Source organism: Ambystoma mexicanum, chromosome 9 (assembly GCF_040938575.1).
Source record: "Ambystoma mexicanum isolate Mex_15411 chromosome 9, UKY_AmexF1_1, whole genome shotgun sequence".
NCBI lineage: Eukaryota > Metazoa > Chordata > Amphibia > Caudata > Ambystomatidae > Ambystoma > Ambystoma mexicanum.
In genome coordinates, this window is record NC_090931.1 from 1,558,189,735 (window position 1) to 1,558,478,092 (window position 288,358).

The following is a 288,358-nucleotide window of genomic DNA, read 5'->3' on the forward strand; positions in this document are numbered from 1 at the left end:
TGTTGTTATTCCTAGCTCTAAACAATGGAGCTCAGTAGACATTGATAGGGTCATGAGAAGGATGTCATTCATGGCTGACGTTTATGAAAAGGATCCTAATTACTTTCATAGTTACTCCAACACTCCTCCTACCTCTGCCCCTTCGGGGTCCAAGGCAACACCTGAGTGCTCTCAGCCCCCTGCTAAGAAACTCCGCTCTGACGCCCCGTTTCAGGGCTTGGTCACAGACCCCTTTGTGGTTGAACCTTACCACCCTGATTCATATTGTGATGAAACAGAACCTCAATTGGTTGATAACCAGGGAGGTGACTCTTATTATGGGGATGTCGAGGACCAGGAGGAGGAGGATGAGGCTGAAGCCTACAACATTGACTCCCCAGTTCCTAAAGACCCCCCGGTGCATGACTTGCCTGTAGATAACCAACCCCTCCTCAGTGAGGTACTGGCTAAGGCAGCTGCCCATTTTCATATCGACACACAGGGTGTCCAAGAAGACATGGATTTCACTGAAGAAATCCTAGGAGACAAGAAAGCCATTACTCAGGCTATCCCTCTGTTAAAATCCATCCAGTGCAGAATGGATCCCTCGCTGCAAACCCCAAATCTCACTCGAGCGGTTAATCCGCGAGTCGAGAAATTGTTCTGTGCCGCACCCTCTGATCCCCTTTACATTAGGGGTGAATTAAAGCCTGATCCCCCAACCCCAACCCTAACCTAACCCCAACCCCAACCCTAACCCTCTGACCTAAAATTAGTAACAAATACTACTTAAAGGCAATGAGGACACCAGATCACTCCCCCTTCCCTTCCCCTCTTCCCTTCCCCCTACCTCAGATCCTACACCGTAACTCCCTTCACCTACCCCCTCCTCTACCCTATCCCCCCCTTTGTTAATAGTTCTACTTATTGTTCTAATGACCTATTCATGTTTTATCCTCTGTCCCTCCTCCCCCACCCTCCCCATGCCCCGTGGCGCATCAGAGGTTACGCCCCCGCCACCATCCTATTCAGTGACCTTGCACACTTTTCATTTTTCACTCCCCTTTCACTTTTATTTACCTTCCCCTCTACTTTTCATCCCTCCTCCCGCAACCCTCCACATGCCCCTTGGCGCATCTGAATGTATGCCCCCGCCGAAGTTATATACAGTGACCTCTTACATTTTCCCCAGGTCACTTGACTGCTTACATTTTCCCAGGTCTCTTGACGTCTTCCACCTTACCGGGCAACCCCCCCCCTGATGTTTGTAAATATGCCTCTCTCACTTTTGTACCTGTTAAATTGTAAAGCGCTTTGGCTTAAAGCGCTATATAAATTCAATAAACATCAACATAAACATAATATTTGTATACATGGTATTCAGTAGATTTGCTTTGATCCATGTTAAAGGACTGCTTTGACCACATTTGTTTACATTTGTTTGTGATTTGCTGGAGGTGGGACAGTAGTGAAGGTGTAATATTGATGACTGTGGTCACCATCTCTATTTCTAGGTCCTGGCTTACTCCTGTGTTTACAGCTACTATAACCAGGACACAGAGAAAATGGACATTATGGAGCAGCAGACCGATAACCTGGAGCATCACACCAATGCCCTTCAGATTCTCTTGGGTAAGTATAGAGGACCCACATGCATGTGTTGCCCTCTCCATTTTTTATATATATATTTCTGAGGCTTGTGGAATCTGCTTGGATCACGTGCAATGCATAGGCCGACATCTAGTGGAAGCTGCGGAGTATTACAGTTTGTTTTTAGAAACGCAAAAAGGGACGTCGAACAGGGCGTGCCAGTAATACTATCCCTAGTGTGACGTCCCCTGTACCCATGATCCCTCACCCATGATCCCTCACGCGTGTATATAGTTAAGAATTACCGTTAATACTTCCCCTTTCATTTCCACCGTACGCCGAAGATCGACACCAGTGAAGATCGAGGAAGTCAGCCGCTGAGGACTGCCACGACAGACTCCGGGCCTTGGAAGACCTCTGGCCTCGGCCCTGTACAGTAGGAAGAGTGGGGGGTGGTCATACAGGCTTCCTTCCCACCTTTTCTTACATATACCCGCCTGCTGCCATTTCGTAACATATGGAGAGTACTCCATTCAAATGCTGCCCTAAGTGTAATAGGAAGTTTCCCTGGGTGGATAAGCAAAATATGTGAACTCTGTGGCTCCCACGAGACCATTCCGAGGCTACCTGTCGAGCTTGCAAGCTCTTCATGCCGAAAACCCTTAAGGACCGCTCAACTAAACGCTGGGCCCACTATGCCAGGCAACTAGAGGCCATGGACGTGGAGGTGACATTCAGCGATGGCAGCAACGTGCCGAATCGGACGGCGAGGGCAAAGGGGTGACTTCGGACACCCACGTGCAGGCCCCCCGACCCCGAAGGACTGGCCGGCGACCACGTTGTGGGGACAACACGCGGCGGCAAAAGCGCTACACAATCTACCTCCACTAAGCACATCAACCCCGGTGGTGACTCGACACGCGTATCGAGCGATCGGCACCGGACGACACCAAGAGAGCGGTCCAACGAATCTTTGTCCTCTGGGCGTTCCCGTTCGCCTCATGACAACGCCCAACCGTCTTCGGTTGATAAAGGTGTTGCACAATCAATAGTCCCAGAGGCTCGATCGTCAGATGACGATTCCGCCCTCTACCCTCCACAGGCTAGACGCGAGGCGTCTGACCGTACACCCGAGATTCGACATCCTTCTTCGAATCCCACCTCTGAAACTCGACGCGAGGCATCAAACCCCTCGGAGGCCCCTAAAAACACAGGAAAACACTCCTCTAGTCATGGGAAAGGGGATAAACAACATAAAAAGACATCTTCAGAAACCCATGTTCATAAAGAGAAGCATAAAGCCCCTAAATCAACAGGGAAGTCCAAGGTCTCAGATCCTACCACTAAAAGTAAACTCATTCCTCCCACTGCTGAACATATGGGCACTGATGAGGAACCAGAACCTGTTGTTATTCCTAGCTCTAAACAATGGAGCTCACTAGACATTGATAGGGTCATGAGAAGGATGTCATTCATGGCTGACTTTTATGAAAAGGATCCTAATTACTTTCATAGTTACTCCAACACTCCTCCTACCTCTGCCCCTTCGGGGTCCAAGGCAACACCTGAGTGCTCTCAGCCCCCTGCTAAGAAACTCCGCTCTGACGCCCCGTTTCAGGGCTTGGTCACAGACCCCTTTGTGGTTGAACCTTACCATCCTGATTCATATTGTGATGAAACAGAACCTCAATTGGTTGATAACCAGGGAGGTGACTCTTATTATGGGGATGTCGAGGACCAGGAGGAGGAGGATGAGGCTGAAGCCTACAACATTGACTCCCCAGTTCCTAAAGACCCCCCGGTGCATGACTTGCCTGTAGATAACCAACCCCTCCTCAGTGAGGTACTGGCTAAGGCAGCTGCCCATTTTCATATCGACACACAGGGTGTCCAAGAAGACATGGATTTCGCTGAAGAAATCCTAGGAGACAAGAAAGCCATTACTCAGGCTATCCCTCTGTTAAAATCCATCCAGTGCAGAATGGATCCCTCGCTGCAAACCCCAAATCTCACTCGAGCGGTTAATCCGCGAGTCGAGAAATTGTTCTGTGCCGCACCCTCTGATCCCCTGTACATTAGGGGTCAATTAAAGCCTGATCCCCCAACCCCAACCCTAACCTAACCCCAACCCCAACCCTAACCCTCTGACCTAAAATTAGTAACAAATACTACTTAAAGGCAATGAGGACACCAGATCACTCCCCCTTCCCTTCCCCTCTTCCCTTCCCCCTACCTCAGATCCTACACCGTAACTCCCTTCACCTACCCCCTCCTCTACCCTATCCCCCCCCTTTGTTAATAGTTCTACTTATTGTTCTAATGACCTATTCATGTTTTATCCTCTGTCCCTCCTCCCCCACCCTCCCCATGCCCCGTGGTGCATCAGAGGTTACGCCCCCGCCACCATCCTATTCAGTGACCTTGCACACTTTTCATTTTTCACTCCCCTTTCACTTTTATTTACCTTCCCCTCTACTTTTCATCCCTCCTCCCGCAACCCTCCACATGCCCCTTGGCGCATCTGAATGTATGCCCCCGCCGAAGTTATATACAGTGACCTCTTACATTTTCCCCAGGTCACTTGACTGCTTACATTTTCCCAGGTCTCTTGACGTCTTCCACCTTACCGGGCAACCCCCCCCTGATGTTTGTAAATATGCCTCTCTCACTTTTGTACCTGTTAAATTGTAAAGCGCTTTGGCTTAAAGCGCTATATAAATTCAATAAACATCAACATAAACATAATATTTGTATACATGGTATTCAGTAGATTTGCTTTGATCCATGTTAAAGGACTGCTTTGACCACATTTGTTTACATTTGTTTGTGATTTGCTGGAGGTGGGACAGTAGTGAAGGTGTAATATTGATGACTGTGGTCACCATCTCTATTTCTAGGTCCTGGCTTACTCCTGTGTTTACAGCTACTATAACCAGGACACAGAGAAAATGGACATTATGGAGCAGCAGACCGATAACCTGGAGCATCACACCAATGCCCTTCAGATTCTCTTGGGTAAGTATAGAGGACCCACATGCATGTGTTGCCCTCTCCATTTTTTATATATATATTTCTGAGGCTTGTGGAATCTGCTTGGATCACGTGCAATGCATAGGCCGACATCTAGTGGAAGCTGCGGAGTATTACAGTTTGTTTTTAGAATGGCGAAAAGGGACGTCGAACAGGGCGTGCCAGTAATACTATCCCTAGTGTGACGTCCCCTGTACCCATGATCCCTCACGCGTGTATATAGTTAAGAATTACCGTTAATACTTCCCCTTTCATTTCCACCGTACGCCGAAGATCGACACCAGTGAAGATCGAGGAAGTCAGCCGCTGAGGACTGCCACGACAGACTCCGGGCCTTGGAAGACCTCTGGCCTCGGCCCTGTACAGTAGGAAGAGTGGGGGGTGGTCATACAGGCTTCCTTCCCACCTTTTCTTACATATACCCGCCTGCTGCCATTTCGTAACATATGGAGAGTACTCCATTCAAATGCTGCCCTAAGTGTAATAGGAAGTTTCCCTGGGTGGATAAGCAAAATATGTGAACTCTGTGGCTCCCACGAGACCATTCCGAGGCTACCTGTCGAGCTTGCAAGCTCTTCATGCCGAAAACCCTTAAGGACCGCTCAACTAAACGCTGGGCCCACTATGCCAGGCAACTAGAGGCCATGGACGTGGAGGTGACATTCAGCGATGGCAGCAACGTGCCAAATCGGACGGCGAGGGCAAAGGGGTGACTTCGGACACCCACGTGCAGGCCCCCCGACCCCGAAGGACTGGCCGGCGACCACGTTGTGGGGACAACACGCGGCGGCAAAAGCGCTACACAATCTACCTCCACTAAGCACATCAACCCCGGCGGTGACTCGACACGCGTATCGAGCGATCGGCACCGGACGACACCAAGAGAGCGGTCCAACGAATCTTTGTCCTCTGGGCGTTCCCGTTCGCCTCATGACAACGCCCAACCGTCTTCGGTTGATAAAAGTGTTGCACAATCAATAGTCCCAGAGGCTCGATCGTCAGATGACGATTCCGCCCTCTACCCTCCACAGGCTAGACGCGAGGCGTCTGACCGTACACCCGAGATTCGACATCCTTCTTCGAATCCCACCTCTGAAACTCGACGCGAGGCATCAAACCCCTCGGAGGCCCCTAAAAACACAGGGAAACACTCCTCTAGTCATGGGAAAGGGGATAAACAACATAAAAAGATATCTTCAGCACCCCATGTTCATAAAGAGAAGCATAAAGCCCCTAAATCAACAGGGAAGTCCAAGGTCTCAGATCCTACCACTAAAAGTAAACTCATTCCTCCCACTGCTGAACATATGGGCACTGATGAGGAACCAGAACCTGTTGTTATTCCTAGCTCTAAACAATGGAGCTCACTAGACATTGATAGGGTCATGAGAAGGATGTCATTCATGGCTGACTTTTATGAAAAGGATCCTAATTACTTTCATAGTTACTCCAAAACTCCTCCTACCTCTGCCCCTTCGGGGTCCAAGGCAACACCTGAGTGCTCTCAGCCCCCTGCTAAGAAACTCCGCTCTGACGCCCCGTTTCAGGGCTTGGTCACAGACCCCTTTGTGGTTGAACCTTACCACCCTGATTCATATTGTGATGAAACAGAACCTCAATTGGTTGATAACCAGGGAGGTGACTCTTATTATGGGGATGTCGAGGACCAGGAGGAGGAGGAGGAGGATGAGGCTGAAGCCTACAACATTGACTCCCCAGTTCCTAAAGACCCCCCGGTGCATGACTTGCCTGCAGATAACCAACCCCTCCTCAATGAGGTACTGGCTAAGGCAGCTGCCCATTTTCATATCGACACACAGGGTGTCCAAGAAGACATGGATTTCGCTGAAGAAATCCTAGGAGACAAGAAAGCCATTACTCAGGCTATCCCTCTGTTAGAATCCATCCAGTGCAGAATGGATCCCTCGCTGCAAACCCCAAATCTCACTCGAGCGGTTAATCCGCGAGTCGAGAAATTGTTCTGTGCCGCACCCTCTGATCCCCTGTACATTAGGGGTCAATTAAAGCCTGATCCCCCAACCCCAACCCTAACCTAACCCCAACCCCAACCCCAACCCTAACCCTCTGACCTAAAATTAGTAACAAATACTACTTAAAGGCAATGAGGACACCAGATCTCTCCCCCTTCCCTTCCCCTCTTCCCTTCCCCTTACCTCAAATCCTACACCGTAACTCCCTTCACCTACCCCCTCCTCTACCCTATCCCCCCCTTTGCAAATAGTTCTTCTTATTGTTCTAATGACCTATTCATGTTTTATCCTCTGTCCCTCCTCCCCCACCCTCCCCATGCCCCGTGGCGCATCAGAGGTTACGCCCCCGCCGCCATCCTATTCAGTGACCTTGCACACTTTTCATTTTTCACTCCCCTTTCACTTTTATTTACCTTCCCTTCTACTTTTCATCCCTCGTCCCGCAACCATGCACATGCCCCTTGGCGCATCTGAATGTATGCCCCCGCCGAAGTTATATACAGTGACCTCTTACATTTTTCCCCAGGTCACTTGACTGCTTACATTTTCCCAGGTCTCTTGACGTCTTCCACCTTACCGGGCAACCCCCCCCCTGATGTTTGTAAATATGCCTCTCTCACTTTTGTACCTGTTAAATTGTAAAGCGCTTTGGCTTAAAGCGCTATATAAATTCAATAAACATAAACATAAACATAATATTTGTATGCATGGTATTCAGTAGATTTGCTTTGATCCATGTTAAAGGACTGCTTTGACCACATTTGTTTACATTTGTTTGTGATTTTCTGGAGGTGGGACAGTAGCGAAGGTGTAATATTGATGACTGTGGTCACCATCTCTATTTCTAGGTCCTGGCTTACTCCTGTGTTTACAGCTACTATAACCAGGACACAGAGAAAATGGACATTATGGAGCAGCAGACCGATAACCTGGAGCATCACACCAATGCCCTTCAGATTCTCAAATACAATATGAATAAAACAGGGTACGAGACAGGGTTGCCCACTGTCACTACATTTGTATGCTACCTTTCTGGTCAGAATATTAATCGAACAAGAGAAGATCTCTGGACTGAAAATAAATATGACCAAGTCAGAACTGATGGAGTTGGGCTTGCCGAGAGAACAGTAGGAAGCCATACGCAGGAACTCTCTGTTTAAGGTGGCGATAGGGAGTATCTCTTACTTAGGGTTCACATTAACAAATAAGATGTCCTGAAGCTAATTACCCAGAGCTATTTAAGAATATTAGGGAGGACTTCCTACGATGGACCCCACTGCGTATCTCCTGGCTGGGTTGCATAACGACGGTCAAGATGGTAAAGCTCCCAGGATTATTGTATACATTCCAGGCCTTCCCGATAGCGGTTCCACAGTCATTCTTTAAAGAGATCAATAGGATGGTCTCAAAATGTATCTGGCAGAACAAACGTCCACGGGTGGCCCTGGACTTGCTAATGACGCAGAAACAGAGGGGAGGTTTGGGACTGCCGAACTTGCGTAGGTACTATGAAGCGGCCCAACTGAGAGTAGTATGAGAATGGCTCACAGAAAATAGGGAACCGGTATGGGCTCGGATGGACAGAGCAGTCGCGGGGGGTTCTCTGGCAAGACTACTATGGCTACCAGGTAAAGAGAGATCCCCAAGCGTCCGACGCAGTATGATCCTACGCACCAAGTGTGATATTTGGATAAATGGTTAAAAAAAGAACATCTAACAACCCGTCCCTCCCCCTTCACCTCTCTGTTCGAGAACCCAAGCTTCACTCCAGAGTTAGAAAAGGGCAAATTTGGCCAATAATAGCTAATTGCCCCATGGCTACCGCCGTTCTCGTAATGAGGCCCCTGGTCCGCGTATTTACCTGAGTCCATAATCTTTCTAATGAATTACTGTAGCACACCATACGTCTTCCAAGAATAAATGATGGTCTTGACATTGTTTTCAGGATCTCTCAGTTATCTTAGATGACCAGATCAGAAACTGGCCGGCTACAAAGAAGGGGAACACTTTCTCTAAATGGGACCTGGGAAACGGGAGTCAATTTTGATTAATATGGTACGCTTTGTAAGATTAAGGGCAGTGATGGCATTAACAATACTGTCAATTGCATACAAGTCAATGAGCCTCATAACAACTGTGCCGGTCCGGAAACAACGGTGCTGGTAAGCCTACCGGTACTGTTGCTTCCGGACCGGCACAGTACAACTCTGCGGGTGGGTGCTGTCCTGCCTGCCCTAGTCAGACCAGCTGGGTGGGATGGCACCCGCTCGCTGAGTTCAGAGGGAATACATTATGTGAGTTTAGTCAACGAACCAGCAATGGAAAGGATAGTCTACATTCCCATAAAAGGGGCTATTTCCGTGACCATGGAAAGACTGTGCAAGTGCAAAGGAGCTTGTGGAATAGAAAAGGGCGTCATATGTTTACATTGGAGGTCAGTCATGTCTCCTTTTGCCTGTGTTCATAGCACAAATGGGGCTATACAGGCCTGTGCATCCTTTCATTAATGCCACCACCAACACAATAACCATAGCAGAAAGGATAAAGTTTCGTTTTGCCCACATGTTCAGCAGCCTTTTCCCTGTAACACCATTTGAGTACCATCCGTTCGTTGCCTGTCAGATGAAGGTTTGGATTTATTGTTGAATGAACCAGAGGCTTTCATTGAATTCTCGCCCAAAGAGTTGTTAGCTGCCTTTGCAGCTGGGATTCACTAGTAGTAGGTTCATGAACATACCAAAGGTGTGTGGTCCACCTTGTAGCTCAAAATCTCACGCACCGATATTATGTGCTCAGTGTCATGTGATACGTGTTCAGGGTCTTGTAGGCATCTCCACAAGGCATTTGCATTTCTCTCTTGAATCTTGGACTGGACAGGATCGTGATGCATAAAAAAACAGTCACAGCATTCCCTCTGATGCCTGGACAGTAGGCTACTGTGAAATTGTGATGCATGAAAACCAATGACCACTTGCACAATCAACAACAGGATGAATGGGAGAGTTGCAAATTAGGATGGCTTTCATAGGCCATCACCCAAGTATGCAATGCAATTGTCCTGTGGTCTGCGATGGTGAGCATCATTTTGACAGAGGGATATTCTCTGGGTGATGTTGGGGTGACATGAGATAACGCCACACCTGCGAGTGTGCAGGGACAATCTGTTTCTACCACAGTAGAGCAGGATTGCTCATGAGTAAAAGCACTCTTCTCAGGCATGGCCCCAACCCGCACTTTGCACATTCGAATCCGGGCAGAGTCCACTCAGCCCTTCCTCCTAACGAGATTGATAAACTGAGTACCATTCACTTGGGTAACACTATCACCTATTATTACAGCACTTTGCAGTGCATGGAATGGGACATGAAGGGATAGGAGAAAGCACTGTATTTTTATTATTATTTATTACATTTGTATTGGGCCTTCGTCTGATGGTGTCTTAACCTCTGTTTTGAGAGCCTTAAACACTTGCCTTTCTGGAGATGAAAGATGCAAAAGGTGAACCTGAAAGACAATACATGAGTTATTAAGTAGTGCATGAAATCATGAAACTCTAGATTTGCCAATTCAGTAAGGTTATACTCAGGCGGAGAGAGCAGAACACCTACATATCTACAGTGACCATAACAAAAGCACGCCTCTTTTTGGCAATGATCCAATGTTCCTGCCGCTGTTGTCCTGCAACCTGTAGTGCAGGTTGACAATATTTCACTTGTTTTTGTGATATGAAAAGAAAACAAAATCCCCTTACAGTATATCGAATTAACCTCATAGGGAGGGACCCCTGCCCAAGCAGGAAATGCGGAAACAAATCAGGCAAACAAAAGGATGTTCCTGTAATAAAATGTTTCATAACAACTCTAAAGTCATTCCGTCTACAACATCTTATTAAACAATTATCTATGCATCTTTATTCCATAGAAAGTATTTTTACATGTTTCATTACAGAAGGAATTAAACATTAACAAATCTCATGAATAAAAGAGCAAATTCACTTTTTCAAGAAACAAAACAAATAAAAGATTCCATAACAACAGCACTCTACAAAAACATGATAAAAAAAACTCTAATTTGCACAATATCCCAGGGTCAACGTACTGTATATATCGATAGAAATGAATCTAGTAAATTTGATGTGGAAAATGCACACCCCAAAGGCAATGCTTGGTATTTGAATAATCTATAGAGGCTGTCTTTCACCTCTACCCCTTTTAAATTTCATGTGAGGAGATAAGCACTGGAAGATGTAGTAGAGGTCTGAGCCTCAATGATAACATATATCACTAGGGGGAGGGAGGGCACATTTCTGTTCAAAGGTGGTGTTCTAGAGAGATTCTGAAATCTCCCTCTTGCTTCAAAACAAAGCATGTAGGGTAAGTGATGATTAACCCAATTTGCAAGGTACTTATCAATGTATATTCAATATATTCCTTAAGATCTGGGCTACCTGTAGAGTCTAGAAGAAGGCACTGCTATGCAGTGGAGGGGTGCCAGATGTCCCTATACGCAGCAAATGTGTCTTGTCCCCATTGCCAAGCGCCGATGGGCAGGAAAATGTCCCTTTGGCTAAAGTGCTCAAAATCCTCCTACAAGTTAAGCTTCAGATTTGTTGTTATGTTTAGCGGATAGACTTGGCTACAGGATAGGGTACCCCCAGTGAATAAATCATTAGCCAATCACTCACCCTATCTGGGAGTAACTGCCCTGATTCCGCTTGGTTGTCTATATAAAGATATTCAGCATAATATTGTGACGGTACAGCATTTCACAGACGGATCCGATTGTATGACAATGTTTCTAATGTTGTTTTAGGGGGAGGACCTGCATGAAGAGGACACATAAAAAGTGGAGCAGCAGAAGAGGAAAAGGGGGCGAGAAAACATTAAAAAAAAAATAATAATTTGAACCTTTTGATTTTGGTCCTTTTGATTCAAACCTATTGTATTTCGAACCTTTTGATTCAAACCTTTGACCTATAACCGGACCAGAACCATCCACCATGGAGCCAGACAGAAGCAGTTTTGATTGTGACGAAATGGGAGTCAGATGGATAGTATTCACCATATTATTGTTCGAATAATCGGAACAGGGCCTCGCCCTTAATGAACTGCCACCATCATCCAAGTTCAGGGCTATAGTAGCTGCTAGACGTTCTTCCTGAGCATCAATGGAAATATCCTGTTTTCCATTGAAGATGCAACTATTGACGTCTAGAGTACGTGGAGTAATGCCACGTCTAGAGTACGTGGAGTTTTGCTCCAGTTTGAAAAAGTAAGTTGCGCCCACCTCAGCGAGACCATTTCCATTGAAAATTTGTAAAATCCGCCGTAGCGGCCTCTGGTTGCTTCCCCTCCTTCCCCACTTCCTGGTCCTCACAAAGCCCGCCCCCCGTGCCCGCCCCGCGCCCTGATTGATTCCCCTGCTCCCAGTGTTTAGCCTTAAAGCATTGCGTTGTGTGTGCAAGCCCCCTTTTGCTCCAGTTTGAAAAAGTAAGTTGCGGCCACCTCAGCGACCCCATTTCCATTAAAATTTGTAAAATCTGCCGTAGCGGCCTCTGGTTGCTTCCCCTCTCTCCCCGCTTCCTGGTCCTCACAAAGCCCACATCCCGTGCCCGCCCCACACCCTGATTGGTTCCCCTGCTCCCAGTGTTTAGCCTTAAAGCATTGCGTTGTGTGGGCAAGCCCCCTTTTGCTCCACTTTGAAAAAGTAAGTTGCGCCCACCTCAGCGACCCCATTTCCATTAATATTTGTAAAATCCGCCGTAGCGGCCTCTGGTTGCTTCCCCTCTCTCCCCGCTTCCCGGTCCTCACAAAGCCCGCCTCCCGTGCCCGCCCCGCGCCCGGATTGGTCCCCCTGCTCCCAGTGTTTAGCCTTAAAGCATCGCGTTGTGTGTGCAAGCCCCCTTTTGCTCCAGTTTGCCAAGTAAGTTGCGCCCACCTCAGCGACCCCATTTCCATAAAAATTTGTAAAATCTGCCGTAGCGGCCTCTGGTTGCTTCCCCTCTCTCCCCGCTTCCTGGTCCTCATAAAGCCTGCCTCCCGTGCCCGCCCCGCGCCCTGATTGGTTCCCCTGCTCCCAGTGTATAGCCTTAAAGCATCGCGTAGTGTGTGCAAGCCCCCTTTTGCTCCAGTTTGAAAAAGTTGCGCCCACCTCAGCGACCCCATTTCCATTAAAATGTGTAAAATCCGCCGTAGCGGCCTCTGGTTGTTTTCCCTCTCTCCCCGCTTCCTGGTCCTCACAAAGCCCACCTCCTGTGCCCGCCCCGTGCCCTGATTGGTTCCCCTGCTCCCAGTGTTTAGCCTTAAAGCATTGCGTTGTGTGTGCAAGCCCCCTTTTGCTCCAGTTTGAAAAAGTAAGTTGCGCCCACATCAGCGACCCCATTTCCATTAAAATTTGTAAAATCCGCCGTAGCGGCCTCTGGTTGCTTCCCCTCTCTCCCCGCTTCCTGGTCCTCACAAAGCCCGCCCCCCCTGATTGGTCCAAACGAGAAGGCTCCCCTTCATTACCAGATCTCCTAGGGCAGCCCACTGCCCGGCAGCCCGTTCGGCTAAGGACCTGAGGCAAAGGATGACTCCTTCAGAGATGGCTCCAAATCGTATCTGCAGGTATCAGCAGGAGAAGCAAGAAGCCAACAACAAGTAAGTGTGGCAAAGGCAGGGCCAGAAGCAACTACTTCACAACATACTACTGTGAAATTCATTATATCTGCAGTATTTTAGCATTTAGAAACTCTGTCTCATACATATGGAAGTTGCACTTAGAACTGTGCCCAATAGCCTCTTTGTGAAATTAGAACTGAGCTCAATAGCCTCTCTGTGAATTTAGAACTGTGCCCAATAGCCTCTCTGCGAAAAGTTGTATTTAGAAGTGTGCCCAATAGCGTCTCTGTGGAAAGTTGATTTTTAGAAAGGGCCCAATAGCCTGTCTAGGCAAAGTTGCATTTAGAAGTGTGCCCAATAGCCTCTCTATGAAATGTTGCAATTAGAAGTGTGCCCAATAGCCTCTTTGTGAAATTAGAACTGTTCCCAATAGCCTCTATGTGGAAAGTTTAATTTAGAACTGTGCCCAATAACCTCCCTGTGGAAAGTTGAATTCAGAAGTTGAACTTAGAAGTGCCCAATAGCCTCTGCTGATTTTAGAACTGAGCCCAATAGCCTCTCTCTGGAAAGTTCCATTAGAAGTATGCCCAATAGCGTCTCTGAAAAGTTTAATTTAGAACTGTGCCCAATAGCCTCTCTGCGGAAAGTTTCATTTAGAAGTGTGTCCAACAACCTCTCTGTGGAAAGCTATATCTAGAAGTGTGCCCAATAGCCTCTCTGTGGAAAGTTGAATTTAGAAGTGCATTTAGAAGTTGAACTTAGAAGTGCCAATAGCCTCTCTGTGAAAAGTTGCCTTTAGAAGTGCGCCCAATAACCTCCCTGTGGAAAGTTGAATTCAGAATTTGAACTTAGAAGTGCCCAATAGGTATGCCCAATAGCGTCTCTGAAAAGTTTAATTTAGAACTGTGCCCAATAGCCTCTCTGCGGAAAGTTTCATTTAGAAGTGTGTCCAACAACCTCTCTGTGGAAAGCTATATCTAGAAGTGTGCCCAATAGCCTCTCTGTGGAAAGTTGAATTTAGAAGTGCATTTAGAAGTTGAACTTAGAAGTGCCAATAGCCTCTCTGTGAAAAGTTGCTTTTAGAAGTGCGCCCAATAGCCTCTCTGTGGAAAGTTGATTTTAGAACTGTGCCCAATAGCCTTTCTGTGAATTTAGAAGTGTGCCCAATAGCCTCTCTGTGAAAAGTTGATTTCTAGAACTGTGCCCAATAGACTCTCTGCGGAAAGTTGCATTTAGAAGTGTGCCCAACAACCTCTCTGTGGAAAGCTATATCTAGAACTGCGCCCAATAGCCTCTCTGTGAAAAATTGCATTTAGAAGTGTGCCGAACAACCTCTCTGTGGAAAGCTATATCTAGAAGTGTGCCCAATAGCCTCTCTGTGGAAAGTTTAATTTAGAACTGTGCCCAATAACCTCCCTGTGGAAAGTTGAACTTAGAAGTGCTAATAGCCTCTCTGTGAAAAGTTGCTTTTAGAAGTGCGCCCAATAGCCTCTCTGTGAATTTAGAACTGTGCACTACAGCCTCTCTATGAAATGTTGCATTTAGAAGTGTGCCCAATAGCGCCTCTGTGGAAAGTTGAATTTAGAACTGTGCCCAATAGCCTCTCTGTGAATTTAGAAGTGTGCCCAATAGCCTCTCTGTGAAAAGTTGATTTATAGAACTGTGCCCAATAGACTCTCTGCGGAAAGTTGCATTTAGAAGTGTGCCGAACAACCTCTCTGTGGAAAGCTATATCTAGAAGTGTGCCCAATAGCCTCTCTGTGGAAAGTTTAATTTAGAACTGTGCCCAATAACCTCCCTGTGGAAAGTTGAACTTAGAAGTGCTAATAGCCTCTCTGTGAAAAGTTGCTTTTAGAAGTGCGCCCAATAGCCTCTCTGTGAATTTAGAACTGTGCCCTATAGCCTCTCTATGAAATGTTGCATTTAGAAGTGTGCCCAATAGTGCCTCTGTGGAAAGTTGAATTGAGAACTGTGCCAAATAGCTTATCTGTGAAAAGTGTGCACTTAGAGGTATGCCCAATAGTGTCTCTATGAAAAGTCTAATTTAGAACTGTAGCCTCTCTGTGGGAAGTTTAATTTAGAATTTAGAACCCAATAGCCTCTTTGTGAAAGTTGCATTTAGAAGTGTGCCCAATGTGAATTTAGAACTGTCCCCAATAGCCCCAATAGCCGCTCACGGAAAGTTGTTTTTAGAAGTGTGCCCAACAACCTCTCTGTGAAAGTTTAGTTTAGTTTAGTTTATTATTTGATAATGCGCTCCAAACCCAGGGGTAGCCGGACGCAGCAGTTGCAAGAATACTTAGGCTTGGGTTACATACATACAGAGGATACATTAACATATATACAATACAATTATACAAGTATACATAAGATACAGAATGTGAATCTCTCTCATTGGTCAGGTGTCAGATACTCAGATCAAACAGATATTCAGATAATCAGGTGTCAGAATCAAGGTACGCCGTGATAGGATCGAGTTCAGTAGGTTAATTGTCGTTAGTCCAAAGCCAGCTTTTCACCTTACATCTGAATCTGGAGTAAGGTAGAGTAGCTCTCAGTGCAGTAGGGTGAGCATTCCAGGCCCAGGCAGCTCTAACAGGGAAGCTCGCACCGCCCGATTTAGTTAGTCTAAATCTGGGAGTTTCAAGTAGGAAGTGGTTAGAGGCTCTGGTGTGGTGAACAGAGGATTTTCTGGTCAGTCTAGCTGAGATGTATGGGGGCGCCGTGTTGTTCAGTCCTTTATGTGTGAGAGATAGCGTTTTAAGGAGAACTCTGTCACTGATTTTTAACCAATGATTGTCTTTCCTGATGTTGGATATGTGTGCTCTACGGGGTATGTCCAGGGCTGCTCTAAGAGCGTTATTCTGCAATATTTGTAGTTTGTTTGTGACAGTTTTATTGGCGCCCGCATATAGTGCGTTACAGTAATCCAATTTGGACATTACTAGGGCACTGGCTAGTGTGATACAATTGGTTTTGGAAAGGTAAGGTCTGCAGGATCTGATTAATTTACAGGTGTAGGCTGTGGAGGAAGCCAGGGAGTTGACTTGTTTTTTGAGAGATAAGGTGGAGTCGAGGTAGAAACCTAGTGTTTTTGCCTCTGTTGCCACTTTGATTATATTGCCATCTATATTGAAGGCGCAGTAGTTAGGGGTGAGTTTTTTGAGGTTGGAGTCGGAACCCAGGATCAGTATCTCTGTTTTATCGTCGTTCAGGCAGAGGCCGTGAGAGGCCATCCATGCCTAAATGATGAGGTAAATCTTGTTTACTAAAGCTGTGTCTTCAACAAAGTTGCCAGATAGAGGTATGAGGATCTGTGTATCGTCCGCATAGTTGGTGTAGGTTACCCCCAGTCTGTCAAATTTGTCGAAGAGTGGCTTAGTGAAGATATTGTACATTGTGGGGGAGACACATGAACCTTGTGGGACGCCACAGGTGATATGTATTGGGTCCGCTGAGGCTAATGGGGAGAACACTCTCATCGTACGGTTGTCAAGGAAGGATTGTACCCAGGCTATAGCTTCGCTTGAAAAAGGGGCAGCAGACGCTAGATGGTTGCATAACACTGCGTGGTCCACTAGGTCGAAGGCCGCCGATAGGTCAAGGAGGAGGAGCATAGCTGTTTTACCTTTATCCTTCAACTCGTCGATTTGTGTCTTAAGGTCGATTAGGGCTGTTTCAGTACCATGTAGTGGTCTGAAGCCAGATTGGCGTGATCCTAGTAGTTGGTTTGTCTATAGATAATTTTGGATCTGGAGGTAGGCTACTCTGTCAATGATTTTAAGGAGAAATGGGACCGTGGTAATGGGCCTATAATTGGTCGGGATGGCTGGGTCAAGGGTCTGTTTTTTTAAGGAGAGGAAGAACCCATGATTCTTTAAGGTTGGTTGGTACAGTGCTGGATCGGAAGGAGGAGTTTATTAATTTAGAAATAAAGGACGCTAGGTCTCTCGCTGCATCCTTAATAACTTGTGCTGGGCAGCTGTCACCTTGGCAGTTGGAAGGTTTCAGGGATAAGATCACCTTTTCAGTTTCCAGTATGGATATGTTGGAAAATCTGAATGGTTTGCGGTTGCTTTGATTGCCTGTTCTAGGTGCATCTGCCAAGTGGGAGGTATGTGTTCCAGTGGAGTTCAAGGATGCTTTCTACTTTGCAATTTTCGTTTGTAGGGTTGTCATTTTATTAGCTAAAGCATTTTGGATGCTGGTGCACCATTGTTTGCCCTTAGGGACATTTGGTGTGATTGGGTTTTCCATTTCCCGGAGGATGGAGAAGAGCTCTTTGGAATTAGAGTTGGCTTTGCTAATTCTCTCATTGAATGTATTCTTTTTAGTTTGGATTATTTCCTTCTTATATTTTTTGGAAAGGTTATCGAGTAAGGTTTTATTCTCAACTGAAGGTGTGTGTCTCCAAATAGCTTGGAGTTTACGTTTTTGGATCCGTAATTCTTTGAGGTGTGGGGCGAACCCTAGAGTTAAGGTGAGATTCTCGTTTACTTTTGCGCAGTTTGATAGGGGCAATAGTATCCAAGGCTTTGGACATAGTCTTGTTGAAGGTCTCAACTAGCATATTAGGGTCAGAATTGATAGCGCAACAGTGAGGGCTGGTAGGAGGAGTGGAAGTAGTGTTTCAGCTGTGATTTCTTTTTTACTTCTGGTAGGCATAGGTGGAGCTGTTTCAAGCTTGTCTAGTTTAGGAGGCTCTATGGTAGATGAGAAGTAGATAAGGTGGTGGTCAGTCCACGTTTGTGGTAAGATGTTGGAGATGGTGGTGGCACAGTTTCGGTTATCTATCCAATCTAGTGTCCGTCCTTTTATATGCGTGGGGGCTAAGACTTTTTGGGTAAGGCCATGATCGACTAAGATAGATTGAATGGAATGGGCCTGTTTGTCCGTATCGTCTTTGAAACCTAGGTTAAAGTCACCTAGTAGCAGGAGCTGAGTGGAGTCTTTGATGATGTTCGTGAGGAGGCTAGATAGATCTTCCTCAAAATTACCTAAAGGGCCTGGAGGTCTATACACCAGAAGGACAGTTAGTGTACTGTTGTTAGAGATAGGTATTTTAGCAGAAAGAAGTTCACAAGATGTGACATCTGGGTGTGGGGTGAGCCTTACTGCTAAATTCGTTTTGGCAATAATGGCCAGGCCACCTCCCCTAGATTTAGGCCGATCAACTCTTAGTATATTGTAGTTGTCTGGTATGGCAATCATGAGTGCGGGGCCAGCAGCATCATGGAGCCAGGTCTCAGTGATAGCTAGGAGATCTAAGTTGTCCATGGCTAGTATGTCGGCAATTTCTGTATTGTGTGCTATAAGGGACCTAGCATTGATGAGGGCCTCTGATAAGGTAGGAGTCGTGATTATTTTTTGAGTGGGTCTGGGATTAGGAAGATCGGGTCTTTTCTAGTTGTGGGAGAGGTCAATGTGTTTTTTAGGGCGTCTTTCTGCAGCTAGGGCAGAAGGGTTGGAATCAGAGGCAGTTATAGTTAGTGTAGGACCAAGGGGTCTAGTTCTTTTGTTTTTGAGGTCATACAGACGTGGTAGTCTCGCTCTAAGTCGCATATTTCTCTCTTGAAGGTTACAAGGTGTGGTGTTAGTGTTGGCCATTGTTGTGATAATAGTGAGAATGGTCCAGAGTAGGGAGCAAAGTATGTATATAAGGTAAGTCTTAGTAATGCGCATGTTGGGAGGCAGGTGGCAATGGCACCTAAGTGCGACAGTCCCAGCAATAACTAAAAATGCAGAACACAAGGGCGGCACCTAAGTGCAACAATCCCAGCAATGACTAAAAATGCAGAACACAAGGGCGGCACCTCAGTGCAACAATCCTAGCAATAACTAAAAATGCAGAACACAAGGGAGGCACCTAAGTGCAACAATCCCAGCAATGACTAAAAATGCAGAACACAAGGGCGGCACCTCAGTGCAACAATCCCAGCAATAACTAAAAATGCAGAACACAAGGGCGGCACCTAAGTGCAACAATCCCAGCAATAACTAAAAATGCAGAACACAAGGGCGGCACCTCAATGCAACAATCCCAGCAATGACTAAAAATGCAGAACACAAGGGCGGCACCTCAGTGCAACAATCCCAGCAATAACTAAAAATGCAGAACACAAGGGCGGCACCTCAGTGCAACAATCCCAGCAATGACTAAAAATGCAGAACACAAGGGCAGCACCTAAGTGCAACAATCCCAGCAATGACTAAAAATGCAGAACACAAGGGCGGCACCTCAGTGCAACAATCCCAGCAATAACTAAAAATGCAGAACACAAGGGCGGCACCTCAGTGCAACAATCCCAGCAATAACTAAAAATGCAGAACACAAGGGCGGCACCTCAGTGCAACAATCCCAGCAATAACTAAAAATGCAGAACACAAGGGAGGCACCTAAGTGCAACAATCCCAGCAATGACTAAAAATGCAGAACACAAGGGCGGCACCTCAGTGCAACAATCCCAGCAATAACTAAAAATGCAGAACACAAGGGCGGCACCTCAGTGCAACAATCCCAGCAATAACTAAAAATGCAGAACACAAGGGCGGCACCTAAATGCAACAATCCCAGCAATAACTAAAAATGCAGAACACAAGGGCGGCACCTAAATGCAACAATCCCAGCAATAACTAAAAATGCAGAACACAAGGGCGGCACCTAGGTGCAACAATCCCAGCAATGACTAAAAATGCAGAACACAAGGGCGGCACCTCAGTGCAACAATCCCAGCAAAGACTAAAAATGCAGAACACAAGGGCGGCACCTCAGTGCAACAATCCCAGCAATAACTAAAAATGCAGAACACAAGGGCGGCACCTCAGTGCAACAATCCCAGCAATAACTAAAAATGCAGAACACAAGGGCGGCACCTCAGTGCAACAATCCCAGCAATGACTAAAAATACAGAACACAAGGGCGGCACCTCAGTGCAACAATCCCAGCAATAACTAAAAATGCAGAACACAAGGGCGGCACCTAGGTGCAACAATCCCAGCAATAACTAAAAATGCAGAACACAAGGGCGGCACCTAAGTGCAACAATCCCAGCAATGACTAAAAATGCAGAACACAAGGGCGGCACCTCAGTGCAACAATCCCAGCAATGACTAAAAATGCAGAACACAAGGGCGGCACCTAAGTGCAACAATCCCAGCAATGACTAAAAATGCAGAACACAAGGGCGGCACCTCAGTGCAACAATCCCAGCAATAACTAAAAATGCAGAACACAAGGGCGGCACCTAAATGCAACAATCCCAGCAATAACTAAAAATGCAGAACACAAGGGCGGCACCTAAATGCAACAATCCCAGCAATGACTAAAAATGCAGAACACAAGGGCGGCACCTCAGTGCAACAATCCCAGCAATGACTAAAAATGCAGAACACAAGGGCGGCACCTCAGTGCAACAATCCCAGCAATAACTAAAAATGCAGAACACAAGGGCGGCACCTCAGTGCAACAATCCCAGCAATAACTAAAAATGCAGAACACAAGGGCGGCACCTCAGTGCAACAATCCCAGCAATGACTAAAAATACAGAACACAAGGGCGGCACCTCAGTGCAACAATCCCAGCAATAACTAAAAATGCAGAACACAAGGGCGGCACCTCAGTGCAACAATCCCAGCAATAACTAAAAATGCAGAACACAAGGGCGGCACCTCAGTGCAACAATCCCAGCAATGACTAAAAATACAGAACACAAGGGCGGCACCTCAGTGCAACAATCCCAGCAATAACTAAAAATGCAGAACACAAGGGCGGCACCTAAATGCAACAATCCCAGCAATAACTAAAAATGCAGAACACAAGGGCGGCACCTAAGTGCAACAATCCCAGCAATGACTAAAAATGCAGAACACAAGGGCAGCACCTCAGTGCAACAATCCCAGCAATGACTAAAAATGCAGAACACAAGGGCGGCACCTCAGTGCAACAATCCCAGCAATAACTAAAAATGCAGAACACAAGGGCGGCACCTAAGTGCAACAATCCCAGCAATGACTAAAAATGCAGAACACAAGGGCGGCACCTAAGTGCAACAATCCCAGCAATGACTAAAAATGCAGAACACAAGGGCGGCACCTCAGTGCAACAATCCCAGCAATGACTATAAATGCTGAACACAAGGGCGGCACCTCAGTGCAACAATCCCAGCAATAACTAAAAATGCAGAACACAAGGGCGGCACCTAAATGCAACAATCCCAGCAATAACTAAAAATGCAGAACACAAGGGCGGCACCTCAGTGCAACAATCCCAGCAATAACTAAAAATGCAGAACACAAGGGCGGCACCTAAATGCAACAATCCCAGCAATAACTAAAAATGCAGAACACAAGGGCGGCACCTAAGTGCAACAATCCCAGCAATAACTAAAAATGCAGAACACAAGGGCGGCACCTCAATGCAACAATCCCAGCAATGACTAAAAATGCAGAACACAAGGGCGGCACCTAAATGCAACAATCCCAGCAATAACTAAAAATGCAGAACACAAGGGCGGCACCTAAGTGCAACAATCCCAGCAATGACTAAAAATGCAGAACACAAGGGCGGCACCTCAGTGCAACAATCCCAGCAATAACTAAAAATGCAGAACACAAGGGCGGCACCTAAATGCAACAATCCCAGCAATAACTAAAAATGCAGAACACAAGGGCGGCACCTAAGTGCAACAATCCCAGCAATGACTAAAAATGCAGAACACAAGGGCGGCACCTCAGTGCAACAATCCCAGCAATAACTAAAAATGCAGAACACAAGGGAGGCACCTAAGTGCAACAATCCCAGCAATGACTAAAAATGCAGAACACAAGGGCGGCACCTCAGTGCAACAATCCCAGCAATAACTAAAAATGCAGAACACAAGGGAGGCACCTAAGTGCAACAATCCCAGCAATGACTAAAAATGCAGAACACAAGGGCGGCACCTCAGTGCAACAATCCCAGCAATAACTAAAAATGCAGAACACAAGGGCGGCACCTCAGTGCAACAATCCCAGCAATAACTAAAAATGCAGAACACAAGGGCGGCACCTCAGTGCAACAATCCCAGCAATGACTAAAAATGCAGAACACAAGGGCGGCACCTCAGTGCAACAATCCCAGCAATAACTAAAAATGCAGAACACAAGGGCGGCACCTAAATGCAACAATCCCAGCAATGACTAAAAATGCAGAACACAAGGGCGGCACCTCAGTGCAACAATCCCAGCAATAACTAAAAATGCAGAACACAAGGGCGGCACCTAAGTGCAACAATCCCAGCAATGACTAAAAATGCAGAACACAAGGGCGGCACCTCAGTGCAACAATCCCAGCAATAACTAAAAATGCAGAACACAAGGGCGGCACCTAAATGCAACAATCCCAGCAATAACTAAAAATGCAGAACACAAGGGCGGCACCTCAGTGCAACAATCCCAGCAATGACTAAAAATGCAGAACACAAGGGCGGCACCTAAGTGCAACAATCCCAGCAATAACTAAAAATGCAGAACACAAGGGCGGCACCTCAGTGCAACAATCCCAGCAATAACTAAAAATGCAGAACACAAGGGCGGCACCTAAGTGCAACAATCCCAGCAATGACTAAAAATGCAGAACACAAGGGCGGCACCTAAGTGCAACAATCCCAGCAATGACTAAAAATGCAGAACACAAGGGCAGCACCTAAGTGCAACAATCCCAGCAATGACTAAAAATGCAGAACACAAGGGCGGCACCTAAGTGCAACAATCCCAGCAATGACTAAAAATGCAGAACACAAGGGCGGCACCTAAGTGCAACAATCCCAGCAATGATTAAAAATGCAGAACACAAGGGCGGCACCTAAGTGCAACAATCCCAGCAATAACTAAAAATGCAGAACACAAGGGCAGCACCTAAGTGCAACAATCCCAGCAATGACTAAAAATGCAGAACACAAGGGCGGCACCTCAGTGCAACAATCCCAGCAATGACTAAAAATGCAGAACACAAGGGCGGCACCTAAGTGCAACAATCCCAGCAATGACTAAAAATGCAGAACACAAGCTAAGTGCAACAATCCCAGCAATAACTAAAAATGCAGAACACAAGGGCGGCACCTAAGTGCAACAATCCCAGCAATGACTAAAAATGTAGAACACAAGGGCGGCACCTAGGTGCAACCTCGTAGTCCTTCAGTGCACGACAGCAGTAGAGTACCAGCAGGCTAAAATACAATTGTCCTAGGTGTGGCGCAGTTTAAGCCACATGCAATTGTCACATATAATACTGCAATGGGCTAGATGGTGTGGTCCTGCGTGAGGCAAGGGGTAGGTACGACTACTCAAGTAGTCAGGGGTAACTAAAGACAGGCTCAGGTAGTGAATAGGGCTCAATTCCAGTTTAACAGTAAGGATAAAACACAGCAACATAAGTAGGCAGACAGTACATAGTAGAAATTGGGCGTGAAGCGCATAATGACCTAGGTTGTCGGGTGGGCACTACCAAAAAGGTCACAACAAATACAACTATGACAGGCAGCTATATTTTTGGTAGTAATATAGAATGTAAAACAAGCATTGTATGGGTTATGTCACGGGGCATGCAGGAGGCCATTGAAGTTCAAGTGTGCAAACGAAAGTTAGTTTTTGTATAAAATCAGAGGGGTGGCCACGCAGGGCTCAGGACGGTTGGAGTTTTGATGCCAGCGTAACGTAATGTTGACTGGGGCAAGGTATAATGTGGGCCGGTGACTAATAAAGATAAAAATCAGGTGGTTTGAGGCATCATGTGCTTGTGCTCTTACGTTTGTCTGCGGCCGTGTTCAGGGCGTCAGTGCAGCTGCAGAAGTTCTTCGACTTGGTATGGGTGATAGGGTGGGCTGTGCGATCCAGGCGAGGTGGTGGGTCGGGGGCGGTCGCTCAGGAGGCAGGATTCGTGGCTCTGGCTCGAGCGGCTCCAGACAGGCTCACGACAGGGTACACTGCCTTGAGTAGTGTGCCTTTGGATGTAGAATGTAGAGCTGCGCCCAATAGCCTCTCTGTGAATTTAGAAGTGCGCCCAATAGCGTACATTAGAAAGCTGAAACTAGAAGTTCATTCAGAAGCTGAACTTAGAAATATCCCCAATAGCCGCTCAGTGAATCTAGAAGTGTGCCCAATAGCCTATCTGTGAAAAGTTTCATTTAGAAGTGTGCCCAATAGCCTATCTGTGAAAAGTTGCATTTGAAGTGCGCCCAATAGCCTCTCTGTGAAAGTTGCATTGAGAAGGATGCCCAATAGCCTATCTGTGAAACGTTGCATTTAGAAGTGTGCCCAATAGCCTATCTGTGAAGAGTTGCATTTAGAAGTGCGCCCAATAGCCTATCTGTGAAGAGTTGCATTTAGAAGTGCGCCCAATAGCCTCTCTGTGAAAGTTGCATTTAGATGTGTGCCCAATAGCCTATCTGTGAAAAATTGCATTTAGAAGTGTGCCCAATAGCCTATCTGAAAAGTTGCATTTAGAAGTGCGCCCAATAGCCTCTCTGTAAATTTAGAAGCGTGCCCAATAGCCTCTCTATGAAGCTGAATTTAGAAGTGTGCCCAATAGCTTCTGGGAGAAAGTTAAATGTAGAAGGGCGCCCAAATTAGCCTCAGTCGAATCTAGTGTACTTAATAGTACCTAATAGCCTAATACCATCTCTGTATACAGTTGAAGCTAGAAGTGCGCCTAATAGTCTAATACCATCTCTGTGCAAATTGAACCTGGAAGTTCACTTGAATAAACTGTAAGTTCCTCTTGAGACTACACCTAACACCTCATACTAAACATGAGTGCACCCACTCCAACAGAATCTGTCGGAAGTGACCACTGTGTTCCACACTCACTTCCTGATCTGCCTTTCCTCCCGTCCCCCCCTTACCAAATCATCCCACCCTCCTTTGCATTCCCTACCATTCCCCTCTCCAAACACCAAGCCAGAGGGGCACGATGGCGTGCCAACCACCTTAAGACCACTACTCCCCCGACCCCACTACAGACCAGCCCATGTTAAACACGCCCGCTCCCCTCACTATTTTAGCGGGCACACCCCGCCCTGCAAGCATCCGCCCCCGTCCTGCTCACAAACCCCCACCACCTTCCCCCCTGAATGCACCCTTTCCCATCCCTAAAATCTGCACGCCTAGCCCTAGCAAGAACCGAAGCCGCATCCCTCTCCCCCTCTGGCCCTCTCCCCTCTCTCTCACTCCAATCGCAACAAAGAAACTAAAGAGGAAACGTACCTGGTCCTTCTCAATCTCACAGCACTCTTCGCCTCCCCTGTCTCGACCCACCACCACTTTCCCCCAATCACCTTCTTCCCCCGTAGCTTCACCCTTCCTGAAACCCCTCTCCCTCGACTTCTCATCAACTGTAACTGATACTCCTAACCGCCCACACCCCACCTTCAAATCCCCCGAGCCAAACCCGATCAGCCTAACACACGCAGCCGCCCAATCCTGCCCGAAGCCCGCCATTTCTTCTGCTCGCCCACTATTCCCATCGATCATCACCCTCCCTCTCTAGCTTCCACCCTCTTCGCCAACACCTCCTTCCGCTCCAACCCCGAGACCAACCCCGCCTGCCAAGGTGAACTGCATACTATTTAATGCCCGATCGGTAGCAAAAAACAGATACTCCATCTTTGACCTCCTCGCCTCTGACAAACCAGACCTGGTTTTCATCACCGAAACTTGGTTCTCTGACGACTTTGCCCCAATCGCCAGTGAAGCCTTCCCCCCTGACTACTCCCTCATTCCACTGAACCGTCCCTCTAGAGCAGGGGGAGTAGCATTCGTCTTCAAGTCTCTCTTCCACGCCTCAATCACTGACAACCAACCTTCCATTCCTTCCTGTGAATCACTCCTCGTTAAACTATCCCTCTCCCCGTCGCTTTCACACAGCTTCCTAATAATCTACAGGCCCCCTGGCTACGACAGACAATTCTCAAACAACCTCTGCGATTCTATTGCCACCCTTCAACTAAACCATCCCAACCTCACCCTTCTTGGAGACTTCAACATATGGCTTGACATCCCCACCAACCCTATGACACACTCTGTGGTTGATGGTTTAGACGCAATTAACCTCCAACCCCACATAAATGGCCCTACTCACTATAAAGGACATACTCTTGATGCCATCTTTTCCTCCAACACCCAGATTCACCAAAAAAAAACCCACCCCTGTCATCTGGGTCCGACCACCTCATTCTCTCTTTCACCATTCGCTCACCCGACCCCCCTCCCGTACTCGAATCCGATCCACCGAATCTACACAAAAGCTGGAAAAACCGAATAATCGTCCTGGACCTTGCCAATGCACTCCTCCAGTCTCCACCTCCTACCTCCCAACTCAACAAACAACTAACTCCTGACGCCTTTGACTCATGGCTCAACACATCTCTGTTGCGGCTCACTCCCCCTTGCAAACCATCAACCCGCCGTGGACCCTTCCCCAGATGGTTCACTCTCGAATTGAAGATCACTAAACAACTATATAAATTCCTAGAATGCAAATGGCAGAAAGACAAAACCAAGGAGAACAGGGCTACCTTAGCCCAACACCTTTATCTGTACAAGGCCGAAATCCGAAAAAGCAAACGAATTCCACTACAACTCCCGAATCCTAAACTGCAAAAACCCAAGCAAGGAACTCCACAAAATTATCTCTGAATTCACCAAACCAGCTTGCACCACGACCGTCCCAACCCCCTCACAATCACTGTGCGACTCACTCTCCCTCCACTTTTACACCACGGCTCTCGAAAGAACAAATACTCTAGCCACCAAGCTTACACCAGGCAACACTCCCCCCATTGCGGCCAGCCCATCAGCTACGACCACTACGCAACCAATGTTCGAATCCTTAAGCCCAATATCACCAGAGCAATTTCTCAAACTTCTATCTGGCCGCAAACCATCTGGCTCGCCGCTTGACCCTTGCCCGGCCACTACCCTCAAAGAAATTTTCGCTTCCACCTGCGCAGGAGAACACGCAAGAGCCATCATAAATGCCTCCCTTTCCTCCGGTATCTTTCCCAACGCATTCAAAACAGTTCATGTCAAACCACTAATTAAAAAACCTTCCCTCGACCCTCTCGAGCCCAAAAACTACCGCCCCATCTCAAACACCAGATTCCTTGCCAAACTCATTGACCGAACCGCCTACTCCCAACTTAACGCTTTTGTCGAAGCCAACAATCTCCTAGACCCCGCACAATCAGGTTTCAGAGCCCGTCACGGAACTGAAACCACACCCTCTATCTGGGATGACCGTAAAATGACGGCAGACTCTGCAGGATGCGCCGCACTAATCCTTCTTGACCTATCTGCCGCCTTGGATACAATCAATCACTCGATCCTCCTTGACCGCCTCCAATCCCTAGGAATTCGTGGAACCACTCTCAAATGGATTGCCTCATTCCTCAAAGATAGGTACCAAATAACAATACTCTCCTCCTATACCTCCCAAGCACGACCAGTCGACACGGGAGTCCCTCAAGGAGCATGCCTATCCGTCCTCCTGTTCAATCTCTACCTGATCACCCTCCCTCCAATAGCTCGGTCACACAACATCGTGTGTTACAACTACGCCGACGACACTCAACTAATTCTTAAACTAATGAACTCAAAACCCAACTCCAGACCTGACCTGGCCTCCTGCCTCCTTGACATAGAACTCTGGATGACCCAAAGCCACCTCTTGTTAAACCCCTCCAAAACTGAAATCATGGTATGTGGCAACTCCGAACTTCTTCCGCACCCACTACCCTGGCCATCCGCCATGGGCAACGCACCGACCCCGTGCAACTCAGTGAAAAATCTTGGATACACCCTTGACTCTGACTTAACACTCTCGCGTCGTCAACAACGTCTCAAAGTCCTGCCACTACCACCTTAAAACCCTTAGGCGCATCTTTCCATATCTCTCCTTTCCCAACAGACTCTCCGCAGTCCAATCAATCGTTATATCAAGACTGGACTACGCAAACCCCCTATACCTCGGAATCCACGTGTACCAACTGAATAAACTCCAAAGAGCACACAACGCGGCAGCCAAAATGCTACTTGCGCTCGGCCCAAGGGACCACATCTCCCCAGCCCTTAAGACGCTGCACTGGCTTCCAGTAGCCCGAAGGGTGACTTTCAAAACCTTATGCATCTCCCATCGAGCACTGCATAAAACAGGACCTCAATATCTGCAAGACAAACTAAAACCCTATGACCCCCCTCGCACCCTAAGAGAAACTCAGTCAGGTTAGGCGGATCATCTTTCTCAGCCTTGGCCCCCGCCCTCTGGAACTCACTCCCACCCCACATCCGCCTAACTGAGGATTTAACATCTTTCCGCAAACGGCTGAAAACCTGGCTTTTCCCCTGAAACCAACCGGTACCAAACTAACCCAAACAGACTAACAGCATCTCAAAGACACCAATCCAACAAAATATCTGATGCGCGAAATTGACAACCAATAACCAAATATAAACTAGAAAGACAAACTGAATTAGATGAGTAAACTAGATCAAAACAATGAAGTGGATAATAAGAATAAATCACAGGGAAACAGTAAGAAGACTTAAACTGCTGAAATAGACATAATGCATGAGGAAGGAACGAAATGAATGACGTGGACGAAATAGTCAGAATGGATGAAGCGTTGAATGCACTGAGTAGAAGAATGCATGAGTGGAAGAACAGATCCCTATATACATTGAATGAGTGTGTAAATTGAATGAGTATATACATTGGATGAGTGTATAGAATGGATGAACATATTAAGCAGATGAGTGCGTAGAGTGGTTGGGTGCGAACAGATGAATGCACTGAATGGAACGATGCATGAGTGGAAGAACTGATGACTATATAGATCGAAGAGTGTATAAATTGAATGAGTATGTAGATCGGATGAGTGTATAGAATGGATGAACATGTTAAGCGAATGAGTGTGTAGAGTGGTTGGCGTGTAGAGCGGACGAGTGCGTAAATACAGAGAAGCGAGTAGAACGCAGGAGTGCTTAGAACTGATGAAGGTATAGAGCAGATGAGCAGTAGAACCGATGTGCATGTAGAACGGATGAGTATGTAGAGCGGATGAGTATGTAGAGCGGATGAATATGTAGAGCGGATGAGTATGTAGAGCGGAGTTGTATTTAGAGCGGAGGATTATGTGGAGCGGAGGAGTATGTAGAGCAGAGGAATCTGTAGAGCGGAGGAGCATGTAGAGCGGAGGAGTATGTAGAACGGATGAGTGTAGATAATGTATAAACCGGATGAGCGGATGAGTGCATAGAGCGGTTGAGTGCATAGAGCGGGTGGGTGCATCGAGCCGGCAGGTGCATAGAGCGGGCGAGGGCATAGAGCGGGTGAGGGCATAGAGCGGGCGAGGGCATGGAGCGGATGAGTGCATGGAGCGGATGAGTGCATGGAGCGGATGAGTGCATAGAGCAGATGAGTGCATAGAGCAGATGAGTGCATAGACCGAGGAGTATTTGAGCGGATGAGTATTTAGAGCGGATATATATTTGGTGCCGATGAGACTATAGAACGGATGGGGTTATAGAGCGGAGGAGTATGTAGAGCGGATGAGTGTAAATAGCAGATGAGTTCGGAAATGCAGAGAATGTATAGACCGGATGAGCAGATGAGTACATAGAGCAGATGAGTACATAGAGGGGATGAGTACCAAGAGCGGATGAGTGCATAGAGCGGATGAGTACATAAGGTTAGATGTTGAATGCGTATTTTAATCAACTTAAAATACACGAAACGAATCGGAGTAAAGGTGGCGGACAGGAGTGCGTGTGGGGAACAGAAATGCTAATGGCGGACAGGAGTTCTAGTAGCGGACATGAGTGCGTGTGACAGACGGGGTGCGGAAGTCTGACGGGAATGCGTGTGACAGGAGTGCATGCATGGGGCAGACAGGAGTGCATGCGTGGGGCAGTCAGGAGTGCATGCATGAAGACAGGAGTGCATGGGTGGGGCAGACAAGACTACATGCGTGGCGCAGACTGGAATCCCAGGAATGAATAAATGTGCATAGAATGAAATGGAACGCATTGCATTGCAAGACGTACATAGAATGGTTCGGAATGCAGAGAACGTTTGAAAAGAGCATATAACCCATCATATCACACCCCACGCTTACTCTCTTCTTACACCACCACTCAACTAGAACACAGATACTATGACACCATTCGGTAAATCTGTTCTCATACCAACATTCAGCCGCTCACTCCCCATCATTCTAAGTAAACACTGCTGGTTACACCCCCCCCCAGCCAGGCGTTCTCCTCAGGCCTAACGCAGCCACATTCGGTCTGGATAAATCCTGCCAGAACGAACACATACTCCTGATCCCTCAACCACCACACATACCGCTAAGAAGCAGCTATTGCACGAATACCACACCAGCTGCACACATACTCGGTGCGCACACGCGCCTTTGACTCTCTCTACTGACCTGAACTTCGGTTCCCAAGGGCGTTCAACCTACCAGCGCCTTCAGACCATACCAATGGTATATAAGGCGCTATATAAATGCAAAATAACATAACATAACATGATGATAAATACCTCACTCCTATCTTGAGAGTGGATTTGAGCATGGACCGTGATTTTCAAAACAGTAGATTCCAAAGAATCAAGCACTTGTGTATAAGGGGGCTTACCCAGAGAGGTAGGACAAGAATTCAAGGGAAGGATAACTTGTTTGGGATCAGGTGAAAGGACCTCCATGGCAAATAAATTGCATGGAGTCCAGAGAAGCCTCCATAACTGAATGACTCCTGAGGCCCTTTGGAGCGTTTAAGGTGCAGGCAGTCAGGAGGAAAACACTCCCTCTCAATAGCGATAAAGACGCCTCGCGGGCGTTGTGCCGGCAATTTTTGCTTGGAAAGAAGTCACGTGAACCGTCACGTGTCAGCGTTGACCTCCGCCCCCTCCAGGAAGCAGAGTATGCAGCAAGAGCAGCACTCGCAGTGCTGCTAACAGGGTGATCGGAGCGTTTAAGGTGCAGGCAGTCAGGCGGAAAACACTCCCTCTCAATAGCAATAATGTCATGATTCATTATGGATATATTACTCACTTTGATGCTCGCTTGGCTTCACAGGTAGCGCAGTACACTACATTGGCAAGGAGGCTGTTTATACCTCATATCATTGCTTTGGACTTTACCTACAATCAAGCTATTAATTGGTTTGGTAACTATATTCAATCAGTTTATATCTGCATCTATACATATCTCCTTGTCTCTTCCCTCCACATGGCATATTTTAGCAAGCACACTTCAGTAAGCAGATATATTGGTGAAGACAAACGTTTAACACTATCACATGTCTATGGGACCGCAGCATAACAAGGTAAACACCAGTGGTGCTCACAAGTATGTGACCCCCCTTCTCTCGTACTCAAATAGATGCCACTTATTTTGTTATCATGTTTAATTGTTTCACATTTCGCCCTAAGAGCCACTCTAATGAAATCTCAGCGCTGTTTTGGATGGCCGCACCTAACCCTCTATTGCTTTTCATAATCACTTAAAAGAACAAGGCAGTTTTGCTATTCCAGTTGGCAGTCTTCATGTTATTGTAGTGGGCAGCCTTTACTGTTTCTAATCACTCTCTTACAACAGCACCATAAGTATCACAGTGTTTCAATCAGACCTAGTTGTCACCTGGAATATATCAGGTCATGTTGTTTAGTTAAATTATTATTTATTTATAAACAAGGTGCACTTAATTGTTAAGTCTTTCCATGAGTCTCATGATACACAAGTACAAACCAAATGGTACCAGATGTCAGATATCGATGTAGCATACTTTTCATCATTTACTTGATAATAATTGTCTCTGATTTCTCTTTTTTGTCTCCTCATCCCTCCTATTCTTCTCCCACTTCCCCCTTTTTTTCTCTCACACCAATTTTTCCATCGTTCTTTTTAAGTGACATTGTGCATAGTTACCTGTTACGACCCTCCGGACATTACTGGCTCCATGACATTTGGACACCCCACCATGTTCCCTGGATCTCAGCACGTCACATTGTGCATAGTTACCAGTCAGGACCCTCCGGACATTACTGGATACATGACATTTGGACACCCCACCATGTTCCCTGGATCTCAGCACGTCACGTTTAGCATAGTTACCAGTCAGGACCCTCTGGACATTACTGGCTACATGACATTTGGACACCCCACCATGTTCCCTGGATCTCAGCACGTCACATTGTGCATAGTTGCCTGTTAGGACCCTCCGGACATTACTGGCTCCATGACATTTGGACACCCCACCATGTTCCCTGGATCTCAGCACGTCACATTGTGCATAGTTGCCTGTTAGGACCCTCCGGACATTACTGGCTCCATGACATTTGGACACCCCACCATGTTCCCTGGATCTCAGCACGTCACATTGTGCATAGTTGCCTGTTAGGACCCTGCAGACATTGCTGGCTCCATGACATTTGGACACCCCACCATGTTCCCTGGATCTCAGCACGTCACATTGTGCATAGTTACCTGTTAGGACTCTCTGGACATTACTGGCTCCATGACATTTGGACACCCCACCATGTTCCCTGGATCTCAGCACGTCACATTGTGCATAGTTACCTGATAGGACCCTCCGGACATTACTGGCTGCATGACATTTGGACACCCCACCATGTTCCCTGGGTCTCAGCACGTCACATTTTGCATAGTTACCTGTTAGGACCCTCCGGACATTACTGGCTGAATGACATTTGGACACCCCACCATGTTCCCTGGATCTCAGCACGTCACATTGTGCATAGTTACCTGTTAGGACCCCCCCCGGACATTACTGGCTACATGACATTTGGACACCCCACCATGTTCCCTGGATCTCAGCACGTCACATTGTGCATAGTTACCTGCTAGGACCCTCCCGACATTACTGGCTCCATGACATTTGGACACCCCACCATGTTCCCTGGATCTCGGCACGTCACATTGTGCATAGTTACCTGTTACGACCCTCCGGACATTACTGGCTCCATGACATTTGGACACCCCACCATGTTCCCTGGATCTCAGCACGTCACATTGTGCATAGTTACCTGTTAGGACTCTCTGGACATTACTGGCTCCATGACATTTGGACACCCCACCATGTTCCCTGGATCTCAGCACGTCACATTGTGCATAGTTGCCTGTTAGGACCCTGCAGCCATTAATGGCTACATGACATTTGGACACACCACCATGTTCCCTGGATCTCAGCACGTCACATTGTGCATAGTTACCTGTTAGGACTCTCTGGACATTACTGGCTCCATGACATTTGGACACCCCACCATGTTCCCTGGATCTCAGCACGTCACATTGTGCATAGTTGCCTGTTAGGACCCTGCAGCCATTAATGGCTACATGACATTTGGACACACCACCATGTTCCCTGGATCTCAGCACGTCACATTGTGCATAGTTGCCTGTTAGGACCCTGCAGCCATTAATGGCTACATGACATTTGGACACCCCACCATGTTCCCTGGATCTCAGCACGTCACATTGTGCATAGTTACTTGTTAGGACCCTCTGGACATTACTGGCTACATGACATTTGGACACCCCACCATGCTCCCTGGGTCTCAGCACGTCACATTGTGCATAGTTGCCTGTTAGGACCCTGCAGCCATTAATGGCTACATGACATTTGGACACCCCACCATGTTCCCTGGATCTCAGCACGTCACATTTTGCAAGGGTACCTGTTAGGACCCTCTGGACATTACTGGCTACATGACATTTGGACACCCCACCATGTTCCCTGGATCTCAGCACGTCACATTGTGCATAGTTACTTGTTAGAACCCTCTGGACATTACTGGCTACATGACATTTGGACACCCCACCATGTTCCCTGGGTCTCAGCACGTCACATTTTGCATAGTTACCTGATAGGACCCTCCCGACATTACTGGCTACATGACATTTGGACACCCCACCATGTTCCCTGGATCTCAGCACGTCACATTTTGCAGAGTTACCTTTTAGGACCCCCTGGACATTACTGGCTAAATGACATTTGGACACCCCACCATGTTCCCTGAATCTCAGCACGTCGCATTGTGCATAGTTGCCTTTTAGGACCCCCCCGGACATTACTGGCTAAATGACATTTGGACACCCCACCATGTTCCCTGAATCTCGGCACGTCACATTGTGCATAGTTACCTGTTTGGACCCTCCGGACATTACTGGCTAAATGACATTTGGACACCCCACCATGTTCCCTGGATCTCAGCACGTCACATTGTGCATAGTTACCTGTTTGGACCCTCCGGACATTACTGGCTAAATGACATTTGGACACCCCACCATGTTCCCTGAATCTCAGCACGTCGCATTGTGCATAGTTACCTTTTAGGACCCCCCCGGACATTACTGGCTACATGACATTTGGACACCCCACCATGTTCCCTGGATCTCAGCACGTCACATTGTGCATAGTTACCTGTTTGGACCCTCCGGACATTACTGGCTAAATGACATTTGGACACCCCACCATGTTCCCTGAATCTCAGCACGTCGCATTGTGCATAGTTACCTTTTAGGACCCCCCCGGACATTACTGGCTACATGACATTTGGACACCCCACCATGTTCCCTGGATCTCAGCACGTCACATTGTGCATAGTTACCTGTTTGGACCCTCCGGACATTACTGGCTAAATTACATTTGGACACCCCACCATGTTCCCTGAATCTCAGCACTTCGCATTGTGCATAGTTACCTTTTAGGACCCCCCCGGACATTACCGGCTACATGACATTTGGACACCCCACCATGTTCCCTGGATCTCAGCACGTCACATTGTGCATAGTTGCCTGTTAGGACCCTGCGGACATTGCTGGCTACATGACATTTGGACACCCCACCATGTTGCCTGTATCTCAGCACGTCACATTTTGCATAGTTACCTGTTTGGACCCTCCGGACATTACTGGCTTCATGACATTTGCAGTGTTATGAAGATAAGCACCTGCACTGTGATATTTTGAAGCAGAAGCAGGCTCCAAAGGGCAGAAGTAGAAGAAAAGCGAAGGGGGGGACTAAAGTGAGGAAGAAGGTCCCCAATAGGAAGATTTGGGAAAGCAGATGCAGCGTGGTAACCAAAGGTGTCAAGAAGTCACTGCAATGTTGAGCCCAGTGAAGTTCCCATAGTGAAGGGAGGAAGAAATAAGTTGGAAGGACCTTTGGCCAATGAGAAGTGATTGTTTTGTTTTGGCAGAAGCAGTATAGAGCGAAGTGAAACCACATCACTTTGGGGGATTTGGTGCAGTATAACTTCTCCAAACTTTCTCAGGCCAGACTAAAAGAAGTGATGGGCATGAAGAAGGAGCGCCATTATATGAAGCTTCATCATATGCATGTATCCTTTAAAGTTATGAACTTTACGGATGATTTGTATTTCAGTAGAGTCGCGTTATTAAGGCTACGTTAATGCAAGAAGATACTGTATTCTTATGAGGAAGCAAATGATAGTGAGAATGTGCATATGTGGTCTACAAGTATTGAAGTTTAAAGGTTATTGATTGAAGCCCAACCTTTTGAGGGTTTGCAGCTATAAATGGACTCTTATGTACATTATAGAATACAGTTATTGTCTTAAGTGAGAAAGTTGGAGGTGCATGATGCATGCCTGGAGTTGCAAGAAAGAGAGCCTGAGTGGGCTAGAAGTAACTTTTTGAGGCATTTCAGGGTTATGTTGTCTAGTGCAACATGGATTTATATAAGTTTAGAGGTATGCGCATAAAGCAAAAGTAGGCTTCATGAAGGCAGCATGGACTTATAGTGTTTAAGGTATGCACATAAAGCAAAGTAGGCTTCATGAAGGCGGCATGGACTTAGTGTTTAAGGTATGCACATAAAGCAAAAGTAGGCTGCATGAAGGCGGCATGGACTTATAGTGTTTAAGGTATGCGCATAAAGCAAAAGTAGGCTGCATGAAGGCGGCATGGACTTATAGTGTTTAAGGTATGCACATAAAGCAAAAGTAGGCTGCATGAAGGCGGCATGGACTTATAGTGTTTAAGGTATGCACATAAAGCAAAAGTAGGCTGCATGAAGGCGGCATGGACTTATAGTGTTTAAGGTATGCGCATAAAGCAAAAGTAGGCTGCATGAAGGCAGCATGGACTTATAGTGTTTAAGGTATGCGCATAAAGCAAAAGTAGGCTGCATGAAGGCGGCATGGACTTATAGTGTTTAAGGTATGCGCATAAAGCAAAAGTAGGCTGCATGAAGGCGGCATGGACTTATAGTATTTAAGGTATGCGCATAAAGCAAAAGTAGGCTGCATGAAGGCAGCATGGACTTATAGTGTTTAAGGTATGCGCATAAAGCAAAAGTAGGCTGCATGAAGGCAGCATGGACTTATAGTGTTTAAGGTATGCGCATAAAGCAAAAGTAGGCTGCATGAAGGCGGCATGGACTTATAGTGTTTAAGGTATGCGCATAAAGCAAAAGTAGGCTGCATGAAGGAGGCATGGACTTATAGTGTTTAAGGTATGCGCATAAAGCAAAAGTAGGCTGCATGAAGGAGGCATGGACTTATAGTGTTTAAGGTATGCGCATAAAGCAAAAGTAGGCTGCATGAAGGCAGCATGGATTTATAGTGTTTAAGGTATGCGCATAAAGCAAAAGTAGGCTGCATGAAGGCGGCATGGACTTATAGTGTTTAAGGTATGCGCATAAAGCAAAAGTAGGCTGCATGAAGGCAGCATGGATTTATAGTGTTTAAGGTATGCACATAAAGCAAAGTAGGCTTCATGAAGGCGGCATGGACTTAGTGTTTAAGGTATGCACATAAAGCAAAAGTAGGCTCCATGAAGGCAGCATGGACTTATAGTGTTTAAGGTATGCGCATAAAGCAAAAGTAGGCTGCATGAAGGCAGCATGGATTTATAGTGTTTAAGGTATGCGCATAAAGCAAAGTAGGCTTCATGAAGGCGGCATGGACTTATAGTGTTTAAGGTATGCGCATAAAGCAAAAGTAGGCTTCATGAAGGAGGCATGGACTTATAGTGTTTAAGGTATGCGCATAAAGCAAAAGTAGGCTGCATGAAGGCGGCATGGACTTATAGTGTTTAAGGTATGCGCATAAAGCAAAAGTAGGCTGCATGAAGGCGGCATGGACTTATAGTGTTTAAGGTATGCGCATAAAGCAAAAGTAGGCTGCATGAAGCCGGCATGGACTTATAGTGTTTAAGGTATGCGCATAAAGCAAAAGTAGGCTGCATGAAGGCAGCATGGATTTATAGTGTTTAAGGTATGCGCATAAAGCAAAAGTAGGCTGCATGAAGCCGGCATGGACTTATACTGTTTAAGGTATGCACATAAAGCAAAAGTAGGCTGCATGAAGGCGGCATGGACTTATAGTGTTTAAGGTATGCGCATAAAGCAAAAGTAGGCTGCATGAAGGCAGCATGGACTTATAGTGTTTAAGGTATGCGCATAAAGCAAAAGTAGGCTGCATGAAGGCGGCATGGACTTATAGTGTTTAAGGTATGCGCATAAAGCAAAGGTAGGCTTCATGAAGGCGGCATGGACTTATAGTGTTTAAGGTATGCGCATAAAGCAAAAGTAGGCTTCATGAAGGCGGCATGGACTTATAGTGTTTAAGGTATGCGCATAAAGCAAAAGTAGGCTGCATGAAGGCGGCATGGACTTATAGTGTTTAAGGTATGCGCATAAAGCAAAAGTAGGCTGCATGAAGGAGGCATGGACTTATAGTGTTTAAGGTATGCGCATAAAGCAAAAGTAGGCTGCATGAAGGCAGCATGGACTTATAGTGTTTAAGGTATGCGCATAAAGCAAAAGTAGGCTGCATGAAGGCAGCATGGATTTATAGTGTTTAAGGTATGCACATAAAGCAAAGTAGGCTTCATGAAGGCGGCATGGACTTAGTGTTTAAGGTATGCACATAAAGCAAAAGTAGGCTCCATGAAGGCAGCATGGACTTATAGTGTTTAAGGTATGCGCATAAAGCAAAAGTAGGCTGCATGAAGGCAGCATGGATTTATAGTGTTTAAGGTATGCACATAAAGCAAAGTAGGCTTCATGAAGGCAGCATGGACTTATAGTGTTTAAGGTATGCGCATAAAGCAAAAGTAGGCTTCATGAAGGCGGCATGGACTTATAGTGTTTAAGGTATGCGCATAAAGCAAAAGTAGGCTTCATGAAGGCAGCATGGACTTATAGTGTTTAAGGTATGCGCATAAAGCAAAAGTAGGCTGCATGAAGGCGGCATGGACTTATAGTGTTTAAGGTATGCACATAAAGCAAAAGTAGGCTGCATGAAGGAGGCATGGACTTATAGTGTTTAAGGTATGCGCATAAAGCAAAAGTAGGCTCCATGAAGCCGGCATGGACTTATAGGGCCTCATTCCGAGTATGGCGTTAAGGGATAGCGGCCACCGCTAACGAGAGCGGTGGCGGTAATCCCTTACCGCCATACTCCGAGTTCCCTTAGCGCCATGGTGCTTTTAACACCTGCTTTTAGCAGGCGTTAAATACCATGGCGCTAAGGGACCTTGATGTTAATTACGCCACCGTAATTTACGGTGGCGTAATTGACGCCTTCCCCACTCCCATTATGCCCTATGGGGCGAGAATGGGAATGGGGAAGGGTAAATGGGGATTGGGGAATTACCGCCCCGCCAACCTTGGAATGGGGCGGTAATTCCGCCAACCACCAAGGCGCTGCCGGTCCGGGTACGGCGTCAACCAAGGCGTTAATAGCGCCATTGGTTAGCGCCGTACTCGGAATGAGGCCCAAAGTGTTTAAGGTATGCACATAAAGCAAAAGTAGGCTTCATGAAGGCGGCATGGACTTATAGTGTTTAAGGTATGCACATAAAGCAAAAGTAGGCTGCATGAAGCCGGCATGGACTTATAGTGTTTAAGGTATGCACATAAAGCAAAAGTAGGCTGCATGAAGGAGGCATGGACTTATAGTGTTTAAGGTATGCACATAAAGCAAAGTAGGCTGCATGAAGGCGGCATGGACTTATAGTGTTTAAGGTATGCGCATAAAGCAAAAGTAGGCTGCATGAAGGCGGCATGGACTTATAGTGTTTAAGGTATGCGCATAAAGCAAAAGTAGGCTTCATGAAGGAGGCATGGACTTATAGTGTTTAAGGTATGCGCATAAAGCAAAAGTAGGCTTCATGAAGGAGGCATGGACTTATAGTGTTTAAGGTATGCGCATAAAGCAAAAGTAGGCTGCATGAAGGCGGCATGGACTTATAGTGTTTAAGGTATGCGCATAAAGCAAAAGTAGGCTTCATGAAGGAGGCATGGACTTATAGTGTTTAAGGTATGCGCATAAAGCAAAAGTAGGCTTCATGAAGGAGGCATGGACTTATAGTGTTTAAGGTATGCACATAAAGCAAAAGTAGGCTGCATGAAGGCAGCATGGACTTATAGTGTTTAAGGTATGCCCATAAAGCAAAAGTAGGCTGCATGAAGGCGGCATGGACTTATAGTGTTTAAGGTATGCGCATAAAGCAAAAGTAGGCTGCATGAAGGCGGCATGGACTTATAGTGTTTAAGGTATGCGCATAAAGCACAAGTAGGCTTCATGAAGGCGGCATGGACTTATAGTGTTTAAGGTATGCGCATAAAGCACAAGTAGGCTTCATGAAGGCGGCATGGACTTATAGTGTTTAAGGTATGCGCATAATGCAAAAGTAGGCTTCATGAAGGCGGCATGGACTTAGTGTTTAAGGTATGCGCATAATGCAAAAGTAGGCTTCATGAAGGCGGCATGGACTTATAGTGTTTAAGGTATGCGCATAAAGCAAAAGTAGGCTGCATGAAGGCGGCATGGACTTATAGTGTTTAAGGTATGCGCATAAAGCAAAAGTAGGCTGCATGAAGGCAGCATGGACTTATAGTGTTTAAGGTATGCACATAAAGCAAAAGTAGGCTGCATGAAGGCGGCATGGACTTATAGTGTTTAAGGTATGCACATAAAGCAAAGGTAGGCTTCATGAAGGCGGCATGGACTTATAGTGTTTAAGGTATGCGCATAAAGCAAAAGTAGGCTGCATGAAGGCGGCATGGACTTATAGTGTTTAAGGTATGCGCATAAAGCAAAAGTAGGCTTCATGAAGGCGGCATGGACTTATAGTGTTTAAGGTATGCACATAAAGCAAAAGTAGGCTGCATGAAGGCGGCATGGACTTATAGTGTTTAAGGTATGCACATAAAGCAAAGGTAGGCTTCATGAAGGCGGCATGGACTTATAGTGTTTAAGGTATGCGCATAAAGCAAAAGTAGGCTGCATGAAGGCGGCATGGACTTATAGTGTTTAAGGTATGCACATAAAGCAAAGTAGGCTTCATGAAGGCAGCATGGACTTATAGTGTTTAAGGTATGCGCATAAAGCAAAAGTAGGCTGCATGAAGGAGGCATGGACTTATAGTGTTTAAGGTATGCGCATAAAGCAAAAGTAGGCTGCATGAAGGAGGCATGGACTTATAGTGTTTAAGGTATGCGCATAAAGCAAAGTAGGCTTCATGAAGGCGGCATGGACTTATAGTGTTTAAGGTATGCGCATAAAGCAAAAGTAGGCTGCATGAAGGAGGCATGGACTTATAGTGTTTAAGGTATGCGCATAAAGCAAAAGTAGGCTTCATGAAGGCGGCATGGACTTATAGTGTTTAAGGTATGCACATAAAGCAAAAGTAGGCTGCATGAAGGCGGCATGGACTTATAGTGTTTAAGGTATGCACATAAAGCAAAAGTAGGCTGCATGAAGGCGGCATGGACTTATAGTGTTTAAGGTATGCGCATAAAGCAAAAGTAGGCTGCATGAAGGCGGCATGGACTTATAGTGTTTAAGGTATGCGCATAAAGCAAAAGTAGGCTGCATGAAGGCGGCATGGACTTATAGTGTTTAAGGTATGCGCATAAAGCAAAAGTAGGCTTCATGAAGGCGGCATGGACTTTTAGAGATTTATAGATTTGCAGATTTTACTGTAATAAGATATTGAAATTCAAAATGTCCTATTTTAGAAGTGGGACGCCATTGTTGAATGTTGGTATGAAGTGCAAATATACCAGAAGCGTGATAGTGCAAATATATCTGAAGTGTGATAGTTGAAGTAAAGTGTAGGGATAACGTTCCCAATAGAGGAAGGTAGCGCCTTCCCTTTTTAGTGAAGTGTGAAGTGAAGAGTAGGGATAGCATGCCCAATGGAGGGTAGTGCCTCCAACCAGCAGTGAAGTATACGGATAGCGTTCCCAATAGAGGAAGGTAGTGCCCCAATCCTAAGTGAAGTGTAGGGATAGCGTTCCCAATATAGGAAGGTAGCGCCTTCTATGAGAAGTGAAGTGTAGGGATAGCGTCCCTTTCGAAGTGAAGTGATGAGTAGGGATAGCGTCCCGCAGCAGAGTAGGGATAGCGTCCCGCAGCAGAGTAGGGATAGTGTCCTGCAGTGGAGGGATAGCGTCCCGCAGCAGAGTAGGGATAGCGTCCCGCAGCAGAGTAGGGATAGCGTCCCGCAGCAGAGTATGGATAGCGTCCCGCAGCAGAGTAGGGATAGTGCCCTGCAGCAAAGTAGGGATAGCGCCCCGTAGAAGAGTAGGGATAGCGCCCTGCAGCAGAGTAGGGATAGCGCCCCGTAGCAGAGTAGGATTAGCGTCCCGCATTAGAGTAGGATTAGCGTCCCGCAGCAGAGTAGGGATAGCGTCCCACGTCAGAGTAGGGATAGCGTCCCGCAGCAGAGTAGGGGTAGCTCCCCGGACCGGTATAGGGATAGCGTCCCTGAGTAGAGTGGGGATAGCGTCTCTCATCAGAGTAGGGGTAGCGCCCCGCACCAGTATAGGGATACCGTCCCGCATCAGAGTAGGGATAGCGTCCTGCAGCAATATGGGGATAGCGTCCCTGTGATATTTTCTTTGGAGCTGCATCTCTCTATAAAATGATGCATGGTTTGGATGTCCTGTATTTGTGCCCTGTATTGTGTTGTGTTTCCCAGGCCAGTGGTGGTTGTAAAAAGGAAAGGGATGTGTTGTAATGTGTTTGTTGGTGTGGTGTGGGAAAGGAAGGAGGTGTGTTGTGAAGTGCTTGTTGGTGAATGTCGTGTGGTTGTGAGTCATTGGAAAGGAAGGAGATGTGTTGTGATGTGCTTGCTTGTGAATGAGAGACCCTGTGATGTCATATAGAATGTTGATGTGTGAATGCTGCCTGAGTGTTCTACCTGAGGTCAGTTAAGCCTGGGTGATGGCACCCAGTGGTTATCCTTATATGTAGCTTAATGTAACTATGTAATAAAGTATATGTAAGAAGCCCAAGAAGACCCCTGAAGTTACATTATTACAATACTCCGTATCCCTGTGACTATATTCCAACAGCAAAAGTTACATTGATTTTTAGAGGCGACAAATTTGCTCGTTGCCATAATATTGTTTGTTTCTAATGTCATCAAGCATATTTTTCCCACTTATATTATCTTTTTGCCTCCAACCTAGAACAATATCAGCGAATAGCAAGTTGCTGCTGGCCTTGCTATGTGTCATCGTGGTGGCTGCCATGTTTGGTGAGTCTTAAGAATATTCTGTATGTTGTATTGCATCTCCCCAGACCAGAAAGCACGGCTATGGCTTCTTAGCTTTTTTTTTTTTTTTGATGATTCCCAGTAAAATGCCCCACGGCCCCACGGCCTATTTTGATAAAATACTTCACTGTTGACACAGCTTTAAAGTACACCCTCATCTCATCAAACTGCACTGAAAGCTCCCACACAGGCAGGCAGAGAGATCTTGTGCATCAACGGGCCCTGGAGCGATGCGTTCATCCTCCAGCACATTTTTCTCTGTATGACTGCTCCGGTGTCCCCTTTTCTTAAACCATTGCAAATGCATGATGGTATTTTCTAGAACTTTCTGGCTTTTCCTGGGACCCGAAACCAGCAAGTCGCATGAATCACCTTCCTCGTCGCAGTACTTGGTTACCAAGTGAGTCCAATCAAGGACGAAAAAAGACATTCTAACATTTGAGGACTGTGTATTTGAAGCTACAAGAGAAAAGGCCAGGGGAAGAGAGCTATTCCCCCAGGAAGAAACCAATACTTGGGAACACACCTCTACTCACAGTACAGAAGAAGGAAGTCATTCAGCTGAACCAAGAAGATCTATTTTATCTTTAGTTTAATATTAAGTGTATGGGACAGAAGTGGGGGTTTTGTTTGACACAGGGTGGTGGAGACTATTGATTTACATGGGCATTCTGACAGAGCAATTAGTCTTTTAGTTGATGTAGGGAAACCCATCTTAGAGTTAAATAAAGTTAGGTTTTCTCTTTAATTTCTAACAATAAAAGTTTATATCAATGACTATACCATTGTGTGTCAGTCTCCTCCTTCTGCACCCTTACAGTACACCAAGGTTGAAATCGGACAAAGCTGCTAAGGGCATTGCTGACTCACAGGTAGATTTAGTTTCAGCCAGGCCATGGCCACCTCCATAAAGAATTTACTTGCACTCATGTGACTGCCCAAAGCCATTTAGATGGCCACCCATCTATATTATGTCCACCATAGAATAGGGATTTTACCTACCACCCGCCGAACTTAAGCTGGTAGATGGGAAACAGAGTCCAAGCACTGCCCCCCTATCCTTCCCCCTTCGAGAACTAGCTAATACAAGGAACGAAACCATAAAGCAACAAATTAAAAGAATAGGTACGCAAAGGTTGAATTCTGACTGGACTGGTAAGGTCAGATAGCAGTGAATTTAGTCACAACAGAACATTAGCTCATAGAAGGGAAATGGGAGTGGAGGCTCACTCCACAGTCCAAGAGGACCTACAAGGAACAATAATGGGCAATAAAGCAAAGTGAAAATGGGCCAGGCAACCCAGAGCACTAGCTCATACAAGGAACAAAGTCATAAGGGAAATAAAATGTAAGCTAAAATAACAAATTAAAAAAATAGGTACTCAAAATATGGAATTCTGACAGGACTGCCAAGGTCAGAAAGCAATGAATGTAGTCACAACAGCACATTAGCTGGTAGAAGGGATGGGAGTCCAGGCATACTCCAGTCCAGGAGGACCTACAAGGAACAAAAATGGGCAATAAAGGAAAATGAAATTGGGCCAGGCAACCCAGAGCACTAGCTCATACAAGGAACAAAGTCATAAGGGAAATAATATGCAAGCTAAAATAACAAATTAAAATAATAGGTACTCAAAATATTGAATTCTGACAGGACTGCTAAGGTCAGAGAGCAGTGAATGTAGTCACAACAGCACATTAGCTGGTAGAAGGGAAAAGGGAGTCCAGGCACACTCCACAGTCCAAGAGGACCTACAAGGACCAATAATGGGCAATAAAGCAAAGTGAAAATGGGCCAGGCAACCCAGAGCACTAGCTCATACAAGGAACAAAGTCATAAGGGAAATAAAATGTAAGCTAAAATAACAAATTAAAAAAATAGGTACTCAAAATATTGAATTCTGACAGGACTGCCAAGGTCAGAAAGCAATGAATGTAGTCACAACAGCACATTAGCTGGTAGAAGGGATGGGAGTCCAGGCATACTCCAGTCCAGGAGGACCTACAAGGAACAAAAATGGGCAATAAAGGAAAGTGAAATTGGGCCAGGCAACCCAGAGCACTAGCTCATACAAGGAACAAAGTCATAAGGGAAATAATATGCAAGCTAAAATAACAAATTAAAATAATAGGTACTCAAAATATTGAATTCTGACAGGACTGCTAAGGTCAGAGAGCAGTGAATGTAGTCACAACAGCACATTAGCTGGTAGAAGGGAAAAGGGAGTCCAGGCACACTCCACAGTCCAAGAGGACCTACAAGGAACACAAATGGGAAATAAAGCAAAGTGAAAATGGGCCAGGCAACCCAGAGCACTAGCTCATACAAGGAACAAAGTCATAAGGGAAATAAAATGTAAGCTAAAATAACAAATTAAAAAAATAGGTACTCAAAATAATGAATTCTGACAGGACTGCTAAGGTCAGAAAGCAGTGAATGTAGTCACAACAGCACATTAGCTATTAGAAGGGATGGGAGTCCAGGCATACTCCAGTCCAGGAGGACCTACAAGGAACAAAAATGGGCAATAAAGGAAAGTGAAAAAGGGCCAGGCAACCCAGAGCACTAGCTCATACAAGGAACAAAGTCATAAGGGAAATAAAATGCTAACTAAAATAACAAATTAAAATAATAGGTACTCAAAATATTGAATTCTGACAGGACTGCTAAGGTTAGAAAGCAGTGAATATAGTCACAACAGCACATTAGCTGGTAGAAGGGATGGGAGTCCAGGCACACTCCAGTCCGGGAGAACCTACAAGAAACACAAATGGGCAATAAAGCAAAGTGAAAATGGGCCAGGCAACCCAGAGCACTAGCTCATACAAGGAACAAAGTCATAAGGGAAATAAAATGCTAACTAAAATAACAAATTAAAATAATAGGTACTCAAAATATTGAATTCTGACAGGACTGCTAAGGTTAGAAAGCAGTGAATATAGTCACAACAGCACATTAGCTGGTAGAAGGGAAAAGGGAGTCCAGGCACACTCCAGTCCAGGAGGACCTACAAGGAACAAAAATGGGCAATAAAGCAAAGTGAAAATGGGCCAGGCAACCCAGAGCACTAGCTCATACAAGGAACAAAGTCATAAGGGAAATAAAATGCTAACTAAAATAACAAATTAAAATAATAGGTACTCAAAATATTGAATTCTGACAGGACTGCTAAGGTTAGAAAGCAGTGAATATAGTCACAACAGCACATTAGCTGGTAGAAGGGAAAAGGGAGTCCAGGCACACTCCAGTCCAGGAGGACCTACAAGGAACAAAAATGGGCAATAAAGCAAAGTGAAAAAGGGCCAGGCAACCCAGAGCACATGAGGGAAAGGAGGAGACAGAAATGAAGGAGGTGAATACTGTGTTTTACCAATGCGATCGTCCCTGGTCCCATGGAGGGCTTCCCTACCCATGAGATCCACCCGCTGAATACCAGGGGGACTATTGGGTAGCGGCCTCACCTCCCTGGCCTCGTGTGAAGGGTCTCCCCCCACCCCCATGAAGAAGTAACAATCCTCTGGTATTCGTCACATAACCTACCCCCTCATGCAGGAGGCTTCTTCATCTGGTAAAGGAAATCAGGAGAGGAAATCAACCTTTGCGATGTTGTACACTAAAACAAAAGGGTTGCACATCGAGAAACCAGTGCATGATTTGAGGATTTCTATCTTTTCTTACACTAAGCCAAGTAAAGTGCAAGTGATCTAATTAAACTTTCTCCCAGTGAGGCAATATTTTAGGTGGCCCACTATCACCAGGGCCTCAAGTTCTACAGTGGCGTAGTTTTGTTCCCTAGGAAACTATTTTCGGCTAATATACATCACTGGAAGTTCCATTCCCTCATATGTCTGAGAGAAACACTCCTAGGCCCACCCTGGATGCCTCCGTTTGAAGTACAAACTCTTTATTAAAGTCCGGGACCTTAAGAACTGGTTCACTACATAGTATGCTTTTAAGGGTATCAAAACAGCTTTCTCCTTCCTTACCCTTTTGAGGTTCAGCATTTCTCAGTTTATTGGTCAAACAGGCCGTTATGGATGAAGCATTGGGAATAAAGTGTCGGTAGTATCCCACCAGTCCCACGAAAGCCCTTAAATCTTGCTTGGTTTTTGGTATAGGGTTTTTCTTTACAGCTCTAACCTTTTCTACCTGGGGTTGGACCAAGCCATTGCCCACAAAGAATCCCTGATAGTTCACGAAGGGTGGGGTACATAACCCTTTTGGATTGATGGTTAGCCAGGCAGGTTGTAGGGGTATGGTGATTTTACACAGGTGTGTCATATGCTCCACCCAGGTTTTACTGTGGATATCTAAATAGGCCCCACAGAAACCAGAATAAGGTCTTAGTACACAATACATTAGCCTTTGGAAGGTTTCTGGTGCACCATAAAGACTAAACGGTAGCACCTTACATTGAAACAATCCAGCAGGGGCACAGAATATAGTATTTTCCTGGTCTTCAGGGTTCAGGGGGAGATGCCATTAGACTTTGGTGATATCAATCGTGATTTGGTGATATCAATCGTGAGAATCTAAACTGTTGTGGCCAGTCGAACAATCAGGTCATCAATCCTAGGCATGGGATAGTTGTTGAACTGGGACACATCGTTTAATTTTTGAAAATCAATGCAGAATCTCCACAATTGATCTGGCCTAGCTACTAGACTATCGGTGAGGACTCTGGCAGGTCTGCTGCTACATGTCTTGTAATATGAACGCATCTTCCTCTGGCAGGTCTGCTTCTACGTGTCTCGTAATATGAATGCATCTTCCTCATGCAGGTCTGCTTCTACGTGTCTCGTAATATGAACGCATCTTCCTCTGGCAGGTCTGCTTCTACATGGATTAACGCTATATGTTGTACGTAAAGTGTGTTGCATGTTCGTTTTATGTCGTCATTGATATGTTGTTTATGTATTTTCATTGATTAAGTGAAATCAAGGTAGTAGGGCCAATGTAAGTTTGGCCTGGTAAGATTTGAGAAAGAATTGTTATTGAACCAAATACAAGGTAACTTTTGATAACTGGTATATGAAAAAGATTCACATATACACTATTATACACACATAGTAAGGTAAAAAACCTGACCCAAAAGAGCAAGATAATAAAGGCGTGAGAATGGGGGCAGAAACCCCCTTAGCGCATATTTGCAGAAGTTTGCCAGGCTATGCCGACAGAATCACCAAGTACCATGATCAGTGGGTCACAGAGCTGAAGGGTGAGGGCCTTCCTCAGGTATGGCCACAAGGAGGGTCGTTTGAGAAGAGCGTCCTGGACATGGTAGCCACCTGTATATTCATAAAATACAATGGTAAACAGTTTCATAACAGAAGAGAGATCTTAGACTTATGGTGATTATTTGAAGAAATACCCCCTCTCAAGAAGGCAGATATACTCCTCGATCAATCCGCCCTCACTGCCACCCCATCAGCCAAAGCAGAAGGTGGCAAGGAGAACGGAGGGAGAGAGGGATCAGTAGAAGTAAGTAACAAGATTATACCCCCTCTTAAACAAACACATGCCTGCGACAGGGTATAGTGACCCCACATATGTGCCCACTAGCACACCAGCTCCAACAGCACAAGCAACGGCACCACCTCCATACGATTGCCCCCGAGGGAACGGACAGGTGAGTACTCCCCCAATAAGTATATGCAAGCTCACAGAGGATTTAGATACAAGACTATCGATTGCCAGAGAGGAGTTATCACGAATACAAAGCATGTGTGAGCAGAGTGAGCCAAGCACATCGAGATCAGAAAGGTCTTCCCGGTCACACATTTTAGATAAACAAGATGAGGAAGGGTGGAAGAAGGGAGAGATACTATTCAGGATACAAGAAGAACCCACTTGGATAATAGAGGTAGGGGCACTTAACGTTGACGAAGGAACGGAGGGGGAAGAAGCAATAGCCGCAGAGAGAGAAGAGTTGTGGTGTGATGTAGAAGAAGATGAGCAAGAAGCAGGAAGGCTGGCTATGGCTGCAGGGAGAGACTTGTTGAATTTTGATGAGACACCACTGTCGAAAGTGGGTATTGGAAGAGGAAGCAGGGGGCGCCTGCAGCTCCCGTTGTTACACAGGGGAGCAGGACGGCCTAATTACATACCATGGGCACAGATGGATAAAGCAAATTTGTTAAAAACATCACCCCCCACTGTCTGGAGGAGCTAGCAAATGGATCTATGCATTTGAGAAAAACACAGCAGGGGTACCCTTGGCTATAGGGGATGTCAAAAGTTTGCTCGTATCAGCAGTGGGTGACCAAGCAGATAGGGTATGGGCAAAAGCGGGCTTCTGTATGGGAGCGAGGGGCCCCTAGGCCCCCTCGCGCCACATGTTTCTCAGTACAAGGGTTGGACCACGTGCTTCCGGTAGTGGGTTCGCCCCTTGCCCTTATGTAATGCTGGTAACAGCAGCACAGACGGGACCACCGAGCAGGACACGGGGCATCCATCTTTTGTACCCCCTTTTCGACTCCATCTTAGTAACCAGGTCTCACTGCAATAGCACAGCCAGGCTCAGCTTTCCCCCCTCCCCGTCCACCGCAGCAGCCAAGGACGAACACAGACTCACACAAGGCGCGCAGGCAGCTGCACTCCCACCCTTGTACTCCCTTTTCGCGAAGGAAAGCTCTACGCGACCATTCTCACACTGAAGCTGGGGAAATCGCAACAACAAATACGATACAGTTTCATTCCACTGCCCGCGCCTGAGAACCAAGATGAACTCAGCACTTTTTCCTTCCCGACCCCAGAGACATGCAAGGCGCCCACCCTCGCCTAGAGTGATTTACTGTCTTTCTGACCTTGCGCCCCCTGTAAGGTATCCCTTTCAAGTACCAGACCCTTGCCTGCGTTGCGAAACTCACCCAACACACCCACAACTACATTTAAGAACTTTGCCGCAGCACATTTTTTCTTGCACCCATAGAACTAACAAATTGATAGTTGTATTAGTGTGAACTACAGTCTTCTTTAAAATGCACAATAAGGGTCAAGGCCTTCGAATAAAGCCACAAGTGACCCAAGTAAAAGTCTCATGAGAAACTGGTTCGAAAATGAACAAATAATATAAACTGTTTTAGATAAATTGTTATTTAGTATTATAAAATGTTAGTTTAGGTAGTGACCGCATCTTTGACTCAACCTTCTCGTGTGAACCATCAAGAATCTGACGTCCATCGCCTTCGCCGGCCACTCAGCCAATCGGACGAAGGAGAGACGACACCCACCCACAACACCACCCCGGCTGACCAATAGGGTCTATTCAGTATTTTTTGTTAGGATAGTGGAAAATAATATATACGCCTGTAATTATGTATTATGTATGTCAGAGTTGCTCGTTGGGTTTTTCTTGGCCTAAGAAATAAACCACTTTTGAGAAACCCTTGCAGCCGGGTCTCAGGTGCCTTATTCCCCGTCAGGGGTAGCCTCCATTATTTGTCTTTTTCCTCTCTCACGTAGTAAGACGGGGTGGGCACTTACATTTTGGTGACCCCCGCAACGTGATTCAGAGAGGTGCCTTGAGGCCTGCACCACCCGGCAGCGAGATCCAGGACGCCCCCAGCAGGACCATCGCCGCCGCGGTTGGCCAGACTGTGCACATCAAGAAGAAAGGGTCAAGGGTTCCCGGTTGACGAATACCCAATCGAAAAAAACTGCTCGCCACGGCCTGGTGGGGACGGAACCTGAGCGAGATCCGGCCGTGAATGGTGATCCTCGGAGCACCTGACTGAACACGTGGAGTCCCGGTTGCGAAGACCTCAAACGGAAGGTAAGGGGAGCACGGGAGGAAGGGAACTAGGGATAAAAGGGTAAAGATAGGGCCTGTATGAATGACGGCAAGGCTGTTCTGATCTATCCTTTATATGGCCATTAGGTTTTGTGAAAAGTGAGAAGAAGAAGAGAAGTGGTATCCTAGCCCGTACTGGGTAGAAGGCGGCGCTGCATAGCATTGTCCCGACCAGTGCAGAATAGATAAATGAAGATAAAGAGAAAATAGTAGGAGTCTTGTATATTGAGTAGACTCAGTAGTTTTAGAATATTCTTTTTCCGTGGAGGTAAACATTCTTGAGACATAATTGAGGTAAAAGAGGTGGGGAGTGAATGCGAACAAGTAGACAGAGTAGGGAACAAGAAAAAACAGGGACAGTAACGGGAATAGGGAATACAAGTGCGCGCAGGCAGTGCATGTATGTGTTGCATGATTATATGTTTGTTGGTCTACTTTGTGTATATGTTTTGTCTTTTTTAAACACGCAAAAACCATCTCAATGCAACCAAACTATTGAGTAAAAAACGAAGAAAATACATAGTGAGGAGTGACCAGGTCACACCTCTTAGAAGAAACAAGTAAACGTGATATATCATAACTGTTCATATTGATAAAACAAAACTTACATAACTGTAATTGATTTACCCAGTAAAAGACACAAAGGGATTCCAGAGCACTGAAAAGGAGAAAGAGAAGCATTGCTATGGGGGGAAAGACACCATTAGCACATATTTGTCAATGCCTCCCATTATACAGTGATCGGATACAAAAATATCATGACCAGTGGATCACTGAGATAAAAGGAGATGGGGTTATACCAATCTGGCCAGAAGGAGGGTCATTTGATAAGAGGGTGTTGGATCTAGTATCAACACATCTACTAGCACGATACAAAGGAAAACAGTTACAGAACCGAAGAGAAGTGTTAGATTTATGGCGAATGTTCGAGGACATTAACCGCTCCACAGAGGTAGGTACAAGCCAAAGGACAGAAAAACAAAAAATACCTGAAGAAATAGGTGGGACACCAAGAGGTGAGTGCTCAACAGCCACAGTAGAAAAGGAAGTAACAAAAATCTATCCTTTAATGACAAGACCAGCAGTAGGGTTTACTGAGCCGATGTTTGTACTGCCCACCCCAACTGCTCCGAGCGGAGCAACAGCCCCTGCGCCTCCACCATATGACAAAGGAGGCCTGTATGGCCCCACGAGTGCACCTCCTGTGGACTTAGCACAGCTCACAGGCAATGTAGATCGCCAGCTAGCATACGCACAAATGGAGCTAACACGACTACGAGCACTATGCGACAGAGGGCAAATGCTGCCAGGGGGAGGAGAAGTACCCCCGCTGTCAGTAGCAGATCTCACACCTCTGATAGTGGCAGCAAATAATGCAACTCCAGCAGCCTCAGAGTCAGGGCAATCTGCAGCATCACACGGAACATCAACACGGCACAATAGGGAGCAAGAGTGGCGATTGGGACAGTTCATGTTCCAGCTAAATAGCGAACCAGTGAAAATAACATACCCGAATACCCCAGAGAGTCCACAGAGTGAAGATCAGGATGAGGAACAAGAAGGTGAACCCGAAGAAAACAGAGAAGAAGACAATACGCAAGAGTCAGAAATAGAAGAAGTGTGGGATGATTTAGATGAATACGAGGGGGCAGCTGCCGCAGTAGGAACTCCACTGCCAAACTGTCGTAACCTAGAAGGACCGTCTCTACCATTATGGCAGGGCAGGCTAAGAGAACGAACAGGGAACATGATGATAAGTAAAACGAAGAAAAGGAGAACAAACAAAACAGGTAAAAAACCAAAATTACAGATGCCACTGATTCATAGAGGAACAGGTAGGCCAAATGACATCCCATGGGCCCAAATGGACAAAAACAATCTATTAAAACTCCTCCCCCAACCTGACGCGAGGGGCAGGTAAGTGATATGATATGATATGGCATTTTTAACGCGCCTATACACAAGTGTTTCAAGGCGCGACAAGGCAGGGAGGAGGGAACAGGGGGAGGACAGACAACGATCCTACTAGGCCAGGTGTTATTCAGGGGTAGGGGGAAGGGAAAAGTGCAGTACAAGGTAAGTAGAATAGAAATAAATAGGTAAATACATTAATAGGGCCAGCTGGTGGCAAGTGCAAGGTAAGTGCAGACAGGTGATGGGAAGGGGGGGCTGTAGGGATACAGAGAACAGCCCCGCAGTGCAGGGGTTGCCAGGGAGGCAGTTCAAGTGGAGAGTGGCTGGGCCCAGGACCGAGGTCAGTGAGAGTGGCCAAGTTTCAGATTCAGTGCAGAATTTTGTGAAGAATTAGCAGGGGAGAGGGAGAGAGAAAGCAGAAGCAAAGAGGAAGGTTTTGAGGTGCTTCCGGAACCGGAGATGGTTCTCCTCAAGTGGATACATGTATTTGAAAAACACACAGCAGGAATACCTCTAGCTATAGGGGACGTGAAAAGTTTATTAGTATCAGCAGTTGGAGAACAAGCAGACACAATCTGGGAGAGAGCAGGGTTCCCGGGAGTAATAATGAGCTGTGATCGCCACGATGGAGCATCATTCAACAATGTTCGAGCACAAGTATGGAACGCGTTACGGCGCGCTTATCCAGATGTTCCAGATTTGCATGCAGTGATGCAGTGCACAATGGAGGAGACGGAGGATCCTGCGCAATTCATTTTGCGAGTGCAAGAGCTGTGGAGAAACAAAACTGGTACGGCATGGAATCAATCAACAGCGTTGTTCTATTTTATCATCAAAAAGGGACTGCCGAGAGAGGTACAGAAGGCCTTGGACAAAATAGCTCGGATCGAAGCCAAGGGGTGGCCTGTAATACAGAGCATAATTGTACATCATTGGAGAAGAATGAAAGAGAAGGAAAAAGAAATTGCACAAAGGAGGCTGGCTGACGAAGCAAAACTAGTACAGACAAAGTTAGGAAAAGTCGCAGCCATTACTGCCAGTGTAACGGCAGACAGAGAGAACGAAGGAGAAGAAAACGCGGGAGGAAGACCTGTCGGGATAGCAGCACAGTGGGCCAGAGAGAACCCAGAACAGTGGAACGGAGAGGAGCAGCCATGCCAAGGATCACAATGGCAGGACCGACCGCCCGCGGAAGAGGTGGGTACCGTGGGCAGAGAGGTGGTTTTGGAGGAATGGGAAACAGAGGGTATGGTGGACAAGGAATGAGAGGAGGGCAACAAGGGTCATGCTGGAATTGCGGGAGGTGGGGACATTATTTGCGGGATTGCAGGATGCGACCATCGGGATATGCCCAGGGACAGCAACAGGCATGAACAATGAACAAGGGTGGGATTGCCCACACCCAGGTAGCCCTTGCAGAGCTCCCATGGGGAGGGGAGGACAACAGGAGCAGTATTGCTATGAACCGCAGATGCAACAGAGACAGCCAGCCCCACCACAGCAACAGCAATACCAGCAACAGCACCAAGTACAACAGCCTATGGCAAGACAAAACTCAGTAGGGAACGTAAACAATAACCCTTTTGCAGCAGCTGCGAACGGTGCCCCAGCACCATTCCGCAGCGTAATGGTCATGGGTGACAACGTTTTTTCACCGCCAGATCAGCAAAGATACCAAGAATAGGACAGCCCACAGGGAGTACTTGCGTGTCCAGTCATATCCACCACACAAAGTGCAAATGAGGAACCACTAGTGGCAGCAGAGATAGGAAACCAACAGTTTATCTTTATGGTAGACTCAGGAGCAGAAAGATCGTGTCTTACAGAAGGACGGTTTCAGCTCTCGGGCAAAAATTTGGAAACGCAGGGGTTCTCTGGGGCTATTTTAAAAGTTCCTTACACAAAAGATCTTGATGTAACAGTAGGGGGAAAAACAGTGTGCGCACCCTTATTATATTACGAAGACGCGCCAATGAATTTGATGGGACGAGACTTACTCAGTAAGTTAAACATGACCATAGCCTTTACTGAGAGAGGAATAGTGTGCTCAACGCCAGGGGTATGCCCAGTACGAGCACTTCTGATAATAAGCACAAGTACAAAGGAAATTGCAGTCAGAGGGATCCCCATTGATATGGACATGTTTGTCTATGGAATGCAAGTGTTAACCCGAGTAGTGCCTGAAATAACATGCAAAGAGTGGAGAATACCATCAGACTTCATATTCCGTCCAATTACACCAACAGAGATGGTGCCAGGGACCATCATATCTATAGACATTGAGGGAGTTGTGGTGTCAAACAAACGCATTGTGGTCATAGGTCTGGACACGCAGGGACGCGAGTGGAGAAGTGTGTTTGCATAGAACCAAACGTTATGCTAGAACCAAACGTTATGCTAAAAGATATAACTGATGAAGAATTGTTTACTGATTATGAGGGAGATGGAGAAATAATTATGGAAATAAGCATACCATGTCACATTATGATTCAGTACAGAGAAATACACAACCCACTCATGGCTAACATAAGAGCACCATTGACAATATTTGAAGAAGACATGGCCAGAGTAGCACCTGAAATTCGGACAACAGGGCCGCACGATGTAGGATTATTGCATGAGGTGACTCCCATAAAAATAAAATTGAAACCAGGCGCCCTCCCACCTAGAGTGAAACAGTACCCCATTTCTAAAGAAGCAGAGGAAGGGATCAGAGAAACAGTGAATGCACTCCTAAGCCAAGGTATCTTAGTGCCATCAACTTCCCCATGCAACACAGCGATTTTTCTGATTAAAAAAGCAAAAGGAGGGGCGTGGAGGATGGTCCAGGATCTCCGCCCACTCAATGACGTCATCCAAAAAGAGTTCCCATTAGTGCCTAACCCGGCATCAATACTGTGCAGCATACCAAAAGAGGCAACCTGTTTCACTGTCATTGACTTGAAAAATGCCTTTTTCTCTGTACCACTCGCTCCAGAGTCACAGTATCTTACAGCATTCACATTAGGAAATAACAGATATGAACACTGCAGACTCCCACAGGGGTATTGCGAGAGCCCAAGCATTTTCAACAGAGTGCTACGTGAAGACATCGGCAACATAGACGTAGGGAGCACCATTATACAGTACGTAGACGATTTACTCGTCTGCAGCAAAACAGAAGAAAAATGCAGAGAAGACTCAATAACACTGCTCAATGTATTGGCTGCCAAAGGGTACAAGGTAGACAAAGGAAAGTTACAATACTGCCTTGCAGACGTTGTATACCTTGGCCAGCAAATATCCAAAGATGGAAAGAGAATACTACCAGACAGAGCAGCTGCCATACGACACATCATAATTCCCAAGACAGTGAAGGACATGCAAACATTTCTTGGCATATGTAACTATTGCCGAGCATGGATCCTTGATTACGCAGCATATACACGGCCAATGCTACAAGCACTGAAGGAAGCACAGAAAAACAGGGCCCCAATAAAATGGACACGGGAAATGATTGCCCAATTTTCAAGATTAAAAGACCTAATTGCAGACGCCCCAGTCCTCGCAAATCCAGATTATGAAAGGGAATTTTTTCTGTTTTCACACAGCAATGGAACACTGATGACAGCAGTACTGACACAAAAAACATCACTAGGCCACAAGCCATTAGCATATTACAGTGGGACATTAGATCCAGTAATGCAGGGACAATTCGCTTGCGAACAGGCTCTCGCTGCAGCGGCCTTCGCCATTGAAAAAAGCGCCACAGTCGTAATGGGATGTTCAGTGACGCTATACGCGGAACACTCATTATTTGCCATTCTTGAACGATCAAAATCAACCCTCACAACACAGAGAGCATCTGCTTATGAAATAAAAATATCAAGTCCAAATGTGCATGTGGTCAGATGTAAAACAGTGAACCCAGCCACAATCATTACAGAACCATGCACAACTGAAGATTTACAAGAGCATAATTGCAGCACATATGAGGGAGAGGGCGATGACATTCCTGAAGCTAGTGAGAACACCCTTACAGAAGGAGAAATATATTTTATAGACGGGTCAGCATCCATAAACTCAGAAACAGGAGAAAAACATGTGGGGATGGCGGTAGTGTGCATGGAAGAAGACACATATGAAATAATTGTTCAGAGGCGCCTCCCCTCACATTACTCAGCACAAGCAGCAGAACTAACGGCCCTAATTGAAGCCTTACGCACAGCCAAGGGTTGCGCAGTAACAATATATTCAGACTCAGCTTACGCCACAACAACACTTCATTCAGGGCTGTCACGATGGAGAAGGAGTGGTTTCAGAAGAGCAGACGGGTCTCCTGTACAGCATGCAAAATTGCTAAACGAACTCATAGAAGCTTTAGCAGAACCATAGGTAGTGGCGGTGGTTAAATGCCAAGCCCATATCTATGGCACAGACTCTGTCTCGTTGGGGAACGCGGCAGCCGACGCAGCAGCGAAGGAGGCCTCGTACTTCAATAAGACACAAGCACAAGAGTATGTTATAAAAACAGCCACGACAGAACAAACAGCAGAAGCATACAGTAACACGCCCGTAGCGCAATTGATAGAACTGCAGAGAAGGGCTCCACTAGAAGAGCAGGAGTTGTGGGGCAAACGGGGGTGTAAACAATCAGCCACAGATCTTATTTGGCGACAGGAAACTAGAGGCAAGGTAGTGATGTCTGTAGAGTTACTTGAAATAGCATTCCAACAATTGCATTTTCCAGCCCATGTTGCAAAACAACACATCGCTTCAGACATACAGGAAGCATGGTTTGTTCCAAATCTGCATGAGTATTTGTCCAAATTTGTGATCGAATGTACTACATGCCAAACTTACAATTCAGGAATGACACTACGAACGTTGCGAGGCACTTTGCCACGCCCCTCAGGTCCATTCAGAGAGCTCCATATAGACTACGCCGACATGGGAGAAAGGTGTAATGGAGGTAGATACTTGATTGTAATGGTATGCCCCTTTTCACGGTGGGTGGAAGCGGGCCCCTGTCCACATCCTGATGCCAAAAGTGCAGCGAAGCTTCTCGTGCGAGAAGTATTCTCGCGATGGGGAATATGTGACGTGATCCGTTCAGATAACGGCACACATTTTGTGAATGACCTTTTCAAAGAAGTGACGTCCCTCCTAGGGATAAAACACAAATTATGTTCGATTTATCATCCAATGGCTAACGGTGTTGTGGAGAGGATCAACGGATTACTCAAAAGCAAACTCTCTAAGATCTGTAGCACACTCAAGAAAAATTGGGTATACTGTCTTCCACTAGCACTGTTTCAACTAAGAAATCAAGCATGTAAGGACCATCATTTAAGCCAGCATGAAATTGTGAAGGGGAGAAGAATGCACACACCTCTTTCTCCTGTGAGAAGGGCGTCTGGTGCACACAGGGCTGCCACAGTGCTGGGGGAAGAGTTTAAGGAATACCTGACACAGCTGACACGCGTAGTACGCAGCATCGCAAAACAAATTGCTCCACCATTTACTGAAAATGTTGCAACAGACACCACCACACCAGCAGCAGACAGCCCGGAAGGGCCACTAATGCCAGGAGAAAATATATACGTCAGAAGTTTTGTCAGAAGATGGAACTCACCACGGTTCCATGGCCCCTATGAGGTGACCTACAGCACCCCCACTGCAGTTAAAGTGAAGGGGTTGAAGTACTGTGTGCACCCGTCAGATGTTAGACGGGCACAGTACTACACTTCCCCAAAATGAAGAAAGATGTGTGGATAGCGCAATCAATACTGAGTAATAAAAATGAAATCAGAGAGAGTGTGGTGACAGAGTGAAATGTTTTTTACATATTCTGTCACTCTCTCTCTCTCCCTCACGTGGAGTGCACTGATATTCATGCTATGATAAAATGTATTTTAAGAATTGAAAAAGACATGCAAAAGAAATGCACTTGCTATAAATTTGCCCTCTCTTTCTCTTTCTCTCAAGAATATAGTTTTAAAAGTTATCTTTTCTTTTCTCTCCTTCTCTTTTTGACAATTGAAAAAGATGAAAAATGCATTATGATTTTCTTTTTATGATGACTTAACGAATTTATCTCGCCCACATAGGTTCAACATGAGCCAATGCGACTAAACGGCTGAACAGGCCGAGTTGTTAGATAGAAATAGGGAGGATAATAGAGTTGATAGAGATAACAACATTGAATGTATTACGAAATATGTTACCATTTTGTTTACTGTGATGATGGTTTATCTGGGATGGTACTGGTTAGTACTATCTGTAGCCAATGAAATGAACAAGGGGGAGGGTGGGGCTCAAATGAAAAACAAAAACATTAACATGATGTGGGCCGGGGAGACAACCACGGTGCCACAAAAGAGACTTTTGCCAATAAATGAAAGCATTTTGGGACTAGTAAACGATGATATGGTCAAAGATAAAGGACGAGATTGGGATGTAAATGATAATGATTATTATTTGACTAACGACAGAAATACGAGCATGCACGCACACATGGCACTAGAAACAACTACTGAACACGCACATGTCACCACGAACAACACTAATACTGCATGGTCAGGAATATTCCCATTGCAATACAAACTAGTTGTTACAGGAATGAAGAAAAAGAGAAGGAGGAGAAAAAGATGGGTGGGAAAAAATAGACACGATATTTACCATGATCTTGGGTTAGATGAAATAGAGGATCCACGCCACCCTGACCAATCAAACAAATGGTATTCTGACATGAGCATGGCAGCAAAGCAAGCAAGCAATGAAAGCTGCTACGTCTGCTCACTTATCCCTCCCACAACTGGAACCCCAAAAATGTTAATCCCACAAGAAGTACCCTTGTCTGAGGCTCAATGTTTGATTCATCTGATGCTATGCAGAATAAAAAAGAAATTTCAGGCACACTCTGTCACCATGGAAAAATTGGAAAACGAACAAACCTGCACCAGCGTACGACAAGGAATAATTTGCCTTAAAGAGCCATTTTTCATCATAAAAGGAACAAGACATGCGGACAACAAATGGCACAACGCAAAAATCGAATGCAAGGCGGAGAGGCTCCGAGGGCTGCCAGATGAGAGATACGAATGGGTAAAAGAAACGTGCAGCCACATCTGGTCACAACATGTCACCAAGCTGACATGGGTTACACCACTGGAGAAGCCAATAAAGATCCAAAAAGAGATGGCACAAGAACTGTGCTTCCATGGAGAAGGAAAAGTGAACATGGGACGTGTGCGAAAGTGCAACAAGACTCTGATAATACCAGACATGAAAAAAGGCACTGCCGCGTTTATGGACATTTACTGGATCTGTGGCAAACAAGCTTACCTGCAACTACCGCCATCATGGAGGGGCACTTGCGCCTTAGCCACTCTCCATACAGCACTAATCGTGATACCAGAAAGCGACATCCAGTTCACAGCAAGGCCTTCGGCTGGCAATTCGGCAGCAGGCCAATCGGCTGGCATTTCGGCAGCAGGGCAATCGGCTGAACCATCGACAGCGCCCAATGAAACGATCACAGAGCCCCCAGCCTATGAACTCTTGTCTGAAGAAACACTGAAAACAAAGTTGTCACGCAGCAAGAGATCAAATTATATCTCGTCCAAATCATCAGAACTCCTTGCTGAAATTCCAAAGCAGTACAGACTGTTCTCATCCGCAGACATGTTTTTTGCATCATTCCTTACACCAGGCGTTCAAGCTGGGGCAAATGCCAAATGGCTGCAGATCACCCGCTGGGTGCTCATCCAACTGGCCAACGACACTGAAGAAGGATTCAACGTTATAAAAATAGAGCTCCGTGCACTGCGCCTGATGACGATGCAGAACAGATATGTCTTAGATCTTATCACGGCGATGGATGGAGGAGACGCTATCGCTATCGCACGTGATAACAGCAGTGCATAATCTAGGAGAACAAATGAAAACAGAAGGTGGTATAGAGAACAGCACATGGTTCGACAACCTATTCAGCTGGATACCATCATGCGTGAACATCGCAGCAAGAATACTTATACCCATCATCGTGTTTTTTCTCCTAATATTCTGTGTGTGCCAACTGGGACTAAGATGCTGTGAGAACAATATGCCTAATTCCGCAATGATGATGGTCACAATGGGCCGACAGACAACAGTGATTACTATGGTAGATGCACAAGTACAAACAGGAGAATACACTACACCACAGTATAGAATGACTGCCATTTATAGACAGTGGGGGAATGTGGTTGATAATTTACATCACACTACCATTAAAGAACCAAAAGATCTGTTATGGTACAACGAGGTTTGGGTAGATCTGGATGGGGATGGTGGTATATATTTGATGGTAACTCCAGAAGAGTACGCTAGAAAGGGCAACAGCCTGAGAACCGTGAGCAAAGCTTGGATGCCAATTAGGGGTACGCCCGCTTGGGATGAGGCTGTCGCTGAATACGAACGTTACAGAAGGGGGGACGGAAAAAATGAGACAAGTAGTTTGTTACTTTAGATGTAACGAAAGGGGGGAAATGCATGGGTGCGAGGGGCCCCTAGGCCCCCTCGCGCCACATGTTTCTCAGTACAAGGGTTGGACCACATGCTTCCGGTAGTGGGTTCGCCCCTTGCCCTTATGTAATGCTGGTAACAGCAGCACAGACGGGACCACCGAGCAGGACAAGGGGCATCCATCTTTTGTACCCCCTTTTCGACTCCATCTTAGTAACCAGGTCTCACTGCAATAGCACAGCCAGGCTCAGCTTTCCCCCCTCCCCGTCCACCGCAGCAGCCAAGGACGAACACAGAATCACACAAGGCGCGCAGGCAGCTGCACCCCCACCCTTGTACTCCCTTTTCACGAAGGAAAGCTCCGCGCGACCTTTCTCACACTGAAGCTGGGGAAATCGCAACAACAAATACGATACAGTTTCATTGCACTGCCCGCGCCTGAGAACTAAGATAAACTCGGCACTTTTTCCTTCCCGAGCCCAGAGACATGCAAGTCGCCCACCCTCTCCTAGAGTGATTTACTGTCTTTCTGACCTCGCGCCCCCTGTAAGGTATCCCTTTCAAGTACCAGACCCTTGCCTGCGCTGTGAAACTCACCCAACACACCCACAACTACATTTAAGAACTTTGCCGCAGCACATTTTTTCTTGCACCCATAGAACTAACAAATTGATAGTTGTATTAGTGTGAACTACAGTCTTCTTTAAAATGCACAATAAGGGTCAAGGCCTTCGAATAAAGCCACAAGTGACCCAAGTAAAAGTCTCATGAGAAACTGGTTCGAAAATGAACAAATAATATAAACTGTTTTAGATAAATTGCTATTTAGTATTATAAAATGTTAGTTTAGGTAGTGACCGATCAAGTGGCACAGCGAGTAGAGCGCTCGCTTTGACACCCGTGCAGAGCCTGCTAACGCAGGTTCGAATCCCGGCGGGGCCAAACTCAGCCTTTCATCCTTCCGAGGTCGATAAATGAGCACCACACACCGTGGGTAATAATAAGCAGCGCTCGGATACCTGAGGGTTTGTAGCGCTATATAAAAGCCTAATTATTATTATTATTATTATTATCTTTGACTCAACCTTCTCGTGTGAACCATCAAGAATCTGACGTCCATCGCCTTTGCCGGCCACTCAGCCAATCGGACGAAGGAGAGACGACACCCACCCACAACACCACCCCGGCTGACCAATAGGGTCTATTCAGTATTTTTTGTTAGGATAGTGGAAAATAATATGTATGCCTGTAATTATGTATTATGTCAGAATTGCTCGTTGGGTTTTTCTTGGCCTAAGAAATAAACCACTTTTGAGAAACTCTTGCAGGCGGGTCTCAGGTGCCTTATTCCCCGTCAGGGGTAGCCTCCATTATTTGTCTTTTTCCTCTCTCACGTAGTAAGACAGGGTGGGCACTTACACTTCCCAGGAATAACACTAGACAGTGATCGACATGACGGCGCTGCTTTCAACACAGTGCGTGCACGTGTATGGGATGCATTAAGGGACACTTTCCCAGACATGCCAGACTTACAGTCAGGGATGCAATGTACTATGAATGATGGGGAAGAGCCCATGGAGTACATTTTTCGGGTGCAGGAGATGTGGAGAGCTGAAACGGGTACCCCCTACGACCAATCAACATCCCTGTTTTATTTCATAATAAAGAAGGGGCTGCCAAAAGAAGTTCAAAAGGCACTCGACAAAATAGCAGGGATAGAAGCAAAAGGTTGGCCAGAGATAGAGAGCATAATAGTGCACCACTGCAAAAGGATTAAAGAAAGGGAGAAGGAGGTAGTACAAAAAAGATTGGCAGACGAAGCTAAATTAATACAAACAAAACTAGTGAAGGCCGCCGCTGCTGTAGCTGCACTCCCCCATGACAGAGACGCTGAGGAGGAGGAGGGAGTGGTAGCAATACAAGGGAGAATGGCGGCAAACTGGACAGACAACGGGCAAAGGCAGTGGAATGGACAGGAGGAGTACGGAGGTCAGCAGTGGCAAGTCTGGCACCCCACAACCTTTAATTTGCTGGCAAACGTAGTGTTTATCTGAGGGTGCCAAGCGTGAGCTGAAGTTCGTGTGTTTAGTGTTTATGTCTGTTCGCGCAGCTCTGTAGTTTTGTTGGAAGCTGCAGGGATATTCTTTGTTTGCTGCAGAGCTACGATAAAGTAAAATCTATATTTGCTAGGGCTCCCAGGGTGCGCAATGCAGGAAGCAGTTCTGATCGACTTCTAGATCAGCTGTTACTTTCTCTGCAGCAGCAAATTTAATTGTTTTGTTGCTGTTGCCGCCCTCACTGTTTTTTCTGTTTTACTTTCTCTGATGAGCACGAAGCTTCTAAAGCAACTGCAGCAGGGAATGTAATTGTTTGGTTGCCATTGCCGCCCACACTGTTTTTTACGTTTTTGTTTCTCGTGTTGCGAGAAGAAGGAAAGCAGCAGCTGTTGTAACGTGACAATACTTCTTAATAAATCTAGCAATAAATTGTGTGAGTTTTCTGGCAATTCTACCCCTCCATTTAATGCAGATCTGTGTTGGAAGGAGCAACATATTTTACCAACCCCATTCGTGTAGATAGTTTTAATTGTAAATCTGCATGCCAAGTCAGATAATGTTTGCTTCTGGGGTTTAATTAAAAGTACTACAAGCCACCTCGGTGACTTTTGTCTAACCGTGGAGACAGGAGCGCAGGGCCTTATAGGATTTAAAGACAGTTCCAGCTTGGGATTTTCTCAAATCAATAAAATCCTTTTTCGACAAGCGTCACTTTGAACCTTCACTGAAAGTCTTGTGCTGAGGAATTGCACCTGACTTTAAGGTTAAACAGTATGACATGAACCCTCTTGGTGAAAGAGTCGTCAACAAGTAAAACACGTTTGAAGCTTATGCCTAATTGATGAAGTCTTGTTCTTAGGGCTCCAGTCCTTTCTTTGAAATGCAACTACAAAGTAGGAATTCTTCTATTCACCAGGGCTAAGTGTCATTTTATCCTCCAGGCAAGAAGTACAGAACGTAAATATGTAGAAGGATTGGAATTACAAGCCATGTATACCCACCCCCTTTTTGAAAAAACACACAAGCGATAGAACGCGTCGCGCTAGTAGTCCATAAAAGAGATCCGTTCCCATGGCAACACAGCAAACAACACAATCGCGCGCTTGAACACGCCGAGACGAATGGGAGCAAACAACAACGGATCAGTGGTTGCTGGACACAGTAAGGTATGGACATTCCCTGCAATTCAAGTGCAACCCTCCGCATATTCCACCTGCGTTTGTAGCTCAACCCCATCTGAGCGTGTTGCAGCAGGAAGTAGCACTTATGCTACAAAAAGGTGCTATAGAATTGGTTCCAGCATCACAGAAAGGTCAAGGGGTTTATTCACGATACTTCGTGGTGATAAAACCAAACTGAAAATGGCGTCCCATTCTAGACCTGCGCGATCTCAACAAGACCTTAAAGAGCCTAAAATTCAAGATGCTCACGCTCCAGGAAGTGATCCGATCCGTTCAAGAAGGGGATTTTCTGGCGTCTCTGGACCTACAGGACGCGTACTTCCATATACCAATGTGTCGAAGACACAGAAAGTTCCTGAGGTTTGTGGTAGGGCGGACTCACTACCAGTTCACAGTACTTCCCTTTGGGCTCAAATCCTCTCCCAGAACGTTCACGAAATGTTTGGCCCCAGTGGCAGCCTGGCTGAGAAAGCAAGGTCATCATGTGTACCCGTATCTCGACGACTGGCTGGAGAGGTGATCCTTCCCAGCGTCAACCTGCACATGTTTGCAGGCCACCATGCAACTTTTACAACAGCTGGGGTTTGCAGTGAACTTCGAAAAATCCTCGTTGATGCCATCGAGAAGCTTGGTGTTCCTGGGAGCGCAGTTCGAAACCCAGTCGGGGTTAGTGAAGCCTTCCCTCGACAGAATCTCCAAACTCAATCGGCTAGCGCAGCTGAGGATAAATACCAGGCTTTCAGTGAGAAAATACGTGTCGATTCTAGGCGCCATGGCATCCTGCATCCATCTAGTGGCCAACTGCCGCTTGTTCATGAGACCAGTTCAGCAGTTCCTAGCAGACCGGTGGACGCAGGCCCAAGGGCTCTGGTCAGACAAGCTGATCATCGATGACGACGACCTCCTCCGAGCTCTTCAGTGGTGGCAGAGTTTTCACAACCTGTGGAGGGGTGTACCCCTACAGGAGCCAGAGTTTCGACTAACCATAGTCACGGATGCGTCCCTGACCGGCTGGGGAGCACACATGGGCACTCTCCAAACGCAAGGTCAATGGTCTCAGAAGGAGCCACTCCTGCACATCAACGTACTAGAGATGAGAGCAGTGAGATGGGCCTTGAAGTCGTTCCTACCACACATCAAGGGGCCAAGGGTAAGGGTGTTGACAGACAACACGACAGCTATGTTCTACTTAAGAAAGCAAGGGGGTACACGATCCAGGACCCTTTCCATAGAGGCTCAGAAGGTGTGGCATTGGGCTTTGAAACACAATATATCCATCGTTGCTCATCATCTCCCGGGAGTGAGGAACATGCAAGCGGACTCTCTCAGCAGAAGAATGGCCCAAATACACGAATAGGAGATAAGACACCGTTCAGCTATCGAAAGTCTTCAAGAGATGGGGCCACCCTCCACTGGATCTCTTTGCAACAGAGGGGAACAGGAAGTGCAAGCTGTTTGCCAGCAGATGGCCACAGGAAGGTTCCCTGGGGGAAGCGTTCTCCTTTCCGTGGACGGGCAAGTTCCTTTACGCTTTTCCCCCGTTCCCCCTCATACAGAGGACAGTGCAGTGGATACGCAGGTACAGATGTCGTGTCATTCTAGTGATACTGTATTGGTCGAGGCAACCGTGGTTCTCCGACCTGCTTCACCTGTCGTTGGAACAACCAATAACATTTCCGAAGGTCCCGAACCTCCTGTCCCAGAACAAAGGGACGGTGTGGCATCACAATCCAGACAGTCTCAACCTCACAGCCTGGCTCCTGACTTTTCAGAATTTGGTACATTGAACGTTTTGTCAGATTGCCAAAAAATTCTGCAGGCGGCACGGGCCCCTTCCACCAATAAGTCTTATGCCTATAAGTGGGGAAGGTTCTGTACGTGGTGTCAAAGGCAGCAGGGAATGCACCCGTTAAGGGTGACTCCGGAGCAAGTTTTACCTTATCTACTACACTTGGCGGAGAATGGATTATCTTTTTCATCAATAAAAGTGCACCCGGTGGCCATTTCTAGGTTCACGAGGAAGAGACAGTCGTCTCCTTTATTTAGCGACAGACTAGTGAAACACTTCATGAGGGGGCTGTTTCGAACTTTTCCTCCAATAAAACGTTTTCCACCAACGTGGAGTCTCAATGTGGTGCTGGCAGGCTTAATGAAAACACCCTTTGAACCAATGGCCACCTCGTCGATGAAATTCTTATCGTGGAAGCTGGCTTTTCTAATAGCTATTACGTCAGCTAGGAGAATCTCAGAACTGCAAGCGTTGGTCGTAGACCCTCCGTACCTAAGATTCTTTAAAGACAAGGTGGTGCTGTCAACTAATCCTAGTTTCATCCCGAAAGTTCCTACAGTTTATCACAAACACTCGTCCATTGTCCTCCCTACTTTTTTCGCGACCCCATCGTGGCTGCGGAAAAAGCTCTTCATACCTTGGACGTCAAGAGGGCTCTGAAATTTTATCTGCATCAGACCCAACAACTCAGATCTACTCAGCAACTTTTCATCACGTATGGTCCGTCGATGAGAGGAAAAGCAATTTCTAAACAAGGACTGGCTCGATAGGTCTCGTCGACAATTGCCTTTTGTCACTCCAAGGCAGGAAGGCCGCTGCAAGGGTGTCCGAGAGCCCATTCTACGAGGTCAACGTCGTCTTCAACGGCGTTGTGGGCAGGAATTCCGCTAGCAGACATCTGCCAGGCGGCGGCATGGTCAGTGCCTCACACATTCACCCGCCATTACAGCCTCGAAAGGCAGCATGCGGACGAGGTGCAGATGGAAAGAGCAGTCTTGCGCCATCTGTCTCAATAAGGTAAGCCCTAAAGCTGGGTTAGTAAGGGAAGGAGAAATTCTTCTTTTAATAGAAGTCAGGAGTGGAATAGATTGGCTAACAGGGGCTTTTTCTTTGATGACTTTTTCTACAAAGTCAATGTCTGGAAGAGTTTCCCCTGTATCAATTTCAAAATGCGCTGCTGCCTTGCGCAATAGTGCATTGAGGGAAGGTTGGTCATCTATGGGAGAGGAGTTCCCATGTGAATCCTTGAGAGGAGAAGGGAGAAAGGCATCAGGGTCTGAATGTACTGATGGGGATTGCCAAGGCTGCACTGACGGTGAATGCCAGGGCTGCGAGGTAGCTGTATCCTCTTCAAAACCTGTAGCACTGGTGTAAGGATCTTCTTCGAACCCCTCTTCCTCAAGTTCTACCTCTTCTTCTCCACCCAAACACTCCTCATCTTCTTGGAGGTATTGCTCCTCCTCAGTGAGGTCAACCAGCCTAGGAATCTTGACTCTAGGGTCATCCTGTGGCCATTCTCTTTGTCTTTTGTGAGTGGGTGGGTCCTGGTTTCCTAGAAACCTTGTCATTTTCTCCATGCAAGAATGGAGTCTTTCAAGGGTCTCATGGGGTACCCCTGAATAGTCTAGAGGGGGGAAATTAGTGTTTTCGCCTTCGAATCGTTTCGAACGCTCCCACAACGTCGACGAGAGGTTCCCGTCTCCTTCTGAAAAGCCTTCAGGTAGTTCGGAAGCGTCCTTTGGAGAAAGGGGCAGTTCCTGGCTACTTTTATGTTTTTTCGACGCGGTATTCGACGTTTGTTTCGTCGTCCGCGTACGTTTGTCTTCGGTGACAATTCTCGCTAGGCTCTCGACCACGATCTTGTCCGTCGAGGGCTCTGGTGTCGACGTTGTGTGCGTTGCGCGTTGTACCTCGACGGTCGCTCTATGGAGCGTTGCGTCGGATGTTTTTGGGGTAGCGCCCGTGTTAGATGGAAGCCCAATCGCTGGTCGCGGCTGCGTTTGCGGGTGGGGCTTGTGACCTTTACGGTCTGCGGTAGACGCCGGAGTGCCCTGCTTCCCCTTCGGCGCTGATGGATCCTTCGTTCTCGACGAAGAAGAGCCGTGGGTAGTGTGTTTAGCCTTATGGGGTTTGTGTGCGTCCTTGTCGCCGGGGTGTTCATCCCCATAAGCAGGGCGTGAGCCGAGCCCGTCGGGGCCGGGGACGTACGACGAGGAGCGGGAGCGCTCCTTCTGGGGGTTCATGACTTCCGTAACGGACGTCGAGTTATCGCACTCCTCGTCACTTTCAGTAACAGCGGCAGCGGGTGAGGAAACTGACTTCGACATCGCGTAGTCCGCCCACCTCTTAACCCTACGTTCTTTAAGAGTCCTGGGTTTTAAGAGCTTGCAGGCTGCGCAGCTGTTCTCTATGTGATCGAGGGGTAAGCAACGATTACAGAGCTTGTGCTTATCTTTCCAAGTATATTTGCCCCTGCAGCGTGGGCAAAACTTAAATGGTGTCCTCTCCATAGCTGAGGCAATAATAGCTGGCGATAACAACCCCAAGGGAAAGAAAGGGGAGAAAGAAAGACATTCTCAAAGAGAAGAGACAAAGTTCTAACCCCCACTCTCCCTACTGTAAGTTGGCCGTCGAGGCCACGCCACGTGTTCGGCAGCGCCGAAGGATCTCCTCCGCTCTTCCTCTCCGTCGAAAATCAGTTCGGCGGAGAAACAGCTTCACAACTAACGTCGAGGGGGAGGGATCGTTATCAGTATATTAAGTTATGACAAAAGGACCGAGGTCCGTGGCAAGTATAGCAATGTCTCTCTAGGAGCTCCGCGAAAGGCGACCAGAAACTGGGCGGAAAAAAACAATCTGAGGGACCTCGACGCGTGAGGGATTGTGGGTACAACGCACGTCACTATAGGGATAGTGTTACAGACACGCCTTGTCGACGTCCCCTTTTCGACTACGAAAAACAAAATGCAATACTCCGCAGTGACCACTGGATGTCGGACCTATGCACAGCATGTGATTCTAAGCAGATTAACAAACATCAGAAATATATATATATATATATATATATATATGTATATGTATATATATATATATTTCATATGTGCCTCTGCATTTATGTATTTTGCGGTTGTATGTTTCATTGCATTCTCACCGCCTTCTTCCAGGTTTACTGCTATACAATCTATTCTAAGCATGTGAATCCATGAAAGATTAGGGATTAGGGGAAGGGATTAGTTTCTTACCTGTAACTCCATTTCTCCAGCATTGGTAACTTTCATGGATTCACATGCGCCCGCCGGCCTCCCCGGAATACAATGTAGATGCATAATTAGGTTTACCCCTTCCTACTTTGGAGGGGTTGAAATCTGAAGGGAGCCGCGGGGGCGGGGCTTTTATACCAGCCCCAAAACGACGTAGATAGGACACAGAAGTGTCAGAAGTTTTTCCTATGGGAAACGGCTGTATATGTGTACCGAGGGTTCCCAGTCTCAACTACCTTTCATCGTCTGACTTCAGCTGAGCTGGACAGGAATTTTGGAGTTTCGGTTATTGGGCCAATCTCTTTGGTCACACAGTCAGGATAAAGGGAGACAGGCAGGAAAGCTGCAGTGATGCTGGGTCATGAGATCGGCTAGGGGGAACACCTGTGAGACGAGGACGGTGGAGCCATCATTTAAAAAATAAAAAAAAGTGAACGTTTAAAAAAAAAAAAAAAGATTTCAGGAAAGGACAGTTATGCTGAAAAGACAGTGAGCTGAGGACATTCAACCAGCTGTCTCCTTAGATAAGTGACAAAACTATTTCAAGTGCTGATTTGCTAACGTGTATTGTCTTGGAACCATAGACTATTTGGATCAGTCAGCATTCAGTATTCGACAGTTTATTTATTCTTTTTATATGTCAAAGAACATAAAGAGCATTAAGAAGGTTTTCAACCTTTAATTTGCTGGCAAACGTACTGTTTTTTCTGTTTTACTTTCTCTGATGAGCATGAAACTTCTAAAGCAACTGCAGCAGCGAATATAATTGTTTGGTTGCCGTTGCCGCCCACACTGTTTTTTACGTTTTTGTTTCTCGTGTTGCGAGAGGAAGGAAAGCAGCAGCTGTTGTAACGTGACGATACTTCTTAATAAATCTAGCAATAAATTATGTGAGTTTTCCGGCAATTCTACCCTTCCATTTAATGCAGATCTGTGTTGGAAGGAGCAACATATTTTACCAACCCCATTCGTGTAGATAGTTTGAATTGTAAATCTGCATGCCAAGTCAGATAATAGTTGCTTCTGGGGTTTAATTAAAAGTGCTACAAGCCAGCGCTGTGACTTTTGCCTAACCGTGGCGCAGGGCATTATAGGATTTAAAGACAGTTCCAGCTTGGGATTTTCTCAAATCAATAACATCCATTCTCGACAAGCATCACTTTGAACCTTCACTGAAAGTCTTGTCCTGAGGAATTGCACCTGACTTTAAGGTTAAACAGTATGACATGAACCCTCTTGGTGAAAGATTCGTCAACAAGTAAAACACGTTTGAAGCTTATGCCTAATTGATGAAGTTTTGTTCTTAGGGCTCCAGTCCCTTCTTTGAAATGCAACTACAAAGTAGGAATTCTTCTATTCACCAAGGCTAAGGGTCATTTTATCCTCCATGCAAGAAGTACAGAACCTAAATATGTAGAAGGATTGGAATGACAAGCCATGTATACCCACCCCCTTTTTGAAAAAACACACAAGCGATAGAACGCATGGCGCTAGTAGTCCATAAAAGAGATCCGTTCCCATGGCAACACAGCAAGCAACAAAATTGCGTGCTTCAACACGCCGAGACTCGGCAGCAGGGGACACTGAGAACACAAATGGGGGAAACTGTACTTGAACAGTCACTTTGTTTAACACATTTAGGTGCCTGACTGAACCAAGGGGTTCAGCTGCACGCACGGCTAAGAGAGAAGCACCATTGACCACGCGCTGCAAGGAAACAGCGTGATAAATAGGTAAGAAAGACAGACACGCAAACAGAGGTATACATATAGACGAACAAGGTTTGATTTCTAAAACATGCTATTTGGATATTTCAGTGCAAATTCTAAACAATATGGTCATGGTGTGTACTCAGAAGACAACATTAAGGTAACATCAGATACATAGATTTGGATAAATGAGTGAACTAAGAAGCTGTATTATATTACCTTATTGACATTATGTATATTGGTTATTTTTTGTTTCCTTCTCAAATTTGCTGCAACTACTATATCACGTGAAATGATGGTATGTGGAATTATTTTTACATTCGATTTGTAAATAATTGTTTTGGAATAATCTGATATGTGACTTTGAACAAATGGTATGGTGTATCACAATAGAGTTCGCCCTGAAGAAGGAGAATGTGTCTCCGAAATGCATTGGCGATAGAATCCTTAATTAATGTATGATCGATACACAGATTCTGGTCTTCATAAGATATGATTATGAGACAGACACAACAAATACATCAAGTTTGACCAACTGGAAAGCTCTATTGAATTTTTTATGAATGAATGGCAATTAATGGCATTTATTTCTGTTTCCTTTTCAGAGTGCACTGTGTAACAGGTGCTATCCTATACATCTAATTCGAGCTTGGATATGTATGAGGAAGACCAAGGTTCTAACAATCACCGTCCAGGTGAGATCAGCAGTGGAATGGGATCTTCTGTGTGCTTTGACATGAGGATTGCTTAAAGAGCCACTGCTGGTTTTGTCTAAGAGGGAGGAGAATGGCATGAATGCACTGTATGCCTGATTGGCTGACTGACTGCTGAATGCCCTTCTGAGTGATTGGTTGCCTGAGTGTGACCCAGCAGAATGAATGGGAGATCAACTAGTATATCTGGGGGCCTCTCACTGCTAGAATTCGTTCAGAGGCTGAAGTTGAAACTGAACCTTAATCTCGAAGCCGAGCCTGAAGAAGAAGGTTGACTGCTGTCTCCCTTCGCTGAAATCCGAAAGCCGTTGAGACTGATCCAAGAGAGCACCTGGTTAGGTGCCCTCCTCCCGTGCTCCGAGGGACCATTGATAGGCTGCCGACCGGAGACGGGGACCGCCGAGGAGAATGAAGATAAGCACCGGACATTCTGTCCACCGGCGTCGAACAGGTTTTGCAGGGCTGCTGTAACCGCTGGAGGCCCGTCGAAGCAGTGTTGCCCAGAAGCGGAGACTGATTGACGCCGTGCCATCGACGACCGGAGCCGCACGCTCCTTTGCATAAGACTTTAGATTCACGGACGTGCTCGTCCGCACCGCCTCCCGCCTTATCCCGCCGGAGAAGGCCAGGCCGTCGATGCGCAGAGGAGCATCCGCCGGTGGGTTTCCCACCACCCAAAGACCGTAGAGACGCCGGACGACTCGACGCCCTTGCTGGCCCATAGTTCTTCACAAACTCTTTGCGGTCCTAAAAGGGGACTTGAGAAAGTGACTCCTCCTTTACAGACCGAGTCTTGGGTACGGGTATCCCTTCCAGGGCTTCAGCTGAACCAGGGGTTCATTGGAGACAGATGTTCTGAAAAGGGGTTCAGAGGTATGGCTCATGACACACTCAGATAGTTAGAAAGAGAATTGATGCAGAGCATAACACCTCTTGATGAAACCTCACTTGCTGACCTTCTTTGAATTTGGAAAAGAAACAAAGGGAAATGTAAAACTTGTATTTGAGGGTGTATGTATAGAGACCAGGTTTGGTGAGCTATGCTCATTATTGGGGTTTGTATCCCAGAGTGTGAAACTGGGTTGTGTTTTATGTGTTTTCTGCAACAGGAGCCTTTCCCCTTATATTATGTCTCTTGTTTCCCGTGTTAAGGGTTAATTGAAGGAAAGCAATTTAAGTGTTTGCGAGGCAAGAGATGTACAGTACAAATCTGATTTCATTAATAAAACAAGGTACTCTGAGTTATTCTGACATACTCTTGGCACACTACTAGTAACTCAGGCTTACTCTTGGCTTACTGCTTATAACTCTGCCTTCCTCGCATTAAATTCTTTTTTGAATCCATATATTCATAGTAACTTCTCTGTGAATATTCTCCTAACTTTTGTGGATTTTAGAATATGGCATGCACTTACACGTAGCCTCCATATATTCATAGTAACTTCTCTGTGAATAGTCTCCTAACTTTTGTGGATTTTAGAAAATGCATGCACTTACACGTAATGACAAAAACAACATTTTTCTCTTCTCATGTCTTCAATAAAAAAGTTTATAAAATGTGGTATACTCGGTATCCCTGTGACTATATTCCAATAGCAAAAGTTACATTGATTTTTAGAGGCGACAAATTTGCTCGTTGCCATAATATTGTTTGTTTCTAATGTCATCAAGCATATTTTTCCCACTTATATTATCTTTTTGCCTCCAACCTAGAACAATATCAGCGAATAGCAAGTTGCTGCTGGCCTTGCTATGTGTCATCGTGGTGGCTGCCATGTTCGGTGAGTCTTAAGAATATTCTGTATGTTGTGTTGCATCTCCCCAGACCAGAAAGCACCGCTATGGCTTCTTAGCTTTTTTTTTTTTTTTTTTTTGATGATTCCCAGTAAAATGCCCCACGGCCCCACGGCCTATTTTGATAAAATACTTCACTGTTGACACAGCTTTAAAGTACACCCTCATCTCATCAAACTGCACTGAAAGCTCCCACACAGGCAGGCAGAGAGATTGTGTGCATCAACGGGCCCTGGAGCGATGCGTTCATCCTCCAGCACATTTTTCTCTGTATGACTGCTCCGGTGTCCCCTTTTCTTAAACCATTGCAAATGCATGATGGTATTTTCTAGAACTTTCTGGCTTTTCCTGGGACCTGAAACCAGCAAGTCGCTTGAATCACCTTCCTCGTCGCAGTACTTGGTTACCAAGTGAGTCCAATCAAGGACGAAAAGTGACATTCTAACATTTGAGGACTGTGTATTTGAAGCTACAAGAGAAAAGGCCAGGGGAAGAGAGCTATTCCCCCAGGAAGAAACCAATACTTGGGAACACACCTCTACTCACAGTACAGAAGAAGGAAGTCATTCTTCTGAACCAGGAAGAACTATTTTATCTTTAGTTTAATATTAAGTGTAAAGGACAGAAGTGGGGGTTTTGTTTGACACAGGATGTTGGAGACTATTAATTTACATGGGCATTCTGACATAGCAGTTAGTCTTTTAGTTGATGTAGGGAAACCCATCTTAGAGTTAAATAAAGTTAGGTTTTCTCTTTAATTTCTAACAATAAAAGTTTATATCAATGACTATGCCATTGTGTGTCAGTCTCCTCCTTCTGCACCCTTACAGTACACCAAGGTTGAAATCGGACAAAGCTGCTAAGGGCATTGCTGACTCACAGGTAGATTTAGATTCAGCCGGCCATGGCCACCTCCATGAAGAATTTACTTGCACTCATGTGACTGCCCAAAGCCATTTAGATGGCCACCCATCTATATTGTGTCCAACATAGAATAGGGAATTTACCTACCACCTGCCGAACTTAAGCTGGTAGATGGGAAACAGAGTCCAAGCACTGCCCCCTATCCCTCCCCCTTCGAGTGCTAGCTAATACAAGGAACAAAACCATAAAGCAACAAATGAAAAGAATAGGTACTCAAAGGTTGAATTCTGACTGGACTGGTAAGGTCAGATAGCAGTGAATTTAGTCACAACAGAACATTAGCTCATAGAAGGGAAATGGGACTGGAGGCTCACTCCACAGTCCAAGAGGACCTACAAGGAACAATAATGGGCAATAAAGCAAAGTGAAAATGGGCCAGGGAACCCAGAGCACTAGCTCATACAAGGAACAAAGTCATAAGGGAAATAAAATGTAAGCTAAAATAACAAATTAAAAAAATAGGTACTCAAAATATTGAATTCTGACAGGACTGCCAAGGTCAGAAAGCAATGAATGTAGTCACAACAGCACATTAGCTGGTAGAAGGGATGGGAGTCCAGGCATACTCCAGTCCAGGAGGACCTACAAGGAACAAAAATGGGCAATAAAGGAAAGTGAAATTGGGCCAAGCAACCCAGAGCACTAGCTCATACAAGGAACAAAGTCATAAGGGAAATAATACGCAAGCTAAAATAACAAATTAAAATAATAGGTACTCAAAATATTGAATTCTGACAGGACTGCTAAGGTCAGAGAGCAGTGAATGTAGTCACAACAGCACATTAGCTGGTAGAAGGGAAAAGGGAGTCCAGGCACACTCCACAGTCCAAGAGGACCTACAAGGAACAATAATGGGCAATAAAGCAAAGTGAAAATGGGCCAGGCAACCCAGAGCACTAGCTCATACAAGGAACAAAGTCATAAGGGAAATAAAATGTAAGCTAAAATAACAAATTAAAAAAATAGGTACTCAAAATATTGAATTCTGACAGGACTGCCAAGGTCAGAAAGCAATGAATGTAGTCACAACAGCACATTAGCTGGTAGAAGGGATGGGAGTCCAGGCACACTCCAGTCCAGGAGGACCTACAAGGAACAATAATGGGCAATAAAGCAAAGTGAAAATGGGCCAGGCAACCCAGAGCACTAGCTCATACAAGGAACAAAGTCATAAGGGAAATAAAATGTAAGCTAAAATAACAAATTAAAAAAATAGGTACTCAAAATATTGAATTCTGACAGGACTGCTAAGGTCAGAGAGCAGTGAATGTAGTCACAACAGCACATTAGCTGCTAGAAGGGAAATGGGAGTCCAGGCACACTCCAGTCCAAGAGGACCTACAAGGAACAAAAATGGGTAATAAATAAAGAAAATTGAAAAAGGGCCAGGCAACCCAGAGCACATGAGGGAAAGGAGGAGACAGAAATGAAGGAGGTGAATACTGTGTTTTACCAATGCGATCGTCCCTGGTCCCATGGAGGGCTTCCCTACCCATGAGATCCACCCGCTGAATACCAGGGGGACTGTTGGGTAGCGGCCTCACCTCCCTGGCCTCGTGTGAAGGGTCTCCCCCCCCCATGAAGAAGTAACAATCCTCTGGTATTCGTCACATAACCTACCCCCTCATGCAGGAGGCTTCTTCATCTGGTAAAGGAAATCAGGAGAGGAAATCAACCTTTGCGATGTTGTACACTAAAACAAAAGGGTTGCACATCGAGAAACCAGTGCATGATTTGAGGATTTCTATCTTTTCTTACACTAAGCCAAGTAAAGTGCAAGTGATCTAATTAAACTTTCTCCCAGTGAGGCAATATTTTAGGTGGCCCACTATCACCAGGGTCCCAAGTTCTACAGTGGGGTAGTTTTGTTCCCTAGGAAACTATTTTCGGCTAATATACATCACTGGAAGTTCCATTCACTCATATGTCTGAGAGAAACACTCCTAGGCCCACCCTGGATGCCTCCGTTTGAAGTACATACTCTTTATTAAAGTCCGGGACCTTAAGAACTGGTTCACTACATAGTATGCTTTTAAGGGTATCAAAACAGCTTTCTCCTTCCTTACCCTTTTGAGGTTCAGCATTTCTCAGTTTATTGGTCAAACAGGCCGTTATGGATGAAGCATTGGGAATAAAGTGTCGGTAGTATCCCACCAGTCCCACGAAAGCCCTTAAATCTTGCTTGGTTTTTGGTATAGGGTTTTTCTTTACAGCTCTAACCTTTTCTACCTGGGGTTGGACCAAGCCATTGCCCACAAAGAATCCCTGATAGTTCACGAAGGATGGGGTACATAACCCTTTTGGATTGATGGTTAGCCAGGCAGGTTGTAGGGGTATGGTGATTTTATACAGGTGTGTCATATGCTCCACCCAGGTTTTACTGTGGATATCTAAATAGGACCCACAGAAACCAGAATAAGGTCTTAGTACACAATACATTAGCCTTTGGAAGGTTTCTGGTGCACCATAAAGACTAAACGGTAGCACCTTACATTGAAACAATCCAGCAGGGGCACAGAATATAGTATTTTCCTTGTCTTCAGGGTTCAGGGGGAGATACCATTAGACTTTGGTGATATCAATCGTGATTTGGTGATATCAATCGCGAGAATCTAAACTGTTGTGGCCAGTCGAACAATCAGGTCATCAATCCTAGGCATGGGATAGTTGTTGAACTGGGACACATCGTTTAATTTTTGAAAATCAATGCAGAATCTCCACAATTGATCTGGCCTAGCTACTAGACTATCGGTGAGGACTCTGGCAGGTCTGCTGCTACATGTCTTGTAATATGAACGCATCTTCCTCTGGCAGGTCTGCTTCTACGTGTCTCGTAATATGAATGCATCTTCCTCATGCAGGTCTGCTTCTACGTGTCTCGTAATATGAACGCATCTTCCTCTGGCAGGTCTGCTTCTACATGGATTAACGCTATATGTTGTACGTAAAGTGTGTTGCATGTTCGTTTTATGTCGTCATTGATATGTTGTTTATGTATTTTCATTGATTAAGTGAAATCAAGGTAGTAGGGCCAATGTAAGTTTGGCCTGGTAAGTTTTGAGAAAGAATTGTTATTGAACCAAATACAAGGTAACTTTTGATAACTGGTATATGAAAAAGATTCACATATACACTATTATACACACATAGGGCCTCATTACGACCCTGGCGGTAAGGGGTTAGCGCCAGCGTTAGCTGCGCCGACCCCTTACCGCCAATTACGAGGTCCCTTAGCGCCATGGCGCTTTTAACACCTGCTTTTAGCAGGTGTTAAAATCCATGGCGCTAAGGGACCATGGAGTTAATTACGCCACCGTAATTTACGGTGGCGTAATTAACGCCTTCCCCACTCCCATTATGCCCTATGGGGCAAAAATGGGAATGGGGAAGGGTAAATGGGGATTGGGGACTTACCGCCCCGCCGACCTCGGAATGGGGCGGTAAGTCCGCCAACCACCATGGCGTAAACGTAGTTTACGCCATGGTGGTAAAGTCACGGCCCAGGCGGTAACTTACCGCCTGGGTCGTAATGAGGCCCATAGTAAGGTAAAAAACCTGACCCAAAAGAGCAAGATAATAAAGGCGTGAGAATGGGGGCAGAAACCCCCTTAGCGCATATTTGCAGAAGTTTACCAGGCTATGCCGACAGAATCACCAAGTACCATGATCAGTGGGTCACAGAGCTGAAGGGTGAGGGCCTTCCTCAGGTATGGCCACAAGGAGGGTCGTTTGAGAAGAGCGTCCTGGACATGGTAGCCACCTGTATATTCATAAAATACAATGGTAAACAGTTTCATAACAGAAGAGAGATCTTAGACTTATGGTGATTATTTGAAGAAATACCCCCTCTCAAGAAGGCAGATATACTCCTCGATCAATCCGCCCTCACTGCCACCCCATCAGCCAAAGCAGAAGGTGGCAAGGAGAACGGAGGGAGAGAGGGATCAGTAGAAGTAAGTAACAAGATTATACCCCCTCTTAAACAAACACATGCCTGCGACAGGGTATAGTGACCCCACATATGTGCCCACTAGCACACCAGCCCCAACAGCACAAGCAACGGCACCACCTCCATACGATTGCCCCCGAGGGAACGGACAGGTGAGTACTCCCCCAATAAGTATATGCAAGCTCACAGAGGATTTAGATACAAGACTATCGATTGCCAGAGAGGAGTTATCACGAATACAAAGCATGTGTGAGCAGAGTGAGCCAAGCACATCGAGATCAGAAAGGTCTTCCCGGTCACACATTTTAGATAAACAAGATGAGGAAGGGTGGAAGAAGAGAGAGCTACTATTCAGGATACAAGAAGAACCCACTAGGATAATAGAGGTAGGGGCACTTAACATTGACGAAGGAACGGAGGGGGAAGAAGCAATAGCCGCAGAGAGAGAAGAGTTGTGGTGTGATGTAGAAGAAGATGAGCAAGAAGCAGGAAGGCTGGGTATGGCTGCAGGGAGAGACTTGTTGAATTTTGATGAGACACCACTGTCGAAAGTGGGTATTGGAAGAGGAAGCAGGGGGCGCCTGCAGCTCCCGTTGTTACACAGGAGAGCAGGACGGCCTAATTACATACCATGGGCACAGATGGATAAAGCAAATTTGTTAAAAACATCACCCCCACTGTCTGGAGGAGCTAGCAAATGGATCTATGCATTTGAGAAAAACACAGCAGGGGTACCCTTGGCTATAGGGGATGTCAAAAGTTTGCTCGTATCAGCAGTGGGTGACCAAGCAGATAGGGTATGGGCAAAAGCGGGCTTCTGTATGGGAGCGAGGGGCCCCTAGGCCCCCTCGCGCCACATGTTTCTCAGTACAAGGGTTGGACCACGTGCTTCCGGTAGTGGGTTCGCCCCTTGCCCTTATGTAATGCTGGTAACAGCAGCACAGATGGGACCACCGAGCAGGACACGGGCATCCATCTTTTGTACCCCCTTTTCGACTCCATCTTAGTAACCAGGTCTCACTGCAATAGCACAGCCAGGCTCAGCTTTCCCCCCTCCCCGTCCACCGCAGCAGCCAAGGACGAACACAGACTCACACAAGGCGCGCAGGCAGCTGCACTCCCACCCTTGTACTCCCTTTTCGCGAAGGAAAGCTCTGCGCGACCATTCTCACACTGAAGCTGGGGAAATCGCAACAACAAATACGATACAGTTTCATTCCACTGCCCGCGCCTGAGAACCAAGATGAACTCAGCACTTTTTCCTTCCCGACCCCAGAGACATGCAAGGCGCCCACCCTCGCCTAGAGTGATTTACTGTCTTTCTGACCTCGCGCCCCCTGTAAGGTATCCCTTTCAAGTACCAGACCCTTGCCTGCGCTGCGAAACTCACCCAACACACCCACAACTACATTTAAGAACTTTGCCGCAGCACATTTTTTCTTGCACCCATAGAACTAACAAATTGATAGTTGTATTAGTGTGAACTACAGTCTTCTTTAAAATGCACAATAAGAGTCAAGGCCTTCGAATAAAGCCACAAGTGACCCAAGTAAAAGTCTCATGAGAAACTGGTTCGAAAATGAACAAATAATATAAACTGTTTTAGATAAATTGTTATTTAGTATTATAAAATGTTAGTTTAGGTAGTGACCGCATCTTTGACTCAACCTTCTCGTGTGAACCATCAAGAATCTGACGTCCATCGCCTTCGCCGGCCACTCAGCCAATCGGACGAAGGAGAGACGACACCCACCCACAACACCACCGCGGCTGACCATAAGGGTCTATTTAGTATTTTTTGTTAGGATAGTGGAAAATAATATATATGCCTGTAATTATGTATTATGTATGTCAGAGTTGCTCGTTGGGTTTTTCTTGGACTAAGAAATAAACCACTTTTGAGAAACTCTTGCAGCCGGGTCTCGGGTGCCTTATTCCCAGTCAAGGGTAGCCTCCATTATTTGTCTTTTTCCTCTCTCACGTAGTAAGACGGGGTGGGCACTTACATTTTGGTGATCCCCGCAACGTGATTCAGAGAGGTGCCTTGAGGCCTGCACCACCCGGCAGCGAAATCCAGGACACCCCCAGCAGGACCATCGCCGCCGCAGTTGACCAGACTGTGCACATCAAGAAGAAAGGGTCAAGGGTTCCCGGTTGACGAATACCCAATCGAAAAAAACTGCTCGCCACGGCCTGGTGGGGACGGAACCTGAGCGAGATCCGGCGTGAATGGTGATTGTCGGAGCACCTGACTGAACACGTGGAGTCCCGGTTGCGAAGACCTCAAAAGGAAGGTAAGGGGAGCACGGGAGGAAGGGAACTAGAGATAAAAGGGTAAAGATAGGGCCTGTATGAATGACGGCAAGGCTGTTCTGATCTATCCTTTATATGGCCATTAGGTTTTGTGAAAAGTGAGAAGAAGAAGAGAAGTGGTATCCTAGCCCGTACTGAGTAGAAGGCGGCGCTGCATAGCATTGTCCCGACCAGTGCAGAATAGATAAATGAAGATAAAGAGAAAATAGTAGGAGTCTTGTATATTGAGTAGACTCAGAGTAGTTTTAGAATATTCTTTTTCCGTGGAGGTAAACATTCTTGAGACATAATTGAGGTAAAAGAGGTGGGGAGTGAATGCGAACAAGTAGACAGAGTAGGGAACAAGAAAAAACAGGGACAGTAACGGGAATAGGGAATACAAGTGCGCGCAGGCAGTGCATGTATGTGTTGCATGATTATATGTTTGTTGGTCTACTTTGTGTATATGTTTTGTCTTTTTTAAACACGCAAAAACCATCTCAATGCAACCAAACTATTGAGTAAAAAACGAAGAAAATACATAGTGAGGAGTGACCAGGTCACACCTCTTAGAAGAAACAAGTAAACGTGATATATCATAACTGTTCATATTGATAAAACAAAACTTACATAACTGTAATTGATTTACCCAGTAAAAGACAGAAAGGGATTCCAGAGCACTGAAAAGGAGAAAGAGAAGCATTGCTATGGGGGGAAAGACACCATTAGCACATATTTGTCAATGCCTCCCATTATACAGTGATCGGATACAAAAATATCATGACCAGTGGATCACTGAGATAAAAGGAGATGGGGTTATACCAATCTGGCCAGAAGGAGGGTCATTTGATAAGAGGGTGTTGGATCTAGTATCAACACATCTACTAGCACGATACAAAGGAAAACAGTTACAGAACCGAAGAGAAGTGTTAGATTTATGGCGAATGTTCGAGGACATTAACCCCTCCACAGAGGTAGGTACAAGCCAAAGGACAGAAAAACAAAAAATACCTGAAGAAATAGGTGGGACACCAAGAGGTGAGTGCTCAACAGCCACAGTAGAAAAGGAAGTAACAAAAATGTATCCTTTAATGACAAGACCAGCAGTAGGGTTTACTGAGCCGATGTTTGTACTGCCCACCCCAACTGCTCCGAGCGGAGCAACAGCCCCTGCGCCTCCACCATATGACAAAGGAGGCCTGTATGGCCCCACGAGTGCACCTCCTGTGGACTTAGCACAGCTCACAGGCAATATAGATCGCCAGCTAGCATACGCACAAATGGAGCTAACACGACTACGAGCACTATGCGACAGAGGGCAAATGCTGCCAGGGGGAGGAGAAGTACCCCCGCTGTCAGTAGCAGATCTCACACCTCCGATAGTGGCAGCAAATAATGCAACTCCAGCAGCCTCAGAGTCAGGGCAATCTGCAGCATCACACGGAACATCAACACGGCACAATAGGGAGCAAGAGTGGCGATTGGGACAGTTCATGTTCCAGCTAAATAGCGAACCAGTGAAAATAACATACCCGAATACCCCAGAGAGTCCACAGAGTGAAGATCAGGATGAGGAACAAGAAGGTGAACCCGAAGAAGAAGACAATACGCAAGAGTCAGAAATAGAAGAAGTGTGGGATGATTTAGATGAATACGAGGGGGCAGCTGCCGCAGTAGTGTTAGGGAGAATTCTCTGTTTAGGCTGAATTTCCCTACCTAGTGAGTCCCCCAGCAGCTTTGCTGGATTTCTGGGGTTTCTTTTTTTCTCCTGCCAAGAGTGAGACTCTTTTACCCTCACTCTTGGACATGTTGAAGTGTGTTTTCTTGGTTAAACCTTGTGTTGAATGGGCTATGGGGTCTTTTACTCCATAGGGCCTCATGTATTTTTGTGATATGGGTTACACAGCACCCTCTGTGCCGTGACCCAGGGGTGTCCTAGGGACTCCCCAACATAGACTCCATACCCTGGGACTGACTACTGTCTCCCCGGGCATGTAAAGTCACCAAAGACTTTGCTAGTCTTGAATCCTGAACAGAACCAATACAAACCATCATATTGTGGACGTACTGGCTGGGGCAATTCGATTGCCCCCGGGTCTGTTAGTCGAGGGGGCACGTCTCCGTCCCCCCTGATCGAGTTTTGGCTGGTGGCAGTGGAAACTACTTTTTATATTCGACCGCGAATATTTCCCTATGGGATTTCCCATTGTTTTAGGCTAACACATTTAATTATTTATTTACGGTAGCCTTAAACATACCGCCGGTTTATATATTTATTATTATAACTCCGGTTGGGACTTTTTGCCAAAACTTGATTCTAAAATGGCGTTGGCGTTCGCCTCTGTAACTCTGACCCAAAGTGGAGCCCTTTGTTCCACTTTTGGCGGGCTTCTCCACAGAAGCCCTCCAAAGTGGTGCCACTCTGTCTGGGGTACTTAGGAGGGGTGGAGGGGGATTTAGGCACCCTGGACTGAGTTACCTTGGTAACTCAAGTCGCACTCCGTCCTGATTGGCCCAAGTGGTGAGCCGGCCGGCTCACCACTTAGCATGTTTGAGTGACAGCTAGGCTGGGTGAATGGGGGTTTGCTGCATAAAAGCAGGGCTTTGGGGACTGGAACTTCAGAAGTCGCCACAGGACCAAGAATCCGACGAGGGAAGAGCTGAGCCGACCTGCTTCGACGACACCACCCGGTGGAGCCCTGCTGAACCGTCTCACCACTTTTCCCGACGACCGAGGAGAACTCTTAACGGAGTGGCTCCTTCCCTTGACTGGTGGGGACAACCAGTTTTCACCTTCTTTTCGCTTCTCGAGGTATCTCGTGGCCGCCTTGCCCGTGCCAAGCACCCCGGCAACCGGAATACCACATTTTTACCCCTAACCGCGAAAGTCGGTACAACCCTTTAACCGGAGGACTCCGCGGTTGGTTTCTTCCCGGGCAGTGCAACGACCTTCTTCTTCTGCTCTTCAGCGAGAACTTCTTCTCCCCTGACCGACGTCGAGCCTTGCTGCCACTGCCTGGAACAACTGCCACCGCTGGAGGATCCTTTCCGCTTAAGGTACCGTGTTCCGCCTGGCTTCCCTTGCCACCGACTGTACGGGGTAGATTTAGCCCCCGGCTTCCGAACCTGGGAGTGCCTGGAACGCCCTGGCTAAACTTTCTAAGCCACTCTAAACTCTTTCTAACTCTTTGCAAGACTTTGAATCCCTAATAACAGTGTGATCTTGGGCACATTTTCGCTCCGGCTACTCTAAGGGCCTCATTACGACCCAGGCGGTAAGTTACCGCCTGGGCCGTGACTTTACCACCATGGCGTAAACTACGTTTACGCCATGGTGGTTGGCGGACTTACCGCCCCATTCCGAGGTCGGCGGGGCGGTAAGTCCCCAATCCCCATTTACCCTTCCCCATTCCCATTTTTGCCCCATAGGGCATGATGGGAGTGGGGAAGGCGTTAATTACGCCACCGTAAATTACGGTGGCGTAATTAACACCAAGTTCCCTTACCGCCATGGTTTTTTACACCTGCTAAAAGCAGGTGTAAAATCCGCCATGGCGGAAAGGGAACTCGTGATTGGCGGTAAGGGGTCGGCGCAGCTAACGATGGCGCTAACCCCTTACCGCCAGGGTCGTAATGAGGCCCTAAGAGTGGGCCCTGCCTAGTGACTTTTGCTCACCTGTGACTTTGTGCTTCTTTGAGCCTATTGCAAGTGTTCTGGACCTTAGAGTGGTGTGTTTAACCCATTTCTGTTTCTTTTTATCCCTTTCTTGAACCTACTAGAGTGTCATCTAACGTTAAACGCTCGCCTCTGTTTTAATTATGTGGTGTTAACTTAGAGTTGTCTAGATAGGAGTAAGGGTTGAAACTGCTTTCATTATAATTGTGTTTGAAGTGTTTTTACTATATTTTGCTAGAGTGATTACAACTTATGTGTGTTTAAGAAATAAATAACTATATACTTTTGAAACCAAGCTCTGGTCAGTGTTTGCTTGTGCTGGTGTATTTGAGTACCTATTGTGTATACTTTACATACTGCCTAACTCTTCTTGAGGGAAGTCTGGCTGCTCAGCCACAGCTACCAGGTAAATCTGGGTGGTGCAGACTGCTACCAAGTGGGTTTACTGCTATACCTGTAGTCTTAAATCTTTTGCAGTGTTCCTCAAGGGAACAGCACAGGTTTCTGCCTAACAAGTAGGAACTCCACTGCCAAACTGTCGTAACCTAGAAGGACCGTCTCTACCATTATGGCAGGGCAGGCTAAGAGAACGAACAGGGAACATGATGATAAGTAAAACGAAGAAAAGGAGAACAAACAAAACAGGTAAAAAACCAAAATTACAGATGCCACTGATTCATAGAGGAACAGGTAGGCCAAATTACATCCCATGGGCCCAAATGGACAAAAACAATCTATTAAAACTCCTCCCCCAACCTGACGCGAGGGGCAGGTAAGTGATATGATATGATATGATATGGCATTTGTAACGCGCCTATACACAAGTGTTTCAAGGCGCGACGAGGCAGGGAGGGGGGAACAGGGGGAGGACAGACAACGATCCTACTAGGCCAGGTGTTATTCAGACCGCGCAAGTGCAGGGGTAGGGGTAAGGGAAAAGTGCAGTACAAGGTAAGTAGAATAGAAATAAATAGGTAAATAAATAAATAGGGCCAGCTGGTGGCAAGTGCAAGGTAAGTGCAGACAGGTGATGGGAAGGGGGGGCTGTAGGGATACAGAGAACAGCCCCGCAGTGCAGGGGTTGCCAGGGAGGCAGTTCAAGTGGAGAGTGGCTGGGCCCAGAACCGAGGTCGGTGAGAGTGGCCAAGTTTCAGATTCAGTGCAGAATTTTGTGAAGAATTAGCAGGGGAGAGGGAGAGAGAAAGCAGAAGCAAAGAGGAAGGTTTTGAGGTGCTTCCGGAACTGGAGATGGTTCTCCTCAAGTGGATACATGTATTTGAAAAACACACAGCAGGAATACCTCTAGCTATAGGGGACGTGAAAAGTTTATTAGTATCAGCAGTTGGAGAACAAGCAGACACAATCTGGGAGAGAGCAGGGTTCCCGGGAGTAATAATGAGCTGTGATCGCCACGATGGGGCATCATTCAACAATGTTCGAGCACAAGTATGGAACGCGTTACGGCGCGCTTATCCAGATGTTCCAGATTTGCATGCAGTGATGCAGTGCACAATGGAGGAGACGGAGGATCCTGCGCAATTCATTTTGCGCGTGCAAGAGCTGTGGAGAAACAAAACTGGTACGGCATGGAATCAATCAACAGCGTTGTTCTATTTTATCATCAAAAAGGGACTGCCGAGAGAGGTACAGAAGGCCTTGGACAAAATAGCTGGGATCGAAGCCAAGGGGTGGCCTGTAATACAGAGCATAATTGTACATCATTGGAGAAGAATGAAAGAGAAGGAAAAAGAAATTGCACAAAGGAGGCTGGCTGACGAAGCAAAACTAGTACAGACAAAGTTAGGAAAAGTCGCCGCCATTACTGCCAGTGTAACGGCAGACAGAGAGAACGAAGGAGAAGAAAACGCGGGAGGAAGACCTGTCAGGATAGCAGCACAGTGGGCCAGAGAGAACCCAGAACAGTGGAACGGAGAGGAGCAGCCATGCCAAGGATCACAATGGCAGGACCGACCAGCCCGCGGAAGAGGTGGGTACCGTGGACAGAGAGGTGGTTTTGGAGGAATGGGAAACAGAGGGTATGGTGGACAAGGAATGAGAGGAGGGTCATGCTGGAATTGCGGGAGGTGGGGACATTATTTTCGGGATTGCAGGATGCGACCATCGGGATATGCCCAGGGACAGCAACAGGCATGAACAATGAACAAGGGTGGGATTGCCCACACCCAGGTAGCCCTTGCAGAGCTCCCATGGGGAGGGGAGGACAACAAGAGCAGTATTGCTATGAACCGCAGATGCAACAGAGACAGCCAGCCCCACCACAGCAACAGCAATACCAGCAACAGCACCAAGTACAACAGCCTATGGCAAGACAAAACTCAGTAGGGAACGTAAACAATAACCCTTTTGCAGCAGCTGCGAACGGTGCCCCAGCACCATTCCGCAGCGTAATGGTCATGGGTGACAACGTTTTTTCACCGCCAGATCAGCAAAGATACCAAGAATAGGACAGCCCACAGGGAGTACTTGCGTGTCCAGTTCTATCCACCACACAAAGTGCAAATGAGGAACCACTAGTGGCAGCAGAGATAGGAAACCAACAGTTTATCTTTATGGTAGACTCAGGAGCAGAAAGATTGTGTCTTACAGAAGGACGGTTTCAGCTCTCGGGCAAAAATTTGGAAACGCAGGGGTTCTCTGGGGCTATTTTAAAAGTTCCTTACACAAAAGATCTTGATGTAACAGTAGGGGGAAAAACAGTGTGCGCACCCTTATTATATTACGAAGACGCGCCAATGAATTTGATGGGACGAGACTTACTCAGTAAGTTAAACATGACCACAGCCTTTACTGAGAGAGGAATAGTGTGCTCAACGCCAGGGGTATGTCCAGTACGAGCACTTCTGATAATAAGCACAAGTACAAAGGAAATTGCAGTCAGAGGGATCCCCATTGATATGGACATGTTTGTCTATGGAATACAAGTGTTAGCCCGAGTAGTGCCTGAAATAACATGCAAAGAGTGGAGAATACCATCAGACTTCATATTCCGTCCAATTACACCAACAGAGATGGTGCCAGGCACCATCATATCTATAGACATTGAGGGAGTTGTGGTGTCAAACAAACGCATTGTGGTCATAGGTCTGGACACGCAGGTACGCGAGTGGAGAAGTGTGCTTTGCATAGAACCAAACGTTATGCTAAAAGATATAACTGATGAAGAATTGTTTACTGATTATGAGGGAGATGGAGAAATAATTATGGAAATAAGCATACCATGTGACATTATGATTCAGTACAGAGAAATACACAACCCACTCATGGCTAACATAAGAGCACCATTGACAATATTTGAAGAAGACATGGCCAGAGTAGCACCTGAAATTTGGACAACAGGGCCGCACGATGTAGGATTATTGCATGAGGTGACTCCCATAAAAATAAAATTGAAACCAGGCGCCCTCCCACCTAGAGTGAAACAGTACCCCATTTCTAAAGAAGCAGAGGAAGGGATCAGAGAAACTGAATGCACTCCTAAGCCAAGGTATCTTAGTGCCATCAACTTCCCCATGCAACACAGCGATTTTTCTGATTAAAAAAGCAAAAGGAGGGGCGTGGAGGATGGTCCAGGATCTCCGCCCACTCAATGACGTCATCCAAAAAGAGTTCCCATTAGTTCCTAACCCGGCATCAATACTGTGCAGCATACCAAAAGAGGCAACCTGTTTCACTGTCATTGGGCCTCATTACGACCCAGGCGGTAAGTTACCGCCTGGGCCGTGACTTTACCACCATGGCGTAAACTACGTTTACGCCATGGTGGTTGGCGGACTTACCGCCCCATTCCGACCTTGGCGGGGCGGTAAGTCCCCAATCCCCATTTACCCTTCCCCATTCCCATTTTTGCCCCATAGGGCATAATGGGAGTGGGGAAGGCGTTAATTACGCCACCGTAAATTACGGTGGCGTAATTAACTCCATGGTCCCTTAGCGCCATGGATTTTAACACCCGCTAAAATCGGGTGTTAAAACCTCCATGGCGCTAGGGGAACTCGTAATTGGCGGTAAGGGGTCGGCGCAGCTAACGCTGGCGTTAACCCCTTACCGCCAGGGTCGTAATGAGGCCCATTGACTTGAAAAATGCCTTTTTCTCTGTACCACTCGCTCCAGAGTCACAGTATCTTACAGCATTCACATTAGGAAATAACAGATATGAACACTGCAGACTCCCACAGGGGTATTGCGAGAGCCCAAGCATTTTCAACAGAGTGCTACGTGAAGACATCGGCAACATAGACGTAGGGAGCACCATTATACAGTACGTAGACGATTTACTCGTCTGCAGCAAAACAGAAGAAAAATGCAGAGAAGACTCAATAACACTGCTCAATGTATTGGCTGCCAAAGGGTACAAGGTAGACAAAGGAAAGTTACAATACTGCCTTGCAGACGTTGTATACCTTGGCCAGCAAATATCCAAAGATGGAAAGAGAATACTACCAGACAGAGCAGCTGCCATACGACACATCATAATTCCCAAGACAGTGAAGGACATGCAAACATTTCTTGGCATATGTAACTATTGCCGAGCATGGATCCTTGATTACGCAGCATATACACGGCCAATGCTACAAGCACTGAAGGAAGCACAGAAAAACAGGGCCCCAATAAAATGGACACAGGAAATGATTGCCCAATTTTCAAGATTAAAAGACCTAATTGCAGACGCCCCAGTCCTCGCAAATCCAGATTATGAAAGGGAATTTTTTCTGTTTTCACACAGCAATGGAACACTGATGACAGCAGTACTGACACAAAAAACATCACTAGGCCACAAGCCATTAGCATATTACAGTGGGACATTAGATCCAGTAATGCAGGGACAATTCGCTTGCGAACAGGCTCTCGCTGCAGCGGCCTTCGCCATTGAAAAAAGCGCCACAGTCGTAATGGGATGTTCAGTGACGCTATACGCGGAACACTCATTATTTGCCATTCTTGAACGATCAAAATCAACCCTCACAACATAGAGAGCATCTGCTTATGAAATAAAAATATCAAGTCCAAATGTGCATGTGGTCAGATGTAAAACAGTGAACCCAGCCACATTCATTACAGAACCATGCACAACTGAAGATTTACAAGAGCATAATTGCAGCACATATGAGGAAGAGGGCGATGACATTCCTGAAGCTAGTGAGAACACCCTTACAGAAGGAGAAATATATTTTATAGACGGGTCAGCATCCATAAACTCAGAAACAGGAGAAAAACATGTGGGGATGGCGGTAGTGCGCATGGAAGAAGACACATATGAAATAATTGTTCAGAGGCGCCTCCCCTCACATTACTCAGCACAAGCAGCAGAACTAACGGCCCTAATTGAAGCCTTACGCACAGCCAAGGGTTGCGCAGTAACAATATATTCAGACTCAGCTTATGCCACAACAACACTTCATTCAGAGCTGTCACGATGGAGGAGGAGTAGTTTCAGAAGAGCAGACAGGTCTCCTGTACAGCATGCAAAATTGCTAAACGAACTCATAGAAGCTTTAGCAGAACCATCGGTAGTGGCGGTGGTTAAATGCCAAGCCCATACCCATGGCACAGACTCCTTCTCGTAGGGGAACGCGGCAGCCGACGCAGCAGCGAAGGAGGCCTCGTACTTCAATAAGACACAAGCACAAGAGTATGTTATAAAAACAGCCATGACAGAACAAACAGCAGAAGCATACAGTAACACGCCCGTAGCGCAATTGATAGAACTGCAGAGAAGGGCTCCACTAGAAGAGCAGGAGTTGTGGGGCAAACGGGGGTGTAAACAATCAGCCACAGATCTTATTTGGAGACAGGAAACTAGAGGCAAGGTAGTGATGTCTGTAGAGTTACTTGAAATAGCATTCCAACAATTGCATTTTCCAGCCCATGTTGCAAAACAACACATCGCTTCAGACATACAGGAAGCATGGTTTGTTCCAAATCTGCATGAGTATTTGTCCAAATTTGTGTCATTATCTCTGCTTCCAAAAGGTCAGGGTTTTCCCAACTCCCTTGGAAGCAGATCCATAACCCAGGTTCCGAGTGCCAACCAGTCCCAATTGGGACCTTTTGGACCCAGTCCTGGCGCCAGTGGCACCAGGCTCATAAATATAATATGCCCAGTCCCAGCGCTGGAAGCACCGGGCTCATAATGCTTGGGTGGACTTACCTGCAGCAGACCATGCTGCTTACTTGCCTGCCAGTTGAGCCTCTGATCCTCTTCTGTTTGGAACTACTTTTCCTGTTGGGTGGGGCAGGAGCCACTCCCTAGGTTCAGAACACTGGAACTCTTCTGGAAAGCAGGAACTCTTTTCTTACCTAGGCGTGGCTGTGGAAGGAGACACCTAAGCACTACAGGAGGCTATTTAAACCACACCCGATGGATGAATCTTGCTTTGCGTTATTCTGCATCCTCTGCAGCAGAACGCTCATCGTGTCTTCTGCATCTGATCCTGGGCCTAAGGAAAAAGGCTTACCATCCTGAATCCAGTCTTCAGCAACACCTATAAAGACAAGAAAGAACAGGTTAGCTTTACGGTATTCAGTGACAGCTCTTCACTTACCTGGTCCATCGGCTGTCACCAACGCCTCGCGCTGCATTCCGGCATCTGAAAGACAAAGGCTTACCTACTCTTCGTGCGCTCCGGAGGTCTTCACACTGCATTCCGGCATCTGAAAGACAAAAGCTTACCAACTCTTCGCACGCTCCGGAGGCCTTCGGCGCTGCATCCCGCATCTGAAAGACAAAACAAGGTGCGTTTAAAGACATTGGGGAACTTTGATACTCACGTGCCATTACTCCTTTCCACATCTAACCCAGTGGGTATTCCGGCACCCTGCAGCCGCTCCGAACTTGTACCTGCAAAATAAAAAGACAGTTAGAGCGCATCGTGAAGCAGGCAACAAGCGCTTACTTACGTGCTTCCAGGCGCTTCTATTCATCACACGGGCTCCATCTTCAACTCACTTCAGCCCGTCATCCACCATCGCCGGAACCCTGCAAAACAAGAGACATCATTACTAAAGACTTTAAAGACATTAGAATTACTCGAAACTTACCGTTCGTGCAGTAAACGACGGACAGCAGTCCTCTGAAGTCAAGATGCCTGCTCCCCTTATCCAGTGAAGAAACTGGTTACAGCACACTGCCCCGAGGCAGATGGAGAGCACGGCGTTCACTTACCTAAGGTGAGAGCGTTAACCTTTGGGGTTCTACAGGAGAAGAGAAAGGGAAGAAGAGAGAGACATTCAATAACCCAGTTCATTAATCCCATATTTTCTATCTGCAGACATCTTACCCTTCGAGTCAGACATACAGTGCACAGAGGTCCAGCCCAAAGAGCCAGCCGTGTGTTACACATCACCTTTGAAGATACGGTATACGCCCAGTCAAGACCGGCGCCTCTACGGGAATCAGGTGAGCGTTACAGAACGCAAAGCCTACCACAAAACTCCCGTCCAGGCGCTATGGAAACCTCGGATACCGACCAGCTAGCCCAGTTACTTGGGGAACTAAGGGCAGAAGTGCATGCAGCCCGTCAGGAAACAAACGCTCTAAGAAGGGAACTGATTATTTCCAAGGAGCGAACAGATGATCTCGCTAGACAATTGCTACAGTCACAAGCCAGACAGACCCCGTTACCCGCATCTGGGGGAAATCTTCCTTCTACATCCTCTATGAATCCAGTGCAGATCAACCTACCTGGGAATGTACCTCTGGCTCCGCCCGAACGATTTTCTGGTGACCCAAAGAGGTTTGCAGTATTTATCAATCAGTGCCGGTTGCATTTCTTATGCCGGCCAGCAGCCTTTCCAACTAATCAAGCTAAAGTAGCTTTCGTGCTTTCGTACCTTAGTGGCAATGCGGCAGACTGGTCGACCCCTCTAGTAAATCAAGATGATCCGGTCCTCCATGATTTTCAAGCTTTTCAGCTCAGTATGGAAAAACTGTTCGCAAGACTTTCACAGGGGCAGGCCTTGGACAATGAGCTTCTTTCGTTGCGACAAGGTAATCAAGACCTTTTGGCTTATGTTGCGTCTTTCAACAGACTGATAGTGGAAACTCAATGGCCTGAGGACAAAAGGATTACGCTGTTTTATAGAGGTCTACGTGGAGAGCTCAAAGATGTGTTAGCCCAAGTAGTGAATCCCCCACAAGATTGTTCGGACTATACAGACTTAGTCGTTCAAATAGATCACAGACTGCAGAACAGGAAGGCCGATCGTTCCAAGTTTGATGCTCGAGTATTTTCCAAACCGCCAACTCCTTCCAAAGGAGTAGACTCCAGGGAACCCATGCAAATAGGGGGTCTGAAAGGTCCTCTAACACAAAAGGAGCGGGAAAGGAGAAAACAGTTGCAATTATGCCTCTATTGCGGAAACTCAGGGCACTTTCTTCGAGACTGTCTGGTGAAACCTGCCAAGAAGGCAGTAGGAGCTGCAGTTACCAAAGTTACAAACTCTGAGCAGGGAAACGACCTCGCCCGACATGAATAGAGGTCCTCTTGCCGAGCGTGAAAACCAGTTCCGTGACCTTGCATTTCGTGATACCTATGGTCCTCATTAGCCCTGATAATCCAGATCGATTACATGCAATTGAAGCTTACGTCGACAGCGGTGCCATCGGCAATTATGTGGATCATGAAATGGTTTTGAGGATGAATCTAACTCTTTGTCCCAAGGCTGTAAAGGACGTCATTACTACGGTGGATGGTACGGAGATAGCCTCCGGGCCAGTAACGCATACCACTCAAGAAGTGACGCTAGTAAGTCAAGATGGACACCATGAGAAGATCGTGTTCGATGTGATCAAGGCCCCTCAGTTTCAGATTATTCTAGGAATACCTTGGTTAGAGAAACACAATCCTCTGATCGATTGGCGAGCAAGAACGGTCCAGTTTCCAGAATGTGTCTCTACTTGTCACCCTCCACCTGGTGTTGCACTGGCAGCAATTTCTTTAGAGACTCCCCAGTTACCTCCCGAATACCTAGAATACCAAGATGTTTTCCGGAAGGATCAGGCTAACTCTCTACCTCCTCATAGGTCTTATGACTGCCAGATAGACCTGATACCTGGATCTACTCCTCCTTGTAGTAGAATTTATGCCCTCACCGAGCCTGAGAACCTTCACCTTCGACAATACCTGGATCAATACCTGGCAAATGGGTTTATTTGTCCTAACAAGTCCCCTGCTTCTTCAGCTTTGTTCTTCGTTCCAAAAAAGGAAGGAGACCTTAGAACTTGTATAGATTATCGCTCCCTGAACCAGATCACCGTTAAGAATAGATATCCGTTACCTTTGATCCCTGAACTCCTGGACCAAGTCAGAAAAGCATGCATATATACAAAGCTGGATCTTAGAGGAGCTTACCACTTGGTACGAGTAAAAGAGGGCGATGAATGGAAGATGGCCTTCCGCACCAAGTATGGGCTATTTGAATATCAGGTCATGCCCTTCGGACTTTGCAATGCCCCGGCCGCCTTTCAATATTTTATGAACGATGTCCTCAGAGAGCTCATAGATGTGTGTGTTTTTGTTTACATTGACGAAATCCTCGTTTATTCTTCATCGGAATCTGAACATCGGAAACACGTGAAAATGGTCCTCGAAAGATTGCGTCAACACAAACTTTTCGCTAAATTGGAAAAATGTGTTTTCAACGTGACTGAAGTTGAATTCTTGGGATTCATATTATCACCTGGCGGAGTGCGTATGGATTCAAAGAAGGTCGATGCAGTTCTCAAATGGCCATCACCATCCTCCGTAAAAGGTGTGCAAAGCATGTTAGGCTTCGCTAACTTTTACCGCAGGTTTATCCCCGAATTCTCTCGAATAGTCCAGCCCATCACGGCCTTGTTAAAGAAAAACAAACGTTTTGAATGGTCTACCGAGGCGGAACAAGCTTTCCAGGATTTGAAGACTAAATTTATCTCTGCACCAATCTTAAAACACCCTCGCCCCGAACTCCCCTACATCGTGGAAACTGATGCTTCAAGCCTTGCCATGGGGGCAGTTCTATCACAAAAGGACCCGGTAACCAATCAGTTGCATCCCGTGGCATTTTGGTCCCGCAAATTCTCGCCTCCTGAAATCAATTACACGATTACTGACAAGGAACTTCTGGCTATCAAGTCTGCCTTTAAGGCTTGGCGGCATTATCTGCTGGGGGCCCGACACACCGTTACTGTGATTACGGATCACCGAAACCTGCAATATTTGAAAACCGCAAAAGCCCAATCCTCTAGACAACTCCGTTGGGCATTATTCTTTGCCGAGTTTGACTTCATAATTACCTATCGACCTGGTACAAAAAACGGTAAAGCTGATGCCCTTTCTCGGATGGGAGTGGAAGAACACTTGATCAACCCTAAACCTGTACCAATCATTCCCGAACAAAGAATTCTGGGTGTAATCGCCACACAATCCATAGAGGAAGTTAAGGATAAAGCCATGCAACTTGTAACTCCAGCAGACATACAGAATTGGCATCTGCAGGGAAAGGACTTTGCAGTAAAGGACAACTTATTGTATTTCCAAGAACGATTATACCTACCCAGCACAGATTTACAGAAAAAAGTAATCTCTTGTTATCACGATTCTTTAATGGAAGGACATCCCGGTATGGCCAAGACCTCAGAAAAGATCAAGCGCTACTTCTGGTGGCCGTCTTGGAAAAAAGATATCAGAGACTTTAGAATGTCCTGTGGAGTATGCGCCCAAAACAAGAGTCAAAAGGAAAGACCAGCAGGCCTCTTACGCCCTATTGACATCCCACCTCGCCCTTGGCATACGCTTTCTATGGACTTCATCACCGATCTACCTCCATGCTCCGGATACAATACGATTCTAGTAATCGTGGACTTATTCTCCAAGATGGCGCATTTCATTCCGCTCAAAGGCTTGCCAACAGCAGCAACTCTGGCCCGAGAATTTCTCGAAAACATCGTCCGACTGCACGGTTTTCCTTTGGTTCTAATTTCGGATCGAGGTAGTCAATTTATTTCTCATTTTTGGCGAAGTTGCTGTCGGTCGGCTCAAATTGATGTGAGACTATCGACCAGTCACCACCCTCAGACCGACGGACAAACCGAGAGGACCAATCAAACTCTGGAACAGTATTTACGCTGCATGCTGCAACAAACTGAAAAAACTTGGAAAGACATCCTTTGGATAGCCGAATATGCCTACAATAACTCTGTCCATTCGGGAACTGGGAAAACCCCGTTTTTTCTTTTGTACGGCAGTCACCCTCGAACCTCGGAGTTGGATCCCCTCCAAGATCTTGAAACACCAGCAGTAGACTACCTGCATTCTACAATCACCCAAGCCTTTAAGGAAGCTGTTTCTCACCTTCAAAGGGCTAAAGAACAATACAAGAAAGGAGCAGATCAACAACGGAAGGTAGCCCCTCAATATCAAGTAGGGGATCAAGTCTGGTTATCCACCAAATATCTACCTCTAAAAGGGCCACGCACTTTCAACCCAAGATACCTTGGTCCCTATTCCATCACTACCATAGTAAACCCAGTAGCGGTCAAGTTGGACTTGCCCCCGCACATGAAGATACATCCGGTCTTCCACGTCTCTAACTAAATCTCCAAAACCTATCCTAGTTGATGGAGAACTCGAGTTTGAAGTCAAAAGCATTCTGGACTCCAAGATCTCCAAATCTAAACTATTTTACCTAATTGACTGGAAAGGCTACGGCCCCCAAGAGAGATCCTGGGAACCTGCTGAATATGTCCACGCTCCTCGCCTAATCAAAAGATTTCACTGAACATTTCCTGACAAGCCAAAACCCCCGGAGAAGCCCGGTTTGGGAGGGGCCTTGAGGGGGGGTACTGTCATGATCTCTGCTTCCAAAAGGCCAGGGTTTTCCCAACTCCCTTGGAAGCAGATCCATAACCCAGGTTCCGAGTGCCAACCAGTCCCAATTGGGACCTTTTGGACCCAGTCCTGGCGCCAGTGGCACCAGGCTCATAAATATGCCCAGTCCCAGCGCTGGAAGCGCCGGGCTCATAATGCTTGGGTGGACTTACCTGCAGCAGACCATGCTGCTTACTTGCCTGCCAGTTGAGCCTCTGATGCTCTTCTGTTTGGAACTACTTTTCCTGTTGGGTGGGGCAGGAGCCACTCCCTAGGTTCAGAACACTGGAACTCTTCTGGAAAGCAGGAACTCTTTTCTTACCTAGGCGTGGCTGTGGAGGGAGACACCTAAGCACTACAGAAGGCTATTTAAACCACACCCGATGGATGAATCTTGCTTTGCGTTATTCTGCATCCTCTGCAGCAGAACGCTCATCGTGTCTTCTGCATCTGATCCTGGGCCTAAGGAAAAAGGCTTACCATCCTGAATCCAGTCTTCAGCAACACCTATAAAGACAAGAAAGAACAGGTTAGCTTTACGGTCTTCAGTGACAGCTCTTCACTTACCTGGTCCATCGGCTGTCACCAACGCCTCGCGCTGCATTCCGGCATCTGAAAGACAAAGGCTTATCTACTCTTCGTGCGCTCCGGAGGTCTTCACACTGCATTCCGGCATCTGAAAGACAAAAGCTTACCAACTCTTCGCACGCTCCGGAGGCCTTCGGCGCTGCATCCCGCATCTGAAAGACAAAACAAGGTGCGTTTAAAGACATTGGGGAACTTTGATACTCACGTGCCATTACTCCTTTCCACATCTAACCCAGTGGGTATTCCGGCACCCTGCAGCCGCTCCGAACTTGTACCTGCAAAATAAAAAGACAGTTAGAGCGCTTCGTGAAGCAGGCAACAAGCGCTTACTTACGTGCTTCCAGGCGCTTCTATTCATCACACGGGCTCCATCTTCAACTCACTTCAGCCCGTCATCCGCCATCGCCGGAACCCTGCAAAACAAGAGACATCATTACTAAAGACTTTAAAGACATTAGAATTACTCGAAACTTACCGTTCGTGCAGTAAACGACGGACAGCAGTCCTCTGAAGTCAAGAGGCCTGCTCCCCTTATCCAGTGAAGAAACTGGTTACAGCACCCTGCACCGAGGCAGATGGAGAGCACGGCGTTCACTTACCTAAGGTGAGAGCGTTAACCTTTGGGGTTCTACAGGAGAAGAGAAAGGGAAGAAGAGAGAGACATTCAATAACCCAGTTCATTAATCCCATATTTTCTATCTGCAGACATCTTACCCTTCGAGTCAGACATACAGTGACCAGAGGTCCAGCCCAAAGAGCCAGCCGTGTGTTACACATCACCTTTGAAGATACGGTATACGCCCAGTCAAGACCGGCGCCTCTACGGGAATCAGGTGAGCGTTACATTTTGTGATCGAATGTACTACATGCCAAACTTACAATTCAGGAATGACACTACGAACGTTGCGAGGCACTTTGCCACGCCCCTCAGGTCCATTCAGAGAGCTCCATATAGACTACGCTGACATGGGAGAAAGGTGTAATGGAGGTAGATACTTGATTGTAATGGTATGCCCCTTTTCACGGTGGGTGGAAGCGGGCCCCTGTCCACATCCTGATGCCAAAAGTGCAGCGAAGCTTCTCGTGCGAGAAGTATTCTCGCGATGGGGAATATGTGACGTGATCCGTTCAGATAACGGCACACATTTTGTGAATGACCTTTTCAAAGAAGTGACGTCCCTCCTAGGGATAAAACACAAATTATGTTCGATTTATCATCCAATGGCTAACGGTGTTGTGGAGAGGATCAACGGATTACTCAAAAGCAAACTCTCTAAGATCTGTAGCACACTCAAGAAAAATTGGGTATACTGTCTTCCACTAGCACTGTTTCAGCTAAGAAATCAAGCATGTAAGGACCATCATTTAAGCCAGCACGAAATTGTGATGGGGAGAAGAATGCACACACCTCTTTCTCCTGTGAGAAGGGCGTCTGGTGCACACAGGGCTGCCACAGTGCTGGGGGAAGAGTTTAAGGAATACCTGACACAGCTGACACGCGTAGTACGCAGCATCGCAAAACAAATTGCTCCACCATTTACTGAAAATGTTGCAACAGACACCACCACACCAGCAGCAGACAGCCCGGAAGGGCCACTAATGCCAGGAGAAAATATATACGTCAGAATTTTTGTCAGAAGATGGAACTCACCACGGTTCCATGGCCCCTATGAGGTGACCTACAGCACCCCCACTGCAGTTAAAGTGAAGGGGTTGAAGTACTGGGTGCACCTGTCAGATGTTAGACGGGCACAGTACTACACTTCCCCAAAATGAAGAAAGATGTGTGGATAGCGCAGTCAATACTGAGCAATAAAAATGAAATCAGAGAGAGTGTGGTGACAGAGTGAAATGTTTTTTACATATTCTGTCACTCTCTCTCTCTCCCTCACGTGGAGTGCACTGATATTCATGCTATGATAAAATGTATTTTAAGAATTGAAAAAGACATGCAAAAGAAATGCACTTGCTATAAATTTGCTCTCTCTTTCTCTTTCTCTCAAGAATATAGTTTTAAAAGTTATCTTTTCTTTTCTCTCCTTCTCTTTTTGACAATTGAAAAAGATGAAAAATGCATTATGATTTTCTTTTTATGATGACTTAACGAATTTATCTCGCCCACATAGGTTCAACATGAGCCAATGCGACGAAACGGCTGAACAGGCCGAGTTGTTAGATAGAAATAGGGAGGATAATAGGTTTGATAGAGATAACAACATTGAATGTATTACGAAATATATTGCCATTTTGTTTACTGTGATGATGGTTTATCTGGGATGGTACTGGTTAGTACTATCTGTAGCCAATGAAATGAACAAGGGGGAGGGTGGGGCTCAAATGAGAAACAAAAACATTAACATGATGTGGGCCGGGGAGACAACAACGGTGCCACAAAAGAGACTTTTGCCAATAAATGAAAGCATTTTGGGACTAGTAAACGATGATATGGTCAAAGATAAAGGACGAGATTGGGATGTAAATGATAATGATTATTATTTGACTAACGACAGAAATACGAGCATGCACGCACACATGGCACTAGAAACAACTACTGAACACGCACATGTCACCACGAACAACACTAATACTGCATGGTCAGGAATATTCCCATTGCAATACAAACTAGTTGTTACAGGAATGAAGAAAAAGAGAAGGAGGAGAAAAAGATGGGTGGGAAAAAATAGACACGATATTTACCATGATCTTGGGTTAGATGAAATAGAGGATCCACGCCACCCTGACCAATCAAACAAATGGTATTCTGACATGAGCATGGCAGCAAAGCAAGCAAGCAATGAAAGCTGCTACGTCTGCTCACTTATCCCTCCCACAACTGGAACCCCAAAAATGTTAATCCCACAAGAAGTACCCTTGTCTGAGGCTCAATGTTTGATTCATCTGATGCTATGCAGAATAAAAAAGAAATTTCAGGCACACTCTGTCACCATGGAAAAATTGGAAAACGAACAAACCTGCACCAGCGTAGGACAAGGAATAATTTGCCTTAAAGAGCCATTTTTCACCATAAAAGGAACAAGACATGCGGACAACAAATGGCACAACGCAAAAATCGAATGCAAGGCGGAGAGGCTCCGAGGGCTGCCAGATGAGAGATACGAATGGGTAAAAGAAACGTGCAGCCACATCTGGTCACAACATGTCACCAAGCTGACATGGGTTACACCACTGGAGAAGCCAATAAAGATCCAAAAAGAGATGGCACAAGAACTGTGCTTCCATGGAGAAGGAAAAGTGAACATGGGACGTGTGCGAAAGTGCAACAAGACTCTGATAATACCAGACATGAAAAAAGGCACTGCCGCGTTTATGGACATTTATTGGATCTGTGGCAAACAAGCTTACCTGCAACTACCGCCATCATGGAGGGGCACTTGCGCCTTAGCCACTCTCCATACAGCACTAATCGTGATACCAGAAAGCGACATCCAGTTCACAGCAAGGCCTTCGGCTGGCAATTCGGCAGCAGGCCAATCGGCTGGCATTTCGGCAGCAGGGCAATCGGCTGAACCATCGACAGCGCCCAATGAAACGATCACAGAGCCCCCAGCCTATGAACTCTTGTCTGAAGAAACACTGAAAACAAAGTTGTCACGCAGCAAGAGATCAAATTATATCTCGTCCAAATCATCAGAACTCCTTGCTGAAATTCCAAAGCAGTACAGACTGTTCTCATCCGCAGACATGTTTTTTGCATCATTCCTTACACCAGGCGTTCAAGCTGGGGCAAATGCCAAATGGCTGCAGATCACGCGCTGGGTGCTCATCCAACTGGCCAACGACACTGAAGAAGGATTCAACGTTATAAAAATAGAGCTCCGTGCACTGCGCCTGATGACGATGCAGAACAGATATGTCTTAGATCTTATCACGGCGATGGATGGAGGAGTTTGCAAAAAAATAGGAGGAGCCTGCTGTACATGGATACCAACTTCCGATGCTGATAAAGGGACGCTATCACACGTGATAACAGCAGTGCATAATCTAGGAGAACAAATGAAAACAGAAGGTGGTATAGAGAACAGCACATGGTTCGACAACCTATTCAGCTGGATACCATCATGGGTGAACATCGCAGCAAAAATACTTATACCCATCATCGTGTTTTTTCTCCTAATATTCTGTGTGTGCCAACTGGGACTAAGATGCTGTGAGAACAATATGCCTAATTCCACAATGATGATGGTGACAATGGGCCGACAGACAACGGTGATTACTATGGTAGATGCACAAGTACAAACAGGAGAATACACTACACCACAGTATAGAATGACTGCCATTTATAGACAGTGGGGGCATGTGGTTGATAATTTACATCACACTACCATTAAAGAACCAAAAGATCTGTTATGGTACAACGAGGTTTGGGTAGATCTGGATGGGGATGGTGGTATATATTTGATGGTAACTCCAGAAGAGTACGCTAGAAAGGGCAACAGCCTGAGAACCGTGAGCAAAGCTTGGATGCCAATTAGGGGTACGCCCGCTTGGGATGAGGCTGTCGCTGAATACGAATGTTACAGAAGGGGGAACGGAAAAAATGAGACAAGTAGTTTGTTACTTTAGATGTACCGAAAGGGGGGAAATGTATGGGTGCGAGGGGCCCCTAGGCCCCCTCGCGCCACATGTTTCTCAGTACAAGGGTTGGACCACATGCTTCCGGTAGTAGGTTCGCCCCTTGCCCTTATGTAATGCTGGTAACAGCAGCACAGACGGGACCACCGAGCAGGACAAGGGGCATCCATCTTTTGTACCCCCTTTTCGACTCCATCTTAGTAACCAGGTCTCACTGCAATAGCACAGCCAGGCTCAGCTTTCCCCCCTCCCCGACCACCGCAGCAGCCAAGGACGAACACAGACTCACACAAGGCTTGCAGGCAGCTGCACCCCCACCCATGTACTCCCTTTTCACGAAGGAAAGCTCTGCGCGACCATTCTCACACTGAAGCTGGGGAAATCGCAACAACAAAAACGATACAGTTTCATTCCACTGCCCGCGCCTGAGAACCAAGATGAACTCGGCACTTTTTCCTTCCCGACCCCAGAGACATGCAAGTCGCCCACCCTCTCCTAGAGTGATTTACTGTCTTTCTGACCTCGCGCCTCCTGTAAGGTATCCCTTTCAAGTACCAGACCCTTGCCTGCGCTGCGAAACTCACCCAACACACCCACAACTACATTTAAGAACTTTGCCGCAGCACATTTTTTCTTGCACCCATAGAACTAACAAATTGATAGTTGTATTAGTGTGAACTACAGTCTTCTTTAAAATGCACAATAAGGGTCAAGGCCTTCGAATAAAGCCACAAGTGACCCAAGTAAAAGTCTCATGAGAAACTGGTTCGAAAATGAACAAATAATATAAACTGTTTTAGATAAATTGTTATTTAGTATTATAAAATGTTAGTTTAGGTAGTGACCGCATCTTTGACTCAACCTTCTCGTGTGAACCATCAAGAATCTGACGTCCATCGCCTTTGCCGGCCACTCAGCCAATCGGACGAAGGAGAGACGACACCCACCCACAACACCACCCCGGCTGACCAATAGGGTCTATTCAGTATTTTTTGTTAGGATAGTGGAAAATAATATGTATGCCTGTAATTATGTATTATGTCAGAATTGCTCGTTGGGTTTTTCTTGGCCTAAGAAATAAACCACTTTTGAGAAACTCTTGCAGGCGGGTCTCAGGTGCCTTATTCCCCGTCAGGGGTAGCCTCCATTATTTGTCTTTTTCCTCTCTCACGTAGTAAGACAGGGTGGGCACTTACACTTCCCAGGAATAACACTAGACAGTGATCGACATGACGGCGCTGCTTTCAACACAGTGCGTGCACGTGTATGGGATGCATTAAGGGACACTTTCCCAGACATGCCAGACTTACAGTCAGGGATGCAATGTACTATGAATGATGGGGAAGAGCCCATGGAGTACATTTTTCGGGTGCAGGAGATGTGGAGAGCTGAAACGGGTACCCCCTACGACCAATCAACATCCCTGTTTTATTTCATAATAAAGAAGGGGCTGCCAAAAGAAGTTCAAAAGGCACTCGACAAAATAGCAGGGATAGAAGCAAAAGGTTGGCCAGAGATAGAGAGCATAATAGTGCACCACTGCAAAAGGATTAAAGAAAGGGAGAAGGAGGTAGTACAAAAAAGATTGGCAGACGAAGCTAAATTAATACAAACAAAACTAGTGAAGGCCGCCGCTGCTGTAGCTGCACTCCCCCATGACAGAGACGCTGAGGAGGAGGAGGGAGTGGTAGCAATACAAGGGAGAATGGCGGCAAACTGGACAGACAACGGGCAAAGGCAGTGGAATGGACAGGAGGAGTACGGAGGTCAGCAGTGGCAAGTCTGGCACCCCACAACCTTTAATTTGCTGGCAAACGTAGTGTTTATCTGAGGGTGCCAAGCGTGAGCTGAAGTTCGTGTGTTTAGTGTTTATGTCTGTTCGCGCAGCTCTGTAGTTTTGTTGGAAGCTGCAGGGATATTCTTTGTTTGCTGCAGAGCTACGATAAAGTAAAATCTATATTTGCTAGGGCTCCCAGGGTGCGCAATGCAGGAAGCAGTTCTGATCGACTTCTAGATCAGCTGTTACTTTCTCTGCAGCAGCAAATTTAATTGTTTTGTTGCTGTTGCCGCCCTCACTGTTTTTTCTGTTTTACTTTCTCTGATGAGCACGAAGCTTCTAAAGCAACTGCAGCAGGGAATGTAATTGTTTGGTTGCCATTGCCGCCCACACTGTTTTTTACGTTTTTGTTTCTCGTGTTGCGAGAGGAAGGAAAGCAGCAGCTGTTGTAACGTGACGATACTTAATAAATCTAGCAATAAATTATGTGAGTTTTCTGGCAATTCTACCCTTCCATTTAATGCAGATCTGTGTTGGAAGGAGCAACATATTTTACCAACCCCATTCGTGTAGCTAGTTTTAATTGTAAATCTGCATGCCAAGTCAGATAATGTTTGCTTCTGGGGTTTAATTAAAAGTACTACAAGCCACCTCGGTGACTTTTGTCTAACCGTGGAGACAGGAGCGCAGGGCCTTATAAGATTTAAAGACAGTTCCAGCTTGGGATTTTCTCAAATCAATAAAATCCATTTTCGACAAGCGTCACTTTGAACCTTCACTGAAAGTCTTGTGCTGAGGAATTGCACCTGACTTTAAGGTTAAACAGTATGACATGAACCCTCTTGGTGAAAGAGTCGTCAACAAGTAAAACACGTTTGAAGCTTATGCCTAATTGATGAAGTCTTGTTCTTAGGGCTCCAGTCCCTTCTTTGAAATGCAACTACAAAGTAGGAATTCTTCTATTCACCAGGGCTGTGTCATTTTATCCTCTAGGCAAGAAGTACAGAACGTAAATATGTAGAAGGATTGGAATGACAAGCCATGTATACCCACCCCCTTTTTGAAAAAACACACAAGCGATAGAACGCGTCGCGCTAGTAGTCCATAAAAGAGATCCATTCCCATGGCAACACAGCAAACAACACAATCGCGCGCTTGAACACGCCGAGACGAATGGGAGCAAATAACAACGGATCAGTGGTTGCTGGACACAGTAAGGTATGGACATTCCCTGCAAATCAAGCGCAACCCTCCGCATATTCCACCTGCGTTTGTAGGTCAACCCCATCTGAGCGTGTTGCAGCAGGAAGTAGCACTTATGCTACAAAAAGGTGCTATAGAATTGGTTCCAGCATCACAGAAAGGTCAAGGGGTTTATTCACGATACTTCGTGGTGAAAAAACCAAACTGAAAATGGCGTCCCATTCTAGACCTGCGCGATCTCAACAAGACCTTAAAGAGCCTAAAATTCAAGATGCTCACGCTCCAGGAAGTGATCCGATCCGTTCAAGAAGGGGATTTTCTGGCGTCTCTGGACCTACAGGACGCGTACTTCCATATACCAATGTGTCGAAGACACAGAAAGTTCCTGAGGTTTGTGGTAGGGCGGACTCACTACCAGTTCACAGTACTTCCCTTTGGGCTCAAATCCTCTCCCAGAACGTTCACGAAATGTTTGGCCCCAGTGGCAGCCTGGCTGAGAAAGCAAGGTCATCATGTGTACCCGTATCTCGACGACTGGCTGGAGAGGTGATCCTTCCCAGCGTCAACCTGCACATGTTTGCAGGCCACCATGCAACTTTTACAACAGCTGGGGTTCGCAGTGAACTTCGAAAAATCCTCGTTGATGCCATCGAGAAGCTTGGTGTTCCTGGGAGTGCAGTTCGAAACCCAGTCGGGGTTAGTGAAGCCTTCCCTCGACAGAATCTCCAAACTCAATCGGCTAGTGCAGCTGAGGATAAATACCAGGCTTTCGGTGAGAAAATACGTGTCGATTCTAGGCGCCATGGCATCCTGCATCCATCTAGTGGCCAACTGCCGCCTGTTCATGAGACCAGTTCAGCAGTTCCTAGCAGACCGGTGGACGCAGGCCCAAGGGCTCTGGTCTGACCATCGATGACGACGACCTCCTCCGAGCTCTTCAGTGGTGGCAGAGTTTTCACAACCTGTGCAGGGGTGTACCCCTACAGGAGCCAGAGTTTCGACTAACCATAGTCAGGGATGCGTCCCTGACCGGCTGGGGAGCACACATGGGCACTCTCCAAACGCAAGGTCAATGGTCTCAGAAGGAGCCACTCCTGCACATCAACGTACTAGAGATGAGAGCAGTGAGATGGGCCTTGAAGGCGTTCCTACCACACATCAAGGGGTCAAAGGTAAGGGTGTTGACAGACAACACGACAGCTATGTTCTACTTAAGAAAGCATGGGGGGTACACGATCCAGGACCCTTTCCATAGAGGCTCAGAAGGTGTGGCATTGGGCTTTGAAACACAATATATCCATCGTGGCTCATCATCTCCCGGGAGTGAGGAACATGCAAGCGGACTCTCCCAGCAGAAGAATGGCCCAAATACACGAATGGGAGATAAGACACCGTTCAGCTATCGAAAGTCTTCAAGAGATGGGGCCACCCTCCACTGGATCTCTTTGCAACAGAGGGGAACAGGAAGTGCGAGCTGTTTGCCAGCAGATGGCCACAGGAAGGTTCCCGGGGGAAGCGTTCTCCTTTCCGTGGACGGGCAAGTTCCTTTACGCTTTTCCCCCGTTCCCCCTCATACAGAGGACAGTGCAGTGGATACGCAGGTACAGATGTCGTGTCATTCTAGTGATACTGTATTGGCCGAGGCAACCGTGGTTCTCCGACCTGCTTCACCTGTCGTTGGAACAACCAATAACATTTCCGAAGGTCCCGAACCTCCTGTCCCAGAACAAAGGGACGGTGTGGCATCACAATCCAGACAGTCTCAACCTCACAGCCTGGCTCCTGACTTTTCAGAATTTGGTACATTGAACGTTTCGTCGGATTGCCAAAAAATTCTGCAGGCGGCACGGGCCCCTTCCACCAATAAGTCTTATGCCTATAAGTGGGGAAGGTTCTGTACGTGGTGTCAAAGGCAGCAGGGAATGCACCCGTTAAGGGTGACTCCGGAGCAAGTTTTACCTTATCTACTACACTCGGCGGAGAATGGATTATCTTTTTCATCAATAAAAGTGCACCTGGTGGCCATTTCTAGGTTCACGAGGAAGAGACAGTCGTCGCCTTTATTTAGCGACAGACTAGTGAAACACTTCATGAGGGGGCTGTTTCGAACTTTTCCTCCAATAAAACGTTTTCCACCAACGTGGAGTCTCAATGTGGTGCTGGCAGGCTTAATGAAAACACCCTTTGAACCAATGGCCACCTCGTCGATGAAATTCTTATCGTGGAAGCTGGCTTTTCTAATAGCTATTACGTCAGCTAGGAGAATCTCAGAACTGCAAGCGTTGGTCGTAGACCCTCCGTACCTAAGATTCTTTAAAGACAAGGTGGTGCTGTCAACTAATCCTAGTTTCATCCCGAAAGTTCCTACAGTTTATCACAAACACTCGTCCATTGTCCTCCCTACTTTTTTCGCGACCCCATCGTGGCTGCGGAAAAAGCTCTTCATACCTTGGACGTCAAGAGGGCTCTGAAATTTTATCTGCATCAGACCCAACAACTCAGATCTACTCAGCAACTTTTCATCGCGTATGGTCCGTCGACGAGAGGAAAAGCAATTTCTAAACAAGGACTGGCTCGATGGGTCTCGTCGACAATTGCCTTTTGTCACTCCAAGGCAGGAAGGCCGCTGCAAGGGTGTCCGAGAGCCCATTCTACGAGGTCAACGTCGTCTTCAACGGCGTTGTGGGCAGGAATTCCGCTAGCAGACATCTGCCAGGCGGCGGCATGGTCAGTGCCTCACACGTTCACCCGCCATTACAGCCTCGAAAGGCAGCATGCGGATGAGGTGCAGATGGAAAGAGCAGTCTTGCGCCATCTGTTTCAATAAGGTAAGCCCTGAACTGTGAAGGGTATTTACTTAATTTTGGGTGTATGATATATATATATATATATATATATATATATATATATATATATATATATGTATATTTCATATGTGCCTCTGCATTTATGTATTTTGCGGTTGTATGTTTCATTGCATTCTCACCGCCGCCTTTCAGGATACTGCTATACAATCTATTCTAAGCATGTGAATCCATGAAAGGGATTAGTTTCTTACCTGTAACTCCATTTCTCCAGCATTGGTAACTTTCATGGATTCACATGCGCCCGCCGGCCTCCCCGGAATACAATGTAGATGCATAATTAGGTTTACCCCTTCCTACTTTGGAGGGGTTGAAATCTGAAGGGAGCCGCGGGGGCGGGGCTTTTATACCAGCCCCAAAACGACGTAGATAGGACACAGAAGTGTCAGAAGTTTTTCCTATGGGAAACGGCTGTATATGTGTACCGAGGGTTCCCAGTCTCAACTACCTTTCATCGTCTGACTTCAGCTGAGCTGGACAGGAATTTTGGAGTTTCGGTTATTGGGCCAATCTCTTTGGTCACACAGTCAGGATAAAGGGAGACAGGCAGGAAAGCTGCAGTGATGCTGGGTCATGAGATCGGCTAGGGGGAACACCTGTGAGACGAGGACGGTGGAGCCATCATTTAAAAAATAAAAAAAAGTGAACGTTTAAAAAAAAAAAAAAAAAGATTTCAGGAAAGGACAGTTATGCTGAAAAGACAGTGAGCTGAGGACATTCAACCAGCTGTCTCCTTAGATAAGTGACAAAACTATTTCAAGTGCTGATTTGCTAACGTGTATTGTCTTGGAACCATAGACTATTTGGATCAGTCAGCATTCAGTATTCGACAGTTTATTTATTCTTTTTATATGTCAAAGAACATAAAGAGCATTAAGAAGGTTTTCAACCTTTAATTTGCTGGCAAACGTACTGTTTTTTCTGTTTTACTTTCTCTGATGAGCATGAAACTTCTAAAGCAACTGCAGCAGCGAATATAATTGTTTGGTTGCCGTTGCCGCCCACACTGTTTTTTTACGTTTTTGTTTCTCGTGTTGCGAGAGGAAGGAAAGCAGCAGCTGTTGTAACGTGACGATACTTCTTAATAAATCTAGCAATAAATTGTGTGAGTTTTCTGGCAATTCTACCCTTCCATTTAATGCAGATCTGTGTTGGAAGGAGCAACATATTTTACCAACCCCATTCGTGTAGATAGTTTGAATTGTAAATCTGCATGCCAAGTCAGATAATAGTTGCTTCTGGGGTTTAATTAAAAGTGCTACAAGCCACCTCGGTGACTTTTGCCTAACCGTGGCGCAGGGCCTTATAGGATTTAAAGACAGTTCCAGCTTGGGATTTTCTCAAATCAATAACATCCATTTTCGACAAGCGTCACTTTGAACCTTCACTGAAAGTCTTGTCCTGAGGAATTGCACCTGACTTTAAGGTTAAACAGTATGACATGAACCCTCTTGGTGAAAGATTCGTCAACAAGTAAAACACGTTTGAAGCTTATGCCTAATTGATGAAGACTTGTTCTTAGGGCTCCAGTCCCTTCTTTGAAATGCAACTACAAAGTAGGAATTCTTCTATTCACCAAGGCTAAGGGTCATTTTATCCTCCATGCAAGAAGTACAGAACCTAAATATGTAGAAGGATTGGAATGACAAGCCATGTATACCCACCCCCTTTTTGAAAAAACACACAAGCGATAGAACGCATGGCGCTAGTAGTCCATAAAAGAGATCCGTTCCCATGGCAACACAGCAAGCAAAAAAATCGCGTGCTTGAACACGCCGAGACTCGGCAGCAGGGGACACTGAGAACACAAATGGGGGAAACTGTACTTGAACAGTCACTTTGTTTAACACATTTAGGTGCCTGACTGAACCAAGGGGTTCAGCTGCACGCACGGCTAAGAGAGAAGCACCATTGGCCACGTGCTGCAAGGAAACAGCGTGATAAATAGGTAAGAAGGACAGACACGCAAACAGAGGTATACATATAGACGAACAAGGTTTGATTTCTAAAACATGCTATTTGGATATTTCAGTGCAAATTCTAAACAATATGGTCATGGTGTGTACTCAGAAGACAACATTAAGGTAACATCAGATACATAGATTTGGATAAATGAGTGAACTAAGAAGCTGTATTATATTACCTTATTGACATTATGTATATTGGTTATTTTTTGTTTCCTTCTCAAATTTGCTGCAACTACTATATCACGTGAAATGATGGTATGTGGAATTTATTTTACATTCGATTTGTAAATAATTGTTTTGGAATAATCTGATATGTGACTTTGAACAAATGGTATGGTGTATCACAATAGAGTTCGCCCTGAAGAAGGAGAATGTGTCTCCGAAATGCATTGGCGATAGAATCCTTAATTAATGTATGATCGATACACAGATTCTGGTCTTCATAAGAAATGATTATGAGACAGACACAACAAATACATCAAGTTTGACCAACTGGAAAGCTCTATTGAATTTTTTATGAATGAATGGCAATTAATGGCCTTTATTTCTGTTTCCTTTTCAGAGTGCACTGTGTAACAGGTGCTATCCTATACATCTAATTCGAGCTTGGGATAGGTATGAGGAAGACCAAGGTTCTAACAATCACCGTCCAGGTGAGATCAGCAGTGGAATGGGATCTTCTGTGTGCTTTGACATGAGGATTGCTTAAAGAGCCACTGCTGGTTTTGTCTAAGAGGGAGGAGAATGGCATGAATGCACTGTATGCCTGATTGGCTGACTGACTGCTGAATGCCCTTCTGAGTGATTGGTTGCCTGAGTGTGACCCAGCAGAATGAATGGGAGATCAACTAGTATATCTGGGGGCCTCTCACTGCTAGAATTCGTTCAGAGGCTGAAGTTGAAACTGAACCTTAATCTCGAAGCCGAGCCTGAAGAAGAAGGTTGACTGCTGTCTCCCTTCGCCGAAATCCGAAAGCCGTCGAGACTGATCCAAGAGAACACCTGGTTAGGTGCCCTCCTCCCGTGCTCCGAGGGACCATTGATAGGCTGCCGACCGGAGACGGGGACCGCCGAGGAGAATGAAGATAAGCACCGGACATTCTGTCCACCGGCGTCGAACAGGTTTCGCAGGGCTGCTGTAACCGCTGGAGGCCCGTCGAAGCAGTGTTGCCCAGAAGCGGAGACCGATTGACGCCGTGCCATCGACGACCGGAGCCGCACGCTCCTTTGCCTAAGACTTTAGATTCACGGACGTGCTCGTCCGCACCGCCGCCCGCCTTATCCCGCCGGAGAAGGCCAGGCCGTCGATGCGCAGAGGAGCATCCGCCGGTGGGTTTCCCACCACCCAAAGACCGTAGAGACGCCGGACGACTCGACGCCCTTGCTGGGCCATAGTTCTTCACAAACTCTTTACGGTCCTAAAAGGGGACTTGAGAAAGTGACTCCTCCTTTACAGACCGAGTCTTGGGTACGGGTATCCCTTCCAGGGCTTCAGCTGAACCAGGGGTTCATTGCAGACAGATGTTCTGAAAAGGGGTTCAGAGGTATGGCTCATGACACACTCAGATAGTTAGAAAGAGAATTGATGCAGAGCATAACACCTCTTGATGAAACCTCACTTGCTGACCTTCTTTGAATTTGGAAAAGAAACAAAGGGAAATGTAAAACTTGTATTTGAGGGTGTATGTAGAGAGACCAGGTTTGGTGAGCTATGCTCATTATTGGGGTTTGTATCCCAGAGTGTGAAACTGGGTTGTGTTTTATGTGTTTTCTGCAACAGGAGCCTTTCCCCTAATATTATGTCTCTTGTTTCCCGTGTTAAGGGTTAATTGAAGGAAAGCAATTTAAGTGTTTGCGAGGCAAGAGATGTACAGTACAAATCTGATTTCATTAATAAAACAAGGTACTCTGAGTTATTCTGACGTACTCTTGGCACACTACTAGTAACTCAGGCTTACTCTTGGCTTACTGCTTGTAACTCTGCCTTCCTCACATTAAATTCTTTTTTGAATCCATATATTCATAGTAACTTCTCTGTGAATAGTCTCCTAACTTTTGTGGATTTTAGAATATGGCATGCAATTACACGTAACCTCCATATATTCATAGTAACTTCTCTGTGAATAGTCTCCTAACTTTTGTGGATTTTAGAATATGGCATGCACTTACACGTAACCTCCATATATTCATAGTAACTTCTCTGTGAATAGTCTCCTAACTTTTGTGGATTTTAGAAAATGCATGCACTTACACGTAATGACAAAAACAACATTTTTCTCTTCTCATGTCTTCAATAAAAAAGTTTATAAAATGTGGTATACTCGGTATCCCTGTGACTATATTCCAATAGCAAAAGTTACATTGATTTTTAGAGGCGACAAATTTGCTCGTTGCCATAATATTGTTTGTTTCTAATGTCATCAAGCATATTTTTCCCACTTATATTATCTTTTTGCCGCCAACCTAGAACAATATCAGCGAATAGCAAGTTGCTGCTGGCCTTGCTATGTGTCATCGTGGTGGCTGCCATGTTCGGTGAGTCTTAAGAATATTCTGTATGTTGTATTGCATCTCCCCAGACCAGAAAGCACGGCTATGGCTTCTTAGCTTTTTTTTTTTTTTTTTTTGATGATTCCCAGTAAAATGCCCCACGGCCCCACGGCCTATTTTGATAAAATACTTCACTGTTGACACAGCTTTAAAGTACACCCTCATCTCATCAAACTGCACTGAAAGCTCCCACACAGGCAGGCAGAGAGATCTTGTGCATCAACGGGCCCTGGAGCGATGCGTTCAACCTCCAGCACATTTTTCTCTGTATGACTGCTCCGGTGTCCCCTTTTCTTAAACCATTGCAAATGCATGATGGTATTTTCTAGAACTTTCTGGCTTTTCCTGGGACCTGAAACCAGCAAGTCGCATGAATCATCTTCCTCATCGCAGTACTTGGTTATCAAGTGAGTCCAATCAAAGACGAAAAGTGACATTCTAACATTTGAGGACTGTGTATTTGAAGCTACAAGAGAAAAGGCCAGGGGAAGAGAGCTATTCCCCCAGGAAGAAACCAATACTTGGGAACACACCTCTACTCACAGTACAGAAGAAGGGAGTTATTCTGCTGAACCAAGAAGATCTATTTTATCTTTAGTTTAATATTAAGTGTATGGGACAGAAGTGGGGGTTTTGTTTGACACAGGGTGGTGGAGACTATTGATTTACATGGGCATTCTGACATAACAATTAGTCTTTTAGTTGATGTAGGGAAACCCATCTTAGAGTTAAATAAAGTAAGGTTGTCTCTTTAATTTCTTAAACAATAAAAGTTTATATCAATGACTATACCATTGTGTGTCAGTCTCCTCCTTCTGCACCCTTACAGAACACCAAGGTTGAAATCGGACAAAGCTGCTAAGGGCATTGCTGACTCACAGGTAGATTTAGTTTCAGCCAGGCCATGGCCACCTCCATAAAGAATTTACTTGCACTCATGTGACTGCCCAAAGCCATTTAGATGGCCACCCATCTATATTATGTCCAACATAGAATAGGGATTTTACCTACCACCCGCCGAACTTAAGCTGGTAGATGGGAAACAGAGTCCAAGCACTGCCCCCCCTATTCTTCCCCCTTCGAGTACTAGCTAATACAAGGAACAAAACCATAAAGCAACAAATTAAAAGAATAGGTACTCAAAGGTTGAATTCTGACTGGACTGGTAAGGTCAGATAGCAGTGAATTTAGTCACAACAGAACATTAGCTCATAGAAGGGAAATGGGAGTGGAGGCTCGATCCACAGTCCAAGAGGACCTACAAGGAACAAAAATGGGCAATAAATACAGAAAAGTGAAAATGGGCCAGGCAACCCAGAGCAGTAGCTCATACAAGGAACAAAGTCATAAGGCAAATAAAATGCAAGCTAAAATAACAAATTAAAATAATAATAGGTACTCAAAATATTGAATTCTGACAGGACTGCTAAGGTCAGAAAGCAGTGAATGTAGTCACAGCAGCACATTAGGATGGGAGTCCAGGCACACTCCAGTCCAGGAGGACCTACAAGGAACAAAAATGGGTAATAAATACAGAAAAGTGAAAATGGGCCAGGCAACCCAGAGCAGTAGCTCATACAAGGAACAAAGTCATAAGGCAAATAAAATGCAAGCTAAAATAACAAATTAAAATAATAATAGGTACTCAAAATATTGAATTCAGACAGGACTGCTAAGGTCAGAGAGCAGTGAATGTAGTCACAACAGCACATTAGCTGGTAGAAGGGAAATGGGAGTCCAGGCACACTCCACAGTCCAAGAGGACCTACAAGGAACACAAATGGGAAATAAATAAATAGTGAAAAAGGGCCAGGCAACCCAGAGCAGTAGCTCATACAAGGAACAAAGTCATAAGGCAAATAAAATGCAAGCTAAAATAACAAATTAAAATAATAATAGGTACTCAAAATATTGAATTCAGACAGGACTGCTAAGGTCAGAGAGCAGTGAATGTAGTCACAGCAGCACATTAGCTGGTAGAAGGGATGGGAGTCCAGGCACACTCCACAGTCCAAGAGGACCTACAAGGAACAAAGTCATAAGGGAAATAGAATGCAAGCTAAATAATAGGTACTCAAAATATTGAATTCTGACAGGACTGGTAAGGTCAGAAAGCAGTGTATGTAGTCACAACAGCACATTAGGATGGGAGTCCAGGTATACTCCAGTCCAGGAGGAACTACAAGGAACAAAAAAGGGTAATAAATAAAGAAAAGTGAAAATGGGCCAGGCAACCCAGAGCAGTAGCTCATACAAGGAACAAAGTCATAAGGGAAATAAAATGCAAGCTAAAATAATGAAAATAATGTGTAGACTGGCTGGAATTGGCTAATGTTGATAATAGCCTTGCACTTCACAAGTAAGCATGTCTCCATAAAGTTTCTGGCTTCAGAAAGTGAGATCAGTGCTACCAATAAGGGAGCTGCCTGTGCCAGATAGTAGATGAGAAATTGAGCCCAGGCACTAGTAAGACCGACAAAGAAGAAACATGGGACCTAAAAGTAAACAGAAAAGGGTCCATGCTACTCCCAAGCAGGAGCTCATATAAGTAACCTGTAGGGAACTAAATGCTAACTAAAATGAAATATTAAAATAATATGTAAAGCAGTTCAAGTTGGCTAATGATACCAAGAGCCTTGCTACTTCACATGTAAGTAAATTTAGCCATTCAGAGCCCACTTCTGTCATTTCTTTGACTTTTGACTGTTGAATGAGTGCTACATAACAGGGGTTCGCCACTCTAAATTCTATCTTCCATCCGTAAGGGTGCAGAAGTACGAGTCTGACATAGTGGTGACATGCTTGTAGGTAGAAACTTATTTATGTCTTCTAAACTAAAATGTGCACTGTCCGGTGTCCAACCCTATTTTCATCCCTTACATGCTAAACTAAGGAAAACCTGAGTGTCTTCATCCAGAACAAGGCTTCTCTAGTTCTGGATACAGATTTTTAATGTTCAGTTCTTGATGAGAAAACACAATGAGTGACTGTAGAAAACAGTTCCCAAGTATAGCTGGGGGTGGGGGAGTCTATTCCCCTTTTTCTTCCCTTTAGTAAAATAATGTGTGAAGTCTGGTGCTCCATCCTGCCAGATTTCACTGTAGATCTTATTACAAAACACAGCACTCAAATATCATAGGGAAATCTCTTCCTATGTTCCTTTCTCAAGAAAAATATTTTAGCACCAAGTCTGATGTAGTAGCCTGCCAGACTTGACTGTAGAACTTGGAATTCCAGAAAGTGTCTCATTTTTTGGTAATGGGTTCTCGGCCCCTTGTATTACTTTCTTGCGCCCTGTTTTCTTACTTAGAGGAGTCCCAGGTTCCTCTGGGCCGTCTCAGTTTCCCTGACTTGTTCGCTAGCTTTTCTCTTCTGTGTGGGTCCCAGAACCCCTTATATTATCATGGGTTCTCTTCTTGCACTGGGGTGTGTTTCTTCTGTCTTGTATGGGTCTTTGACCAGTGTGTTTTGCTTTTGTTGGGGTCACCTAACTGCATATGAGTACCAGACCCTGGTGTGCTAGTTTTGCGGGTTCTCTATTTCTCTATCCCTGCTTTATTTAATGTCCAACTGAACAGACATGGTGTAGTCTCCTGCCTGTACTGTACCACATGATATTTTTAAAATTACGTTCCAGCTTTTACAGTTCGTTGGTTATCCCTTCTTGCCTCTCCAGATCTTGGTGTCCACCAGCTGGCCCGAACCTTGCCCTTTGGGAAATGTTGCAGTCTCCGATATGTCCTGAGAGTAGAGTTGGGCTTCTGCACTGCTTCCACATTTGGCATCCTGCCCACTGCAGCCGTAGGCTCTCTTTTGTGTCCTTGGCTGCGTGTCTTAACCTTGATTTGGCTTTGCCAGTCGGTTTTCTCCTTCCCAATCACCGTACAAGTTCCCACTCGTTGGAGCTACTTTAGACACTCATCCCTTCTCGGAAACATCTAGTTCTCTTCTCCTTGGGTCTCTCGCCACGGAAGCAGCATCTTATGATATGATATATGATATGATAGTTTATATAGCGCCTATACACAATGTGTTTCAAAGCGCTTCAAGGCAAGGGAGGGAACAAGGGAAAATACAACCACATTCTTACAGGCCATGAACAGTAAGGATGTGACATTAACTATCGTACTCGGCCTGACGACATTTCAGATGGTGCAAGAGCTAAAACATAGATAAGGAAGGGAGGGGGAGAGTGGAAAGGAAATGGAAACAGACAGGCGACTACCGTATTAGGCCTGACAACATTTCTGGTAGAGCCAGAGAAAAACAAAAGGTGAGGGAGAGGGGTGCAGAAAGGGAGGAGAGGAACAAAACAAGCAACTATCAGATAGTGCTGGAGGGTGGGTGGGGAGGGAAAAAACAGTAATGGGAGGGTGGAGGAAACCGACGAGGTTGCTATCATATTAGGTCCAGGGACAATTCTGATAGAGTAAGTGCATAGAAGAAAGTAAGGGGAGGAGATAGGAAAAGGGAGAAGGGAAAGGAGGAGAGAAAACAGTAAGCAGTCAAAAAGAGTGGAGAAGCAAGAGTGGAGAGCGAATACAATTGCAGAAGTCAGTAGTAACACATAATGTTGCAAGCCATCTAGTTCCTCGCTCCTCAAGGGCTGGCTTGACAAGGTACGTAGTCTGTCTTTGGTTTTTATCGGAGTGGTCTTTGCTAGACTGCATCACGTATGTTGGTTCTGTGGTGGACTTTCGCCTCCTTGTTTGATCTTCGTGTCACTGACTATATGTACTCCACCTGGGTAAGCCTCGCTCTTCCTCTTCCCAGTTTGATATGTATGAATGACATCCTCTACTCTACAGAGAAAGATGTGGGGGACCATAGGGAGCTGAGTGGGATGAGGGAAAGGAGGAGACAGAAATGAAGGAGGTGAATACTGTGTTCTACCAATCCGATCGTCACTGGTCCCATGGAGGGCTTCCCTACCCATGAGATCCACCCGCTGAATACCAGGGGGACTATTGGGTAGCGGCCTCACCTCCCTGGCCTCACGTGAAGGGTCTCTCTCCCCCATGAAGAAGTAAAAATCCTCTGGTATTCGTCACATAACCTACCCCCTCATGCAGGAGGCTTCTTCATCTGGTAAAGGAAATCAGGAGAGGAAATCAACCTTTGCGATGTTGTACACTAAAACAAAAGGGTTGCACATCGGAAAACCAGTGCATGATTTGGGGATTTGTATCTTTTCTTACACTAAGCCAAGGTCAAGTGATCTAATTAAACTTTCTCCCAGTGAGGCAATATTTTAGGTGGCCCACTATCACCAGGGCCTCAAGTTCTACAGTGGCGTAGTTTTGTTACCTAGGAAACTATTTTCGGCTAATATACATCACTGGAAGTTCCATTCCCTCATATGTCTAAGAGAAACACTCCTAGGCCCACCCTGGATGCCTCCGTTTGAAGTACAAACTCTTTATTAAAGTTCGGGACCTTAAGAACTGGTTCACTACATAGTATGCTTTTAAGGGTATCAAAACAGCTTTCTTCTTCTACCCTTTTGAGGCTCAGCATTTCTCAGTTTATTGGTCAAACAGGCCGTTATGGATGAAGCATTGGTAATAAAGTGTCGGTAGTATCCCACCAGTCCCACGAAAGCCCTTAAATCTTGCTTGGTTTTTCGTATAGGGCTTTTCTTTACAGCTCTAACCTTTTCTACCTGGGTTTGGACCAAGCCATTGCCCACAAATAATTCCTGATAGTTCACGAAGGATGGGGTACATAACCCTTTTGGGTTGGCTGTTAGCCAGGCAGGTTGTAGGGTTATGGTGATTTTATACAGGTGTGTCATATGCTCCACCCAGGTTTTACTGTGGATATCTAAATAGGCCCCACAGAAACCAGAATAAGGTTTTAGTACACAATAAAATAGCCTTTGGAAGGTTTCTGGTGCACCATAAAGACTAAACGGAAGCACCTTACATCGAAACAATCCAGCAGGAGCGCAGAATATAGTATTTTCCTTGTCTTCAGGGGGAGATGCCATTAGCCTTTGGTGATATCAATCGTGATTTGGTGATATCAATCGTGAAAATGTAAACTGTTGTGGCCAGTCGAACAATCCGGTCATCAATCCTAGGCATGGGATAGTTGTTGAACTGGGACACATTGTTTAATTTTTGAAAATCAATGCAGAATCTCCACAATTGATCTGGCCTAGCTACTAGACTATCGGTGAGCACCATAAACTCAGGGAGTGCTCTATGATGTTGGCTGCAAGCATCTTCTCCACTTCCTGTAACATTATTTTCTGGCTTCTGGGATCCTGTATGGTTTTAGGTTCATCACCTTTCAAGGGGAGTATGAATGCAGTGATGAATGTCTTCAACCCTTCCTGTTCCCTCACTGAAAACATCTGGTTATTGGTTAATGACAGGGACAGGCGAGGGATGTGAATTTGGTATTGAACATGTTCAATAGCTGGCCAGATAATGATAGATTAACAAGTAAAGCATTGTCGGCAAAACTGACGACTCTACTATGTCTTATACCATGTAAGAGGGTGCCAGATGCCACGGCTCTGGACATAGACAGGAATTCGTTTAATCCAGAAGGGGTAACCTTTCGGGTTAGCAGGAGAACGAAGACAGGTTTAGATTTGGTGTCACGTGCAGCTTTCCCAGAACAACCTAAATTATGTCTGATCAGGTGCTTGAAGAAATATGAGGAGGTGACAAGTTCTCTTAGGCCCGCAAATGTTTCGCAGTTGTTTATATCTTTGAGGAAACCATTTAAGGGTGTTGCGGGACCAATGGGTTAGATGGTCCATGACCCAGGCGGGCATTGATACTGAAGAATATGGGGCACATTCCATTACAGGGGCCATGGCATCCAAGGCATTTAGTGTGGGAGTTAGATTGGAGGATATTCTTAAGGCAGCGGATTGGTCGAAGGACGTTTAAACTATTTTATTTCAGACCCATTGAGGGGGATGTCTACGTTGGTGGTAGGTAAGCTTTGACCAAGCATAATCCGAGCCCCTGGTCTTGACATAGAATACTGATTTTCCATACTAGTGTTATAGAAAGTCAAGATTCTATTAAAGACACAGAGGCGAAGGATTATCCCACCCATGTAACCGTTCATGATATGTAGTTTTATCTGTGGTACTGTTGAGTGAAATGGTGGAAGGTTGACAGGACACTTATTATAATTATTTGCTGGAAGTGATATTGGAATATGTCAACGATTACCCATCCTAAAACAGTATAGTTAAGAAATTCTTTTTGGATTGCGTTGCAGGTAAGGAAGGGAAGAATGCAGTTTTATGGGTGGACCAGTGTTTCTGTAACGGGAAGCGTCATGACATCGTCATGACACTCCTCTAATAAAAGGGGCTCTGCTGGCACGTAAAATTCAGTGCAGCAGAGCCCCAGGATGCGGCAACTCGTGTCTGATTCTTATGGTGTGGTCTGCCGCGTGATCGCAGCCTGGTCTGGCAGCCCCGGCCTGGGTGCCCCCAAAGCCGAGGCTGCCATGTGCTGGGTGCCGCCAGCTGATGTGGTCTGTCCGGTGACCCGGACCCTGCAGTGTGACCCCTGCAGCCTGTTTGCTGCGTGACCGTAGCCGAGGTACTCATGTCGGGTGATCTCGAAGCATGGTGTGGCCCGCCACGGTGACCGGAGGCAGGCCACCACACTGGCGACGGGGGCAGTCTGGGCCCTGCACACCGTTGCGGTGTTTGGGCTGCTTGAAGCCGGTTGTGTGCATCGACCCGTGGAGAAAGGAGGAAGCGCTCGCCAAGCCGCAGGCATCCCAGGTACCTCATGCTGCTGTGTAGGCACGGGTCCCCTGGTGTCAATGTTGTTCCAACTAGGTTATGCTAAATAATATGAAGTTTAGAGTTTTGAGAATCTTTTCTTGGCGGCGTCATTTTTTTTTAGAGTTATGCCTTAACTTTGCATCAAGAGCATTGACAGGTGCCCAAGCCAAGATGGAGGCTCTGGTTAGAGGCCTGACTGGTTGAGAATTCCTTTTGTTCTGGAGGTAAGAATTGCTTTTCATCGTCTGACTTCAGCTGAGCTGGACAGGAATTTTGGAGTTTCGGTTATTGGGCCAATCTCTTTGGTCACACAGTCAGGATAAAGAGAGACAGGCAGAAGATTTCAGGAAAGAACAGTTATACTGAAAAGACAGTGAGCTGAGGACATTCAACCAGCTGTCTCCTTAGATAAGTGACAAAACTATTTCAAGTGCTGATTTGCTAACGTGTATTGTCTTGGAACCTTAGACTATTTGGATCAGTCAGCATTCAGTATTCGACAGTTTATTTATTCTTTTTATATGTCAAAGAACATAAAGAACACTAAGAAAGTTTTCAACCTTTAATTTGCTGGCAAACGTAGTGTTTATCTGAGGGTGCCAAGCGCGAGCTGAAGTTCGTGTGTTTAGTGTTTATGTCTGTTCGCGCAGCTCCGTAGTTTTGTTGGAAGCTGCAGGGATATTCTTTGTTTGCTGCAGAGCTACGATAAAGTAAACTCTATATTTGCTAGGGCTCCCAGGGTGCGCAATGCAGGAAGCAGTTCTGATCGACTTCTAGATCAGCTATTACTTTCTCTGCAGCAGCGAATTTAATTGTTTTGTTGCTGTTGCCGCCCTCACTCTTTTTTCTGTTTTACTTTCTCTGATGAGCACGAAACTTCTAAAGCAACTGCAGCAGCGAATATAATTGTTTGGTTGCCGTTGCCGCCCACACTGTTTTTTACGTTTTTGTTTCTCGTGTTGCGAGAGGAAGGAAAGCAGCAGCTGTTGTAACGTGACGATACTTCTTAATAAATCTAGCAATAAATTGTGTGAGTTTTCTGGCAATTCTACCCTTCCATTTAATGCAGATCTGTGTTGGAAGGAGCAACATATTTTACCAACCCCATTCGTGTAGATAGTTTTAATTGTAAATCTGCATGCCAAGTCAGATAATGTTTGCTTCTGGGGTTTAATTAAAAGTACTACAAGCCACCTCGGTGACTTTTGCCTAACCGTGGAGACAGGAGCGCAGGGCCTTATAGGATTTAAAGACAGTTCCAGCTTGGGATTTTCTCAAATCAATAAAATCCATTCGACAAGCGTCACTTTGAACCTTCACTGAAAGTCTTGTGCTGAGGAATTGCACCTGACTTTAAGGTTAAACAGTATGACATGAACCCTCTTGGTGAAAGAGTCGTCAACAAGTAAAACACGTTTGAAGCTTATGCCTAATTGATGAAGTCTTGTTCTTAGGGCTCCAGTCCCTTCTTGGAAATGCAACTACAAAGTAGGAATTCTTCTATTCACCAAGGCTAAGGGTCATTTTATCCTCCAGGCAAGAAGTACAGAACCTAAATATGTAGAAGGATTGGAATGACAAGCTATGTATACCCAACCCCTTTTTGAAAAAAACACACAAGCGATAGAACGCGTCGCGCTAGTAGTCCATAAAAGAGATCCGATCCCATGGCAACACAATCGCGTGCTTGAACACGCCGAGACTCAGCAGCAGGTATGAAGGCTAAGGGAGAGGGGGACACTGAGAACACAAATGGGGGAAACTGTATTTGAACTGTCACTTTGTTTAACACATTTAGGTGCCTGACTGAACCAAGGGGTTCAGCTGCACGCACGGCTAAGAGAGAAGGACCATTGACCACGCGCTGCAAGGGAACAGTGTGATAAATAGGTAAGAAGGACAGACACGCAAACAAAGGTATACATATAGACGAACAAGGTATGATTTCTAAAACATGCTATTTGGATATGTCAGTGCAAATTCTAAACAATATGGTCATGGTGTGTACTCAGAAGACAACATTAAGGTAACATTAGATACATAGATTTGGATAAATGAGTGAACTAAGAAACTGTATTATATTACCTTATTGACATTATGTATATTTGTTATTTTTTGTTTCCTTCTCAAATTTGCTGCAACTACTATATCACGTGACATGATGGTATGTGGAATTATTTTTACATTCGATTTGTAAATAATTGTTTTGGAATAATCTGATATGTGACTTTCAACAAATGGTATGGTGTATCACAATAGAGTTCGCCCTGAAGAAGGAGAATGTGTCTCCGAAATGCATTGGCGACAGAACCCTTAATTAATGTATGATCGATACACAGATTCTGGTCTTCATAAGAGATCATTATGAGACAGACAACAAATACATCAAGTTTGACCAACTAGAAAGCTCTATTGATTTTTTTATGAATGAATGGCAATTAATGGCATTTATTTCTGTTTCCTTTTCAGAGTGCACTGTGTAACAGGTGCTATCCTATACATCTAATTCGAGCTTGGGATAGGTATGAGGAAGACCAAGGTTCTAACAATAACCGTCCAGGTGAGATCAGCAGTGGAATGGGATCTTCTGTGTGCTTTGGCATGAGGATAGTTTAAAGAGCCACTGCTGGGTTTTTTTGTATTCAAATCTCATATTCAGACTTTGGCCCTCCTGTAACATCTATGTGTCCTCTGTGTTTTTGATCTACTTCATACACCAGGAAATGTCAATGCCCTGTATGGGGAGGGAACACGGGAAATGGAAAGGCAGAGAGCAGGCAAGGCCTTGCTCATGCTCCGGTTCCATCCCGCAGTACCCAATTGCTCAACTTTTTAGCTTTTTCTCTCTTGTCCGAGTGGAGAAGCTGAGAAGGGCTGGTTTATCAGGCTCTGGGTGGTGTTCGCAGAGAGAGAAGGTGGGGGCCAGGCAGCAGAGAGCGAAGAGCTTTGCACAGAGAGACAGAAGAGAGGGATTTAAATGGAGTGAATAGAGGAATATGGAGAGACAGATAGCATGTTCCAGATAGTATGTCATTTGACACTATAACTGAGCAGTAGGAGAGTATGCTGTTCAATGAGATTGTAGATGTGGATGGAGCTGCTCTCTGAGTTTTTAGATGGAGATGGAAATGCCTGAGATTGAAGAGAGACGTTTGGTTGGCATGAGATCGAGAGGCGAATGAAAGGAAGATGCCATTAAGGGAGAAGTGTTTTTGTGCGGCCGAATCCGATGGCTTTGGAAGTTGGGAAGCTTGGGAAAGCATTCCGATGACAGCAGAGTTCTAGAGCTTGGCAGAGGGAGCTGGAGACTAGAGACATGGCAAGAGGGGAGTATTGCTGACATGAGGCCCAATTGATTTCAATGTGGCACGTGCCAATGGGGAGTTAGGACAGACACTCACACAGAGCTTTGGCTGACATGATAGATGGGGAAATCTGACAGTGATTGTCTTAGAGAGAGAGTGAAGTGTGGTGTGGATTAGAGAGGAATGGTGTGGATTGGAGGGGAATGCTGACACTTGCCATATGCATGAATACACTGGATAAGTTGCTATTAGATTGCTTGCATTAGAAGCCTGTAAGGCTTACAGTTATTGTATTGCATTGTAGATTTGCACCCAGAGCATAAAAGGTGCAAATTCGAGATTTGCATTATAGTAGTGTTTGCATCATGCCTTGCTGTGCATGAATAAATGTATTCTATTGTTATAATTGAAACTGACTTGTGTGTTTTTATTTGTGTCCATCGTTATCTTATTTTCTTTGTGTCTTATGTTTGTGTGTCCATAGCATAGTGACTTAGGAGTAACACAGTGCACAATCGCCCTGAGATACAAGAGCAGGGGGGGGGCATAGTGATCCACACCCCCGAGGTAGATATGGAGACTAGCAAGTGGTCGCCCATAAGGGGCTAGGCCAAAGGTAATTTTGTTTTGGAGCTAACACCCAAACTTGATGGTGTTGAGGGGCCCGTGCAATACAGATCTCTTTGCATCCAGGCTGAACAGGCAGTTGGAGAGGTTTTTCAGTTGGAGACCGGATCCAGCAGTGGCGGCGACTGATGCGTTTTTGCAGACATGGGGTCCGGAGAAGGAGTACGCATTTCCCCCTTTCGTTTTGATCTCGAGGACGATAGTGCAGGCCAGGAGGCAGCGAGCAACGCTGATTTTGGTGACGCCAGACTGGAGGAGCCAGGTGTGGTTTCCGGATCTTCTGGAAATGTTTTGCGAAGACCCGTTAGTATTACTGCAATGCAGGGAACTGAATTATTGGAATTTCTGGATCACTTTTATAAGGTAGCAGAGTATAAAATGTATTGCTCAAAATCAGAGGTGATGCCGTTGACGCCTACTTGTGATAAAATATTTATTTCAAATTTGGGATTTCAATGGTGAGAGGAGGATGAAGTATCTAGGAATTTGGCTCACCCCATTTGTGGAGAGCATGATTGAAGCAAACATGGGTGAGGTGTGGCCATATTGTTGTTTGCCCTTCTTTCTTTCTGTCTTTCTTTCATTCTGGCGCCCGAATGGGTAATTACCAGGTCCGGCAAGGCCGTAATGACCCGGTAATTGCCCATTTGCAGGCGTCGGAAAAAATTGCAAGTTTGGTTACCGCCAAACCTGTAATGAGGCCCACTGAATAATAGTAAAGCAATTTAGACTCGCAAATACTAAAAAACTGTTGTGGAGTCGAACAAATCAGTGTAAATAAAAACAGCAGTATAGACCTTTATTTTTTCCTATTTCAGCGCTTTGCTATGTGTCCAAAAATATCGTGCAAGGTCACTGCATACTAATCCCCACTCACATTTCATTTGTTGAAATTTTCGTGTAAAGAATATTGTTGTGTAAAACATTTTGTGATTCAATTGTTGTAAATGTGTATGTTTTGTCCAGCACTTCAGCAGCTTTTTAATATTTTTTGTACGCTGAATAACCAATTTCTAAATAAATAAGTGACATTAGATAATTTGGTATTCCTTATCTCCTTAGCTGTGTGCGTAAGTAGCGGCAAACAGCAGCATTTTTAAACGGTGAAAGCCCATTAGTGTGTTAAAAAACCAAGGGAGGGGTAACCATTCTCCCACAGATAGATAGATATACTGAATTTCCTCCATGGTAGTACTTACCTGTGTTTCACTGGGTATTGTAGTATATGCATTCTTTCCTCACCAAATGGTGTACGTATATATCTATTTTAAAGTAAGTGTGTGACAATATTTGCCTGGAGGTTTTACTTGCTTAGTGTGTATTTTAAACAGCTAATAATCATTGTTAGGCGGAAACCTGTGCAGTTCCCTCTGGGACCACTGCAAAAGATTTAGGACTACAGGTGTTGCGATGAACCCACTTGGTAGCAGTCTGTACCACACAGATTCAATTGGTAGCTGTGGCTGAGCAGTCAGACTTCTCTCAAGAAAAGTTGGTCAGTATAGGGAGTATACAAGATAGGGCAATTCTTCACAGCAAAACAAGTAAGCACGCAACAAGGCTTAGTATAAAGATAGTAAGTTATTTATTTATAACAGAACGTCTACGGAAAATACTAAGGCAAATCACGGCAAACAAATCAAAATGCAATTACTCTGCGACATGGAATGAAACTCGATCTCCTGAAACACAATATCGACAACTCTAGGTTATAACGGCACCACTTATTTGCAGACAGAGGTGTATACCTCAACCTAGATGACACTCGAATATTACGTGAAAAAGGGAGAAAAGAGATAGGCAGGTAATGAAGTCAACACGGTTCGTACTGAAGCGGGTAAAAATGCAAGGCAGGAAGGCAATAATTACAATAGGTCGTAAAGTTCAGCGGCCAGGCCCACTCGGTGAGAGGCAAGGCACGATGTCCCGGAAAGTCTCTACTGACGATGCACTCAAGTCTTTGTTAGCAAATTGTTAGCGACAGATTGAACCAGTTCAGAACAAAGAGTGAATAAAGCTTGGAGGCAACCCAACGGAACGGAGAGGAATCAGATACCTCACACTAACCGATCGAAAAAGGGAAGCCAGGCGGTTACGGTACCTTGTTGTGGAGGGCAGCTCCGGCGGGGGCAGTTGTTCCTGGTGGTGGATGCACGAAGGGTCTTGGCTAAGAGAAGAGATGCTCTCGACGTCGAAGATAAGGAAGTCCGGTGCACCACCAGGGAAGAGACCAGCCGCGGAGTGCTCCGTCACAAGGCACCACCTTTCAGTCGCGGTACAGGGGTAGTGGCTATCCGGTTGCCGGGTGCTCTGCACGGGCAATTCGACCACTGCGTCCTGGGCGAATGAAAAGCACAAAGAAGAAGAAGACTGGTTGTTCCCACCAGCCAGGGGAAGAGACTCTCCGGCAGGGAGATCTCCTCTGTCGTCGGGAGATTGTGAGACGATTCTGCAGGGCTACACCGGAGGTGTCGTCGTGTAGGTCGGCTCAGCGTTACCCTCGTCGGATTCTTTAGGTCCTGTGGCGACTTCTGAAGATCCAGTCCCAAAAGCCCTGCTTTTATGCAGACGCCCCCCATTCATTCAGCCTAGCTGTCAATCAACACATGCTAAGTGGTGAGCGGGAAGGCTCACCACCTGGGTCAATCACTCCAGAGTGCGACCTGAGTTGGCAAGGCAACTCGGTCCAGGGTGTCTAAACCCCCTCCCACACCCCTGAGGTAACCCAGACAGAATGGCACCACTTTGGAGGGCCTCTGTCCAGAGGCCCGCCAAAAGTGGAACAAAGGGCTCAACCTTTGGTTTAGGAGTCACAGAGACGAACACAGACGCCATTTTACAAGCCGAGTTCTGGCAGAAAATACCACTCGATAAACCTATTTAAGATAAGTAGATCGGTGGTACGTCGGAGATTAACGAGAAAAAGGATTAATCTCTAACAATGGGACGAATCCCATAGGGCTATGCTCGGGGTTGAACATAACAAGTAGTTTCCACTGCCACCAGCCAAAACTCGACGAGGGGGGACGGGACAGTGCCCCCTCGAGTAACAGATCCAGGAGTAATCGAATTACTCCTACCAGTACGTCCACAATAAGATGGTTGGTACTAGTTCTGTTAGCAAATTTAGGTCTAGTAAAGCCAATGGTGACTTTACATGCCCAGGGAGACGGTAGTCAGTCCCCGGGTATGGAGTCTATGGTGGGGGGACCTGCTAGGGCGCCCCCGTGTCACGACATGTAGGGTGCAGTGTGACACACATAGAAAAACATGAGACCCTATGGAGTAAAAGACCCCATAGCCCATCGAACACATTGACATATCAAAGGAATTACACACATACATGTCCAAGAGTGAGAGAAAAGAGTCACACTCTTGGCAGGATGGAAAAAAACAAACTCCAGAAATCCAGCAAAGCTGCTGGGGGACTCACTAGGTTAGGAAATTCAGCCTAAACAGAGAATTCTCCCTAACAATCATTGCATATTTTTGTACTTACCTGTCTAACTTGAATTACTGGTGGTCTTCTGTGTGGACTTATTGTAGCCCTAGATCACTCCCACAGCCCTCCTGAGGCTATGCCTTGCCACTCTGCTACCTTACCTTGATTGGTTTTGGCTAGTCCTCATTGACTCTTTAGGGGCTGACTTGGAATGTCAGTATTGAGCTTTATTGACTGGAGGAACTATGGAGAAGGGCGTTACGCACTTGGAGTTGTTTCTGCAGGGCAGTATTAAAGCCCATTTCTGCTGGGTTGGGTAGCTCACGGTTAGGGTGAATTGACTTGGGGAACATGGTAAGATAAGGGGACTTTGTCACTTGGCTGTAATGCATTGATATGACAGATGATGATTGAATGGTGCTTATTTGATTCCTCCACAGATGTCAGATCTAATAGAACACCTGCCGGAGGATCCAGCAACTCCGAGCTGCATATCCCCACACTGCCAGAACCCCCAGGTACTGTTGGTGGGACATTTTCTGTGTTTGCGGGCTAGAAGCTTTGGGGATGCTGTTTGAGCGTCTGAGGAGCATGTGAATTTCTCTGGAGCTCATTTTGCTCTGGGCATAACGCCTTTCATTCATGCCGAGTCACATTTGTATTCATTTCATTATAACTTGCGTTTCCGTTGCCTTCCTTCCTCGCCACCATACAAATGCTGCAGCATTTGTGCCGGCATGCAGTTTCATGCCAATGCAAATGCTAGGGATTCCCATGGAGGCCGCCGGTTTTATGCACAAGCATAAAGCTGGCTGACTCCATAGGGATCCATTGTAAACGCTGCATGCCACGAGTACATGGCAAGCAGTGTTTACTTCATTTGCACGGCGGAGTGCAAAAGTGCAGGTGCAAAAGGGCAGCGTAGATGCTTGTACAGTGCCTTTTTCCCTGCACATTTGCACTCTGCTGTGCAAATGACGTAAATGTGGCAGCGGGGAGCAGTGCTAACGTAGCTGCTCCCCACCGTCAAATAATTTGCTCCATTAAAATGAGTTCCTCTGTGTTTGAGTTTGAGTTGCTGGAGATCTCTGGGTGAGAGTGTGAGGCCTTTGAGAGGTTATTTTAAGAAAGCAGGTGACGACCGTTGTTAGCTCTTACGTGCTATTTAGTCCCCTGCATGCAATTTTAAACAATTACAAAGTGTAGTGTAAAATTGAAGAGTAAAAGCAGGCGAAATTGCCTATATGCTTCAGTTTTATTAAATAAAAGTGAACACCGTGTGCAAATGATGCTTTGCAAGCAGCGTTTTTTAATGGATTCCAGTGGAATCCGCCTGTTCATTAGCAGCTCCTAATCTGGGGCTGATTGCATTGGAATCTGTTCAATTTACTCATGCAGGCACACAACGAAGTCCTCACATAAGACAGATGAGGAGGAAAGCATAGCTGAGATGTTAACTCTGCTCCATGCCCCTCCTCCACCTTTGCCTGATAACGAAAATGGGCTGCAACATTAAATGGAGACGTACAAGCAATACATCTTATGCGCCACCATTTAATACTCCGCCCATGCGAAATGAGCACCTTTCTTCTCTTGTGCTGTAACGAGATTATGTTTTTCCGTGTGAGTCAAGATGCACGGGCCATAGGTGTGTTTGGATGAGATATTGGAGTCCTTTATGTGTGCAAGTGAGAAACCCAGACCGTGTGTTTGCAAGCGTGATTAGTTTCTCAATCCCTGCGTGGAAACGTGGGCTGGCTGTGTCTGTGAGACTTGCGCCGGATGTTTGGCCCTTCTTTGTGACGTGTGAATAAGGGGCCCAGACACTGTACTACAGGTTCTCTGGTCTTGTTTGTTTCACAGATCTCGCCCATGCCCGGCACATGGAGTAGCGGAGCTGTCTCGGACCCTCCTGCTTTTGACAGCAGTACTATGCATACAGTAAGAAGTGCAGACTGACCGTTAGCCCTGGCTATGTGTCTCGATTTCCTGCAGTAGTTTCTGAACCCCGTTGTGGATGCAGAGAAGTAATGGAAACCACTAAGGTACAAGTAGCTGTTCTGATCCGTTCTTGTGTTTATTTTTCAATTTTTGCACTTTGTTTTTCCATTTTGTCGTTTGTATCCCTAAGAGTCCTCATCTGTGACTCACCAACCTCTTTAGAAGCGTCCTCAAACCAATTCAGAAATATTTCCCATTGAGCTATTTTCACTTTTCTTTTTCATACTCTAGCAAATGCCTTAAATCTGAAATGTACATTCCATGAGGAATTGCTTATGGTCATTTCCCTGTTCAGGGAATGCCTATATTCCGATCAGGGATTCCTGTCACAGCTCCACAGCCTTTTGGTCTATTATGATGAATGCCAACCAATTGTCAATTTTCATGGCTCAGACGTATTATACAAGTAATTATGGCTGTGGTGCTGCCCTCCCTGGGGCGAGCTGCAGCTCAGTGCTCATAGAAAAACACAAAATATTGAACAGCTTTTACAAATAAAAGTAAATTTTGATCAAGGAAAGAGCACATGAAATTAAAGCTTATATCTTGACTTTAGCCTAATTTATCCTCTACACCTATTTAAACTTTAGGCTAATGTCAGTGGGTATTCTTTGGAATGCTAATAATGTTTTACATTTTTCCATAACCTGCTTGGCTTTGCATGGTCACCTCTGGGCATTCCTACTACCCCGATACTCGTAAGGGGTTTTCTCTCACCAACCTCTTAAAAGGGAAAGCATCCAGGTCACATTCACATAGGTCTTCCTCTAAGCATAGAGGTGCCCATATGCCCTCACTGTAGGGGGATGCTTACACTCAATAAGTCAGTTGTGACCAACTCATCTTTCCCCAACATCTCCATTCCTCAAACACATCACCTTAACTAACTCATCCTCTCCATCTTCCCTCCCCTGACCAATGAATGTCTTTGAATGTATAACTCAGGAGTGACACACAAATACATATCACACTCCTCTGCCATGCATGTGAGTGAGTGCCCTCCTTATTTCTCTTTTTGTCTCCTCTTGTGTCTTTGCAGAAGAAACTAAGAGAACAAGTGGCTGCAGTGCTGTGTCATAACCTTTGGACTCATTTGGTGCTGAGAGTCTCACCCTCAAATACAATTACTCTAAGCAATCCACCCTCACACTGATAGCCCAAGTATTTAACCTCAACCAAGGGGAATCTCAATGTTTCCTGTGTTAAGGGGTAATTGAAGGAAAGCAATTTAAGTGTTTGCGAGGCAAGGGATGTACAGTACAAATCTGATTCCATTAATAAAACAAGGTACTCTTGAGTTATTCTGACGTACTCTTGGCACACTACTAGTAACTCAGGCTTACTCTTGGCTTACTGCTTGTAACTCTGCCTTCCTCACATTAAATTCTTTTTTGAATCCAATAGCTTTCTCCAGGTGTGAGGGGTAAATCTGGGATTAGTCAGTTATTCATAGTAACTTCTCTGTGAATAGTCTCCTAACTTTTGTGGATTTTAGAATATGCATGCACTTACACGCAATGACAAATCCCTGTGACTATATTCCAATAGCAAAAGTTACATTGATTTTTAGAGGCGCCAAATTTGCATGTAGCTATAATATTGTTTGTTTCTAATGTCATCAAGCATATTTTTCCCACTTATATTATCTTTTTGTCTCCAACCTAGACAAGAACTTGCTGTGGAGCTTGTTGGCTGTGGTCTTCGCGGTCTTGCTGATTGGTATGTTCAGAGAAGCTTTTGAATATTCTGTATGTTGTATTGGGATCTATGTCATTACTGAGACCACACATAATTGCGACGGCCGAAAATGCCGACTTTTCTTTTTTAATTAAACCCTCTTTGCACCACATAGATATGCGGGGGGAGAACCCCCGCATCCCCCCTATTACTATAATATCCCATACCCATCCCCCCACATATATATGTGGTGTAAGGGGGGTATAAAAAAAATAAAAAGTTGCATTTTCGGCCGTCGCAATTCTCCTGTCGACATTTTTGTACACTCACATGCTTCGGATTCCAGGGGAAACAACGGCCCTTTACTATGTGCCGCTGCTCTCATGCGGTAATACTGTAACAATTTGACAGGGTTATTGCCCAGTTTTGCAGTGAATTCCTCCTGCGTAACTAACCTCCTCTTGGGAAATAGGCCTCCCAGTGTCATCATCCTCTCAGGCTCCATAGGAAGAGCCTCTATGTATTGCTGACGCTGTGGGCGAGGACACGTATACCCATCATATACTTTAGAGAGCCAGAGCCCACCCACCAGCGATTCTGTCCTACATTCTTTTGTGACCCTGTTCCTTTTACACCCGTTCTTCCTCATTACACCCTTGCTTCCCCTCTCCATTCATGTACCCTTTGTTCTCCCACCCACCTTCTGTTCCTGTACTCCTCTTGTGCACTGTCATTTCTCCACTCTCCCTCTCTTAGCATTGATTGCCTTTCTTTTTCTCATGATTCCAGGGACCTTATACTACTTTGGATCAGAGATACTGACAGTGAAGACTGATTTAAGACGGCTGCAGGTACAGTGGTCGGCAAGTGCAGATAAGAAGGCCTTGTAAACTAATAAATGGAAAGGGGGCTGGTGCAGCACTTTGCTGCTAACATCTCTTTGTTAAGCCTTTTAGGTGGAGGAGGGAAGAAGGCATAACCTAGAGTTATTTCTGCAGTTTGGCAGTGGTGGAGGAAATAGGAATAGGTCTCATCTGCATATTGAGACCGCAAACACTTGGGTCCTTTGGTAAATAGTGTGACAAGGTCTGCACTCAAATGACCCTATTTAGGGTCACCTGGTAGTTCATCCTCTAGGGTCGCGTTTCGATGTAATAATGTCGCCACAAAAACCTCGCCATGCAAAAATATCGCCGGAAAATGGCCGTTTTTTGTGGCGACATTATTGCATGGAACATGCGGGGGACACCCCGACAACCCCCAAACTTTTTTTTTTCCCAGTCCCCATATATATGGTCACCCAAATAATATTGCCACAACCTTTTCCCGGCGATATCATTTACGGCGACCATATATATGGGGATAATATTACCTGATGCCAGGGTCGCCCACACAATATTTCTATTGGAGAATATTTGGGAACACACCTTTGCCAAGCTTTTACAAATAAAAGTAACTTTTGATCAAGGAAAGAGCACATGAAATTAAAGCTTATATCTTGACTTTAGTTTAGCCTATTTTATCCTCTACACCTATTTAAACTTTAGGCTAATGTCAGTGGGTATTCTTTAGAATGCTAATAATCTTTTACATTTTTCCATAGCCTGCTTGGCTTTGCATTATCACCTCTGGGCATTCCTACTACCCCGATACTTGTAAGGGGTTTTCTCTTACTAACCTCTTAAGAGGGAAAGCATCCAGGTCACATTCACATAGGACTTCCTCTAAGCATAGAGGTGCCCATATGCCCTCACTGTAGGGGGATGCTTACACTCAATAAGTCAGTTGTGACCAACTCATCTTTTCCCCAAAGTCTCCTCCATCTTCCCTCCCCTGACCAATGAATGCCTTTGAATGTATAACTCAGGAGTGACACACAAATACATATCACACTCCTCTGCCATGCATGTGAGTCCCCTCCTTATTTCTCTTTTTGTCTCCTCTTGTGTCTTTGCAGAAAAATGTAAGGGAGCAAGTGGCTGCAGTGATGCTGGGTCATGGGACCGGCGAGGTGAGTGTCATAACCTTTGAGAGTCTCACCCTCATATACAAGTAGTCTAAGCAATCCACCCTCACACTGATAGCCCAAGTATTTAACCTCAACCAAGGGGATCCTCAATGTTTGCAGAGGGTGCATGAACATCTCCCTTAAAATCTTGTTATTGTAATTGCCAAACCTTTGTTGGTGCCTACGCCGTCTTACTCCGTGCAATAGAAAATAAAACAACCAACACAACCCTTGTCGGGGAATGAGGCACAGAGAAATCCTGATCAATCAATGGTTGTAGGAGGACAGACTGAAGTCCCAGAAGTCGACAGACACATTTGTGGCTCAGGAATGGAAAACACCTTTAGGGCAGTTGACTCTTTGGCACCAGTAACCAAAGACTGAGCTGTACCCCTGCAGTCCCTCTCCTTAGTGGATGACACAGAGTCTCTTCCTTTGTAGAAGTCAATATCAACCAGAGGAATCACCATAGTAAAGTCTCTGTTAATCAGGATTTCGTCAATTGTCCATTCCTCTGTCTTAGCTTCTGAAAGTGGCAGATTAACAATCAACAGTTCAGGAATCGCCTGCCAGGTTTTTGGTTCAGTATACCGTGGAATGAGTCCATCAAAACCTGAAATCTGTACTGTCTCTGACTGTTCGTTGTGACCAAAATTGGCAGAAGGAAGAGCGAACACAGAGGTAGCATCGTTTTCCACATCAACTTGAACGTCTACTTCAGTCTCAGCAGCTAGATCAAGAGCAGAACCTAAGCCTACAGTAGTGACTGATTCTGTGTATGCGTCCATTGTGGATTGTGTTTGGAAATCAGAAGCTGGTATTTGTTCAAGCTCAGAGTTATGACAAACTGCTACACAGGAAATCTTAGGTAAAGGAGTGGCTTGTAAATCTTCAGCTAACTGCAATCCCTGACAAACAGCAGAACAATTGTCAGAAACTGTGCCCAGATTAAGCGCTGTGCTAGAAGAAAGACTTTCACTCCCAATAGATCTAACATATTGACAAATATCATGGTTTACCAAAGTCTCTGCACTCAGGGGCTGAACAGTGTTCACTTCATCAACATCAACGGATAAAGTCTGAGGTGTATTCAGTAAAGAGTGCAAGGTTTTATTCTCCTCTTGTAAAGAAATGAATTCTTGTCTTAACTCCTCAAGCTTAGCTCTTAGCATGCCCTGCATTAACTGTACATCACTATCAGTAGGCACAGGGGGAGGCATGGTGGCATCAGGGCTGGATCCTGCACTAGCAATCTGGATGTGCACCGATTGTACATTGTCATCTACTGCTTGCAGGTTCTGTGATTTATACTTTCTCTTACCAACTTGGTCTGTGTTTCCCTTAAGCAAACTATTGACATTAGACCTCTGGGCATTAGGGACTACAGTATGTACTTGTGCAAAGGAGTATGCTTTAGACTGAGGGTAGAAAACAGAAGTTATGCAAGGAACCCCTCCATTCTTTATGTTTGTATCATGAAACTGTTCAATCTGAGGTAAAGCACAACTGGAATCATGGGGTTCAACAACAGAGGTACTCTTGTATAATAAGTCTAACAGTGTGTTGTTTTCTGCTGCTAAGGCTTGTGCTGACATAGAATCTGGATCAGAATAAAAGACAGAACTAGGATCAGGCAATGTAAGATGTGCCATCCTGTGGGAAAAATACTCTGCACGTAAATGCCCATTCGTGACAAGGAGTTCATTTAAGTCAGGACTAGTGATTTGATTGTCACAGGTAAATGTAGGGGAAGCTTTCTGTACAAACTTGTTAGAGGCCTTGCTGCCTTTCTTTCTTAAACTTGCCATATTCAATGGGAATTTAGGGCTGGTCATTCTGTCAGGATTAATCAGGTGAGTACAAAGGCAGCGAATATGGCAAGGGAAATGTGCACAAAAAAATCGCACAGTGAATAACCTTGAATCAAACAACGTGCACACAAGAACCAAGACTCATGTGTACTAAAACCCAGGAGTGCAGATAGAGTGAAACAATAATACAAATATATGAAAAGGGATGTGGGGTAAGCACTTAGAACCTCCTTATGACTGAAAGGAAAGTCGGCAAACTCCTTACCCGCTATGCTATAACAGATACTGACAGCGCTAAACCCACGTAGAGGGCAAACAAGGACAGGATCTGTGAGCTGACACTCTTGATGATATTGAAATAAAGAACTTAAAAACAGTGCTCACGAGGACTGGAAATACCACTAGAATGTCAGTAAGCCCACGAACCCAGTTGATCAAACAGGGACCCAGAAGGCTATAACAGCAATGGGTGGAGGATAACTAAATACATAAGACTCAAGACAAGGGGCAAGTAAGAATTGTGATTATAGAATAGTGAGGAAAACAAAGGCATTTACACAGGAGCTAGCTACAACAGCACACCCCACCTAATAATCAATGGAAATAAATGCAGAAGTGCAAGGGAAAACGTGGAATGGATTCCAATAGAAAGTAAGGAGCAGGGAAAACGATATTACAAAAGGCAAACTTCTCCCACCCCTCCAAGGAATAAAGGCAGGAAGCTAAATCTATAAAGGCAAAGACTAAAGCATCAAGTTTTTCAGTAGCAAAGGACAACATCAAAGAAAAAGAGAACACAGGCAAAATGGGCTGCATCAAAGGGGAAAGCACTGAGAAAGGCTGCCTGCAGACAGAGGAAGACAGAAAGGGAAATCTAGAAAGCAGATATCAATTAAGCACATCAATTAGAAATCCAGGGTAGAGGAACAAGAAACAGAAACTAGGAACTAGGCGCAAAGCTAAGAACCAGGAACAAGGGACCAGTCACAACAGGAACACTGCAACAATGACCAGCGCTGGACTGAAGCAAACTGAGGCTTTTAAAGCTGCTCAACGAGCACACCCCTCAGGTGTGCCGCTTGCTGCACCTGCAGCCACAGGTGTTGCCTATCCTCCACCCAACCTTGTCCTGCAAGGGAGGAGATGAAGCAGTGAGCCAGGCATTCTGGGAAGCATAGTCATTAGATTAAAGAAGCATGCTGGCTGCCAAAAACCTGGAATGGATCCGGAAGGGAAGTAACTTGGAAAATAAGGTTTTAGCGCTCCCAATTCATCACAGCACTGTAGCATTAGGTTCGGAGGAAATGTCCAGTAGGGAATAAACCCCAAAACATGCCCCCAAGTGGCGGGAACGGGAGCGAAGGGAGCGAGTCGTGACAGTATACCCCCTCCCACGGCCGTCTCCAGGTGACCGTCACCCGCACAAAACATCTTCGTTCCATGATAGGAGCGCTTTGTCTTTGGAGGTGGCACTGATGGAAACGGTGGCCTGTGGGCAAAAGCAGATGGACTGGAATGAATAGAATCAAGCTGCAGTCTAGAAGAGTCATAGGCAGGCTTCTGGTGAGGAAGAGACTCATGGTTCGAAGAAAGGCATGAAGGACTTGCAGGACCTGAAGCAGAGTTGGAAGGTCTAGGAAGCTCAGTCACTGGGAGTGGACACTTATAAGTCTTTGAGGAGGGAGGCAGGCTGGTGCAACATGCCTTAGGCAATGGTAGAAGCTCTGTTAGCCTTTCTGCCGAGAGCGGACATGCAGGAGGTGAGGAAACTGCAGGTTTCAGGAAATGTTTATGTTCAGCAAAAGAAGGTGGCGGCCGAGGTAGAGGTTCGGATCTTCTTCTGTCATCCATCTGGGAAAAAGCTTGTGGTTGAAAGTGACTAAGGTTTGACTGCATATGTTCCATGCCTTGGAGGCCTGGAAGTCCTATGGGTTGTTCGAGGCTGGCACTCCCGGTGACAGTCGTGTAGCCACCTTGTTGCACGTGGGATACAACCGCAGGGACATTTGGCATACTGATAGGAGTGATAAACGCAGTACTTAGTACATCAGGCACACTCGCAGCAGGAGCAATAACAGGCACATCTTGAACTGCAGCAGTCATTCCCTTCCTTTGGCTACTAGCACCCAACTGGTGCTGCTGCTGGGGGGCCGTGCCCGTCCCCTCCCTCAGGTTCATGTGTGATCCGGCAACAAAAAAGCTGTCAAGCAGCTGATCCGAACCGGGCCCCAGATGCGAACCACCCAGCCCGCTATCCTGGTCGGCTACTTGTTCGGTGACTGGGCCGTGGGGGATGGTATCCGTCTCCCTCTCGTAATACTCCAGACAAGTCCAATGGCCTCGCATGTAAGGCTCTCCCGAGTCGTGATCCAGCTTGATGTTTCTGAAGTGAGAGCTGGCAGAAGTTTCAGACTCAGATGTTGCATATTCGGGAGGCTCTGATGCTACAGTCAAGCAGTTGGGAGAATCGTCTTGTGTAAAAGGCAGGCATTCTGGTGAACCCCCTGAAGCATAAGAAGGGCAGGCTGGACGTTCATTGGTAATAAACGGTTGGGATTCAGGAGGAATCTCTGGAGCAGAAGAATATGCAGCAGGATCTGACAGTGTAGACAGGTACGCCTCCGATATTGGCAGTGAGGCTGAGCAGGATACAGGTCTCTCATGAACTGAAGCCAAACTAGCAGTAGGCTCTGGGACCGAAGACATGCACTTAGAATGTACTACCGGAGGCTCCATGGCTGAAAGATAATCTGCTGGATGAGTCACTGTAGCCGAAGACAGGCATGCCAGAGGAAATTCTGAGGCTGAAGGCATGCAAGCTGGAGCCATCTCGTTAGCTGAAGACAAACTTGTCAAGGTCTTTGGCACTGACCACGTACATGGTGAAGGCTCTTGAGTGAATGGCAGACATGGCAGTTGTTCATTGATTGAAGACACGTGTGCCAAAGATGACTGCAGAGCTGTGGACTGGATAATAGAAGAGTCAATGGTTGTAGGAGGACAGACTGAAGTCCCAGAGGTCGACAGACACATTTGTGGCTGAGGAATGGAAAACACCTTTAGGGCAGTTGACTCCTTGGCACCAGTAACCAAAGACTGAGCTGTACCCCTGCAGTCCCTCTCCGTAGTGGATGACACAGAGTCTCTTCCTTTGTAGAAGTCAATATCAACCAGAGGAATCACCATAGTAAAGTCTCTGTTAATCAGAATTTCGTCAATTGTCCATTCCTCTGTCTTAGCTTCTGAAAGTGGCAGATTACCAATCAACAGTTCAGGAATCGCCTGCCAGGTTTTTGGTTCAATATACTGTGGAATGAGTCCATCAAAACCTGAAATCTGTTCAGTCTCTGACTGTTCGTTGTGACCAAAATTGGCAGAAGGAAGAGCGAACACAGAGGTAGCATCGTTTTCCACATCAACTTGAACGTCTACTTCAGTCTCAGCAGCAAGATCAAGGGCAGAACCTAAGCCTACAGTAGTGACTGATTCTGTGTATGTCACCATTGTGGATTGTGTTTGGAAATCAGAAGCATGTATGTGTTCAAGCTCAGAATTATGACAAACTGCTACACGAAATTTTAGGTAAAGGAGTGGCTTGTAAAACTTCAGCTAACTGCAATCCCTGACAAACAGCAGAACAATTGTCAGAAACTGTGCCCGGATTAAGCGCTATGCTAGAAGAAAGACCTTCACTCCCAATAGATCTAACAGATTGACAAATATCATGGTTTACCAAAGTCTCTGCACTCAGGGGCTGAACAGTGTTCACTTCATCAACATCAACGGATAAAGTCTGAGGTGTATTCAGTAAAGAGTGCACGGTTCTATTCCCCTCTTGTAAAGAAATTAATTCTTGTCTTAACTCCTCAAGCTTAGCTCTTAGCATGCCCTGCATTAACTGTACATCACTATCAGTAGGCACAGGGGGAGGCATGGTGGCATCAGGGCTGGATCCTGCACTAGCAATCTGGATGTGCACCGATTGTACATTGTCATCTACTGCTTGCAGGTTCTGTGATTTATACTTTCTCTTACCAACTTGGTCTGTGTTTCCCTTAAGCAAACTATTGACATTAGACCTCTGGGCATTAGGGACTACAGTATGTACTTGTGCAAAGGAGTATGCTTTAGACTGAGGGTAGAAAACAGAAGTTATGCAAGGAACCCCTCCATTCTTTATGTTTGTATCATGAAACTGTTCAATCTGAGGTGAAGCACAACTGGAATCATGGGGTTCAACAACAGAGGTACTCTTGTATAATAAGTCTAACAGTGTGTTGTTTTCTGCTGCTAAGGCTTGTGCTGACATAGAATCTGGATCAGAATAAAAGACAGAACTAGGATCAGGCAATGTAAAATGTGCCATCCTGTGGGAAAAATACTCTGCACGTAAATGCCCATTCGTGACAAGGAGTTCATTTAAATCAGGACTAGTGATTTGATTGTCACAGGTAAATGTAGGGGAAGCTTTCTGTACAAACTTGTTAGAGGCCCTGCTGCCTTTCTTTTTTAAACTTGCCATATTCAATGGGAATTTAGGGCTGGTCATTCTGTCAGGATTAATCAGGTGAGTACAAAGGCAGCGAATATGGCAAGGGAAATGTGCACAAAAAATCGCACATTGAATAACCTTGAATCAAACAACGTGCACACAAGAACCAAGACTCATGTGTACTAAAACCCAGGAGTGCAGATAGAGTGAAACAATAATACAAATATATGAAAAGGGATGTGGGTTAAGCACTTAGAACCTCCTTATGACTGAAAGGAAAGTCGGCAAACTCCTTACCCGCTATGCTATTAGATACTGACAGCGCTAAACCCACGTAGAGGGCAAGCAAGGACAGGATCTGTGAGCTGACACTCTTGATGATATTGAAATAAAGAACTTAAAAACAGTACTCACGAGGACTGGAAATACCACTAGAATGTCAGTAAGCCCACGAACCCGGTTGATCAAACAGGGACCCAGAAGGCTATATCAGCAATGGGTGGAGGATAACTAAATACATAAGACTCAAGACAAGGGGCAAGTAAGAATTGTGATTATAGAATAGTGAGGAAAACAAAGGCATTCACACAGGAGCTAGCTACAACAGCACACCACACCTAATAATCAATGGAAATAAATGCAGAAGTGCAAGGGAAAACATGGAATGGATTCCAATAGAAAGTAAGGATCAGGAGTAGGGAAAACGATATTACAAAAGTCAAACTTCTCCCACCCCTCCAAGGAATAAAGGCAGGAAGCTAAATCTATAAAGGGAAAGACTAAAGCATCAAGTTTTTCAGTAGCAAAGGACAACATCAAAGAAAAAGAGAACACAGGCAAATTGGGCTAAAAATGAACCAACTGCATGGTCAGATCACCACGCCATCTCCTTCTCCATCCATAGCAATACATAGAGGCTCCATAGGAAGAGCCTCTATGTATTGCTGACGCTGTGGGCGAGGACACATATACCTATCATATACTTTAGAGAGCCAGAGCCCACCCACCAGCGATTCTGTCCTACATTCTTTTGTGATCCTGTTCCTTTTACACCCGTTCTTCCTCATTACACACCTTGCTTCCCCTCTCCACTCATGTACCCTTTGTTCCCCAACCCACCTTCTGTTCCTGTACTCCTCTTGTGCACTGTCATTTCTCCACTCTCCCTCTCTTAGCATTGATTGCCTTTCTTTTTCTCATGATTCCAGGGATGTTATACATCATAATGTGCGAGATCTCCATATGCAAGATGGACATCCAACAGCTGCAGCAGGAGCAGGTAATTTGTTTCAAATCAACACCTGCAAGACCAGCATCCAACAAGTGCAGACCCAGATAATTGCTTGCAAGACAGACATCGAACGACTGCAGCTACTGCAGGTACAGTTGGAGGGCCAGTGAAACATTTGAGATAAGGAGGCCTTGTAAACTAATAAATGGAAAGGGGGCTGGTGCAGCACCTTGCTGCTAACATATCTTTGCTAAGCCTTTTAGGTGGAGGCGGGAAGAAGGCATAACCTAGAGTCATTTCTGCAGTTTGGCAGTGGTGGAGGAAATAGGAATAGGTCTCATCTGTATATTGAGACCGCAAACACTTGGGTACTTTGGTAAATAGTGTGACATGGTCTGCACTCTAATGACCCTATTTAGGGTCACCTGGTAGTTCATCCTCTAGGGTCGCGGTTCCATGTAATAATGTCGCCACAAAAATCTCGCCATGCAAAAATATCGCTGAAAAATGGCCGTTTTTTGTGGCGACATTATTGCATGGAACATGCGGGGGACACCCCCGCAACCCCCAAACTTTTTTTTTCTTTTTTTTTCCCTGTCCCCATATATATGGTCACCCAAATAATATTGCCACAACCTTTTCCCGGCGATATTATTTACGGCGACCATATATATGGGGATAATATTACCTGATACCAGGGTCGCCCACACAATATTTCCATTGGAGAATATTTGGGAACACACCTTTGCCAAGCTTTTACAAATAAAAGTAACTTTTGATCAAGGAAAGAGCACATGAAATTAAAGCTTATATCTTGACTTTAGTTTAGCCTATTTTATCCTCTACACCTATTTAAACTTTAGGCTAATGTCAGTGGGTATTCTTTAGAATGCTAATAATCTTTTACATTTTTCCATAGCCTGCTTGGCTTTGCATGATCACCTCTGGGCATTCCTACTACCCCGATACTCGTAAGGGGTTTTCTCTCACTAACCTCTTAAGAGGGAAAGCATCCAGGTCACATTCACATAGGTCTTCCTCTAAGCATAGAGGTGCCCATATGCCCTCACTGTAGGGGGATGCTTACACTCAAGTCAGTTGTGACCAACTCATCTTTTCCCAACGTCTCCATTCCTCAAACACATCACCTTGACTAACTCATCCTCTCCATCTTCCCTCCCCTGACCAATGAATGCCTTTGAATGTATAACTCAGGAGTGACACACAAATACATATCACACTCCTCTGCCATGTATGTGAGTGAGTCCCCTCCTTATTTCTCTTTTTGTCTCCTCTTGTGTCTTTGCAGAAGAAACTAAGAGAACAAGTGGCTGCAGTGCTGCTGGGGCATTTGACCTGCGAGAGCGAGGTGAGTGTCATAACCTTTGGACTCATTTGGTGCTGAGAGTCTCACCCTCAAATACAAGTACTCTAAGCAATCCACCCTCACACTGATAGCCCAAGTATTTAACCTCAACCAAGGGGATCCTCAATGTTTGCAGAGGGTGCATGAACATCTCCCTTAAAATCTTGTTATTGTAATTGCCAAACCTTTGTTGGTGCCTACGCCGTCTTACTCCGTGCAATAGAAAATAAAACAACCAACACAACCCTTGTCGGGGAATGAGGCACAGAGAAATCCTGATCAATCAATGGTTGTAGGAGGACAGACTGAAGTCCCAGAAGTCGACAGACACATTTGTGGCTCAGGAATGGAAAACACCTTTAGGGCAGTTGACTCCTTGGCACCAGTAACCAAAGACTGAGCTGTACCCCTGCAGTCCCTCTCCTTAGTGGATGACACAGAGTCTCTTCCTTTGTAGAAGTCAATATCAACCAGAGGAATCACCATAGTAAAGTCTCTGTTAATCAGGATTTCGACAATTGTCCATTCCCCTGTCTTAGCTTCTGAAAGTGGCAGATTAACAATCAACAGTTCAGGAATCGCCTGCCAGGTTTTTGGTTCAGTATACCGTGGAATGAGTCCATCAAAACCTGAAATCTGTACTGTCTCTGACTGTTCGTTGTGACCAAAATTGGCAGAAGGAAGAGCGAACACAGAGGTAGCATTGTTTTCCACATCAACTTGAACGTCTACTTCAGTCTCAGCAGCTAGATCAAGAGCAGAACCTAAGCCTACAGTAGTGACTGATTCTGTGTATGCGTCCATTGTGGATTGTGTTTGGAAATCAGAGGCTGGTATGTGTTCAAGCTCAGAGTTATGACAAACTGCTACACAGGAAATCTTAGGTAAAGGAGTGGCTTGTAAATCTTCAGCTAACTGCAATCCCTGACAAACAGCAGAACAATTGTCAGAAACTGTGCCCAGATTAAGCGCTGTGCTAGAAGAAAGACTTTCACTCCCAATAGATCTAACATATTGACAAATATCATGGTTTACCAAAGTCTCTGCACTCAGGGGCTGAACAGTGTTCACTTCATCAACATCAACGGATAAAGTCTGAGGTGTATTCAGTAAAGAGTGCACGGTTCTATTCTCCTCTTGTAAAGAAATGAATTCTTGTCTTAACTCTTCAAGCTTAGCTCTTAGCATGCCCTGCATTAACTGTACATCACTATCAGTAGGCACAGGGGGAGGCATGGTGGCATCAGGGCTGGATCCTGCACTAGCAATCTGGATGTGCACCGATTGTACATTGTCATCTACTGCTTGCAGGTTCTGTGATTTATACTTTCTCTTACCAACTTGGTCTGTGTTTCCCTTAAGCAAACTATTGACATTAGACCTCTGGGCATTAGGGACTACAGTATGTACTTGTGCAAAGGAGTATGCTTTAGACTGAGGGTAGAAAGCAGAAGTTATGCAAGGAACCCCTCCATTCTTTATGTTTGTATCATGAAACTGTTCAATCTGAGGTAAAGCACAACTGGAATTATGGGGTTCAACAACAGAGGTACTCTTGTATAATAAGTCTAACAGTGTGTTGTTTTCTGCTGCTAAGGCTTGTGCTGACATAGAATCTGGATCAGAATAAAAGACAGAACTAGGATCAGGCAATGTAAGATGTGCCATCCTGTGGGAAAAATACTCTGCACGTAAATGCCCATTCGTGACAAGGAGTTCATTTAAGTCAGGACTAGTGATTTGATTGTCACAGGTAAATGTAGGGGAAGCTTTCTGTACAAACTTGTTAGAGGCCTTGCTGCCTTTCTTTCTTTCTTTCTTAAACTTGCCATATTCAATGGGAATTTAGGGCTGGTCATTCTGTCAGGATTAATCAGGTGAGTACAAAGGCAGCGAATATGGCAAGGGAAATGTGCACAAAATCGCACAGTGAATAACCTTGAATCAAACAACGTGCACACAAGCACCAAGACTCATGTGTACTAAAACCCAGGAGTGCAGATAGAGTGAAACAATAATACAAATATATGAAAAGGGATGTGGGGTAAGCACTTAGAACCTCCTTATGACTGAAAGGAAAGTCGGCAAACTCCTTACCCGCTATGCTATAACAGATACTGACAGCGCTAAACCCACGTAGAGGGCAAGCAAGGACAGGATCTGTGAGCTGACACTCTTGATGATATTGAAATAAAGAACTTAAAAACAGTACTCACGAGGACTGGAAATACCACTAGAATGTCAGTAAGCCCACGAACCCAGTTGATCAAACAGGGACCCAGAAGGCTATAACAGCAATAGGTGGAGGATAACTAAATACATAAGACTCAAGACAAGGGGCAAGTAAGAATTGTGATTATAGAATAGTGAGGAAAACAAAGGCATTTACACAGGAGCTAGCTACAACAGCACACCACACCTAATAATCAATGGAAATAAATGCAGAAGTGCAAGGGAAAACATGGAATGGATTCCAATAGAAAGTAAGGAGCAGGGAAAACGATATTACAAAAGGCAAACTTCTCCCACCCCTCCAAGGAATAAAGGCAGGAAGCTAAATCTATAAAGGCAAAGACTAAAGCATCAAGTTTTTCAGTAGCAAAGGACAACATCAAAGAAAAAGAGAACACAGGAAAAATGGGCTGCATCAAAGGGGAAAGCACTGAGAAAGGCTGCCTGCAGACAGAGGAAGACAGAAAGGGAAATCTAGAAAGCAGAAATCAATTAAGCACATCAATTAGAAATCCAGGGTAGAGGAACAAGAAACAGAAACTAGGAACTAGGCGCAAAGCTAAGAACCAGGAACAAGGGACCAGTCACAACAGGAACACTGCAACAATGACCAGCGCGGGACTGAAGCAAACTGAGGCTTTTAAAGCTGCTCAACGAGCACACCCCTCAGGTGTGCCGCTTGCTGCACCTGCAGCCACAGGTGTTGCCTATCCTCCACCCAACCTTGTTCTGCAAGGGAGGAGATGAAGCAGTGAGCCAGGCATTCTGGGAAGCATAGTCATTAGATTAAAGAAGCATGCTGGCTGCCAAAAACCTGGAATGGATCCGGAAGGGAAGTAACTTGGAAAATAAGGTTTTAGCGCTCCCAATTCATCACAGCACTGTAGCATTAGGTTCGGAGGAAATGTCCAGTAGGGAATAAACCCCAAAACATGCCCCCAAGTGGCGGGAACGGGAGAGAAGGGAGCGAGTTGTGACAGTATACCCCCTCCCACGGCCGTCTCCAGGTGACCGTCACCCGCACAAAACGTCTTCGTTCCATGATAGGAGCGCTTTGTCTTTGGAGGTGGCACTGATGGAAACGGTGGCCTGTGGGCAAAAGCAGATGGACTGGAATGAATAGAATCAAGCTGCAGTCTAGAAGAGTCATAGGCAGGCTTCTGGTGAGGAAGAGACTCATGGTTCGAAGAAAGGCATGAAGGACTTGCAGGACCTGAAGCAGAGTTGGAAGGTCTAGGAAGCTCAGTCACTGGGAGTGGACACTTATAAGTCTTTGAGGAGGGAGGCAGGCTGGTGCAACATGCCTTAGGCAATGGTAGAAGCTCTGTTAGCCTTTCTGCCGAGAGCGGACATGCAGGAGGTGAGGAAACTGCAGGTTTCAGGAAATGTTTATGTTCAGCAAAAGAAGGTGGCGGCCGAGGTAGAGGTTCGGATCTTCTTCTGTCATCCATCTGGGAAAAGGCTTGTGGTTGAAAGTGACTAAGGTTTGACTGCATATGTTCCATGCCTTGGAGGCCTGGAAGTCCTATGGGTTGTTCGAGGCTGGCACTCCCGGTGACAGTCGTGTAGCCACCTTGTTGCACGTGGGATACAACCGCAGGGACGTTTGGCATACTGATAGGAGTGATAGACGCAGTACTTAGTACATCAGGCACACTCGCAGCAGGAGCAATAACAGGCACATCTTGAACTGCAGCAGTCATTCCCTTCCTTTGGCTACTAGCACCCAACTGGTGCTGCTGCTGGGGGGCCATGCCCGTCCCCTCCCTCAGGTTCATGTGTGATCCGGCAACAAAAAAGCTGTCAAGCAGCTGATCCGAACCGGGCCCCAGATGCGAACCACCCAGCCCGCTATCCTGGTCGGCTACTTGTTCGGTGACTGGGCCGTGGGGGATGGTATCCGTCTCCCTCTCGTAATACTCCAGGCAAGTCCAATGGCCTTGCATGTAAGGCTCTCCCGAGTCGTGATCCAGCTTGATGTTTCTGAAGTGAGAGCTGGCAGAAGTTTCAGACTCAGATGTTGCATATTCGGGAGGCTCTGATGCTACAGTCAAGCAGTTGGGAGAATCGTCTTGTGTAAAAGGCAGGCATTCTGGTGATCCCCCTGAAGCATAAGAAGGGCAGGCTGGACGTTCATCGGTAATAAATGGTTGGGATTCAGGAGGAATCTCTGGAGCAGAAGAATATGCAGCAGGATCTGACAGTGTAGACAGGTACGCCTCCGATATTGGCAGTGAGGCTGAGCAGGATACAGGTCTCTCATGAACTGAAGCCAAACTAGCAGTAGGCTCTGGGACCGAAGACATGCACTTAGAATGTACTACCGGAGGCTCCATGGCTGAAGGATAATCTGCTGGATGAGTCACTGTAGCCGAAGACAGGCATGCCAGAGGAAATTCTGAGGCTAAAGGCATGCAAGCTGGAGCCATCTCGTTAGCTGAAGACAAACTTGTCAAGGTCTTTGGCACTGACCACGTACATGGTGAAGGCTCTTGAATGAATGGCAGACATGGCAGTTGTTCATTGATTGAAGACACGTGTGCCAAAGATGACTGCAGAGCTGTGGACTGGATAATAGAAGAGTCAATGGTTGTAGGAGGACAGACTGAAGTCCCAGAAGTCGACAGACACATTTGTGGCTGAGGAATGGAAAACACCTTTAGGGCAGTTGACTCCTTGGCACCAGTAACCAAAGACTGAGCTGTACCCCTGCAGTCCCTCTCCTTAGTGGATGACACAGAGTCTCTTCCTTTGTAGAAGTCAATATCAACCAGAGGAATCACCATAGTAAAGTCTCTGTTAATCAGGATTTCGTCAATTGTCCATTCCTCTGTCTTAGCTTCTGAAAGTGGCAGATTAACAATCAACAGTTCAGGAATCGCCTGCCAGGTTTTTGGTTCAGTATACTGTGGAATGTGTCCATCAAAACCTGAAATCTGTACAGTCTCTGACTGTTCGTTGTGACCAAAATTGGCAGAAGGAAGAGCGAACACAGAGGTAGCATCGTTTTCCACATCAACTTGAACGTCTACTTCAGTCTCAGCAGCAAGATCAAGGGCAGAACCTAAGCCTACAGTAGTGACTGATTCTGTGTATGTCACCATTGTGGATTGTGTTTGGAAATCAGAAGCATGTATGTGTTCAAGCTCAGAATTATGACAAACTGCTACACAGGAAATCTTAGGTAAAGGAGTGGCTTGTAAATCTTCAGCTAACTGCAATCCCTGACAAACAGCAGAACAATTGTCAGAAACTGTGCCCAGATTAAGCGCTGTGCTAGAAGAAAGACCTTCACTCCCAATAGATCTAACAGATTGACAAATATCATGGTTTACCAAAGTCTCTGCACTCAGGGGCTGAACAGTGTTCACTTCATCAACATCAACGGATAAAGTCTGAGGTGTATTCAGTAAAGAGTGCACGGTTCTATTCTCCTCTTGTAAAGAAATTAATTCTTGTCTTAACTCCTCAAGCTTAGCTCTTAGCATGCCCTGTATTAACTGTACATCACTATCAGTAGGCACAGGGGGAGGCATAGTGGCATCAGGGCTGGATCCTGCACTAGCAATCTGGATGTGCACCGATTGTACATTGTCATCTACTGCTTGCAGGTTCTGAGATTTATACTTTCTCTTACCAACTTGGTCTGTGTTTCCCTTAAGCAAACTATTGACATTAGACCTCTTGGCATTAGGGACTACAGTATGTACTTGTGCAAAGGAGTATGCTTTAGACTGAGGGTAGAAAACAGAAGTTATGCAAGGAACCCCTCCATTCTTTATGTTTGTATCATGAAACTGTTCAATCTGAGGTAAAGCACAACTGGAATTATGGGGTTCAACAACAGAGGTACTCTTGTATAATAAGTCTAACAGTGTGTTGTTTTCTGCTGCTAAGGCTTGTGCTGACATAGAATCTGGATCAGAATAAAAGACAGAACTAGGATCAGGCAATGTAAGATGTGCCATCCTGTGGGAAAAATACTCTGCACGTAAATGCCCATTCGTGACAAGGAGTTCATTTAAGTCAGGACTAGTGATTTGATTGTCACAGGTAAATGTAGGGGAAGCTTTCTGTACAAACTTGTTAGAGGCCCTGCTGCCTTTCTTTTTTAAACTTGCCATATTCAATGGGAATTTAGGGCTGGTCATTCTGTCAGGATTAATCAGGTGAGTACAAAGGCAGCGAATATGGCAAGGGAAATGTGCACAAAATCACACAGTGAATAACCTTGAATCAAACAACGTGCACACAAGCACCAAGACTCATGTATACTAAAACCCAGGAGTGCAGATAGAGTGAAACAATAATACAAATATATGAAAAGGGATGTGGGGTAAGCACTTGGAACCTCCTTATGACTGAAAGGAAAGTCGGCAAACTCCTTACCCACTATGCTATTACAGATACTGACAGCGCTAAACCCACGTAGAGGGCAAGCAAGGACAGGATCTGTGAGCTGACACTCTTGATGATATTGAAATAAAGAACTTAAAAACAGTACTCACGAGGACTGGAAATACCACTAGAATGTCAGTAAGCCCACGAACCCAGTTGATCAAACAGGGACCCAGAAGGCTATATCAGCAATGGGTGGATGATAACTAAATACATAAGACTCAAGACAAGGGGCAAGTCTTAGTTACTTACCTGTAACTGTATTTCTCCAGCATTGGTATCTTTCATAGATTCACATGCTTGAATATTCCCCGTCGTCAGACTGGGAATCCTCGGTGATAAATTAAATAATATTTTTTTTTTTAAATATATATATATATATACACTGCCACCTAGCAGTGCATGTACATAGCCCATTATAGTCTATGAGCCACTCCATTATGTAGTCCCTCCACCTCATTTTGGTCCTTTATGGCCCCAGCCAATGAGGTGGCAGGGCTTAAGCTCCACCCCCGGCAGCCATCTTCAGATTTTGAACCGTAGAGATTACAGTATGATGGATGCCGAGCATAGGAGCAGCCTCTCAGGGGAGGCGGGCGGGCGCATGTGAATCTATGAAAGATACCAATGCTGGAGAAATACAGTTACAGGTAAGTAACTAAGACTTCTCCAGCATTGGATCTTTCATAGATTCAGATGCTTGAATAGAATACCAAGCAGTTAAAACATGCCACCATTATGAACAGATATGCATAATTACAGAAAAAACATATTTCTGATCAAACCTTTACCATGCAGCAACACAACGGTTACATACTTCGGGAAAGGTGGGAAAGGAGGCTGGTCCTACCTCATACAAAGAGATGGCAGAGCACTGCCTGTCCAACTGCAGTTTCTTTGTTGGTATTTTCAGTCAGGCAGTAGTGTTTCGCGAAAGTATGCAGAGTGCTCCACGTGGCAGCTCTGCATATGTCTTTCAAGGCCACCCCTGCGTGGAATGCTGTTGACGCCGCCCTTCCTCTGGTGGAGTGCGCAGACGGTGGTCTAGTTAAAGGGTCGCCTTTCAACTGATGACAGTGGGTGATGCAGGACGATACCCAGCGTGCCAGGCTTTGTTTGGATATATGTTGGCCCTTGGTACGGCCAGAGAAGGAAATGAATAGCCGGTTTGAGGAGCGGAACTCCTTGGTTCTTTGCAAGTAAAACTTCAACACCCTAGAAACGTCTAGAGAGTGTAATGTCCTTTCCGCTTCCGAAGCGTGATTCTGGAAGAAGGTTGGTAAAACAATGCGCTCAGTGAACGACATCTCCGAAAGTACCTTGGGGAGGAACTTAGGGTGAGGCCTTAAGATGACGCGGTCCTTCTGGAACAAGGTAAACGGAGGTTCCGAAGACAAAGCTTGTAACTCACTGATCCTTCTGGCCGATGTGATGGCTACCAGGAAGGATGTCTTCCAGGACAAGAATTTCATATCGCATTTATGTATGGGCTCGAAGGGAGGTTGCATGAGGGCTGTTAAGACGGTGTTGAGGCTCCAGTCCGGAACTGGTGTAGGTGTAGGCGGATAAGTACGCATCAGTCCTTTCAGGAAGATCTTGATCGCCGGTAAGGAGAGTAAGGCTTGCGTCTCCGCGGTTACTGTGTAGGCCGCTATGGCTGACAGATGGACCTTGATAGAGGACAGTGAGAGTCCTGATTTAGCCAGGTGCAACAAGTAAGGCAGAATTTGATCAACCGAGGCCGTGAGGGGATCGATCGCAGAGGTCTCGCACCATTTGGAAAACCTAGTCCATTTTCTGGTGTAGGTGAGTTGCGTGGACGGGGCTCTAGCGGCCCTGATGATATCCCAGCATTCTGATGGTAACTTTAGGTGCATTAGTTTACGCTGCTCAGGAACCATGCTTTGAGGGACAGACTCCTCGGGTTGTGGTGGAGGACCTTGCGGTTCTGTTGTGTCAGTAGATATTGATGTGATTTGAGACGAATCGGGGTTTTGCAGGATAGATGTCTCAGTGTCGGGTACCAGACTTGCCGTGCCCAATCGGGTGCAATAAGAATCAAGGAACAATCCTGTTCTTTCACCCTGCGAAGTACCCTCGACATGAGGGGAATGGGTGGGAAGGCGTAGAGGAGCTTCCCCGACCAATCCACTGAGAACGCGTCTCCCAGCGATTGGTGCTCGGGGTATCTTGACGCAAATATCTTGCATTTTTTGTTGTTCCTGGTGGCAAAAAGGTCGATCTGCGGATGGCCCCATAAGGCAAATATCCGTCGGGTTTCTCTGTCGTCCAACTCCCACTCGTGTGACGCTGTGTATTCTCTGCTTAATCTGTCCGCTAGGACATTGTCCACTCCTGGAAGGTGCTCTGCCCTGATCTGTATCCCGTAGCGCAAGGCCCATGCCCATAGCTGTTGGGCTTCTTGCGACAGAATCTGAGACCTCGTGCCTCCCTGCTTGTTTGTATAGTGCATGGAGGTCGTGTTGTCTGTCTGGACTGTAAGAACTTGACCAGCTATAACCGGTAGGAAGGCTTTCAGCGCCAACCTTACGGCCCTGAGCTCCAACACGTTGATGTGGAGCTGGGACTCTTGTGCCGACCAAGATCCCTTGGTTTGGAGGTCCGCAAGATGAGCGCCCCAGCCTGATAAGGAAGCGTCCGTCCGCAGCAGGAGGGTCGATGTCGGTGCTTGAAAAGGCATTCCCTGTAGAAGATTCCTCGGAGCGTTCCACCATTGAAGGGCCTTGTGCAACGTCGATGGAATCTGGACAATGTCTTCCCAGCATCCGAAAGCTTGTTTCCATTGGTGGTCCAGAGCTTCCTGAACCGGCCTCATGCGAAGCCTGCAGTTCGGTATGAGGAATATGCATGATGACATCATGCCCAATAGGGATTTGTAAGAGCGTACAGATGTTGTCTCTTTCTGTAGGAAGTTCGAAGTTAAGCGTAGAATCGCTGCTATTCTCTCTGTGGATGGTCTCACTCTGGGAATGCTGGAGTCGAGCTCGGCTCCCAGAAAGAGAGCTACCTTGCTGGGAACGAGGCAGGACTTCATCTGGTTGATGGAGAAACCTAACTCTTTTAGGAGGTTGACCGTCCTCGACACTGCCGAACGAGCCTTTGCAGCTGAACTTGCCTTTATCAGCCAATCGTCCAGGTATGGAAAAACGTCTGTTCCTGCTCTCCTGAGACTTGCCGCTACCGGTGCCAGGCATTTCGTGAAAACTCTTGGCGCCGATTTTAGACCGAACGGAAGCACTTGAAACTGAAAGTGGAGCCCTCCCACTGTGAATCTGAGGAACTGCCTGTGTGCTGGATGGATCGGAACGTGGAAGTATGCATCCTCCAAGTCTAAAGTGGCCAAGAAGTCGTGCTTGTTTAACCAAGGTAGCACCCCTTGTAGAGCTACCATCTTGAAAGTTATGCGCTTGATGAACTTGTTGAGAGCCCTCAGGTCCAAGATGGGCCTCCATTGACCGTTTTTCTTTCTGACGAGGAAGAATCGGGAGTAGAAACCTTTTCCCCTCTGAGAATAGGGTACTGGTTCTACTGCTGCCTTCTGGAGCAGTTTTTTCACTTCGGACATGACCTGTCCTAGCATATGCACTCTGTGGGGAGTTGGAGGCAGGGAAGGAGGTTGGTCCAGAAATTCCAAGGTGTGACCCTTTCGGATCACCTGTAACACCCATTTGTCCGATGTAATTGACCGCCAGCGCTGGAAAAACTGGCTCACCCTTCCCCCCACCGGGGTGTGGCGAAGGGGGGGGGGGGGATTGGTCGTCAGTTCTGCTTGCCTTGCGACTTCCCTTGGGCGGAGCCACGTCTGCCTCTATGGGCGTATCTGTTTGATGACTGATATTTATTGCCTTGGTACGTGCCGCCTTGTGCTTTTTGACCATAGGAGGAACGACTGTATCCCCTGAACTTGGACGATGAACTTCTAAAGGGACGAAAAGACCGGTGGTCCTTACTTTTGTCCTTTAAAGAACTGATGGCTCTGGCTGTGTCAGTGTCTGTCTTGATTGCCTTCAAATGGTCGTCTATCTTTTTCCCAAAGAGATCTTGGCCGTCAAATGGCATGTCTAGTATCTGCGCCTGAACTTCAGGTCTAAAGTTAGTAGCCTTCATCCAGGCCTGCCTTCTGAGCACTGTGCCGTGCGCCATCTGCCTGAAGCCTGATTCGGCCACATCAACTGCTGCGTCGATCATGTGATCCGATGTTGCTTCACCATCCGCGATTATGGATTTTGCCTCCTCCTGGAGCTCCGGTGGTAATTGTTTCGCCAAGTTAGACATGCGGAGCCAAAGCTCGTGATCGAATCTTGCGGTCATGGCCAGTGCATTACCCGCTCTGATTGTAAGTGATGCAGAAGATGATACTTTCCTGCCCATGGCTTCCAATTTACGTCCGTCCTTATCCGGTGGTGCCGACAAGGGTGAGGAGGGGTTGGCGAGTTTCTTTCTGGCCGCCACTGTAATAACTGAGTCCGGTTTCGTATGACCCCTTAAACAAAGCGGTGCTGAATCCGGAGCTTTATATTTCTTTTCTGGCCTGGACACCAACGCCGGAGTCGATAAGGGCGTAGATAGGATCTTGGATCCGGAATCCCAGATGGTATCGAGGAGGGGAATTGTGGTCACTGTCCTCCTTCGTTTGTCCCTGTGCTCATAGAGCACTGATTGCCTTTCCTCCGAAGAAACCTGAATTTTAAACAGTTCTGCGGCTTTACCTATTATGGTGTGGAAAGAGACGAGATCATCCGGTGGTGAGGCCTTGCCCGGCGAGTCTCTCCTCCTGGGCTTCTCGACGACGTAGTCATCCCAATCACTGGGTGCGTCTGGCTCCTGAGTAATTTCTCCTTCTTCTGGTTCCGAAAATTCACCAAAAGGATCCTCCTGCCAGTCTGATACCGAGATGGTGGACGGTACCATGGTGGGATCTACGTCCGGAGATCGCGGTCTGTGCGATGACTGTGGTGACGGGACTCTTGTAGGTGAAGCACTGTGGGTGCTGCTCCTCGGTCTTCGAACAGGTGATCTCATCCGTTTTTGCGGTCTACTCCTGTAAGAAGAGCAACCCGATGTGCCTGGAATCGGGGATGACTCTCTAGGAATGGGATTAATCGGAATTTGCTTCTCCCTTTGCCGTTTGTAAAATTCTTCTACAATCCTCTGCACGGATAACATGAGCACCGGGTCATGAGGATATTCGGATTCTCCCGTGGACGGGTGCCAAGGAGGGCTGTATTGTTTCGGTAAGGGACCGATGGACTCTTCCACCACTTCCGCATCGGAGAATTCTTCCTGAAGAATTATATCCGGAAGTTCTGCCATGTGCCCCAAAGGTGAAAATTGCTGCACCAGAGGTTCAGTTACAGTATTCTTCTCAATGATATTGCTTGTAATGACAGGAGCTTCAAGAGTGAGAGGCAGTAATTCCTCTGTAACTGCCGAAATTTGCAGTGCCTCTGAAGGCGTTATGGATGATGTTATCCTCGTCGACGACTGAGATTTTCCCGTCGACGAGGGCTTCGCCGCCGACTGAGATTTTCCCGTCGACGACTGAGATTGTCCCGTCGACGAGGGCTTCACTATCGACTGAGATTTTCCCGTCGACGACTGAGATTGTCCCGTCGACGAGGGCTTCGCTGTCGACTGAGATTTTCCCGTCGACGAGGGATTCGTCGTCGACGACTGACATTTCCCCGTCGACGAGGGCTTCGTTGACGAATGTTGAGTGTGTTCCGTGGACGACTGCGTCATGGACGAATGCTTCGTGGACGAGTGGTGTTTCTTGCTCGTCGACGATTGCTTCGCGGTCGACATGTCCGATGACGATGATCTAACTGTCGACGATGTCTTAAGCGTCGTCGTCGTCGATGCTGGTTTCGTCGACGGTATGGCCGATGACGGGCCTTTACCTTTCCCTTCATTCGTGGGCGGTTTAACCGTCGACGACTGCCCCCCCCCCCCGTTTTTTGCAAACTCCTCCTTACCTCTGGAGGCAGATTTTGCTGACTTTTTCTGGCTTGACAGGTCAGCTGGAGGCAGAAAGGGTATCAATTCCAGCTTCCTCTTTTTGGATTTGGGAGAGGAACTCCTTTCCACTGAAGAGGCCCTTCTCTTTGAAGTTTGCCTCTCAGATGGAGTGCTGGATTGGACAGGAGCTGTTCTGACAGACTCTTCGTCCGAAGATTGATCCCTGGATTCCAGGTATGAAAGGAGTCTTCTATGCCTGTCATGAAGGGTCTTGGTGGAAAAAGTGTTACAAATCTTGCATTTTTTAATGTCATGTGGGTACAGACAATAAATGCAATGCTCGTGGGGGTCCTTGTAGTAAACCAATTTCTTCTTGCACCTCGTGCAATCCCTGAACAGGGAAGGCTTCCTGACAGCCTGAGGTGCCTCCATTTCTGAAGAGAAGTTCAGTCGACGATTTTGAGAGGAAAACAACAAGTTTTGCCACCAAGGTTAATTGGAAAGAAAGCCCCTAAGAAGGGGAACAAGATGGAATATATTTTACAAATATATTCCACACAAAAGTAGAAAGAATTTGAAAAAGCTCAGAGAGCTTGAGGATTCCCTGTGTCTGATAGACTGCGGTGAAAAATCTGAAGATGGCTGCCGGGGGCGGAGCTTAAGCCCTGCCACCTCATTGGCTGGGGCCATAAAGGACCAAAGTGAGGTGGAGGGACCACATAATGGAGTGGCTCATAGACTATAATGGGCTATGGACATGCACTGCTAGGTGGCAGTGTATATATATATATATATATTTAAAAAAAAATATATATATTATTATTTAATTTATCACCGAGGATTCCCAGTCTGACGACGGGGAATATTCAAGCATCTGAATCTATGAAAGATCCAATGCTGGAGAAGTAAGAATTGTGATTATAGAATAGTGAGGAAAACAAAGGCATTCACACAGGAGCTAGCTACAACAGCACACCACACCTAATAATCAATGGAAATAAATGCAGAAGTGCAAGGGAAAACATGGAATGGATTCCAATAGAAAGTAAGGATCAGGAGCAGGGAAAACGATATTACAAAAGTCAAACTTCTCCCACCCCTCCAAGGAATAAAGGCAGGAAGCTAAATCTATAAAGGCAAAGACTAAAGCATCAAGTTTTTCAGTAGCAAAGGACAACATCAAAGAAAAAGAGAACACAGGCAAAATGGGCTGCATCAAAGGGGAAAGCACTGAGAAAGGCTGCCTGCAGACAGAGGAAGACAGAAAGGGAAATCTAGAAAGCAGAAATCAATTAAGCACATCAATTAGAAATCCAGGGTAGAGGAACAAGAAACAGAAACTAGGAACTAGGCGCAAAGCTAAGAACCAGGAACAAGGGACCAGTCACAACAGGAACACTGCAACAACAATGACCAGCGCTGAACTGAAGCAAACTGAGGCTTTTAAAGCTGCTCAACGAGCACACCCCTCAGGTGTGCCGCTTGCTGCACCTGCAGCCACAGGTGTTGCCTATCCTCCACCCAACCTTGTCCTGCAAGGGAGGAGATGAAGCAGTGAGCCAGGCATTCTGGGAAGCATAGTCATTAGATTAAAGAAGCATGCTGGCTGCCAAAAACCTGGAATGGATCCGGAAGGGAAGTAACTTGGAAAATAAGGTTTTAGCGCTCCCAATTCATCACAGCACTGTAGCATTAGGTTCGGAGGAAATGTCCAGTAGAGAATAAACCCCAAAACATGCCCCCAAGTGGCGGGAACGGGAGCGAAGGGAGCGAGTCATGACAGTAAACCCCCCTCCCACGGCCGTCTCCAGGTGACCGTCACCCGCACAAAACATCTTCGTTCCATGATAGGAGCGCTTTGTCTTTGGAGGTGGCACTGATGGAAACGGTGGCCTGTGGGCAAAAGCAGATGGACTGGAATGAATAGAATCAAGCTGCAGTCTAGAAGAGTCATAGGCAGGCTTCTGGTGGAAGAGACTCATGGTTCGAAGAAAGGCATGAAGGACTTGCAGGACCTGAAGCAGAGTTGGAAGGTCTAGGAAGCTCAGTCACTGGGAGTGGACACTTATAAGTCTTTGAGGAGGGAGGCAGGCTGGTGCAGCATGCCTTAGGCAATGGTAGAAGCTCTGTTAGCCTTTCTGCCGAGAGCGGACATGCAGGAGGTGAGGAAACTGCAGGTTTCAGGAAATGTTTATGTTCAGCAAAAGAAGGTGGCGGCCGAGGTAGAGGTTCGGATCTTCTTCTGTCATCCATCTGGGAAAAGGCTTGTGGTTGAAAGTGACTAAGGTTTGACTGCATATGTTCCATGCCTTGGAGGCCTGGAAGTCCTATGGGTTGTTCGAGGCTGGCACTCCCGGTGACAGTCGTGTAGCCACCTTGTTGCACGTGGGATACAACCGCAGGGACGTTTGGCATACTGATAGGAGTGATAGACGCAGTACTTAGTACATCAGGCACACTCGCAGCAGGAGCAATAACAGGCACATCTTGAACTGCAGCAGTCATTCCCTTCCTTTGGCTACTAGCACCCAACTGGTGCTGCTGCTGGGGGGCCGTGCCCGTCCCCTCCCTCAGGTTCATGTGTGATCCGGCAACAAAAAAGCTGTCAAGCAGCTGATCCGAACCGGGCCCCAGATGCGAACCACCCAGCCCGCTATCCTGGTCGGCTACTTGTTCGGTGACTGGGCCGTGGGGGATGGTATCCGTCTCCCTCTCGTAATACTCCAGGCAAGTCCAATGGCCTCGCATGTAAGGCTCTCCCGAGTCGTGATCCAGCTTGATGTTTCTGAAGTGAGAGCTGGCAGAAGTTTCAGACTCAGATGTTGCATATTCGGGAGGCTCTGATGCTACAGTCAAGCAGTTGGGAGAATCGTCTTGTGTAAAAGGCAGGCATTCTGGTGATCCCCCTGAAGCATAAGAAGGGCAGGCTGGACGTTCATCGGTAATAAATGGTTGGGATTCAGGAGGAATCTCTGGAGCAGAAGAATATGCAGCAGGATCTGACAGTGTAGACAGGTACGCCTCCGATATTGGCAGTGAGGCTGAGCAGGATACAGGTCTCTCATGAACTGAAGCCAAACTAGCAGTAGGCTCTGGGACCGAAGACATGCACTTAGAATGTAATACCGGAGGCTCCATGGCTGAAGGATAATCTGCTGGATGAGTCACTGTAGCCGAAGACAGGCATGCCAGAGGAAATTCTGAGGCTGAAGGCATGCAAGCTGGAGCCATCTCGTTAGCTGAAGACAAACTTGTCAAGGTCTTTGGCACTGACCACGTACATGGTGAAGGCTCTTGAGTGAATGGCAGACATGGCAGTTGTTCATTGATTGAAGACACGTGTGCCAAAGATGACTGCAGAGCTGTGGACTGGATAATAGAAGAGTCAATGGTTGTAGGAGGACAGACTGAAGTCCCAGAAGTCGACAGACACATTTGTGGCTGAGGAATGGAAAACACCTTTAGGGCAGTTGACTCCTTGGCACCAGTAACCAAAGACTGAGCTGTACCCCTGCAGTCCCTCTCCTTAGTGGATGACACAGAGTCTCTTCCTTTGTAGAAGTAAATATCAACCAGAGGAATCACCATAGTAAAGTCTCTGTTAATCAGGATTTCGTCAATTGTCCATTCCTCTGTCTTAGCTCTGAAAGTGGCAGATTAACAATCAACAGTTCAGGAATCGCCTGCCAGGTTTTTGGTTCAGTATACTGTGGAATGAGTCCATCAAAACCTGAAATCTGTACAGTCTCTGACTGTTCGTTGTGACCAAAATTGGCAGAAGGAAGAGCGAACACAGAGGTAGCATCGTTTTCCACATCAACTTGAACGTCTACTTCAGTCTCAGCAGCAAGATCAAGGGCAGAACCTAAGCCTACAGTTGTGACTGATTCTGTGTATGTCACCATTGTGGATTGTGTTTGGAAATCAGAAGCATGTATGTGTTCAAGCTCAGAATTATGACAAACTGCTACACAGGAAATTTTAGGTAAAGGAGTGGCTTGTAAAACTTCAGCTAACTGCAATCCCTGACAAACAGCAGAACAATTGTCGGAAACTGTGCCCAGATTAAGCGCTGTGCTAGAAGAAAGACCTTCACTCCCAATAGATCTAACAGATTGACAAATATCATGGTTTACCAAAGTCTCTGCACTCAGGGGCTGAACAGTGTTCACTTCATCAACATCAACGGATAAAGTCTGAGATGTATTCAGTAAAGAGTGCACGGTTCTATTCTCCTCTTGTAAAGAAATTTATTCTTGTCTTAACTCCTCAAGCTTAGCTCTTAGCATGCCCTGCATTAACTGTACATCACTATCAGTAGGCACAGGGGGAGGCATGGTGGCATCAGGGCTGGATCCTGCACTAGCAATCTGGATGTGCACCGATTGTACATTGTCATCTACTGCTTTCAGGTTCTGAGATTTATACTTTCTCTTACCAACTTGGTCTGTGTTTCCCTTAAGCAAACTATTGACATTAGACCTCTGGGCATTAGGGACTACATTATGAACTTGTGCAAAGGAGTATGCTTTAGACTGAGGGTAGAAAACAGAAGTTATGCAAGGAACCCCTCCATTCTTTATGTTTGTATCATGAAACTGTTCAATCTGAGGTGAAGCACAACTGGAATCATGGGGTTCAACAACAGAGGTACTCTTGTATAATAAGTCTAACAGTGTGTTGTTTTCTGCTGCTAAGGCTTGTGCTGACATAGAATCTGGATCAGAATAAAAGACAGAACTAGGATCAGGCAATGTAAGATGTGCCATCCTGTGGGAAAAATACTCTGCACGTAAATGCCCATTCGTGACAAGGAGTTCATTTAAATCAGGACTAGTGATTTGATTGTCACAGGTAAATGTAGGGGAAGCTTTCTGTACAAACTTGTTAGAGGCCCTGCTGCCTTTCTTTTTTAAACTTGTCATATTCAATGGGAATTTAGGGCTGGTCATTCTGTCAGGATTAATCAGGTGAGTACAAAGGCAGCGAATATGGCAAGGGAAATGTGCACAAAATCGCACATTGAATAACCTTGAATCAAACAACGTGCACACAAGAACCAAGATTCATGTATACTAAAACCCAGGAGTGCAGATAGAGTGAAACAATAATACAAATATATGAAAAGGGATGTGGGTTAAGCACTTAGAACCTCCTTATGACTGAAAGGAAAGTCGGCAAACTCCTTACCCACTATGCTATTACAGATACTGACAGCGCTAAACCCACGTAGAGGGCAAGCAAGGACAGGATCTGTGAGCTGACACTCTTGATGATATTGAAATAAAGAACTTAAAAATAGTACTCACGAGGACTGGAAATACCACTAGAATGTCAGTAAGCCCACGAACCCGGTTGATCAAACAGGGACCCAGAAGGCTATATCAGCAATGGGTGGATGATAACTAAATACATAAGACTCAAGACAAGGGGCAAGTAAGAATTGTGATTATAGAATAGTGAGGAAAACAAAGGCATTCACACAGGAGCTAGCTACAACAGCACACCACACCTAATAATCAATGGAAATAAATGCAGAAGTGCAAGGGAAAACATGGAATGGATTCCAATAGAAAGTAAGGATCAGGAGCAGGGAAAACGATATTACAAAAGTCAAACTTCTCCCACCCCTCCAAGGAATAAAGGCAGGAAGCTAAATCTATAAAGGGAAAGACTAAAGCATCAAGTTTTTCAGTAGCAAAGGACAACATCAAAGAAAAAGAGAACACAGGCAAATTGGGCTAAAAATGAACCAACTGCATGGTCAGATCACCACGCCATCTCCTTCTCCATCCATAGCAATACATAGAGGCTCCATAGGAAGAGCCATGTATTGCTGACGCTGTGGGCGAGGACACATATACCTATCATATACTTTAGAGAGCCAGAGCCCACCCACCAGCGATTCTGTCCTACATTCTTTTGTGACCCTGTTCCTTTTACACCCGTTCTTCCTCATTACACACCTTGCTTCCCCTCTCCACTCATGTACCCTTTGTTCCCCAACCCACCTTCTGTTCCTGTACTCCTCTTGTGCACTGTCATTTCTCCACTCTCCCTCTCTTAGCATTGATTGCCTTTCTTTTTCTCATGATTCCAGGGATGTTATACATCATGATGTGCGAGATCTCCATATGCAAGATGGACATCCAACAGCTGCAGCAGGAGCAGGTAATTTTTTTCAAATCAACACCTGCAAGACCAGCATCCAACAAGTGCAGACCCAGATAATTGCTTGCAAGACAGACATCGAACGACTGCAGCTACTGCAGGTACAGTTGGAGGGCCAGTGAAACATTTGAGATAAGGAGGCCTTGTAAACTAATAAATGGAAAGGGGGCTGGTGCAGCACCTTGCTGCTAACATATCTTTGCTAAGCCTTTTAGGTGGAGGCGGGAAGAAGGCATAACCTAGAGTCATTTCTGCAGTTTGGCAGTGGTGGAGGAAATAGGAATAGGTCTCATCTGCATATTGAGACCGCAAACACTTGGGTACTTTGGTAAATAGTGTGACATGGTCTGCACTCTAATGACCCTATTTAGGGTCACCTGGTAGTTCATCCTCTAGGGTCGCGGTTCCATGTAATAATGTCGCCACAAAAATCTCGCCATGCAAAAATATCGCCGAAAAATGGCCGTTTTTTGTGGCGACATTATTGCATGGAACATGCGGGGGACACCCCCGCAACCCTCAAACTTTTTTTTTCTTTTTTTTTTCTTTTTTTTTTCCCTGTCCCCATATATATGGTCACCCAAATAATATCGCCACGACCTTTTCCCGGCGATATTATTTACGGCGACCATATATATGGGGATAATATTACCTGATACCAGGGTCGCCCACACAATATTTCCATTGGAGAATATTCGGGAACACACCTTTGCCAAGCTTTTACAAATAAAAGTAACTTTTGATCAAGGAAAGAGCACATGAAATTAAAGCTTATATCTTGACTTTAGTTTAGCCTATTTTATCCTCTACACCTATTTAAACTTTAGGCTAATGTCAGTGGGTATTCTTTAGAATGCTAATAATCTTTTACATTTTTCCATAGCCTGCTTGGCTTTGCATGATCACCTCTGGGCATTCCTACTACCCCGATACTCGTAAGGGGTTTTCTCTCACTAACCTCTTAAGAGGGAAAGCATCCAGGTCACATTCACATAGGTCTTCCTCTAAGCATAGAGGTGCCCATATGCCCTCACTGTAGGGGGATGCTTACACTCAAGTCAGTTGTGACCAACTCATCTTTTCCCAACGTCTCCATTCCTCAAACACATCACCTTGACTAACTCATCCTCTCCATCTTCCCTCCCCTGACCAATGAATGCCTTTGAATGTATAACTCAGGAGTGACACACAAATACATATCACACTCCTCTGCCATGTATGTGAGTGAGTCCCCTCCTTATTTCTCTTTTTGTCTCCTCTTGTGTCTTTGCAGAAGAAACTAAGAGAACAAGTGGCTGCAGTGCTGCTGGGGCATTTGACCTGCGAGAGCGAGGTGAGTGTCATAACCTTTGGACTCATTTGGTGCTGAGAGTCTCATCCTCAAATACAAGTACTCTAAGCAATCCACCCTCACACTGATAGGCCAAGTATTTAACCTCAACCAAGCGGAATCTCAATGTTTCCTGTGTTAAGGGGTAATTGAAGGAAAGCAATTTAAGTGTTTGCGAGGCAAGAGATGTACAGTCCAAATCTGATTCCATTAATAAAACAAGGTTCTCTGACATACTCTTGGCACACTACTAGTAACTCAGGCTTACTCTTGGCTTACTGCTTGTAACTCTGCCTTCCTCACATTAAATACTTTTTTGAATCCAATAGCTTTCTCCAGGTGTGAGGGGTAAATCTGGGATTAGTCAGTTATTCATAGTAACTTCTCTGTGAATAGTCTCCTAACTTTTGTGGATTTTAGAATATGCATGCACTTACACGTAATGACAAATCCCTGTGACTATATTCCAATAGCAAAAGTTACATTGATTTTTAGAGGCGCCAAATTTGCTTGTTGCTATAATATTGTTTGTTTCTAATGTCATCAAGCATATTTTTCCCACTTATATTATCTTTTTGTCTCCAACCTAGACAAGAACTTGCTGTGGAGCTTGTTGGCTGTGGTCTTCGCGGTCTTGCTGATTGGTATGTTCAGAGAAGCTTTTAAATATTCTGTATGTTGTATTGGGATCTATGTCATTACTGAGACCACACATAATTGCGACGGCCGAAAATGCCGACTTTTCTTTTTTAATTAAACCCTCTTTGCACCACATAGATATGCGGGGGGAGAACCCCCGCATCCCCCCTATTACTATAATATCCCATACCCCTCCCCCCACATATATATGTGGTGTAAGGGGGGTATAAAAAAAATAAAAAGTTGGATTTTCGGCCGTCGCAATTCTCCTGTCGACATTTTTGTACACTCACATGCTTCGGATTCCAGGGGAAACAACGGCCCTTTACTATGTGCCGCTGCTCTCATGCGGTAATACTGTAACAATTTGACAGGGTTATTGCCCAGTTTTGCAGTGAATTCCTCCTGCGTAACTAACCTCCTCTTGGGAAATAGGCCTCCCAGTGTCATCATCCTCTCAGGCTCCATAGGAAGAGCCTCTATGTATTGCTGACGCTGTGGGCGAGGACACGTATACCCATCATATACTTTAGAGAGCCAGAGCCCACCCACCAGCGATTCTGTCCTACATTCTTTTGTGACCCTGTTCCTTTTACACCCGTTCTTCCTCATTACACACCTTGCTTCCCCTCTCCATTCATGTACCCTTTGTTCCCCAACCCACCTTCTGTTCCTGTACTCCTTGTGCACTGTCATTTCTCCACTCTCCCTCTCTTAGCATTGATTGCCTTTCTTTTTCTCATGATTCCAGGGACCTTATACTACTTTGGATCAGAGATACTGACAGTGAAGACTGATTTAAGACGGCTGCAGGTACAGTGGTGGGCAAGTGCAGATAAGAAGGCCTTGTAAACTAATAAATGTAAAGGGGGCTGGTGCAGCACCTTGCTGCTAACATCTCTTTGTTAAGCCTTTTAGGTGGAGGAGGGAAGGCATAACCTAGAGTTATTTCTGCAGTTTGGCAGTGGTGGAGGAAATAGGAATAGGAATAGGTCTCATTTGCATATTGAGACCGCAAACACTTGGGTCCTTTGGTAAATAGTGTGACAAGGTCTGCACTCAAATGACCCTATTTAGGGTCACCTGGTAGTTCATCCTCTAGGGTCGCGGTTCGATGTAATAATGTCGCCACAAAAATCTCGCCATGCAAAAATATCGCCGGAAAATGGCCGTTTTTTGTGGCGACATTATTGCATGGAACATGCGGGGGACACCCCCACAACCCCCAAACTTTTTTTTTCCCAGTCCCCATATATATGGTCACCCAAATAATATTGCCACGACCTTTTCCCGGCGATATTATTTACGGCGACCATATATATGGGGATAATATTACCTGATACCAGGGTCGCCCACACAATATTTCCATTGGAGAATATTTGGGAACACACCTTTGCCAAGCTTTTACAAATAAAAGTAACTTTTGATCAAGGAAAGAGCACATGAAATTAAAGCTTATATCTTGACTTTAGTTTAGCCTATTTTATCCTCTACACCTATTTAAACTTTAGGCTAATGTCAGTGGGTATTCTTTAGAATGCTAATAATCTTTTACATTTTTCCATAGCCTGCTTGGCTTTGCATGATCACCTCTGGGCATTCCTACTACCCCGATACTCGTAAGGGGTTTTCTCTCACTAACCTCTTAAGAGGGAAAGCATCCAGGTCACATTCACATAGGTCTTCCTCTAAGCATAGAGGTGCCCATATGCCCTCACTGTAGGGGGATGCTTACTGTCAGGATCCGTAAGTCAAGGAGGCAAATACGCGATCTTTCTTTCCCGACTCGCTTGCTTTCTTCACGTGTGGTTCCTTCACTGTTGTCACGAAGACGTTATTTCAGAACACGGAAGTTTGCTCAGCCACTTCGTTCCGTGTTCTTTAGGAAGCATTGGTCTTTGCCATGGAAACGCTCTCACTCTGCGTACTTGAAGTCACGTGTCTTCACGCATGGTTAGAATATCACGTGACTTTTGGTTTTCGTCTTATGTCCCGCCTTCCCCGATACTCGCTGCTTCTGAAATTGTCATTTCTCTTGCCGCTAAGTTTCTAACCTTGCTTCTGCTGAGTTTAGTGAATTGTGACCCGGACTGCCTACTGGATTCCTGCTGTTTTGTCCCTCTTGTCAGTGCCTCGACCCTCGGAACTGCTTATTGGAACTGTTACGGATTACGGACGTCTGCTCGGATTTGGCCCGCTGGGTTTTTTGACTATTGGAACTGCTCACGGATTTTTCTTGTCATCTACGTCCTTCCCTCTATTGCTACTGGAACTTTTCTACGGACTTCCTTGTTTTCACTGGGAACTGGAAACTTAAGTAGGCGTCCGCGTGCCGTCGGTGGGTAGGTGGATCACTCATTGCTTGCGGATTTCCTACTCTTCATTGAACTCTTCCATTCCGGACTTCATTGGAAACTATCATCCGTTAAGACTGTTCCTTTAATTCTTCTATCCTGCTTTTGCTCCTTGTGAAGTTCCTGTTTAGTTACGGATGATTTCTTTGTTCTCCTCAGAATACTGACGTCATATTCCCATTGTGATTTGCCAGTCAGTCAACTAAATCTATTCTCAGGTACTTGCAGTTTGGTTGGTTGGTTGAGCATAGCTATTGCAATTGTCTTGTGTCGCTAATGCATTGTTCCTTTGCAGGTTGACTGGTTCCTGTGACGTCCTCTCATCTCAAAACCATCTTTTGGTTAATTGACTGGTCAGAGAGTTTTTTATACCTCTCTGTTTGGTACATTGACAAAAAGAATTCGTCTTCTACACGACGAGTTCAAAATCTTGAAGTCAGGATTCTGGTTACTTGGTCTAGGACATTCTCCCGACTTAACACTTACACTCAAGTCAGTTGTGACCAACTCATCTTTTCCCAACGTCTCCATTCCTCAAACACATCACCTTGACTAACTCATCCTCTCCATCTTCCCTCCCCTGACCAATGAATGCCTTTGAATGTATAACTCAGGAGTGACACACAAATACATATCACACTCCTCTGTCATGTATGTGAGTGAGTCCCCTCCTTATTTCTCTTTTTGTCTCCTCTTGTGTCTTTGCAGAAAAATGTAAGAGAAGGGGTAGCTGCAGTGATGCTGGGTCATGGGATCGGCGAGGTGAGTGTCATAACCTTTGAGAGTCTCACCCTCAAATACAAGTAGTCTAAGCAATCCACCCTCACACTGATAGCTCAAGTATTTAACCTCAACCAAGGGGATCCTCAATGTTTGCAGAGGGTGCATGAACATCTCCCTTAAAATCTTGTTATTGTAATTGCCAAACCTTTGTTAGTGCCTACCCCGTCTTACTCCGTGCAATAGAAAATAAAACAACCAACACAACCCTTGTCGGGGAATGAGGCACAGAGAACCGGCTGCGAGAGTTCAAAGGAGGGTTTATTTCACAAGCTCGGAAATATCCCAAAGACACTGTCCCTTCATTATCATTAATGCATATATTTATACCATGTAAAACAAATCTAACAAAAAAACACTAAGTGGACCCGATTGACCAGGCGGTATGGTGTTTTAGGTGTGGGTGGCATCTCTTCCTTCTGGTTGGCTGATTGGCTGACGAGATGATGGACGTCAGGCATCTTGTGCTACACAGGGGTGAAGGTCGTTGTAGAGTCGAGGCTGTGGTCACTACCTAAGCTAATATGTTGCATTTGTAAAACACTAAATAACAAATTATCTAAACACTTTATGCTACTTTTCATATTTCTACACAAATTACACATAGAACCTTATTGTCATTCACTTGGGTCATTCGTGGCTTTAATTTGAGGCCTTGACCTTAATTGTGCTTTTGTTAAAAAAAGAGCTAGGCTATGTTTCACACAAATCTCAAGCTTTGCATGTGTTAATATAAGTGTTGGGTGGGTTTCGCAGCGCAGGCGAGGGTCTGGCACTTGAAAGGGATACCTTGCCGGGGGGCAAAGGGTCAGGATGGCAGTAAGTAACTCTCGGTGGGGGTGGGTAACTTGCACGTTTATGGAGGCGAGTGAGTCAAAAACGCTTAGCTCATGCTGGTTCACATGTCGGTTCTCATGTGGGCAGTGTTCTCAGAGGAAGAATACTGTATCATAGTGGTTGTTGCAACTTTCTCCAGCTTCAGCGTGAGAATGGGATCGCAGAGCTTTCCTTCGTAGAGGGAGAGCAAGGGTGGGGGCCAGCCAGCTGCCTGCGCGCCTTGTGTGCCTTGGCTGCTGCGATTGAAGGAGAGCTGAGCCTTGCTGTACTATCGTAGTGAGGCCTGTTTACCAAGAAGGAGTTGAAAGGGGGCACAAAAGATGGATGCCCCGTGTCCTGCTCAGTGGTCCCATCTACGCAGCTGTCAACCGTGGTTAACATTACATAAGGGCAAGGGGCGAACCCACTACCAGAGGCACGTGGTCCAAGCTTTGTACTGAGGAGTATGCAGCGCGAGAGGCCTGGGGGCCCCTCGCTCCCATACATTCCCCCCTTTCGTTACATCTAAAGTAACGAATTATTTATCTCGTTCTTTCCGTTCTCCCTTCGGTAGCGCTCAGCTTCAGCAACAGCCTCCTCCCAAGCTAGAGTACCTTTTATTGGCATCCATGCTTTGCACACACTTCTCAAGCTGTTACCTCTTCTTGCATATTCTTCTGGGGTGACCATTAAGTATATCCCACCATCCCCATCCAAATCTATCCAAACATCTTTATGCCACTGTAATTCCTTTGGTTCTTTAATGGTAGTGTAATGTAAATTGTCGACCCTGTCCCCATAATGCCTATAGAGAGCAGTCATTCTGTACTGCGGTGTGGTGTATTCTCCAGTTTGTACTTGGGCATCTATCATGGTAGCCACCGTTGTCTGTCGGCCCACTGTTACCATCATCATCGCTGAATTAGGCATATTATTTTCACAGCATCTTAGTCCCAGTTGGCACACACAGAATATTAGGAGAAGAAAGACAATGATGGGATGAGTATCTTCGCTGCTATGTTCACCCATGAAGGTATCCAGCTGAACATATTGTCGAACCATGTGCTGTTGGCTGCTCCACCTTCTGTTTTCATTCTTTCTCCTAAATTATGCACTGCTGTTATCACATGTGAGAGTGTCCCGTTATCAGCGTCTGCAGTTGGCACGAAAGTGCAGCACGCCCCCCAATTTCTTTGCAAACACTGCCATCCATCGCCGTGATAAGATCTAAGACATATCTGTTTTGCATTGTCATCAGGCGCAGTGTATGGAGCTCTATTTTTATGACGTTGAATCCTTCTTCAGTGTCGTTGGCCAGCTGGATGAGCTCCCAGCGTGTTATCTGCAGCCACTTGGCGTTTGTGCTGGCTTGGACGCCTGGTGCTAGAAATGATGCAAAAAATGTCTCTGCAGATGAGAAAAGCTTGTACTGCTGCAGGATTTCAGCAAGGAGTTCTGATGATTTGGACGAGATATAATTGGACCTCTTGCCACGTGATAACTTGGTTCTCAATGTTTCTTCTGATAATAGTTTGTATGCTGGGGGCTCCGTAATTGTCTCATCGGGCGCTGTCGATGGTTCAGCCGATTGCCCTGCTGCCGATATGTCAGCCGATTGGCCTGCTGCCGAACTGCCAGCCGAAGGCCCTGCTATATGCTGAATGTTGCTCTCTGGTATCACCATTAGTGCTGTGTGGAGGGTGGCTAGGGAGCAAGTGCCCCTCCATGATGCTGGGAGATGCAGGTAAGCTTGTTTGCCACAGATCCAGTATATGTCCATTAATGCGGCAGTGCCTTTTTTCATATCTGGTATTATTAAAGTCTTATTGCACCTTCCCTTCTCCATGGAAGCAAAGTTTGTGCGGTGTTTCCTTTTTAATCTTTATGGGTTTCTCCAGTGGTGTGACCCGTGTCAGCTTGGTGATATGCTGTGACCAGATGGGGGTACACGTTTCTTTTACCCACTCGTACGTTTCGTTTGGCAGTCTTACACAAGGGTGCATTTTTGCATCATCTATCTTCAACTTCTTTATCCTTGACATCGGTAAGGAATTTGATAAAATCATGACTGATTCCCCAAGGTTGGGCGTTTTTGATGTTAAATGGCTCTTATACGCTGACGACCTCTTGCTGTTGTCTAAAACGCCTATGGGTCTTCGAAGTATGTTAGATGCCTTGGAGAACTATGCAATTTTCAACAAGATGACTATAAATATCAAGAAACCGCAAGTCATACAATTTGGCAACTGTAAACAACGTAATAAAAAAATGGGATGGAAGCTGTATGGAGAGGAAGTCGAATCAGTATCTGAATATATATACTTAGGCATAAACATCAGCAACAACCCAAATGACTCTCCCTATGAATACAGTCTAAAATACAAATGGGAGAATTTGATATCACAGGCAAAAATTATTAGAGGTAAATATTGTAAGTTTACCATTGCGCCTCTCCTAATTTACTACAAACAAAAAGCCTTGCCAATTTTATTATATGGTGCCGAAACTAAAGCAATTCAATCCAGTAGTTTCTGGAATATGAAAGAAGGGCTTTTCTGGAGATGCTTCCTATGTTTACCACCATCTACACCTATAGCCTTGATAAGGCACGAATTGGGGTTAATGTCTATATTTGCTTGTTACAAATGGAAAGTCTGTATGCTTTACAGGAAATGTGTCTTGGAAGAGCACCGGAATGGTCTTGTCACCCAATTGGCCAACTATATACAAACGTCCAAGGATGCTTATATTTTGCAATGGAAAGTACAGGCGCAGAAGTTTATGCAAGAGGCAGATATTACAGATAACCTACTTATTCAAAATCCAAACAAAGCCAAATGTAAAATGTGGGAGATGGACTGGATAGAAACTAGGTAATTGTGCTATAAGTACAAAAATTGTATTCGAAATCCATTTGGCCTTAAAGCTTATGGCATTACAGAGGCCTATCTTCTAAAATCCCCCAGTCTCGCGCATCGTGCAGGACTTCTGCGCCTGAGACTGAACTTATGGCACATGAGAGCAGTAACAGCAAACTGGACTAAAAATATTATAGTCACTAGTTTATGCCGATTCTGCAAGGCTGAAGAAGAATCGTTAGAGCATATTATTACGAAATGTGATAAGCTGGGGGAAATGAGAATAAAATATTTTAAATCCCTATTTGAACACAAGTCACACATGGAAGCGAATGAACTTTGGAAATACATATTCCATGTGTACTCAAAAACAATTGGTTATGCAGTAATACATTTCCTGAATGAGCTGAATCTTGATAAAGATAGTATGGACAAAAAAAAGGGGAAATCCTCCTAGTGACAATATGGTTTGTTTGACCCTGATAGTTTTAAGAATTTTCATTCAAACTCGACTTGCCCCGTTTATTTTTTTTTATTTTTTTTTTTACAATGTTGTGTTTTAATTACACATTATTTCTGTTTGTTTTTCTGTATATTATGTAATGTATGTATATGATGTAATTAACTGGCTAAGTTTGTATGAATTGCCTAAATGTATTTAAATATTGAATGTAAAATTTAAAAATTTAAAAAAAATTAAAACATTTAAAAAAAGAATGCCTTTGAATGTATAACTCAGGAGTGACACACAAATACATATCACACTCCTCTGCCATGTATGTGAGTGAGTCCCCTCCTTATTTCTCTTTTTGTCTCCTCTTGTGTCTTTGCAGAGGGAGCTACTGGAAGAAGTACTGGAAGAAGTATACAGAGTGCTGCCGGACCATCAGACCTGAAAGAGCGAGGTGAGTGTCATAACCTTTGGACTCATTTGGTGCTGAGAGTCTCACCCTCAAATCCAAGTAGTCTAAGCAATCCACCCTCACACTGATAGCCCAAGTATTTAACCTCAACCAAGGGGATCCTCAATGTTTGCAGAGGGTGCATGAACATCTCCCTTAAAATCTTGTTATTATAATTGCCAAACCTTAAAAACACAAAGCCTCAGTATCTCGCCCTCACACATGAAGTGTTTTCTATATAACAGTAGAACAAACATTTCACTGTAACACAGAAGGCCAAAGTATCTCACTTTCACTTGGAGTGCTTCAGTGTTTTCCCCCTGAAAATCAGGAAACCCAAATGTCTCACTCTTACAGGACACTTAAGCGATGCCCGCACACACAGGGCCCAAAGCATCTCACCCGTGTGCATGCACACTCACAAAGGGAGCCAAAGTAACACCAAGCTTGGTTATCTCACACTATTACCACATGTCTCACCTTCTCAGCCAGTGAGCCCAAGTATATCTTGCTGGGAGTCTCCCTTTGGCACAGAGATCCTAAGTCCCCCCCCCAGGTCCCCTCCCCCCCACACACATGCAAAACCCAAGTCACTCTCCCACAGTAAGTACAGCCTCCACCTTTCACACAGGGAGCCCAAACCTCTTCCCTCAGCCAAAGCTATCCCTGAATCACAGGATGCTTTAGTGTCTCTCCCCCAAACACAAGGTGCAGCATCTAAATCTTACACAGGTACCCTATTCATCTCACCCCCTTAGGGCAATCTGTTTTCCATCCTTTGTATCAGGAGTCTACAAACCCCACTTTCTAACACAAGGGACACAAATATATCCCCCTCACAATTCCCTGCCACGGCCACAGGGAGCCAGAATGTTTCTCAGTGTAAAGGGAGCACAGGTTTCTCACCCTAACACAGAGAGCCCCAGTTTTGCAGTTTCGAACATGGATATCTAAAACGCCTTTCCCTTACAACACAGGAAAGCCAATCATGTTGCTCTGACACAGAAAGCCTCACACTGGGACCTGAGGTATCTCACAGTCAAAGAGTAAGAGGGTCTCCTTCTCACGCATGGATCCCAAGCATCTATACATCTCACCCACATACACAGGGACGCTGATTTGATTACTCTCACACAGGAAGGCTGGGTATCACACCCTATCAATGGTCGCCAACACATCTCACACATTAAGCCCAAGTATCCTGCCCTTATACACAGGGAACCATGCGCCAATCTATCTTGCATCCCTGGTTTCCTTTTATGTTCACTCTCAATCTCTGTTATCTGTTCCGCGTCCTCCTTGTGCGCAATCACATTTTCGGTCTTTTTCTTTGCTTGCTCCCTTTCACTGGAATGCTCTTCTCTCTCTTTGCTCTATTGATTCTTACTCTGCTTTCATACTGCCATGAAAGACTTTCTACTACAATCTTCATTTTACCTCTTTTTTATTGAACTGCTTATGTATTGTTTATTTGTTTGATTATGTCTCAAATCCATTTGTACTGTAAATTGGTTCTGTACAGCACGTAGGCGTGAGGCAATATATAAATAATAAATAAATACAAACAAAGCTAGCCTAAAGGTATTACACCTGGAGGTTGAGGCCCCGGTCTCCCCTCCTCCATAGGAGCTGCTGAACCCTGTTAGTAACAGTGACCCACAGGTCAGCAGAGAGGGAAAAGGGAATTGGACAAATTAAAAAACAACACAGGACTGCCACAATATGCAGCACCTCATAGTATAAAATCATGCTCACATAGATACATGTGTATCCTCTGCTGCTACCGAGAGGATGTAGGGCTTATAACTGGAAACCCTTAAATTGTTCCAAATTAGTATTGTGAGCTCCTTAAACCTCCACTGGAGAAAACTAATGGAGTCCCTAAAGTCTCTACCTACAAGGTTCCCCTTGAAACCAGGCCCTGGGACAGGTCCTTGTGAGGAGGTACTGTCAGGGGCATAGGAAGGCTGGTGGCTAGCTCCATGTTGGGGTTAAGGATTTACAGACTAAGTAGCAGGCTTAAAGTAGTCCCTTTTGTACAACCTTGTTTCCTTAATGATTTGCTACAGAGATATGCAGACTACTCTCCGCAAGATGGAGGATTGGGATCTGGCCCAAGCCAAGATGGGGGGTTCTCACAGGAGTAGCTCCAAAATAGAATGTTGAGACCAGGTTGGAAGAACTCACTGTTCTAATTGCCTGTTAGGTTTAGTAATTCACTGACCTTAGGTATCAGGCGAAGTCTTAGGGATGAGAGTAAGCCAATCCCTCTTCCTGTCAGACCTCTGGATAATAACAGGGGGTCTTTCAGGAATGGGGGAAAAACACAATTGAAGGGAAAAACCCCCAGAGTGGTGTGGTTCCTCTCCGGTCGGATGAGTAGTTCAGGCTGTCTTCTGAGGGACGGGATGGTGGTTGGAAGATCCGTGTTCCAGAAGAGGAGGAAGATATGATGTCAGGTCCAGGATGCAGAAAAGGGAATTACTCAAAGGATGGAATGAGACAACCACATCTGCGAGCTGTTGCAATGCAACATGGGCATTGAATTATGCCTATGTGAGAAGAAATAAATGGAGCGCTGGCCTGCACGTATCAATGAGGAAAGAGTTAGCACAGATATGACCAAGCCATGCAGAAAGAACAGAGGCCCGGCAGAGCAGATTAATGGTGGCAAATTCGCAAAGACGAGCGCAGTAAAGAAATAAATCAGAATGAAGATGAGGTACGGCAGCGCAGATTAGTAGTGGCAATTTTGCACTGACGAGCGCAGTGATGAAAGCACTTTAGAATGAAGATGTACGGCGGAGTTGTAGAGAACGTTCGCGCAAGTAATGAGCTCAAGAAGGCTGAGAGGATTAAAGAGATGATTGGTGCAGCCGAAGGGGCTGTTTGTACTTTTGCGCTTAAAAGGCGCAAGCAGCAAGGCAAAGAGGGAAAGGAATTGGCAGAGCCGAAGGGCAGCAGGAAAAGAAATGGACGGGTAGAGCAGGAAAGCACAAGGGATGCAAGGGATAGATGCTGCGAGGGGGCCCGTAAGCATGCACCAACATGTGTTACCCCCTCTGTCCCCACAGGCCATCCCCAAACCCTCTGGTCCCCCTGTGATGTTCCCTTGTGCCCCCGTCCCTTCTCACACACAGGTGTTGCCTGTTTTGCTGGATTCTTCTTCCCTGCTCCCCCTCAACCTCCTCTAGCCTACTTCTGCAGGAGTCTGTCCTGATACATTCTGGTTTCACCATCACAGTCTTGTGGCCAATGCTGGATTTGACTTTTATGGACTTCATTCATTCACGGTGCGTCACCCTTTCTCAACTCTCATGCTGGACTTCCTTTGCATCTTTTACTCATGGTGGCCCTGATCATGTTGTTCCCATCTTCATCTTGTATCCTGGCTTGCAATATTATGTGTTACTACTGACTTCTGCAATTGTATTCGCTCTTCCCTCTTGCTTCTCCACTCTTTTGGACTGCTTACTCTCTTGTTCTCTCCTCCTCTCCCTTTCTCCCTTTTCCTATCTCATCCGCTTACTTTCTTCTATGCACTATCAGAATTGTCCCTGGACCTAATATGATAGCAACCTCGTCTGTTTTCTCCACCCTCCCATTACTGTTCCCCCCCACTCCCTCCAGCACTATCTGAAATGTCGTCAGGCCTAGTATGATAGTCGTTTGTTTTGTTCCTCCCCTCCCTTTCTGCCCCCCTCGCCCTCACCTTTTGTTTTCTCCGTCTCTACCAGAAATGTCGTCAGGCCTAGTACGGTAGTCTCCTGTCTGTTTCCATTTCCTTCCCACTCTCCCCCTCCCTTCCTTATCTATGTCATAGCTCTTGCACTATCTGAAATGTCATCAGGCCGAGTACGATAGTTAATTTCATATCCTTACTGTTCATGGCCTGTAAGAATGGCATTGTATTTTCCCTTGTTCCCTCCCTTGCCTTGAAGCGCTTTGGAACACATTGTGTATAGGCGCTATATCACATCAGAGCAAAAGAGGGAAAGTGATTACCGGGTTCGGGAAGGCTGGGTCAACGGTCGCTCAGGTAACAGCTTGAGGGAGTTCCAGGAAGCATGCTAGGAAAGTAGCAGCACAGTGAGCAATGTCTCTGCTGCGTTTTATGTTGCTGCTCCTCCTGCGGGAGGAAAGTGGAATTGCACTAGTCTGATAATGTTCGTTGGAAATAATACCTCTGGGCGGCGGCCATCTTTGAAGAGGTGATTGCTATTAATGCAGCCTCCAAGTGTGCCAGAACTTCCAGGTTCTGAAATTCCTAACACTGCCTTTCATCAGTTTCACTGGAGAAGATATAACCTGTGTTTTTTACTCCTGCTCAGAGGCCTAATTCATGTAAACATTTCAAGAGAAAAGCTTTGAAACAAGTCTACTTGGAGAATCAGCTCAGGAATCTACTTACTGGTGGGAGCGCAGCATTTTAGAGAACAATTTAAAACCGTATTTCTTAGGAAGAAATTGTATCAGTATATGAACTATCAGTAAATGCTGCAGCAGTATATATGGGTGTTTGGACAGAAGTGCGAGCTGACAAGTTCTCTCACAAAGTTGCCCGCAAATGTTTCCTGGAGTTGGGCATCTTCGCTGTGACACAAGTACTCTGTGCACCACTCAAAGCAATTATAAAGGCACTTATCTCAATTGTTGTTTTTTCAGAATCCAAGTCAGAAGCACTTTGTTTCATTTTCTAGTTTTCAGACATCATTCGAGGAGGACTATTCTCTTCAGAGTGGCGTCAGCCATTTTGGAAGGCAATTGGGAGTTGTAGGGTGCACACCTGTAGGCAGACAAACCAATAGTTTGTTTTAAGGAAAAGAAAATGAATTACAAGTTATGACAGTTTATGTTTTAAGAAAGATAATTCTCAAGGCAGTTTGACCATGGGATGTAAATAGTGCTATAAAGACACATTGAATGAAATCTTCAGTAAAAAAAGGGAATGCAAGCTAAAATGATTTTAGGATTCAAGGTAGACTTTGATCAAGCATTTCGTCACATCTAAGGATTAGTCTTTTGAGTATAAAGCAGTAAAGAAGGAAATAGTTTCATACCTGTAAATCCATTTCTCTAGCGTTGGTATCTTTCATGGATTCACATGCGGCCTCCAGCCTCCCCCTCAAGCAGACATCCGTTATAGGACATCCTCCATCTGGAGAGGTTAAAATCTGAGGGGAAGCTGCTGGGGCGGAGCTACACACTGGACGTCCCATTGGTGCTGCCAAAAGCACCCACAACGACGTTGATGGGACACTCAAGGTGTCACATTTTTTCCATAGGAAAACTACTAAGTTAAAATTACTGGGGTTTCCCAGCCTGACAACGGGGAATATTCACAGCATGTGAATCCATGAAAGATCCAATCCTGGAGAAAGTGTTTACCCTAAAGGATACTTCGTGAATTCAGTGAGAAAGCAAGCACACTTATCCTTGGCAGTATTTAGTTCTTAATTTCCTCTTGGCTTGGGGCAGAGGTCACAGGTAATTGCGGGGAGAAGGTGTCATATTAAATATCTGTAACTCTAAATGTGAAGTTATACTAATGTTTAATTCCTGTATAGGCTGCAGAGAAAAGAAGTCTTAGTTACTTACCTGTAACTGTATTTCTCTAGCATTGGTATCTTTCATAGATTCACATGCGTGAACATTCCCCGTCATCAGACCGGGAATCGTCGGTAATAAAAATTATTAAAACATTTTAATATACACCCATTGCCACCTAGCAATTCATGTACATAGTCCATTATGGCCTATGAGCCATTCTATTGTGTAGTCCCTCCACCTCACTTTGGTCCTTTATGACCCCAACCAATGAGGTGGCAGGGCTTAAGCTCCGCCCCCGGCAGCCATCTTCAGATTTTGAACCGTAGAGACTACAGTATGATGGATGCTGAGCGTAAGAGCAGCCTCTCAGGGGAGGTGGGTGGGCGCATGTGAATCTATGAAAGATACCAATGCTGGAGAAGAACAAGTTACTTACCAACTGTAACGTTTTCTCGACTGGATGTTCCTCCCACGTATTCCTCATCTTATGATAAATCGTTATCCTGCCAGCTTCGATGCTTTGGAATTTTTGTTTTCGGCAGAGGGCGCTGTGCACGAGGTCGTGGCGTTGATGTCCCTCGACGGGCTCCATACCGTGTCAACGTCACCATCAGTATAAATAGCTTGTGCCGCACCCGTTGGCTTCAGTTGTTTTTTGGAACACCAAGGCGTGCCTCATGACTGATAGACTCTTCGTGAGAGGAAAGTGTAAGGAACGCAAACTGTACTGCGGGGTAGGATGGGAGGGGCGATGAGGAATACGTGGGAGGAACATCCAGTCGAAAGAACATTACAGTTGGTAAGTAACTTGTTCTTCGAATGGATTGTGTCCTCCCACGTATTCCTCATTTTATGATAGACTCCCATAGCAGTGGTAATTTTGGAGGTGGGAGTACTAGTGATTGTTTTCATGGATGGAATGAAGTACCGCCTAGGCAAATAAACCCTCATTAGAGGAAGAAGCATCTAAGCAATAATGCTTAATGAAGGTATGCATTGATGCCCATGTTGCAGCTGAACAAATATCTGCTGCAGAGACTCCCCTCTTCAGAGCCGCAGAAGTAGCCATCCCCCTAGTAGAATGGGGGGTCCTTTCCCGCCAATCTGTAGCACTCAATTATAGCCAGAATGATCCAGCGGGATATGGTTTGTTTTGTCACCGCTAATCCCAATTTATAACCTGTATTACCTACAGAAAGTTGGTCATCTTGACGTAATTTTGACATTCTTGAAATGTCAAAACTGAGAGCCCTTTTGGGGTCTAGTCTATGCAGTCTCTCCTCTTCTTTTCCCAAATGAGGATAGAAAGTTGGTAATGATTTTTTTTTTTTGTGACAAATGGAAGTCAGAAACTACTTTTGATAAGAAAGAGGGTTTAACTTTAAGAACCACCTTGTCCTTGTAAAAAGTAGTATATGGAGTTTTACATGAGAGAGCCTGTATTTCACTAACCCTGCGGGCTGATGTTAAGGCCACAAGAAGGACAGTCGTTAATGTTAGAAGCCTCAAGGGACAAGAGTGCAGAGGCTCAAGTTAGAAACTTAAGTACTAGATTTAAATCCCAAGTTGGGACATGTAAAGGGACTGAAGGGTACACATTAGTGAGCCCTTTCAGGAATTGAATTATCAATGGAATTTTGAAGTAAGAAACCTCTTCCGAGGAGCGCTTGAAAATGGACAGCGCAGCTAGATATCCTTTAATTGTTCCAATGTGGAGCCCCAGATTGGCTAGATGCATTAGGAAAGAAAGCACCATTGGAGTGCCACATTGAAAAGGGTCCACATCCTTATCTTTGCACCAGTTACTGAACTTCTTCCAATGACACTGGTACAAGGATTTTGTTGCTGGCCTTCTGGCCGAAAGCAAAATCTCCATTACGTCATCCGGAAGATCCCAATCCTTGTATCTCAACCTCTCAGAACCCATGCGTGAAGGTTGAGTGTCTTGACCTCTGGATGGAGAACCTGACCTTCCTCTTGCGAGAGAAGATCCTATATTTGCGGAAGACGCATTGGAGGGCAGATAGACATGTCCAGAAGGTCCAGGTACCACGTCCTCCTGGCCCAATCCTTGGCAATTAGGATCATGGTTTTCCTGAACTTTCTCAACCTCCTGATTACTTGAGGAAACACGGGGACTGGAGGAAACGCGGACAGAAGTGGAAACTTCCAATCCACCACAAACGCGTCTCCTAGAGCTCCTCTTGGGGGAAATTCCCTTGAGCAGTACTGTTCGCACTTCCGGTTTACCGTGGTCGCAAACAGATCCACTTGAGGGGTTCCCCAAACGGCGAAGATCTCCAGAAGGACTTGCTGAGCTAGTTCCCACTCGTGGGAGACTGTGCTCTGCCTGCTCAGAGTGTCTGCTGCCGTGTTCTGCTAGGTGAACTGCCGATAGAGAGATTCCTTCTCGTATTGCCCAGAACCAGAGATGCATTGCCTCTCTGCACAGTGGTAGTGACCCTACACCTCCTCCCTTGTTGAGGTAGTACATGGCCACCCTGTTGTCCGTCATTATCAGGACATTCTTTCCCTGTACAGAGGGCAGAAAGGCTTTCAGCGCTAGTCTGATTGCTCTCAGCTCCAACATGTTGATGTGTAGTTTGGACTCCGATGGAGACCAACGACCGCTGATTGTCAGATCGTTGGGTACGGGCTCCCCACCCCGTGAGTGTGGCGTCCGTTACTACTGTTATCTGCGGCCATGGTTGCCAAAAAGATTCTCCCTGAGGATGTTGACGTTGCAAGCCCTCCATAGTAGATCCTGAGCAACAGCGCTCGGGACTTGCAGAAGATCCGACATATTCCCTGAGAACTGGGACCACTGAGTTCTGAGGGCCCATTGAAGGGATCTCATTCTCAATCTGGCCTCTGGCACCAAAAGAATTCAGGATGCCACAAGACCGAGCAACCTCAGAAAACCGAAGGCCGGCAGATGCTGGGCATTCTGGAACTTTGTTACCATCTGCAGAATGTGGAGTGCTCTCATCTCGGGAGGCAAGGCTTTGCCCGAGGAAGTGTCCAAAACTGCTCCGATAAATTGAAGCTCTTGGGATGGTATCATTTGGGACTTCTTGAAATTCAGGGAGAAGCCCAGTTAGTGAAGGAAGTGACAGGTGATGGATAGATGTTCCTGAGCTTGTTCGGGAGAACGTGCTCTGATCAACCAATCGTCCACGTAGGTGTAGGTGTGAATCCCCCCTCTCCTAAGACTCGCTGCCACCACCGCCATCAATTTGGTGAAAACCCTTGGGGCGGAGGTCAACCCGAATGGCAGAACTCGAAACTGATAGTGAGAATTGCCAATCGCGAACCTCAGGTACTTTCTGTGCTTGAGATGGATTGGCACATGAAAGTAAGCATCCTGAAGGTCCAATGATACCAACCAGTCTTGGAGTTGGAGAGCCTGAAGGATCTGAGAAAGGGTTACCATCTTGAACTTGTCCTTCCTGAGTAACTTATTCAAGTTTCTTAAGTCCAAGATGGGTCTCAATCCTCCGTCCTTCTTTTGGATGAGAAAGTATGGGGAGTACCAACCCTTGTTCCTCTCCGCTACAGGTACCTGTTCTATAGCACCTTTCTCTAGCAGGGTTAACATTTCCTGCAACAGGAGCGGATCTGGAATTTTGACAGAGTTGGTTCCCGGTGGGTGATCCTGAGGCCTTTTAAGGAAGGGAAGAAAGTAACCCTGAGCTACTGTTTCCAGTGCCAAAACATCGGAGGTAATGCCCCGCCATTCCTTCAGATGCTGAGAGATCCTGCCTCCCACTGGGGTTTTGTGTAACAAGGTCTCAGAGTGATTTAGAGGCGGCTGCAGGAGCGGCTGAGGGCAAAGACGCCGTTCCTGAGGTTGACTTTGCAGTCTTTCCTCGTCCACCACGAGTGACATTTCTCTTGCCTCTTTGAAAAGCCTGTCCTCTTCCTCTACCAAAAGACGAGTAGTACAGAAAAGAACGACCCCTCCAGGAAGATGAGCCCGAAATAGGGTTTCTGAGGCTGTCGCATGGAGGCGCTAAGAGATTTAGCTGCCGCTTTTGAGGTCTGTAGTTTTTCTAGGCTTTCGTCAGCCTTACTACCAAACAGTCTCAAGCCATCAAAAGGCATGTTGAGAAGCCTGGCCTGCACATCTGGTGCGAACCCCGACTTCCTCAACCACGCAAATTTGCGTAGCACTGTGCTTGCAGCCATGGATCTGCTGATACTATCAGCAGTATCCAGTCCAGACTGGAGACATTCCCCCATTGCTTCCTTTCCATCTTTGACAATATTCAGGAAGCCGTCCCTTTCCTCGCCTTCCGGAATATGATCAGCCGCCGCCGAAATGCAGTCCCACAGGGTATGGGTGAACCTGGCCAGGGTACAGGTGACATTAGTTGACTTTAGAGCCATGCTACCGAAGTAAAAAATGTACGGGCCTGTTAGGATGAGTAAGGTGTTGCACCTTAGCTACAGCCATTCATTCTGTACCTTTTATCTATTATGCAATCATGTGCCTCAGGTCACCTAGTTACAAGAGAACCTGTTTGCTATTATCTGTGTTGGCTCCGGGTTCTGGAGTGTGGGAGTTGGAGCGGGTGAAAGAGAGGACGGTTGTACTGTCCCTGGCTGGGGGCTGTTCTCCCTGGAATAGACACGGCTATTCAATAAAGAATATTGAACCTGCTACTATGTGTCAAGGTGGGTTTACATTGATACATAACAATTGGCGACGAGGATTGGCGCAGGGAGAGACAGTCCCCGGTGAAATTGAGGAGTCCTCGCTTCGGATGATTTGACTGCGCCTCACATTGAGTGGAGTCTAGGAGGGCGCTGCAGCTGAGAGCGTCTCCGGAGTCCTTTCATCAAGACTTGGAGTCCCTCATAGATTGTGGGTCTAGGGAACAGAGCTGAGAAGGGAAATTGAGAGACGAGCAGGCGAACATCGCAACAGCCTAGTCCCTGATGGATTTTGGAAGTGCGAGCGGTATGTTATCTTACATGAATTCTTGTGTAACGGTGCGAGAAGCCTGAATTCTTGTGTAACGGTGCAAGAAACCTGCTTTAGGCATTGAATTTGCATCGGTTTTACTGGCGCGTGTTGTTTACCTTTGAGTTTGACCACCCACAGAGAGACGCCTCACGTCACAAAGCCACTGCTTCTTGCCCTGAGGACAATACGTCACCGCGGTCCAGAGGAAAGGACCTAAAGGCATGAAGGCCATCTTGGCTTGCCCGGATGATACTCCAATACAGCGTCACGTTTGTCACGTCTTTAGAAAAAGGGACCCGACAGCGTAGCGGCCATTTTGGAGCGCATTACAACTTCAGCATTTAAATCACATGAAACGCTGGATGTGTGAGCGTTTACGAGGCTGGTGAAACGCGACCCGAAAAATGTGGAGAGAGCATTGAGGATTTTGTTACAGCCTTGAGGGGTTTAGCAGTTAAGTGTAGGTTTGATCACTGTCAGGACGAGCATTTAAGGGCTCAGGTAATGATTAAGTGCTCCAATGACAATATCAGAAAAGAGTTGTGGAAAGAGAGGAACCCATCTGTAGACAGGGCTATTGAAATTGCAAAGACTGTGGAGCACACGGACAAGTGCATAAAATTGCTTCTGGCTGACAATCCATCTGGTGAGAAACCCAAGTCAGAGGACAATGAAGGAGCTATTCAAAAGGTATCCAAAGTGACACAGAAACAAAGTGCAGGGCCTCCGAGGCGTTCTCTATAAATCGGGAGGAAACTTGAAAGTCGTCAGGAAAATAAATTTTCCACGGGCAGAGCTTGGGGTCACCAATGGCCGTCTATGAAAGATACCAAGGGAGCATCTAAGGAGACTATCTTTAGGAATTCTAGAGAAACTGGATATTCTAAGGGTCCTCCGGGAAGGAGGTGTTACAGATGCGGGAACTCATCACACTTGGCATCAGACAAGGAATGTTTTGCGATACATATCATATGTAATGATTGTGGTATGAGAAGGCACATTGCCAGGTGTTGTAGGAATATCAATGCTAATCCAGGTCAGGTTCATGAGGTCAGCGTGGATTATGAGGATGATCCGTACTGTGAAAATGATAGAGAGGTAGTGTTTTCTGTGAATGCCATTGATGGTAGGATAAAGAAAAAAAAAACGATGCTACTGTGATAATTGGAGGAGTGCCAGTATCGATGCTAATGGAATTACACTTTGATAAGTGTACAAGTGTGGAAGGAGAAGTTTGAATGCTGTACGCTGTGGGAGAATACTATTAGAGCGAATGCTCATGGAGATGTTCCGATAGAGATCATAGGAAGTTTTGAAGCTGAACTGCAATTTAAAGATAGGAAGTCTACAGGGATAGTACATGTTGCTTATAAAGGGGGAGAGCTCTTTTCTTGGAGTGACCAAGCTGAGTTAAGAATACGACTTGACGCAAGCCATCCTGAACAGGTGCTGTTGGTGAAGAGTGAAGACACTACCGTGTCCTCTACTGAAGTACAAACCAATGTCACACCCAACAGGTTAGGATGTTTGAAGGGGTTTGTGCATAAAATTCATTTGAGAAGAGGTGCCATTCCTAAAATTGCCAAATTGCGTACTATTCCCTTGGCTCTCAGAGAAGGGTGGAAAAAGAATTGAAGAGGATGGAAAATGGAGTGATTGAGAAGATAGATTCTTCGGAGTGGGTTAGCCCCATAGTAGTAGTCAAGAAAGGCAATGGATCTTTGAGATTATGCATAGATCTCAGACATTTGAACAGCATGGTGGTAGCGGACAGGTTCCGCTTACCCAGAATAGATGACCTGTTAGTAGGCATATCTGGTTCCAAGGTATTTTCCATTCTGGACTTAAAATCTACCTAACATCAAGTAGAGTTGCATGTTGATTATAGGGATCTCACAGCGTTTATTACTCCAATCGGGCTATTCAGATGTATTCGCATGCCATTTGGGTTAGTTTCTGCGGCAAGTGTTTTTCAAAGTATAATGTACAGATTGCTTGGAGGTGAGAGGTGTTATGTGTTACCAAGACGATGTTCTTGTATGTGGGAGCAATGAAGTTGAACATGATAAGCAACTGAAGAGAGTCTTAGAGATATTGAAAGGAGCGGGGCTTACGGTAGCTTTGGAAAAATGCATATTCAAGGCCGACAAAGTAGTGTATCTAGGCCATGAGATTACAGGCGATGGTGTCAAACCCAAAGAGGAAGCCATAGAAGCAATAAGAAGGATGGAGGCACCAAAATCCAAAGGAGATGTTTTGTCTTTTCTTGGCTTAGTAGACTTCTATGGTAAATTAGTCAGAGGTCTGTCAGAAATGTCGAGAAACCTGAGAATGCTTACTCGCAAGGGAGTTACTTTTAAATGGAGTGATCTTTGTGAGGATGAGTTTAAGAGAATAAAAAACTCTATTGTCAATGCCCCCATTTTGAAGACTTTTGAGGAAGGGAAACGCACTTTGCTGTTTGTGGATGCCAGTGATTATGGCATCGGTGCTGCATTAATGCAGGAGGATCAAGTTGGTCTACACACGGTAGCATTTGCATCTAGATCACTCAAGGGACCTGAAGGTAGATACTCAGTTGTAGAAAAAGAAGCCCTAGCATGTGTCTGGGGAGTGGAAAAATTTAAAAGGTTTCTATGGGGCAGAGAATTTACAATATGTACTGACCATAAGCCGTTCGTTGGGATTTTCACCAAAGGTGGTCTGGAAGGAGTGTACAGGCGCATCATGAAGTGAGTGACTTCTTTGCAAGGTTTACAATATATCATGCTTCATGTCAGTGGTGAGACCAATTGTGTTGCAGATGCCTTATCTAGATCGGTGCAGAGGGAATATCAAAATGGATTGTTATTCGAGTTCTGAGGAGAGTGTGGAGATATTTCAGGTACATGAGACATTGAAAAAGGAAGATTGGGATACTGCTTGTGGTGAAGATGCCATTTATCAAAAAATGTTGACTTTGGTCATGGACGGTAAGATAAAGAGATACAATGGTGATTTATGCGGATTTGCCAAAGTGAAGGAAGAATTATGGGTCCAGAATGGCTACTTACATAGGGGACATCAAATGGTGGCACCATTTAAAATGAGAAAAATAATAATAGATTTGGCCCATGTTGGGCACCTAGGGCTTGCCAGAACCAAAGAGCTGGAGAAGTTAGAGTTTTGGTGGCCGGGTGTTGACAAAGATACTGAAGAACAGGTCAAGGATTGTTTTGATTGTACTGAAGGAGATAAAGGACTCAGGGTACAGAAAGTGCCCATGACTGTGAGATCTCCTAGGGTGCCGTGGGATGAAATTGCTTTAGATCTTTTGGGGCCATTTAATATTAGGGGTGGAAGAGACAGCTACGTGTTGGTAGTTATGGACCAATTATCAAAATGGCTAAGTCTGTACTTTAAAAGATATCTCTAGCAGCAGCATTATAAAGTTCATGGAACAGTTGTTCTGGAGAGAAGGATTTCCCAGAAAATGTTTATCTGACAATGGCTCCCAATTGGTGTCCAGGGAATTTAGAGGGTTCTTGAGTAGTCATGGAATAGAACAGGTTAACACGTCCCTGTACCACCCCCAGAGCAATGGGTGTGTGGAACGCTTCAACAGGACGCTCATGGAAGCCATCAGGATAGCTGTTGCCACGGGTGGTGATTGGATAAGAACAGTGATGGAAAAGACATTTCAATACAGATTAGCTCCCCACAGTGTTGCAGGTGTGTCTCCATTCGAGGTGCTACGAGGGAGAAAACCCAAATCACATATATGTCCTGGCTGGATGGGTAGGTCCAAGTTGGTAGGTGTGGATTTAGAGAATGTAAGAGAAAAAATACTTGAGTCTGGAGTCAGATCTAAGATACGATATGATCAAAAGAACTCCTGCAGAAATTTCAAAGTTGGGGAAGGTGACTGGATTAAGGTCAAACTTCCCACCAAAGTACGCAAAGGGGTGTCACTATTTTCCCAGCCCAAACAGGTCGTAAAGGACCTAGGTTCCTCTGTTCTGGTTAAATGAGGTGGTATTTGGAACAAAGAGAGAGTGGCCCTTTGCAAGGGGATGAATGAAGGTTGAAGGTGGAGAGGATGAGTGAAAGCCTTCTTATGATGTAAACTGTATTAAAAAAGGAACTGTTCTCATAATACTCAACAGGAGTTTTATTCACATTCCCGTTATCTTCAGTTCAACAGTTCTGTTTGTAGATCAATATTTTCAGTATTTAAGAAATCAACATTATATTATTATTATTTTTATTTTTTTTGGGATAAGGGAAGGAGGTGTTAGGATGAGTAAGGTGTTGCACCTTAGCTACAGCCATTCATTCTGTACCTTTTATCTATTATGCAATTCTGTGCATCATGTCACCTAGTTACAAGAGAACCTGTTTGCTATTATCTGTGTTGGCTCCGGGTGCTGCAGTGTGGGAGTTGGAGCGGGTGAAAGAGGAGGACGGTTGTACTGTCCCTGGCTGGGGGCTGTTCTCCCTGGAGTAGACACGACTATTCAATAAAGAATATTGAACCCGCTACTATGTGTCAAGGTGTGTTTACATTGATACATAACAGGGCCCAAGCATCCACCTTCTTATCCTCTCTATCCGGGGGGATAGAAGGATATGCAGTCTGTGTTGCGGTAGTTGCAGCTTGAATAACCAGACTTTCTGGAGTGGGATGTATGTTTAAATATTCAGGATCAGAACTAGAATTTCTATATTTTTTTGGAAAATTACTGTACTGCAGCAATATTATCAGGAACTTCCCAGTTCATTTCCACTGTTCTCTGAAGTGCCCTATGAAAGGGGAGAACTGGATCCTTCTGGGGGCCCCGAACAATTATGTCCGTCATATCGTCCTGATCAAAAGTGGGTGAGGCTCTACCCCAGCCCATGTATTCCACCACTTTATTCATTAAACTCCTGTAACCCCAATCTGCATGTTCTGCAGGGTCAGGTTTTGCAAACTCTAGCTCAGGTGACGTATCAATGCCACTAGCAGAGTGAAGGGTGTCACACAGGTCTCTCATTTTCGATTCTGGATCGATAAGTTCTTCTGGGACCTCTCTAGTACCATATTGTACTCCAAAAGGAGAAACATCCTCTCCTTCAGAGCCACTTTCTTCAAAAATAAATTGAAGACATAGGGCCTCATTACACGGTAGGCGGGGAACCAAGGCGCTATTAGCGCCTTGGTCCATGCCGGTAAATTACCGGCACCGCCTTGGGAGAAAGGGGAATTACCGCCTCATCCCGAGGTTGGGAAGGCGGTAATTCCATCTTCTCCCATTGCCCTTCCCCATTCCCATTTTTGCCCCATAGGGCTCTATGGGAATGGGGAAGGCGCTAATTACGGTACCGCAAATTGCGGTACCGTAATTAGCTCCAAGGTCCCTTTGCGGGTTGGTTTTTAACGCCTGCAAAAAGCAGGCGTTAAAGTCTCCAACCCGCAAAGGGACCTCGTAGTAAGGCGGTAGGGGTTTACCGGTACCGGTGCCCTTACCGGTACCGGTAAACCCCTACCGCCTACCGTGTAATGAGGCCCATAGTCTTCAAAAAGTCTGATTTTGGTAAAGTAGTAAATCTCCTGTCTTGTTCATGAGGTTTAGTCGAAGGAATCGACGTAACCTTCGATGGCATTGAAGGAATCTTCGAGGACACCGATGATGTCTTCGACACAGGCAATGAGGATGCTTTTGGCTTCGATGTCGAAGCTGTCGGCGCTGATGGTGTCGACGTAATCGTGGATGTTTGACGACTTCTGTTTTTTGTATGGTGTCGGAGAAATACTCAACTCTTGAGGTGTCTTCGACGACTTGGCGTCGACTCAAGCATTTCGAGTTTTGTCCATACTACTGGGTTTTACCACAGTAGTTCCTGACTTCCCTATGTCGTCCGATGGAGCGACAAGGGTCTGGCTCTTCTGAGGTTTCTTTGAGGGGGTTGAGTTTGCATTCTCAAAGACCTCCATCATCTTCCTTCTAAAATCTTCCCATTTTCTTGGGGAATTCGACTTTGTCGGGCATCGAACCAGGTCAGTAGATGAATCGGATGATGAAGAGGGAGATCTATGTCTCCTTTTTACTCTTTTTGAGGAGGAAGATGAAGAGCCCCTCGATCTACTACGAGATTGGGATCTCTTAGAGTGTCTACGACAATCCGATTCTTTCGAATCGCTCGATTTTTAATGTTTTTTTGACGAGGCGTTCGAGGCCTTAGCAGCTTCCCGCCCCACCACCAGTTTACCTTTCCTCTCACGAAGGGCCTGCTCCGTCATCGACTGACAGGAGCCACAGTCACCGGTTTGATGGTTTGAACCTAGGCACCAGAGACAAACGCGGTGAGGTTTGCCAGGTTTGCCTTCTTTGTTCGCCGTCCTTTGGCGGGCTTCTGCGAAGTAGCCCTCCTTTGGTGTCTGGGTGTCTAGGTGGGCTGAATGTGAGGGAGGGGTTTAGTCACTACCTGCACAGGGTCTCCTTGGAGACCCAAGTCGCACTTTGTGTCCATTGGCTGAGATGGTTGTCCAGGCTGGACAGCCCCCCTGCTGTGTGATTGACAGCCAGGCTGTGTGAATGGGGGATTTTGGCATAAAAGGCCGAACTCTTGAGCTGGAAGTCAGAGTCGCCAATGGAACTACAAGAACCGAAGAGAAGCGGAGAAGGAGATGGCTGCTGCAACTCCCGAGTCCCGGTGAAGCCCTGCTGCAGTCCTGAGCTATCTACCCTTCAACGACAGAGAAGATCCAGTCCGGAGTCTTCTTCCCTTGAGCCTGGTGGGATCAACCAGCTCACCTTCCTACAGCCACAGAGTCCTCTCCTGGGTCGAAATCGCTGCACGAAGCTGTAGTGGTCTGGATAGCCATCAGAAGAGCCCTCTCCTGCTTTAAGGAACAAGTTACTTACCTGTAATTGTTCTCCAGCACGGGTCTGGCATGGATTCACATGCTCTTGAATATTCCCAGTCGTCAGGCTGGGAATCCTCGGTAAAGAAAAAATCAGTTTCAGTTTCGTTTCTGAACTGTCTTTCTACTAGTAACTAATCACTGGTCTCTGGGTCATACTGCCCCCAGCCAATGACTGCCCTCTACCTAAGCCCCTCCTCTGGCAGCCATCTTCAAATTCAGTAGCACGTAAAGTGGCAGTAGGACCAAGAGAAGAGCCGCAGAGGGGTAGGATGGAGGGTTCACATGTGAATCCATGCCAGACCAATGCTGGAGAACAACAGTTACAGGTAAGTAACTTGTTCCTTCTCCAGCATGGGGTCTGGCATGGATTCACATGCTCATGAATACAAGAATACATAGCAGTACACACATGCACAACCACGGGAGGTGGCAAGGCTCAACATTAAGCATTTCAACAACTCAACATTATGCATCTCTTACCTCCTCACCAGGCCCACCTTCAGGCGAAAAGGTTGCGCAGCACTGCCTGGCCGACTATGGACTCCTCCCTGGAATCCCGGTCGACGCAGTAGAATCTCGTGAAGGTGTGCGTCGTCCTCCACGTAGCAGCCCTGCAGATGTCCAGCAGGGGCACACCAGACAAGAACGCCGTGGTAGCAGCGATCGCTCAGGTCGAATGGGCTCTAGGACGGCCAGGCAAGGGTCGGTTTGCCAACCGGTGACAGTGCATAATGCAGCCGGAGAGCCATCTGGAAATGGAAGCCTTCAAGAGGAACTTCCCTTGGTTCACAGGTCCAAAGTTCACAAACAGCTGTGATGTTTTCCGAAGACTCTTTGTGCGGTCCATATAGAACTTCAGCGCTCTAGCCACATCCAGCGAGTGCAAAGTCGTCTCAGCCGGCGACGAAGGCAACCGGAAGAAAACAGGTAACACCAAGGGCTTGTTGAGATGGAAGTCCGACGGCACCTTGGGCATGAAGGAGGGGTGCATCCTCAGTACCACCCTCGTCTCATGGAATGTCAGGTATGGAGGTTTACAGGAGAGGGCCTGGATCTCTCCCACTCGTCGTGCGGAGGTGATGGCCACAAGAAACGATGTCTTCCACGACGGGAACTTCAATGGTGCCGAATGCAGCGGCTCGAATGGCGGCCCCATAAGCCTGGTCAGCACCACGTTGAGCACCCACGCCGGGGCCCTCACCGGCGGGAACGATCGGAACAGTCCTTTCATGAACTCCTTCACCAGGCGATGAGACCATAAAGATGACCGCCCCGGAGTTCTGGTGTAGCGGGAGATAGCCTCCAGATGGATCTTGATGGAGGCATGTGCCAGCCCCGCCTTGGCCAGCGATAGCAAGCACGGCAGTACTTGAGGGGCCGTAATCCATAGAGGGTTAATCTTCTGTGCCCGGCACCAGACAGAGAACCTCTTCCATTTGTGTCCATAGCACTTGAGAGTCGAGGACGCCCCGGCCTTTGCAAGCACCTCCTTGCAGTCTGCCGGGATATCGTACCCTCCATAGTGCTGCAGGAGCCAGGCCTGCAGGTTCAGCGACCTCGGGTCGTGGTGGAGGATGGCGCCTCCTTCTCTGGCGAGAAGATCCGCGTCCGTCGGCAGTTTGACTGGGGGGGACGCTGACATGTCCAGAAGGTCCAGGAACCAAATCTGCCTCGGCCAAGCCGGTGCGACGAGGATCATCCTGCACCGGGACCGTCTGAGTTGATTGATGAGTCGCAGCAGCAACGGCAACGCATACAGGAACAGGCCGTCCCAGGGAAATGAGAAGGCATCGCCCATGCTCCCCGGCTGGGGAAACCTGCTGGCAAACCTCTGGCACTTGGCGTTCGTCGCTGTCGCAAATAGGTCGATCTGGGGATTGCCCCATCGTCGGAATAGGAGGTCTACTTGATCCTGCCGCAGCTCCCACTCGTGGCACGAGCGCAGCTCCCTGCTGAGTGAGTTGGCAATGGTGTTCTTGATTCCTGACAGATGGAAGGGTACCAGAAACATCCCTTGGGCAACGGCCCAGTGCCACAGATCCTGCGCTTCCTTGGATAGGGCTGGGGATCTGGTGCCCCCCTGCTTCCGGATGTAGAACATCGTGGTGGTGTTGTCGGTGAAGACCCTTACCACCTTGCCCTTGAGGGACGGAAGGCACGACCTGAGGGCCCAGAACATGGCTCGGAGCTCCAGGACATTGATGTGTAGTGACCTCTCCTCCGGGAGCCAAAGGCCTCTTGCGTGGAGATCTCCGGTGTGCGCTCCCCATCCCTCCAGGGAGGCGTCCGTCGTCACCGTTTCCTGATGTGCCAGGGTCTGGAAGTCCACGCCCGCCGCTAGATGCGCGCGGGTGCCCCACCACCGGATCGCTTGGCGGAAAGTCTCGTTGAGTGAGATCCTGTCTTCGAAACTGTCCGCTGCTTGCATCCAACGGGCGTCGAGGAACTCCTGCAGCGGTCGTATCCGTAGCCTGCATAGGCGCACGAGGTAGATGCACAAGGACATCTTGCCAAGTAGGGACTTGATGGACCTCACCCTGGCCACGTCCATGGTCAACAGCCGTTGTACCTTGCCCAGGATGGCCTTCGTCCTTTCCTCCGACGGTGAAGCCAATTGCGCCACTGTGTCGAGCCTGGCTCCCAGGAACAGGGCGGCTTGCGACGGTACCAAGTGGGATTTCGCAAAGTTGATCGAGAATCCCGGGTCCGTGAGCAGTTGGAGGGTCTTCGCTGTGTGATCGACAGCGAGTTCTCTTGACTTTGCTCAGATGAGCCAGTCGTCCAGGTAGGGGTAGACGTGGATCCCCTGCAGGCGAAGCCGCGCCGCCACTGGTGATAGGCACTTGGTGGTGAACACCCTGGGCGCCGACTTCAATCCGGTCAAGTGGCACAGCGAGTAGAGCGCTCGCTTTGACATCAGTGCAGAGCCTGCGAATGCAGGTTCGAATCCCGGCAGCGCCAAACTCAGCGTTTCATCCTTCCGAGGTCGATAAATGAGCACCACACACCGTGGGTAATAATAAGCAGCGCTCAGATACCTGAGGGTTCGTAGCGCTATATAAATGCCAAATTATTATTTTTATTATTATTAATCCAGAGGGAAGGGCCTTGAACTGATAGTGTCGCCCTTGGACTACAAATCGCAGGAATTTTCGATGTCCTTTTAGAATGGGGATGTGGAAGTAGGCATCCTCCAAGTCCAGCGACGATAGAAAGTCGCCTCCCTCCAGCTGTCCCAGCACGTGCTGGAGGGTGACCATCCGGAACTTCTGGGACGATGTACTTGTTTAGACGACGACGGTCCAGGATGGGTCGCCAACCATTGGTCTTTTTCCGGACGAGGAAGTATCGCGAGTACACTCCGGAGCCCCAGAGCCTTTTTGGGACGAGTTTGATGTCTCCCTTTCTTAGCATCTTAGCTAGCCCCCATCCTTCACCCATTCAGCCACTTCCCCCCCCCCCTCCCGCGGCAGTTCACTATCTCCTGCCTCCCTCTCAGAGGTACCTGCCTCTCCTTTGAGCTCCTCCTCTGCCTGGCTCTGCCTGGGCCGCCAGCTCTTATGATTGGAAGTACCCTTGAGGCAGCAGGCACTTTCATAAACCTCCTTCATTCTCAGTCTTCACATTCAGGTGCCATCAGGTACATGGCACTGCAGATAGGAAGGAAGCTGGGGGAATGGAGCCCACCAGCTCCCATCACCCAGGCAACATCATGGAAACTGCCAAAGGTGGAACACTCAGCGTCTCAAGCCTACCTAAACATTCCAGCACCCATGCAAACATTCCACTGATGACCTCACACATACAGACACCATGGGGAGCAGGAACACACCAGGAAGCAAGGGGAAAGCCAGGTCCTAACAAGGGGAAGTCAAAAACAAATACCAGATCCTAACACCCACCCCAAAATATGCAACACACCACAACCAGGCACAGCAGGGTCATAGGCGATCACCAGCTGCCTACCCAAAGACATGCAACAAAGCAGAACAGGCATACCATGGTCATAGGCGATCACCAGCTGCCCACCCCAAGACATGCAACAAAGCAGAACCAGGCATACCGTGGTCATAGGTGATCACCAGTGCTGTTAGGCAGAATCACCTGCAGTACCCTTTGGGAACACTACAGGTAATTAGGACTACAAGTGTAAGCAGAATTTCACCTTTGGTACACGCCTGTACTACACAGTAAAGTGGTAGCGATGGCTGAGCAGCCAGACATCTCAAGAGTTTAAGTGAGAGGTATAAAAAGTTACACAAAGGACCAACTAATACAGTGATTCAAGTAAACACTGACTCAAGATTTCTTAGTAAAAGAATATACATTTATTTACTCATTTATAAAACATTACACTAGCATAAGCAGCTCAATATCCCACATTGATATACCACAAAAATCCAACCGGTAAGTAATTGAACAAGTTTAGCTCAATACAATATCCCACATTGATATACCACAAAAATCCAACCGGTAAGTAATTGAACAAGTTCAGTTCAATACAACCAGCAATTCTTCTCAATAGGCCTGGGCCAAAGTCAATGGTTCAGAGTCTTTTGTATAGGATAGCACAGTTCTGGTATGTAACGGTTAACAGGGTAATTCATAGAATTTCGCAGAAAAGTGTCGCAATCGGCTGGCGCAGAGTGTCCGCGTGCGATTGACTGCGCCAGGCACGTGCGATAAAACCGATTTCCGCGCACAGCGTATTCATGGATTTCATGCTCCCAAACCAGCCGTGGCGCAGAGTATCGCAGCGACCCAGCAGCAGCGCCAGTAACGCCCCCAAGAACGCCCTCGCGCAAGGAAAAGGGCTGCGCTAACCCTGGACCAGTTTACAGGGCAGCCAAACAAGGAACGCAAAGCGGGTAACGTGCATATCTGGGGTACACGTGAAGTCATACACGCGATTAGCCAGGGTAAGTGTATTACAGGGGTACACGTGAAGTCATACACGCGATTAGCCAGGGTACGTGTATTACAGGGGTACGCGGGAAGTTTAACACGCGATTGGCCAGGGTACGTGTATTACAGGGGTACGCGGGAAGTTTAACACGCGATTAGCCAGTGTAAGTGTATTACAGGGGTACACGTGAAGTCATACACGCGATTAGCCAGGGTACGTGTATTACATGGGTACGCGGGAAGTTTAACACGCGATTGGCCAGGGTACGTGTATTACAGGGGTCCGCGGGAAGTTCAACACGCGATTGGCCAGGGTACGTGTATTACAGGGGTACGCGGGAAGTCCAACACGCGATTGGACAGGGTACGTGTATTACAGGGGTACGCGGGAAGTTTAACACGCGATTAGCCAGGGTAAGTGTATTACAGGGGTACGCGGGAAGTTCAACACGCGATTAGCCAGGGTACGTGTATTACAGGGGTACGCGGGAAGTTTAACACGCGATTGGCCAGGGTACGTGTATTACAGGGGTACGCGGGAAGTTTAACACGCGATTGGCCAGGGTACGTGTATTACAGGGGTACGCGGTAAGTCATACACGCGATTAGCCAGGGTACGTGTATTACAGGGGTCCGCGGGAAGTTTAACACGCGATTAGCCAGGGTACGTGTATTACAGGGGTCCGCGGGAAGTTAAACACGCGAGTGGCCAGGGTACGTGTATTACAGGGGTACGCGGGAAGTTATACACGCGATTGGACAGGGTACGTGTATTACAGGGGTCCGCGGGAAGTTCAACACGCGATTGGCCAGGGTACGTGTATTACAGGGGTCCGCGGGAAGTTTAACACGCGATTAGCCAGGGTACGTGTATTACAGGGGTCCGCGGGAAGTTAAACACGCGAGTGGCCAGGGTACGTGTATTACAGGGGTACGCGGGAAGTTATACACGCGATTGGACAGGGTACGTGTATTACAGGGGTCCGCGGGAAGTTCAACACGCGATTGGACAGGGTACGTGTATTACAGGGGTACGCGGGAAGTTCAACACGCGATTAGCCAGGGTACGTGTATTACAGGGGTACGCGGGAAGTTTAACACGCGATTGGCCAGGGTAAGTGTATTACAGGGGTACGCGGGAAGTTCAACACGCGATTAGCCAGGGTACGTGTATTACAGGGGTACGCGGGAAGTTTAACACGCGATTGGCCAGGGTACGTGTATTACAGGGGTACGCGGGAAGTTTAACACGCGATTGGCCAGGGTAAGTGTATCACAGGGGTACGCGGGAAGTTCAACACGCGATTAGCCAGGGTACGTGTATTACAGGGGTACGCGGGAAGTTTAACACGCGATTGGCCAGGGTACGTGTATTACAGGGGTACGCGGGAAGTTTAACACGCGATTGGCCAGGGTACGTGTATTACAGGGGTACGCGGGAAGTCATACACGCGATTAGCCAGGGTACGTGTATTACAGGGGTGCGTGGGAATCATCACACGCGATTAGGCTGGGTGGGTCCTCACAGGTGTTCCCTGTACACCCTCCACGGCCCCTGCAGGCAGTCTACAAAACAGGGGACTACCCTGCACACCTGCTCATGTCCCCCTGCACCCCCACCCCCCCAGCAGTGCAGGGGCAGCCTCCACCAGGCCCCCACTCATGTCTCCCACCACCCCCACCCTCCCGCCACCAGGGGCAGCCTCCACCAGGCCCCCACCCATGTCTCCCACCACCCCCCGCCACCAGGGGCACTCTCCACCAAGCCCCCACCCATGTCTCCCACCACCCCCACCAGTGCAGGGGCACCCTCCACCAGGCCCCCACCCATGTCTCCCAACACCCCCACCCACCAGCACTGTGGGGCACGTGGCCAGCAGGCAGTCAGGCAGCAGCAGATGGCAGGTGGGAGCGTGCTCAGGGCTCTGGGGGGCAGTAATTTCGCCTCCTGGCCAGGAGCGTAGTCTCTCGTGTGTGAACGCGTGGACAGCCTGATAGGTAGTGAAATCCCACACGTCAGCAAAGGGCCTTAGCGCGTAAACCCGTCAACAGCATATGCGCGCCTATAGTCACCTGCACGTGCAGGAAATTGTTGCGTGACACGTCCCAGTGTCAAAGCGTGTGATTGGTGAAAATGGATGTACACGTAGAAGTGACAAAGCGTGTGATTGGTGAAAATGGATCTACACGCAGGAGTGACAAAGCGTGTGATTGGTGAACGTACACGCCGCGTAAGTGACGCTGTACGTGTGGGCCTGTATATAAGGTACATGTAGAACACCATTTCCTTGTACGTGCTTTTCGTGGAGAGCGAGTGGGTGAAATCTGTACTTCTTGTCGTTTCACACGCGATTTACTTCACGGCGTTTCCAGTTCGTATTCCCTGTTACCTCTGACAGCTTTTTCTCTTTTTTCTCTTTTACTGGTTTACCTGGGCCTGTTCCCTCAAACAGTGTCCCCTTCTACTGTTGTCCTGTCTTCTCAGACAGCGTACACATCTTCTTTTGGCGGGGGTTTAGCCAGCCAAACGCGCTCATTCTTCACGCTCTTTTACCTGGCAGACGGTGAGTCACGCACGTATCCAACTTCTGTGCTTGCCCCGTGTGTTGCCTACCCCTTCAGAGGTCATTCTAGGCTGCGTGTGACACGCATACGTTCATTCTTGTGTTACTGGGTGCCACAGCGTAGTGCAGGTTTTTCTTTCTGCACACGTGGTCTAGGAGGGGTTGCGTGCACGTCATCTCCCTTTTTTGGGCCTCCTGTGCGTTGCGTGACCCGTCATCTTTCCCCAGGGGTTACAATCAGCCGTGCTAGAGCACTAGGGTACAATTACCATCTGGTACCCAACCCCTTTGACCCCCAATTGCCCAGGACAATTGTCTACAGCCACTCCCATACGCACATTAATATCAGTGCCATGGCTGGGAGGCGAGGATTCCGTAAGGGTGGCAAAGGTGGAAGAGCCACAAGTGGTGGCCGTGGTGGATCCGGTAGGGGACGTGGTCGTAACTTGCAGGGTGAGCCTGTCCCCCCATGTGTGGAGGACCAGTCAAGGGCACCCATCATCCCCCCCCCTCCCCCCCCTCCCCCCCTCCCGTTGAGGCTGAAGTGGCTGACACCATCCATGCTCAGCCCTTGTTGGACCAGCCCATTGTGGCACCAGACCTGGCTGACTCCATGGCTGACTTCCAGGTCAGCAGGGCTACGACACGTGCGCTGGTGCACGTTGATGCCATCATGCCACGTGGATCTGGGGCTGCAAGGTCATCTACTGCACCAAGGAGGCAGGGCGGAGTAGCTGCAGGGGCAGCTGCGGCTCCATCCACCCCAGCCCTCACACACCCAGCCAGGACAGTGTCGGTCCTAGTCCATGCTGCTGACATTCCCCCTGACACCATCACACTCGAGCCAATGCCTGCACCAACTCCCATGCTGAGTGTGCAATCCCACACTCCTGATACAGAGTCCACCAGGGCTCCTGCCCCTAGTGTCCAGAGCGGCGCAGGACACTCAGGATCACCACCACCTTCCAAGCGGAAGAGGAAGAGTGCTCGTCCGGCACAGGCTGATGCCCCAGACACGGCTACACAGTCCGGCCCGTCCAGGAAGCCCAGCTTCACGGATGACGAACTGAATGCACTTGTCGAGTATGTGTCCGGACATGACAACGAGATGGTCATTGTTGCAGGATCCAAGACCACACCTGCGCAACGCCAGGCACACTGGCAGACCGTTGCGGACATCGTAAGTGCCCTTGGAATCGTGAGGCGCACAGCCAATGATTGCTATAAGCGCTGGAATGACCTAAAGCGCAGGGCAAAGAGTAAGCTGGCCTCAAGTCATGCCGCAACTCTAGTGACTGGAGGTGGGTCTCCAGTAGTAGACATGGAACTCACTCCACATGAGTCAGTCGCTGGGACCTACGTCACGGAGGAACAGATCCAAGGCGTGGGAGATCTGGCTGATTACGAGGCATTGTCCGGTGAGTGCACATGCATGTGTGTGTCATACATGTGCATGGTGTGTGTGTGAGGGCTTCTGTTTGGGTGCCAGGAGAGAGTGTGTGCGCCTCAGTCGTATGGGTCAGCCATGTGCTTCATGCAATACTTCCTGCGCAGCTGCATTTGGCCATAGCAGTATCCCTTCTGCCAACAGTAGACATCTAGCACAACTGCACGCCAGTTGCCCTTGAAGTGTCACCTTGACACAACAGATTTGCTTAATTTTCACTGTTCATTCAGTCAGTTTGTTTGCATTCCACCACTTTCACTAGGCATGTCGCTGTCCACTAGTCACATGTCTGACATGGGTATGGTAAAGGGGAGTGACTTTGTTACCTGGATATCATTTGTACACACATGTCCCTGTGCAATTTGACCATTACAGACTGGCAGCTCCAGGTGAAAAATCTGACCTGTTAGAATCAGAAAAGCTATTACATGCGGGAACTGGACTGAATGAATAGGTGCTGCCCTCCTCTCCATCTTCACTCAATAGCAATGGTACATGCCATCTGTGTGATGGCATGTGTGTTTCACCTGCCAATCACAGGCCAATGTGTGATGCCACTGCCAGGCAGCATGCAGAAAATTTGTTCATCTTCCATCTTGGTGTCATCAGTGTGTGCCGTTTGCCTGCACTTCATAAGCAGTGAGGGTGCATGCATGGGAGGGTTTTAGTCATGTGGGACATGTCAATCAAGTACTGGTTCTCTTGCTTCTCAGCCCTCAATGTGTGCCATGGTGCTAATGCCTGTTTCCATTACTTTGTTTTCATGTCTTTGCAGGGGAAGACGCACCTGATACTGCTGGGGTTGTGGAGATGGTGCAGACCCAGGAGGTGTCCCAGGGCCGACCAACCACCAGTGAGGGACGTGGTGTGGTGGTGGGGGAGAACCCACAAGTGCTGCAGGTCGTGCTCTCAAGGGGTCTGGCTGCACCTCCCCCGAGCTGTACTCAGGTGTTGATTCGGATGAGACCTACGTGCCGTCGCTGGTGAGTGTTCCAGGGAGGGATTCTGTTCTGTCTCACCCACCTGCACCAGGGTCAGTACCCTCCATGGGGATGTCAGTGTTGGCAGCTACGCCTTTGGTGGTTACGGATGCAGGGTCACACTCCGCGACATCTGATCCTGTTCCTGGGCCAGCAGATCAGAGGGGGAATGCAGTCCTGCAGCCTCAGGCAGTGCCGGCACAGCAAGGCGCAGTTCGCCTTGCCCCAGACAGGTGTGGTGCCCGCCGACGTGGTGGCCGTACGCCACCTGGCAATACCGCATGGGAGCAATCCATTTACGGTATGGCTACCCAACAGGCTGCATCATCCGAGATGATGGCTCAGGCCATGGATAGGGTGGCCACTTCCATTGTCCCCCCAGAAAGGCTGATGGAGCGACTAGAGCAGGCAACTGACTCCATCTGCCAGTCACACAGGGAGGACATGTTGGGGTCCAACAGGGACAGGCGGGCGGCACTGGCGACTCTGCAGGAGGCCATCTCCATTGAGTCCCAGGGCCACAGGGAAGCCCTGAGGCAGGAGCTCCTACACCTCAGGACGACTCTTGTTGAGCTTGAGGCTTCCACACACCAAAGGACAGAACAGCAGCTGGAGCGTCTCACCCGTACGCTCTCAGCTGAGATGCAGGCAACGAGGGCGGAGGTCCGGGCATCCCGTGAGTTGTTGCATGGGGACCTCCGCACACTCATCCTCCAGAACCAGACCTACCACACCCGCATGCTTGCAGCCATGGAGGAGCAGACTAGGGCCTTGCGTGGGCTGCCTCCCATAGTGCAACCACCTCCGGATGCAGCTGCACAGGGTGATAATAGCGACAGCAGTGACACTCCCACAATAGGGTAGCCGTGTGGGCCATGAGCCCATGGAGGTGTTTTATTTTCCCAGGATCCACGCAGGTGGGTTCTGGTGTGCATCCTGTCCTCGGACCTCCTGGGTGGCCTCCCCAACCCCCCCGGGCCCATCAATGGCCATTTTTGATTTTTTCTTATTTTCTTTTTTCTTTTGATTTCTTTTATTCCCAATTTTTTTGGGAGGATCTGTTGGCTCCGATCTGTTGGCTCCGATCTGTTGGCTCCGATCTGTTGGCTCCGATCTGTTGGCTCCGATCTGTTGGCTCCGATCTGTTGGCTCCGATCTGTTGGCTCCGATCTGTTGGCTCCGATCTGTTGGCTTCCGTGGTTCCTGTGGGCATACGCTGCATTGTGGCTGGGCACATGCAGGCTTGTAATGTATTTGGTTCAGATGCTTGGGTTTGAGTCACACACACCCCTCCTGCTTCCCGTTTCCATGGGCTTGCAAAGGGTGTGCCCAAGTGACAGTGAATTACACAGTGACGTTGGACTCCCATGAACTGTGTGGCCAGTCTGTAGTCAATACTGTGTATACATTCCTAGTGCATATTGCTGTTGTGTTGTACACTGCATGTTGCATTGATGTGTAACTCTTCTTCTGTGTCTACCTCCCAATTTGCAGGTCCCTTCCTCAAGTCCACACAAGGACCTCTAGTCTGGCGATGGGGACCATGTTGGCAGCAGTGCACCTACAACTCTACATGGCGCCAACACTGCACAGTTGGTAGTGGTGGGAGTGCAGGCATTTCCAGGTGGTGAGACTACTAATATGTTACATTTTTGATGTCATGTTAATGGTACTACGTGCTCAAGTATGTTGTTTGTCCGGCATTGCTGTGAGCATTTCAGGTGTTGCAGGTTTCTAATAGTGCCACTGTACATAGTGAGAGTGATGTCATGTTGTGGGGATTACTTTGTTTACCTGCAATTAGCATGACATGGCACGGTGTGTCGTGTGGCAGTGCTGGGGTTGGGTTGGCTGACATGGCACTGTCCTCTTGTTGCATTTTGCAAGTGGGTATTCATTTTAGCTGCTTCAATGTGTAACTTCACAAAACTGCATTGGTGGTGTCTGTGTGGGTAGGGATGCACACATTGTGACACTTCCAGGTGAACAATCTCAGGCTGACATGGAATTCCCGGTTCATTCTCCACACATTCAGGATCAGTGTCAGGTTGAGTCATCATTGATTGTCAGATGGAATGTGCCAGGGCAGTGTGCACTCCACAGGGGTGTGATTTCTATGTGAAGTAATTAGCCACTAGCTGTGTACGGGCTGCCTCCCCCCGTGCCCTTTCCCCTCCCATGCGCAGCGGCTGTGCATGTGGTTGGGGATGTGGGGCCACCACCATGTCCACGGCCAGGCCCCGGCGTGTTGCAACGTTGTGCAGGACACATGCTGCCACTATGATCCTGCACACTACTGGGGGAGCGTATAACAGCTGCCCGCCAGAACGGTCAAGGGAGCGAAAGCGTGACTTCAGCACTCCGAATGTGCGCTCCACTATGCCCCTGGTTGTAATGTGGGCTGTGTTAAATCTTACCTGGGGTGGCGTGGTGGGGTTCCGAATTGGCGTCATCATGTGGGGGCTGAGAGGGTAGGCACTGTCCCCTGTGGAGGTGGGGATTGGTATCATTGGTGAGGTTGTGACCTTGCTCAGTATCCGACATGCATGCATGTGCAGTGGCATACATACTCACCAAGCAGCCATGTATCGCCATGCCGCCCAGCTTCTAGGTCCCGGCTTAGGGTGGACATTCGGTAAATGAAGCTGTCGTGGGTGGAGCCGGGATAGTTGGCATATACTGAGGTGATGATTCCCTTGGCATTACATGCTACCTGCACGTTGATGGAATGCCAGTGCTTGCGGTTCCTATAGATGTGCTCAGATGCCCTGGGGGGACGTAGAGCCACATGTGTGCAGTCGATGGCACCTAGCACTTTGGGGAATCGTGCCACTGCGTAAAAATCCAGGGCGGCAGCATGCCTTTCTGCAGGTGTTCTGGGCAGGTATATGTGCCTGCGGACTGATGGGCGTGCAGTCATGATGTTCAAGACCTGGTGTAGGCAGCGTGACTGGGTGGCCTGTGACACCCCACCCACTATGGCACTTGTCCGCTGAAATGATCCAGTGGCTAAGAAGTGCAGTACATTGAGGACCTTCTCCAGGGGGCTGAGTGCTTGGGAGCACAGGGTGGGTGATGTGAGGTCATCCTCCCACTCAGTCACCAGGTCCAGTATGATGTGTGGTGGAAACCTGTACCTCCCATACACCTGGTCATCAGGCATCCCGAAAAGGCTGGTTCTGGGTGTGAATATTCTGGCCCTGACTATCCTCCTCCTCCTCCTTTGGTAGCCCACTGCCACTGCTGCTAGGAACGGTATGTTCATCCTGGCGTCTGAGCTTGTTATTGTTAAAGTCCGCGATTTATGCTTAGCGCGTGTTCTAGGCGAGCGTGTGACCCGCGCAGCCCTGGAATCCTGTTGCCAGTCCAATAGCGTGTGGAAATTCACACGCACCACGGGATACAGCGTGTGACCCGCGCAGCCCTGGAATCCTGTTCCCAGTCCAATAGCGTGTGGAAATTCACACGCACCACGGGATACAGCGTGTGACCCGCGCAGCCCTGGAATCCTGTTCCCAGTCCAATAGCGTGTGGAAATTCACACGCACCACGGGATACAGGTTCGCTGACGTACTTGCGTGTGTAAGTGGCCGCGCACCCATTAAATACACGTACATAGGCCAATCGCGTGTACGCGCACTTTTGTCCAATTACACGCGATGACACTCTGACGTGCAGTATCTCCACGTGTGCCCCGTCATCACGTCCTGAGTGGGGAACACCCGTGCGGGTCACGTCACAGACGCGCTTACGCGCTGAGGGACTCTGGTCCAATCGAATCGCGTATGCGTGCTGACGCGCTTACGCGCTAAGGGCCTTTCCTCGGATTTCACGCTGACGTGCAGGATTTTCACGTGCCAAATCACTCCGTATCAAGCTGGCCACGCGAAAACACACGGAAGCCCACGCTCCTGCCCAGAAGGCTGAGTTACTGCCCCCCAGTGCCCCGAGCAGCCTCCCACGTGCCATCTGCTGCTGCCTGCCTGCCTGCCTGCCTGCTGCCACCGTGCCCTGCCATTTGGTGCCTGCACATCAGCCATCTGCAGGGGTCCAGTTGCTGTGTCCACCCCTGCTGGAACTGAAGACTCCCGACTGGTATTACATCGCTCCACAGCCCAGCCCCAGGACCCAGTTGCCCACCCACACCTGCCTCTGGGGTTGCCATGTCGGGCACTTCCACATCTGGCACCAGTGGCAACCCCAGGCCAGAGGGGCAGAGGGGCACCAGCTTCACTGTCACCGAAGTTGGTGTCCTGGTGGAGCATGTCCTGGGGCAGTATGATGCCCTCTTTGGATCGTCCCGCGCCAGCAAGGAAGGACGGCAGAGGATCTGGGCCGACTGTGTGGTTGCCATCAACGCGGAGGGGGTGGCAACCCGCGACGTCCTGAAGATCAAGAAGCGCTGGGAGGACTTGAGGTCCAGGACCCTTGTGAAGGCCCGGCGCCTCGTGGAGGGGGGCCGGGGCCGCATGAGTACCATCCAGATGAGGGTCCTGGAACGCGTACGCCCAGCGCTCCACGCCCAGATCCTTGAGAGGGAGGCCCGTCTGGAGTTGAGCGGTAAGTGTCCATGCATTACTGTGTGAGACAGGGCATGTTGCGGTGTGCTGGTTCTATGATACTTGCCTGTATGTGTGCCATAGCCCATGTATGCATGTATGTGTGCAGGGACATCATGGTAATGCATGTGCGACCAGTGATGTGTGATGCACATGGTTGTTGCATGTGTTGAAATGCCGCATGGGGAGCCCTAATCAGATTATGAACATGAGAGCATGCCAGTCTCTGTACCTGAACATGGGTGGGGGTGAGGGATGGGTGCTGATGCCAGGTACATATATGGTAGCCATGTCTGTGTGCCTGACCTGCGTGTCTGTGACTTGTGCATGCCATGGATGCATGACACATGTGTGTGACAATGCAGAGATTCAGTAAAGCAGCAAAATTACCCTTGTATCCGCTGTGTTTGGTGTGTTTGGGGCCAGATGGATGTGACTGAGGTGATGTGTGTGCATGTGATGGGCATGAGCCATGATGCATGTGAGTTCCATATCATTGAATGTTTCAAGAGTCCATTGGACATGCATGGAAATGTCCATGGCATGCACCATGCCTGTTACTGTGTGTGTTTTGCCTGGACTGGCCCATGTGTTGTGGAGGGACATGATGGAAGTGTACTTTGACAGTGGTGCTCATCTGCTATTGCTTCCTGTCTAGGGGACCATTGTACAGTGCCCTGATGCTTGTGTTCTTTGTCTCCCTCTACGCAGCGGCTAGTGAAGAAGAGGGCGGAGACGGCGCTGTGGAGCAAGGCGGCGGGGATGCCCCCACGGCTGCAGCGGAAGGGGTGGGTGAGCCCCCACAGGGGCCTGCTACGGTGGGAGACGGTGAGGAGCCATCCAGGTTGGTGGTTTGCACAGAGGAGGAGGAGGCCGCCACTGGGGCACACATGGGGCCTGGTGGGGGCATCCCTGCTGGTGCAAGTGGTGCAGTCCAGGGCCAGGGCCAGGAGGCAGCACAGGTCACCGTGGAGGGGCCTGTGCATGTCGCTGTCCCTGACCCTGTGAGTGCACCACCATGCACCAGCAGGGATGCCCCGTCCCAGGCCTGTCCGCAGGTAGAGGGGATGTCCATGTCACCTGACTCCCCTCCACCTGCGGACGTGGGAACCCCTGGCCGTGCGGAGAAGGTCCTGATTGGGGTCGCGTTGCGCACGGCTGCGATTCGTGATGCCGTGCGTGCTTCCCGGGAGGAGCACGCACGTCATCACGAAGTGCACCGTGCCGACGTGGCCCAATTGGGATCGGCCATGTTCGGGGGTTTCCTGCATGTGTTGGCCAATGTGGCGGCCCTCTCCTCCTCTGTGCAGGCTATCCACCAGTCGTTCTCCTTGCCGTCTTCCAGCCCAGATGCCACCAGGGCCCCCTGTGGACCTGCCCCGACCAATGCAGCCAGCTCGGTGGGGATCCCATCCCTGCCACAGTCGGGAGTCAGAGATCCAGCAGGGGTGGACACCAGAGCAACTGGACCCCAGCAGATGGAGGATGTGACGGCATCATCGGGCAGGGCACATGCACGACGGCGTCGGTGGTTTCCATCAGCCTGGATGCCGTCGTGCTGGCACAGGCAGTTGCGTCGGAGGCAGCAGCAGGCTCAACGTGGGAGGCATCATGGCTCGGGGCCATCAACATCAGGGGTGCAGGCATCGGCCGGAGGGCAGGAGAACCCTGGAATGGGAGTGGCTTCCGTGTGGGAGAGGTTGTGCCAGCGGATAGGTGCGGAGCGGCAGCGGGCAGAGGAGGAACGGCTCACGATGGTCAGGGCGGAGGACTCCATGCGGAGGGCGCTGAGGCGGGCTGAGTGCCTCGAGGGTCTTCGCAGGGAGTTTGAGATTGACACTGCGTTATCCCTGCGGGACCTCGGGGCCAGGGAACATGCCCGCCTCCAAGCCATTGAGCAGGAGTTCGAGGATGCCCTGGCCCATGACAACAACCAGTGAGCCGTCCGAATAGCCCGCTGCCTTTGTATATAGTTGTATAGTTAGGGTTAGGTTTCCTTTGTTTTTTTGAATTTTTTTTGGGTTGCGATTGGACAATGCACCACTTTTTTGTATATAGTTCCCTTTTTTGTTAGTAGTCAGTTAGGTTTAATTTGGTAGGGCTCATGGACCCAGGATTATCTTCTTGATTGGCTTATTTTATTTTTTCATAATTTTTTCATGGACATTCATCTTGTTTTGTTTGATTTGCTTTGTGTTTTTTCTTATTTGCTGTTCAATACATTATTTTTTTTTTAATCTTCAATGTGTCGTATCATCTCATTGCTTTCAGGCATGTCATGTTGGGTGTTTTGTCATTCACTTGCAGCCATTGTGTGTGACAGACATGTGTTAAATTGCATTATTTACATTGGGGGTGTAACATGTAATTGCCTTTGATATGTGGGTGGGTGTGATAGTTGGTTGGGCCTTTTGGCAGGGGAGGATGGCCATTACGGACATGATTGGGGAATGTTGGGACCCAGGTGCAGGGGGGCATGGATTGGACATGGGTGGGGGCCTGCTGGCAGGTGCCCCACAGTGCTGGGGGGTGGGGGTGGTGAGAGACATGAGTTGGACATGGGTGGGGGCCTGCTGGCAGGTGCCCCACAGTGCTGGGGGGTGGGGGTGGTGAGAGACATGAGTTGGACATGGGTGGGGGCCTGCTGGCAGGTGCCCCACAGTGCTGGGGGGTGGGGGTGGTGGTAGACATGAGTGGGGCCCTGGTGGAGGGTGACCCTGGTGGCTGGGGGGTGGGGATGGTGGGAGACATGAGTTGGACATGGGTGGGGGCCTACTGGCAGGTGCCCCACAGTGCTGGGGGGTGGGGGTGGTGGGGGTCATGAGTTGGACATGAGTGGGGCCCTGGTGGAGGGTGCCCCTGCACTGCTGGGGGGTGGGGGTGGTGGGAGAAATGAGTGGGGCCCTGGTGGTGGGTGACCCTGGTGGCTGGGGGGTGGGGGTGGTGGGAGACATGAGTTGGACATGGGTGGGGGCCTGCTGGCAGGTGCCCCACAGTGCTGGGGGGTGGGGGTGGTGGGGGACATGAGTTGGACATGAGTGGGGCCCTGGTGGAGGGTGCCCCTGCACTGCTGGGGGGTGGGGGTGGTGGGAGAAATGAGTGGGGCCCTGGTGGTGGGTGACCCTGGTGGCTGGGGGGTGGGGGTGGTGGGAGACATGAGTTGGACATGGGTGGGGGCCTGCTGGCAGGTGCCCCACAGTGCTGGGGGGTGGGGGTGGTGGGAGACATGAGTGGGGCCCTGGTGGAGGGTGACCCTGGTGGCTGGGGGGTGGGGATGGTGGGAGACATGAGTTGGACATGGGTGGGGGCCTGCTGGCAGGTGCCCCACAGTGCTGGGGTGTGGGGGTGGTGGGAGACATGAGTTGGACATGGGTGGGGGCCTGCTGGCAGGTGCCCCACAGTGCTGGGGGGTGGGGGTGGTGGGGGACATGAGTTGGACATGAGTGGGGCCCTGGTGGAGGGTGCCCCTGCACTGCTGGGGGGTGGGGGTGGTGGGAGAAATGAGTGGGGCCCTGGTGGTGGGTGACCCTGGTGGCTGGGGGGTGGGGGTGGTGGGAGACATGAGTTGGACATGGGTGGGGGCCTGCTGGCAGGTGCCCCACAGTGCTGGGGGGTGGGGGTGGTGGGAGACATGAGTGGGGCCCTGGTGGAGGGTGACCCTGGTGGCTGGGGGGTGGGGGTGGTGGGAGACATGAGTTGGACATGGGTGGGGGCCTGCTGGCAGGTGCCCCACAGTGCTGGGGGGTGGGGGTGGTGGGAGACATGAGTGGGGCCCTGGTGGAGGGTGACCCTGGTGGCTGGGGGGTGGGGATGGTGGGAGACATGAGTTGGACATGGGTGGGGGCCTACTGGCAGGTGCCCCACAGTGCTGGGGGGTGGGGGGGGTGGGGGACATGAGTTGGACATGGGTGGGGGCCTACTGGCAGGTGCCCCACAGTGCTGGGGGGTGGGGGTGGTGGGGGACATGAGTTGGACATGGGTGGGGGACTGCTGGCATGTGCCCCACAGTGCTGGGGGGTGGGGGTGCAAGGGGACATGTGTTGGTGTTCATTAGTTCAAGGAGACATGTGCCTTTGCTGGGGGGCATGCCCATGTTGGGTGGGCTGCCTGCGGGACATGACCAGGGATGCAGGGTAGTCCCCTGTGGTGTGGGCTGCCTGCAGGGGCCGTGGAGGGTGTACAGGGTACACCTGGGAGGACCCACACTGTGAAATCACATGTGGGACTCCCCGGCACCCCTGAAATACACGTACCGTGCAGAAATCGCGTGTAAAACTTCCCGCGCACCCCTGAAATACACGCGCCCAGGCTATTCGCGTGTAAAACTTCCCGCGCACCCCTGAAATACACGCGCCCAGGCTATTCGCGTGTGGAACTTCCCGCGAACCCCTGAAATACACGCGCCCAGGCTATTCGCGTGTGGAACTTCCCGCGAACCCCTGAAATACACGCGCCCAGGCTATTCGCGTGTGGTACTTCCCGCGAACCCCTGTAATACACGTAGCCCGCTCCCCCAGGCCCGATCGCGTGAGGGACTTCCCGCGCACCCCTCAAATACACGCGCCCAGGCTATTCGCGTGTAAAACTTCCCGCGCACCCCTGAAATACACGCGCCCAGGCTATTCACGTGTGGAACTTCCCGCGCACCCCTGAAATACACGCGCCCAGGCTATTCACGTGTGGAACTTCCCGCGCACCCCTGAAATACACGCGCCCAGGCTATTCGCGTGTGGAACTTCCCGCGAACCCCTGAAATACACGCGCCCAGGCTATTCGCGTGTGGAACTTCCCGCGAACCCCTGAAATACACGCGCCCAGGCTATTCGCGTGTGGAACTTCCCGCGAACCCCTGTAATACACGTAGCCCGCTCCCCCAGGCCCGATCGCGTGAGGAACTTCCCGCGCACCCCTCAAATACACGCGCCCAGGCTATTCGCGTGTGAAACTTCACGCGAACCCCTGAAATACACGTAGCCCGCTCCCCCAGGCCCGATCGCGTGAGGAACTTCACGCGAACCCCTGTAATACACGTAGCCCGCTCCCCCAGGCCCGATCACGTGTGGAACTTCCCGCGCACCCCTGAAATTCACGCACCCAGGCTATTCGCGTGTGGAACTTCCCGCGAACCCCTGAAATACACGCGCCCAGGCTATTCGCGTGTGGAACTTCCCGCGAACCCCTGTAATACACGTAGCCCGCTCCCCCAGGCCCGATCGCGTGAGGAACTTCCCGCGCACCCCTCAAATACACGCGCCCAGGCTATTCGCGTGTGAAACTTCACGCGAACCCCTGAAATACACGTAGCCCGCTCCCCCAGGCCCGATCGCGTGAGGAACTTCACGCGAACCCCTGTGATACACGTAGCCCGCTCCCCCAGGCCCGATCGCGTGTGGAACTTCACGCGAACCCCTGTAATACACGTAGCCCGCTCCCCCAGGCCCGATCGCGTGTGGAACTTCACGCGAACCCATGAAATACACGTAGCCCGCTCCCCCAGGCCCGATCGCGTGAGGTACTTCACGCGAACCCCTCAAATACACGCGCCCAGGCTATTCGCGTGTGAAACTTCACGCGAACCCCTGAAATACACTTAGCACGCTCCCCCAGGCCCGATCGCGTGAGGAACTTCACGCGAACCCCTGTAATACACATAGCCCGCTCCCCCAGGCCCGATCGCGTGTGGAACTTCACGCGAACCCCTGTAATACACGTAGCCCGCTCCCCCAGGCCCGATCGCGTGTGGAACTTCACGCGAACCCCTGTGATGCACGTACCCTGCAAATCGCGTGTGACACTTCCCGCGCACCCCGGTATACATGCACACGTATTTTTTGTCAGCGGGTGTCCGTGTTTGTGGGTACCCCTTAGCACGTCATTTTTCCTGGAGGGCCACAGTATGGGACATTCATCATGGCAGTATATAGGTGCTATTTGTTGGCGCACCTTTTGGCGCACATTTCTTACAGCAGCAGAGACGCTACCGCCTCCTTTCTTGTGGCGGTCGTGTTTGTGCCTGTGCGCTGGTTTGAGCGTGCGCTTTTTTCCCCTATTCTATTCCATGAATACGTGTTGTAGGCGAGCGTGTGGGCGTTCCGCGCACTTGTGCCCTGTACTTCCCCCGTGACGCCCACGTTTTGGCAAGTTGTTCCCCATTCCGAGTGTTACGCCCGTGTTCCGCCTACTTTTATTGCGTGCGCCGCGCTATGTGCGAATTTCGCTGTGGCCTGTGCGATTTTCGCTGTGACCTGGCGCACGCTGTTAGATGGCCTGTGCGCTAACGTGCGCCAACGTGCGCCGCGCACTTTTTTTTCGCACATCCGCTGGTTTTCTCGCGCACGGCCTTCCATGAATCGACGTGCGCTGCTTTTCGTGCGATTTTCGCACGTTCACTGCGATTTTCGCTATTCCACTGCGAATCGCACGTTTTTGCCCACTTGCGCCGCGCTAATTATTCCATGAATCGGCCTCTGAGTCTTTGCCACAGATTTTTAAAGGATTCGGCTAGGCGAAAGGTTTGACGAATGTTTAGGGAAGGACAAGCCTTCGTACTTGAGGAAAGTTTCACGCACTTTCTCGATGGCCGAAAAGATTTCCGGACCGCATTTGCACAGTACCTTTTAAATGAAGAAAGCTGTAGCTGAGGTAGTTGTTCCTGGCAGTTCGAGCAGATCTCGCTGTTCCAGTGCTTCAGTCGTGGAGACAAGAAGGAGGACTGCCCAGGGAAGAGGCCAAAAGCTGTAGCAAGATGTCAGTTTTAAGGTGCGAGTGCCTTAAAGTCCCCCTGGTTTCCTTCCCTCTGGCTATTCGGTTTTCAACAGCACTCTGATGAAAATTCGACCAGAAAAGGATGGTGTCCAGGTGGCTTGCGAGTTGGTTGTTCCCACCAAACTCAAGGGAAGAAGTTAACCTTGAATAGCTTCTCTGTTGTCGGAGTTTCAGGCAATTCGGACCTGCAGCAGGGCTTCACCGGTCGTCCAGGAGTTGCAGCAGTCCTCTTCCTTCCTCTCCTCTTCGCTTCTTTCTTTCCAGTGATCGACTCTGCTTTCCAAGTCCCAGAGACCTGCTTTTAAACAGTTTTCCCCCCATTCATTCCAGCCTGGCTGTCACTCACACAGCTGGGTGGCGGTCCTTGCCGGACAGCCAGCAGGCCAATCACACCAGAGTGCATTCAGGTCTCCTAGGAGACTAAGCACAGGGAGTTTCGGGCACTTCCTTCACACCCTGTCCACCCCAGAAACTGGCACCAGAGGAGGGCTTCAGTACAGAAGCCCGCCAAAGGGCACAAACAAAGGGACCAAACCTGGTTTGGAGCGCAGAAACAAACACAAGAAGGACTTTTCTTAAAAGAAATGGCAAAAAAAGATGACCGGAGTCTGTTTTTACAGATAGGTCTGGGGCGCCATATTGAAAAACATGGTTACCCCTGATTTTTAGCTACCGTTATTAGCGGTCGCAAAAATCACGGTAGTTGATCTAAGCCACTGCCACCAGCCATTTAAAATAGGAAGAGGTAACATTTTACTGTTCCATGAGTGTTTTGACTCAGGGGAAGCTAGGCAACCCCTCCAGCACTCTATAGTAAGATAGCGTGTGCTGGGTCAGTAAATTTAAGGAGACTAGTAAGGAACAAGTTACTTACCTGTAACTGTTGTTCTCCAGCATGGGTCTGGCATGGATTCACATGCTCATGAATATTACCCGTCGTCAGGCTGGGAATCCTCGGTAAAGAAAAAAAAAAATCAGTTTCAGTTTTGTTTCTGAACTGTCTTTCTACTAATAACCAATCACTGGTCTCTGGGTCATACTGCCCCCAGCCAATAAGTGCCCTCTACCTAAGCCCCTCCTTTGGCAGCCATCTTCAGATTTGGTAGCACGTAAAGTGGCAGTAGGACCAAGAGAAGAGCTGCAGAGCGGTTGGAGGGTGGGTTCGCATGTGAATCCATGCCAGACCCATGCTGGAGAACAACAGTTACAGGTAAGTAACTTGTTCCTTCTCCAGCCTGGGGTCTGGTATGGATTCACATGCTCATGAATACAAGAATACATAGCAGTACACACATGCACAACCACGAGAGGTGGCAAAGGCTCAACATTAAGCATTTCAACAACTCAATATTAAGCATCTCTTACCTCCTCACCAGGCTCACCTTCAAGCGAACAGGTTGCGCAGCACTGCCTGGCCGACTATGGACTCCTCCCTGGAATCCCGGTCGACGCAGTAGAATCTCGTGAAGGTGTGCGTCGTCCTCCACGTAGCAGCCCTGCAGATGTCCAGCAGGGGCACACCAGACAAGAACGCCGTGGTAGCAGCGATCGCTCAGGTCGAATGGGCTCTAGGACGGCCAGGCAAGGGTCGGTTTGCCAACCGGTGACAGTGCATAATGCAGCCGGAGAGCCATCTGGAAATGGAAGCCTTCAAGAGGAACTTCCCTTGGTTCACAGGTCCAAAGTTCACAAACAGCTGTGACGTCTTCCGAAAACTCTTTGTGCGGTCCATTTAGGCCGCTCTAGCCACATCCAGGGAGTGCAAAGTCCTCTCATCCGGCGACGAAGACGACGGGAAGAAAACAGGTAACACCAAGGGCTCGTTGAGGTGGAAGTCCAACGGCACCTTGGGCATGAAGGAGGGGTGCGTCCCCAGCACTACCCTTGTCTCGTGGAATGTCAGGTATGGAGGTTTACAGGAGAGGGCCTGGATCTCTCCCACTCGTCGTGTGGAGGTGATGGCCAAAAGAAACGCTGTCTTCCACGATATGAAGTTCAGCGGTGCCAAATGCAAGGCCTCGAATGGAGGACCCATGAGCCTGGTCAGCACCACGTTGAGCTCCCACGCCGGGGCCGGAGCCTTCACCGGCGGGAACGAGCAGAACAGTCCTTTCATGAACTCCTTCACCAGGCGGTGAGACCACAGCGACGACCGCTCCGGATTTCTGGTGTAGCGGGAGATAGCCACTAGGTGGATCTTGATGGAGGCATTCGCCAGCCACGCCTTGGCCAGCGACAGCAAGTACGACAGCACTTGAGGGGCCGTAATTCTAATAACTTTTATATCAATTCAACCTTTTTGCCTTTTACAGTGAGATTCCTAGCTTTACACATATCTCTCAATTGATAAACAGTTAAAGTCACTAGGGTCTCCTGTCTGTAGCTTTCCATATCAGTCATGATAAAACAATTGCTTTACTAGTGTTGCTTTGCCTTGGGAGGATTATTTGAACAAAAATAAAAGTAGCACTCTAAATGTAACAAGTATACTTTATCCTCACCGCTGTACACCAGTCTTAGGAAGAATCACTTGCAGTACCCTTTGGGAACACTACAGGTCATTAGGACTACACTACAGCTAATTAGGACTACAAGTGTAAGCACAATTTCACCTTTGGTACAAGCCTGTACTACAAAGTAAAGTGGTAGCGATGGCTGAGTAGCCAGACTTATCTCAAGAGTTTAAGGGAGCAGTAGAACAACAAAGGACCAACCAATACAGTGATTCAAGTAAACACTGACTCAAGCTTTTTTAGTAAAAGAATATACATTTATTTACTCAATCATTTGGGAATAGTTTACCTGTAACTCCATTTCTCCAGCATTGGTATCTTTCATGGATTCACATGCTTAGAATATTCCCCGTCGTCAGACTGGGAACCCTCGGTACACTTACAAAGCCGTTTCCCATAGGAAAACTTCCGACACTTTTGTGTCCTATCTACGTCGTTTTCAGGGCCGCATATGCATGCCCCACTAGGACGTAGCGGTATAAATGCCCCGCGGCCCCCTTCAGATTTCGACCCCTCCAAAGCAGAATGGGGTAAAAAAACTAGTTATACAATTGCATTGCGTTCCGGGGAGGCCGGCGGGCGCATGTGAATCCATGAAAGATACCAATGCTGGAGAAATGGAGTTACAAGTAAGAAACTATTCCCTTCTCCAGCATTGGATCTTTCATGGATTCACATGCTTAGAATAGACTATACAGCAGTGATCCCGAAAAAGGGGAGGTGTGAATGCAATCCAACACCATCCTAAGCATACCTATACCTAACCATGCTTACGTATAATTGCAAACGTATAAATACACAACTGTACATGCACATATCAATATTCCATGTAGTTATGGTTAAGTTGGTGTTTCCATAGGAAGAGCACTTTTTGGGTGGCTTATAACTTCGCTCCCCCTGGACGAATCCTCACCAAACTTTGCAAAAAAAAGTGCTTGGCCCACTCTGAATTTTTTTGCAAGGTTTGGAGAGGTTTGGTCCAGGGGGGGGGGGCAAAGTTATAGGGGGGGTCCCAAAACTTTTGTTTTTTCCTATAGACATAATGGGAAAAAACTTTGCGCACGGCTACAGCCCGAACCGCTGGACGGATTTACGCCAAATTTGCGGCAGGAGCGGCGGTCTGGACCAGAAAGCGTGCTTTTGCAAATTTGGTGTAAATCCGTCCAGTAGTTTTTTAAAAAATTACCAAAATGTAAGGCAAAAAAATTAGTGATATCTGTGTTCGCTTCACGGACGGACTTCCCTGTTCGCTTCATGGACAGCACCCCGATTGGCCCAGCGGCTTGCGTTATGTTCGTGGACATGCGACGTGTTCGCTGATTGGACGGCGAGGGGCGTGGAGCGCATCAGATTTTCTGTGGCGCCCGCCATCTTGTATTCGCCGTCGACCGCGTTACAGCGCGGTGAAATGTGGATAAAAAATTGTATTTAGTGCCATGTGTTGGTGTGTAAGAGTGTTTGGGGAGGGTGGGGGAGTATGAGATAGGTTCAATGTTTTGTTTTTTGTATGTGCTAGACGTTTTTGTTGTGTTCGATTTGTCCGCGGAGAATACGGCTGTTCTGACATTTTGCAAATAAACTAAATGGTGGGGTGTTTAGGACGGAGTATGTGTCATTTTTGTTCGCAAGGAAAGTAAAAATGAGCTATGAAAACTCGCGGTGTACTTAATTGTTCGTAAATACACAAACTGGGGGTGTCCTCAGGACGCTGTTCGTATTGTAATCTGTCTAGTTGAATGTGTTGTAAGAACACTCGCGGTGTCCGGAAATGGTTGCAATTACACAAATTGGGGGTGTTCTGAGAAGGTTGTTTGTATTGTTCGTTGTCAGGGTGAAAGTGTTTTAAGACCACTCCTTTTGTCTGCTGATAGCACAATTTCCTATGGGCGTCAACCGACTTTTTGTCCACTAAAGAAATGATAAATCCGGCTGGTGTGCGCCGACATTATGTGATAATCCTATGCGTGGTACTATTGACGTGGCTGACTTGCTTTTGCGACACTAAATCATATCTCCCGCCCCTAAGCCTGATATTATCATAGCATTCATATTCCCCGACTCTCTCCATGACATTACAGGGTGCGTCATGAAACGTGCCCCGTCCTCTCCAGTCCTAAGAGACTTTACAGAGAACCCGGAAGACAACACATATTATGTCACAACACAGCGCGCCGGAATTTGAAATATGAAACAGTGATTTAAAAGCAGACAGCAAGATTGTACATTTTGTAAAGTACATTTATTTGACATGAAATGTTTAGAGAATATTCAGTAATTTGCATTTGTGTTTGTTGTCGATCCGCAAAAGTTCATATTGAGGCACGCGATGTTCCTTTGCGGTACAGAGGGTGTTAGATCAGCTTACAACACAGTGTGGCACACTTCGGAATATGAAAGTGTGGTTTTAAAGTAAACAGCAGGATTGTACATTTGGTAAAGTACATTTATTTCACATGAAATGTTTAGTGAATATTCAGCGATTTGCTATTGTCGCTGCTGTCGATCAGCAAAAGTTTATTTTGAGCCACGCGTTGCTCCTTTGCGGTAGATAGGCTGTTGGTTTATGATAAAAGCAGTAAATGGTCGCTCTGATAATCGGAAGGTTGCTCCAACAACGAGCCATTAGACCACCCTATTGGTTGGTATGTTGTTTGTAGCCGCTAGTACTGCGTAAGGGCATATTGGTGGCGATTGTCCCATAAAATGGTGAGGGTTATGAAGTTGCTTATCTCAACCTGCACCTGGCAGTTGAAGACCCCATCCACTGCAGTCTGGAAGTCGTGGCACAGGCAAAATGGGGCTACATACCTGTTTTAAAAAACATAAATTAGTGTCACCAGCCGATCTTCATTAAAAATCATCATTTTATTTATTAGGGCGTGAAACTATTTGCTATCGAAGGTAGTGCAACGGAGTATGTTAATAATAAAATAATAATATCGCATTCATATAGCGCTAAGAACCGTGAGGTATCAAAGCCGTGATTATTATTACCCACGGTGTGTGGTGCTCATTTATCGATCACGGAAGGATGAAAGGCTGAGTTTGGCCTTGCTGGGATTCGAACTTGCGTTAGCAGGCTGTGCATGGATGTCAAAGCGAGAGTTGTACTCGCTGTGCCACTTGACAGGCTAGAGTGAAGTGGCACAGCGAGTAGAGCGCTTGACCGCCTATAGACCGGTTACATTATTTCTATTAACCCACCCTGTGTCGTCTGCCTTTTTCAGAGCCCTCTAAACGACAGGGGATCAATTCGGCGGTGATAGTGCGCGGTAGAAAACATTATGGAACTTTGAACGAACAAGTTCGACTTGAGCGGTCTTTAATGCTACGCTATTGTAATTATATTTGGTATAAAATAATCTAAAGGATTACTTACAGTACAATTGAAATTTCCATTGTCTACGAGTAGTGCAGTCCCAAAATACGACTCTGCGTGTGCGAACGATCTTTCGCATAGTGATATAATATATAAAAGTGGTTTCGTTTCAGAAATGTTATCCTTATCGTCTCTTACCTCTTAGCAACACTCCTTCAAGAGAAGTCTTTCATCACAATCTCTGTCTGTCAAGGTCAAAACACAATACAACCTTATAGTCCTCTTCATGAGCCTCTCCGGGGCCCGAGAAAAAAATGGAAGCAGCTGACCTTCACTGTGAACGAGCATAAATTCTTACTTTGCAACATTCTGTGTAAAGACGTCTGTGAGAAGTTGGTTTTTGCACGCCATGTTTGTATATTGTTTGCGTGATATTAAAAAAAATTTGTTTAAGGGACGTTATGGTTCTAAGTACAGCCGAAAGACCCCTGAAAATCGCACGTTATGGTAAGCTGTGCACAATAAGTCGTGCCACCACCGTGCACTGCTAAGATCAACACCCAGGACATCAAAGATGACATCGCAAATGTCATTGATGAAATGACTGATGACTTCATATGTGTATGTACTTTTCATGGAATTTGTGTAATAGGGATTTTTATGATAATGTTGCGAAAAAAGTGTCAAGGATCATTGCAATAAATATCATACCGTTATTAGTGCTTTGACTGATGCATTGATATAAATAGCATTGTATTATGGGATTCTATCTAGTATACTGAGCTACTAATGGAGAAATATAGCATTGTGTGCAGAGTACAAGATGAAAGTATAATATCTGTAATTTTAATATGTTGAATAATAAAATGATAATTGTCTTGAAATGTTCGAAAATTCAGAAAATGGGGGTGTTCTGAGGACGTTCTTCGTATTGTGTGATTGCTTAGCTGTATGCAATGGCACAGAGAGTAAAGTGGACGCCGTCCGCGGACACCGCGGCTGATCGTGGACAGGGCGTGCTACATCCGGGTTTTTCCAGGAAATCGAACATGGAAAGAAGACTATACGCCTGCATGGGTCCGCCCACGCTTTCGATAATTTAAAGAAAGAAAGAAAGATCAGCCAATCAGATGTCGAGGATTTGTGTTGAAAGAGACTGTGTGTGGCGAAGATGGCAGGAGTAGAGAAAGTCAGGGTGTTGGTGCTTGGAGATATGTTTGTGCATTCTTTACAACAGTACGCTCAATGCAGGCTTGTTGAAAAGAACTTTGATGTGAAAGGAGTGGAGGTGGTGTGGAGCACTGTGCCTGATTGCAATGTACAGGGAATTGTACAAGTTTGTGAGGATATGGCCACGATGAACAGTCCGCGTGTGGTCGTTTTGCACTATGGTGCTTTCCATTTGGGCAACGTCAGTGCCCCTACTTTGTTGGCTGATTTGGAACGCTTGGTTCAAGCCGTAATGAAGATCCTTCCAAATGTGAAAGTAATTTTTTCTGGATTACTACCAAGGGCAATATGGGACAATATTTCAGTTTATTGTCCTCAGCAGAACATTGCTAGGTGTGTCTTCAACCGAGGCATGCGTGCCTTCATGCTTAGAGCTGGTATGTTCTGCTGTGAAAATGAGAATATTGATGCCAGTAATGCTGTTAATTTTAAAGAAGATGCCATCTCTATCTTTTACGGGAAATGCCTTTCTATTTTGGAATGTAAGGGTTGCTTTGAAGAAGGTTATGTGAAGAATTTAGGAGTAAAGTAAGAAAAAAAAGCAAGAAAAAAAATACAAAACAGGTGTCTGTCAAGCATCTGAAAAAAAAACAAAAAAACGGCTCTTTTCAGAGCCAACTTCAAAGGGGAAATGGGGCACACTATTTAAATTTACATTCACCACGCTCAGATTCTCGATATGTCCGCGGACATAGCAGTAGTCTGCGGACATCAAAATCACTAGCTAGGGGTTCAGTATGTTCTATGTTACATGTATATGAAGTCAGGGATATTATGGTTAAGTTGTGCTACTAAAAACCTATGAAAATAAGTGAAAAAACTTTGTTAAAGGGACGTTATGGTTAAGTTGCGCTTCTAAAAACCTATGAAATTCAGTGAAAAAACTTAGTTAAAGGGACATTATGGTTTAAAGTAAAACCGAAAAACCCCTGAAATTCGACAGTTATGGTAAGATAAGCAACCATAACTCGCGCCACCGTGCACTGCTAACACTAACACCTAGGACAAATGTCATTGATGACATCACATGTCTGGCTCCACCTTTTTTCCCTTAACTGACATATCTAGGCCACATGGTTTTGACCAGTAACAGTCAAGGGGCCTCATTACGACCCTGGCGCTAAGGGATTACCAGTACCGGTAAGGGTACCGGTAATCCCTTAGCGCCTGGTTACAAGGTCCATTTGCGGGTTCCCACCTTAACGGCTGGTTTTACCAGCCGTTAAGGATTGGACCCGCAAAGGGACCTTGGTGCTAATTACGGTACCTTCACAGTACGCAAAACTCTAATAAGAAAGCAGTTATCATTTCACTATTCAACATGGCAAGATTATGAATATTGCACCTTCATCATGTATGCTGCACACACTATGTTTCTGCATAAGTAGCTTACTATACTGGATAGAACTTCATAATAGAATGCTATTTATATCAATGCATTGCTTAATGCACTAATTAGCTCATGATATTGACAGTTTTTGGTCAGCATTATAAGAATCCCTTGTACAGAGTTTTCATGAAAAGTAAATGCACATGTGATGTCATCAGTGATGTCATCAATGACATTTGTGATGTCATCTTTCATGTCCTGGGTGTTAGTGTTAGCAGTGCACGGTGGTGCGAGTTATGGTTGCTTTTCTTACCATAACTGTCGAATTTCAGGGGTTTTTCGGTTTTACTTTGAACCATAACGTCCCTTTAACTAAGTTTTTTCACTGAATTTCATAGGTTTTTAGAAGCGCAACTTAACCATAACGTCCCTTTAACAAAGTTTTTTTACTGAATTTCATAGGTTTTTCGTAGCGCAACTTAACCATAACGGCCCTTTAACAAAGTTTTTTCACTGATATATATATATATATATATATATATATATATATGCTAAAACAAGTACAGACCCTTTCTGAAAAGGGCTTACCTTATTGAAACAGATGGCGCAAGACTGCTCTTCCCATTTGTACATCGTCCGCATGCTGCCGTTCAAGGCAGTAATGGCGGGTAAACGTGTGAGGCACTGACCATGCCGCCGCCTGGCAAATGTCTGCCAGCGGGATTCCTGCCCACAATGCCGCCGAAGACGAAGTTGACCTCGTGGAATGAGCTCTCGGACGCCCTTGTAGCGGTTTCCCGCTTTGGAATGACAGAAGGCAATCGTCGACGAGACCCATCGTGCCAGCCCCTGCTTCGAAATTGCTTTTCTTCTCGTCGATGGACCATACTCAATGAAGAGTTGCTGCGTAGATCTAAGTTGTTGATTCCGATGAAGGTAACATTTTAGGGCTCTCTTCACGTCCAAGGTATGGAGGGCTTTTTCCGCAGCTGATGAGGGCGTCGCGAAAAAGGTAGGCAGGACAATGGACGAGTGTTTATGATAAGCCGTAGGAACCTTTGGGATGAAACGAGGATTAGTTGACAGGACTACTTTGTCTTTAAAGAACCTTAAGTACGGCTGGTCTACGACCAATGCTTGCAGTTCTGAGAGCCGTCTAGCTGATGTTATAGCTATTAGAAAACCCAATTTCCATGACAAGAACTTCATCGACGATGTGGCCATTGGTTCAAAGGGTGCTTTCATTAACCCTGCTAGCACCACGTTAAGACACCACGTTGGTGGAAAGCGTTTAATCGGCGGGAAAGTTCGGAAGAGAACCCTCATGAACTGTTTCACCAACCTGTCACTAAACAAGGGAGACGATGCCTTTTCCTCGTGAACCTAGAGATAGCCGCCAGGTGTACTTTTATTGATGAAAAAGATAACCCATTCTTCGCCAGGTGTAGCAGATATGGTAGAAGTTGCTTCGGAGTTACCCTTAGAGGCTGCACTCCCGGCTGTCCTTGACACCACGTGCAGAACCTTCTCCACTTACACGCGTACGACTTGTTGGTGGAAGGGGCCCATGCTGCCTGCAGTATTCTCCGACAATCAGACAAAATGCTCAAGGCACCAAATTCCAAAAAGTCAGGAGCCAAGCTGTGAGATTGAGACTGTCTGGATTGTGATGCCACACTGTTCCTTCATCCCGGGACAGGAGATTCGGAACCTTCGGAAACGTTATCGGTTGCTGTATTGAAAGGTGAAGCAGGTCGGAAAACCACGTTTGCCTCGGCCAACACGGTGCCACTTGGATGACCCGGCACCTGTACCTGCGTATCCACTGCAGGGTTCTCCATATAAGAGGGAACGGGGGAAAGGCGTAGAGGAACTTGTCCGTCCACGGGAAGGAGAACGCTTCCCCCAGAGAACCTTCCTGTGGCCACCTGCTGGCGTACAGCTCGCACTTCTTGTTCCTCTTCGTTGCAAAGAGATCCAGCGGAGGCTGCCCCCATTTCTCGAAGACCTTCGACAACTGAACGCTGTCTATCTCCCACTCGTGTATTTGGTCCATTTTCCTGCTGAGTGAGTCCGCTTGCTCGTTCCTTACCCCAGGGAGATGATGAGCTACGATGGATATATTGTGTTTCAGAGCCCAATGCCACACCTTCTGAGCCTCGATGGAAAGGGTTCTGGACCACGTGCCCCCTTGCTTCCTTAAGTAAAACATTGCCGTCGTGTTGTCTGTCAATATTCTTACTGTTGCCCCTCTGATGTGCGGCAGGAAAGATTTCAAGGCCCAGCGCACTGCTCTCAGTTCCAGAATGTTGATGTGCAGGAGTGACACCCTCCGGGACCATCAACCTTGCGTTTGTAGAGTGCCCATGTGTGCTCCCCAACCTGTCAGGGATGCGTCCGTCACTATGGTTAGCCGAAACTCCGGCTCCTGTAGGGGTACCCCTCTGCATAGATTCTGAAAGCTCTGCTACCACTGAAGAGCTAGCAGGAGCTCGTCGTCATCGACAGTCAGCTTGTCCGACCAGAGCCCTTGGGCCTGCGTCCACCGGTCCGCCAGGAACTCTTGAACCGGCCTCATGAACAGGTGGCAGTTGGCCACTAGAGGAATGCAGGACGCCATAGCGCCCAGAATCGACACATTTTCTCACTGATAGTCTGGTATTGATTCTCAGTATTGATTCTCAGCCGACTTGCCAATCGATTGAGTTTGGTGATCCTGTCGAGGGATGGTTTCACTAACCCTGAGTGGGTCTCGAATTGTGCGCCCAGGAACACCAATCTTCTCGACGGCGTCAACAAAGATTTCTCGAAGTTTTACTGCAAACCCCAGCCGTTGTAAAAGCTGCATGGTGGCCTGCAAAGTTGTGTGAGTCGACATAGGGGAGGACCCCCTCACCAACCAGTCGTCGAGATAGGGGTACACATAATGACCTTGCTTTCGCAGGCAGGCTGCCACTGGGGCCAAACATTTCGTGAACGTTCTTGGAGAGGATTTCAGCCCAAAGGGAAGTACTGTGAACTGGTAGTGAGCCCGTCCTACCACAAACCTCAGGAACTTTGTGTCGCCGACACATTGGTATGTGGAAGTACGCGTCCTGCAGGTCCAGAGACGCCAGAAAATCCCCTTCTTGAACTGAACGGATTACTTCCTGGAGCGTGAGCATCTTGAATTTTAGGTTTTTCAACGTCTTGTTGAGATCGTGCAGGTCTAGAGGGAGGCCATTTTCCGTTTGGTTTTTTCACCACAAAGAATCGGGAATAAACCCCTTGACCCTTCTGCGATGACGGGACCAATTCTATAGCTCCTTTTTGTAGCATAAGTGCTACTTCCTGCTGCAACACGCTCAGATGGGGTTGAGCTACAAACGCTGGTGGAATGTGCGGGGGTTGCTTTTGAATTGCAGGGAATCTCCGTACCTTACTGTGTCCAATACCCACTGATCCGTTGTTATTTGCTCCCATTCGTCGATGCAGTACGATACTCTGCCTCCCAGAACGTTCCGATGCCCGTCATTGCTGGTCCTTGGTCTGCTTATCTCTCGTCGACGAGTAGCCTGTTCTCTTCCTGGAGGTTTGGTAGTCTCGGCGTCGTTTTGCCGCTTGAGAAGCCCGTCTGTATCCCTGGGAGGGGTATGCCGGCCTACTAAAGGATCTGTCTCTCGATGCCGAGAATCTGGAGTTTCCTGATGCTCCCCTAAAGGGACGAAAAGACCTGAAACTTCAACCACTCTGGAGGGCACCCAAGGAACGCACCGTGTCTGAGTCCTCCTTCATACCCTTCAGGGCCTCGTTCACCTTCCCGCCGAACAGAAGATCCCCCTCAAAGGGCATATCCAGCACCTTGTATTGCACCTCTGGTCTAAAGTTGGTGCATTTTAGCCATGCTTGCCTTCGTAGAACCACCCCGTTATTCACCTGTTTAAATACCGATTCTGCGAGGTCCACAGCGATGTTTATGGCATGATTGAAGGCCTCTTCACCTTCCCTGACGAGTAACATCGCTGCCTTCCGATGTTCTTTCGGAAGATGCTCCAGCATAGGTGCCAGTCGGTGCCACATCTCTCTGTCATATCTGGCTACTATAGCCAGAGAGTTGGCCGCTTTCACTGTGGTTGCTCCTACCGACAGCACTTTTTTGCCAAAGGCATCCTGTCTTCTGGCCTCATTTTCTGGGGGGGGTTGTTCACTTGTGCTGGGCCCTCGCCTTTCTCGCCACCGCCGCTGACACCACGAGTCAGGGGCTGGTTGGGAGGTCAGACACTTGGAGGTAGCTTCTGGGGCCTTAAATTTCTTCTCCAGGTCAACTTTTACTGCCGGTTCCGAGAAGGGGTGACGCATGGTCTGCAACCCCTCCTGCCACACATGATCCAGGATGGGTACCGAGAACACCGACTTTCTTGTCTTTCCCATGTGGTCGAAAAGAAAACAGTCCCTTCTCTCCTCTTCCTGGGCCAACCCGAATTCTGTACACGCTTTGGCCATCATGGCGTGAAATGATCCAATGTCGTCCGGGGGAGACGGCTGAGCCGGGCTTCTTGGGGTTTCTAACTCTGCCTCCGACTCCCAGGTTGGATCCCTGGAGGGTGAAAGCGAGACATCCGATATGGTTCTCCTGTCCGAGTCTGAATCTATCAGCTCTACCTCCTTGTGGCGTGCAGCTGTCAGGTCTCCTCCCGCTGGCAGTGTCTTGGGGATTGACGAAGGAGGCCGACGAGACGGGCCCGGTTCGTCGATGGGCGATCTGGCCGGAGTTGGTTGAGGAAGCCTCTTGTCCAGTGTTTTCAACAAAGTCTGTAACGTGGATAAAACCTCCAGCGACAGGAGTGACTGCGGATTAAGAAGAGGGGTAGACCCCGGAACGCTGGCACCCCCGGAAAGAGGCCTGGTAATTCCTCGTAACCCGAGGTCTGCAGGGCCAGCTACTCTCACACCCTCCTCGTCTCCCGAGGACACCGACAAGGCCGCCTCTTGCTGCAGCAGGGTCTCCGGCAAAACCGGGTCGAATACTTCTGGTCACCAGGCTTCTTGCGGAATCTCCGTCGACGAGGCTAAAGCTGGCCCAGTCGTCGTCGTCACCACCTGCGGTCCAAGAATAGCTGAGACCAATTGTGTCAATGGCGGAGAAGGGCTTGTGTAGGTCCCTGAGGCGTCCCCGCCTTTTCTGAACTTGACCTACGCTTCTCCACTTCTCGACTCGAGGCCTTCTGTCTTTCTTCGTCGACGATGAGGATGACAAGGCTTTCTTCAACGAGGACTCTTTAGAATGGCTTCTTGATGACTCTTTCTCCGCCGGTCGTGATTTCTTCACCGGGAGTTCCGATGATGTCGAGCGGTGCGGGGCCCCTGAAGATTTTGACGCTGAGGCCAAGCTGCGCATGGAGCCCACCTCTGAAGGAGGGTATGCCCCGCTGCATCGTTTAACCATGCCACTAGCCGCCAACTTCGATCTTTAAGAGTCTTCTGGGAAAAGCCCTTACATATGTCGCACTTGTCTGCCGAATGATGAGGGTGTAGACAATGGGCCTCATTACAAATCAGGCGGTCCGGAAATAACGGTGGCGGTAAACCCGCCGTCACCATTGTTTCCGGACCGCCTGATCCCGAGCCCTGCAGGCGGGAGGTGATGTTCCCACCAGGTCTGACCTGGCGGGTTTAACACCTCCCGCCTGCAGGCGGACGAGGAAACACTGGCAGCATTACGAGATGCTGCTGGTGTTTCCATGATTCCCATTCCCATTGAGTCCTATCTCTGTATGTGAGCCAATGGGTCAGAGTCTTTATAGCTGACCTTTAACCTTAAAATGCACTACATTAAATGTGTTTGTCATCATATCTTTGTAACCCTAGATCTGTTTGTCTTAATTGCGGTGTCTTTTGAAAGTTAATGACATGTTCTCCATAATCCATTGTCCAATATGTTGAGAGGTTATGACCTTTGACCTCACAATAATCAAGTGCAAAGTGCTTTTTTTGTAATTGTTATACAACCGTGGGACTGATTTTGACAAATGAGGTGTCTCTTCGAAAGTCCAGAATTGTACTTTTTAATTTAGGGATCAGATTAGGCCTCGGGATTTGTTATTTGACCTTTGACCTTAGAATCTCTCACCCAAAAGTGTTTTTTTTGTTGTTGCTCTGCTACCATTTAGCACTTTTATATAAAAGAGGTGTTATTGAACAGTCATGTTGGGTACTTTGACTTGGAGGCATCAAGTAGGGTCTAGGGAGGTATGACATTTGACCTTAGAATGAGCACTTCCAAAGTGTTTTTGTAATTTCTCAGCAACCATTCATTTGATTTAGATGTGTGGGGTATCACTGTACTGGACATGGTATGCGCTACTCATCAATGGGGCAGATAGTCAAAGTGGCCTTTTTGTTTGACCTTTGACCTCGGAAAAAAGAATTGTAAATATGATTTATTTGTTATATTATGACAATTCTTGAACAGTTTTAGAAAAGGTGAAGCCAACACTAATGTATTGGTATGTACTATCACATCTATTGGATATATAAGTCAGTGGAAATTATCATTGCCCTTTGACCCTTAGAACAATTATTCTCAATGTGTGTTTTGGTATTGCTTTGGAACTGGGTTCGATATAGACAAATGTGGTGTCATCTCAATCCCGTGGTACATTCTTTCATATAAAAGGTAGATAGTTTGAGATGCTTTGGGATTTGACATTTGACCTCTAAATCATTCAACTAAAACTTTTCTTGTTCTGCTACCATGTAGAACATTTATACGAGAGGTGTTGTTGGAATGGTCATGTCATGTACTTTGTCTTCTATGCATCAAGTAGGGCATGGGGGGTAGGAAATGTGACCTTTGACCTTAAAATTATCACTGCATTTATCAATGCCTCCTCCTCCTCAGGAATTGTATCTCAAAGCCTAAAAGAAGCTTGGGTCCGGCCCCTCATAAAGAAACCTTCCCTAGATCCCACGCGCCCCAACAACTACCGCCCCATCACCACAGTCTCGTTCCTCCTCAACATTCTAGACAAAGCTGCCCACACCCAAATCCAACACTACCTTGAATCAAACGCCATCTTGGGCAAAAGACAATCAGGCTACCGCAAATGCCACGGCACAGAAACCGCCCTCCTAGATCTCAAAATCCAAATCATTAACATAATGGACAAGGGCAAACCAGCCCTCCTGCTTCTCCTAGATCTCTCTGCTGTGTTTGATCTTGTTGATCATAACATCTTGACCTCCATCTTTCCAACGCAGCCCACTTCTCAAAAAAAGCAACCTCATGGATAACCTCCTTCTTAGAGGGCAGAGCCATGAAGGTATATTCCGATCAGGCCAATGCAGCTCCCAACACCATCCACTGCGGTGTGCCCCAGGGATCATGTACTGCTCCTACCCTTTACAACCCATTTACAAAGCCACTCTTCGACAAACTGGATTTGCTCGGCATAGCATACACAAACTATGCCGATGATACGCAAGTACTCCTCCCTCTCACTGGTGACTATGGCCAAGACGCAGCTGTTAGGGAGAATTCTCCAGAATGGCTAATTTCCCTTACCTACTGAGTCCCTCAGCAGCTTTGCTGGATTCCTAGGATTTATTTGTTTCACCTGGTAAGAGTGTGAGCCTTTTTTTCCCACTCTTACATGTGTTTTGCTGTGTGTGTTTAACATTTTTGTGTTCATAGACTGGAGCCTCACCTACTCCACAGGAATCATCTTTTTACTGTGTGTTGCACAGCACCTTCAGTGCAGTGACACAGGGTTTTCTTTTAGACTTCCCAACTCAGACTCCATTTTCTGGGACGGACTATTGTCTCCCAGAACATATAAAGTTGCCATTAACTGTATTAGCCTCAGTAAAAACACAGACCCAGTACACCCTATCTTACACAGAGTACTGGAAAGGATTAATACTTATCCCTTTTTGTCTGTTTCTCTTGGAGCAGTGTTTCGCTCCCTTTTCATGACTTGGCTGGTGGCAGTGGTAACTACCCTATTTTTCCTTCTTCTTTTTCTTCTTTCCCTTTCTTCTTCTTTTTCTTCCTCTTCTTCTGTCTTCTCCCTCATCTCCTGATCAGGGGATTGATCAAACTATGCATGAATGGCTCTTTTTTGTGATTAACCTGCTTTCATGAACATATGTGACCTTCTGTAGAATCTGTGCATCATCATTCAAGCTTCAAATATGTAATGTGTGTTGTTGTTGTAACCTGTAACGTGCCAGCTACTACTTCTTGCCAATAAAGAGAAGTTAAAAAAAAAAAGGAAAAGTGGATGCCAAGAATTGCTTGATAAAGTTGCAAATTAATGGTATCCCATAGAAGAACAATGGTTAGTTCCATGGGCGGTAATGAAAACCTGCCGAAAGAGACAACAGAAGTCCTTTCAGTTGGAAATAATCGTCCTCGTGATAAAATGAAATGCAACAACCAAGTTAAGAATCTGACGGAGTTCTTAAAAATGAAGAATCTGACGGAGTTCTAAAAAATGAGCCATTCCCATTCAAACTTATAGAGCTCGTGAGTTCAGTATTACGAGTGCATGTACAAGAGCTAAAGTACACGCTTCTCCAATGGAAGTGCTTGTGATTTCTAAAAAGCTGATCTACAAAGCAGATACACTTACCCTCAGCCTTGGAGGAGTAGGAGCTACGTGAGAGGCGCTGCAGTCGGTTCAAGTGCCTGCGGAGGTCTGGCAACAGAGATGTCTTGCAGGCATTCCTATTGGTGTAGTAGGAATGACGTGATGATGTCCTACCCGGAAGCAACGCTCAGTGAAAGAATCCTGTTGCTAGACGGCGAGGACGCCTCGGTCAGAGACCGGCACACCCCCCAGCGGATTCGCTCGCAGGACGTGGCCAATCCCAGAAGAGGTGTCGGTGACACACCCTTTGTGTGGGGAGTGTCCTCAGCCTGAATAATACGGGCGCGTGCGACTGGCAGCAGAAACACAGAGAGACAAAGCCTGCCCGAACGGACAGCTGAACCTGCAGCCATACGGCGGTACGGGAAAAACCGTGTACGGACCAATTTTTGTGGTCGGACTCTTGAAAAGAGTAAATCCACTATCAAACACTCGTCGTGAGTGTTCGTAAATATAAAAAAGTTGTAAGCGGACACGTAAAGCGGTGCCTAAAAGGATACTGCAGGCATTTGAGAATTGTAGTCAAAATGACTGCGAAAAAATGCCAAACTATTTGCTAGCAATGTGTAGGATGGTAGAAACAAAGAAGAAAGAGATGATGTCATAATATGTGCACAGATGATGGCTGTATGCTAACACAAAAATACAGATCCTACAGAGACTGGACTAGAGGAAGCCCTCTTGTGATGCCTACAGAGGGAATATAATTTAAGAGTGTAACAAAGTTAGAGAGGTGGAATGAATTCCTCATTCAGTCCATGGATGTGGGTACCTAATCGGAAAATCCACCGTGCTTCTTTGTCAAACAGACTTTTGTGTATGTTGATAGAGTTTTTAACTGTTTCCAATATCCACCATAACAAGTCATTTGTTGAATGTTTCAGAGTCATATAATTATTAACCAAGGGTGGCGTGACCCTTTTGCATCTAATGCGTGGCATGAAATCAAGACTTGCTCAATAGTTCTGGTTCTCTATCATTAAATGTACTTCAGATCTTCAGGAGGATAGCTCAGGGGCAACGTGCTCGCCTTGGAAGCAAGACGACACGGAGCAACACAGGTTCAATCCCTCGGTTCACGCAACACAGGTTCGATCATTCGGTCCGCGCTTAGACACCTCTGGGTATTACGCACATTATAATTAACAAATAAAAATAAATAAATTGGCTGAGAAGTGCTAAGCCTTGTAAGAGTGTAGCAGCTCAACTGTGAAGTGCGGATGTTGTGCCATCAAAAGTATAGCAGCCCCACTAAGATGAACTAGCATTGCCTCAACAAAAGCATAGTATTACCGCTGAGAAGATTCAACAATTATAGAAGCCTTGTTGGGAAACAGCAGTACTACTCCATCAAGAGTATAGCGAGCCAATTGAGGAGTACCAGCATTGCCCCATTTCAAATATGGCAGCTCTACTAGAAAGTGCTGGCTCATATAGATTACACAGCCCTGCTGAGAAGGGCAATTACTGTCTCTATAGAAGCCCAATAGCTCTGCACCATTAGAGTTACAGCAGCCCTGCAAGTACTGTCCCATTGAATGTTATTACACTGAACAAGGTCAACAGTATGGCAAGGTCCATACTGGGTTCTACGTGATAATTCCGCATTTTGAAGAACAAATACAAAAAATTATTTCAGCCGATTTGTGTGGTCTTCAAAATGCTGAATTATCATATTCTACTGCCCACCCCCCTACCACTGCCAAACCCCCCTAAGAAGGTGATCCTACCTAACCAGACACTCCCCCTCTCTCCCATGCAGTTTCCTTCCTTAGAATTCAGGGGAGTTCCCTCCCTCAACGCTTCTGTTCCCCGCCCATCGCATTCACCCTCACCATGTGCACACTCAGAGACATGCAAACACTCATTTGCCCTCTCCCTGTCCCCTCCCTCCGCAGATGCAATTTAAGAGGGGTGCACAGATGTACAAATACACCCAACCCAAAACGATTTTTAGAAATGGAGGCACAGTTGCAACCTCTTGCTTTGCATCTGTGCTATAATTTCTAAAACACTTTTTGGTTTGGGTGTACCTCTACATCTGTGGTCCAGGGTGCACAGATGTACAAATACACCCAACCCAAAACGATTTTTAGAAATGGAGGCATAGATGCAACCTCTTGCTTTACAAGCCTCCTCTACAGCCTGCCAACAGTCCACAGGTTCACTGTCCCTCCTCCATCGATCCTCTATTCCCCTCTGTTCCTGCAGTCCTCCTCAACAACAGGATCCCTGGTCCCCGTCGACTGTACCCTGCCCTGCCCCCTGTGCTGCTTCTGCACTCTAGTCCTATGTGTCCACTTGCACTCCTCGGACAAGGGCATCCATCGGCAAACCCGCCTCCAGGATCCCTGGTCCCTGCAATCTCCAGGTCTTCTCCACTGCCCGCCATCAGCCCACAATATCACTGTCCCCCCCTCCTCCACTGATCTTCTGTTCCTCCAGTCCTCCTCATCTTCAGGATCTCTGGTCCGCTCTATCTCTGCCCCCCCCCTTCCTTAGACCGGGACCTCCATTGACCCGTCCCCATCCGGATCCCTGATCCCTGTTACTACCACGCCTCCTCTACCGGCGTACCGGTCCTTCCAGGCCCCGTACTCAGCCTCCCCTACCTCCTTATCCCATCACCTCTCCTCTCTTATCCCTCTAATGCGCCCTTTCCCTCAGCCCTCATCTCCCCTCCCCTCACCTCCTTCCCTCACCCCGCCTTCCCCTTCCTCTCCTACTCACCTTCTCCTTCCTCCTCATGTCCACTCACTTCCCTAACCCTGGCCTCCACTCTACCCATTCTCCACATACCCCCTCTCTCCGCCCCCTAATCTTCTATACGCCCCCTCTGTTCAACCCTCCAGCCTCATAAACATTGCTCTCTGGAACGCCAGATCCCTCTGCAATAAAACCGCAGCAGTTTTAGACATGTTCTTTCGTCTCAACCTTCATTTCCTATGTCTAACTGAAACCTGGATCCCGCCTCACAACACCACTGCCCCTGCTTCCCTCTCCACCTCTTCCTCCTCCTTTTCTCATGTCTCGCGCCCTTCTGGCCGTGGCGGAGGTATTGGCCTCCTCTTCCATCCTAAATACCTTCCCTCTTCCTCCCCCCATCTCTTCCGTCTTTCCCTTCCTTTGAATTCCTTTACAAATACTTTTCCTCTCCTCACCCCATCTCCTTTCTAATCATTTACCGTCCCCCTGGCCCTCTTTCTTGCTTCTACGACGACCTCGATCATCTCCTTTTTCTCATCTCTCCCTCTCCTCTTACTGTACTTGGCGACTTTAATCTTCACCTCCCTTCTCCCCCTCAATCCTCTCCCCTTTCATCCATCCTTGACTACTACCTCCTTTCCCCTCTTCCTTCCTCTCCCACTCACTCCTCTGGCTCTACTCTTGACCTTAACTTCAACTCTTCCTACCCCTCTTCCACTGTCTCCACTCTTCCAATCTATCTCTCCGATCATGCTTTACTCTCCTTCTCACTTACTCCCCTCCCCAACCCTTCTTCTCCTAAGCCTTCCCCCTCCATCTATTCACGACGCGACCTTCGCAATTTCGATCCCTCCCTTTTTCTCGACACTTGCTTTTCCTCTCTCCCCTCTCTCCAAGATTTCTCTTCACTATCGGCCAATGAAGCACTTTCTACTCTCTCCTCCTCGATCTCCTCCTCTCTTGATCTACTTCACCCCCCCTTTCCCTCTTCCGTCCAACCCGGAAACCCTCTCAACCTTGGCTCTCTCAACTTCTCTCCATGCAGCGTCTTGAGAGACTCTGGCTCAAATCTCCTTCGCTTTCCAACCAAACCTCATATTTCTCTTACCACTCTCTTTATGACTCTTGCCTCTCCTCAGCTAAACGCTCCTACTACTCCAACCTTCTTCAATCCCAAGCCTCCCACCCTCGCCGCATCTTCCAAACTCTCTCTCGTCTTCTCTCTACTCCCACTCCTGATCCCTCAACCTCTTCCACCCTTTCTCCCACTGACTTTGCAAACTTCTTCTCTTCCAAGATCCTTGCCCTTCGGCAAAAAATCTATTACTCCTCTTATTCCCCCTCTCCCCCATCTCCCTCCTCCCCCTTACCTGCATGACTGACTTCTCCCCTGTATCCCCTACTGACGTTTCCATCCTCCTCTCCAAAGCCCACACCTCGTCCGCTCCTACTGACCCTTTCCCTTCCCTCCTTATACCCAAGATCTACCCTCTTCTTATTCCTTACTTAACTTCTTTCTTCAACACCTGCCTTTCCTCTGCTATCTTCCCTTCTGCTTTCAAACATGCCACTATCATTCCTATTCTGAAGAAACCTTCTGCTGACCCCCTGCTCACCTCCAACGTCCGTCCTATCTCACTTCTCCCATTCCTCTCTAAACTTCTTGAGCGCCTGGCCTACTCGCAACTCTCAACCTTTGTCACTAATCTCTCTCTCCTTCCTCCCTCTGAATCTGGCTTCCGTCCTAAACACTCCCCTGAAACTGCCCTCACTTACATCCTTAACTCCCTCCTCTCAGCACGACACTCTAAGCAATCCTCTGTCCTTATTCTTCTAGACCTCTCTGCTGCCTTTGACACTGTCGATCACCCCCTTCTTCTCAACACTCTTTCTTCCTTTGGATTCAAAGGCTCTGTTCTTAACTGGCTTTCCTCTTACCTCTCCTCCCGCTCTTTTACTGTTTCCTGGGGAGGCCTCTCCTCTCCTACCCAACCTCTGGAATACAGATTACCCCAAGGTTCAGTACTTGGCAATTTCCTTTTCTCACTCTGTACCTCCCTCCTTGCCCCAGTTATCTCCTCATTTGGCATTTCTCACCATTTCTACGCCGATGATACTCAACTCTTCCTCTCCTTCTCTTCCTTCTCTCCTGACCTCCACCTTAAACTCTCCTTCTGCCTTACTGCAATAAAAAATTGGATGTCTTCTCGCTTCCTTTCCCTTAACACTGATAAAACTGAAGTCGTTTTCTTCCCCTCCAACTCTCTTCCCCCTCCCTCTCCTCCTTTCATTCATTTTCCCCCCTTCAAATCTACCCATCTCTGACCACGCTCGCAACCTAGTTTTTCACTTTGACTCCTCCCTCACCTTTTCCCATCACATCTCTCTCACATGTCGAACCTGTCGCTTCCATCGCTTTAATATTTGCAAAGTCCTCCCCTCTCTCACTTTCCACGCTCCCAAACTCCTAATCTCCTCCCTTATCTTCTCTCGCCTCTTCTATTGCTCCTCCTTACTCTTTGGACTACCTACTTCACATCTTGCCCCCCTTAAATCTATCTACCTCTCAGCCGTCCGCACCCTCTGTCTCCTCTCCCCCTGTGACTCCATCTCTGCTTCCCTTTCCTCCCTTGGCTGGCTTCCCTTTCACTCCCAACTTAAATTTCAATTTCTCTGCCTAGTCTTTAAATCTCTCCATGGTCTTGCTCCCCATTATCTCTCTTCCCTCCTCTCGTTCTACACTCCCTCCCGCCCCCTTCGCTCTGCTGACCAATTCCTTCTCACTGTTCCTCCTTCCCCTTGTGCCACATCCTGTTTCCGCTCCTTCCATCTCCTAGCCCCTCCACACTGGAACTCCTTACCTCTCTCTCCTCTCTATCTCTACCTTTTACACATTCCGAACTTCCCTCAAATCTCTCCTTCTCCATTCCCCGCCATGAATACCCTCCCCTTCCTGCTCCCCTCCCTCCTTGCCTTATCTCCTTGATCATCTCCCTCTCCCTGCCCCTCCCCTCCTCCCTCTCACCTCTACTGCACTACTCTTCTTCTCCTATCCAGTTAATTGCTCTACCTATTGTTTTGTTGATCTGATTCTCTATTGTAAATTGCTTCTACCGTTACTGTTATAAAGTTCTTGTCATATGTATCCTGTTGTTAAAATGTGCAGCCCTTTGGTGTAAAGCACTATATGAACATAAATAAATACAAAAAAAATACAAATAATCTGTGCCTCAATTTCTAAAAATCGTTTTGGGTTGAGTGTACCTCTACATCTGTGCTCCACTCTTGCCAAGAGGGGTGCACAGATGTGGAAATACACCCAACCCAAAACGATTTTTAGAAATGGAGGCACAGACTTTGCATCTGTGCCTCAATTGCTAAAAATCGGTAATTTGGGTTGGGTGTACCTCTACATCTGGGCGCCACTCTTGCCAAGAGGGGTGCGCACAGATGTGAAAATACATCCAACCCAAACGGTTTTTATAATTTGAGGGACAGATGTAGCCTCTTGCTTTGCATCTGTGCGTCAATTCTAATCATGTTTTTTAACTTGGGCCGCCAGAGAGACACAGTATGGATGGAGCAAAGGGCCATCCATCCTGCGTCTCTTCTCTGCGGCCCGGGGTCACGGAGCACCGCGTACTCGGCGCCCCTGGCAGGGGCCCCCACCCAAAGAATGGTTGGGAGCAGAGGCCGTCCATTTGCCACGCTCTGCTGAGAGACTTTTAGTAAAGGGTGCAGTGTCTGTTTGAACTTAGCCACCAGTTGCGCTCTACAGTCAGTCTAATACTTGGCTGTGTCAGCGTGCACTTACCTGTGTTGGCGATGGGGGTCCCCATCCTTCACCCATTCAGCCACTTCCTCCCTGGGGGGCAGTGGGATAACCCCCATCCTTCACCCATTCAGTCACTTCCCCCCTGGGGGGCAGTGGGCCTCCCCCATACTTCACTCATTCAGTCACTTCCTCCCTGGGGGGCAGTGGGCTTCCCCCATCCTTCACTCATTCAGTCACTTCATCCCTGGGGCAGTGGGCCTCCCCCGTCCTTCACCCATTCAGTCACTTCCTCCCTGGGGGGCAGTGGGCCTCCCCCATCCTTCACTCATTCAGTCACTTCATCCCTGGGGCAGTGGGCCTCCCCCGTCCTTCACCCATTCAGCCACTTCCTCCCTGGGGGGCTGTGGACTTACCCCCGTCCTTCACCCATTCAGTCACTTCCTCTCTGGGGGGCAGTGGTCCTCCCCCATCCTTCACTCATTCAGTCACTTCCTCCCTGGGGGGCAGTGGGCTTCCCCCATCCTTCACTCATTCAGTCACTTCATCCCTGGGGCAGTGGGCCTCCCCCGTCCTTCACCCATTCAGTCACTTCCTCCCTGGGGGGCAGTGGGCCTCCCCCATCCTTCACTCATTCAGCCACTTCCTCCCTGGGGGGGCAGTGGGCCTCCCCCATCCTTCACTCATTCAGTCACTTCCTCCCTGGGGGGCAGTGGGCCTCCCCCATCCTTCACTCATTCAGCCACAGAACTTATCATCTTAGGTACTTCATTCAGCATAAAGAAACTTGGCCCGGCCTACAATTCCTTCATGATTGACGGAAACAATATCAAAGTCGGACAGGAGGTCAAAACATTGGGATTCTATTTAGACTCCAATTTTTCCCTCAAAAGACAAGTGAGCTCCCTTGCATCCTCTACGGCTTATACATGTAAATTAATCCACGCAGCTAAACCCTTCCTGTCTGACTCCAGCTGCCTGACACTCGCCAGAGCTCCTATTTTGTCTCGCCTCGACTACTGTAATGCCCTTTACCTGGGAGCCACTAAGGCCACCACAAGCAAACTGCAAACACTGTAGAACAACGCCCTCAGAGCAGCTCTGGGCATTTCCAGAAGAGAACACATTACAGGACTCAGTCAACAAAACAACTGGCTATCCACCAGAGATAAAATTCTACTGAAAACTGCATCACTTACTCACAAGTCGCTTAACAATGCCGCCCCAACTTACCTGATCAACAGATTCCACCGACAGTCCTCATTAAGACCCACCAGAACTGCATACAAAAACTGTCTATCTGTTCCCCACTATAGGGGGCAACAGCTTTGTGGTAAAAGCTGCCAAGTTATGGAATTCCCTGCCTGCAAACCTTAGAGTAGACATGCCCTATCAGAACTTCTGCTTCCTGGTAGTCTCCTGGCTGAAACTGGAGACCCACTAACACCATGAAGTGCCCAGCGCTACCTGCACAAACTAACCATGTGTGCCTTCCTGCTTACCTGTATATAACGAACTGCTGGCTTTGTTGGCCCACTACTGTTTTGTACATAACATTGATGTATTCTATTCTTGTATCATGCATATTCTTTGTACTGTAACTAAGCTTTGAAAATTCTTGTAAAGGCTGCCCCTGATACCCCCGGGTACGCTCGCGCATTATAAATAATAAAACAAACAAACAAACTTCCCCCCTGGGGGGCAGTGGACTTACCCCCGTCCTTCACCCATTCAGCCACTTCATCCCTGGGGGCAGTGGGCCTTCCCCATCCTTCACTCATTCAGTCACTTCATCCCTGGGGGGCAGTGGGCTAACCCCATCCTTCACTCATTCAGCCACTTCCTCCGTGGGGGGCAGTAGGCTAACCCCCATCCTTCACTCATTCAGTCACTTCCTCCCTGGGGGGCAGTGGGCTTCCCCCATCCTTCACTCATTCAGTCACTTCCTCCCTGGGGGGCAGTAGGCTAACCCCCATCCTTCACTCATTCAGTCACGTCCTCCCTGGGGGGCAGTGGGCCACCCCCATCCTTCACTCACTCAGTCATTTCCTCCCTGGGGGGCAGTGGGCCTCCCCCATCCTTCACCCATTCAGCCAACTCCTCCCTGGGGGGCAGTGGGCTAACCCCCATTCTTCGCCCATTCAGCCACTTCCTCCCTGGGGGGCAGTGGGCCTCCACCATCCTTCACTTCCTCCCTGGGGGGCAGTGGGCTAACCCCCATCCTTCGCCCATTCAGCCACTTCCTCCTTGGGGGGCAGTGGGCCTCCCCTATCCTTCACTCATTCAGTCACTTCCTCCCTGGGGGGCAGTGGGCTAACCCCCATCCTTCGCCCATTCAGCCACTTCCTCCCTGGGGGGCAGTGGGCCTCCCCCATCCTTCACTCATTCAGTCATTTCTCCTCTGGGGGGCAGTGGGCCTCCCCCATCCTTCACCCATTCAGCCACTTCCACCCTGGGGGGCAGTTGGCCTCCCCCATCCTTCATTCATTCAGTCACTTCCTCCCTGGGGGGCAGTGGGCCTCCCCCATCCTTCACTCATTCAGTCACTTCCTCCCTGTAGATGTAACAGGTCTCTAAAGGCACATTACAGGGAACTCCAATATGAGTCCCATGATCTCTGCTTTGCCGACCTCCTTCATCTCATCGGTGCGTCTCATTGAATGCTTGCATGAGATTTCCATGCAAGCGTACAATGCATATAATTCTATGTGAAGACGGAGGCGAGCATTATGCTTCATCTTCTGTTTTATTCCTGTCTCCAGCACTTTCAACAATAAACCATTTGTCAACATTTAAATGGAGAAACATATTCTTTTTTTTTTACAAAAAACTACATTTCCCTTCTGCCCCGGGTCTGTTGTAGTCCTCATGGTCCGTCCCTATGACCTTAGTCCATTCACTTCCTGTGTCCTCCCTCTTCTTTCCTGCTCTCCAAGCAGATAAGTACCTTCTATACCTAGCTGCGTAGTTTAGGTGATCTGAAGAGCATAAATGACAAATGTTAGAGCTTAGATACTAATGCTCAGTAGTATAGGAGCGCAAGCGTCCTTGTAATCCCCCAGAGACACCACTCATTAGTAGATATTTGTAGAACATTAGATATTTGTAGAACATTGTATATTGCGCACAGGGTAGAGATATGATTACTACATCAGTCGTGTGAAATCAATCATCAAGCGAAGGGGAGGCGGTGACCCTGTGTCGCATTATCGACGCGTTAGGGGTCTCCAACCTCCCCCTCAGCACCGAAACGCAACGGTAAAACAAGCGTTTACGCGGGATGCGTGAAACAGCCCCCTCCCATGTGGGGGCGGAGCCAAGAAGCAAGCGCTCGCATGCGGCCCCCACCCTTGCGAGGGCGGAGTCCAGTGCGAGAACGCTTGCAAAATCCGTCTTTTCTTTGGGAGACGAGCGCGAGTGCGTACAGGAAGCCCCCACCCTCAGAGGGGCGGGACCAAAGCACAAGAAGGCTCCTCGGAGCCCAATGAAAAAACGCCCTCTAGAAAGAGGTAACCATTAAAATACAAGCGCACGGCGCATTGGAGGGAGTAAAGGGCCCCCACCCTTGCATAGGAGGAGCTACAACCATACAAACTCACGGAATCTGACAGTGTCAGAATTCTAATGTTCGGGTTGTACGGAGCCTAAAGAGCGAAGGGAAAGCTTCTAAAGGCACGATCTGATACCGGAGAGTGCCCTCTCTCAATAAAGAGCGGCTAACACACAGAAATAAAGAGCACTAGCTCAGAGTGATTCAAAGAGCAAACTCAGCTCTGCTAATTAAGGTGCAGCCTCAGACGCAGCAGAAGGGAGCAGTGGAGGTGCCACTACACCAATACAGGTACTGAAAGGCACTTAACAGCCCTGAACATGGCTGATTACGAATGGAGTGAGGAGGAGCAAGAGGCAGCCTACTCAGAGGATCTAGCCTACAGCTTTAAAGAAGTGCTGGGGGACTCACTTATAGAGGCAGTGGCTCAGGGGGTTAGGCCCCTCCAGGACAGATTAGAAACCATAGAACTCTATCTGAGCCAAAAGGAAAAGAGCACCTTACCAGAAGCTAGCACGTCCACAAAAGTCCCTCTAGAGGACTTTCAGGGGTGTAACAAGGCCCGGAAGAGTAAGAACTCTTCTGACCCCCAGGCCACACAAACGGGGCAGAACCAAAGGCCCCTGAGGCTACCGACACGTTCCAAAAACTGAGAGACGCTTTCATTAAGAAGTCGGGAGTTCCGAGCCTCAATACCCCCTACCCAGGGGAAGATAATATGGGCGAGGAGGAGCAAGGTTCAGAAGAGGAACCAGGAAGGTCTCCACAATCCTCACAAGATGAGATGGACAAGGAGGAAGTACAACCTCCACCAAAGAAAAGGTTGAGGAAACACAACAACATTGAAGAGGAAGATGGGACATCTGATATGTTCCAACCCAAAGACATACGAAACCCGAGGTCTTCAGAATGGCTCCCATCGCCAAGGGTCACACAATACATGACCAGTAGACTAAGAAGGCGCTAGAAAAAGAAGTGCGGCAGAGAATGAGGGCTGAATGCCCTAAGCCCGAACTCCCAGGGAAGGTAGCGGAAGCGCCGGAGCTTGATCTGAAAATGTTGACCTTCGTCTCGAAGACCACCAGTGACCCCAGAAAGGGGATCGATCGATCTTTGCGAAGCTGTCAAGAAAAAGTGCTAGATCTAGCAGGGCCGCTAGTGAAAATTATGGACTTGGCGGAGCGAGCAAAAGATACGGGAGAAGAAGTAGACCCGGAAGTGCTCGCCAACTGGGCCCAGAGAGCAGTCTGTCTCCTGGGTAACGCCAATTGCGCCATATCCTCAGAGCGCAGAAGAGGACTACACCTCAAGATAGACCATAAACTAGGCGACCTAGCGTCATACGAGGCTGGCGAAGCAGCCCAAGGCCTGTTATTTGGCGAAACCTTCGGGAAGGAGATGGCGAGGTTCGTAGGGACCTACACCTCATTGGAAAAGGCTCAAGCATCGATAAAGAAAATATTTCCCGGGAGAGTTTTTGGAGGGACCGGTCGCTGCCAAGCCACAAGAAGGCCTCATAACAACAGAGCTCTCTATTGGGAGCACAAGCAGCAAGACACTTTTTTTCCACCAAGAGGTCGCTTCCAAAGAGGAAGAAGAAGCAGAGGCCAGGGAAGAGGACAAAACTTCCCCACAGGTGAGACAGCAAGTTTATCCGCCAGTGTGCGGGGGGGGGGCGGGACATCCAAATTTTGGGAGAACTGGCACGCGCTTTCCAGCGACGCCTGGGTTTTGCAGACAGTCAAAGGTCTGCAGCTGGAATTCACAGAAATACCATACCAATCCCGCCCCCCCGCCCATTGTACTTAGCGTTAGCAGAAAAAGAAATCCTAGACTCAGAACTGGGAGGCCTAGCGAGCAAAAGAGCGATAGAACCTTGCTCGCCAAGCCCCGAGTTCATAAGCAATATGTTCCTAGTTCACAGGAAAGACAAGGTGAGGCCGGTGATAAACTTGAGAGAAATGAACAAGTGGGTGGTGTACCACCACTTCAAGATGGAAGGAATCCATCAGCTCAGAGACACTCTCAGACAAGGCGACTGGCTCACGAGAGTGGATCTAAAGGACGCATACCTCACTATACCAGTGCAGGAGCAGTATCGCACTTTCCTAGCAGTCGACTGGGGCGGACAATTGTGGCAATTTGCGACTATGCCATTCGGACTAGCCTCAGCACCTTGGGCCTTCACGAAACTCATGAAGCCAGTAGTGGCGTCGATGAGAGAGAAAGGGATCAGGACGATTATATGCCTAGACGACATCTTGCTCATGGCAAGCTGCAAGGAAACGATCATATACCAGACAAACTGGGTGTCGAACCTCCTGAGGTCTCTAGGTTTCCTGGTGAATCAAGAGAAATCAGAGACGACACCAGCGAAGAGGATGGAATTTCTAGGTTTCATCACAGATACCAGAAAGGCGACACTAGAGCTCCCGCTCAGGAAAATAAGAGACATAAAAAGAGCAAAACTCTAGTTTCTCTGCGGACGATAGCGAGAATAGTGGGGCTGTTAGCAGCATCAATTCAGGCAATATTCCCACGACCCTTGCATTATCGGGCCCTTCAACGACTCAAAATAAAACACCTACAGCAGGGCCTTCAGTACCACCAACTAGACGGGGAGTCAAAGACGGAACTACAGTGGTGGTCACAGAATATGGATGCCTGGAACGGGAAAGCCATATTCGGCGACCGACCCGACCTGGTGATAGAATCAGACGCCAGCAGAGCAGGCTGGGGAGCCCGATGCGGAGAACTAGAGAAAGGAGGGAAGTGGAGCTCAGAAGAGCTCAAACTACATATAAACTGTCTGGAGTTACTAGCCGGATCATTTGCGATCAAAGCTTTTACAAAGGACAAAGTGAATTCATGTATCCTACTGAAGATGGACAACATTTCAGCAGTCAGATACATCAATTACTTAGGAGGGACGAAGTCCAAGTTACTGGCGGAACTAGCCAAGGACTTCTGGCATTTCTGTCTAGAATCAGGAACATTAGTGGTAGCGGAATATCTCCCAGGCTCGCAGAATGTAATAGCGGACTGGAACGCCAGATGTCTAATAGACACCAGCGACTGGATGCTGGACAAAGAAATCTTTCGACAATTAGAGAGGATCTGGGGGCCGGCACATACAGATCTGTTTGCGTCCAGACTGAACGTGCAAAAGAGCAGTTACTTCAGCTGGAGGTTGGACCCGACAGCGGCAGGAGTAGATGCCTTTCTGCAAGACTGGAGGGGAGAAACGCATTACGCTTTTCTACCGTTCATTATGATGAACGGAGTGCTAACGAAAGTGCGCAGAGAGAAAGCGACACTGATAGTGGTAGCGCCAATATGGAAGTCGCAAGTATGGTTTCCAGCACTAATGGAGTTAGTGGCAGATTACCCAAGAATACTACCAGCACGGGACAATCTACTCACGGACCCAGTTGGGTCATATCATCCTCTGAGAGTGAGAGGGACGCTCCCGCTGATGGTGTGCAAGATAGCAGGAGACGTTGGAATCTCCCTGGGATTTCGGCGCAAGCTGCTAGCCTCATCACTGAGTCGTGGGCACCATCTACTAGAAGGAGCTACGACGCAGCTTGGAATAGGTGGTCAAGGTGGTGCAAAAGGAGAAGTATTCATCCCGTTTTAGCACCTCTAGTGGAAATATAATTTTTTTTAGCTGAGTTGCTACAAGATGGGAAAGCTTATAGAACGATAGGAGTCTATAGATGAGCTATATCAGCGGGTCACACACCCATAGAAGGAGTACCCGTAGGAGAGAACGAAGCAGTGGTAAGATTGTTGAAAGGAATAAAGTTCAGAAAACCACCACAGCCAAAATATGACTCATTATGGGACGTGGCAGTAGTCCTCAAACTACTAGCCAGCTGGCCTATTAACAAATACTTGTCTTTGAAGCAACTATCCAGGAAGTTAGCAATGTTGTTATGCCTAGTGTCATGTAGAAGAGTGGCAGACGTCAGAGCTCTAGACGTGAATAGGAGAGTATACGGGCCAGAGGGTGTATCCTTCACTTTAGTGAGAAGAACTAGGACCGACTCTGCGACAATTGTATACCAAATCTGCAGGAGCACCCCAAGTGGTGCGTAGCGGCCTGCATAAAAGAATACGAGCTGAGAACAGCAGAAATGAGGCCCATGGGAACATCACAGTTGCTAATAGCGCGTAGAAAACCTTACAAAGCAGTAGCCACAGCCACTATAGCAAGATGGGTCAGAGAAGTAATGCAGATAGCAGGCATAAATATGGCTAAATTCTGAGCGCAATCTGTCAGAGGCGCAATGGCTTCAAAAGCGCTATCGCAGGGGGCGAGATTGCAAGACATATTACAAGCAGCCGATTGGTCAAGCGATACCACTTTTAGAACATTCTACTTCAAGCCTGTTCAATCAGTGGCGGAAACAGTAATGACAAGCTTTGAACAAGTATAATGCTCGCCTCCGTCTTGACATAGAATGAAGACGACCCCTGCTAAATAGCGCAGGTAGTCTTGATTCTATTAAAGACAAGGAGGTGAGCATTACTTTCCCGCCCTAGATACACGGGAGAGTTAGGAGAAATGATGATGTAAAATGATAATGATGTAAAAACGTTTTTACTCCCGGAATAGGGTGTGTATCCACCTCCCTAACAAATGTGTTGTATCTTCCCTAGGAGATCACCAGAAAAATAGCTGAACCAATCGATAAACACAGAGGATGCAGAGCAAGACCGCCAGTTCTAGAGCGGAACAGCTGCAGATCAAGATAGTCCAAAAGACGCTTATCAAGTGGAGATCTGTTGGAAACTAGTTCAAGTTGGATTGCAGTTAAAGAGCAGTCAAGAAGAGGGAGGACACAGGTAGTGAATGGAATAAGGTCATAGGGACGGACCATGAGGACTACAGCAGACCCGGGGCAGAAGGGAAATGTAGTTTTTTGTTAAAAAAAAGGAAAAAAAAAATGTTTCTCCATTTAAATGTTGACAAATGGTTTATTGTTGAAACTGCTGGAGACAGGAATAAAACAGAAGATGAAGCATAATGCTCGCCTCCCTGTCTTTAATAGATTCAAGACTACCTGCGCTATTTAGCAGGGGTAATCTTCATTCTATAGAACACGCTTCGTTTTGCACCTGGTCAAAACTAGGTGGATTCCATAGAAGTCCCTTTTTAAACGCGGCCTGGAAAGTGTATTTGAGGCAGCGTTCACTTTTTCATGAGACCGAGAGGAAAACTGTGGGTAAAAGCAACATGGCCTTGCTTTTACTGTTGCCTTCTCCACTCTGCATCGTGAATGTGTCAAATGTGTATAATTGTATGCAGGGGACCCAAAATGCATTACTATTTACTGGGAAATGACTGACATGTGGTCATTAAATCACCTTTATTAATCTGCAAGTGACCCTCTGCTTATTCTGCTGTAATCAATCCCATGCCACATTACTTCGTCTGCCTCAGCTTCATTCCTGAAAGCAGATACAGGAATAAATCACCAAAAATGCACTCAATGGCATAAATCCCCAGAAGTGACATAAATATGGCCACATCAGGGCTGTAGCTGGTTATCACTAAGGCTGACATGGGGTACAGGATATGCCATAGCCAGGGCTAACGGTCAGTCTGCACTTCTTACCTCTTCACGAGTAGCAGGAGGGTGGCAGACAGGCTGTGCAGCTCGGTGTCCTGGGCATAGGCGAGACCTGTGAAACAAACAAGACCAGAGAACCTGTAGTACAGTGTCTGTGCCTCTTATTCACACATCACAAAGAAGGGCCAAACATCAGGCGCAAGTCTCACAGACACAGCCACCCCACGTTCCCACGCAGGGCTTGAGAAACTACTCACACTTGCAAACACACGGTCTGGGTTTCTCACTTGCACACATAAAGGACTCAAATATCTCATCCAAACACACCTATGGCCCGTGCATCTTGACTCACACGGAAAAACATCATCTCGTTACAGCACAAGAGAAGAAAGGTGCTCATTTCGCATGGGCGGAGTATTAAATGGTGGCGCATAAGATGTATTGCTTGTACGTCTCCATTTAATGCTGCAGCCCATTTTCGTTATCAGGCAAAGGTGGAGGAGGGGCATGGAGCAGAGTTAACATCTCAGCTATGCTTTCCTCCTCATCTGTCTTATGTGAGGACTTCGTTGTGTGCCTGCATGAGTAAATTGAACAGATTCCAATGCAATCAGCCCCAGATTAGGAGCTGCTAATGAACAGGCGAATTCCACTGGAATCCATTAAAAAACGCTGCTTGCAAAGCATCATTTGCAGGCGGTGTTCACTTTTTTTTTATAAAACTGAAGCACATAGGCAATTTCGTCTGGTTTTACTCTTCAATTTTACACTACACTTTGTAATTGTTTAAAATTGCATGCAGGGGACTAAATAGCACGTAAGAGCTAACAACGATCGTCACCTGCTTTCTTAAAATAACCTCTCAAGTGCCTTACACTCTCACCCAGAGATCTCCAGCACCTCAAACTCAAACACAGAGGAACTCATTTTAATGGAGCAAATTATTTGACGGCGGGGAGCAGCTACGTTAGCACTGCTCCCCGCTGCCACATTTACGTCATTTGCACGACAGAGTGCTAATGTGCAGGGAAAAAGGCACTGTACAAGCATCTACGCTGTCCTTTTGCACCTGCACTTTTGCACTCCACCGGGCAAATGAAGTAAACACTGCTTGCCATGTACTCGTGGCATGCAGCGTTTACAATGTATCCCTATGGAGTCAGCCAGCTTTATGCTTGCGCATAAAACCGGCGGCCTCCATGGGAATCCCAAGCATTTGCATTGGCATGAAACTGCATGCCGGCACAAATGCTGCAGCATTTGTATGGTGGCGAGGAAGGAAGCCAACGGAAACGCAAGTTATAATGAAATGAATACAAAAGTGACTCAGCATGAATGAAAGGCATTATGGCCAGAGCAAAATGAGCTCCAGAGAAATTCACATGCTCCTCAGACGCACAAACAGCATTGCCAAAGCTTCTAGCCCGCAAACACAGAAAATGTCCCACCAACAGTACCTGGGGGTTCTGGCAGTGTGGGGATATGCAGCTCGGAGTTGCTGGATCCTCCGGCAGGTGTTCTATTAGATCTGACATCTGTGGAGGAATCAAATAAGCACCATTCAATCATCATCTGTCATATCAATGCATTACAGCCAAGTGACAAAGTCCCCTTATCTTACCATGTTCCCCAAGTCAATTCACCCTAACCGTGAGCTACCGAACCCAGCAGAAATGGGCTTTAATACTGCCCTGCAGAAACAACTCCAAGTGCGTCACGCCCTTCTCCATAGTTCCTCCAGTCAGCCCCTAATGATAGAGTGGCAAAGGGGGGAGGAGAGAGGGCAAGAGAGAAAGAGGGCAGGAGATAGAGTGGCAAAGAGGGGAGGAGAGAGGGCAAGAGAGAAAGAGGGCAGAAAATAGAGTGGCAAAGGGGGGAGGAGAGAGGGCCAGAGAGAAAGAGGGCAGAAGATAGAGTGGCAAAGGGGGGAGGAGAGAGGGCAAGAGAGAAAGAGGGCAGGAGATAGAGTGGCAAAGAGGGGAGGAGAGAGGGCAAGAGAGATAGAGTGGCACTGGCTTCTCACTTCATCTCTAAAACTCAGGACATCCTGTCCTCACTCTCCTCCTATCACCTCCCTCCCTCTATTCCCTGCTCTTCCTCTGGCCCTTCTGCAGCCACCCCTCCTCCCTCCTTCTCTGCCTTTCCCCTTTTCTCTGCTGACGAGGTTTCCAGACAAGTCCGATCTATGAAAGTCTTGTCAAAACAGGTTCACCCCTGTTCCTCCAAAACTATCAAGGACCACATCGACTCCCTGGCTCCTGCCCTGGCTGATGTTTGCAACCACTCCTTCGCCTCTGGAGTCTTCCCATCCCCCCTTAAGCACTCCCTTGTGCACCCTCTTCTTAAGAAACCCTCTTCCGACCCCTCCTGCCCGGCTAACTATCGCACAATCTCCATCACTCCCTTCCTGGGCAAGCTCCTTGAGAAACTGGCCATCTCCCAGCTTAATCTCCATGCTGAATCTGTTGGTAGTCTTCATGACCATCAGTCTGGCTTCTGAGCTGCCATAAGCACGGAAACTGCTCTCCTGAACATCCGTGAGGACCTGCTCTCCAACCTTGACTCCAACACTCTGTGTGTTGTCATTTTGCTCGATCTCTCTTCTGCCTTTGATACTGTCAACCATGCCATCCTGCTCAACCATCTCCGTGATAACCTGGGTATCACTGGTCAGGCTCTGGCGTGGCTGACCTCTTTCCTCTCCAATCGACCCTCCCAAGTCCAACTGGGGTCCTTCTGGCACTCCTTGCCCACCGCATCGCCGCTCTCTGCCCCAACTTTCAGTGCTATGCGGATGATACCCAGCTCATTTTCAGGCTACCCTCGGCCTCCTCCTCTCCTTCCCTCATCTCTGACTGACTGTCTGCTATCCAGGAATGGTGTGCCGCCAATGACATCTGCCTTAATGCCAGTAAGACTGAGATTCTACTCATCGGCACACCCACTCCCTCCTTCCCTGCAGGTCTGTGGCCGGCCTCTCTTGGCCTTCTTCCTGCTCCTACCTGCAAGGCAAAAAACCTCGGGGTCCTCTTCGACTCCACACTCTCCTTCTCTGCTCACACATCTGACGTCTTTAAGAAGTCACACTACCAGCTGCACCTCCTCAGAGGTATTCTTCCTTTCCTCTCCTTCCCCCAGAAGCTGTCTCCCGAGCCCTGGTTCTCTTGAAGCTGGACTACTGTAATAGCCTCTATCTAAATCTGCCTGCCTCTACACTCCGCCCTCTGCAACTTATCCAGAACAGGACTGCGAGACTTGTCCTTGGCCTCAAGCTCAGGGACCGTATCTCTCCAGGACTGAAATCTCTACACTGGCTCCCAGTGGCTGCGAGGATTAAGTTCAAAACCCTCTGCATTGTCCACAAGGCCTTCTGGGGCCTAAATACCTTCAACTCTCTCTTCCTAAATATCTTCCTTCTCGAGCTCTTTGCTCATCCGCCTCCAACTCCCTCAGGGTCAGCCGCTTCTCCAAGCAACGAGTTGGTGGTCGATCTGTTTCTTCGGCTGGGGCCTCCTTCTGGAACAGCCTTCCTGCCTCCCTGAAACGTGAGGAGAACCATCTCTGGTTCTGGAAGCACCTCAAAACCTTCCTCTTTGCTTCTGCTTTCTCTCCCCCTGTCCCCTGCTAATTCTTGACTGAAACTGCGCTGAATCTGCAACTGGGCCACTCTCACCGATCTCAGCCCTTGGCCCAGCCACTCTCCACTTGCACTGCCTCCTTGGCAACTCATGCACTGCGGGACTGTCTCTGTATCCCTACAGCCCCCCCTTCCCAGCACTTGTCTGCACCTACCTATGCACTTGCGCGATCTGAATGACACCTGGCCTAGTAGGATCGTTGTCTGTCTCCCTTTGTCCCCCCCCGCCTCGTTGCGCCTTGAAACATTTGTGTATAGGCGCGTTACAAATGCCATATCATGGCGCACAGATGTGCTAATACACATAACCCAAAGAGATTTTTACATCTGTGCCTGAATTTCTAAAAATCTTTTTGGGTTGAGTGTACCTCGACATCTGTGCTCCACTCTTGCCAAGAGGGGTGCACAGATGTGGAAATACACCCAACCCAAAAGGATTTTTAGAAATGGAGGCACAGATGCAAGTATGCAATCAGTGTCTTCAGTTTAGTTCTTGCAGAATATTCGCATGGCCCCCTCCTTGGCACTATTGAAAGAGTCCGTCAGACAAGGAATGACTATGAATCTGGCACAGGATGCAGCACATAGCAGCAACACAGAGCACAAGATGCTGAAGGGGGCAATGGCAAGGAGAGCCCCGAAGCCAATCCCTTGCAATGAGGATGCATGGAGGCAGATGATGCATTTACTCGTGCAATGTTTCACGAGTAAAGTAAATAGAGCGGGGCCGCGGCTTAGAGAATATGTGCTCCTCAGCAGCAGCAGCAGCAGCAGCAGCAGCAGCAGCACTGCTCATGCTGCCATGGAGGTAAATGCATGAAAGGAATAGCGGCCTTTCAAGCATTTCCTGGCCTTGCCGGGACACAGACGTGTGGGGGGCCCAGACCCTTCAGTTATCCCCCCCCTCCTACCCCATGAGAGTGAGTGGCGTGACTCCCCTGGCCTCAGATACTGCATGGGGCAGAGATGAAGGAACTAGCTGTGTACCCAGAAGGAGGGAGGGAGGGAGGGAGGGAGGGAGAGAGACCCACGCACACACACACAGGCCCGGCCCGGCCCGGCCACCCACCCACCCATCCCGCGTCTACACCCAGAGAATGCTTGCCAGGAGCAGAGGCCGTCCCTTTGCCTCGCTCGGCTGAGGCTGAGAGGCCTTTAGTGAACAGTCAGGGCCTGCCGGCGCCGCCCGCGCACTCACCCGTGTCGGCGGCCATGGGGGTCTCCGGGCCGGCGGCGCGGTGCTGAGGGGGGGCTGAAGGGGGGGCCGCGCCGCCGCTTTCCTCAGCACGCGCTGATGGCAAGGTGGCGCCGTGCCCCGCCAACCGCCAGCCGCGCACAGCTTCCCCCCACGCTTACTGCGCATGCGCGGAGGCGGGGCCGCAGAGGCGGGGCCAGGGCACGAGCCGAAAAGGCCCTTTTCTGGCGGGCATTTTCCAATCATTCTGCCGCCGCCACAGCCGCCGCCGCCTCACACACACACACACACGCAGCCAGCGTTATTATTATCACGCTTTCATGTCCCCTCATCTACTCGAAAATAAAATCCATTTAACAGCCAATTAAAAAAAGTTAACCAAAATAGGACATTCTAAACAAAACCTTCCTCTCATAATGAATGAGGGCAGTAGGGTTTTTCTCCTGCCTTTCTGGCTTCTTCCTCATAGTGCCATGGAAGCGGCATGAAAGGCATGGGGGGGCCAGGCTGCAGGATCCTGGATCCTCTGCATGGGGCAGAGATGAAGGAAGCTACGGGCTCACTACTCCCTGCGGCTACTACTGACACTACTGGGGGGGATGGGAGGGACTGCTCTTATTGCTGTGCTCATTATAAGCGGACATGGCAACATCGTGACCCTCCCTGTACCCAGAGGGAGGGAGAGAGACACACACAGGCTCGGCCATCCACCCATCCATCCCGCGTCTACTCTGCTCTGCGGCACCCCCGCCCGCTCGCTCGGGGGCGCCCCTGGCAGGGGAAACCCCCCCACCACCCAGAGAATGCTTGTGAGCAGAGGCCGTCCCTTTGCCTCGCTCTGCTGAGAGGCCTTTAGTAAAGGGCGCGCTGTAACTTGAACAGTCAGTGTCTGTCGGCGCCGCCCGCGCACTCACCCGTGTCGGCGGCCATGGGGGTCTCCAGCCCAGTGCTGAGGGGGGGCCGCGCTGCCTCAGTCACTCAGTCCGCCAAGGAAAGGTGGCGCTGCGCCAACCGCCACCCGCGCGCAGCTTCCACACCCCCCCCACGCTTACTGCGCATGCGCGGAGGCGGGGCCGCAGAGGCAGGGCCAGGGCAGGAACCGAAAAGGCCCTTTTCTGGCAGGCATTTTCCAATCATTCTGCTGCCACAGCCGCCTCACACACGCTTTCATTTCCTATTATCTGCCATGTCCTCTCATCTACTCGGAAATAAAAACCCATTTAACAGCCGATTAAACAAAGTTCACCAAAATAGGAGATTCTTAAAAAAATGTTCCTCTCATAATGAATGAAAAGTACATTTGCCAAAAAATGTGGCTTGCCGTTGCATAAGCTTTACTCACTTTCTTTTGAGGGCAGTGGAGTGGAGTTTTTCTCCTCAGTTTCTGTCTTGTTCCATTTGGACTTCTGGAATTTCTCACCCTCAGCCATGTCTGGTTTTTTGGACATCTTGGCAGATTAGAGTCTGTGCAAAAAGAGGCACAATGAGCAAGAAGTCCAGGTCTGGATGACCCTAGGAATCTTAGGGACAGAGAGGTACAGCTCCACCTCACTGATGAGGCCCAACAAGGCTGAAACACGTGTATGGGTTTGCTGTTGGTACTCTTGTTCAGAGAGGAATTGCCATAGCATTTCGGTGCTGGACGGCCCGTGTGGGCGGGACAAAGACTGATATGCAAATGTTTATTTCCCATCTGTGAAAGGTAGAGTGAGCTAACGTGTGGCTGTGGACTCTACAGTGGGTACTATGCCAAAGAACAGGCCATTGTTGCTGTGTTCATTCTCATTGAGGGGCGCCCATGACACATTTTTGATTCAGCTTAAAAGTAACGCACACAATCTGGTGTTCCTCTCCCTGGATATACGGTTTCCAGCAGCAACTCTGTGGAAATTCGACCAGCTCCGAGATGGGTGCCCAGGTGGCTACTTTGGAGTTGATTGGTCCCACCAATTCAAAGGGAGAAGTCGTCCTTGCAGGGGCTTCTCTGTCGATGCAAACTTGGCACTTCGGCACTACAACAGGGCTTCACTGGGCAAACCAACGGTCTAAGAGTTGCAGCAGACGTCCTCTTCAAGCTCTTCTTCGGTTCCTTCGTCCAGTGGTTGACTGCCTTCCAAGCCAAAAGACTTGCCTTTTATTCAGTTCTCTCCCATTCATTCCAGCCTAGCTGTCACTCTCCCAGCAAGGTGGCTGTCCTTGCCGGACAGTCAGCCAGCCTATCACCACAAAGTGCATTTGGGTCTCCTAGGAGACTAAGTACATGGAGTTTCGGGCACCTCCCTCACTTCCTGCCTACTCCAAACACTCTAGAGCCAGAGGCAGGTTTCACACCTGAAGCCCACCAAAGGCAAAATGAAGAAAGAGACCAAACCTGGTTTGGCGCGCAGAGAAAATCTCTAGAAGGATCTTTCCACAAAGATATGGCGAAAAAAGAAGACCGAGGACCGTTATGACAAAGATGACTTTGCACCATTTTGAAAAAGATGGCTCCCTCAGTTTAGCGTTACCGGAGCTGCGAACAGCCGCAGTAAATGCAAACCATGGTAGTTCATAACGAAACCACTGCCACCAGCCTTTCTGTGAGGAAAGGGTAACATAAAAATGTTACATGAGTAGCTAGACACAGGGGATACTACGTAACCCCTCCAGCACACTATTGTAAGATAGGGTGTTCTGGGTCTAAAAATGTACAACGGTAAGTAAAGTCAATTTCACTTTACTGCTCTGGGAAATAGTAGTTTATCCCAGAGAACAGAGGCGTTGCTAGGGGGGGGGGCTGAAGGGGCTATAACCCCAGATCTTTTGGTTGTAGCCCCTGATAGAAGCTCAGGTGCTACAACCAAAATGCTAGCTAGTCCCGGGTCCCGCCAGTCCCGACATTAGCTTAGCCCCTAATCCTTTCCAGACTTACCAACACCACTGCCAGAGAAGGTAGTTAAACCTTTGGAAAGCATGAAAGGCTTCCCTGTGTCACTGCACTGAAGGTGCTGTGTGACACAATGTAAAAGATGATGCCTATGGAGTTTGTCCGACTCCATAACCAAAGAAAACAAAGTGTACACAATCACATTACAACACACGAGAGAGTGGGGAAAAAGGGTCACACTCTCTCCAGGTTAAAAAAATCAAGTCCTCAAAATCCAGCAAAGTTGCTGGCGGTCTCTAAGGTGGAGGGAATGAGCACATTTAAAAAAATTATCCCTAACAAAGAACTTCTAGATAAAAGGAGTTACTCAAACAGCGTGATCTCTGCCATGTAGAGGGCTTTGAGAGATGCAGGGAAAAGGTCAACTGGAACCCTGAGGCTTAGATGGGAAGGGGATCTCGGATCCGAAATAGACCCCGGCCTTTGGGGGAAAATCTGAAAAGGGGCCTCACAAACGTCGATTTCGAGCCAGTATAAATTGCACACTATTAAGCTCCTGCACAGGTGGCAATATGACCCACATAGATTATCCAAGATGTTTCAGTCAATTAGTCCCCTGTGCTGGCGCCAATGTGGTGAGAGGGTGGATTACGGGCATATATTGTGGGGATGCCCCCTTATTAAGGTATTCTGGTACAAGGTTTTGGGGTGGATCAGGGAACTGGATGGGATCCAGCGTACTAATGAACCACCTCTTATACTATTTGGGATGGAGGAATATGAGGGGGAGCACACAAGGTTGAAGGGGCTAGCAGCATCTCTCCTACTAGCGGCACAGGCCTGCCTTGTGATGCAATGGAAAGGGGTTAAGGTACCGGGAAAGAAAGAATGGATTCATGTGGCCAATATTATTTGCACAATGGAAAGGATAACCGCAGCTCTCCATGGGAAATCCGCCCTATATGAAATGCTATGGGGAGAATTTTTGAATAAATATGTGACCAATACCTAGGAGAGTACCGAGTATATGGAACTAGTACCCAAACTATGGTGGCTGGCTGGTCACACCCAGACATTGACAACACACTCTGTTGCAAACTCTCGTCTGAGTAGAACCAAAATAAAAATAAAGGTCGTCCTTAAGGCAGCGGCCTAAACCACTGATGGATTTCAAAGGTCAACCGGCCCACACACCATGGCCGTGAGGCCAATGGAAATTGACAAATGTAGTAGAAGACTCTGTTCCATGCGGGGGGGGTGATATAGCAAAGGCAATGAGGTTTTGATGAAAAGTTGATGCTCATATTGTGTATTAAGTAATGTTTCCCTCATATGTTTAATGTGTTTGAAAACCTTAATAAAACAAAACTAAAACATTACAAATAAATGTCAAAATAAAATGAATATGTGTATGTAAGGGTAGAGGGGGGGACAGGAGACTGCTCATTATCACATCAGTCCTTAAGTGGGTGCTTTCAGAGGTAAAGGGAAAACGGAACTATTTTTAACATTGAAGCTTCACTAGAATAGTGTCATTGAAATGTGTAAAGAAGTTAGATGCCCCCACAGAAGTATGTTTGCCCATGCTCCACATTCTCTGATGTTAGCGCTTCAACCATTATTTGAAGGGTTAGACCCCCCTCCCTGACATTTTAGCCTAGGTGCACCCCTGCAAGGGACTGATATGCACGCTTGCTATTGGCAGAGAGGTGAGGAGGGAAGCCTTTACTGAAACTGGCAGCATTAAAGTTTTACTGTGCAGATGCTGAAAAATTAACTTACACAAATACAGTAAAACTTTAAAGCTGCTACTTTCATGACATCCATAGCCCACCTGCTGCAGCCAAATCAAATGCTCACATCAGCCCCCTCCCCACGGATGTGAGCCGTGATATAACCATATTATGTGTACTTTCACATCCAAGGGTAGGGGCTTATGTGCGCACTTCGTTCTTTCTTCAGCATATGTGCTATGTGGCTAGAATAGCATTTTGGTGCAGCCAGTCTAGTCACTTATTACGGTGGCATGACCTTATAGGTACAAGTGTCATATCTATTTTTTCTTCTCAAGAATATTTTTCAAACGTTGCTGCCCATGGCATATTACAATGATCAAAGGTAACTTAATGTGTATGTTTCCCCTGACAGGCTGTCTCTCAACAACTGTGACTTCCACGTTACATATTCTCAGATTCAGTCTGATCCTTGCTATCTCCACCAACCCCCTCCTCACCTGAAGTCTTTATGGCTGAGGTACTGTCTGAATCAGAGTCCCAGGATTCATCCGTTGGTATCTCCTTTCTTCTCTGTCTCCAAAAGTCGTTGGGCTTCTTGTGCGTCCTTACTCCTGGTTTGGTGCAATGGGTATGGGCTCCACTAGAGGCCACTTTGCCTGAGATGCAATTTGCCTGGCAGCGGGGACCCCAGGGAGCCCACCCCAGACCAGGGAAAAAGCCTTGCCGGAAAAACCCTGGTAGGTTATGATATCTTGCTGGGACTACCAATCCCAGAATGCACTTGAGAAACTGAAGGAGTAGGCAAAGTACACAATCGCTCCAAAGAAATCCTCCAGAGAGCCGTAGCGGAATGCAGGGAGTCCGGAGGGGCTAGGTAGCAGAACGTAGTAGACGAGGAGCAGAAATGTTCTTAACAGGTTCCCATGTGCATTCTGACCTTGGGTATCCCTTCCAAAATACCAGGTATTGCAGTACACCTCTTTTGTATCTGGAATCCATAATGTCGGAAACTTCGTATTCCTCAGTGGTCTTTGTGGTCTTTTGAGGGGGTCCTTTTGTCTTTCGGGAATGAGGGTCCTTAATATATGGTTTAAGGAGTGAGGTATGAAAGACAGGATGAATTCTTTTGAGAATCGGGGGAAGGTCCAGTCTATAAGCCACAGGATTGATCTTGGCTGAAATACGAAAGGGCCCAAGATACCTGGGTGCAAACTTTCCTGGATGAACCCATCTGGGTAAATACTTGGTGGATAACCACACCTGCCTTCCTACCTCCCACTGAGGATTTGGGCTTCTCTTTTGATCTGCCCATCTTTTACAGTCTTGACGAGCTTTTGCGAGATTGGATTCTGATACTCGATGCATCCTCTGTATGGTATCCAGTAGATGATCCACTGAAGGTGTGTTTGTAGGAGGGATACCAGAGAGAGGTATATGCTTTGGGTCATAACCATAGGTGCACTTGAACGGACTCATACCTAGGGAGGTATGTCTTGTGTTGTTATAAGAGAACTCGGCCATGGGCAGAAGATGGAACCAGTCGTCTTGTTCTTGGTTACAAAAACACCGTATGTACTGTTCAAGAGTGGCGTTTAAGCGTTCAGTTTGCCCATTGCTTGCCGGGTGAAACCCTGAGGAAAGAGATCTCCTGATTCCTAATGTTCTGCACAGAACTGTCCAGAATTTGGACGTAAATTGAGCGCCTCTATCTGAGACTATATTGGTGGGAATCCCATGAAGCCTGACTATGTCCTTCAGAAAGACTTCTGCAGTCGTGCTGGCAGTAGGAAGCCCTTTAAGAGGAGAAAAGTGAGCCAGCTTGCTAAAGGAATCGATTGTGACCATTATGGCGGTGTGTCCACAGGATTCCGGCAGCTCCACTATGAAATCCGTGGATATCTGTTGCCAAGGTCCTTCGGGCTGTTTTTCTTGTTGTAGAAGTCCTAGGGGTTTGTGGTAATCGTACTTGTTTTGAGCACACACAGGGCAGGCCTTTACATACTCCTTCACATCCTTAGCCAGGGACGGCCACCAAAACTGACGGGATGTTAACTCTAGTGTGGCTCTTTGACCCTTGTGTCCAGCAGAAGGAATATCGTGACACCAGGACATTGCTTGTACTTGTAGTTCTCGAGTTGGTACATACAAGGCTTCCTTTCTAAAGAGAAAGTTGCCCTTCCCTTTCAAATCCAATTTTGAACTCCTATTGTTCTGTTGTTCTGCCTTTACCCGTCGCAAAAATGGGTTTATGGTGGCGATGAATGTCTTTCCTGCTAACATGAGTTCCTGTTCTGGTAGATCTCCCGAATCTTCACCCATACTCCGAGAAAGGGCGTCTGCTAGAGTGTTGTCCTTTCCGGGGAGATAGGTGATCACAAAGTCAAATTGTGAGAAGAAGTACGCCCACCTGGCATGTCGTGAGTTGCGGCATTCCATCTTTTGAAGGACCTTAAGGTTTTTATGATCCGTACGGACCAAAAACGGGACTACAGAGCCTTGTAGCAGATGCCTCCATTCCTCGCATGCTTGTCAGATGGCCAGGAGTTCCTTTTCTAACACGGAATAGTTGCGTTCACTAGTGGTCAACGTGCGTGAAAAATAAGAGACAGGATGTTCTAAACCGTCTTCCTCCTTTTGTAATAATGCTGCCCCGATAGCACCGAGGGAAGCATCAGTTTCCACTAGGAACGGGCGTGTTTGATCTGGTTGTCTTAGGATCGGAGCTGTTACAAAGGATTGTTTCAAAGTTTGGAAGGCTTGCTCAGTGTCGGAATCCCAGAGAAATTTCACCCCCTTTTTTAGAAGATTGGTGATAGGAAGAATAATCTCCGAAAAATTTGGGATAAACTTTCTATAGAAGTTCGCTAGTCCTAAGAATCGTTGGATTCCCTTGACATTAGAGGGTGCAGCCCAATTTGTGATAGCATCCGTCTTGGCTGGATCCATCTGTATGTTATCTGCAGATAATATAAAACCCAAATATGGTACTGTGGATGCCTCAAATATGCATTTTTCGGGTTTAGCTAGTAGACTGTTTCTCCTTAAACGTTGTAAGACTTCTGTTACCAAGACACGATGTTCAGCCAGGGTGGTGGAAAAGACAAGAATGTCGTCTAGGTAAACGACCACTGAGGAGTAGAGCATATCCGAAAACACATTGTCCATAAATCGTTGGAATTGTGCCGGTGCATTGACTAGTCCAAAAGGCATTACTCTATATTCGTAATGTCCTAGAGGTGTCCGGAAAGCCGTCTTCCATTCATCCCCTTCGCGGAGTCTTAAAAGGTGATAAGCTCCTCTCAAATCCAGCTTGGTGAAGACCTGGGCACCCTGGACAGCTTCAATGATGTCCTTCATCAATGGCATAGGATATCTATCTCGCACCGTAAGACTATTCAGACCTCTGTAATCTATACAGGGACGTAGTTCTGTTGTTCCTTTTTTGGGAATAAAAAAGAGAGAAGCCCCCGCTGAGGAAGATGACTCTCTAATAAGGCCGTTCTCTAGGTTGGTGGCAAGGTACTCTTTCAGAGCTTTCTTTTCAGGTAGTGACAACGGAAACATTCTCCCGAAAGGCACGACTGCTTCCGGTGTCAGATCAATCTTGCAATCTTCTCTGCGATGTGGTGGTAAAGACGAGGCTGTGTATCAGTGAATACATCTATGAATTCCTGATATGGAGCTGGTATCATGTTGACACTGAAGGAAGGATGCAGTGTTGCTTGAATGACCGGGGTGATTTCTGTAGTTAAACAATGTTGATCGCAGTACTGTAATTTGAAGTCTACTGTGTTCAAACTCCAATCAATGTGGGGATTATGCTTTCTCAACCAGGGGATTCCCAGTATGACCGGAAAATGTGCCGCCCTGATCAGATCGAATGAGAGGTATTCCTGATGATTAGCCATCTTTATCTTCAACTCCTGTGTTTCGTGACTAATGGGACCTGATGTTAGTGGGGTACCATCGACTCCTTCCACCGGGATAGATTTGATCTTCGGTCGTCTGGGTAAGAGATGTTCCTTGGCCCACTTGTCGTCCACAGAGTTGCCCGCCGCTCCACAGTCCAACATGGCGATGCACTCCACGGACCCTATCGGTTCCCATTCTATTAGTATCTTGATTACCATAAGACTGCAACAGTCCAAAGCCGAAGACTGTGCTAAGTGACAGGGATTTATGGTGTTCACCCCTTCCCTTTCCCTGTTTAAGGTTGGGGTCCTTCGTTTCCCTGTCTTCTGGGGGGTACTTCAGGGCAATCTCTTAATAGATGGCTGTTTGACCCACAATACATACACAAGCCAAGGTCCCTTCTTCTCTTACGTTCGCTAGTAGATAGAGGTCCTCGGGTGGTTCTAATTTGCATAGGTTCTTCCGTGGATCTCTTTTCAGGTATCGAAGAGGGGTTTGGTCCTGATACAAAATTGCGTGGTCTTCTTCTTTCTGCCTTCCTTTCTGCCATGCGGAACTCTACTTGTAAGACTAAGGAGACCAGGTCTTGGAAAGAATTAGGTCTGGCAACTCTCGCCAGTTCGTCCTTAATGTCTTCTTGGAGTCCTCTTCGGAATATAGTCTGTTGGGCAGTTTCGGGCCATCCTGCTTCTGCAGCTATCCTTTGAAATCTCACAAGGTACGTTTGGACATCCGATGACCCTTGTCGTATGTCGAGTAGATTTTCGAAGGCGGTATACAAGACCTCCGGCCTCTCAAACCTCTCTTTTGGTCGTTGTGTGAATAGACCGTAATCAATGAGAATCGGATCTGAAGTGGTAACAAAAGGCGTAGCCCATGCCAGAGCGTTGCCTGTCAGATTGGATATTAAGAACCCAACCTTGGTTCTGTCTAACTCGTAGGTTCTGGGGCGAAAGGTGAATTGGATTGTGCAGGCATCCAAGAATTCTTTTAATTTCTTTGGGTCCCCATCATATTTCCCACACGACAAGGGAAGAGGAGGTAGTTCTCCTCTGTTATCATCCCGTTGAGGTGCCTGTTGTCCCAACTGTTGAACCTGTTGCTGTAATGCCGTATTGTCAGCTCTTAGGGACTGTACTTCAGCCGTCAGAGCCTGGATGGCGTTTACCATTTCTTGGTATTGTTCTAGAGAGGCCATTATCTCTGGGCGTTGCAATCTCTCAGATTCAGTCTGATCCTTGCTATCTCCACCAACCCCCTCCTCACCTGAAGTCTTTATGGCTGAGGTACTGTCTGAATCAGAGTCCCAGGATTCATCCGTTGGTATCTCCTTTCTTCTCTGTCTCCAAAAGTCGTTGGGCTTCTTGTGCGTCCTTACTCCTGGTTTGGTGCGATGGGTATGGGCTCCACTAGAGGCCACTTTGCCTGAGATGCAATTTGCCTGGCAGCGGGGACCCCAGGGAGCCCACCCCAGACCAGGGAAAAAGCCTTGCCGAAAAAACCCTGGTAGGTTATGATATCTTGCTGGGACTACCAATCCCAGAATGCACTTGAGAAACTGAAGGAGTAGGCAAAGTACACAATCGCTCCAAAGAAATCCTCCAGAGAGCCGTAGCGGAATGCAGGGAGTCCGGAGGGGCTAGGTAGCAGAAGAGTAGCAGGTACCTCGCAAGGACTGCGAGCAAGGAAAGAGAGAGTTTCCAAGAAGGTAAGCAGTAGACAGCAAACAGAGGAACAGCCGTCCGAGAACGGCAGAAACTGCAAGGGGAAGCCGTTCGGAAAGCGGCCAGGAGGGTAAAGGAAAATTACACGTGAGCGTTGGTAAACACTTTCCAAATGTCAGGATTAGTCCTGCGAATACTAAGGCAGCGAATATGGCAAGGGAAATGTGCACATAGGAACAACGACTCATGTATGCTAGAAGCCAGGAGTGCAAACAGAGTGTGATATTAAACCCAATATGTGAAAAGGGATGTGGGGTAAGCACCTGACCGCGAGGAAAGTCGGCAAGCGCCTTACCCCCAATTGCTGTTACAGGTACTGACAGCGCTAAACCCACGTGGAGGGCAAGCAATGACAGGATCTGTGAACTAACACTCTGATGGTATCAAATAAGGGAACTAAGAACTGTACTCACAAGGACGAGAATAAACCTCTTGAATGTCAGCTAGCCCATGAATCCTGTTGATGAACTGGGACCCCGAGAGGCTAGAATAGCAATGGGAGAAGTAGGAAGGTTCAGAGGGCCCGGGCTGTAGGTTGCCAGGGAGAGGTAGACTGTAGAACAGGGGGCCCAAGAGGACAAGGGCTGAAGGCAGCCGGAGCGAGGCAGGCTGCAGGGCAGGGAGCCCAGAGGACAAGGGCGGAGGCTGGAATGCAGCAGAGCGAGATCCGCTGTTAGGTGGGGAGCCCGACAGGGCAAGGGTGAAGGCTGGAAGGCAGCCGAGAGTGATCCGCTGCAGAAAACTAAATACCTAAGTTGAAATAGTGATAACAAATAGTGAGAAAAACATAAGCATTCACACAGGAGCTAGCTAACAACCGCACACCACACCTAAAATCAAATGGGAAAATAAATGCAGAAGTGCTAAGGAAAACCTGGAATGGATCCCAATAGAAGTAAAGATCAGGAGCAGGGAAAAAGCTAAATAACCAATGCAAACTTCTCCCTATCCTTCCAAGGAAAAGACAGGAAGCTAATCAAGAGGAAGGCTAAGGCATACGGGTTAACAGCAGCAAAGGACAGAGTCAAAGAAATACCAACTGGGCTGCATTTGAATAGGGAAAGCACTGAGAAATGCTGCCTGTAAACAGAGGAAGGAAAAAAGGGATACAAGGGAGCAGAAATCAATTAGAGCAAGAATCAGAGATTCAGGGCGGAGGAAACAAGAAAACAGGAACAAGGAAGTAGGTGCAAAGGCAAGGAACCAGGAACCAAGGACTAGTCAAAAACAGGAACACTGCAAACGATGACCAGCGCTGGACTGAAGTGAGACTGAGGCTTTTAAAGCTGCTAAATGAGCACACGCCTCAGGTGTGCTGACTGCTGCACCTGCAGCCACAGGTGTTGCTTATCCTCCACCCAACCTAGTCCTGCAAGGGTGGAGGTGGAGCAGTGGGCCAGGCATTCTGGGAAACACAGTCATTTGGTTAAAGAAGCATGCTGGCTGCCAAAGACCTGGAATGGATCCGGAAGGGAAGTAGTTTGGAAAATAGGGATTTTGCGCTCCCAATTCATTACAGCACTGTGGCATTAGATTCGGAGGAAATGTCCAGCAAGGAATAAGCCCCAAAACATGCCCCCAAGTGGCGGGAACGGGAGCGAAGGGAGCGAGTCGTGACAGTATACCCCCTCCTACGGCCCTCTTCGGGTGCCCGCCACCCGCACGAGACTTCTTCTTTCCATGATGGGAGTGCTTTTTCTTTGGAGGTGGCACTGATGGAAATGGTGGCTTGTGGGCAAAGGCAGATGGTCTTCCATGATAGGAGTGCTTTGTCTTTGGAGGTGATACTGATGGAATCGATGGCTTCTGGTGAGGAAGAGACTCATGGTTTGAAGAAAGGCATGAAGGACTTGCAAGACCTGAAGCAAAGTTGAAAGGTCCAGGAAGCTCAGTCACTGGGAGTGGACCCTTGTAAGTCTTTGAGGAGGGAGGCAGGCTGGTGCAGCTTGCCTTAGACAATGGTAGAAGTTCTGTTAGCCTTTCTGCCGAGAGCGGACATGCGGGAGGTAAGGAAGTTGCTGGCTTCAGGAAATGTTCATGTTCAGCCATTAGAGAAGGTGGCGGCTGAGGTAGAGGTTCAGATCTTTTTCTGTCATCCATCTGGGAAAAGGCTTGTGGTTGAAAATGATTAAGGTTTGATTGCACGTTGGATACAACAGCAGGGACGTTTGGCATACTGATAGGAGTGTTAGACACAGTACTTGGTATTTCAGGCACACTTGCAGAAGGAGCAATAACAGACACATCTTGAACTGCAGCAGTCATTCCCTTCCTTTGGCTACTCGCACCCAACTGGTGCTTCTTGGCGGAATTCTGTTGCACAAGTTCTGTAGGTAATACGCCGGTCTGCACCACCCCCTGTGCACACCCAGATGAGTGGTTCTGACTCACCACTTGGTCTAGCTTGATGACTCTGAAGCGGGAGCTGGCAAAAGTCTTAAAATCTGATGCTGCATTTTTTGGAGGCTCTGATGCTAAAGTGAAGCAGTTGGGAGAATCGTCTTGTGGAAAAGGCAGGCATTCTGATGCTCCTCCTGAAGCAAAAGTAAGGCAATCTAAACGTTCATCGACAGTAAATGTTTGGGGTTCAGGAGGACTGTCTGGAGTAGTAGAAAATACAGCAGGATCTGATGGTGTAGACAGGTATCCCTCTGATGTTGGAAGCGAAGCTAAGCAGGATACCGGTGTATCATGAACTGAAGGCAAACAAGCAATAGACTCTGGAACTGAAGACATGCACATATGATGGACTACCGGAGGCTCTCTGGCTGAAGGATGATCTTCTGGGTGAGTCACTGTAGACAGGCAGGCCAGAGGAAACTTTGAAGCGGAAGGCATGCAAGTTGGAGCCATCTCGGTAGCTGAATCCAAACATGTCAGGGTCTTTGGGACTAACCCCGTGCATGGTGGAGGCTCTTGATGAAATGGCAGACATGGCAGTGGTTCATTGGTTGAAGACACGTGTACCAAAGATGACTGCAGGGCTGTGGATTGGATCATAGAAGAGCCAATGGTTGTAGGAGGACACACAGAAGTCTCAGAAGTTGATAGACACATAGGTGTCTCAGGAATGGAGGGCACCTTTAGGGCATTAGACTCCTTGGCTCCCGTAACCAAGGACTGAACTGTACCCTTGCGGTCCTTTTCTTTAGTGGGTGACACAGAGTCTCTTTCTTTGTGGAAGTCAAAATCAACCAGTGGAATCACCATAGTAAAGTCTCTGTTAATCAGGATTTCGTCAATTGTCCATTCCTCTGTCTTAGCTTCTGAAAGAGGCAGATTAACAATCAACAGTTCAGGATTCGCCTGCTGGTCTTTTGGTTCTGTATACTGTGGAATGAGTTCATCAGAACATGCAATCTGTACAGTCTCTGACTGTTTGTATTGATCAGAATTGGCAGAAGGAAGAGTGAACCCAGAGGTAAGATCATCTTCCACGTCAGCTTTAAACTCTACTTCAGTCTCAGCAGCTGTATCAAGAGCAGGACCTAAGCCTAGTGTAGTGACTGAATCTGTGTATGCCACCTTTGTGTATTGTGTTTGGAGATCAGAAGCTTGTATGTGTGCTAGCTCAGAATTATGACAGACTGCTACACAGGAAACTTTAGGTAAAGGAGTGGCTTGTAAATCTTCAGCTAACTGCCATCCCTGATAATCAGCAGAACAATTGTTAGAAACTGTGCCCAGGTTGAGCGCTGTGCTAGAAGAAAGACTTTCACTTCCAATAGATCTAACATATTGGCAATTATCATGATTTACCAAAGTCTCTGCACTCAGGGGCTGAACTGTGTTCACTTCATCAACATCAATGGATAAAGTCTGAGGTGTATTCAGGAATGCGTGCAAGATCTTATTCTCCTCTTGTAAAGAAATGAATTCTTGTGTTAACTCCTCAAGCTTGGCTCTTAGTATGCCCTGCATTAACTGTACATCACTATCAGTAGGCACAGGGGGAGGCATAGTAGCATCAGGGCTGGATCCTGCACTAGCAATCTGGATGTGCACCGATTGTGCACTGTCCTCTACTGCTTTCAGGTTCTGAGATTTATACTTTCTCTTACCAACTTGGTCTGTGTTTCCCTTAAGCAAACTATTGACCTTAGACCTCTTGACATTAGGGACTACCGTATGTACTTGTGCAAAGAAGTATTTGGACTGAGGGTAGAAAACAGAAGTTATGCAAGGAACCCCTCCATTCTTTATGTTTGTACCATGAAACTGTTCTATCTGAGGTGAAGCACAACTGGAATCATGGGGTTCAACAACCGAGGTACTCTTGTATAATAAGTCTGACAGTGTGTTGTTTTCTACGGTTAAGGCTTGCGCTGACATAGAATCGGGATCAGAACAAAAGATCGAACTAGGATCAGGCAATGTAGGATGAGCCATCCTATGGGAAAAATACTCTGCTCGTAAATGCCCATTCGTGACAAGGAGTTCATTTAAACCAAGACTAGTGGTTTGATTGTCACAGGTAAATGTAGGGGAAGCTTTCTGTACAAACTCGTTAGAGGCCTTGCTGCCTTTCTTTCTTAAACTTGCCATATTCAATGGGAATTTTGGGCTGGTCATTCTGTCAGGATTAGTCCTGCGAATACTAAGGCAGCGAATATGGCAAGGGAAATGTGCACATAGGAACAACGACTCATGTATGCTAGAAGCCAGGAGTGCAAACAGAGTGTGATATTAAACCCAATATGTGAAAAGGGATGTGGGGTAAGCACCTGACCGCGAGGAAAGTCGGCAAGCGCCTTACCCCCAATTGCTGTTACAGGTACTGACAGCGCTAAACCCACGTGGAGGGCAAGCAATGACAGGATCTGTGAACTAACACTCTGATGGTATCAAATAAGGGAACTAAGAACTGTACTCACAAGGACGAGAATAAACCTCTTGAATGTCAGCTAGCCCATGAATCCTGTTGATGAACTGGGACCCCGAGAGGCTAGAATAGCAATGGGAGAAGTAGGAAGGTTCAGAGGGCCCGGGCTGTAGGTTGCCAGGGAGAGGTAGACTGTAGAACAGGGGGCCCAAGAGGACAAGGGCTGAAGGCAGCCGGAGCGAGGCAGGCTGCAGGGCAGGGAGCCCAGAGGACAAGGGCGGAGGCTGGAATGCAGCAGAGCGAGATCCGCTGTTAGGTGGGGAGCCCGACAGGGCAAGGGTGAAGGCTGGAAGGCAGCCGAGAGTGATCCGCTGCAGAAAACTAAATACCTAAGTTGAAATAGTGATAACAAATAGTGAGAAAAACATAAGCATTCACACAGGAGCTAGCTAACAACCGCACACCACACCTAAAATCAAATGGGAAAATAAATGCAGAAGTGCTAAGGAAAACCTGGAATGGATCCCAATAGAAGTAAAGATCAGGAGCAGGGAAAAAGCTAAATAACCAATGCAAACTTCTCCCTATCCTTCCAAGGAAAAGACAGGAAGCTAATCAAGAGGAAGGCTAAGGCATACGGGTTAACAGCAGCAAAGGACAGAGTCAAAGAAATACCAACTGGGCTGCATTTGAATAGGGAAAGCACTGAGAAATGCTGCCTGTAAACAGAGGAAGGAAAAAAGGGATACAAGGGAGCAGAAATCAATTAGAGCAAGAATCAGAGATTCAGGGCGGAGGAAACAAGAAAACAGGAACAAGGAAGTAGGTGCAAAGGCAAGGAACCAGGAACCAAGGACTAGTCAAAAACAGGAACACTGCAAACGATGACCAGCGCTGGACTGAAGTGAGACTGAGGCTTTTAAAGCTGCTAAATGAGCACACGCCTCAGGTGTGCTGACTGCTGCACCTGCAGCCACAGGTGTTGCTTATCCTCCACCCAACCTAGTCCTGCAAGGGTGGAGGTGGAGCAGTGGGCCAGGCATTCTGGGAAACACAGTCATTTGGTTAAAGAAGCATGCTGGCTGCCAAAGACCTGGAATGGATCCGGAAGGGAAGTAGTTTGGAAAATAGGGATTTTGCGCTCCCAATTCATTACAGCACTGTGGCATTAGATTCGGAGGAAATGTCCAGCAAGGAATAAGCCCCAAAACATGCCCCCAAGTGGCGGGAACGGGAGCGAAGGGAGCGAGTCGTGACACCAAAGCACTGGAAGTTGCAATGCGAGTGCGTTAGCAACTTCCGGGAATATAAAGTCAAAAGACTAGAATGCGCACCGCGAGTCCTGGGAAGGAGTCCTTCTTCTATCTCCTTTTCAGTCTCCATCTTAGGTATAGTTTCCACGGCAGGCGAGTCGTGACAGTATGACCCCTTCTCAGGCCTCCACCCCCTGGTTTTCCGGGGTGAAGGCGATGGAATCTCCGTAGTAGACGAGGAGCAGAAATGTTCTTAACAGGTTCCCATGTGCATTCTGACCTTGGGTATCCCTTCCAAAATACCAGGTATTGCAGTACACCTCTTTTGTATCTGGAATCCATAATGTCGGAAACTTCGTATTCCTCAGTGGTCTTTGTGGTCTTTTGAGGGGGTCCTTTTGTCTTTCGGGAATGAGGGTCCTTAATATATGGTTTAAGGAGTGAGGTATGAAAGACAGGATGAATTCTTTTGAGAATCGGGGGAAGGTCCAGTCTATAAGCCACAGGATTGATCTTGGCTGAAATACGAAAGGGCCTAAGATACCTGGGTGCAAACTTTCCTGGATGAACCCATCTGGGTAAATACTTGGTGGATAACCACACCTGCCTTCCTACCTCCCACTGAGGATTTGGGCTTCTCTTTTGATCTGCCCATCTTTTACAGTCTTATCAAGCTTTTGCGAGATTGGATTCTGATACTCGATGCATCCTCTGTATGGTATCCAGTAGATGATCCACTGAAGGTGTGTTTGTAGGAGGGATACCAGAGAGAGGTATATGCTTTGGGTCATAACCATAGGTGCACTTGAACGGACTCATACCTAGGGAGGTATGTCTTGTGTTGTTATAAGAGAACTCGGCCATGGGCAGAAGATGGAACCAGTCGTCTTGTTCTTGGTTACAAAAACACCGTATGTACTGTTCAAGAGTGGCGTTTAAGCGTTCAGTTTGCCCATTGCTTGCCGGGTGAAACCCTGAGGAAAGAGATCTCCTGATTCCTAATGTTCTGCACAGAACTGTCCAGAATTTGGACGTAAATTGAGCGCCTCTATCTGAGACTATATTGGTGGGAATCCCATGAAGCCTGACTATGTCCTTCAGAAAGACTTCTGCAGTCGTGCTGGCAGTAGGAAGTCCTTTAAGAGGAGAAAAGTGAGCCAGCTTGCTAAAGGAATTGATTGTGACCATTATGGCGGTGTGTCCACAGGATTCCGGCAGCTCCACTATGAAATCCGTGGATATCTGTTGCCAAGGTCCTTCGGGCTGTTTTTCTTGTTGTAGAAGTCCTAGGGGTTTGTGGTAATCGTACTTGTTTTGAGCACACACAGGGCAGGCCTTTACATACTCCTTCACATCCTTAGCCAGGGACGGCCACCAAAACTGACGGGATGCTAACTCTAGTGTGGCTCTTTGACCCTTGTGTCCAGCAGAAGGAATATCGTGACACCAGGACATTGCTTGTACTTGGAGTTCTCGAGTTGGTACATACAAGGCTTCCTTTCTAAAGAGAAAGTTGCCCTTCCCTTTCAAATCCAATTTTGAACTCCTATTGTTCTGTTGTTCTGCCTTTACCCGTCGCAAAAATGGGTTTATGGTGGCGATGAATGTCTTTCCTGCTAACATGAGTTCCTGTTCTGGTAGATCTCCCGAATCTTCACCCATACTCCGAGAAAGGGCGTCTGCTAGAGTGTTGTCCTTTCCGGGGAGATAGGTGATCACAAAGTCAAATTGTGAGAAGAAGTACGCCCACCTGGCATGTCGTGAGTTGCGGCATTCCATCTTTTGAAGGACCTTAAGGTTTTTATGATCCGTACGGACCAAAAACGGGACTACAGAGCCTTGTAGCAGATGCCTCCATTCCTCGCATGCTTGTCAGATGGCCAGGAGTTCCTTTTCTAACACGGAATAGTTGCGTTCACTAGTGGTCAACGTGCGTGAAAAATAAGAGACAGGATGTTCTAAACCGTCTTCCTCCTTTTGTAATAATGCTGCCCCGATAGCACCGAGGGAAGCATCAGTTTCCACTATGAACGGGCGTGTTTGATCTGGTTGTCTTAGGATCGGAGCTGTTACAAAGGATTGTTTCAAAGTTTGGAAGGCTTGCTCAGTGTCGGAATCCCAGAGAAATTTCACCCCCTTTTTTAGAAGATTGGTGATAGGAAGAATAATCTCCGAAAAATTTGGGATAAACTTTCTATAGAAGTTCGCTAGTCCTAAGAATCGTTGGATTCCCTTGACATCAGAGGGTGCAGCCCAATTTGTGATAGCATCCGTCTTGGCTGGATCCATCTGTATGTTATCTGCAGATAATATAAAACCCAAATATGGTACTGTGGATGCCTCAAATATGCATTTTTCGGGTTTAGCTAGTAGACTGTTTCTCCTTAAACGTTGTAAGACTTCTGTTACCAAGACACGATGTTCAGCCAGGGTGGCGGAAAAGACAAGAATGTCGTCTAGGTAAACGACCACTGAGGAGTAGAGCATATCCGAAAACACATTGTCCATAAATCGTTGGAATTGTGCCGGTGCATTGACTAGTCCAAAAGGCATTACTCTATATTCGTAATGTCCTAGAGGTGTCCGGAAAGCCGTCTTCCATTCATCCCCTTCGCAGAGTCTTAAAAGGTGATAAGCTCCTCTCAAATCCAGCTTGGTGAAGACCTGGGCACCCTGGACAGCTTCAATGATGTCCTTCATCAATGGCATAGGATATCTATCTCGCACCGTAAGACTATTCAGACCTCTGTAATCTATACAGGGACGTAGTTCTGTTGTTCCTTTTTTGGGAATAAAAAAGAGAGAAGCCCCCGCTGAGGAAGATGACTCTCTAATAAGGCCGTTCTCTAGGTTGGTGGCAAGGTACTCTTTCAGAGCTTTCTTTTCAGGTAGTGACAACGGAAACATTCTCCCGAAAGGCACGACTGCTTCCGGTGTCAGATCAATCTTGCAATCTTCTCTGCGATGTGGTGGTAAAGACGAGGCTGTGTATCAGTGAATACATCTATGAATTCCTGATATGGAGCTGGTATCATGTTGACACTGAAGGAAGGATGCAGTGTTGCTTGAATGACCGGGGTGATTTCTGTAGTTAAACAATGTTGATCGCAGTACTGTAATTTGAAGTCTACTGTGTTCAAACTCCAATCAATGTGGGGATTATGCTTTCTCAACCAGGGGATTCCCAGTATGACCGGAAAATGTGCCGCCCTGATCAGATCGAATGAGAGGTATTCCTGATGATTAGCCATCTTTATCTTCAACTCCTGTGTTTTGTGACTAATGGGACCTGATGTTAGTGGGGTACCATCGACTCCTTCCACCGGGATAGATTTGATCTTCGGTCGTCTGGGTAAGAGATGTTCCTTGGCCCACTTGTCGTCCACAGAGTTGCCCACCGCTCCACAGTCCAACATGGCGATGCACTCCACGGACCCTATCGGTTCCCATTCTATTAGTATCTTGATTACCATAAGACTGCAACAGTCCAAAGCCGAAGACTGTGCTAAGTGACAGGGATTTATGGTGTTCACCCCTTCCCTTTCCCTGTTTAAGGTTGGGGTCCTTCGTTTCCCTGTCTTCTGGGGGGTACTTCAGGGCAATCTCTTAATAGATGGCTGTTTGACCCACAATACATACACAAGCCAAGGTCCCTTCTTCTCTTACGTTCGCTAGTAGATGGAGGTCCTCGGGTGGTTCTAATTTGCATAGGTTCTTCCGTGGATCTCTTTTCAGGTATCGAAGAGGGGTTTGGTCCTGATACAAAATTGCGTGGTCTTCTTCTTTCTGCCTTCCTTTCTGCCATGCGGAACTCTACTTGTAAGACTAAGGAGACCAGGTCTTGGAAAGAATTAGGTCTGGCAACTCTCGCCAGTTCGTCCTTAATGTCTTCTTGGAGTCCTCTTCGGAATATAGTCTGTTGGGCAGTTTCGGGCCATCCTGCTTCTGCAGCTATCCTTTGAAATCTCACAAGGTACGTTTGGACATCCGATGACCCTTGTCGTATGTCGAGTAGATTTTCGAAGGCGGTATACAAGACCTCCGGCCTCTCAAACCTCTCTTTTGGTCGTTGTGTGAATAGACCGTAATCAATGAGAATCGGATCTGAAGTGGTAACAAAAGGCGTAGCCCATGCCAGAGCGTTGCCTGTCAGATTGGATATTAAGAACCCAACCTTGGTTCTGTCTAACTCGTAGGTTCTGGGGCGAAAGGTGAATTGGATTGTGCAGGCATCCAAGAATTCTTTTAATTTCTTTGGGTCCCCATCATATTTCCCACACGACAAGGGAAGAGGAGGTAGTTCTCCTCTGTTATCATCCCGTTGAGGTGCCTGTTGTCCCAACTGTTGAACCTGTTGCTGTAATGCCGTATTGTCAGCTCTTAGGGACTGTACTTCAGCCGTCAGAGCCTGGATGGCGTTTACCATTTCTTGGTATTGTTCTAGAGAGGCCATTATCTCTGGGCGTTGCAATCTCTCAGATTCAGTCTGATCCTTGCTATCTCCACCAACCCCCTCCTCACCTGAAGTCTTTATGGCTGAGGTACTGTCTGAATCAGAGTCCCAGGATTCATCCGTTGGTATCTCCTTTCTTCTCTGTCTCCAAAAGTCGTTGGGCTTCTTGTGCGTCCTTACTCCTGGTTTGGTGCGATGGGTATGGGCTCCACTAGAGGCCACTTTGCCTGAGATGCAATTTGCCTGGCAGCGGGGACCCCAGGGAGCCCACCCCAGACCAGGGAAAAAGCCTTGCCGAAAAAACCCTGGTAGGTTATGATATCTTGCTGGGACTACCAATCCCAGAATGCACTTGAGAAACTGAAGGAGTAGGCAAAGTACACAATCGCTCCAAAGAAATCCTCCAGAGAGCCGTAGCGGAATGCAGGGAGTCCGGAGGGGCTAGGTAGCAGAAGAGTAGCAGGTACCTCGCAAGGACTGCGAGCAAGGAAAGAGAGAGTTTCCAAGAAGGTAAGCAGTAGACAGCAAACAGAGGAACAGCCGTCCGAGAACGGCAGAAACTGCAAGGGGAAGCCGTTCGGAAAGCGGCCAGGAGGGTAAAGGAAAATTACACGTGAGCGTTGGTAAACACTTTCCAAAGCACTGGAAGTTGCAACGCGAGTGCGTTAGCAACTTCCGGGAATATAAAGTCAAAAGACTAGAATGCGCACCGCGAGTCCTGGGAAGGAGTCCTTCTTCTATCTCCTTTTCAGTCTCCATCTTAGGTATAGTTTCCACGGCAGGCGAGTCGTGACAGTATGACCCCTTCTCAGGCCTCCACCCCCTGGTTTTCCGGGGTGAAGGCGATGGAATCTCCGTAGTAGACGAGGAGCAGAAATGTTCTTAACAGGTTCCCATGTGCATTCTGACCTTGGGTATCCCTTCCAAAATACCAGGTATTGCAGTACACCTCTTTTGTATCTGGAATCCATAATGTCGGAAACTTCGTATTCCTCAGTGGTCTTTGTGGTCTTTTGAGGGGGTCCTTTTGTCTTTCGGGAATGAGGGTCCTTAATATATGGTTTAAGGAGTGAGGTATGAAAGACAGGATGAATTCTTTTGAGAATCGGGGGAAGGTCCAGTCTATAAGCCACAGGATTGATCTTGGCTGAAATACGAAAGGGCCTAAGATACCTGGGTGCAAACTTTCCTGGATGAACCCATCTGGGTAAATACTTGGTGGATAACCACACCTGCCTTCCTACCTCCCACTGAGGATTTGGGCTTCTCTTTTGATCTGCCCATCTTTTACAGTCTTGTCGAGCTTTTGCGAGATTGGATTCTGATACTCGATGCATCCTCTGTATGGTATCCAGTAGATGATCCACTGAAGGTGTGTTTGTAGGAGGGATACCAGAGAGAGGTATATGCTTTGGGTCATAACCATAGGTGCACTTGAACGGACTCATACCTAGGGAGGTATGTCTTGTGTTGTTATAAGAGAACTCGGCCATGGGCAGAAGATGGAACCAGTCGTCTTGTTCTTGGTTACAAAAACACCGTATGTACTGTTCAAGAGTGGCGTTTAAGCGTTCAGTTTGCCCATTGCTTGTCGGGTGAAACCCTGAGGAAAGAGATCTCCTGATTCCTAATGTTCTGCACAGAACTGTCCAGAATTTGGACGTAAATTGAGCGCCTCTATCTGAGACTATATTGGTGGGAATCCCATGAAGCCTGACTATGTCCTTCAGAAAGACTTCTGCAGTCGTGCTGGCAGTAGGAAGTCCTTTAAGAGGAGAAAAGTGAGCCAGCTTGCTAAAGGAATCGATTGTGACCATTATGGCAGTGTGTCCACAGGATTCCGGCAGCTCCACTATGAAATCCGTGGATATCTGTTGCCAAGGTCCTTCGGGCTGTTTTTCTTGTTGTAGAAGTCCTAGGGGTTTGTGGTAATCGTACTTGTTTTGAGCACACACAGGGCAGGCCTTTACATACTCCTTCACATCCTTAGCCAGGGACGGCCACCAAAACTGACGGGATGCTAACTCTAGTGTGGCTCTTTGACCCTTGTGTCCAGCAGAAGGAATATCGTGACACCAGGACATTGCTTGTACTTGGAGTTCTCGAGTTGGTACATACAAGGCTTCCTTTCTAAAGAGAAAGTTGCCCTTCCCTTTCAAATCCAATTTTGAACTCCTATTGTTCTGTTGTTCTGCCTTTACCCGTCGCAAAAATGGGTTTATGGTGGCGATGAATGTCTTTCCTGCTAACATGAGTTCCTGTTCTGGTAGATCTCCCGAATCTTCACCCATACTCCGAGAAAGGGCGTCTGCTAGAGTGTTGTCCTTTCCGGGGAGATAGGTGATCACAAAGTCAAATTGTGAGAAGAAGTACGCCCACCTGGCATGTCGTGAGTTGCGGCATTCCATCTTTTGAAGGACCTTAAGGTTTTTATGATCCGTACGGACCAAAAACGGGACTACAGAGCCTTGTAGCAGATGCCTCCATTCCTCGCATGCTTGTCGGATGGCCAGGAGTTCCTTTTCTAACACGGAATAGTTGCGTTCACTAGTGGTCAACGTGCGTGAAAAATAAGAGACAGGATGTTCTAAACCGTCTTCCTCCTTTTGTAATAATGCTGCCCCGATAGCACAGAGGGAAGCATCAGTTTCCACTATGAACGGGCGTGTTTGATCTGGTTGTCTTAGGATCGGAGCTGTTACAAAGGATTGTTTCAAAGTTTGGAAGGCTTGCTCAGTGTCGGAATCCCAGAGAAATTTCACCCCCTTTTTTAGAAGATTGGTGATAGGAAGAATAATCTCCGAAAAATTTGGGATAAACTTTCTATAGAAGTTCGCTAGTCCTAAGAATCGTTGGATTCCCTTGACATTAGAGGGTACAGGCCAATTTGTGATAGCATCCGTCTTGGCTGGATCCATCTGTATGTTATCTGCAGATAATATAAAACCCAAATATGGTACTGTGGATGCCTCAAATATGCATTTTTCGGGTTTAGCTAGTAGACTGTTTCTCCTTAAACGTTGTAAGACTTCTGTTACCAAGACACGATGTTCAGCCAGGGTGGCGGAAAAGACAAGAATGTCGTCTAGGTAAACGACCACTGAGGAGTAGAGCATATCCGAAAACACATTGTCCATAAATCGTTGGAATTGTGCCGGTGCATTGACTAGTCCAAAAGGCATTACTCTATATTCGTAATGTCCTAGAGGTGTCCGGAAAGCCGTCTTCCATTCATCCCCTTCGCGGAGTCTTAAAAGGTGATAAGCTCCGCTCAAATCCAGCTTGGACAGCTTCAATGATGTCCTTCATCAATGGCATAGGATATCTATCTCGCACCGTAAGACTATTCAGACCTCTGTAATCTATACAGGGACGTAGTTCTGTTGTTCCTTTTTTGGGAATAAAAAAGAGAGAAGCCCCCGCTGAGGAAGATGACTCCCTAATAAGGCCGTTCTCTAGGTTGGTGGCAAGGTACTCTTTCAGAGCTTTCTTTTCAGGTAGTGACAACGGAAACATTCTCCCGAAAGGCACGACTGCTTCCGGTGTCAGATCAATCTTGCAATCCTCTCTGCGATGTGGTGGTAGAAGACGAGGCTGTGTATCTGTGAATACATCTATGAATTCCTGATATGGAGCTGGTATCATGTTGACACTGAAGGAAGGATGCAGTGTTGCTTGAATGACCGGGGTGATTTCTGTAGTTAAACAATGTTGATCGCAGTACTGTGATTTGAAGTCTACTGTGTTCAAACTCCAATCAATGTGGGGATTATGCTTTCTCAACCAGGGGATTCCCAGTATGACAGGAAAATGTGCCGCCCTGATCAGATCGAATGAGAGGTATTCCTGATGATTAGCCATCTTTATCTTCAACTCCTGTGTTTCGTGACTAATGGGACCTGATGTTAGTGGGGTACCATCGACTCCTTCCACCGGGATAGATTTGATCTTCGGTCGTCTGGGTAAGAGATGTTCCTTGGCCCACTTGTCGTCCACAAAGTTGCCCGCCGCTCCACAGTCCAACATGGCGATGCACTCCACGGACCCCGTCGGTTCCCATTCTATTAGTATCTTGATTACCATAAGACTGCAACAGTCCAAAGCCGAAGACTGTGCTAAGTGACAGGGATTTATGGTGTTCACCCCTTCCCTTTCCCTGTTTAAGGTTGGGGTCCTTCGTTTCCCTGTCTTCTGGGGGGTACTTCAGGGCAATCGCTTAATAGATGGCTGTTTGACCCACAATACATACACAAGCCAAGGTCCCTTCTTCTCTTACGTTCGCTAGTGGATAGAGGTCCTCGGGTGGTTCCAATTTGCATAGGTTCTTCCGTGGATCTCTTTTCAGGTATCGAAGAGGGGTTTGGTCCTGATACAAAATTGCGTGGTCTTCTTCTTTCTGCCTACCTTTCTGCCATGCGGAACTCTACTTGTAAGACTAAGGAGACCAGGTCTTGGAAAGAATTAGGTCTGGCAACTCTCGCCAGTTCGTCCTTAATGTCTTCTTGGAGTCCTCTTCGGAATATAGTCTGTTGGGCAGTTTCGGGCCATCCTGCTTCTGCAGCTATCCTTTGAAATCTCACAAGGTACGTTTGGACATCCGATGACCCTTATCGTATGTCGAGTAGATTTTCGAAGGCGGTATACAAGACCTCCGGCCTCTCAAACCTCTCTTTTAGTCGTTGTGTGAATAGACCGTAATCAATGAGAATCGGATCTGAAGTGGTAACAAAAGGCGTAGCCCATGCCAGAGCGTTGCCTGTCAGATTGGATATTAAGAACCCAACCTTGGTTCTGTCTAACTCGTAGGTTCTGGGGCGAAAGGTGAATTGGATTGTGCAGGCATCCAAGAATTCTTTTAATTTCTTTGGGTCCCCATCATATTTCCCACACGACAAGGGAAGAGGAGGTAGTTCTCCTCTGTTATCATCCCGTTGAGGTGCCTGTTGTTCCAACTGTTGAACCTGTTGCTGTAATGCCGTATTGTCAGCTCTTAGGGACTGTACTTCAGCCGTCAGAGCCTGGATGGCGTTTACCATTTCTTGGTATTGTTCTAGAGAGGCCATTATCTCTGGGCGTTGCAATCTCTCAGATTCAGTCTGATCCTTGCTATCTCCACCAACCCCCTCCTCACCTGAAGTCTTTATGGCTGAGGTACTGTCTGAATCAGAGTCCCAGGATTCATCCGTTGGTATCTCCTTTCTTCTCTGTCTCCAAAAGTCGTTGGGCTTCTTGTGCGTCCTTACTCCTGGTTTGGTGCGATGGGTATGGGCTCAACTAGAGGCCACTTTGCCTGAGATGCAATTTGCCTGGCAGCGGGGACCCCAGGGAGCCCACCCCAGACCAGGGAAAAAGCCTTGCCGAAAAAACCCTGGTAGGTTATGATATCTTGCTGGGACTACCAATCCCAGAATGCACTTGAGAAACTGAAGGAGTAGGCAAAGTACACAATCGCTCCAAAGAAATCCTCCAGAGAGCCGTAGCGGAATGCAGGGAGTCCGGAGGGGCTAGGTAGCAGAAGAGTAGCAGGTACCTCGCAAGGACTGCGAGCAAGGAAAGAGAGAGTTTCCAAGAAGGTAAGCAGTAGACAGCAAACAGAGGAACAGCCGTCCGAGAACGGCAGAAACTGCAAGGGGAAGCCGTTCGGAAAGCGGCCAGGAGGGTAAAGGAAAATTACACGTGAGCGTTGGTAAACACTTTCCAAAGCACTGGAAGTTGCAACGCGAGTGCATTAGCAACTTCCGGGAATATAAAGTCAAAAGACTAGAATGCGCACCGCGAATCCTGGGAAGGAGTCCTTCTTCTATCTCCTTTTCAGTCTCCATCTTAGGTATAGTTTTCACGGCAGGCGAGTCGTGACACATATAACCCTCTGCCAAGCGACCCTGACAGGCTAATCTGCTTCCTTTCTGACCCTCTGACAAGCTACCTACCGTGACAGGCAAACCTGCTTCCTTTCTTACCCTCTGCTAAGCTACCTACCCTGACAGGCTAACCTGCTTCCTTTCTGACCCTCTGCCAAGCTACCTACCCTGACAGGCAAACCTGCTACCTTTCTGACCCTCTGCCAAGCTACCCTGACAAGCTAACCTGCTTCCTTTCTGACCCTCAGCCAAGCTACCTATCCTGACAGGCAAACCTGCTACCTTTCTGACCCTCAGCCAAGCTACCTATCCTGACAGGCTAACCTGCTACCTTTCTGACCCTCTGCCAAGCTACCCTGACAGGCTAACCTGCTTTCTTTCTGACCCTCTGCCAAGCTACTTACCCTGACAGGCTAACCTGCTTCCTTTCTGACCCTCTGCCAAGCTACCTACCCTGACAGGCTAACCTGCTTCCTTTCTGACCCTCTGCCAAGCTACCTACCATGACAGGCTAACCTGCTTCCTTTCTGACCCTCTGCCAAGCTACCTACCCTGACAGGCTTACTTGCTTTATTTCTGACCCTCTGCCAAGCTACCTACCCTAACAGGCAAACCTGCTTCCTTTCTGACCCTCTGCCAAGCTACCTACCCTGACAGGCATACCTGCTGCCTTTCTGACCCTCTGCCAAGCTACCTACCCTCGAAGGCTAACCTGCTTCCTTTCTGACCCTCTGCCAAGCTACCTACCCTGACAGGCTAACCTGCTTCCTTTCTGACCCACAGCCAAGCTACCTACCCTGGCAGGCTAACCTGCTTCCTTTCTTACCCTCTGCCAAGCTACCTACCCTGACAGGCTAACCTGCTTCCTTTCTGACCCTCTGCCAAGCTACCTACCCTGACAGGCAAACCTGCTACATTTCCGACCCTTTGCCAAGCTACCTACCCTGACAGGTTAACCTGCTTCCTTTCAGACCCTCTGCCAAGCTACGCCGACAGGCTAACCTGCTTCCTTTCTGACCCTCAGCCAAGCTACCTACCCTGACAGGCTAACCTGCTTCCTTTCTTACCCTCTGCCAAGCTACCTACCCTGACAGGCTAACCTGCTTCCTTTCTGACCCTCAGCCAAGCTACCTACCCAGACAGGCTAACCTGCTTCCTTTCTGACCCTCTGCCAAGCTACCCTGACAGGCTAACCTGCTTCCTTTCTGACCCTCTGCTAAGCTACCTACCCTGACAGGCAAACCTGCTTCCTTTCTGACCCTCTGCCAAGCTACCTACCCTGACAGGCTAACCTGCTTCCTTTCTGACCCTCTGCCAAGCTACCCTGACAGGATAACCTGCTTCCTTTCTTACCCTCTGCCACGCTACCTACCCTGACAGGCTAACCTGCTTCCTTTCTGACCCTCTGCCAAGCTACCTACCCTGACAGGCTAACCTGCTTCCTTTCTGACCCTCTGCCAAGCTACCTACCCTGACAAGCAAACCTGCTTCCTTTCTGACCGTCTGCCAAGCTACCTACCCTGACAGGCAAAACTGCTTCCTTTCTGACCCTCTGCCAAGCTACCTACCCTGAAAGGCAAACCTGCTACCTTTCTGACCCTCTGCCAAGCTACCCTGACAAGCTAACCTGCTTCCTTTCTGACCATCAACCAAGCTACCTATCCTAACAGGCAAACCTGCTACCTTTCTGACCCTCAGCCAAGCTACCTATCCTGACAGGCAAACCTGCTACCTTTCTGACCCTCTGCCAAGCTACCCTGACAGGCTAACCTGCTTCCTTTCTGACCTTCTGCCAAGCTACCTACCCTGACAGGCTTACCTGCTTCCTTTCCGACCCTCAACCAAGCTTCCTACCCTGACAGGCTAACCTGCTACCTTTCTGACCCTTTGCCAAGCTACCTACCCTGGTTCATAGACATAATTTCGAATACAAAATATTCGAAAGTCAAAAAGTCGAAAAAGAAACGTCGAAAAAAAAAATGTCGAATTTTTTTTTAATGACGTTTTTTTTTCGAAATGGGGGGGTTCCCCCCCAACCCCCCTTTTTTTTATTTTTACCTATTTTTTTCACAGAAACTAGAACCCAAAAAAAAATATCGAAAAAAAAAACAATTCGACATTTTTTTTTCGACATTTTTGATTCGACTTTTTTGACTTTCGAAATTATGTTTTCGAAATTATGACTGGACACCACCTACCCTGACAGGTTAACATGCTTCCTTTCTGACCCTCTGCCAAGCTACCTACCCTGACAGGCTTACCTGCTTCCTTTCTGACCCTCTGTCAAGCTACCTACCCTGACAGGCAAACCTGCCTCCTTTCTGACCCTCTGCCAAGCTACCTACCCTGACAGGCATATCTGCTGCCTTTCTGACCCTCTGCCAAGCTACCTACCCTGACAGGCTAACCTGCTTCCTTTCTTACCCTCTGCCAAGCTACCTACCCTGACAGGCTAACCTGCTACCTTTCTGACCTTCAGCCAAGCTACCTACCCTGACTGGCTAACCTGCTTCCTTTCTTACCCTCTGCCAAGCTACCTACCCTGACAGGCTAACCTGCTTCCTTTCTGACCCTCAGCCATGCTACCTACCATGACAGGCTAACCTGCTTCCTTTCTGACCCTCTGCCAAGCTACCTACCCTGACAGGCAAACCTGCTACCTTTCTGACCCTCGGCCAAGCTACCTACCCCGACAGGCTAACCTGCTTCCTTTCTTACCCTCTGCCAAGCTACCTACCCTGACAGGCTAACCTGCTACCTTTCTGACCTTCAGCCAAGCTACCTACCCTGACTGGCAAACCTGCTACCTTTCTGACCCTCTGCCAAGCTACCCTGACAGGCTAACCTGCTTCCTTTCTGACCTTCTGCCAAGCTACCTACCCTGACAGGCTTACCTGCTTCCTTTCCGACCCTCAACCAAGCTTCCTACCCTGACAGGTTAACCTGCTTCCTTTCTGACCATCTGCCAAGCTACACTGACAGGCTAACCTGCTTCCTTTCTGACCCTCAGCCAAGCTACCTACCCTGACAGTCTAACCTGCTTCCTTTCTTACCCTCTGCCAAGCTACCTACCATGACAGGCTAACCTGCTTCCTTTCTGACCCTCTGCCAAGCTACCTACCCTGACAGGCAAACCTGCTACCTTTCTGACCCTCGGCCAAGCTACCTACTGTTAGGGAGAATTCTCTGTTAAGGTAATTTCCCAAACCTAGTGAGTCCCCCAGCAGCTTTGCTGGATTTTTGGGGTTTGTATTTTTCTGATTCTAAGAGTGAGACTCTCTTCCTCCCACTCTTAGGCATGATTTGAGATGTACCTTTGACTTTGTATGTGTTTTATGGGCTATGGGGTCTTTTACTCCATAGGGCTTCATGTGTTTTTGGTATGTGTGTTAAACAGCACCCTCAGTGCAGTAACACAGGGGTGTCATAGTGACCCCCAAACATAGACTCCATACCCTGGGACTGACTACTGTCTCCCAGGGCATGTAAAGTCACCATTGGCTTTAATAGTCTCAAATTGTGAAAAGAACCAGTACAAAGCATCATCTTGTGGAAGTACTGGTAGGGGTAATTCGATTGCCCCTGGGTCTGTTTTCCAAGGGGGCACTGTCCCCGTCCCCCCTTGTCGAGTTTCTGGCTGGTGGCAGTGGTTACCACGCAAAATATTCCTTCGGAATATTCTCAATGGGATTTTCCCATTGATTTTAAACGCACCACTTTTTGGTGCAATGTTAAAGATACCGCCGGGTTATTTATTTAATATTAATTCCCCGGTTGGGTCTTTTTGCCAGAACTCGGTTTTAAAATGGCGTTTGTGTCCGTCTCTGTGACTCCAACAAAGGTCGAGCCCTTTGTTCCACTATTTTGGCGGGCTTCTGCACAGAAGCCCTCCAAGTGGTGCCACTCTGTCTGGGTTCCATAGGAGGGGTGGAGGGGGGTTTAGGCACCCTGGACTGCGTTGCCTCGGCAACCCAAGTCGCACTCTCTTCTGATTGGCCCAGGGGTGCATGTGTGATTGACAGCTAGGCTGAATGGGGGTTTTCTGCATAAAAGCAGGGCCTTTGGGACTGGAACTTCAGAAGTCACCACAGGACCTAAGAATCCGACGAGGAAGAAGCTGAGCCACCTGCAACCCAACGACACCACCGGTGAAGCCCTGCTGCAATGAACTCACCACTTTCCAACGACAGGGAAGATCTTCTGCTGGAGAGTCTTTCCCCCTTTGAGCTGGTGGGACCAACCAGTTTGCTTTCTTTCCCTCCCAGAAGCGTTACTTCTATCTATCTATCTGCGTTCTTATATTGCGCAACTCACCCGAAGGCCTCAGGGCGCACACAGAAGAAAAGGGGAGGCAGACAACAGAAAACAATGTCAAAACAGGAAAACAAAGAAACAGGAGACTTGAGAAACCAAGCCTCAAAAAAGCCAGCCAAGTGTGGAGATATAGCAGAAAGCTGAGTTCAATGCCTGGAGAGCTGTACTAAGAGAAACAGATGAGTCCTAACCTTTGTCAAACAGGAAGGTCTTTAATTGCTTCTTGAAGGTAGGCAAAGAATCACTATTAGAAAGATAGTTGGGGAGTACGTTCCAGAGAGCAGGTGCCCAAGAGTCAAAGCTAATACCCCCAAATCTGTTCAGAATAGATGGGGGTTGAACCAGGACTGTATTGCTACTTGAGCGCATAGAACGGATGACTAATTTCTTTTTAATCCTAGTAGTGAGGTAAGATGGAGCTTGATCGTATAGGCATTTGAACACAATGGTAAGACCTTTATGGTGTAAGCGCTGTTTCACTGGCAGCCAATGAAGGCTGCGCCTAGCGTCAGAGACGTGCATATAGCGCTTAAGGCCCATTACAGCACGTACTGCACTATTCTGTATAATCTGCAAAGCTTTAAGGTAGGCCTGCGAGGTACCAATCATCAGACTATTACAATAATCCAGCTTGCAGTTTACAATTGCAGCTGCAATCAAGGCAAGGTTTTCTTTAGACAGATAAGGACGAATCTGCCATAGAAGCTGAATATAGTAGTGACAAGAGGATTTAAGGTAATTGACCTGACGAGTGAAAGATAACTGAGGGTCAAAATAGACTCCCAAAGTTTTTACAGATTTAGAAACGGGGATAACATGTTGACCAATCAAAAAGTTGTCATAGTTTGTGTCAAGTTTCTTTAGTCTCTGCTGGGTACCTAGTATCAACAGCTCAGTTTTGGCATTGTTGAGGGCTAAAGAGTTTAGCGCCATCCACTTCTGAATTTCAACAAAGATGGAGTTAATGTACTCTACATCTTTTAAATACTCACCAGTGAGTTTGATAACTATCTGCGTGTCGTCGGTGTAATTGGCAAAATAGATGCCCATGGCTGACAAAAGGGCGCAAAGAAGACGAGAGTAAATGTTAAAGAGTAGAGGCGAAAGACATGAACCATGAGGAACACCACATAATAATAAAGAAGCCATAGAATAAACATTATCCTTAGTGACTCCATATTCCGTGGACCCAAGAATGATTTAAACCAAGCAGACGCTTCAGGGGAACATTTACCGATTGTGATTAGTCTATCCGCCAGTAATTGATGATCGACTAGATCGAACGCGGCGGATAGATCTAATAATAACAACAGGGCAGTATGACCTTTGTCAACAAGACCGGCAATGTGAGATTTTAAATCTAACAGTGCAGTCTCAGTCCCATAATTGGGACGAAACCCAGATTGTTGTGAGGCTAGGATGTCATGTTCCTCGACAAAGGTTTGGTATTGGCGGTACGCAATTTTGTCTATGATTTTCAACATAGAGTGAACATTGGTGATTGGACGATAATTTCCCGCCTTTGCAGGATCCAGATTTTCCTTCTTAAGCAGAGGGGTAACCCATGCTTCCTTTATGTTCTCAGGGACATAGGATTCATGAAAAGATCTATTAACAAAGGCAGTGATCCAAGGGGCAAGAGTAAGGATATGATCTTTAAATAAGGAGGCTGGGAAGACATCTCCCTTACAAGAAGTGGGTTTGAGTTTGGAGACAGTGTCGATAACTTCTTCTGTTGAGACAGGTTTAAAGGTAAAAACAGGAGAACCATTAGAAGAATCGATGTTATCAAAGATGGATGTGGTATTAGTCAATAATTTGACTTGAGTGTTAATATTATTTTGATGAGTTAAGATTTTATTAATGAAGCTATTATGGATGTTTTGGCACCACGCGCTGTCCGCCGGAGGCAACGAGGTGGTGGTACAACCTTTAAGCTCCTGGAGGATAACAAAAAGCTCCTTAGAGCTAGATTTAGCTTTAGAAATCCTAGAATTGAGATGCAATTCTTTAGTAGAGCGAATAAGTGAGTTATGTGACAGAGCCTGCTTATAAGAGGTGAGACTAGACTCAGATGCTTGTTTATGCCATTGATGTTCCAATTTTTTAGAGCAAGCCTCAGTGATTTCGACTGAGAATGGAATAAAAGGAGCATGTTTACCCCTTTTTTTTATTAGAGGGTTTAAGTGGGGCTAATATTTCCAATGCAGCATCAAGTGCGGGTCTTATGTTAGCTACAAAGTCTCCTAGTGGCATGGTCATCTCTAAAGATGGTAATAGAGGTATGACCGTAGTACGAAAGGCGTCCTGAGTAATTTTGCGTGTATTCCTTGCCATAACAGGCAAAATTGGCTGAATATTTTTACCCATAGTATGAATATGGTTTGTCTGGAAAGTTACTTGGTCGAATCGCCCGTGCCAAGCACCCCGGTGGCCGGATAGCCAAGCTCACCACTTTTGACCGCAAATAAAAGGACCGCAACTTTTAATCAGGAACTCCGCGGCTGGTTTCATCCCTGGGCAGTGCAACGGCTCCAAACTTCCTCCACGGCGAGATCCTCTCTTCCACTGACTGGAACAACGAGCTGCAACCACTGCCAGGAACAACTGCCCCCGCTGGAGCTTCCTTCCCGTTTAAGGTACTGTGTCCTGCCTGGCCTCCCTTTCTACAGAGTGCTCAAGGTGTCCCCTAAATCCTTGACCTCTATACTGGGTTGGCCCCAGACCAACTAAGCTTTATCTTTCTGAACTATTTCAACCCTTTTTGACTTTTCTGCAAAGACTTTGAGTGCATTTCCACTGTGTGATCTTGGGCACATTCCGCCTTGCTCTCTCCAAGAGTGGGTCTGGCCTATGAACTTTTTGCTCTACAGTAGACCCTGCCTTTCTTGACTTGCTGTGGTTTCTTAAAAGTGTTGGTACTGTGTTATTTCCATACTCTGCCTTTCTCTCCCTTTTTAAATGAATTATTGGAGTGCCATCTAAGGTTACGCGCTCACCTCTGTTTTGCAAATAAGTGGTGTCTTAACTTAGACTTGTCTAATAATTAACTAGGGAAGTGTATATACTTATAGTGACTGTGTTTGGACTTGCTTGATATATTAGTGCCAGTGTATTTTCATAAGTGTGTTTTTAAATAAATAATTATATACTTTTATACCAAAGCTCTGGTCAGTGTTTGCTTGTGCTACTGTATTTTGGTACCTAATGTGTATACTCTATATACTGCCTAACTCTTCTTGAGAGAAGTCTGACTGCTCAGCCACAGCTACCAGGTAAATCTGTGTGGTACAGACTGCTGCCAAGTGGGTTTACTGCCAACACCTGTAGTCTTAATCTTCTTGCAGTGCTCCCTAAGGGAACTGCACAGGATTCTGCCTAACACTGGTGTACAGCGGTGGGATTTGTATTGAGTATACATTTTAGTGTGCTTATAAGTACCTTAATGCAACTAACCACAAAGCTTAGCACTAAAAAGTTTATTTTCTAAACCTGTCAACTATGGAAAGTTATAGTCAAGAGTCCCTTGCTACAAAAACTGCTGATTGTTTAAGAGTTCTCTGTAAGCATAAGAATCTCCTGACTAAAGGCAAGAAAATGGAGCTAATAGAAAGATTGTTAGCAAACCAAAGTCTGGGTAGTGGTTCAGAGGAACCTACTTTCCCAGCAGATGTAGATAACAGTGATGATATTGAGATTGATCAAAGTATTGATAACCTTGAAGCAGAGTCAGAAGAGGAGGGTGAGGCTGTTGTAATTGTCCCCCCTGGGCCTCTGTCTGCTCTACCAGCTGTACCTACTGGACCTTTGCCAGGTCCCACACTTAGTCCTCAATGCCTTGAACTAGAAAAAATGAAGCTTGAATTAGAGTTTAAAAGACTTAATGCTCAAACAGAACAACCGCACCAAGCACTAAGGCTCAGAGAAATGGAGCTCAAGCATGAGCTAGAGATGAAGAAATTGTCTGTTGAAATCCTTCTCTCCCCGGATCCTCTAGGACTTCCAGTCCCAAAAGACCCCGGATGCCTAAAGAGATTGTGGGTATGTATGAGCCTAAGTTGGATGTATTGGACTGGTTGGCTATGTTTGAGTATAATCATGGGCTCCAGGACATCACAGGGAATCAGTTGCTTCCTTGGTTGTTCTCTAGGCTCCCCTCTGTTGCATCTGATGTGGTAATGAAATTGGGGGAGGGGGATAGGATGGACTATGAATGTGTGAAACTAGCTTTGATAGCTAGATTTGGGAAGACCTCTTCCCAGTACCTTAAGAGGTTTAGGACCCTCCAAAAGCATGATGGTACCCCTGGGGCTACCTGGGTGAGTGAAAGTTTGAAAAACTTAGAGGGATGGATTAAGGGTTACAGAGTGAACACTTATGAGGGGATGATAAATCTTGTGATGTTGGAGTCAATTTATGATGCCTGCTCTCCTGAGCTCAGACAACACTTAGCTGATTCAAAGGAAATAGATTCCAGAAAGCTAGCTAAGGCTGCTGACTTGTGGGTTGCCAACAGGGCTACTCACAAGGATTCTGGGGCAACTCAGAAAAAGGATGAGGGGAAACAGCCTAAAAAGGACTCCAAAGAGAATTCAAATAATTCCAATCCCAAAGAGGGCCCCAAACAAAACCATAAGGGTAAGCCACAAGGGAAACCAAATCAGGCTAGTGTACCTTCTGGTCCCTAGACCAGAAGGAGGTCAGAGTAAGCCACCATTCGTAAAAGCATTTGGAAAATGCTATGTTTGTAGCTCTCCTGACCATGTTAAAGGGGATCCCAGATGTAAGGGTAAACCTTCAGGGGTCCACACTGTCTCCCTAGCCTTCGCTCCAGAGGACGAAGTAGCAATGACAAGAGGAAACTTTCTACTACTGGCTGATGATCCCATTGGAGTCTCAGCCAGTGTTTCTTTAGTATCCCTGGGGTTGTGGGAACAACAGAATATAGATGTGTATAATTCTATCCCAGATAATACTAAAGAGTATTATAAGGACAGTGTCCAGGTGAATGGTTAGGAGACTCCTGCCATTAGGGACACTGGGGCCCGCATAACTGTGGTGGGTGAATCATTTTTCAAGGCAGAGGAGGTTGCTAGGGCACCCAAATGCCTCACCAAGTTAGCTGGAGGGCCTGTGCAGATGTGTCCCCAATTACCAGTTCTCATCCAGTGCAATGATATGACTGAAGATACCTGTCAGTGTACAATGTGAAGTACCAGGAAGGGTTATGTTGGGAAATGACCTGAAAACTCTTGGAGTTGTGTCACACACCCCCAGACCTCCTAGTAAAAGGTTACAGGAGCTAATCAGACCTGCAAGACAGAAAACCTTGAGAGGTTCTTCTCAGGAGATGACGGAAACAGAAATCACTCCTACGCCACTGGAGTTACTTACTGCTATAGCTGAAAAGCCAGAAGCAAAGGGGAAACCCAAGACTTCAAACAGAAAAACAGCAGCCAGCACTCCAGTACTTCCAACAAGGACTTCCCCTAGGTTGTCCAAAGTTACACCTGTAACTCCACCTCCAGCTGAGGCTGAGAGAGAGGTACAACCCTGTGTGGTTGAACTAGACTCTGAAGAAGAGCTATTAGGAGGCCAAGAACTTATTGGAGATCTGGACCCTGCTGACCATCCTGAGCTGCAGTCTTTACTGGCAGAAGGTGGACCCAGCAGGTCAGCTTTTCGTAAGGGACAAAGAGAATGTCCAACTCTGGAAAGTCACCTCCACCAGGCAGCTTCTCAGGCTGATGGGCAAGAGCCTGGGAAGAATAGGTTGCACTGGGAAGATGGCCTCTTCTAGAGTGAACCAACTGAGTCTACACCTGGGGACTGCAAACGACTTGTAGTTCCTCAAGAGAACAGACTCCAGTTCTAGCAACTTGCCCATGAGATTCCTTTGACTGGTCACTTGAGTTTCAAGAAGACCAAGGAAAGGCTCTCACTCTACTTTTATTGGCCAAAGATGGGGGCTGAAGTAGATAAGTTTTGCAAGAGCTGCCACACCTGCCAAACTTCTGGTAAGAGTGGTTCCAAGAATGTGGCACCTTTAGTGCCTCTCCCAGTGGTGGGAGTCCCATTTGAGAGAGTAGGGATTGACATTGTTGGTCCCCTTGATCCTCCAACCTCCTCAGGCAACAGGTTTATCCTTGTTGTAGTAGACCATGCTACTAGGTACCCTGAGGCAATTCCTATGAGGACTGTTACAGCTCAGGCTGTGGCTAAAGCCCTCCTTGGTATTTTTACCAGGGTTGGGGTTCCTAAGGAAGTAATCTCTGACAGGGGGTCACATTTTATGTCCCACTACATGAAAACCATGTGGAAAAACTGTGGAGTTACCTACAAGTTCTCTACCGCCTACCACCCACAAACCAATGGGTTGGTTGAAAGGTTTAATAGGACAATGAAGAGCATGATAGGTGCTTTAGAAGAACACCTTAAGAAAAAGTGGGACCTTCTACTGCCATGCCTTCTCTTTGCTTATAGAGAAGTCGCTCAGGAGGGAGTGGGTTATTCTCCCTTTGAACTTCTTTATGGCCATCCAGTCAGAGGTCCATTGGCCCTGATTAAGGAGGGGTTGGAGTGCTCCTTCCCCCAAGCCAGTCAGAGTGACTGACTATGTGATAGGTCTCCGGAGGAGAATGTCATACATGATGGCAGAAGCTAGTGATAACCTGAAAGCTGGTCAAGCTTTGGTCAAGCATTGGCATGATCAAAAGGCTAACATGGTTGAGTTTACTCAAGACCAGCTAGTTCTCGTTATGATTCCAACAAGGCAGAGGGCCTTGCATGACAAATGGATGGGACCCTTCAAGGTTGTGGGCAAACTTGGAGAGGTAAACTATCTGGTGGACTTGGGCAATCCCAAGGAGGCTCCCAGAGTCTTCCACACCAACAGACTAAAGGCTTATGTCTCTAGACCTGATGTAGGAGCCTTGCTTCTAACATCAGCAGAAGAGGAAGAAGAGAGTGAACCTCTCCCTGATCTCCTCAGAGGCCTACCTTTGGATGAAAAGATTGAAGGAGTTAATCTCTCTTCAAATCTGACACCTGAACAACCAGAAGAGCGCAAATCTATGTTAAATCAGTTTGCCTCTCTGTTCTCACTTTCACCAGGCTTGACCCCTTGGGGCCAGCATGATATACTCACTTGTGACTGTCTGCCAGTCAAAAGCAGAGGATACAGAATGTCAGAACATGTGAGATCCCACATCAAAGGAGAGGTCAGCAAGATGCTGGACCTCGGGGTAATAGAGCCCTCTACTAGTCCATGGTCTAGCCCAGTTGTGTTAGTACCAAAGGCAGGATCCAGAGAATTGAGATTCTGTGTGGATTATAGAGCTCTTAATGCAGTCACCAAGACTGATGCCCATCCTTTGCCAAGGACAGATGAGCTGGTGGATAAACTTGGTGCAGCCAAGTTCCTCAGCACATTTGATCTGACGTCAGGCTATTGGCAAATAGCCCTGACAGACCATGCCAAGGAGAAAACTGCATTTTCTACCCCAGTTGGCTTATACCAGTTCACGGTTATGCCTTTTGGATTGAAAAATGCACCTGCTACATTCCAAAGGATGGTAAATCAGGTTCTAGCTGGGATGGAGGACTTCTGCATGGCATACTTGGATGACATTGCAGTGTTCAGCCACTCCTGGGAGGAACATGTTGACCACCTAGGACATGTTTTGCAGGCTCTTGAGAAGGCTAATCTGACCATAAAGGCAAGTAAATGCCAGATTGGACAGAGTAAAGTGGTCTACCTTGGGCATGAGGTAGGAGGTGGAGAAATAAGGCCTTTGCTCAGTAAGATTGAAGCTGTGCAAAATTGGACAACACCTACTACTCAGACCCAGGTGAGAGCCTTCTTAGGCCTCACTGGGTACTACAGGAATTTCATTGAGAACTATGGGACCATAGCTTCTCCACTGAATGTAATCTCTCCAAAATTCCCTAAGAAGGTCAGATGGAATGAGGAGTGCAATCAGGCCTTTGAAAACCTGAAGAAAGCTCTTTGCCAAGCTCCAGTACTGAGAGCTCCTGACTATCACCAAACGTTCATTGTACAGACAGATGCTTCCAATGTAGGTATAGGTGCAGTCCTTAGCCAACTGGATGGGAAGGGTAGGGAACACCCCATTTGCTTCATCAGTAGAAAACTGAAGGAGCCTGAGACAAGGTGGTTACTTGGTCGAATCGCCCGTGCCAAGCACCCCGGCGGCCGGATAGCCAAGCTCACTACTTTTGACCATGAATAAGAGGACTGCACCTTTTAATCGGGAACTCCTTGGCTGGTTTCATCCCTGGGCAGTGCAACGACTCCAATCTTCCTCCACGCCGAGATCCTCTCTTCCTCTGACTGGAACAATGAGCTGCAACCACTGCCAGGAACAACTGCCCCCGCTGGAGCTTCCTTCCCATTTAAGGTACTGTGTCCTGCCTGGCCTCCCTTTCTACAGAGTGCTCAAGGTGTCACCTAAATCCTTGACCTCTATATACTGGGTTGGCCTCAGACCTGCTAAGCTTTATCTTTCTGAACTATTTCAACCCTTTTTGACTTTTCTGCAAAGAGTGCATTTCCACTGATAACATGTCCCAAATGTCTTTATGAATGGGGGTTTGTTCTGACCTCCATCTGGATTGGGTCCAGATGGTGCACTAGCCTGATTTGGTTTCCCAGGTGGCTTACCCTTATGTTGCTGTTTGTGGCCCTCTTTTGGATTGGAGGTATTAGAATTCTCCTTGTTATCTTTCTTTGGCTGTTTTACCTCATCCTTCTTCTGAGTAGCCCCAGAATCCTTATGATTAGCCCTGTTGGCAACCCACAAGTCAGCAGCTTAAGCTAGCCTCTTTGGATCTATCTTCTTAGAATCAGCTAAGTGCTGTCTGAGCTCAGGAGAGCAGACATCAAAAATAGACTCCAACATAACAAGATTCCTCATACCTTCATAAGTGTTCACTATGTAACCCTTAATCCATCCATCTAAGTTTTTCAAACACTCACATACCCAGGTAGCCCAAGGGGTACCATCATGCTTTTTGAGGGTCCTAAACCTCTTAAGGTACTGGGAAGGGGTCTTCCCAAATCTAGCAATTAAAACTAGCTTCACACACTCATAATCTAGTCTATCCACCTCCCCCACTTCCATTACAACATCAGATGCAACAGGGGGTAGCCTAGAGAAGAGCCAGGGAAGCAACTGATTCCATGTAAGGTCTTGAATCCCATGGTTATATTCAAACCTTGCCAACCAATCCAAAATATCAATTTTTTTTTTTTTAACCATACATTTTTATTAACTTTTCCAATAAATGCAACTGAAAATGTCAACAGAAACAAATGAATTTCAACAGAAACAGATGAAACAACCCCCGTAGTTCCCCCTCCGACCCCTCCCCCCACCTCCCGATCCAACAGGTCCCCTATTTTCCAGTCTTGATATGTATAAGAACTGCACACAAAGTTCTAACCCCTCTAAAGTCTTTTGGCCAGAGTACCAGGGAGTCTCCAGGAGTCAGGATCAAAAGCCGACTCCCTCTTGGATTAGCCGTGGATGGTGACCCAACTCCTCCCAGATCCGATTCATCCTGAGGGCTGACAATGCCCAGTAGTTCCATAGCTTTGGGACACCACGCCCGTCGGGCCCCCGCTTTTAGGAAAGTCAGCAAACTGGCCCAGTCCGAGGAGAATCGCATGTGTTGGCCCTGAATAGAATAAGTGAGCCATTCAACCGCCACCAGAGACCACAACTTAGCAACCCATTCGTGTTCCTGAGGGGGATCCCTCGACTTCCACCTCCGGGCTAGTACTAGCGCTGCTGCCATCACCATTATTAAATAGAGTTTGCGATTCCTTCTCGAGGAAGGAGATGTAAGGAAGTAGTTCAGGCCCAGTAAGTCCAAGCCCCTATTTTAGCACGGCTGAATAATCAGCACCTGGGCGACGGCCTGATGGACCTGAGTCCAGAATGAGTCAATTTTGGGACATTCCCACCAAACATGGGCCCAGGAACCCTCCGAGCTGCATTCCCTCCAACACAGCCTCGAGACATTGGGGTATACTTATTTAACCTGGTTGGGGTTAAGTGCCACCTCGTCATCAGCTTCAACCATATCTCCCGGATTTGAATCGATATGGCGAGTTTCGGGATCTGAGACCACAGTTTTACCCACATTTGCCCATGCTCCACATTCTCTGAAGTTAGCGCATCCACCGTTATTTGCAGGGTTAGACCCCCCCTCACTGACATTTTAACCTAGGTGCACCCCTGGAAGGGACTGATGTGCACGCTTGCTATTGGCAGAGAGGTGAGGAGGGAAGCCTTTACTGAAACTGGCAGCATTAAAGTTTTACTGTGCAGATGATGAAAAATGTACTTACACAAACACAGTAAAACTTTAAAGCAGCTACTTTCATGACATCCATAGCCCACCTGCTACAGCCAAATCAAATGCTCACATCAGCCCCCTCCCCAGGGATGTGAGCCGTGATATAACCATATTATGTGTACTTTCACATCCAAGGGTAGGGGCTTATGTGCGCACTTGGTTCTTTCTTCAGCATATGTGCTATGTGGCTAGAATAGCATTTTGGTGCAGCCAGTCTAGTCACTTATTACGGTGGCATGACCTTATAGGTACAAGTGTCATATCTATTTTTTCTTCTCAAGAATATTTTTCAAAAGTTGCTGTCCATGGCATATTACAATGATCAAAGGTAACTTAATGTGTATGTTTCCCCTGACAGGCTGACTCTCAACAACTGTGACTTCCACGTTACATATAACCCTCTGCAAGCGACCCTGACAGGCTAATCTGCTTCCTTTCTGACCCTCTGACAAGCTACCTACCCTGACAGACAAACCTGCTTCCTTTCTTACCCTCTGCTAAGCTACCTACCCTGACAGGCTAACCTGCTTCCTTTCTGACCCTCTGCCAAGCTACCTACCCTGACAGGCAAACCTGCTACCTTTCTGACCCTCTGCCAAGCTACCCTGACAAGCTAACCTGCTTCCTTTCTGACCCTCAGCCAAGCTACCTATCCTGACAGGCAAACCTGCTTATTTTCTGACCCTCAGCCAAGCTACCTATCCTGACAGGCTAACCTGCTACCTTTCTGACCCTCTGCCAAGCTACCCTGACAGGCTAACCTGCTTTCTTTCTGACCCTCTGCCAAGCTACTTACCCTGACAGGCTAACCTGCTTCCTTTCTGACCCTCTGCCAAGCTACCTACCCTGACAGGCTAACCTGCTTCCTTTCTGACCCTCTGCCAAGCTACCTACCATGACAGGCTAACCTGCTTCCTTTCTGACCCTCTGCCAAGCTACCTACCCTGACAGGCTAACCTGCTTCCTTTCTGACCCTCTGCCAAGCTACCTACCCTGACAGGCTAACCTGCTACCTTTCCGACCCTCTGCCAAGC